This window comes from Schistocerca gregaria, chromosome 2, assembly GCF_023897955.1.
Source record: "Schistocerca gregaria isolate iqSchGreg1 chromosome 2, iqSchGreg1.2, whole genome shotgun sequence".
Classification (NCBI taxonomy): Eukaryota; Metazoa; Arthropoda; class Insecta; order Orthoptera; family Acrididae; genus Schistocerca; species Schistocerca gregaria.
The window spans coordinates 99,422,849-99,711,206 of NC_064921.1; the positions used below are offsets into that span (position 1 = coordinate 99,422,849).

General features: G+C 42.3%; 1 protein-coding gene and 1 pseudogene across 1 annotated transcript; both read left to right on the forward strand.

Moving 5' to 3' along the window:
• The first annotated feature begins 7,377 nt into the window (after positions 1-7,377).
• On the forward strand, positions 7,378-178,885 carry LOC126335652 (Down syndrome cell adhesion molecule-like protein 1). Its single transcript, XM_049999108.1, has 15 exons — positions 7,378-7,624; positions 7,737-7,975; positions 17,611-17,848; positions 36,234-36,377; positions 53,781-53,945; positions 66,284-66,423; positions 91,359-91,627; positions 113,936-114,090; positions 114,235-114,252; positions 120,547-120,645; positions 132,664-132,849; positions 157,472-157,777; positions 166,920-167,096; positions 172,185-172,498; positions 178,258-178,885. The coding sequence occupies exons 1-15, from the start codon at positions 7,378-7,380 to the stop codon at positions 178,366-178,368; spliced, it is 2,808 nt and encodes a 935-aa protein (XP_049855065.1). The 3' UTR covers positions 178,369-178,885.
• A 75,452-nt stretch (positions 178,886-254,337) lies between these two features.
• Positions 254,338-254,455, forward strand: LOC126337102 (5S ribosomal RNA; annotated as a pseudogene).
• Positions 254,456-288,358: the final 33,903 nt, after the last annotated feature.

Consider the following 288,358-nt stretch of genomic DNA (forward strand, 5'->3'; position numbering starts at 1 on the left):
CCGTCAGCAACCTACAAACGCCGTGAGACATTGCTTTTCTACTCAGAGAATATCTCTTTGGTGAAGACTTTAACTGTGTGTTCCACCCCAAAGACCACGTCCAACATTTCTCGAACTGTGAAGTTCACATATTGGTGCAAGACCTGTTTCTCATCGATACTTGGAGAAAGTGCAAGGTCACCACACAGCACACAATCTTACCAATCACTCGGCCAGTCGTCTTAATCAGATCTATATCTCACACGATCTTGCGCCGGAATGGTTGGCGACTGAAGATGGCCGCTTGCCTTCTCACACCATAACGCCTTCATATGCATGGTCACCTTACAGCAACAACGCGTGTGGCGCAAATGTGGGATTTGGTAGGTAAATGCTGTGCATCTCCTGCACATCCGAATGCTGTCAGATTATCGCTACCGCGTGGGCAGACTACGAACGACGTCTTCCACGATACCTTTCGACGCTGGCATAGCGGATAGGATATGCAGAACAAGCGGTTTGGTAGGTGTTAATGGAATACAGATGGGACGTCTGCATGATACCATCATACTTGGGCCTTTTTTACATGATGCTTTGCGAAACCGCATCCCAATCGCCATCACGAGATCAACAACTGGCAAGCCGCCCAATTGAAGTCAAAGTATTGCCTCTTACGCCTTACGCGGGGAAAATTGGAAAGGGTTGTAGTGCGGTCGCGGCGTCTAGACCGAGTGAACGATGAAATCCCATCTAAGTGCCACATCGTTCAAATGGTTCAAATGCCTCTGAGCACTATGGGACTTAACATCTGACGTCATCAGTCCCCGAGAACTTAGAACTACTTAAACCTTACTAACCTGAGGACATCACACACATCCCTGCCCAAGGCAGGATTCGAAACATAGCGGTCGCGCGATTCGAGACTGAAGCGCCTAGAACCGCGCGGTCACACCGGCCGGCGCGCCACGTTGTGCTCGATAGCCGTCGATGCCGACGAAGGCTAATCACTAACCTCACTTTGCAGGATGGTCGATCCTTAACGATCCCGGTGGCCATCGTACAAGCCTTTGCTGACCATTATCGACGATTTCACCAGAAGGAGAAAACAGAGGAAGGGTACTATAACGACGTTCTACAGCATCGTGCTTTTAATGGAGATTGCGCAGGACAATGTTGAGGACGCGGTAGACAAGGATGCGCTAAACAAGCCGCCTCACTGAGAAGGACTGCCGCTCAAATTCTATTGGACGTTTCGCTCCCTGATGATTCAATATTGGATAACTTTGTACCAAGAGCTGACGTCCCCAGTTTTTGTGTGCAACCTGCCTTCGTCGATGAACCACTTATCTTCATACAAGCCTTCAACAAGTCAGCCCATCAAGGACCACCACCTGATTGCAACGTTAATTTCAGGCTATAAGGTATTCACCTTGCTTCTGGCAGCACACATAAAGAAGGTCCTGCCACGAATCCCTTCAATGGAGCAATCGACACAGGGAGGAGAGGCCAAAATGCAAACGGCCATCAGCGATTGTATGAATTTCATAGCTCTCGCCATAACCTGTCACCTCGAACTTCTGTGATACCAATTGATTTCGACCAGGCTTTCGACAGAATACACTACAAATTTCTAACATCAGTTCTAGGCGGTATGGATTTCCCACCTCACTTCCTCGACGTAGATTTGCGCCTCTTATGCCGTGCATCATCCCTTGCACTGGTAAATGGATGTGAGGCGGATCCCTTGCCAGTCCAACATTCGGTTCGACAAGGATACTCAGTCTCCAAAATTTTTCACGCAATCACACTGGAACTACATATAGGAGCGCTGAAACTCACACTCTTGGGGGTTACATTGAGGGGCCACACCTCCCTCAGCAAAGTGTATGCTGATGACCTACCGTTGGCCTGATCGGGCGATGAAGTGTGCTCTGTGCTTGAATGGATCAAAGGATATGAAGTGGCAGCTAGAAGCCACATGAATGCAGCAAATTTCTATTACAATTGTATACCAAACTGAGCTGAAGGGAAAAAAAATTCGCAGTGACGGTTCAGTGACGGGGAAAGTTGAGGCATCGTTGCCCGGCCTCGGGTTTTGATCCATGCGAGCCCTGTCTACACCAGCGTGAAGCTCACTGATCTTCTTCCTTAAAGCAATAGTAAGAAAAAGTTATTAAGGCGACGGCTCGCGATAAGTGGGAAATTCTGGTTCGAGTCCTAGCTGGACACTAATTTTCATGTGTCGCGAATAAATAGTAAAGCTGACGTCACACTGATTTCGCTATTTGTGATATGGTTTCCCAATCCACAGTGAAATCCCCGCCCTGCAGTAACGTAGCATGTTGCAACAGCAGATAAAACAAAATAGTGCTGACAATGTGCACTTTATCAGTGTTTACGAGGACTGCTGACATGCACCAGCAGAAAAAAATTTAATTACGTGTCTGTATTTTTTCGAATTGATTATTAAAATTTTGTGAATGTCCTCTGCACAGTAACCAATTTTCTCTTTTGGTTCAAATGGCTCTGAGCACTATGCGACTTAACGTCTGTGGTCATTAGTCACCTAGAACTTAGAACTAATTAAACCTAACTAACCTAAGGACATCACACACATCCATGCCCGAAGCAGGATTCGAACCTGCGACCGTAGCAGCCACGCGGTTCCGGACTGAGTGCCTAGAACCGCGAGACCACCGCGGCCGGCTTTCTCTTTTGTTACAAGGATTCAGTGTGTTATTTTCGTGATGAGTTTCAATTTCATGCGGCTTGCTTCATTTAAAAATATAGCTTAAAGTCTATAAATGATGTTAGTACCCAACAGACACATCAAATAATACCTACCGTTGATCTAAGCTAGCTTGTCTTCCTCACTTCAGCGTGATTCAAAAAAGGAAGAACAGATTTCAATTCTTATTTCATACAAGCAACAAAAGATAGAAACACTCTGCTCAAGTAACTGTACAGAGGAAGTTTTGACAAAGCTGCGCTGTTGTCTGTTTGTAGCAAAGATGTCGACTACACCACAAGAGAAATCATTATATGTGTTGGAATTTGGGCGAAGTTCAAGTGGAACGTGGGTTCCATGATCAATCAGTTTAGCAAGAAACCGCCTCTGCGCAACTAGATTTATGACTGGTACAACAAAATCTTGGAAGCTGGTTGCATATCCAAAGGGGAAGGGCACTGGTCGGACACGACATCCTCGGAAGTCCACAAGACGGGCAGACCAGAAACTTCAACTTCCTCAAACAACAGTGTGGCGTGTCCTGAAACGATGTCTGCAGGTGAAGCCATACAAGTTGTAGTTACTGCAGAAACTGCGTCCCGGCGATCACAATAGAAGGTTCACGTGTAGCATTTCAGTTTTCCAGGATATGGCAGAGGACACTTTATTCCAACGCCTCATCTTTTCAGGCGTATCGGCGTTTGATCTATCTGGAAAAGTGAATCCCACAATGCAATAATAAGGAAAATATCCTGGCATTCTCGTCAAAAATGAAAGAGACTCACCGAAACTCATCGTGTTTTGTGTAATTTTTATGCTCACAAAGTTTATGGACTTTTTTGCGGAGGAAACTGTAACAGGAATGTCATACCTGGATATGCTGCAAAACTAGTGGTTTCTTGAACTTCACAAAGATTCCAATGATTCAATTTTTATGCATGATGGCGCCCCGCATCACTTTCACCTTGAGGTACGCCGTTATAGGAACAACACCTTCCCATAAAATTGAATTCGAAGAGGTAGGCAACAAGATGCTTTAGGCCTCCCATGTCACCAGACATCACACTTTACTTTTTTCTCTGTGGTGGTACATAAAAGAGAGAGTATTTGTCCCAACTCTGGCAGCTACTCTTCAAGACCCGAGAAATCGTATTGTTGAAGCTGTCGGTTAAATAAATAGGGACCCGTTGATTCATGTAAGGAATGAAATGGACTAACTTTCCGATGCTTCTCGACCAACACATTGTGCTTATGAACTTTCAGCATGCTGGAGTAACTTGGATCAGCAACTTCTGTTAATCAATTGAACGAAAAACCAGTCAAGTTGCAAATATTTTATTTTTCATACGATGACTAGTTTCGGGCCGAGACCCATTTTCAAATCAACACACAGGCCTGAAAACCAAATGTATACTCATGCACAATACAATTATCTCCAAATTCTTAAGAATGTGTCAAAGATATGGCACATATCTTTTTAAACATATATAAAGTCGAAACTGGCATTTCTGAAGATGTCAATAAAACGTGTAATATACATTCACAGAGCATACAGATAACTTGCAGTTGATTCCTTCCACTGTCGTAAGGAAACCTCCGGAAGGGGGCGCCCAGCAGGATATAGGAAAACTTTTTTTTATTTATTAAAATGTTTTCCAACCATAAAGAGTATAACAGTGCGTACAGTAACCATAAAAGTCCACAATAAAAGTAATACTCATCGAAAATCTTTACCACAAGGAGCCATACACTCAAAATCACTAACCAGTGATGCACAGGAGCGCTGTGTATTACTGGCTACTGATTTTAAGTATTTGACTCTTTTTGGTATAGATTTATAAAGTTCTGTTCTTTTTTAATACTGTTGTTGGTGTACACATTTAATTATTTTTATGAGCCTACGTGGCATGCAACTTTGTAATATGCGCCGTATGTGGTGCTGTTTTACTATGCATTATTTTTAAGTAGTTTTTTGTTAGAGGATTTAAAAAGGTCGTAATTTTATTGAATACTTGCCCACTTTTACATTTAATAACTTTTACGTGCCAATATGGCATACAGTTTTGGAATATGCACCCTATGTGACGCCGCTGTGTACTACCGGTCAGTGATTTTAAGTATTTGAAGCTTTTTGCTAAAGATTTTAAAATAGTATTACTTTTATTGTGGAATTCTGTGGTTATTGTATGAACTAGTGTATTCCTGATGGCTGAAGAACATTTTAATAAATAAATACATGTATCCTATATCCTGATAGGGAGACCCCTTCCCGACGTGTTCTTACGACAGAGGGAGCAATAAACTGCCAGTTATGTGTATCCATTGTTACTGTACATTACACGTTTTGTTGACATCTTCGGATATGGCAGTTCCGATTTTATGTTATTTTAAAACGACGTGTTCGATATGTTTGATATATGCTTAAGAATTTGGTAATAAATGTATTATGCATGAGTGTAAATTTGGTTTTCTGCCCTGTAGTTTGATGGGAAAATGGGTCTCAGCCCGAAATTAGTCATCGAAAGAAAAATGAAATCTTTTCAACTTGGACTGATTTTTCGTTCTACTGACGTCGTACTTATGTTGACTGTATGGTATCCGACTGTGCGAACATAAAGCTTTGATCCTTTCTTTTCAAGTGAGATGTTCAATGTATTTCTGTCTTTCACAGTTTATCTGTAATAAGCAATTTCAATATGTTATTTCTTTTTGGGTCACCCTATATACACTCCTGGAAATTGAAATAAGAACACCGTCAATTCATTGTCCCAGGAAGGGGAAACTTTATTCACACATTCCTGGGGTCAGATACATCACATGATCACACTGACAGAACCACAGGCACATAGACACAGGCAACAGAGCATGCACAATGTCGACACTAGTACAGTGTATATCCACCTTTCGCAGCAATGCAGGCTGCTATTCTCCCATGGAGACGATCGTAGAGATGCTGGATGTAGTCCTGTGGAACGGCTTGCCATGCCATTTCCACCTGGCGCCTCACTTGGACCAGCGTTCGTGCTGGACGTGCAGACCGCGTGAGACGACGCTTCATCCAGTCCCAAACATGCTCAATGGGGGACAGATCCGGAGATCTTGCTGGCCAGGGTAGTTGACTTACACCTTCTCGAGCACGTTGGGTGGCACGGGATACATGCGGACGTGCATTGTCCTGTTGGAACAGCAAGTTCCCTTGCCGGTCTAGGAATGGTAGAACAATGGGTTCAATGACGGTTTGGATGTACCGTGCACTATTCAGTGTCCCCTCGACGATCACCAGAGGTGTACGGCCAGTGTAGGAGATCGCTCCCCACACCATGATGCCGGGTGTTGGCCCTGTGTGCCTCGGTCGTATGCAGTCCTGATTGTGGCGCTCACCTGCACGGCGCCAAAGACGCTTACGACCATCATTGGCACCAAGGCAGAAGCGACTCTCATCGCTGAAGACGACACGTCTCCATTCGTCCCTCCATTCACGCCTGTCGCGACACCACTGGAGGCGGGCTGCACGATGTTGGGGCGTGAGCGGAAGACGGCCTAACGGTGTGCGGGACCGTAGCCCAGCTTCATGGAGACGGTTGCGAATGGTCCTCGCCGATACCCCAGGAGCAACAGTGTCCCTAATTTGCTGGGAAGTGGCGGTGCGGTCCCCTACGGCACTGCGTAGGATCCTACGGTCTTGGCGTGCATCCGTGCGTCGCTGCGGTCCGGTCCCAGGTCGACGGGCACGTGCACCTTCCGCCGACCACTGGCGACAACATCGATGTACTGTGGAGACCTCACGCCCCACGTGTTGAGAAATTCGGCGGTACGTCCACCCGGCCTCCCGCATGCCCACTATACGCCGTCGCTCAAAGTCCGTCAACTGGACATACGGTTCACGTCCACGCTGTCGCGGCATGCTACCAGTGTTAAAGACTGCGATGGAGCTCCGTATGCCACGGCAAACTGTTTGACACTGACGGCGGCGGTGCACAAATACTGCGCAGCTAGCGCCATTCGACGGCCAACACCGCGGTTCCTGGTGTGTCCGCTGTGCCGTGCGTGTGATCATTGCTTGTACAGGCCTCTCGCAGTGTCCGGAGCAAGTATGGTGGGTCTGACACACCGGTGTCAATGTGTTCTTTTTTCCATTTCCAGGAGTGTATAAATGCTTCACTGCAGCACGTGTTACATTATTCTTATCAAGTAACCTTAAAACTGGATAGCAGATTACATGTCTTTAGAAACATTTCATGTACTCTAAAAACTATGAAGTTTTATATTTCCGTGTGTGTATAAGTGTGTGTTCTTCAATGTCTAAACGAGCCATATTTCATACGTGCTATGATTAACATACAATACATTATTTCCTTTCTGGCAACTACCATATTACATGCATTAGTTGCTGCAACAGATACATTCAAATATATACTCTAGCATTTACGTTCATTTCGTAATGGTCTAAATACATTACAGTAACTAGTTATTTTACTTTATTTCCAGTGCCGGCACGATTTCATAGACCGTTTCAAAATATTACAGCGGTCAAAGGAAGTTCAGCAACGCTTGACTGTACCGCCGATGGGGACAAACCTATCACCATAAACTGGTTTCAGAATGGCCACCCTTTTGATGCTACTCGTCACGAAAGAGTTACTGCAGAAGAGATAGCAACACGTAATGGAATGACATCGAAACTGGAATTCAAACTCGTGGAGCGGACGGATACGACACATTTTGTTTGCGTCGCGTCGAACAAGTACGGGACAGACAGATCAGAAATCCTGCTGGTAGTTCAAGAACCGCCAGACACTCCTCTGAACTTCCACGTTTCCAACTACAGCAGCCGCAGTGTGAGTCTGAGCTGGGAACAGCCGTATGATGGGAACAGCCGCATAACGCACTACGTGGTCCAGTACAAGAACGCTTCAGGTATGTGGTCGCCGAACTATTAGCGTGCTCTAGCGTTTGAAGATTTTTTGCGGAATCTCATCGTGACTGACATTGTTGTGTAATTTCTTCCAGTTTGTGTGTCTGTTGGCAGTTACATGGCATTGGAATGTTGCCCAGGTGCTGGTGCAAGGAGGCCAGCAAAACGTGTCCGTGGCAGGCCTTCTGCCCGCCAGAGTTTACCAGTTCAGGGCCCTCGCTAGCAACTCCGTGGGAACGTCCAATGCGACCAGAGCGCTCTCGGTCACCACAATGGAGGAGCCCCCTGAATCCTCACCCAGGGATGTGAAAGCTAGGACGAAAAGTTCAGAGAGTCTTTTTGTTACGTGGAAGGTACGTTCCAACCTTAAAACGCTTTGGAAGCAATGTACTGAAAACAAAAAAGATACAATGAATAGCATTAATATTTGCACACTATGAGATTTTTGCTTTGCAGCATCACAACTTTATTCTTAATAAGATAAAAATATTAGAGGTATATGTCCAGTAAATAATAGTATTAAATAAATAACAGCATTTTTTACACAACACGTAACATTTGTTGAATAATACGCTTTAAATGAAACGTTCTCGGTTTTCATGCCGCGTCGATTCGAATAAAATCCTCGAGCTTTCGACGACCATCTCTGCCATCGTCGTCAGGAGTTCACTGACTGCCGGGGCTGCACTGCACTTAACTGCAAATCTCTGGTGACATCAACCAGGAGTGAAACAGGCTAAGCAGCGAATCTGCTGTTCCTGTGTGGACCTCAATAACGATTTTTGGCCTCACACGTAGGATTGGCCTATGTGAGCGGCCGCGAGGGACCGGACGCTTCGTCATCGTCATCGGGGCTGCGGAAGAAACTACTCCCGCCACAGATCAGGCCAGCGCGTGGTTGACCTGCGGTGGACTTGATGTCCCAGTCCACGAATAAGACGACTGCAAGAGTGTCCGGCAGAGGCATAGAACACCCTGGCGGACTGCCTGAAGCGATCCCTCAGCAGCGGGACGCCCGCTTCCTCGTGAAGGAGCCTCGTCGCGTAACGAGGCGGCTTGTGAAGAGCTAGTCGGAGCGCCCCATTCTGGAAGCGCTGGAGCATCGCGACGTGCGACGGGGCTGCATTCCCCCACACTATGGCGGCGTACTCGAGCACTGGCCGGACAAGGGCCAAGTATACAGTCGGGCCTGCCGAGGGGGGAGGGTGGGTTCGGGGTTCAGCTGCGGGTAGAGCGCCCGGAGACGCCCAATAGCTCGCCCCCTTGTGCCTCGGATGTGCGGCAGCCAGGTGAGATTCCTGTCCAGCGTCACACGAGGTATTTGCCGGACGGTGACCACGGGATGGGGCCTCCCGAGATCGTGACTGGCGGCAGGTCAGGAGGCAGCCGTCTCCGAGTGAAGACGACCGCCTGGCTCTTGGCGGCGTTAAACTTGAGTCTCCACTTGGTGGACCACGCCCCCAGGACGTCGCACGCTAGTTGGAGTCGGCGGCACATCGCGACCACGTTCATGTTGCGGGTGAACAGCGCAGTGTCGTCGGGATAAAGAGCCAACTCCACGCGCGCCACCAGCGGTGCTTCGGCGGTGTACAAGGAGTACAACAGGGGGCCGAGAACGGACCCCTGCGGTACCCGCGCACAAATCGGCCGGTCGGTGGAGATGCCGCCGGCAGCCCGGACGTGGAAGGTGGGGCCCGCGAGGTAGGAGCGCAGCAGAATGCCGTGTGACGTTGGTATCTCGTGTACAAGGAGCTTGTACACGAGGCCCTCGTGCCACACGCAGTCGAACTCCTTGGAGATGTCGATGAGCACCGTGCTGCAGGGGCTGCTACGGTTTCTCGCTTATATAGGCATGATGACATCAGCAGCAGCGAATGTGATAGACCCACTGTGGCGCGCGCGTAGGTGGACCCGGGCAGCTAGCTGAGCTATTGCCCGTGGATCACCGACGACGTCAGGTGGCGCCAGGGTCAGGCGCCACGTTTGAAGCTGCCGCACCCGCTTCGCGCATCTGTCTTTGCTTTCTTTCGATGTCCAACGCCCGCCCCCATGCCCTGCTGAGTGTATACCCCTGGTCTCTGAGGAAATTGTTGTTTAAACGAATCTCGACCGCTTCCTTTACAATGGAGTCCCAATATGCAGAAGCATGAGCCATCTGTCGTCACCGGTGCTGCCACGGGCTATAGCTCTGCTAACTGCCCGGGTCGGCTAAAGAGCGCGGGTTTATCTTATTGGCTGCTGATGATGTCATCATGCCTATATAAGCGAGAAACCGTAGCAGCCCCGGCAGTTTGTAAACTCCTGATGACGATGGCGGAGATGGTCGTCGAAAGCTCGAGGATTTTATTCGAATTGACGTGGCTTGAAAACCGAGAACGTTTTCTTCATGTATGCCGTTGCGAAAGACTCTGAGGACACAATACGCTTTAAATTAAACACCATTCTGTTTTCAAGTTACTATAATACTCGGACAGCTGGAAGTGTAGTACCTGGTTTGTTCGTACACGCCAAATTATATACTCTAAGTTAGACAGTAGTATTCGCCTACAGCGCGCTTGACTTTCCAGACGGTACACTGTCTCGCAAAACTAATACCACTTTTGATATACGACAACTAGTAATTCTTCGTAACGCCTGAGGTAAATCATATAGCCAAACTTCTGCCACCCTCAACAAGAGCAGGACTACCATAAGGTTCAAAAACGAGGACTGTATAGACTCTAAGCATCAAAAGGACAACCAATCAAGTTGAATGCACGTGACAAGATTAATCTACCAGAGTTGCCCAGAAAGTAATGCACCTCATTTTTTTCTCAACCAAAAACAATGCTACTAATGCCAAACGTTACGCATAAATTATTTTAAGTCTCCTAGGTGAGCACGCCTAGTTTCCGTCACTTCAGACAGATAGCGTAGCTGCAGCATCATTCAATTTCTCTCCGCACAGAACGAATCTGTGGGGAATGTTTACAAATACTTGTGCAAAGTCTATGGAGCGTCTGCTGTTGACAGAAGTACAGTTAGTCGATGGCACGTAGGATGAGGTCATCACAAGGCGGTTCGGCGGAGCTGCACGATTTGCAGCGGTCGAGGAGACCATCCGCGGCTGTCACACTTGACATGTTGCGGCGAGTTGATGTCGTTCGCGAGAACAGACGCATTACGACTCGGCAGTTGGCGCTGCATCTGTCAATCAGCAAAGGAAGTGTGGATTCAATTACGCCACCCGGACAAGGATTGGTACCCACAGGGCATATACGCCCTTGTTTCGAGCTGGAGGAATACCATAAAACGGGATGGAGATTACGTGGAAACATAAGATTTTTAGATAAAACACCGTTCTTTCGTGTGTGTGATTCTTATGTGCAATAAAGAATTGTTGAAGGGAAAAAGTGGGGTGCTTTACTTTCTGGGAAACGCTCGTAATACGAAAAATAAAGAAACCTGCACTCAATGCGCTCAAACTAGCAAGTGAGATTCTAAACGAGACTGGAAAGAAGGTACTGTGTACATCCTCAAACGATTCGCAGAGCATTGAAGGGAGTGGCTATAACGCAAGAGTGGGCAGGAAGAAACCGTATGTGAATTAACAAAATCGATGGAAGAGATTGGACGCCACTAAAGAGCTTATTACGAAGGAAGAAACATGGTGGAGAAATGTCATTTTCACCGACAATTTTTGGGTCAGATGGACTAAGGGTGGTGTGGCGGAAGAAGAATGAAGTATTTAAAGTTAACTCTACCTTGGAGGTGGCAGTGTTCTTCTCTGGGGCAATATATCCATATTATGATCAGTTGAACTAGTGTTCATCGTCACTGTTACGGAAAGAGATATATGAACACATTAAACTTCATTTTAGGCAAAGATGCTGAAAAATGTTAATATCAAATATGTTCAAATTTTACTGGGAAAATGACCCGAAACCTATGGCTCGAATTGTGCGGAGATATTTGTTGTACAATTGCCCGCAAGTCTTACAGCCACTACCTCAATTACCTGACCTCAACGTATTAAGAATGTGGGGGAAGGACTAGAATAACGTATTATAAACATACCAGTACCTTTCAAAGAAACCGTGAAGCGTCGATTAAAAGAAGAATGGAACGGTCTGTGTACCTGACTATTTAAAAAAACATCATTAGAAGTACACCGCAGCGTTTTAAAGAAATGATGTAAAAGAATGGACAACCGACAACGTATTGAAACACATATCTTTCACAAAAATATGTCGAAATAATTAGTTCTGTCAGAATATCAAAGTAACGTGGAAATAAGTCCAAATTTTATTTAAATCGGATTATTAAAGAACTTTCGTAAGTTAAACTGATAAAATTTATGCTGTTGTTTACAAGATATATAACTTAATATCATACTTGGCTATGGTTTTTTGTATGTTTTGTTCAGAGGGAATTTATGACGCTACAAAGTAAAAATCTTATGGCGCCCAAATATTAACATTATGTATTCATTGATACAAGGTAATGAATGATTCTCTTCATTAAGAAATGGATAGTTTTGTGTACCAAACCTGCAGGAGTGATGGAATTAGCTTAATGATTAAAGTAATTTCGTATTTACATTCTTGGACACAGAAACACTTACAAGGGACCGTGTCTACTCGTCATCACCGATTTCCTCGAAATTTATGATATGTGCAGAACTTGGCCAGAAATGAAAGTGATAGAAGTGGGAGATCCTGATGGCCAAGTGTTTAGAAAAATGAATAGTCGTTTTGGCGCTGGTCGGGGGAGCCACGAGCCATTTATGTTAACCTAGTATTCAGGCACGGATCGGCGCTGCGGAAATCTGAGGCTCGTGTCTTCAAGCCACTATGCTCAAACTTCCATTTATTTTCAATTTTTACGATACTTACAGTGCCAATAGTCGGAAATAATGCTCAATATATTGCATTTAATGCTTTCATAAAAGGCAAGAAAAGGAAAGGCAGAGGAGAGTTGAGATTGCAAATGGATTTCCAAGAGAGGATTGTACCTACAGCGTGCACGAGGAATCTGGACTCGTGGACTCTGCAAGTAACATTCCAGGAAGGAATGTCAATAAAAGCGTACAGCGTAAGGTAGTCCGTTAGATTTTACTTTCGTCTTCGAGAAGCCCTCGGCATCTAATGCATATCTGCGGTACGTATTTCTTTCGTCAGGTAAAGAATTTGTGAAAAAAGCTGCTCTTACTTCATCGAGAAATAAACAGAATCACACACCGAGAAGATTGTAAAAATATATTTCATTGTACGTCACTAGCTGTCATCGCCAGTATTTGGCGAAATAACGCATTACGCATGATTTTCTGCCAAACTATGCGATGAGTGAGAACCTTTTATGAATGGAAACCACCTTTATTTAGTTTTAGACCGACCACGTAGCTGCAAAGCGTCAGAGTTTAAAACCTGTGCAAAACGCCGTAAAAATTATTGCTTCCCTTGTTTTTCCGATGAGTATTACCTCAGCACTCGTAAATCATCAGCTGTAAAATAATAAAATTATGTAATTTTACATACGAAGTTCTTGTATATCCCTGACGAAATTTATTTGCAATCCCAAATTTTCCTTTGCCTTTTTTATGTCTTCTATGAAAATGTTAATAGCTACGATATATTGAGCATTATTTAGATTTGATATGTAGGTGACGTAAAAAATTAAGTTAAAAGTAAATTTCAGCAAGGAGCTACAACCACGACCCTCAGATTATCGTTCTGCTTCACCCACTAGCTGGTAACTACGAAAATACAAATGGCTCATACATCACCCGACCTGCGCCAAAAATGCTATTTCTTTCTAAACACTTTGTCCTCTGGAGCTTCGACTTCTGTCGTCTTCATTTCTGGTCAAGCCATGCATATTACCATACATCTCGATAAAATCGGTGATGACAAGGAGGGTGGTCCCCTTGTTAAACGCACTCGAGTTACTCAGAGTAACCATTATTCTACGGTGGCTTATAGTTTGCCTAGTTCGAGCTAAATTCTCAGAAAATTGGCATCTGTACAGTATGAAAAACTATGACATTAATCAGGATGTATCACTTCGTCTGAGTGACAGGCGATCGTACGAATTCCAAAGATAAATAAAAAAGCCACTGTCAGTCTGTTTCCAGATGGAAATGTTTTCAATTTCTATGGTGAATTAATTGTAAGGTAAAGCTGCAAATTATAGAAGACTGATTCTTCCTTCGCCGAACATTGCTTAAACCAAAACCATAAATAAATAAGAGATGCAAAAGTTATACATACGGAGGGAAACGGTACAAAGCTCAGTCAATCAGGAATACTAGAAAAAAAAAGATTTGTATCCCCATCTTCACTATTGAATGAGGAAACTCTGTTCTGTTATTCACCTCTTTTAGACACCTAACGACTTCTATATAGAAGAACAACCTTGGTGCTTTCATCCATCATTAGATTATAACGCAAATTCTCATTCTTGTGCACGTAGCACCAAGGCAGTATATATTTGTTCATAGTTACTGTAAATAATGTCGCAATGCGGGTAAGCTACTACAAACAGCATAGTGAACGCATTATTGTGGCCAAGATAGATACGAAGCCCACACCTACTACAGTAGTACAAGTTTATATGCCAACTAGCTCTGCAGATGACGAAGAAATTGAAGAAATGTACGATGAAATAAAAGAAATTATTCAGATAGTGAAGGGAGACGAAAATTTAATAGTAATGGGTGACTGGAATTCGAGTGTAGGAAAAGGGAGAGAAGGAAACATAATAGGTGAATATGGATTGGGGCTAAGAAATGAAAGAGGAAGCCGCCTAATAGAATTTTGCACAGAGCACAACTTAATCATAGCTAACACTTGGTTTAAGAATCATGAAAGAAGGTTGTATACGTGGAAGAACCCTGGAGATACTAAAAGGTATCAGATAGATTATATAATGGTAAGACAGAGATTTAGGAACCAGGTTTTAAGTTGTAAGACATTTCCAGGGGCAGATGTGGACTCTGACCACAATCTATTGGTTATGACCTGTAGATTAAAACTGAAGAAACTGCAAAAAGGTGGGAAATTAAGGAGATGGGACCTGGATAAACTGAAAGAACCAGAGGTTGTACAGAGTTTCAGAGAGAGCATAAGGGAACAATTGACAGGAATAGGGGAAAGAAATACAGTAGAAGAAGAATGGGTAGCTCTGAGGGATGTAGTAGTGAAGGCAGCAGAGGATAAAGTAGGTACAAAGACGAGGGCTGCTAGAAATCCTTGGGTAACAGAAGAAATATTGAATTTAATTGATGAAAGGAGAAAATATAAAAATGCAGTAAATGAAGCAGGCAAAAAGGAATACAAACGTCTCAAAAATGAGATCGACAGGAAGTGCAAAATGGCTAAACAGGGATGGCTAGAGGACAAATGTAAGGATGTAGAAGCTTATCTCACTAGGGGTAAGATAGATACTGCCTACAGGAAAATTAAAGAGACCTTTGGAGAGAAGAGAACCAAGTGTATGAATATCAAGAGCTCAGATGGCAGCCCAGTTCTAAGCAAAGAAGGGAAGGCAGAAAGGTGGAAGGAGTATATAGAAGGTTTATACAAGGGCGATGTACTTGAGGACAATATTATGGAAATGGAAGAGGATGTAGATGAAGACGAAATGGGAGATACGATACTGCGTGAAGAGTTTGACAGAGCACTGAAAGACCTTAGTCGAAACAAGGCCCCCGGAGTAGACAACATTCCATTAGAACTACTGACGGCCTTGGGAGAGCCAGTCATGACAAAACTCTACCAGCTGGTGAGCAAGATGTATGAGACAGGCGAAATACCCTCAGACTTCAAGAAGAATATAATAATTCCAATCCCAAAGAAAGCAGGTGTTGACAGATGTGAAAATTACCGAACTATCAGTTTAATAAGCCACGGCTGCAAAATACTAACGCGAATTCTTTACAGACGAATGGAAAAACTGGTAGATGCAGACCTCGGGGAGGATCAGTTTGGATTCCGTCGAAATGTTGGAACACGTGACGCAATACTGACCTTACGACTTATCTTAGAAGAAAGATTAAGAAAAGGCAAACCTACGTTTCTAGCATTTGTAGACTTAGAGAAAGCTTTTGACAATGTTGACTGGAATACTCTTTTTCAAATTCTAAAGGTGGCAGGGGTAAAATACAGGGAGCGAAAGGCTATTTATAATTTGTACAGAAACCAGATGGCAGTAATAAGAGTCGAGGGGCATGAAAGGGAAGCAGTGGTTGGGAAAGGTGTGAGACAGGGTTGTAGCCTCTCCCCGATGTTATTCAATCTGTATATTGAGCAAGCAGTAAAGGAAACAAAAGAAAAATTTGGAGTAGGTATTAAAATTCATGGAGACGAAGTAAAAACTTTGAGGTTCGCCGATGACATTGTAATTCTGTCAGAGACGGCAAAGGACTTGGAAGAGCAGTTGAACGGAATGGACAGTGTCTTGAAAGGAGGATATAAGATGAACATTAACAAAAGCAAAACGAGGATAATGGAAGGTAGTCAAATTAAATCGGGTGATGCTGAGGGAATTAGATTAGGAAATGAGACACTTAAAGTAGTAAAGGAGTTTTGCTATTTAGGAAGTAAAATAACTGATGATGGTCGAAGTAGAGAGGATATAAAATGTAGACTGGCAATGGCAAGGAAAGCGTTTTTGAAGAAGAGAAATTTGTTAACATCGAATATAGATTTATGTATCAGGAAGTCGTTTCTGAAAGTATTTGTTTGGAGTGTAGCCATGTATGGAAGTGAAACATGGACGATAACTAGTTTGGACAAGAAGAGAATACAAGCTTTCGAAATGTGGTGCTACAGAAGAATACTGAAGATAAGGTGGATAGATCACGTAACTAATGAGGAGGTATTGAATAGGATTGGGGAGAAGAGAAGTTTGTGGCACAACTTGACTAGAAGAAGGGATCGGTTGGTAGGACATGTTTTGAGGCATCAAGGGATCACAAATTTAGCATTGGAGGGCAGCGTGGAGGGTAAAAATCGTAGAGGGAGACCGAGAGATGAGTACACTAAGCAGATTCAGAAGGATGTAGGTTGCAGTAGGTACTGGGAGATGAAGCAGCTTGCACAGGATAGAGTAGCATGGAGAGCTGCATCAAACCAGTCTCAGGACTGAAGACAACAACAACAACAACATGAAACCTGTAGACTGTAAATGTATGTGTGTTAAATTTGGCAACAGAGACAACTTTTTATGGTTTATCATGAATCTATAGTTTAAGCATTAGGCGTGTTTATTTTTGCTTGTTTTCCATTTTTTCGGTCAGTTGTGTACTAGACAATGGTCTTATAATCCGAAACCTAGGTCATACAATAATAATAAAGTTCGTGAAACAAAGCAAAAACGATTTTCGTTTAATCAACATGATACACAGTGTTTCACCAGGAATGCTTCACCAGGCATCAATTAAAACGATGACCGTATCCGATTTCGCAAAAGTCTTCGAATGCGTAGGTATACTGGGTTAAAAACATTTCTGGCACTACTGCTGTCGATTGGAATTTCAGTTCCCAACACATCCGATGTTCCTTATACAATATGTACAGCATAATTTAAATTGTTATTTTATTCCTACCAGAGTGGTAAAGCAACTTTCTTTGTTCACCGTGTGATCTAGCGTGATAGCATGGTAGGTACCCTTTCAAGAAAGAGAAAAAATTGCGGCGTACCATTTCTTAGCGTTTCCACGGTCCCACCGGTACTTTTCAGACCGTAGCGGAGCTTGCCTGGCACATTGATTAATGTTAACTTTGCAGTTCTTAGGTAACTATTTCTACCTACTTTTATAAAAATACACTAGCGTTAAATTTAGTGCAATAACCTATTTGCATTACGTTTCCTCTAGCTCACCTGCTTTCACTTTTCAACATAAGTGCCTTTAACAATTGTATAAATAGTAAGTTTCCGAATGTGGCATACACTGATTACAGAAGCTTACTCATCAATGATATAATTAGATTTTTTTTTAACTTTACAGCCACCAGAAGAGAAATTTCAAAATGGAGAAATTCTGGGATACTACATTGGCTACAGAAAGACTAACTCTTCTGATGCATTCCATTACAAGACGTTCGAAGTAATTCCAGGAATGCCACTACAAGGCCTGCTCACAAACCTGCAGAAGTTCACGGAGTACACGGTTCTGATACAGGCGTACAATAAGGCTGGAGCAGGTCCCAAGAGCCCAGAAGTTACCGCCATGACGGATGAAGACGGTGAGTCTGCTCTGGTGAGCTCTGAGGGAAGTACAGTGTGGTGTTACTTTGCATTTCTCCTATGTCATTGTTGTTGATAACAATGACATAGGAGAAATGCAAAGTAACACCACACTGTACTTCCCTCAGAGCTCACCAACAACTTTATATTTTACGTTAGTGATTCGTCTGAAATGCTTTCTAATGTTCAAAATATTAAAATTGTTTGCGAAAAAAAATTGTTTAGTAGCTAAAGGCCATAGATAAAACATTTAGGGCTGATGTCACCATTTCTATTCTCCTTCACCTGCAATAAGAAAATGAAATACTTGAATAGTACCTACAGCCATAAATACAAGCCTTTCTCAGTTTCGGTCATGTTTACTTTCCAATATTAGTTTATCCGGCGCGCTTTGACAGCATGATACAATCATCAGGTAGCTAACTGTTCCTGTTACAACATTTTTTAGTGTTCCGTACCTTATTCGGTAACAATGGCACTCTTATACACTGAATAGCCAAAGAAACTGGTACACCTGCCTAATATCGTACAGAGTCCCCGCAGAAGTGCCGCAACACGACATGGCATGGACCCTACTAATGTCCAAGGTAGTGCTGGAGGAAACTGACTCCGAGAATACTGCAGGGCTGTCCACAAATCCGTAAGACTACGAGGGGGTGGAGGTCTCTTCTGAACAGCACGCTGCAACGCAGCCGAGATATGCTCAATAATGTTCATGTCTGGGGAGTTCAGTAGCCATCGGAAATGTTTAAACTCAGAAGAGTATTACCGGAGCCACGCTGTAGCAATTCTGGACGTGTAGAGTGTCGCATTGTCCTGTTGGAATTGCCCAAGTCAGTCGCGATGCACAATGGACATGAATTGATGCAGGTGATCAGACAGGATGTTTACGTACGAGTCACCTGTCGGAGTCGTATCTAGACGTAACAGGGCTCCCATATCACTCCAGCTGCACACGTCCCACACCATTATAGAGCCTTACCAGCTTGAACAGTCCCCTGCTGATATTCAGAGGCCACGGATTCATAAGGATGTTGCATATCCGTATACGTCCATCCGCTTGGTACAATTTGAAACAAGACTAGTCCGACCAGGCAGCATGTTTTCAGTCATCAACAGTTCAATGTACCTAGGCGAGGCGTAAAGCATTGTGTCGTGCAGTCATCAAGGGTACACGAGTGGGCCTTCGGCTCCGAAAGTCCATATCGATTGTGTTTCGTTGAATGGTTCGCACACTGACTCTTGCTGATGGTCCAGCATTCAAATCTATAGTAATTTGCGGAAGGGTTGCACTTCTGCCACACTGAAGAATTCTCTTCGGTAGTCGTTGGTCCCGTTGTTGCAGGATCTTTTTCCTGCCACAGCGATGTCTGAGATTTGATGTTTTACCGGATTCCTGGTATGCACGGTACACTCGGGAAAATCCCCACTTCATCGGTACCTCAGAGATGCTGCGTCCCATCGCACTTGCGTCGACTATAACACCACGTTCAGACTCACTTAAATCTAGATAACCGCCATTGTAGCAGCAGTAACCGATCTAACAACTGCGCCAGACAGTTGTTGTCTTATATAGGCGTTGCCGACCGAAGCGCCGTATTCCGCCTGTTTACATATCTCTGTATTTGAATACGCATGCCTGTACCAGTTTCTTTGGCGCTTCGGTGTAAAATCTGTTCTGTGTCCGTCAGTGTATCTGTCTGCCTGTCTGTCTGTCTGACTATAAATACTCCCTCTTCTCAGGAGTAAACGTATCAAGATGAAATTTATGCCAAATACTAATATCTACGGTCCCTTGGCGGTGTAAATAATTTAAGGTTCTACGTCAATCCTGTCAAATGTTACGGCCATGTATGTGACATATTTTGTGTACTCGCAAACTCATTGATCAAAACCTATAGTTCAATTATTTATATACATTTTGGGGCTGGCGGTCCATCGGTAAATCGCGTCCCTGAAAACCAAGACGTCGCGGGATCGAACTTCGAGCTGATTATGTTTTCCTACCGTCCTAGCTTTCACCTTCAACGAAGTGAGAAATCCACTTTCAATTGTAGATCCCCGTTCTCGGTTGGATTGCTGTTGAGGTTACAAACACAAAAGTCGCCGAAGTGGCGTCCAATAGAAGTACTTGCACCAGGCCATTGAACGATTACTATTCTTATCAAAATACATTATTAACTACATACATTATTAAGTCCGTACGGAACGCACAGAGCGCGAGTCGTAACCGCACCATTTTTTAAAATAAAAAAAGGAAAGAAAAGAGAGCCTTGTGGAGTGCAAAGACAATTTTCTGCTTGTGCCGTTGAGGCTTAGTTCCGAAATATTGTGTGTTGTCCAGAAAGATCAGTTTACATCAGCGAGGAGCACCATGTGCGTTGTGAACGTAAATAGTCAGTATGCTATTTTGCCATGCGTGTTGTGGACGTTTATCCTTATCTAACAGACTGAGTACAAGGAAGACCACAGCACATAGATTATTACACGACATAATATGGTTGTTACGTAAAATATGAGAAACAGCCACATGTCGTTTTAATTCAGAATTGTCTGGACAATCGACCCACCTAATAAGTGCTACTCCCGTCGAAATAGCCAGAGTGGTCGGCCATTTGTAGTCACAAATTGTCTGATAAAGTGAAATAGTGAAGTGAGAATGCCTGCAAATGTTGTTGGCATGATTTTATAATTACTACGGTTCCTGAAGTGTTCGTATAGGTAAGTAACACAATACCACAAATCAGCTAGGAAGAAGAAGCTTTTATTTTATTTTCGCTTACGAACGGGTAAGACACAATTCGTGCGACATATAATAAAGCAGACTAAGGCAGTAATAGAAAACTTGAGGCGAAGGAACAAGAAAAATAACTAAAGCCACAAACCATTGCAGAAAGTAAGTGGAACCAATGAGTCTTGCATTGTGATTTGTTGTTTAAACCACGTTGACAGTTCTTGAGATACAATTAGACTGCGTCGTAGCTCCTGCTATCTTGGTAACTGGAGCGCCAGGAAGTCTTAAGAACGTGTAGAGGCTGTTCGTGATATGTGAGAAAATCCCAGTCAACTACTGACAACTAACAACAAAAATCAGGAGATTTTATCTCGAATGCAACTAAAGAATGAGAAGAATTTCAGGTACCCCCACAGCAACCACTACAAGGTCTCTGTCTGTTTGGATCCAATCCCAAGGGCCTGTGAAGAATATCTGCAGGTATACACTGGGAAAAAAAATTGAGGATGCATTGGGTGAGGATAATTTAGCTTTAGGAAAGGTGAAGGCACCAGGGAGGCAATTCTGACGCTGCAGTTGATAATGGATGCAAGACTAAAAAAAAAAAAAAAAAAAAAAAAAAAAAAGACACGTTCACAGGATTTGTCGACTTCCAAGAAGCGTTCGACAATTTAAAATGGTAAGACGTCAGAAATTCTGAGAAAAATTGGCATAAGCCATAGGGGTAGACGGGTATACAAGACAAGACGAGGTGTTGAATCATAAGCTGATTTACCAAAATCTCTAGTACCAATTTCAAACATGTGATAAGTGCGATAGGCAATTACAACTCTATCATTAAAACTTTCAAGACCAGTTACACTAGGTCCATCGACGAGGGCGTGGGCTGCAACACTCTTCACTGGAATGCGATTTTTCTTGCCTCCCGATGTTGTTGTAAGTTCAATGTTATCTATGGTTTTATAGACTGTTGTGCGGGTACGACGATACCTCCTGTACGGCATGTTGGCGGCGTTCAATGCAGTTGCCTGTGTATTTCTTGGATGTTCTCTTAATTTTAGCTTGGATATAAACGAGACTTTTTCACATGGTAATCGCTACGTACAAGAGCCAAGAAGTAAAATAAGAGTGTACGACCAAGAAGAAGTGCTCGGATTAAAAAGGTGTAAGACAGGGATGTCGTATTTCGCGTCTACTGTTCAATCTGCACATCGAAGAAGCAATCATGGAAATAAAATAAAGGTTCAGGAGTGAAATTTAAATTCAAGGTGAAAGGATATCAATGATAAGATTCGCTGATGAAATTGCTATCCTGAGTGAAAGTGGAGAAGAATTACTTGATCTGCTGAATGGAATGAAAAGCGTAAAGTACATAATATGGACTGAGCGTAAATCGAAGAAAGACGAAAGTAATGAGAAGTAGCAGGAATGAGAACAGTTAGAAACTTAACATCAGGATTGATGGTCACGAAGTAGAGGAAGTTAAGGAATTCTACTACCTAGGCAGTAAAGTAACCGATGACGGACGAAGCAAGTAGGACATCACAAGCAGACTAGCACTGGCGAAATGGGCATTCGTGGCCAAGGGAAGCCTACTAGTATCGAACATAGGCCTTAATTTGAGGAAGAAATTTCTGAGAACGTACGTTTGGAGCACATTATATGGTAGTGTAACATAGACTGTAGGGAAACCGGAACAGAGGAAAATCAAAGCATTTGAGATATTGTGCTACAGACGAGAATTGAAAGTTAGGTGGGCTGATAAGGTAAGGAATGAGGACGTTCTGCACATAATCGGAGAGGAAAGAAATATGTGGAAAATACTGACAAGAAGGGAGAGGATGATAGGTCATCTGTTGTGACTGAGGGGATGATTTCCATGGTACTAGAGCGAGCTGTAGAGGGCAAAAACTGTAGAGGGAGACAGAGATAGCAATAGATCCAGCAAATAATTAAAACGTGGGTTATAAGTAGTACTCTGAGATGAATAGGTTGGCACAGGAGAGGAATTAGTGACGATCCGCATCAAACCAGTCAGAAGACTGATGGCTCAAATAAGAAAAAAAATCATCACATTGACATCCACTGCTCAATATGTCCCCCTAAACGATACCGATCGTAAGTTTTCGCCGCTCTCTCGAGTATCAGCGACGCCGAAGGTTCTGTCATGACGTGAGTTGTCGCCTGCGGAATACATGTGAGCGACATATTCTCGTAGTCGTAACACAAAGTCTCACTTATCTAGTAACGTAGCTGTGCTCATCCATAAAACAAGAAAGCTCCTTCTCCGCTGCTGCTGTTCGCGTCTGGATCAAGCTGCCTTGCAACTAGAGCATAAATTAATATCTTATTACATTTAAGAAAAATCTGAAACACTCCTGTTGGTCGACCTCACAACTTTTCCCTCGCAAACTGACATGTATGGCTATTTCTTTCTTTAATGTAGTGAAGCAATACTGACGTCTTCCAGTTACTCTTGTTTTCATCTCGTTCCTCGGTCAGTCAGGACATATTTTCCCTAAGAACATGTTTTCCACCTAACTACTCTTTGCTCTGTTACCCACCACTTCTGTCATCACCATAGCTGCCACGGCCCTCAGTCTGAATCTACCTGTCTGTAGTTTATATTATTCTACTTTTCACAAAACATACAAACTGTGTTTTCTGCTGTAAGTGTTTCTGTTCTCCTTCTTGATATAACTATTTCTGCATCTACAAATACATACATACTCCGCAAACGACTGTACGGTGCATGGCGGAGGGTATCTTGTACCAGTACTAGTCATTTGTCTACAAGCCTCTTTGCGAGCCCTAATCTTTCGCTTTTTATCCTCATGCTTCTTATTCGTAATATACGTTGGTAGCAGTAGAATCGTTCTACAAATGCCGGTTCTCTAAACTTCTGCAATAGTGCGTTGTCGTCTTCCGTCCACGGATTCCCATTTGAGTCACGAAGCACTTCCGTAATACTTGCGTGCCGATCGAACCTACCGGTGACAAATATAGCAGCACGCCTCTGAACTGCTTCGATGTTCCTGTAATCGACCTGGTGTGGATCACAAACACCCGAATAGTACTGGAATTGGAGAATTCGGCTTCCCTGCTGCCAACGTGACGTGCTCATTCCATTGCATATCACTTTGTAAGGTTACTCTTTGATATTTAACCGATGTGAGTGTCAAGCTCCGCCCTACTAAAGCTGTATTCGAACGTCACAGAAGTGTTTTTCCTACTCATCCGCCTTCATTACATGTTCCATATTTATAGCAAGCTGCCATTCAACAAACAAACTAGAAATTTTGTCTAACTCATCTCGCATACTCCTACAGTCGCTCAATGATGACACCACAGAGTCAACAGCAAACAGCCATAAACTGCTGCTCACCTGTCCGTCGGGTCATTTATGTATACGAGGTATGGCAATAAAGAAACAGAACTCATGGTCTAATTCTTAATTGAAAAACCTCACATAGTTGAAATGTTGTCCCCTTCAGTGTAGTTCCCTCCTCGATCTATGCCTCCCCGATCCATGCACCGCTCCATGCTATTTTTCCACTGTTGGAAACAGTGCTGTAAGTCTTTTTCTGTTATGCTGTTGAGGAAACTCGTTGCTTTATCCTTCACTGCATTCACGAACCTGGTTTTTTTGAGCCCAGACTTTAGATTTGGAAAGAGAAAGAAGTCGAATGGTGCTATGTCAGGAGAATGCGGAGGCTGTTCCATCAATTGATTGTTTTGCGCCAAAAATCTCTTCAGAGACATCGCGCAATGAGCGATTCTTCCACAGTTCTGGTTTCCGTCGCACACGTTTACGGGGACTTCATAACGGTTTCATATTAAGTTTTATCCCCTCCTCCCCCCCCCCCCCCCTGAAACCAAGAACCTTGCCGTTGGTGGGGAGGCTTGCGTGCCTCAGCGATACAGATGGCCGTACTTACGTGCAGTCAGAACGGAAGGGTACCTGTTGAGAGGCCAGGCAAACGTGTGGTTCCTGAAAAGGAGCAGCACCCTTTTCAGTAGTTGTAGTGGCAACAGTCTGGATGATTGACTGATCTGGCCCTATAACACTAACCAAAACGGCCTTGCTGTGCTGGTGCCGCGAACGGCTGAAATCAAGGGGAAACTACAGCCGTAATTTTTCTCGAGGGCTTGCAGCTTTACTGTATGGTTAAATGATGATGGCGTCCTCTTGGGTAAAATATTCCGGAGGTAAAATAGTCCCCCATTCGGATCTCCTGGAGGGGACTTCTCAGGAGAAAGAAAACTGGCGCTCTGCGGGTTGGAAGGTGGAATGTCAGACACCTTAATTGGGCATATAGGCTAGAAAATTTAAAAAGGGAAATGGATAGGTTAAAGTTAGATATAGTGAAAATTAGTGAAGTTTAGTGGCAAGAGGAACAATACTTTTCGTTAGGTGAATACAGTGTTATAAATGCAAAGTCAAATAGGGGTAATGCAGGAGTAGGTTTAATAATGGATAAAAAATAAGAACGCGGGTAAGCTACTACAAACAGCATAGTGAAAGCATTATTCTGGCCAAGATAGATACCAATCCCACGCCTACCACAGCAGTAAACTTTGCATGCCAACTAGCTAAGCAGATGACGAAAAGATGAATGAAATGAATGATGAGATAAAAGAAATTATTCACCAGTGAAGGAAGACGAAAATTTAATAGTCATGGATGACTGGAGTTCGGTAGTAGGAAAAGAAAGAGAAACGTAGTAGCTGAATATGGAATGCTGGTAAGAAATGAAAGCAGAGAGATTATGTAATGGTAAGACAGAGATTTAGGAAACAGGTTTTAAATTGTAAGGCATTTACAGGGGCAGATGTGGACTCTGACCACAATCTATTGGTTATGAACTGTAGATTAAAGTTGAAAAAACTGCAAAAAGGTGGGAATTTAAGGAGATAGGACCTGGATAAACTGACAGAACCAAGGATTGTAGAGAGTTTTAGGAATAGCATTAGGGAACGATTGACAAGACTGGGGGAAAGAAATACGCTAGAAGAAGAATGGGTATCTTTGAGAGATTAAATAGTGAAGGCAACAGAGGATCAAGTAGGTAAAAAGACGAGGGCTAATAGAAATCCTTGGTTAACATCTACCATCTGGTGAACAAGATGTATGAGACAGGAAAAACACCCTCAGACTTCAAGAAGTGAAAAGTACCGAACTTGCAGTTTAATAAGCCATGGCTGCAAAATACTACGGCGAAAAACTGGCAGAAGCCGACTTCGAGGAAGATTCCGTAGAAATGTTGGAACATGTGAGGCAATACTGACCCTACGACTTATCTTAGAAAATAGATTAAGGAAAGGCAAACCTACTTTTCTAGCATTTTTAGACTTAGAGAAAGCTTTGTACAATGTTGACTGGAATACTCTCTACCAAATTCTGAAGATAGCAGGGATAAAATACAGGGAGCAAAAGGCTACTTACAATTTGTACAGAAACCAGATGGCAGATATAAGAGTCGAGGACCATGAAAGGGAAGCAATGGTTGGGAAGGGAGTGAGACAGGGTTGTAGCCTATTCCCGATGTTATTCAATCTGTATATTGAGCAACCAGTAAAGGAAACAAAAGAAAAATTTGGAGTAGGAATTCAAATCCATGGAGAAGAAATAAAAACTTCGAGGTTCGCCGATGACATTGTAATTCTGTCCGAGACAGTATAGGACCTGTACGAGCAGCTGAACGGAATGGACAGTGTCTTGAAAGAAGGATACAAGATGAACATCAACAAAAGCAAAACGAGGATAATGTAATGTAGCCGAATTAAATCGGGTGATGCTGAGGGAATTAGATTAGGAAATGATACACTTGAATTCGTAAAGGAGTTTTGCTATTTGGGGAGCAAAATAGGTGATAATGGTCGAAGTAGAGAGGATAGGGTATACTGCCAATGGCAAGGAAAGTGTTTCTCAAAAAGAGAAATTTGTTTACATCGAGTATAGATTTAAGTGTCAGGAAGTCGTTTCTGTAAGTATTTGTATGCAGTGTAGCCATGTATGGAAGTGCAACGTGGACGATAAATGATTTAGACATGAAGAGAATAGAAGCTTTCGAAATGTGGTGCTATAGAAGAAAGCTGAAGATTATATGGGTAGATCACAAAACTAATGAGGAGGTATTGAACAGAATTGGGGAGAAGAGAAATTTGTGACACGACTAGAAGAAGGGATCGGTTGGTAGGACATGTTCTGAGGCATCAAGGGATCACCGATTTAGTACTGGAGGTCAGCGTTTAGGGTAAAAATCGTAGAGGGAGACCAAGAGAAGAATACACTAAACAGATTCAGAAGGATGCAGGTTGCAGTAGGTAGTGGGAGATGAAGAAGCTTGCACAGGATAGAGTGGCATGGAAAGCTGCATCAAACTAGTCTCTGGACTGAAGACCACAACAACAACAACAGTATGTTTTATTGCCATTCTTACTTTCAGGCACCCAATCAATGTAGATAACCCTTGGGTTATCGAAGAAAACATCATTGCTTCGTGTTTTGATTTGCTCAAACGCGCTTTCTCCCTCCTAGGGGGTTGGGGGTTCTTCCAATGCATGGATTGTCCCCTAGTCTCTGGACCGTATTGGAATATTCGTGTTTCAATACACGTTATTACTTCGCTGAAGTAATCAGGGTCATTTTCAATGTTTTCAAACAAATCATCATAGCATTTCACTCGATGTTGCTTTTGCTCGTTTGTGATGTTTCTTGACAGTACTTCAGCACAGATCTTTTTCATGCCCAGGTCATCGGGCAAAATCTGCCTAACGGTTTCCTTATTGATGCAACAAGTTCTGAAATTACTCAAATGCTTGGGCGGCGGTCCTCTCGAATGATTCTGCTGACATTTTCCACATTCTCTTCAGTTTTTGGAGTGGAAGGACACCCTAACTTCGGATCATCTTCAACGTCTTCCCTACCGTCCTTGGATGTCTTAACCATCTAGAAATCTTTCACTGATCACTATAAACTTGTTTCATCAAATCGTAAATTTCTGTTGTGGATTTTCCATGTTTTGTGAGGAATATGACGTCAACACGTTGTTCCATAATTGCAAAGAGATCAGACACACGACCCGTTCCTAAGAAGGCTCACAGACAGACTAACCACTGCGGCGTAAAATTTTGTACTCGCGTCAGGGAGAGCCCCAAGTTTATTCCCCCACTCTTCTACCTGTGACCGACGAAGCCGGAAATTCCCACAACAACCAGTCCGGTTTCTTTATTGCCACACCTCGTACAGAGAACAAAAGGGGTCATATCACTGTTCCCTGCGGCACTCCTGACGATACCCTTGCCTCTGATGAACGGTCGCCATCTTGTATAATGTACCGGTATCTATTATTTAAAAGGTGTTCGAGCTATTCACATATTTGGGAACATATTTCGTACCCTCGGACCTCCATCAAGAGTCTTCAGTGAGGCATCATGTCAGAGACTTACCGGAAATCTGGGAACATGGAATCTTCCTGTTGCTCTTCACCCATGGTTCGTAGGGTATCATGTGAGAAGAGCAGAAACTGAATTTCTTATGAAAGTTGCTTTGTAAATCTGATTTGATTTGTGGACAGAAGGAAATGTATCGCATCTGAACTCAGATTTCTGCAGCAGACCGATGTTAGGGATATTGGTCTTTAATTATGCGGGTCAGTTCTTTTACCATTCTTATACACAGGAGCCACCTGCGCTTTCTCCAGTCGCCTGGGACTTTTTGCTGGTCGAAAGGTTCGCGATAAATGCAGTAAGTAAGGGGCCAATGGCGCAGAATACTCTTCATAAAACCGAAATGAGGTTCCATCTGGACCTGGCGACTTACTTGTTTTCAACTCTTTTCGTTGCTTCTCTACTCCACGGACGACAATTTCTACGTGCTCCATGCGCGAGTCTGTACAACAGTCAGACGACAGCATGTTTGTACGATTCTCCTGCGTGAATGATTTCTTAAACGTGAAATTTAAGACTTCAGCTTTTCTTTTGTTGTCTACTACTGCCATATCCAGACCGGTCGACGAGTGACTGAATAGAAGCCCTCAAACCACTTAGTTATTTTACGTGTGACCATAATTTTCTTGGGTTCTCGGCACAACCTTTCGCTAAGGTATGACGGTGGATGTTGTTATATGCTTCGCGCATTGATCTCCTTCGAACGTACGAATTTCTACTAACTTTTGCTTCTTTTTGTAACCGAGAGTACAACAATGTTTCCCCATCATTTTCCGAATTTGATTATTGAACCACAAAAGCTCGATCGATTTGTTAGTACACTTACCTGGCACCTTAATCTCCAGAGCGTGATTAAATAGCAGTTTAAACTCCCTTGGTCTTCTTGACGGGTTTATTAACTAATCCCTGTCTATATACAGACACTGTGGATATGATTCGGTCTATAGCTATAAGGTTTATAATATTTTCATTGCGTGTGGATTGTCTAGCTAGTTGTTCAAGGCAGTTCTCGGAAATCCTGGTCAGAAGTATTTCACAAGACTGTCTGTCCCTACGACCTGCAGTGAAGCCAAAAATGTCCCAGTCTTGGTACCTTAAAGTCGCCTCCGAGTAACATTGCTTGATCTGCATATTTGCGCGCTACTGATGCTAGATTTGCCTTGAATGACTCTAAAACTATCACAGCGGAATCGGGTGGCCAATAAAAACATTCAATAACTAACATTATTTTGCCTAGACTTGTTATAAGTGTCCAGACGACACTGTAACACGCAAATTCGACCTAAGTAGAGACAAATTTCGGAGAATTGCAATCTGTATTGTAAAAACGAACGTATGTGTGTCATAATGCATGTGACGCAGAGGACATTCGAAAGATAGAGGAATCATGTTAGAAAAATGCAGTTTTAAAAAGTTGTAGAAAGCTGCCTCCATTATTCGATTCATGTAATTGAAAATTAATTGTGCAGCAACGCTTCATTAATTCTTTTTTCGTGCAGTTCGGGAATAGTGTCCAGGGAAAATATGTAAGCAGCGTCCTTAAGCTACACCCACAAGAAAATATCAAGTAGGGATGATTCAGGAGACGAAAGGAGGAACAACACATTTGAAATCACTTGTCCATGAAAACAATATCCCAAAAAACCCATGGCGGTCTTGGCTGTATGACACATAGCAATGTCATGCTCAAACCTACATACTGTAGCTGTTCTTCAGGTACAGTGTTTACAAACTGCGATGAAAATGTGCGACTTTAGTAACCATCGTCGTTATGTTTACAATGATATATAATCTCTGTCCCTATACTGACACCGTCGATAAGATTCGATCTCTTTGTAACTATAAGGTTTCAAATATTTCCACTGCGGTTTTGCTCGGTACTTCTCATAAGTAGAGACATTCAACATTGCGGCGAGGCATTTTTCGGTCGTTGTGACTTTCTTCTGTTCGTCAGGAGGGTAGTGTTATCGAGGTTGACCCTTCTTAGCTATCCCCTTTTTTGAGTGGATTTCCTGAAGCCCAATTGCGTCAATTCTATGCGCTCGTACATTCATGAGAGCATAAACACTACGACCAGTCAGACCGAAACCAACCATCAAGTGCCCCACCTCTTCTGGTAACTACTCAAGCTAACTCGACTTCTCCTCACATGCATCATTAAAAACAAGTGCATTGCTGTACAGGAGGGTCTGCCAAGGCGTGCGAGACCACACGATGTGTGAACCACGTGCGAGCTGAGGATCAATCTGTCTCGGCTTTGATAGGTAATTCTCTCGGAAGTACTCGGTACAGCACGACGTTACATTTAGCATTGCGGTCGGCACGACTTCTTTCAGTTCGTCAGAAGCGTAGTGTCACGGCGGTTTACCCTTCGGTATGTGTTAGTCCCCCCACCTGTCACATATCTGGTTTTGGTGTGTGTTCACCCCATTCAATTGACTAACAGATCAACAGAGAGTGCAAAATTGCCGCAATGTCGGATAGCGCAAATAAAGTAGAAAGGCCCTGTGACTCCTGATTGAACTGTGGTGGCAGTATTGACATTAATTGGTTCAGAATAGATCCCTTTTAGTTAAAAACGGGTGCACATTGATGTTATATTCAGCTATCGAACACCAGATGCAGATGTTGAACATAAAATTAATTAAGAGAGTGAATTGGGATTTCAACTACTTGAGAAAACAGATGCAGTCGATTAACACAGATTTATTTTAATTCACAACCTTCAATCATCACGTTACATGACTCTCCTAACAAGCAATGGTAATAAATTGCATTTGCGTGAAGTAAGGCGAGATAAATCAAAAGTAATTCTTATTGACTGACCCAGGTGTAATGCGAAGTGCGAGAAGAATTCTACAATACATGGCCCATGAATCCCTCTTGGAAACATTGCCGACGTGATCCAACAAATTAATCAGTGGCCGGAGCGGGAGCAATATCACCGAATTCAGCGTGGTGGAGCGGTGTCGTTGTGCGGACGTCGGCCAACCTCGGGGTGCTGCAAGGCTGCTCTCGTCTGTTCACTCCTAGCTATCTTGCTCAGTACATAGCTGAACCCGAAACTTCCTATCTCCAAGCTCAATCGTTCCATTTACTAAGTCCTAAACTGCAGTGATGCTCTCTCTTTCTCAGGCAAGCTGAGTTAAGAACGCCACGTCTGCACTCTAGGCAAGCAAGGAACAGGAGACCACTACGGAGACTTCCCACAGTCTGCTCTTCACCTCGGTTTCCCCTCCAGCAAAATCACTTACGCCAATTGCAGCGCAGGTCGCATTTATTATATGTCGCTTCCCAGCACCGACCAACATCTGCTCTGGGAAGTGCACAAATTCCCACAAAATTTCCCTTCCTCTCAACTTCTGCTATTTAGCTCCTCCCAGGCCACCCATCAAGGTTAGAGTCTGCACAAACACTAATTTTTCCAGAATTCTGACTCCCAGGAGAGTACTTCAAATTCCTTGGTCCTATGTTCTCATTGGAGGCTGGCGTATTTCATTCTGTCGCTCTTCACCTGATTTACTTCAGGCTCTGCAGGCCGTGAATTCAGTGTGAAGTTGTTCTAGTCATGAACACGCGTATTTTGGCCCTAAGTTACCTACTGTCGCTTCCCTTCACTGTTCCCCCGCCGGCCGGCCATGGTCACTCTGTATACTTTGTAAGGTGTCAGGCAAATCCAACACCTTACATGAAAACCTTGACATGATAAGCAAATCCAGTATTATGTCACATAGCTCCAAATAAATCGTGACTTTAAATTAACCAAAGTAATACGAGTAATGTGTGAGCAAATGGAATACCACAGACTAACACAAGAATGCCTAAATGCATGTCATACCTTCCCACCATGAGACAAACGCAGTTCCGAGGGGAGAAACGAGAAGCCGAGAGCAGAACCGTGTTAAGCTAGAAGGCCCTACGATAAGGGACAGACACCCACGTCGCCAGCTAACCGCTAGGACCACCCCCCAGCCTATGTTAAAAGCTAGAGCCCTCCATAAGAACAGTATAGATCTTACGATAACACTGAAAGGGCGACACCAGCCGCTGGTTTTAGCGTGAGCCTTTTTCGCGTCTCTGTTATGTTGCAAACGTTAAAAACATTGCCCCACCACGAAAAGTAACCGCCAGGACCACCCCCAGCCCATGTTAAAAGATAGAGCCCTCCAGAAGAACAGTATAGATCTTATGATAACACTAAAAGGGCCACACCAGCTGCAAGTTTTAGCGTGAGACTTTTTCGTGTCTCTGTTACATTGCAAACATTAAAAACATTGCCCCACCACGAAAAGTATAACGTTTCTCATTGGATAGACAGAATATTTGTTGGCGGAGCTTAAGGTTAACATTGAGACCCAGACTGGTCACATAAAAAGACAGCCAGATAGTTTTTTTTTAAACCAACTTAGGTAAATTGCAGTAAGGAGAAGTTAGGAAATAGTTGCTTAGTAGTCCTCGAGGTGCGTGGAGCTGTGCCGACCGACGCTCCCTGACACTGCCTAACCAACGACAAGGTAATGAATGCACGCGATGCCGCATAACAGCACATAAAGCTTCACTCAGAACTGCAGAAGTCTGATCTGTTACACCCCCCGTTTTGCTTAATACTAGTGTCGATCGTCAATTAAAGCTCGTGGTATTCACATTTGCTACGTAAGTTAAAACTGAAACGCGATTATTTTTCTGTTATATAATTATTGAGACGCCACATCAGCCACTGTAATTTACGACAAGTTAGATAAGTAATTAAAGATAATTGAGGGTCACTGTAGACCATTTTGATAGTTTTCTCTTTTGTGAAACTTAATTTAAACCTAGATTATAGATGTGATATGGCCTTCGATCCATTGTAGAACTTGGAAACCCATTCAGGGTATATTCGTTCACATTTTTGTTGAACGCAGTTGGTTTTTATCATCCTGTATTAAAACATTTCCTTTTATCAATAGTGCAATTTATACACAATGTTTTGAGAGTAGAATAAAATTTCCAGTGGTAAACTTAACTGCTTTTTCGACGTTATTTTACCAGATAACTAAAAATAGCAAAACCTTGAACCCCTTCCACTAAATTTAGTTAGTATTAAGATTCTTTTACAGGGAGTGCAGTGGAGCTGACGCTGAAATCATTAAGTATTTGGTTATATCATCGCTAGTCTCACTGAACTCTTCTGAATTCTACATGTCACGTGTGGTCTGGCGTCTCCATACCAGCAACAGGTCCCAGGTTCAAACTAGTCAATTCCCTAAAAAACACGCTCAGAGCGTCGTTGCGCGAAAGTGGTAGGGACACGACATAGTACAACAGACACCACGCAGAATGTTAGAGCTTCCCTGAGATAAACTAGCCTCCAGTAAATCGACGCGTTTCCACAAAGTTTTTCATGTCGTGTGAATTACTTTAAAACCATCAACCAACATTAATTATTCCAATACGTCCCTCTACAAGATGCATTGTGCCTTGTCAGTCATTTTTGTTCGGCCCTACTGTTCACTCAACGTGAGTTAGGTGATCTTTAATGACTTCATGTAAGGGGCATAGTTCCTGCCATCTTACAGTATGAAGGACGTTTATAGGTCTACTGTGTGTCTCCATACACCACCCATTGTAGGGGTTCAAAAATGGTTCAAATGGCTCTAAGCACTATGGGACTTAACATCTGAGGTCATCAGTCCCCTATAAGTTGGAACTTCTTAAACCTAACTAACCTAAGGACATCACACACATCCATGCCCGGGGCAGGACTCGAACAACAGTAGCAGCAGCGCGGTTCCGGACTGAAGCGTCTAGAACCTCTCGACCAGAACGGCCGGCCATTGCAGTGGTAAACCGTCACCAAAATGAATGCGAATGCAAGAGGAAAAGTATAAGAATTCATAATTTCTGTTCCGAGTTACACCAGTCCCATAATCGACAAATACCGCAAGTGTGCTATGGAACGACGCTGCAAAGAAATAATTTAAAGATTCAATCGAGCAGAAAGAGCAAAATATATAATGATCGACGGATGGGACTCACCGTTTTGTACATCAAGAAGCACTTAGTGCTCAAATTTGCATGCATATAGCACGCCATGAAACTGATGATATAGGTTATAAAATTTCTGAAGTCGCATGCATTAATGCACGGTTTGTTGCATCATTTTTCGATGGAACTGAATAAACAGTACGAAGACTTTACGTATTATGAAATGCACGTTGGTCAAGAGGGCACGGCTGGAACTATTTTTCAATTTAAAATCTGCTAATCTTCAACGTATGAAGGGAAAAGGCGAGCAGGAACGGAAGTTAGAACATCCGGAACGGACTGAAGTCTTCGCATTTTAAGTGGAGCTAACAGCACAATGCCCACAGTAAGACACTGCAAGAAACAACTTATTCCCGATTTAATACGGATGGATTTAAAAGGAAAATCGTGTTGTGGAAGGGACAAAGTCTGATAAAAAAGCAGACCATTTCCCTAAGATCACTGACGTTATGGAAAAAACATATTTGAATAATTCACTGTGGCCTTGAAAGAATACAAGGACAGTTTTCTGAAGTTCTGAGGTCACTGCCAATCTTACATCTGTTTTCGAGATGTTTTTGTTTCAGTTTAAAGTGCCACTCTGCATATACAGATGGAACTGAGTGATCTGCAGTGCGTTTTCCGTTTAAAAGACAAATCTCTTGAGTTAAAACTGTGTAGGACGTATACATTGCTTCCGTTGGGAAGAGTTCCCACGTCTCCATAAAGAGGTAGCAAACATGATAAAACCTTTCGATCAACGTATGCTTGCGAAATGCTTTTTCCCATTTTGAAACTAAATAAGTCACTATTACGTGACAACCTGAGTGTGAAACATCTGTGATATTGTCTGCATCTATCAGTATGCTAACAGTTTGTATCAGATAAAAATTACGTCCACAGTGCATCAAAAATAATTAAATAATACTGAAAATTTGTTTTGTTTGTGGTCTACGTTGTTGAGAAATATGAAATCAAGTCATAAGCAATGCAACTGCACTGCCATTTGAATGATGCGTTTTTCCAGTTTCCATTGCTTCGCCCCTCTTACACTCAGACACAGTGCAACGTAGGTGGGAGAAGTATGCAGCCAGCTGAGGGAGGTATGGCATACTAGCAGGAGCACTTCTCATGTCCTGAATTCTTGACCGTTCCTGCTGTAAGGGTACTACGAACAGGGAGGCCAAACTGGCTAAATAGATGTCATGCAGATTCATCGATAGTCTACAGAATATTTCAGAAATATTTGCATTGTGTCCACAGACATTAAGTGGTTGATTGTTTTTTTTTTATTTCTGCTTAATATTTTCAAGGCACAATCACATGAGCACCTCAAAATGCTTTAACTATTTTCTATCAGCCAGCAGTCGTTGAAAACTACAAATAGGTTGTGAAATGTTCATATGATAGTGATATGAAAATATTAAGGAAACTGACAGAACAAGCATCTTGTAGGAATCTGGAATTAACGGTTTCCGTCGATCACATTTGGCTGCGTCTTCTATAGTTCCCATCTTCTGGAACTTGACCTACAGGAATTTGCTGGTGTACTTATTTGGTGCACAGGTACAACAATTCTGTGTGGATATATTCTGAGTCTTGTCATAATTAGAACATCTGACATACTGGATAACGGTATGTACTCTCTGTTTCATAAATTAAACGAGTAGCATAACTACGTCAAACAAAAGTTTAAAAATGTTCTGTCGTAAGGTTGCGCCTCATCTTACGAGAACATGGCTACTGACTTGTTAGACGCAAGAGAGGGTCTGATTTCCCTATCCTGGCCAGGATGTATAAATAAATTAATAAAAACGCTGGTCTCTTTCAAGCTACATCAGGCTCACCTAACACTATTTTGCAGATTCTGGCTACATGCTCGAGAATATGTAGCTATTAACAATTCTACAAAATTGTACAAATAACTGTTGCAGAACAAAGATAAACTCATTTACAAAAAAAGCTTTTGTCTCAAGCCAGCCATATCGCTGCTTAGAAACGACGCAGCGGAGAGCATTCTGTGTTTTCTCTTGTTTACATTTCACTTTTAATCTAAAGTCTAACGAAAAACAACGTTTATGTGCAGTTCAAACGTTAATAATCCCTCGCTAAAAAGGACAGTGGTTTTTCGCGTCTCATTTAACGCTAAAAGTGATTTTTTATTGCTCTTTCTTTTTGTCTGTTTGTTTCAGTTCCTGGAGCGCCTCCAGAAGACGTTAAGTGTAAGCCTTTGTCTTCTCGCGCGCTGTTTGTTCAGTGGTCCTCTCCCACTGCTCAGATCAATGGAGTGCTGCAGGGTTACAGGGTCTTGTACCGAGCTCTGTCCGACTGGGAAGGTAAAATTCTCCTTTTACATGCTGTAGGTAGCTTACGTAGCTACGCAAAAATCTACTTCTCTGCCAAATTTCTCAACCATTAATGTATAATCGTCACTAACATGAATGCATATGCAACTTCATCAATAAGACTTCGTGTCTAAAAGGTAAAACACAGCATTTTGTATAACGTTCTAATCTCTAACAATAAAAATAAAGTAGAACACGTTAGTATTAAACTACAGTCCTCTTATTCTTCCCAATCATCCATGATTCAAAATGTTCCTTGCTGCAATTTTACATTTTTGCCATTTCTTTCGGGTAAATTACATTTGTGTTTTGCACCTTCCAGCACCGGTACCGCAAGGTGACACTGATGCTGCTGGTAGTCTTTCAAATAGTTTTACTACCGAAACTGGTTCATATCAGCATTTCTCGTTAATTACAAAATGTTCTCTTGCTTACTAGAACCGTCGATTATTCATTCGTTATAGTAAGACACAGCTTATATCTTACACACATCCTTACGATAAATGTTCATAACTACAACCCTTATGGATTATCTTCAATGATATCGTGGACAAGAGAAAGCTATGAGGGTCAGTACATTCCTATTTTTTATAAAAAAGAAGGGTACGCAACATACTGTACAATAGAAAGTTCATTTATTTCTAGGATGAGTGATGCAAAGAGCCTATGAGGTGACATGCTGGAGGTTCAGTTCCACCTCAGTGAATGACGTTAGCTAGGACACAATAGTTTTACCTAAAACGAACAATTAAATTTTGAAATTTAACATATCATCAGGCATTGCCGAGTGTAAAACGAGGCGATCAGAAAATTAGTATTAAATTTATGGTCATAGTTATACTATATCTTACATTTAGAGTGATTACATTCTTACGAAATGCCTTTTTTCGTAACATACTGCAACAAAGACAACGTTGTGTTCGACAGAAAAGGAAAATGTATCCCTGTATGCCGGTAAAAAACGCACTGGTAGACTGCATTGATAACACAGGTGACAAAAACGGACAGGGGGAAATCTAAGACGGTGGAAACAATTATGTTCAAAAGGCCAATTCGACCTTACCCAAATTAAGAAATATGCGTCAGTAGCACGAAATGGATACACAGCTTACGGATATATGATTCTCATGCTGCATGGCACAACGAAGTACCAGGAGGTGTATTTACGATAATTATATGAAGTAGTGTAGCTGCTTGACTTACAACCTGAACTAGGGCCAATGGTGCCAGCACCTAAATGGTTTGTAGCAAATATTGCCCACATTTTTGTCTCATTTATTAATTCCTATTAATGGTCCATGGCCCTGGTAACTAAATAGAACGGTATTTTTTTTACTTTAATCAAGTTGTGTGAAAAATATGTAATTTTTCTGTTTTTTTTCTTAAATCACTTTTATTATTATTACTTTACTTTTCACTCTTAGTCACGTTTAGATCCGAGTGGCGACTGGCTTTGAAATTATTAGATAATTGTCAAAAAATTACCTACGTTCAAAGTACAAAAGTACCAAAAATTTAACATACAAAATTATGCAGGGTGTTAGTGATATAAGAGCAGATGTTTCTATTGATGTACGAAGACACCTTGCTAAACAACATTACATCGTTATTTACTTGATTTGCTGCCTAATAACTATTGCTATGATGAGTAGTATGTCTATAAGTTGATTAATACCTCCAAGTGTGGTGACACAAACAAGCAACTAATGTCTATTTTCTACTGGATGGCAGGCCAGTGGATGCAACACAGATAGTCTATATTGACAGGTGTCTTCCACTTTGTAGAGCAACTACGAGCACTCAGAAAATATGAAGTAGTAAATTATGTGATGTGTTTCGAGGAAGACAGATGCAGAGAAAAACAATTGACACACTGAAGTGTACATATTGAGATAGTAAGTATCAGAATTTCTGTGTCCATACCCCACCAGCCTGTATAAACAGTTTTTAGCATTCTATAAGCACAAATCACAGAAGTTCCTTTTATTGGTTGTGTTAAATCAGTTATTCTCTTGTTATTAATTGAATAAGTCGTATTACATGCTAGGACGTATTGGAAGATGGTTTTCGATCGGTGAGTAATGGAGCAAAGAGACAATTGACCACTTTTAACATCAAATTTGCATACTAATTAATTAAATTATGACAGCTGATTGCTTTATGACTTTAACCTACACTCCTGGAAATTGAAATAAGAACACCGTGAATTCATTGTCCCAGGAAGGGGAAACTTTATTCACACATTCCTGGGGTCAGATACATCACATGATCACACTGACAGAACCACAGGCACATATACACAGGCAACACAGCATGCACAATGTCGGCACTAGTACAGTGTATATCCACCTTTCGCAGCAATGCAGGCTGCTATTCTCCCATGGAGACGATCGTAGAGATGCTGGATGTAGTCCTGTGGAACGGCTTGCCATGCCATTTCCACCTGGCGCCTCAGTTGGACCGGCGTTCGTGCTGGACGTGCAGACCGCGTGAGACGACGCTTCATCCAGTCCCAAACATGCTCAATGGGGGACAGATCCGGAGATCTTGCTGGCCAGGGTAGTTGACTTACACCTTCTAGAGCACGTTGGATGGCACGGGATACATGCGGACGTGCATTGTCCTGTTGGAACAGCAAGTTCCCTTGCCGGTCTAGGAATGGTAGAACGATGGGTTCGATGACGGTTTGGATGTACCGTGCACTATTCAGTGTCCCCTCGGCGATCACCAGAGGTGTACGGCCAGTGTAGGAGATCGCTCCCCACACCTTGATGCCGGGTGTTGGCCCTGTGTGCCTCGGTCGTATGCAGTCCTGATTGTGGCGCTCACCTGCACGGCGCCAAACACGCATACGACCATCATTGGCACCAAATCAGAAGCGACTCTCATCGCTGAAGACGACACGTCTCCATTCGTCCCTCCATTCACGCCTGTCGCGACACCCCTGGAGGCGGGCTGCACGATGTTGGGGCGTGAGCGGAAGACGGCCTAACGGTGTGCGGGACCGTAGTCCAGCTTCATGGAGACGGTTGCGAATGGTCCTCGCCGATACCCCAGGAGCAACAGTGTCCCTAATTGTTGGGAAGTGGTGGTGCGGTTCCCTACGGCACTGCGTAGGATCCTACGGTCTTGGCGTGCATCCGTGCTTCGCTGCGGTCCGGTCCCAGGTCGACGGGCACGTGCACCTTCCGCCGACCACTGGCGACAACATCGATGTACTGTGGAGACCTCACGCCCCACGTGTTGAGCAATTCGGCGGTACGTCCACCTGGCCTCCCGCATGCCCACTATACGCCCTCGCTCAAAGTCCGTCTGCTGCACATACGGTTCACGTCCACGCTGTCGCGGCATGCTACCAGTGTTAAAGACTGCGATGGAGCTCCGTATGCCACGGCAAACTGGCTGACACTGACGGCGGCGGTGCACAAATGCTGCGCAGCTAGCGCCATTCGACGGCCAACACCGCGGTTCCTGGTGTGTCCGCTGTGCCGTGCGTGTGATCATTGCTTGTACAGCCCTCTCGCAGTCTCCGGAGCAAATATGGTGGGTCTGACACACCGGTGTCAATGTGTTCTTTTTTCCATTTCCAGGAGTGTATTCTTAAGCTAATTTATTAATGGGATGTGTTGATATATGACCTGCTTGGGATAATCCCACCTTCTAAGAAACTCACCACCTCTCCTCTTCCCTCTCCTCCTCCCCCTCCCCCCTCCTCCTCCTCTGCAATGCTCTGGAGAGAGGGACAGTTTTCTTTGTCACCCCTCCCCAGTTCAGTTCTGACCTACCTTTCCCCCTTCTATCTAATCCCCCAGTCCTCCCCTCCCCTCCACCACTTCCCCCTCTCATCCTGCACTGCCCCTCTCCATTCCCCATCTGGAAACTGGTGGGAAAAGAGTCAATCTGTGCCAAGCTGCTGACTGGGTGGATTTAATGGCACAAAACACAGAAAATTAGAGCAGTTTATGGTTTGTTTATTTAAACATTATTATATTAATTATTTGATTGGTGTGAAACGCTGGGTGGTCATTCTCTTCAAATGAGTGGGTAAAAATAGTCCACTCTTATGATGTCCCAACTGCAATATCAGAAAAGGCTCAAAACAGACCATTTGCACTGAATTGCTTAACAATTTACAGGAGTCAAATAGATCACTTATAACACTCACCCCACCTTATGATGATTCCTCTTCGTAATCAAACATATTTTTAATGTTTGAGGATCACACAAAACATTTTCCAATGCAAGTAATTAAAATTGCAACACAAATGTATAATAACATTAAATACACTAATGAGCCAGAATATGAAAACAACCTGCCTAACAGCAGACTTGTCCACCTTTGGCAACGATAACAGCAGCGAACCAATGAGGCCTTGGAAGGAACTGGAGGGAGCTGTCACCACATCTGCACTTACGAGTCACCTAATTTCCGTAAATTCCAGAGAGAGAGGGGGGAGGGATGATAAGCTCTGACACCACGTTCAATCGCACCACAGATGTGTTCAATCGAGTTCATATCTGGCGAACTGGCAATCCCAGTAATAAGAATTGATCACTGTTTTTCTCGAACCATCGCAGTCTTGGTCTTGTGACATGGCGCGTTATCTTGTTGAAAAATGCTACTGCCATAGGGAAACATGATCATCATGAAGGGGTGAATGTGGTATGCAACCACTGTATGATACTCCTTGGCCGTCATATTGCCTTGCACAAGCTCCAATGGAGCCAGGGAGGCCTATGTGAATGTTCTGGAGAGCCACCACCAGAGTGTCTCTTTCCCATAGTATAGGTGTCAATGACCTGGAAGCTGACAGCTTCCACCCTCCCACATGCATGAAGAAGAAAGTACATCAAACCATGCAACGGCCTGCCACTGTGCCAACTTCCAGTGCCAATGGCCATGTGCACATTTCACTCATAATTGCTGGGGCTTTCACGGCTCATCGGCTGTGGAGGCGCATCACTAGAGGTGCTTTGTGCATTGAGAGTTCAGGCACACTTGCACTCTCTCCAGCATTAAAGACTGATGTTAGTTAAACCACAGTTCGCTGTCTGTCCTGTTTTACCAGTCTGCCCAGCCTACATGTCCGACATCTGTAATGAGGGGTGGCTACACAATCCCTATCGTCTGGGAGAGGCTTCCTTTGGTTTTTCCAGGTGTTGAAGATGCTCACCACAACACTTCTTGTAAAACCTGACAAGTAGTGCAGTTTCCAAAATGCACATTCCAAGCCTCAGGGACATTACAGTCTGCCCTCAATCAAAGTCAGATATATCGTGCACCTCCCCCACTCTGCTCATGGAAAGAATGCTCACAGATACTACATACACTCTGTATGTGTCTGACCGCCAGTCATCCCTCAACAGATGACGCTCCCATCACCTGCACAGATTTATATCGATAGTAGGTGGGTGGTCGTAATGTTCGGGCACATGAGCGTATATTTGAGGTCTAGCATGCTCCGACATTTGAGGACACACAAACACTACCTGCACCAAACATATATGGCGAAAAAAATCTTCGAGTCACACACACTCACCATCGTGAACCTTGAGCCATCCACCAGCTCCTGGAGTGCCCAGCTACGCCTACTGGCAGAGGACTAGAGACCCACATCCGCTCTGGCCATACCAGTAGTTACGCGCACACCTCTAGCCTACCACACGATCAGAGGCAAGAGAGACTGCCAGTGTGGCAGCCAAGCAGTCAACCGATCGACATACATGGAGGAGGTAATCGTCCAGAGCAGAGGGTGGCCACATTAAGTCTTCTCACGCAACATGCACATCAGCTTCTGTCACCACTCAACCAGCATACTGATTACTTTGCTATTCCGGCGCCACCACCAGAACTTGTTCCCACACCTCCGGGCAAGATTCGGCATGTCAGAGCATTCACTGCACCCACCAGTTACGTGAGGCGAAGCAGCGGCTTCCGGTGAGCCGTTTTCCGTGGTCACTGGAAGACAAACAGGTGCAGCTTGGACGTATAGTTCTAATTGCAATTCCAGGCCTGATGTAGGCATCCCAGTTTAAAAAATCCACTTTACCCAGTCAGAAATGCGAATGAGGCTGTCCACACACATCGAATTTCTCACATAACCGAGCGAAGTGGCGTAGTGGTTAGCACACTGGACTCGCATTGGGGAGGATGACGGTTCAATTCCGGGTCCGACTAACCTGATTTAGGTTTTCTGTGATTTCCCTAAATCACTTCAGGAAAATGTCAGGATGGTTCCTTCGAAAGGGCACGGCCGACTTCCTTCCCCATCCTTCCCTAATCTGATGAGACCGATGACCTCGCAGTTTGGTCTCTTCCCCCAAATCAACCCAACCTTCTCACATGAAATGTAGATTCCTTCCTTTTATGTGAGCCATTTTTGAAGAAAGAAGAAACTGGGGCCCCCACATGTTTTCACATTGCTAAAGTATCGTTACTTGTTTGCGAAAATCCTGTACAAAAGTGTAGTATAGACTATATTTCCTCTAAATATTCTCTCAACAGGTACAATAAAAACCTGTTCTTTTAAGTCTATTATGCCTTACGTCCTGCATCACAGGGCAGGAACATTTGTCTCATTTTTGCCTCATGAACTGATCATGCTCTATGTATGTCTCACTTTCGAACCCTCTTAAAGCAGCCAGATGCCTCGTCAACCTACCAAGTCTCTTTTGCCAACAGCACAGAGGAGTTGTAAATTTCAGTTTTATACCAGATATCACTTTATAAACTAGTTTTATTACAATGATCATCAAGCTGTGTGTATTGGGAGATTTAAATTTTGTGAAAAAAACCTCGCCGCAACGAAAAAACACCTGGTTATCGCTCCAACTCGCGAATCATATCCGTTGTAGTTTCGACCTCGCCTCCACACCTGCCAGGCGGCATGCCTTTGTTATCAAACTGATCGTGAGAGTCCGTCTGCATGATGAGTAATTTTTCCCGTAGTCGGATTATACCCATCAGGTAGCTCTAACACGAATCCCTGGAGGAAAGATGATGTTCTTTTCAAAGAAAAGTGTTGAGAAAATTTAGGGAACCGACATTTGAAGCTGATAGTAAAAGGTTTCTGCTGCCGTGGTAAACTATTAATGATACGGGACACACACTCCGCCACACACAATACGATGCTTGCAAAGTAAGCATATAGAAGTAAATATAAATTTAGTCTACTATTAAGATGTAACTCCACCCATTTGTAGGCACGAGAAACTCGCGGAAAAATGTTTCTTTCATTTATCGAGAAAACAAAAGATGCAACTTCTGCTGCTGACCGTCTCTCGGTGAAAATATTCGTATGAGCCGCTAATTATCTCAGTCTGCGTAAAGTGCTGTCGTTCTTGGCAGCTCAACTGCTGTAATGTCAGCGCATTTATTTTAAAGAAGTGCATGAATAAACACGAACGCTCATTTGCTGCATGAAGTGTTACCATCATGTATTTTCCTGGTGTGATTAGTATGCTTCTATTGTAACGACAGACTTCTCCTCATATCGTGTAAAAGGGCGCAGTCTTACACTTTTGAAACGAATACTGTGACACTGCAAATAGTGTGATTCTTGTGCTTGCTACAACGAAATATCGTACCGACGGACCTCACCTCACATCGTGTAAAGAGTGTGGTCATGCGCTTTTAAAATGAATACTACGACAGTGCAAATAGCGGATATAGTACTAAAATTATTTAAAGCTACAGCTAAGTGAGTGTAATTTGACTATCGTGGTATGGACTTATGCTTTCTACAATGATTATTGAACCGAGAACATTGAATCTTGCCTTGAATACGATACACAATAAGCACTTAACAGTATCTAACAGTCCTTAAATATACACTGGGCTAGCGAGTTGCACACACTATGTTGAGTAGAAGACTTGACCAATAACGTAATGCTGGTAGAACTAAACAACAACACGATAAAAAATTTTGAGCAAATATTCCGCTTTGGAGAGGCTGTTTTCCTTGCGTGTGGTACCATAGCGTCTTAGGAGAAGAAAGACAAAATCCTCAAATAAGCAAGCAACTTTAAAAAAATCACAATAGCAACAAGTATGTTACCACATGAATGCAGTTCAAAATCGGTCTTACCTCCCCTCCTACCTCCGCTCTTCCCTCCTCCTCCACCTGTAGGTAAGGATACTGGTTCTCCAGGCCTGTTCTATATTGTCACTGAGGTACACAAAAAACCTCCATCCGCTGCAAGTGCTCTGTTTTTGGCTGTGTTGGGCTGAAAATGATATACCGTTTTAGGTCTGCAGAAGTCAGCAGTATTTCTAGAAAATACTGACCACTGGAACAATAGCGAAATGCTTGACTATTCGTCACGGAATGTTCAACACCATGCTGTCGCCCTACGCTACACCTCACACTGGGAAAAAGCAACTGCCGCCGGAGGAGTGGGCGATGTGACGAGGTGGTCTCTATTCAATACGTTGGGCCACCGACTATCCCTCTGCTTCAAGCACTGGCCTTCCATAGCCCGAGCATCCAAAATTAGCGTCTGTGGAAGTCATGCAAATAAACTGTAATGTGTATGGGTATTAGGTACGTTTCAGGTGCATAAATATCAACAGCGGGTTTCACGTTATCTATTCACATGTGGTGAAAAAAAAATAACATTTCTTTACCACCGACAGCAAACTACAATTCACATCTATCCCTCTATGTTCTTTCGCAACATCCAACTGAGGAAAACTATGAACTCGTCTACGATACTGTTATCGATAACGGATGAGCAAAATGTCGAGGTCGGAGCTCTATGGCCGGCCGATGTGACCGAGCGGTTCTAGGCGCTTCAGTCCAGAACCGCGCAGCTGCTATGATTGCAGGTTCGAATCGTGCCTCGGCTATGGATTTGTGTGGTGTCCTTAGGTTAGTTAGGTTTAAGTAGTTCTAAGTCTAGGGGACTGATGACCTCAGATGTTAAGTCCCGTAGTGCTTAGAGCCATTTGAAACATTTTGAGCTCTATAAAATCATTTTTATCGTTTTTGTCGTATTTTTCCTCAATTTTACGTATTTTCCATAAATTTCACAATTTTAACAGATTTTTCTAGAATTTCAACGCATTTCCCACAACTGCTTGAGTTCAAAACCACTGCTCTCGACGACTTCTCATGTCAACAAAACGTGGACAGTCAGCAGCAAAAGTTTCATCTTTTGTTTTCTCGATGAACGCTGCGTGCAGCGGAGGTTATCCTGTACCATGGCAAGTCATTTACTTTTCTACTCCACTCGCAAATAGAACGACGGAATAAGACTGTCTGAGCGGTAATTTCTCGAATCTTATTTTCCTGGTCCTTAATCAAAATGTGTGTACGCGCAGTATAAACCTTCTACAATTAGGTTAAAATGTTGGTTCTCCAAATTTTCCCGTTGGCCTTCCTCGAAAAGAGCATCGCCGTCCTTACACATATTCCTGTTTGAAGACCACCTGGCGAGTGTAATCCGGCTGGAGGAAAGAAATTACTCATCACGCAATGGAACTCTTCATATGAAATCAACGGGAAGTCGCCGGGCAGGTGGATGCGAAAGCCAGAGTACGACGGATATGATACGCGAGTTGTACTGGTAATCGGGCGTTTTTTTCGTTGCGGCGAAATCTTTTCACGAAATTTAAATCTCCCACATACACACAGTGAGATGTTCATCGTATTAAAACGAGCTATATTACCGAATTTATAAAGTGATACATAGTATAAAACTGACGTTTAAATCTCCTCTGTGCTGCTACCTTAAGAAAAGCCGTAGTTGACAAGGCATCTGGCTACTTTGAGAGGGTTCGAAAGTGAGAAGGCATCCTGTGACATACGTGGAGCATGCTCGGATCATGAGGCAAAAATGAATATACTCGTCCTGTGATGCAGGACATAAGACATAATAAGCTGATAAGAACAGGTGTTTTTCTTTGTCTGATGAGAGAACACTTAATGGAAATATATCCTAAACCACACTGTTGTACAGGTTGTTCGCAACAAGTAACGATACTTTAGCGATTGAAAACCTGTGTGTACCCCAATTTATTCTTTCTTAAAAAATATATATACAGCTTTACTTACATAAGGGGCAACTACAGACTTAGTCAAATACACACACAGATATATATATATATATATGTGTGTGTGTGTGTGTGTGTGTGTATTTGACTAGTGAGATGTTCATCGTAATAAAACGAGGTATATTACCGAATTTATAAAGTGATACATAGTATAAAACTGACGTTTAAATCTCCTCCGTGATATATATATATATATATATATATATATATATATATATATATATATGTGTGTGTGTGTGTGTGTGTGTGTGTGTGTGTGTGTACAGTTTACAGTTTTGGTCAGGTTGCTCAGTTGTGTTATGGTGCCTCATATACAGAACCTCACTCTCGAATATCTGTCTCTCTGGTGTGTTCATGCGCGAAGGGCTGTTTTGACCTGACACAGAGAACTCCGTTGCTGCAAAATACGTCTCGATGGAAAAAACTGTCAGTTTCTGAATCAGTTGCAATTAAGGCCAGCCAAAGCACCTCTATATTTAATATCATTGTTAGCTTCAAAGACCTTTTAAACGCTAATTAGGATGTGGCGATAATTGTATGCGACCCGTGCAGAGTGTTATATCGCAACTCGCTAGTCCTTAAGCTGGCTAAGTAGGCTCCGTCGACAATTCATTTAGGATTACGGAAAGCGCCTGACCCATTATCTTCAAGCTGGAAGAAGCCACCCTCCTGCTTCTCCTCTCCGGTAGACACAGTAAACTGGTACTGGCGTCCACAACAGCCGAGGAGAGCTTAGCGAAATTTAGTTGTGATCAGGGGATTCCTTCTCCTTTAACCACGTCGTAAAATTGCGCCATTGTTCTTTAGTGATCAGTTTTCTGATTAGTTTGATGTGGTGCACCACGAATTCCTCTCCTGTGCCAAATTTTTCATCTCATATTACGAAATGTGAAACCTACATCCTCAATTATTTGCTGGATGTATCCAGGTCTCTGTCTTCATCTACAGTTTTTACACTCTGTAGCTTCCTCTGTTTCCATGAAAGTTATTCCGTGATGTCTTAAAAGGTACACTATTTGTTTTCCACAAATTCCTTTCCTCACCGGTTCTGCGGAGAATCCCCTCAATCCTTACCTTATCGTTCCACCTAAGTTTGAACATTCTTCTGTACCACCACATCTCAATCTGTTTCATTTGCTCCAGTTTTCCCACAGGACATGTCTCATTGCCGTACAATACAGTGCTATAAACGTACATTTCTCAAATTAAGACTTATGTTTGATACTAGTACAATTCTCTTGTGCAAGGATGCCCTTTTTGCCAATGACAGTCTGTTTTTAATGTCCTCCTTGCTCCAGCCATCATAGTTAGCAGAGGAACTTTATCTACTTTTTGGTCACCAGTTCTGATGTTAAGGTTCTCTCCGTTCTCTTTTCTGCTGCTTCTCGTTACTTTCGTCCTTCTTCGATTTACTCTCAATCGATTCTCTTTACTCATTAGAAAATACAATCCATTCAACAGGTCCGGTAATTGGTCTTCATTTTCACTGTGTACACAATTTCATCAGTGAATCTTAACACTGACATTCTTTCACCTTGAATTTTAATCCCACTCGTGAACCTTTCTTTTATTTTCGTCATTGCTTTTTCGACGTAGAGATTCAACAGTAGGGGCGAGAAACTGCTCCTCTATCGTACACCCTTTTTCACACCAGCACTTCGTTTTTGGTCTACCACACTTATTGTTCCCTCTTGGTTTTTGTAGGTACTGTATACTGATCAGCCAGAACATTGTGACGACCTACCGAATACGTAGCCGGTACATCCAACTTTGGAATGGACGCAATGAGTCCTTGGAAGGTCGCTGTAGGGAATTAGCACGGCATCTGCAAACACACACAGGTCACCTTACTCCCACGCGTAAATTCCGGGTAGGTGGAGGGGGCGATGAGCTCTGACGCCACGTTTAGTTACATCCCAGATGTGTTACATCGGTTTCAGATCTGGGCAGTCGGGGGGCCAGCACATCAACTGGAACTCACCACTTTGTTTTTCGAACCACTCCACTACAATCCCGCCTTGTGACACGGCACATTACCTTGTTGAAAAGTGCTACTGCTGCCGGGAAACATGATCGCCAAGAAGAGGGTGTAGGTGATCTGAAAGAAGGCTTGGGCACTTCTTGGCCATCATGGTGCACGAGCTCCATTGGATTCGTGGATGCCCACGTGAATGTCTCCAAGAGCATAATGGAGCCACCATCGGCTTGTCTCTGTCCTGCTGTACAGATATCAGGGAGCTATTCCGCTGGAGGGAGATATATTCGCATCCTCCCATGTGCACGATGAGGAAGGTGCTGGAATTCGTCAGACCATACAAAGCTCACTGAGCCAACGTCCAGTGCCGATGGTCACGTGCCCATTTCAGTCGTAGTTGCCGATGTCGCGATGTTAACATTGGCACATGCATGGGTCATCATCTGAGGAGGCCTATCGTTACGAGTGGTCCGTACACTGTCCAGCATTAAAGTGCAATGTTAGTTCCGCCACACACTGCCGCCTGTTCTGTTTTAGCAGTCTGCCCAGCCTACGACGTACGAAAGCTGTAATGAGGGGAGGTCGCCCAACCCCTCGAGCACTGGACGTGATTTCACATTCGTTTCGGCGCAGCATTCCTTGATCACTCAACAAGTCGTGCAGTTTGCGAAATGGTAGTGCCGAGCTTCTGGGCCATCACAATCCGTCCTCGATCAACGAACAATACGCTTACAGATGTTGCATGGACCTGTCATACCTCGCAAGGTGAAGCTGCTATCGCCTGGACGGATTCATATCGTTAGTAGGTCAGTGGCCTTAAGGCTCTGGCTGTTCAGCACTTATCACCAGTCACTTGTTACAGCTAACCCCGATTTTCCTCAGGATTTCGAACATCTTGCACAATTTTACGATGTCGAACGCTATTTCCATGTCGACAAATGCTTTGACCGTGTCTTCATTTTCTTCAGTCTTCCTTCCATTATCAACCGCAACGTCAGAATTGCCTCTCTCATGCCTCTACCTTTCCTAAAGCCATACTGATCGTCATCTAACAGATCCTCAATTTTCTTTTCCATTCTTCTGTACATTATTCTAGTCAATAACTTAGATGTATGATCTGTTAAGTTGATTGTGCGATAATGCTCCCACTTCCCGGCTCTTGCAATCTTCGTAATTGCGTGGATGATGCTTTTCCGAAAGATTGATAATATGTCGCCGGCCTCATACCTTGTACAAACCAACGTGAATGGTCGTATTGCTGCCACCTCACCTTATGTGATTTTAAGTCATTCAAAGATGATTCTAATTCTAATACTGGATCCCCCGTCTCCTCCCTATGGACTCCTGTTTATTCTTCTGTCACGTCAACAGGTAAGTCCTCCGCTCATAGAGACGTACAATGTACTCTTTCCACGTATCCGCTCTCTCCTCTACATTTAACAATGGAATCCCCATTGTTGCCATTCGTGTTTTAATGTCAGCTTAAGTTTGCTTTGATTTTTCCGTCTTCTGACAATAACTTCTTTTTCGGTTTCTTCGCATTTTTACATAGCCATATCGCCTTAGCTTACCTCTCATTTCCCTTTATTACGTTCCTAAGTGACCTGAATTTTTGTATTTCTGAATTACCCTCAACGTTTTTGTAGTTCCTTCTTTCGTCGATCAGCTGAAGTATTTTTTGTTACCCATCGTTTCTTCGCAGTTACCCTCCTTGTACCTACGGTTTCTTTCCCAACTTCTCTGATCACCGTTTTTAGAGATGTTCATTTCTCTTCAGCTGACCTGCCTACTGAGGTATTCATTACTGCAGTATCTACAGCCCGATTTCCGTATCCCACATCATTGTGCACTGATCCTTCCCAACTAGTCTCTATAAAATTCAGCCTATTCTTCATCATTGGTAAATTGTGATCTGAGTCCTTATCTGCACCTGGTGCCCCTTACAATCCAGTATCTGATTTCGGAATATCTGCCTGATCATAATGTAGTCTACGTGAACTCTTCTCGTATCTCCCAGCCCATAGGCTAGAGAAGTTGGCTGCAAAGACAGGGTTTCAGTTTCCTCTAGATAAGTGTGGGTGTTCATTTTAATCGTCCACGTCGTTTTTTTAATTGACTTGCATATGAGGGACACCGTATTACATCTTAGAGACTCAGAGAGTTGACTCCAAGTTGTGATTGAAACACCTGAGAGATATGAGAGCTAGGGTTCTTTGGGAGCGGACAGGGCTCGTCTGCTCCAGTTTTATCAAACTTTCTTGCGTTCGCGGCTGAACTACGGGAGCATGGCATATGGATTGGCGAGGCCTTCCTTTTTGATGATCATTGACGTTGTCCAACATGAGATAATTTTTCTGGCCATTGGTGCTTATAGAACCAGTTCCAAACCCAGTCTCTGAGCAGAGGCCAAGAAAGAACCATTCACCATCCGGCAGCAGCTCCTCATGGTGCAGCAGGCACGTAAGTTCCTCATAGCTCCAACTTCACCCGTATGTCTTACAGTTGCTCTTCCTCCGCTGGAACGCCTTTTATCCAACTGTCCACTAGCGATAATACCATCTGGGATTCACTTGCACTGTGTGCTGGAGTCACTTGGTGTGGAGCCAGCACAACCCCAAATCCAGGATTATAACCGTCTGCTGTCCTGGTAACTGCCAACGCTCAGCGTCATTTTAGATTTAGTACATTACAAGAGAGATTGCACTCCTGCTTCTGTCTTCAGTTCGATATTTTCTGACATTTTATATGAGCGCCACAACTATGTCACCATCTTTACGGATGGGTCCAAGCATGGGGACTCTGTTGGTTGCTCTGTCGTTCTCCCAGAACGTGTCCTCAAGACCAAACTGCCTCAAGAATTTATTTTCTTCGACGCAGAATTTTATGTGATCTTGCGGGCACTGGGGCAGATGAGACGTTCTTCCAGTGCTAAACTTCTTGTCTGTTCCGATTTGCTGAGTGCCCTTCACTCTCTGAAACGTTTGTACCTATCGGATAAAGCAGTCCGTAATATCCATGATGCCCTCCTCAGATTACAACGACTGGAGAAGGAGGTGTCTTTCTGTTGGGTACCGGGGCACATGGTACTGGGGGAGAGGAGTGGGTGGGTCTAGTAGCCAAGGAGGCATGATGTGATCTTCAGTTGCTTCAGTGTGACATCCCCCTGCATGCTACCACTTCGCTGTTAAGATACAAAGCCATGTGCTAAAAGGAAGACGAGTGATTAGAAGAGATAGACAATAAGCTCCTTGCAGTAAATCAACAATTCGGCTGTTGCGCACCTCCTTCCAGCCATGTCGACGGGACGAGAGGTCCTTCTTACCCGTCTTCGCATAGGCCACCGCCCTATGACACATGGCTTCTTACTCTGTCTAGAGGGTCATCCAATGTGTGGTGCCTGTATCGTGCAGATCACTGTGCACCACATTTTATTGGACTGTGTTTTATTTTCCGACCAGCGGGCCACGGCGAATTTGCCGACAGATCTGCCCCTTGTTTTAAGTAATTTTTGTGAAATATCCAACATTCCTCCAAATATTTTAAGGAGATGGTTGTAATAAGTAAACAGCGTGACTGGCTGACTAAAGTTTTTTTTTTTTTTTTTAAGTGGTCAGCCAGTCACATTTCCCTGTGCTTTTCTTTTATCTCTCCTGTGTTGTGTTTTCTCCGTGTTTTAATTTCATTTGTAGCTACTTCCCCTTTTTCTAAGTTGTTTTATGCTCTGTGAGATAGAGTGTGTGGTCATTTCGAGTGCATGAGTAGGCAACAATTTTAGAGTTTATCTCCACGTTAGTTTGTTTTAATGAATGTAAGGACGCTGATGACCTCGCCGTTGGGCGCCTATAAGATCCACACACACACACACGCACCCACACACACACATATATATATACACACAGAGAGACATACATACATACACTGCGAGCAGGTGAATACCAAAAACAGCTTCATTCAGTTTGTGCTAAGCGCTGCAATAAAAGGCCACATAGAGGCATACGACACTTTGACAGACGAGGATAGTGATTTTGCTTTGAGCAGGTCACACACAGCAAGACGTTGACTATTGGTTACATGTCACTCAAAGCGGTATGTCTACGATGTGGAGAAAGTACAGAGAGATGGGAAATGTGAACGATAGACGTCGCTGTGGTCGTCTTCGTATGACAACACCAATCAAGAATCCTTCCCATCAACTGTCGGCTCGCAGGCGTCCAACATCAGCTGCCACAAATACTGGAAACGACTTCTCCTGGGAAAAAGGGATTTGTTTCTCAGACCAAAAAGTGCATAGAAGATTGCATCAGTGTGGTCTTCATTCCAGAAGATCAATGAGAAGTTTTGAACTGAACCAAAGGAACCGATGCAATCGAAGGACCTGGGCTCGCACACATCGACATTGGACCGTTGCAGTATGGAGTAACGTCATGTTTTCTGATGAAACCAGGGGTGGTTGGCGACCGCTCACTAGACGAGCTGGGATTTGGAGAAAAGCTAGACGACACCAGGAACGTCGATACTTCCAGGAAGTCCATCCATTTGCAGGTGGAAGTGTTATTTTCTGAGCGGCAATAATGATAGGACGTCGGACCCCTCTAATTCCCATCTACAGCAATGTGAATGGTCCCCGTATTTCCAAGAGGTCCTAGAAAGGATTTCATGCCCCTAGAGACGTGAAGTCGATGAGAAATTCATCCTAGTCGATGACAATGCAAGACCGCACCGTTCTCCAGCAGTGTCACCGTCCCCATAAATGCAACATGAACTGAACGCATTGGCCAGCACAGTCCCCAGACATGAATGCAATTGAGCAAGCATGGAACCCGTTAAATATGGCCCTTGTACAGCGTCCTAATCCACCTGACAATCTTCAGGAAGCTGCCATTGAAGAGTGGGACATCATACCCCAAGATAAACTTGTTCATCTCATCCACAGCATGTCTTGCAGCGCGGAAAAACTCATGCGAGTGCAGGGAGGACGTAGTCACTACTAAAGACATAATTATCATCGTGAGACAGAGATTTTCACTGTTTTAGTTTTCAATATGTACACTTAGAAGAGAGCCTCCTTTGTTTTGTAGTGATTTTTTGTAACCAACCAAAATTGTTCTTGTTCTCAGATGGTATTATGATTATTTTGTTAATAAAGTAATGTAAAAACTTCATTGGGTGTACCGTAAGAATTCATTGTATTAAATTCTGTGATATTCCAAACGTTTGTTGAGGTGTGTATATTACACGTCTTCTGCTGCGCCTTACACCAATTGTTGGACGCTTTTGCTGAGTTACCTCTCTGGTGCCTTTTCGGTGTTTGTATGTGGAGGATGTCAGCGCCCTCACACTTGATGTAACTGGTGGACGGTGGCAGTCATTCCAGAGCCTTCGGCCCCCGCAGAGCGCGTGACGCAAGAGGAGCGGCTGGAGCTGCGCGACCTGCAGAGCTTCCGCAACTACAGCCTGGAGGTGCGGGCCTTCACCAGGAAGGGCGACGGCGTCCCCAGCCAGCCCGTCTTCTGCACCACTCTGGAGGACGGTAGGCGTCTCTAGCCTTACATTCCGCAGATGCAATCGTGGTGTTCCCCGCAATAACCCAATAAAATAAGTCTTCCTTACAATAAAGCAGAGCCTCCGCTTTCTCTGTGGATCAGACTGCTTAGTACCTTCATTATCATTACCTTTATTACCAATTCTATGTCATTCACCAGCCACAGCTGGACAGGTAGCGTCAAGATACAACATGATCAAAATACCGGGTGATCAAAAAGTGAGTATAAATTTGAAAACTGAATAAATCACGGAATAATGTAGATAGAGAGGTACAAATTGACACACATGCTTGAAATGACATAGGGTTTTATTAGATGCAAAAAAAAAAAAATACAAAAGTTAAAAAAATGTCCGACAGATGGCGCTTCATCTGATCAGAATAGCGATACTTAGCATAACAAAGTAAGACAAAGCAAAGATGATGCTCTTTGCAGGAAATGCTCAATATGTCCACCATCATTCCTCAACAATAGCTGTAGTCGAGGAATTATGTTGTGAACAGCACTGTAAAGCATGTCCGGAGTTATGGTGAGGCACTGTAGTCGGATGTTGCCTTTCAGCATCCCTAGAAATGTCGGTCGATCACAATACACTTGCGGCTTCAGGTAACCCCAAAGCCAATAACCGCACGAACTGAGGTCTGGGGACCTGGGAGGCCAAGCATGACGAAAGTGGTGGCTGAGCACACGATCATCACCTAACGACGCGCGCAAGATATCTTTCACGCGTCTAGCAATATGGGGTGGAGCGCCATCCTGCATAAACATCGTACGTTCCAGCAGGTGTTTATCAGACAGGCTGGGGATGATGCGATTCTGTAATATATCGGCGTACCTCTCACCCGTCACAGTAGCAGTTACAAAACCAGAATCGCGAATTTCCTCGAAGAAAAAAGGCCCGATAACGGTAGATGTGGTAAATCCAACCTATACTGTGACTTTCTCGTCGTGCAATGGAGTTTCCACGACAGTTCTAGGATTTTTGGTAGCCCAAATCCTGCATTTGTGGGCGTTGACAGACCCTCGGAGCGTGAGATGAGCTTCGACGGTCCACAACACGTTACTCAACCAATCGTCATCTTCCGCCATCTTTTGAAACGCCCACACCGCAAATGCTCTCCGCTTCACTAAATCGACAGGTAACAGTTCATGATACCGATGGATTTTGTAAGTATAGCATCGGAGGGTACGCCTCAGTGCCAACCAAAGAGTAGTGTATGGAATGCCGGTGCGACGTGCGACTGCACGAGCGCTGACTTCCCCCTGCATAGACGAACCCGCTACAGTCTCCATTTCTTCCTGAACTGTCTCAGCACCATTACGCCTTGTGCTCGGTCGGCCGCTACGGGGTCTATCGTCTAAACAACCCGTGACTTCGCACTTCGAAATCATTCTCACCACAGCTGCATTTGTCAACGGACCTTTACCAGTTCGAATCCCCTTCCTATGTTGATAGGATGGTAACGCTGAACTAGCACATTCCCCATTCTTATAATACAGCTTCACTAAAAGCGTCTTTTCTGGTAACGTCAAGATGCTGCGACTGCTGGCGCATCTGATTCTCTCTCTCATTACAGCTCCTTTTATACACGATTGTCATGCGCAGTCACTGACGTTTCTCTGTCCAGCGCCATCTGTCTGACATTTTGTGAAGTTTGTTTTTTTGTTTTCGTTCTAATAAAACCCCATGTCATTCCAAGCATGTGTGTCGATTTTTACCTCCCTATCTACATTATTCCGTGATTTATTCAGTTTTTCAGTTTTCAAATTTTACTGACTTTTTGATCGCCCGGTACATGAATACAACTCTACTATGATAGTAATTTAATACCGCAACACATGTTTAAGATATAAATTAGATTACAATAATATCACAACAATAAAATAGATACAAGTATATAATGAAATTAAATATAACGGTTGCTGTTGTAGTCATGGAACTGAGCTGCAGCTCAAGTAAACACTATGCTATTACTAGAGACGAATTCTCTTATAGCTTACACAAAATAGTAGTTTTAAACTGCTGCCATGGTAAAGTCTGAATGTCATCAGGTAGAGCATTGAACAATAATAGGGCCACCATTGGGAAGCGGCTTTGTGTCCTTGCCTATCGACACCTTGACATGTCAATACTGTCTTTGTTGCAAGTGCTGTATTTGTGAACTTCATTTCTCTTCCTGTAGACATCATGGTTTCTCTTCATGTGGAAGAGGCAGTTCGATATATACTGGCTGTAAACAGTCAGAACTCCTAAGCTGGTGAAAATTGGTTTACAGTGGTCTGCCTTTTTGCCTGAAGTAATGACCCTCATTGCTTTCTTTTGCAGTAAAAGCACATACTTGCAGCCTGTAGAATGGCCCCAAAACAACAGCCCATAACTGATGTGGCTGTGGAACATTGAAAAGTACACAGTTAGCAGGTACTGTTCTAGTACTATACTTTTCAATTTCCTCAAGAGGTATAGGACCTGCGAAAGTCTGGAACATACATGTTCGGTGTGCTGTTGCCAGGTTAATTTGGAATCAACGAGGAAGCCCAGGAAAGTCTGGAACATACATGTTTGGTGTGCTTTTGCCAGGTTAATTTGGTATCAATGAGGAAGCCCAGAAGTTTAACATCTGCTGCGTTACCCAGTGCTCCAGGCTGAGTATCATTCTCTGAGTTTTCTCTTCATTAATTTTCATTTTGTTCATGATAATCCAGGCCTTAGCTTCACTGAACAAGACTTCTGCTTGTTGGATTGCCTGTACAACATTCTCTCCTTTTGAGGACAAGGTTGTATCATCCGCAAACTGCAAGGTGTGCCCATCGGAACCTATGTCGTTTACGAAGATAAGGAAAAGCAAGGGCCCTATTACCGATCCCTGTCGCACACCATGCTGTAGCGTCTTCTCACCTGAATCAGCTCCTTGCACGGAGACAATGTGTCGTCTGTTTCTCAGGTAGGATTCAAGAGTTTCTAGCTTTCTGAGCAGGACCTTTTGTGAGATGCAGTCAAATGCCTTACTAAGGTCACAGACTAGTGCTATAGACTTTTTGTCTTTTAAACCCTGGCTTATGTTCGTAACTAAGTCAAGTACAGCTGTTGTTGTTGACCTGCCCTTCCGAAAGCCATGTGACGCATCATAAAAGAAACTATTTCCTTCAAAGTAACTTAACAGTTTTTCTTTCATTATCGATTCCATCGCCTTCGCTAGTACTAGTATTATAGAAATGGGCCTGTAGCTTGGCACTTCATGTGGACTGCCTTTTCTGTAAGCGGGCACTGTGCGTTCTACTTTCAGGAAGTCTGGAAATTCCCCTGCACGGAGGCTTTTATTTATTACTACTGTTAATGGCTGTGCAATTTCACTGATTATAGTTTTTTAACATAGTACAGGACATGCCATAAATATCAGGGCTCCCTGAAGATTTGTAGCTTTTTACAATTTTTATTGTTTCTTTTTGATACACTCTCTTTCAGATTACCATGCTGCATTTATTCTCAAATTTCACAGCAGCTGCAGGATCTACTCCAAAGTTAGGAATTTCATCTACTGTGCTTTCCACTATTTTATAAAATAATCACGGAACTCATCTGGACTGGAAGAATAAGAGCAAGAGCTGGGCTATTCCTGTGCTTTACACGCCGTTAAAAATGAACAACGGTTAACTAACTGGAAAAAACTGGTAACTAATACTTTTAACAGCTGTTGTAATTACGCAATAATAACAATCTTTCGGTGGCAGTGCTAGCACAGTCTACATGTGCAGTAATGACACTCGTTGCTGTGAAAGTTGTCATCGTCTTGAAATCTGTAGCGACACTAGCGCTCCCAACGTCGAGAAAGCCATTCGTCTTCTATGTGCCATAAGATTACTGTTTTTCAAAATTTCTTTTCTACTTAATTTACGAAATAATTATTCTGTTTTTGAATCGTAAGCGTTAGTTAAAATCCAGAGATCTGAATAATCGTAAAAATAAATGTAAACAGACCCAAAACTTCTGAACGAAATGACGTAAGCTAAAATGTCTTCATGAAGAAATACTCTCGAAATTGCAAATAATTGCAAAATATCACACTAAACCAATCCCTACGACTTTCACCTTACCGTTTTCTATCGTCCTATCCAGTTAACCAACACATTAAAATACCTCTAATACTTGATCGCCGACTAACATGGAAGCCACATCTACTAACCATGGGACAGAAAACTCACAATAGACTAGTTATTGAAACTACTAACCGACCGAACATGGGAAATGCACTGTTCTGCAAATGTTGCTTGGACTTCCTCTCTTCCCTCCCTTTATCTCGCCCTACAGATCCTCAAACACCACGCACTCCACCTAGCTTTTCGAATCCTCTTACCGTCCCCCACCCGCATCTTCCAACAATTTATAAAATTCGCCCCCACCCCCTTTACTCTTCTATCCTAAACACCTCCAACTATCCTACGTTACCTGTAAACTCGACTCTACCCACCCCCTAGTTTTCTCGCTGCTCACTGCTCCTGTTAACCTGCCTCGCCTCTACCACCACGTTCCTCTAACACAACACCTCCACACTCTCCACATCCTCCTCCAACGAAACTTTACTCGGTTTCCCTTACTCGACCATGAAATCCGCCCTGATGTATACCAGACCTAAAGGAATCCTCCCCACCTCCCCTCAATCTGGGCTCCCTTCCTCTTCACTCCTCTACACCCACATCCTAAGGACTGGTCCGGAACAGCAGCTCTTTCCCTCTCCCGAATTCCTCCTCCCAACATCCGGCCACACAAACTGCCCTTTACGCACTACTCCAACTGTTATGTTCCTGAACACTCCCTCTTCTTGCAGTCCAGGCCCACCTCTCACTTCATTCATCTATGTCTCTATCTAAATCGGTCATCACACTTGCGTTTTACTTTTTTAACTTTTCCAACTGTCCTTCTGTCTTTTAACTTTTGTGAGACATTCACTTACCATTCCATCTGTGTCACTCGTTTAATTAATCAACTAAACGACCTTCTAGAATTTAAATTATTCTACTGAATAAATATCTTTTTCTAATGTAAACATTCATTTTATTAACCGCCGTGTCCAATTTTTTAATATGTTTTAAAATTTTTACTCTTATATGGCTGTCAATCCCCCCCCCCCCCCCCCCCTACGCCTGTTTGTCATCTAGCCGAATAGTCAAATCTACCAGAAATGCCTTCCTGTTGGTATCGTCAACTTGTAGCACAGATTTTGCTTTTGATATCATGAACGATTTGATTGCATTAATTACGCTATAAAATCTGTTTAATGTCTGGCCTCTACTGTACGATGCCACCATACACAATATTCAAACTCCTTCTGAATTCCTGGAATCGGCGATGATTCAGTCCCCTGGTTCCTACAAAATCCACAGTCTTCACAACGACTTCCATAACGTTATTCATTTTAATACTCTTCCCCACTAAATTCTTAGTGTATTATGCAATGGTGTTGCATCAAATGAGAGTTTCCGACTCCTATTATTCCTATAATCCCTTCTGTTACAGATATAAGAGCCGGGGCATAGCTTAATCTCTAACTTCTACCGATTTGCAGTGATCAGAACTACATATGAACATAAATGACACGAAATTCCCTTGTATTACTAAAAACGAATTTCATTATACTTCTCTGTCCCTAGTTTGCCAGTTGCAGCTGAAGCAGTCGCGAGATAACAAACCACCGCATCTGACGGATTGGCCTATTATAAGAACGAGACCGCGGTAGTTCAACCATAGCACGGGCAGCAATGTTACAAACGGATGGACCAGTGAGAGAATAGCATCGTGTGGTGCGAGTTTCAAACTGAAATTGTTCAACATTAGGAATTTTATGTAAATTTATTATTATTTTATTATTGTTTTTCTTTTTCAACGATCGTGTGACACATGTCACTTCTCGCGCCACTTTTATTCTTGCTTTGAACTGCATGGGGCCCGCTTGCCGCGGGATGGACACCCCTGCTATGAAGGAAACAGAGAGCAGAACGTAATTTTATATGCACGCCGAAGCTCTTTTGTATATCCGAGTATCGTTCCAATTTTGAAACTAACAGTTCAATGGACGAAATTAACGCTCTGTTGAAAACGAACGAGGTGGCGCAGCGGATTTCTTACTCGGGATGTCGTAGGTCCAATCCCCATTTGACCAGCCAGATTTACGTTTATCGTGGCGTGCCTGAATCTCTTAAAGCTAATGAACGGCTGCTTCCTTCGAGAGGCCATTGCGATCTTTCTTCCGCATCCTTCGACAACCTGAGCTAATGCTCTGTCTCTAATGACCTCATCGTCGACGTGAAGTTAAATAATCTTCCTTCCTTTCTCTCACCAAAACTGTAACCAGGATGTAAAAGAAATAAATTGACTATAAGGAGAGTAAATTAATGACCGATTGATAGTGTAACTTCTTACCTTTTATTGTCATGCAGATCGACCTTCATTATTTAAGGCCATTTCAGGACCCATGTCAGTAAATATTCTATGTAATTCACTGGTCATATTTTGAAACTGGTCACTGCAAACTGTATATCAAAGTTAAACATCATATGCTCCATTCACGACATTATATTAGGTTGGTGCATAAGTTCGTGGCGTTTTTGTTTAGCATGACCCGTTGCTACGGGTTTATTTATCGATTGTAATTTTTTATTTGTAGTTCACTGTTGCTGTTTGGGTTAAATGTTGTCATGCTGCCATTTGGTGATAGTGAATGGAGCTCTACACTCTAGAAAATGGAATCCCAAGTGGAGAAGTCTGAACATTTCCGATATATTCTTGTGTTTGAGTTCAACAGAGGGATGACAGCAGCGCAGGCAGCCAGGGACATGTGCGCCGTTTATGGGGATATTGTCATTGGATAGAGCACGGCAAGAAAATGATTTGCTCCTTTTAAGGGGGATCATTCTGGCATTAGGGACCCTTCTTGTTCGTGAAGACCTTCAAGGTTTGATGAAGATCGTTCAAACGGATTAGTCCACAATTATCCACGTCGATGTTCTCGAGAACTGGTAAATGAGATGAACTGTGGTCATTACATCATCGTGCGACATTCGCATGCAGTGGCAAAGGTTCAAAAATCGGGTGTATGGGTACAGAATACGTCAGGGCAAAATGACAGAAATCAGTTCATCTCTGCTTGCTCCATTATCAGTTGGCTCCTGAACAGCACCGACCATTTCTATCCTGTATCGTTACTAGTGATGATAAATAATGTGTTTATGCTAACACAAGGAAAAGGAAAAGGAAGGAATCTTCGAATCCAAACTGCTAGACTGACAGAAAAGCACTATCTGGATTGGGAAATTATGCACCCACCTCATCCACCTGATCTTGCGCTCTCAGATTTTCCCCTGTTCCTCTGTAGGTCAAACAATCTTTAAGAACTTCCTTTCCGGCTGAAGATCGACTCCGAATATGGCTCGACGAGTTCTTCGCCTCAAAACCACGTGATTTCTGCAGGTGCGGAATCGAAGAGTTACTCCAGCGTTCGAAGACTACTAAATAGTGTAGGAAAATATATTACTGATTATTAAAGTCTCTGTTACGTGTATCTGTTGTGTTATTTATCTTCTGGAAAGACGCTACAAACTTATGCACCTAACTAATACACTACTGCCCATTAAAATTGCTACACCAATAAGAAATGCAAATGATAAACGGCTATTCATTGTACAAATATATTGTACTAGAACTGACATGCGATTACATTTTCAAGCAATTTGGGTGCATAGATCCTGAGAAATCAGTACGCAGAACAACCACCTCTGGCCGTGATAACGGCCTTGATACGCCTGCGCATTGAGTCAAACACAGCTTAGATGGCCTGTACAGGTACAGCTGCCCATGCAGCTTCAACACGATACCACAGTTCATCAAAAGTAGTGACTGGCGTATTGTGACGAACCAGTTGCTCGGCACCATTGACCAGACGTTTTCAATTGGTGAGAGATCTGGAGAATGTGCTGACCAGGGCAGCAGTCGAACATTTTTTTGTATCCAGAAAGGCCCCTACAGAACTTGAAACATGCGACCGTGCATTATCCTGCTGAAATGTAGGGTTTCGCAGGGATAGAATGAAGGGTAGAGCCACGTGTCGTAACACATCTGAAATGTAACGACCACTGTTCAAAGTGCCGTCAATGCGACCAAGAGGTGACCGAGACGTGTAACCAGTGCCACCCCATACCATCACGCCGGGTGATACGCCAGTATAGCGATAACGAATACACGCTTCCAATGTGCGTTCACCGCCATGTCGCCAAACACGGATGCGACCTTAATGATGCTGTAAACAGAATCTGGGTTCATCCGAAAAAATGACATTTTGCCATTCGTGCACCCAGATTCGTCATTGAGTACACAATCGCACCCGCCCCTGTCTGTGATGCAGCGTCAAGGGTAACCACAGCCATGGTCGCCGAGCTGATAGTCCATGCTGCTGCAAACGTCGTCGAACTGTTCTTGCAGATGGTTGTTGTCTTGCAAACGTCCCCATCTGTTGACTCAGGGATCGAGACGTGGCTGCACATCCGTTACAGCCATGCGGATAAGATGCTGTCATCTCGACTGCTAGTGACACGAGGCCGTTGGGATCCAGCACGGCGATCCGTGTTACCCTCCTGAACCCACCTATTCCACAGTCTGCTAACAGTCATTGGAGCTCGACCAACGCGAGCAGCTATGTCGCGATACGAAAAACCGCAATCGCAATAGGCTACAATCCGACCTTTATCAAAGTCGGAAACGTGATGGTAAGCATTTCTCCTCCTTACACGAGACATCACAACGACATTTCACCAGGAAACGCCGGTCAACTGCTGTTTGTGTATGAGAAATCGGTTGCAAACCTTCCTCATGTCAGCACGTTGTAGGTGTGCCAGCGGCGCCAACCTTGTGTGAATGCTCTGAAAAGCTAATAATTTGCATATCACAGCATCTTCTTCCTGTCGGCTAAATTTCACGTCAGTAGCACGTTATCTTCGTGGTGTAGCAATTTTAATGGCCAGTAGTGTATATGCTTCCCATGAGCTCTCACGTGCAACTCCTTCGCGCCATAGGCTCTCAGGCAATACTGTTCCATAAAGCATGTCTGTCTAATTTGTCAAGACGATAAAGATAATAAATACAAATGAATATTTAAGAGCAAAACTGGTCTACAAAGTACATTGATTGAGTTATTAAAGTAATTTTCAATATTTACTGCTTCCCTCTAAAAGGGATGTTTGTAGTTTTTCTGTCTGAAGAAAAATAAGCACCCAGAATGGCAGGAAGAAACAAAAGGGCACTTTAGGGATTGAGAAGCTACTTGATCTTATTTTAGTTATTATAAAATCGAGTTAAATTTACAAAGCACTTGGCTGTATGAGTAAACTTAGTATGTTGCACCACCTGCGACCTGGTAGCAAGCTCTGATTCAGTCGGGAAGGATGTCAAAAAGCTGTTGTATCTTCTCCTGAGGCAAGTTGACCCCAGTCCTTGGCCCTTGATACCCTTCATATTGGCACAGTGTGGAGCTGACGTCCTATCAGATCCCACGAATGTTCTGTCTGGAACAGATTTCGTGATTTCACTGGTCACTGGAGTACGTCAGCATCATGCACACAGTTCATAGCGAGACGCATCATCTGTGGACAAGCATTGTCCTGTTGAAAAATGTCACCACGATACTTTCGATTCAGACTTAACATGTAAGGACGCAGGGCGTCGGTGACGTATCGCTGAGTCGTCAGAGTTCCCTCAATAATTACCAACCATTACCTGAGGGCATACCCGATGGTTTCCTCACCATAACGTAAGGAGTAAACCCCCAAGTTGTTTTTGCGCCCTAAAACAAAACAGGAGTAAAGCCGCGGTGCCTCTCCAAAACAGAAATAGAGGGACTTCTCCTCACGTCATCCAGCCATCCAGTGTAGTGCAGAACCGCGATGAACCGCTGAACACAATGCGACGCCATCAATCAATAGTCCATGCTTTCCGATCACGGCACCACTCAATACGAAGCCACTTGTGTTGTGGTGTTCACAGCAGTCTATTCATGGGATGGTAACTGAATAGTCGGGTTGCTGTTAGTCACCCATCTATGGTGAGGGATGACACAATTTTGCAGGGCCTCTATTATTTGTTCTCTGATGGCAGACAGGGATATCAAGCTATTATAGTGTGCTTGGGACAGAATATGGCGATCCTCCGTTGTGGCGGTCAGCCGTGGTCAACCGGAATCTTATGTCTACCCTCAATATCCCATGCAGTCCAACACCAGAACACTGCCACAGCTGAATGTCCCACAAATCTGGATGTTGCAAGGTTCAGCCTTCCAGCGAAATGGGGACACACAAAGAGGTCCCATGCAAATTCTGTCTGTTGCTGATAACGCTTTCTCATACTAGTATACGGCACCTCTCTAACCTTCACAGTAATCACTCAACAGCTCATGGAGTTCATGCCCCTTACGTACCCTACCAGGACTATATATGAACGACGCTAATGCACTCTGGCATCCGCTCTATCTCTCGTAGAGAATTACTAACTCTAATCACTTACATAACCGCCGATGGTGTGCACGTCTACAGAGTCACATTGGCATACAACCGATTCCTATGGGCGCTTCACTTTTTGGTCAGATACCCCATTTTGAAAATTTGGAAAGTAATTCCAAATGTTCAGATTAAGTACGTAAGGTTTCAAAACAATGTAGTTCATTTAGTTAACGACTTTTTGAATAGAAATATGGAAAAGTAACCCTTGGTTTTTTATCGAAAAATTGATTTGAATTGATAGAGCGACACACATATGTGAAATCTCCTAAACGCAGCCTAACAATTATTGATTGGTTATAAATAAAATGCAACTACTCACGGAGATCCAATGTGGGCTATAATTATTGTATGACAGCGAAACTTGGTAGATAAGCTAATTTCTTAATGCAGAACCGATTTACGCTGGAAAAAGTTACTTCCAGTTTTTGCCACGAGGCGCAATTCTGGTTCAAAAATGGTTCAAATGGCTCTGAGCACAATGGGACTCAACATCTGAGGTCATCAGTCCCCTAGAACGTAGCGGTCGCGCGGTTCCAGACTCAAGGGCTTAGACCCGCTCGGTCACTCCGGCCGGACGATAATGATGAAATGATGAGAGCAACATACTACCCAGTTCCCTAGCCAAGAAACTCTCCGACCCAGCTGGAATCGAACCCTGGCCTGCTGCATGGCAATCAGAGGTGTTGACCCTCAACTAAGGAGGCGGACTGCTACTCCGTTTCTGGCAAGACTCGAAGTTTGATGACATGTGGCCAGGCTATATTCTACGGAGTGACGAGGCACATTTCACACTACAGGGTGCAGTGAACACACAGAACTGGGAAATATGGTGTACTGTTAAACCGCCTGTTGTGCACGAAGAGCTGTTTTACTCGCAGTATGTGGTATGAATTCATCAGAACTTTCTTTGAAGAGAATACATACAGAGGGCCTGTCACGTGTACCGTGGCGTCTGTACATAACCCAGACTTCCTTGTACAGCATGTGGCTCCTACTTTGGAAGAGTGCAATGTGTGAAAACCACTGTTTGCATGCAAGATGGGGTTTGTCGCTCAGTGAAACATCTGCTTATTGTCATGTTCCACGGACGTGTTACCTGCAGACGTAGTGTAGGTACATATTCTACATGATCTCCTGATCTGAAACCTTATGAATTTGGCTCTGAGGATATCTAACTGAACGTGTTCACCACGGAAGCGTTCAGTTCCCACCTAATCTGAAGAGCAATATATTGGAATACGTTGCTGCGATTCCATCGCATTTGCTGCAAGAATCTGTTGAGTTTGTCGTTTTACAGATGCAGCACCTCGTCGACGTCTCCGGTGAACATTATGCCTTTCTCACGTGTTTGATCTTTTCCGCCCACGTTCCGTTCCTTACCCATTACATACGGAAACGTCTCTATACATCTTTAATAAAGTCACAGTGCCAGTCCGACATCTGATGTTCAAAATTGGAACCTTTTTCCCCAGCGTGAATCGCTTCCACATTAACGCCTTAGCATGTCTAACAATTTTCGCTGACATATTATAATTAAAGCCCACACTGGACCCCTCTCAGCAGCTACATTTTAATTATAGCCACCTGGCATATTGCACTGAGAGATATTCCTGATAGCATTGCATTCGTTACGAATGTTTATTTTTCACACTTCGAAATAACGTAAATTGAAAAATTTGTAATACTTTTTTCACTTATTTTGTATACCAAGCTACACATAAATTTTTGTCTTGTCTTCACGTTCAGCTTCATGATGAAACCTGACTCAAAATCCTTTTTTTTGCAGTTCCAGCAGAACCAGCTGACATCAAAGCACTTGTTATGGATTCACAAACGATCCTGATTTCATGGAGGCCACCAAAATATCCCAATGGAAGACTGACAAAGTACAAAGTCTACATTAGATCGCTCGATGGATTTGGTTTGGTATGTGATGTTTAAAATATTTGTTATTGGATATAGTAATTAAAAAAATAACAGTAATTTCGTGAACGCACTCTCTCTCTCTCTCTCTCTCTCTCTCTCTGTCTCTCTCTCTCTCTCTCTCTCTCTGTCTCTCTCTGTCTCTCTCTCTCTCTCTCTCTCTCTCTCTCTCTCTCTCTCTCTCTCTCTCTCTCTCACACACACACACACACACACACACACACACACACACACACACACACGCACACGCACAGAGACAGAGAGAGAGAGAGAGAGAGGTTGGAAGGAAGCGCGGTGGCTACAGTGTGGCCATGAAACAAATTTGAACCACACCGTTTTTCTTTTCTGTTAATGGTGCACACAATCTTCGGACTTCTTTATTTACAGGAATCGGAAATGTATTATACGACGGTCCTATACTTTCGCAACTCATCGGTGGGTCTAGCCTCTCTAAGAAAATTGATTTAACTTGGGAAATTAGCACATTAAGTTTTTCAACTCACTTAATATGCACGTAGTCAACTTATGATTGTAGTCATTGGACTCGTAATTTCCCCTTCTACCTGAATATGTGACTGAATTCTAATTATATTAAATTTAGCCTCAGACTTTGTATGGGCTGGACGTAGCAGCTGCTAGTACCTCCCCAGCTGTGTGGAAAGCGCCCTGGAGAAATCCGTGGTTTCCAGTTGTTTTCGGACAGTTCCAGTCCGCAGCAAATGTAGAGTCGATTCCTTCGAAAGGGCGCGGCAGATTTTCGTCCTCATCCTTTACAGATCCGAGCTTGTGCTCCAGCTATAAGATCTTGTCGACATCAGCGGGACATTTTTATGTCAACATCTATATCTATACTCCACGGCGAAGGATACTTAGTGTGTTACTGTTACTTCTACTCTGTCCTGTTCCAGTCGCGTATCGGGCGCGAGAAGAACGGCTGTTGGTAAAACTACTTGCGAGCTCAAATCTTCTAATTTAATTGGACTTCTTGAGAGATACACACAGAAGGAACCCGTTATATCGGCTCTCCCTTCTACATACAGTAACAAAAGTTTCGCATCACCCCTTTCTTTCGAAATCCATGGCACAGGAACAATAACTGGCTCTGATGCCTGCGTATATAGGGTGACAATTATTGACTCAGACGGAAAAAAGTTAAATTAGCTAACAACTACAGAACGCACAAAATTTATTCAACATGTAAACATCACTACAGATATTAGGATTCAGATTATGAGTTCGATATGCCCTGCAATCATTGGCGATGATGTGGTGCAGACAAATAGCAACATTCTGCATGACCTGCTGAAGTGTGGGAACATCGACGTTGTCCATGGCCCCCTGAATGGCTGTGTTCAGCTCAGCAATGGTTTTGGGGTTATTTCTGAACCCCTTGTCTTTAATATAACCCCACAAAAAGGAGTCGCATGTGTTCAGAACTGGAGACTATGGCGGCCAATCGAGGACCATGCCAGTGACCTCTGGGTACCCCGGAGCCAGAAAATGATCCCCACAGTGTTCCCATCCAGGACATCAAACACTCTCCTGCTTCGATGGGGTCGAGCTCCGTCTTACATGAACCACGTATTGTCCAAATCAGGGTCTCTTTGGATAAACAGGATGAAATTATCTTCCAAAACATTCATGTATCTTTCGGTAGTCACTGTGCCATCAAGAAAAATCGCACCGATTATTCCGTCCTGGACACTGCACACCACAATGTCACCCTTTGAGGGTAAAGAGACTTCGAGATCGCGATTCTCAGTTTCCCAAATGAGCCAATTTTGCTTATTGTCGAAACCATCCAAACCAAAGTGGGATTCGTCGCTAAACCAAACGACAACGCAGCAACGTGCTTATTAATTCCCGTCATGCCCCGCGGCCAAACATGCAGTTTGAACGTCCTAACGCAAACCGTTCAGATGTTGTGACCATTTTATTTCTTATACTTAATGATGAAATGATGAGAGCAACACAATACCCAGTTCCCTAGTCAAGAAACTCTCCGACCCAGCTGGAATCGAACCCGGGCCTGCTGCATGGCAGTCAGAGGCGTTGACCCTCAACTAAGGAGGCGGACTGCTACTCCGTTTCTGGCAAGACTCGAAGTTTGATGACATGTGATCAGGCTATATTCTACGGAGTGACGAGGCACATTTCACACTACAGGTTGCAGTGAACACACAGAACTGGCAAATATGGTGTACTGTTAAACCGCCTGTTCTGCACGAAGAGCTGTTTTACTCGCAGTATGTGGTATGAATTCATCAGCACTTTTTCTCTAGATCAGTCTTTCTTTGAAGAGAATACATACAGAGGGCCTGTCACGTGTACCGTGGCGTCTGTACATTATCCAGACTTCCTTGTACAGCATGTGGCTCCTACTTTGGAACGTCCTAACGCAAACCGTTCAGATGTTGTGACCATTTTATTTCTTATACTTTAATAACTGTCACCCTGTATATTCATCTGCAATATGTCCAGATCCCGGATTTAAAAAAAAGTTAAAAAATGTAACGATAAACCGTCTGTTTGGCATGAAGGGCTTTTTGCAGCACTCCTTAGTAAGATCAATGCGTGCTCGAAAATCCATGCGCTTGGATGTAGACTGGAATCTGTCGTGGCATACGAGATCATTAAGCCAGCCCAGGTCTAAATTGTCCCACTCTTCAATGGCGGTTCTGCTTCGGTCAGTCACGCAGAATACATGGCCGTAGCCATCGTCCAAAAAACCTCGTTTCAATCGAGCCCACACATGTTGATGAGGTGCATGTCCGAGGAAGAGGCAGGCTACTCCATTCTGATGATCCTAGCTTGGTGGAGGAACGTATTCGCGAGAGCAGCACGATGAACAAGTTGGTTATCATCCATCAGGATGAAACTATCCCGACAATGTTGCCGATACGGTCCCACTATTGGATGCAGAATTTCGCCCCTGCACCATGGAGAAAATGTACGAGATCCAGCACTAGAATCAGAATTTCAGAGAGCTTTCGAGGACTTAATATCAGATAAGGCAGAAAGGATAAATAACATTCCATCAGAGTTTCTAAAATCGTTGGGGAAGTGGCAACAAAACGACTATTCGCTTGGTCTGTAAAATGTGTGAGACTGGCGAAATATCTGACTATCGAAAAGGTATCATCCACACAATTCCGAAGAATGCAAGAGCTAACAAGTGCGAGAATTGTCGCAGAATCAGCTTAACAGCTCGTGCATCCAAGTTTCTTTCAAGTATAGTACACAGAAGAATGGAAACGAAAATTGAGGATGTGTTAGATGACGATCAGTTTGGCTTTAAGGAAGGTAAAAGCACCAGAGGAGCAGTTCTGACGTTTTAGTTGATAATTGAAACAAGACTAAAGAAAATCAAGATACATTCATAGGATTTGTCGACGTGAAAATAGTGGTTGATGGTGTAAAATAGTGCATGATGTTCGAAGTACTGAGAAAAATACCGGTAAGCTGTAGGGAGAGTTGGATAATATACAATAGGTACACGAGCCAAGAGGGAATAATAAGAGTGGATGACCAAGAACGAAGTGCTCACATTAAAAAGAATGTAAGACGTGGATGTACCATTTCAACCCTACCGTTCACTCTATACATCGAAGAGGCAATGGTGGAAATAAAAGAAAGGTTGCGAAGTGGAATTACAATTCAAGGTGAAAGGATGTCAATGATACGATTCGCTGATGATTTTGCTATCCCCAGTGTAAGTGAAGAAGAATTACATTATGTGATGAATGTAATGAAGTCTAATTAGTACAGAATATGGATTGAGAGTAAATCGAAGGAAGACGAAAATAATGACACGTAGCTGAAATGAGAACGGAGAGAAGCTTAACATCAGGACTATAGGACATGAAGGAGATGAAATTACGGAATTCTATTAGCTAGGCTGCAAAACAACCAATGACGGGTGGTGCAAAGAGGATATCAAAAGCAGACTACCATTGCAAAAGGACATTCTTGGCCAAGGCAAGTCTACTAGTACCGAACATAGGCTTTAATTTGAGGAATAAATTTCTGACAATGTACGTTTTGAGCACAGCATTATATGGTAGTGAAACATGGACTGTGGGAAAACCGGAAGAGAAAAGAGTCGTAGCATTTGAGATGTGGTGCTGCAGACGAATGTTGAAAATTAGGTGGACTGGTAAGGTGGGGAATTTGGGGGTTCTGCGAAGAATCGGAGAGGAAGGTAATATGTAGAAAACACTGGCAAGGAGAAGGTACAGGATTATAGGACATCTGTTAAGACATCAGGGAATGACTTCCATGGAACTAGAGGGAGCTGCAGAGGGCAAAAACGGTAGAGGAAGACAGAGATTGGAGTACATCCAGCAAATAATTGAGGAGGTAGGTTGCAAGAGCTACTCTGAGATGTAGAGGTTGGCACAGGAGAGGAATTCTTGGCGGGCCGCATCAAACCAGTCATAAGACTGATGACTCAAGAAAATAAATAAATAAAAAAAACATAGAGCATGTATTGACATCATAGAACATCACTTCACCATCATCCTGCTGCATATGCGGGACACAGAGTTGGCGAGACGCCTGATATTAACGGGTTGTCGCCAGACAGGTTGTCAGTGATTATCAGGATACAAAAAGACACTAGTTTCGTACGTAAACAACATGCGACGTCAGTCCTGCTGTTTCCATTCAGCGTGATTTATTGTCCCTCTGTATTTGTAACAGAGTCCCTGGAGTTTTGGCGTACTACGTGCTGCTCGACATGTTCGCCGTGGATGGAGATTCGTATCTAACAGTTTGGGTCGACCGATACATGACGTTCTGTAGCCCTCTTCGAATGACAAATTCAGTTCTGGAACACTCATTCCACGATTCCTTCTACTCAAAGTCTTAGATATCGATTATGCTGGGCATCTGTCGCAAGTTCACGGTCTGTGAGGTTTAAGTCCTCAACACTGTCTGTCTACTGGAAAAGGTTCCATGTCCTCACCACATCAGTTTGCCTCCACTGGACATGTCGAGGAAATTCCCTAGCTGGCCGGGGTGGCCGAGCGGTTCAAGGCGCTACAATCTGGAACCGCGCGACCGCTACAGTCGCAGGTTCGAATCCTGCCTCGGGTACGGATGTGTGTGATGTCCTTAGGTTAGTGAGGTTTAAGTAGTTCTAAGTTCTAGGGGACTGATGATCTCAGAAGTTAAGTCCCATAGTGCTCAGAGCCATTGAATGTGCTGCAAGTGACGTGACGATACTCACTTGATCTTTGGTTGCAATTTCCCTTCGTGGGATGATCCTGGTTCACTCTGCTTCCACAGACGCCGCTAATGCGTCCCTACTGGCTCATTACTCCAGAGCGACACGCTGCAATCTATTCGAGTGCAGCTTACCATCAGTAGGTAGCGCTCATGGAAAGTGTACGTTTGAAAACGTCAGTAGTGACGTTCTCTGTGGTGTAGGGACAGTCACAACAGCATCACACCTGTAGGTGATGCAATACATTTATTGAGCTATGTATAAATGTAAACTCTACGAATTTTAGCAGTAAACGACACCATGATGCACAACGTTTCTCTCGCAGTGCCTGCCACTGGAGATGGACCAACAACTATGTTACATATTCACTTTTAGTAAACGAATCTGTGACGAAACGCGCTGATCTTCCTTACTTGAAAAAATGGTTCAAATAGCTCTGAGCACTATGGGACTTAAATGCTGAGGTCATCAGTCCCCTGGTACTTAGAACTAGTTAAACCTAACTAACCTAAGGACATCACACACATCCATGCCCGAGGCAGGATTCGAACCTGTGACCGTAGCGGTAGCGCGGTTCCGGACTGAAGCGCCTAGAACCGCTCGGCCACCGCGGCCGGCTTCTTTACTTCAACTATCATTTTTATATGGTAATGGTGCCAGACAAATGACCAATACTTAGGCAAAGGGAGAGGTTCTCGTGAGATACCATCTTTGAGAGCACTAAATTTCCTGATGATGATTCCATCGAATTTCAGCCTGTCGTGTGCCTATCCTATGATTAACTGTATGTGATCGTTGCGTACTCCGAAATAGTTAATAGTTGCTGAAATGTGGGACTTAGGGAATGCAGGTAAATGTGTGGCGGGGCCTTACTCAGTTACCGTCGGTTGCTCAGTGAACACATACTCTTCATTTAAGGAAATATTTTCTAAGACAATCGTTTTTTAAAAAAAACTGACTCTAGCACAAACTACACTGACGGCTGAAGGCCTTATTAAGAAAGAATGCAAATTATTTGTTAGCTGAAAGCTACAACAATGGGAATAATATAAACAAAATATTATTTTTTAAGCAATTGACACAATCAGACCAAATAAAGAAGGGAGTGATCAACAGACAGTGGTCCAAGGATCGACCTGGGAAAGTCCCTCAAACGAAAGCAAGGTGAGACAGGCAGCTCAGTGTTACACTCACTTAACAGGATGGCAACTCAAACAAGTCACAGTTGAAACGCAAGACCAACACTCTCGCAAAATCTACCTAACGCCCGATGCCCAATACAACGATGGAGTAACCCATGCCAAGCAGACAGGCAGATTACACTCTTGACATCGTGAAACGACAAACATTATTCAAGAGAGAATGTTCAAACGCAAGAGTGATCCGAGGTAATCACAAGAAGTTGCCTCCACGAATCCAGTAGGCAGACAGCGTTAAAATGACTGCTCATCCATAACCACACTGGATACACACGGATCCGCGAAAAAAATACCACAAACAACGCAAACAATACTAAAACCAGTCACTGTGGAGCAACAAGGACGCATTACAAGCTGGCATAAACACAGAGAATCCAGGAGCGGTCGGAAGACCTAATACACGTCGTCCGTTGAGACGACCGACCGAACGACCAACCAATGGTCGTTCCCGCTCAAGTCGGGCACGGAAAGGTCCCAGTATGAATCGTCGACTGCCAACTTATTGCCATGAGGTCACTTCGACGGACGGAGACACACACACAAGTGAAGGTTGCACTACTGGAATATAACGATCCATTCAACTTACTCGCTGGATTCGGTTCTTGGCGTGGTCGTGCACTCTCACGACCACATGCTTCCGTCGGGCAGTGCATGTGTCTCGCCAGCGGTCAGGCGAGTACTCGCTGTGCGGACCTCACCGCTGCTCCGCCCCCCCCCCCCCCCCCCTGAACTCCGATACACGAAGACCCGGAAATACTAGATGTCGCTCCAGAGATAGTAGCACAGTACTCGCTATTGATAAACGCCGCTTCTGCCACTCACGGACAGACAAAGCGAGCAAACGTAGTGACGCCAGTGAACGCACTAACAAAACGATAGGTCACAATCCGAATACACGACGCCAACCCGTCAACGGCACAAATGCGAGCCGGAGCACGGCTCAGTTGCTTTCACTGACTATTCTCCAATCATATATTATGTTAAACTCTAATCCTCTTTCCGTTGTTTTCTACCTTCTCAATGTAGACCATCCTGCTGCTGTCACCATTCATGTATACCTCTTGTGTCCACAGTTAAAGTTGTCAGTGTATTCCGCACATTGCTATACAATCCAAATGCCTTACGGAAGCAATGCTGTCTCGAGCTATGTTGTTAGCAGGCAACGCTCGTAGTAAAATCTCTGAGGCGAAGAGGCTCCAAATTGCATATTTAAATGTAATTTTCAATATTATAACCTAGAATTTAAATTATTAGGGCGGTTTTCAAACATTTTCGACGAGGATTTAAATGTTAAGTCAACGTTTCCCGAAATGTTGTAGCGAGAGATGTTGTCAGAACAGACAATAGTAAGTCTTAAGGCTACGCAGGTTAGCACCATGTAGTAGCGGTTTGGAGCTACGGTTTCAACGAGTTACAACTCTGATGTGTTACAGAAAGTTCAGCTTGCTTAGCCTAAGTGTGTCCTCCCACTCTCCATATGGTTTCCATTTTCTGCTGCTTACAGCAGATGGGAATCAACAGTGTGGCTGAACTTTCACTCTTGAATCCCTGTCTCTATATAGCTTGCGAGCACCATTAATCGACATTTAATATACTTTGGTAGCGCTAAAGATGCTTTTTTCTCCTGGCACTGCTAATTCTATAATTACACTGTAGGGAACGAATGTGAGGTTTGTAAACATCTCGCTAGAATGCACTAGATTACGGTAATGTAAGTGCCCGCACAGAGCAAGATTTTCACTAATGCTTATACGAAAATGACGGTACAGAACATGGGCCGCGACCTTCCGTTGCTAAGAACATTCCTGCTAACTGATGAGGTTTGCAAAATAAAGTGCATTATTAACAGGTACTCTTGTATGAGAGTGTTGAGTTTGTGTTATTTTTGCAACAGCACAATATGAACTGGTAACATGTCTACCCATGTCAATTCCTGACACTTCAGCGCAACAAAGCCTATTAAAAATGCGCGTTTTGGAGGCACTTATCATGTGGTGCATCATTCAGACAGTATCTTTTCGTAACACGCAAATATAAATACAAAAACCACCAAATACGGCATCTTAGCTTCTAAACACTTAAACCAACATGGCAGCAGCTCGGTTTGCTTCTATCAGCCAGTCGCAGCATAGGACCTGTGAGGTCATGAGAGCATCACTGTTTCTTCAGCGCGATCTCATTAACGCCACAGACTGGACACAAACGAAAAAGTTAAACGTGTCAAGTTCAGAGTTGAAAACACAAGAAACATTAAGCATGCAACGAAGCTGATATGCCGTATTTTATTGTTCTCGTAATTACATGGGGTGTTTAGTAAATAAGAACCAAAAGATTTTTTTTTCTTTTATTGATTATTATTATTATTTCTTTCTTATCTCAGACGTTATGTCTGGTCAGAAGTAGAAAGTGAGACAGACCTTGATCAAGCGTGACTTCCTTTTAACTGTACGGTATATTTTATATTGCATTTAGCAACTTTTGGGTAATTGAACATGTATCAAAAATTACGTATTTCTGTAGTTCTATATATAAGTTTGGATGTAGCTGTATTGGATTGATGTACTGGTGGATATTGTGTGGTATGACTCCTGTACTTGATAGTGTAATTGGCATAATGTCAACGTTATCCTCATGCCACATATCCTTGACTTCCTCAGCCAGTTGGATGTATTTTTCAATTTTTTCTCCTGTTTTCTTTTGTATAATTGTTGTATTGGGTATGGATATTTCGATTAATTGTGTTAATTTCTTCTTTTTATTGGTGAGTATGATGTCAGGTTTGTTATGTGGTGTTGTTTTACCTGTTGTAATGGTTCTGTTACAGTATAATTTGTATTCATCATTCTCCAGTACATTTTGTGGTGCATACTTGTATATGGGAACGTGTTGTTTTATAAGTTTATGTCGTAAGGCAAGCTGTTGATGTATTATGTTTGCTACATTGTCATGTCCTCTGGGGTATTCTGTATTTGCTAGTATTGTACATCCGCTTGTGATGTGATCTACTGTTTCTATTTGTTGTTTGCAAAGTCTGCATTTATCTGTTGAGGTATTGGGAACTTTAATAATATGATTGCTGTAATATCTGGTGTTTATTGTTTGATCCTGTATTGCAATCATGAATCCTTCCGTCTCACTGTATATATTGCCTATTCTTATCCATGTGTTGGATGCGTCTTGATCGATGTGTGGCTGTGTTAGATGATATGGGTGGTTGCCATGTAGTGTTTTCTTTTTTCAATTTACTTTCTTCGTATCTGTTGATGTTATGTGATCTAAAGGATTGTAGAAGTGGTTATGAAATTGCAGTGGTGTAGCCGATGTATTTATATGAGTGATTGCTTTGTGTATTTAGCTAATTTCTGCTCGTTCTAGAAAGAATCTTCTTACATTGTCTACCTGTCCATAATGTAGGCTTTTTATGTCGATAAATCCCCTTCCTCCTTCCTTTCTGCTTAATGTGAATCTTTCTGTTGCTGAATGTATGTGATGTATTCTATATATGTGGCATTGTGATCGTGTAAGTGTATTGAGTGCTTCTAGGTCTGTGTTACTCCATTTCACTACTCCAAATGAATAGGTCAATATTGGTATAGCATAAGTATTTATAGCTTTTGTTTTGTTTCTTGCTGTCAATTCTGTTTTCAGTATTTTTGTTTAGTCTTTGTCTATATTTTTCTTTTAGTTCTTCTTTAATATTTGTATTATCTATTCCTATTTTTTGTCTGTATCCTAGATATTTATAGGCATCTGTTTTTTCCATCGCTCCTATGCAGTCGTTGTGGTTATCCAATATGTAATCTTCTTGTTTAGTGTGTTTTCCCTTGACTATGCTATTTTTCTTACATTTGTCTGTTCCAAAAGCCATATTTATATCATTGCTGAATACTTCTGTAATCTTTAGTAATTGGTTGAGTTGTTGATTTGTTGCTGCCAGTAGTTTTAGATCATCCATGTATAGCAAATGTGTGATTTTGTATGGGTATGTTCCAGTAATATTGTATCCATAATTTGTACTATTTAGCATGTTGGATAGTGGGTTCAGAGCAAGGCAGAACCAGAAAGGACTTAATGAGTCTCCTTGGTATATTCCACGCTTAATCTGTATTGGCTGTGATGTGATATTATTTGAATTTGTTTTGATATTAAGTGTGGTTTTCCAATTTTTCATTACTATGTTTAGGAACTGTATCAATTTAGGATCTACTTTGTATATTTCCAATATTTGTAGTAACCATGAGTGGGGTACACTATCAAATGCTTTTCGGTAATCAATGTATGCATAGTGTAGCGACCTTTGTTTGGTTTTAGCTTGATATGTCACCTCTGCATCTATTACCAGTTGCTCTTTACATCCTCGTGCTCCTTTGCAACAGCCTTTTTGTTCTTCATTTATAATTTTGTTCTGTGCTGTATGTGTCATTAATTTCTGTGTAATGACTGAAGTTAATATTTTGTATATTGTTGGTAGGCATATTATGGGGCGGTATTTAGCTGGGTTTGCTGTGTTTTCTTGATCTTTAGGTTTCATATGAGTTATTCCATGCGTAAGTGTATCAGGGAATGTGTATGGGTCTGCAACGTAACTGTTAAATAATTTCGTTAGATGTGAATGTGTTGAGGTGAACTTCTTTAGCCAGAAATTTGCTATTTTATCTTTTCTAGTGGATTCCCAATTGTGAGTAGAATTAATTGCTTTGGTGACTTCATGTTGCAAAATTATCACTTCAGGCATCTGTGGTATCATCTTGTATGTGTCTGTTTCTGCTTCTATCCATCGTGCATGCCTGTTATGTTGTACCGGGTTTGACCATATGTTGCTCCAGAAGTGTTCAATGTCTGATATGTTTGGTGGATTGTCTATTTTAATGTGTGTTTTATCTATTGTCTGGTAAAATTTCTTTTGGTTTGTGTTGAATGTTTGGTTTTGTTTCCATCTATTTTCACTTTTTTTGTATCTTCTAAGTCGTTTGGCCAATGCTTGTAATTTCTGCTTCTTTTCATCTAATTGCTCTATCGCTTCTTCTTGTGAGATTTTACCTAACCTTTTTCGTTTTTTTCTGACATTTGATGTCTTATAAATTGTGTTAGCTGTCCAATGTCTTTTCTCAGTTTTTCTACTCTGATCTGTAGCCTGTGTTGCCATGCTGGTTTTGTGGGTTTCTTCTGTGTGTTGGTTGGTTCTGATCTCTGCCTAGTGTGTATATTTAGTGTAGTGAGTGCTCCTATATAAAGCAGTAGTTGTAACTCTTCCATAGTTGTGTTTTCATTTATTTTGTTGTGTATGATTGTGTTGATAGTTTTTATTGTTGTTTCGACTTGTAGGTTATTTGGCGGTCTATGCAAGAATGGTCTAATGTCTGTATTTGTGTCTTTGTATTCTATATATGTCAGCTGAAATTTTTCTTCTATATCTAACATATCTGTGACTTCGTGTTCTGTTTGTACTTGTTCTGGTGGCAGTCTTAAGATTTCGGTTTCCTCTGATTGTTTAATTGATGTGTGTTGTTCTTTGTTTGTTTGCTCTGGGATGTTTGAGTCAATTACTGTATTTTCTTCTTCTTCTGATTGCACATTATTTTGTTCCAGTACTTGTTGTACTTTTTATTTGATGTTTTCTAATTCTGACTGGGGTATCCTGTTATTTTTGATTATTACACAGATCTGATCAGCTAGTCGTTGTTCTGTTAAAAATTTTAATTCTGGGTATCTGGTAATAAATGTTGTGTATACTTGTGATCTGTATCCATTTGTGTTGGTTCCTAGGTTTGTTGCTTGGTAATAACAGAACATGAGGTATCGATTAACTTCATCTGACCATCTCATCCTCTGTCTTTGTTTTCCTTCTAGGGTGGTTGCAGGGAGCATATCCTGCAAAACACCTCAATTTGTATTTAAATCATTTTCCAGTTGGCTAGCAATGTCGTTACTATTGTGGGCGGGCATAGGGTTCAAGCGTCGTCCCCGATCATGACGGCGCTTGTCCAAGGCTTCTTTATTATTATTATTATTATTATTATTATTATTATTTCTTTCCTTTCTCAGACGTTATGTCTGGTTAAAAATGGAAAGTGACGCGGACCTTGATCAAGCGTAACTTCCTTTTAACTGTACAGTATATGTTACATTGCATTTAGGAACTTCCAGGTAATTGAACATGTATCGATAATTACAGATTTCTGTAGTTCTATATATATGTTTGGATGTAGCTGTATTGCGTTGATGTACTGGTGGATATTGTGTGGTGTGACTCCTGTAGTTAATAGTAGAATTAGTACAATGTCAACCTTTTCCTGATGCCACATGTCCATGACTTCTTCAGCCAGTTGGATGTATTTTTCAATTTTTTCTCCTGTTTCCTTCTGTATATTTGTTGTATTTGGTAGGGATATTTCGATTAATTGTGTTAATTTCTTCTTTTTATTGGTGAGTATGATGTCAGGTTTGTTATGTGGTGTTGTTTTGTCTGTTATAATGGTTCTGTTCCAGTATAATTTGTATTCATCATTCTCCAGTACATTTTGTGGTGCATACTTGTATGTGGGAACGTGTTGTTTTATTAGTTTATGTTGTATGGCAAGTTGTTGATGTATTATTTTTGCTACATTGTCGTGTCTTCTGGGGTATTCTGTATTTGCTAGTATTGTACATCCGCTTGTGATGTGATCTACTGTTTCTATTTGTTGTTTGCAAAACTGCATTTTATTATTATTATTATTATTATTATTATTGATACAGTATGTTATTCTTATTTTATGTTCCTCCTGCACTTGTACGATGTTTCCAACAGTTTCATCAGATGGCAGAGCCATTGTGAACCATCAAATTAGGGAGTACACAAGACAGTCGTTAAAACCAGTGCGCTGTAATTGAAGTCACTGCTGCGGAAAAAGAAGCCCTGTTAATATTCATAAACGCTTGCGTGGAGTGTATGGTAATAATTCAGTTGATAGAACTACTGTTTAGCGATGAGCAAAGAGAATTAAAGGTTCAGGAAGTGCAGAAACTAAGCTCCATAATCGGTCACATCCAGAATGTCCCGTCAAAGTCACAGCTACAGACATTGTGAACCGCGCGAACGCCGACATTCGTGCAAACCGGCGCATCACAACTCGCTGACTACTGCTATTGGTGAGCGTCGGAACTATGTGTGCTATGACAGACTCTTGCAAATTCAAAGGTGTGATCCACATGAGTTCCACGGTTGCTCACAATACGCCACAAGATTCAAAGAAAAGCCATTCGGTCTGAACTGTTGGGGCTGTTTGAGGCCAGTGGAGAAGATTTTCTGTCACGTAGAGCTACCCATCACAATTGGGTGCTTCACTTTGAGCCAGTAACAAAAAGGCAGTCACTTGGGTGGCACCATCTGTAACCACGAAAAATATAAATGCAAGAAACTGAAGGCAGCTTCCGCTGCTGACAGTCATGTTTAGAGTCATTTGGGGTAATGATGGTGTCATTCTCACGCATGTGTTGGTGTTAATTAAGAGGCGCACTCGGACGTGAAGACTCTGAGGAAACGCAGGAACGATTTCCGACTTCTTCGGTCAGACAAGAATTCAAAATAAATCTTCCTCCAACATGACAATGCACGCCGAGACATGTCCACCTATAAACGCTTCTCCAAACAGGATTGGACATAGTTGCCTCATCCACCCTATAGCACAGATGTGACACCGTTGGGCTTTCGTCTATACAGGACACTTTGATATGAAACCGTCATTCGTATAGTGAAGATCTGGCTAAGAGTATAGGACAACAGATTTTACCAACGGGGAAGACACACTCATACACACCTCTGGCGTAAGGCGATAGAATTTGATGGTGACTATGTAGAAATATACAGGGTGGAGCAACGAAACGCATGTTTTGAACCGCTAGAACGTGGGGACGAAAGGGGTATTGACCTTGAATGAATGTTGGCAGACTGCCCATACAATGCAGTTTCAGTCACTATGGATCGTTGGAGCGGAGGGTATGGTGTGTTCGTTGTCGGGCAGTCCTCTAGAAACAATGATTCCGTAGTCGCAGTGCAACGTCTTTTCCGTCAGAATTTTAGAGTTGGACGTCGAGGTGTAGTGCCTGATCGAAATACTGACTCCAATGGTTTGCAGCGTTTAGAAGTACTGGATCTGTGATGAAAAAGAAACCATCTCGTCATCCCCGTTCAGTTCGTACTCCAGAAAACGTAGACCGAGTGAGAACGGCAGATCTTGCTGGTCCGAAACGATCGGTTAGACGACAGGCTGTAGCGTCGGATATGTCAAGTCGTTCGCTTCACCGCTTCTTACATGATGATCTTAAGTTTCACCCGAACAAGATAATGATCGTCCAGGAGCTCAGTGAAGGGAATTTTGTGCAGCGCAGAGAGTTTCGTCGCGTAATGGACGAAATTTTTAAGGAAGATGCAAATGCTACAGTCTTCATGAGTGATGAAGCACATTTTCATGTAGACGGTTACGTCAATGTTCCAAATTGTCGGTATTGGGCGCCGGAGAACCCACATGAATTACACCAAAGACCTCTCCACAATTTAAAAGTAACAGTGTGATGCTGCATTTCAAATATGGGGATTGTTGGACCCTATTTTTTTTGAAGAGGAAGGAACTGCAGTTACTGTGACATCAGCGTGCTACGTTAAAAGTGTTAAACAACTTTCTTCGACCAGAATTTAAAAGGCGTCAAGTGAAATATGGTTTCAGCAGGACGGTGCTACAGCTCACACAGCGAGAGTATCCATGGAAGTGGTTCGACAAATGTTCCCAGGACATGTTATTTCGAGATATGGTGATGTTTACTGGCCCCCTCACTCACCCGATTTGTCGATATGGGATTTCGTTTTGTGGGGATATTTAAAATCAGAAGTCTGCAAGATCCAAAGAAGAGCGGCGCGTTTCGTCGTAGGGTTATTTGGTTAGCGTGATAGCGTTACGGAGATGTTTAGCAAACTGAAGTGGCAGACTCTGCTAGAGGGGCGCTCTGCATCGCGGTGTAGGTTGCTGTCCAGGTTTCGAGAGGGTGCGTTTCTGGATGAGGTATCGAATATATTGCTTCCCCCTACTTATACCTGTCGCGGAGATCACGAATGTAAAATTAGAGAGATTCTAGCGCGCACGGAGGCTTTCCGGCAGTCGTTCTTCCCGCGAACCATACGCGACTGGAACACGAAAGGGAGGTAATGCACTGGCACGTAAAGTGTCCTCCGCCAAACACCGTTTGGTGGCTTGCGGAGTATAAATGTAGATGTAGATGTAGATGAACAAGCCTCGCACAATCGATGACCCGAAGAATTCCGTTCGTCTGAAAATTGAAGCCGTGCCGAATGAAATGTTGGAGAAAGCCATGCATAAGTTTCGCAAGAGGATCCAAACTTGTATCCAGCAAGAAGGACGTCATCTCCAAGGCAATATTTTTGGAACCTAATTAAAGTATGTGTATTTATTTATTTATTTATTTATGCATTTATTTTACCTGGCAAGATTAGGGCCTTCAGGCCCTCTCTTACACCTAACCAGGCATACTCAGATTGAAAGAGTTACAGTTTCTACATAACATTAAGGACATATAGCGTATTATGCAGTATTGATGTTAAAGAAAAAAATAGATATTATAACAGTAGTACAATGATAATTATAACAACAGAAAATAATTATAACAATCAAGAATAATAATGATAATAATAATAATAATAATAATAATGACTATGTATATGAAAGTACACATACTTTTCTTTTGTGAATGTCAGTCCCATTTGTAAAATGTAAACTTTCACGGCCGGAACTGTCATGATTAATAAAATTCTTTTCCGGGCTATTATGCCGTGGTCTGATGGATTTCGCATTGTAACCCAACGTTTCGTCCCCATATGCGGAGGACATCTTCAAGGGGGTTCGTGGCTTCTGTTAACTTCCGAAACACACACTGTCTCACTACTGACTGCAGCAAATTTTTGTTTTCGCGTGCTCCCGCGCATAGGCGTGACGTCACATGTTTTGAATACGCGAGCGCAATTGGCCGTTGTCGGTTGCCGCCGTCCGCTGTTGCTATCATCCCATGGCGGAAGACTGGTACACATCTTCTTCAGCACCGGCATCCAGATGTCATTCAATTTTACGCCCTCCTCCTTCCTATTAAAATTCCTGGGGTGTTTCATAATCTCTATAGCCTCTCTGTAAAGCCTTTCGTGATATCCGCTTGTGGCTGCCAGTACTTGAGTTCTATCAAAATAAATGTGGTGGTCTCCTGACTGCAAAGCGTGTTCCACAACATCTGATCTATCAATCTCTCCCCTTCTACAATTGCCCTTGTGCTCTTCTAGTCGTTTTTTGACCGTTCTTTTTGTGGTACCCACATATACCTCCCCACAACTACACGGGATCCTGTAAATTCCTGCTTTTTCCAGCGGTTTACGAGCATCCTTAGCCAATCTCAGGTGTTCTTGTATCTTCCGGGTAGGTTTGTAAATCACCGCGATATTCCGGTTTTTCAATATTTTCCCTATGCGGTCAGTGACGTCCTTAATAAAAGGCAGGAAAACTTTCGATTTTGCAAGCGCTTGTGCATTGCTATGATTTTCACGCGGCGGTCTTAACGCTCTTTTTATTAATCATGTCAGTCCCATTGTTAGTTGGGAATTTTCTCGTTATGTTCTTGCAGCTTGTGAGTTATTCTCATCGAGCAGAGACATAAGACGATAGAATGGGGTGAAAGAGATATATAAGAGGTAGATAGGTTTGAGGAAGAGAAATAGAATGGTAAAATTCGAAGCTGTGATGGAGAGGAGAAAGAAGGAGATGAGAGGGGCACAACAATGATGGCTATACCGTCCCTAATATGTGAGTTTTGAGTTCCCTCTTGAATGTTGAGTAGTTCTGGATAAGACGCAGATCACAGGGGAGCGCGTTCCATAGTCGTATGGCTGAGATGGAGAATGACACGGAGAAAGATTTTGTGTTATGTGAAGGTACAGCCAAGATGATAGACGTATCCGATCTGGTGTTGCGATTGTGGAATGATGATAGGTGTTTAATGTGAGAAGATAAGTATTGGATGCACCAGTGGCTAAGAAATCGATGAAGTAAGCTCATCGTGTGGAGATCGCGTGCCTTATGTGGGCGTATCCAACATAGCTGGGAGTATGAAGGACTGATATGATCATACAACCGAATATTGCACACGTATCTAACGCAAGCATTCATCACTAGCTCGAGGCATCTAGAATTTTCACTATTTGTGCCGTGTTGAACTACATCGCAGTAGTAAAGATTAGGCAAGACTAGTGTTTGGACTAATTTTTGTTTAACATGGGTTGGAAATATTTTTCTAAATTTTTGAATTGCATATAGGGAGGAGAGCGATTTCCGGCAAGCTGTGACTGTTTGTTCCTCCCAGTTTAGGTGTTCATCCAAGATTATTCCAAGGTCTTTTACTGTTTTTTGGTATGGTAGTTGGGTACCATTGAGGAGTATTTGAGGGACTGTTTCGCGAAAGTACCGGCTGATTAACTTTGGATGAGATATAAGTATGACCTGGGATTTCTTGGGGTTTAGTTTCAGACCTAGGTTCTGTGCCCATCGAAAAACAGAGCAAAGATCTGCGTTCATACTCGCTACTGCGCCAGCAATGTTTTTGAGTCTTGCACTTATGTACAGTTCGATGTCGTTGGCATAAAGATGGTAGTTGCAGGAGTGAATCATTGAAGAAATATCATTAATGTACAGTGAGAAGAGTAGTGGACCAAGGACGGAGCCTTGGGGAACTCCAGAGCGCACACTTTTCCATAATGACTTTTCCGACCTACAAATGGCTTGACTTCTGTTTTTGAGGTAGCTGTCGAACCAGGGTATTGCGCTGTTTGAGAAATTCAGCTGTTTCATTTTAATTAGTAATATATCGAAGTCAACTGTGTCAAAAGCCTTGCTAAAGTCAAGCAGTGTTAGGATAGTAGCTTCACGTCTGTCCATAGCATGTTTAATGTCATCAGTTACTTCAAAACTGCATTAAAAAATCTATCACTTAAAGCTTGTTTTTATTATTTTTATCAAACCGTGTCCCAGTCATTAAATAGTGAAAAATATGAGTTTCCTCTGCTCCATCCTTTTTTTGTAACTTCACTTGTAAGGAAAAATTTTTGGTATGTTCCTATGGGACCAAATTGCTGAAATAATCGGTCCCTAGGCTTACACACTACTTAATCTAACTTAAACTAACTTACACTAAGGACAAAACACACACACACACACACACACACACACACACACACGCCCGAGGGAGAGCTCGAACCTCCAACAGGGGCAGCCGCATGAACCGTGGCAAGGCGCCACAGACCTCACGGCTACCCGACGCTGCTCACTTGTAAGTTGCGACATACTAGGAGGTGCCGTTGATACGTCATTGCGAACAGTGGCGCTACTCCCAACCAACAATATCAGACACACATGCATACAAATCGCACTACTGAAATAACTACAAATATCATTCAAAAAACATTTGTTCAGCAATACATCAGCTTCAGGTAATAGCTCTACAATAGCCTGTAGCAGTGCTTCTCTGAGGCTAAATCCAACCAGTAAAGACAGTACTGTCTTCTTACCGCCGTGGATGCTGCCATGGGCGTGTCGTGCGTTGTCGAAGAGCGACAGATCCTTCTTCGGGCAGGCGAACTGACAATCGGTCGCACCTATTCGTCATCGACGATTTCGTCCAAATTTATGGTATACGCACGGCTTGGCCAGAAATGAAAGTGACAGAAGTCGAAGCTCCAGGTGACCAATCGTTTAGAAAAGTAGCCTCTTTGGCGCTGGTAGGGCAAAGCATGTGCCATTTATGTGCTTATGTAGACTTTGTCGCCGTAATGACTGATGATAGTCTTCTCGGGTATAGAACATGGGCCGCGACCTTCCGTTGCTAAGAACGTTCTTGCTAACTGCATTAAAGTGCATTATTAACAGATTCCCTTGTGCAGCCTACTTACACTATAGTCAAGATGACTACATTACCCAGCTGCATACCCGATCAAATGGCTCTGAGCACTACGGGACTCAACTTCTGTGGTCATCAGTCCCCTAGAACTTAGAACTACTTAAACCTAACTAACCTAAAGACATCACACACATCCATGCCCAAGGCAGGATTCGAACCTGCGACCGTAGCGGTTGCGCGGTTCCAGACTGAAGCGCCTACAACCGCTCGGCCACAATGGCCGGCTGCATACCCGAGAAGAGTACCTTGAGCCATTTATGGTAGCGTAGGCTTTAGTAAGCAGTTGGCACAGCGGAACCTGCGCGTGTAAGAAGTGTAAGGAAAACCCAACGAAATGTCGCACAACAAATAAATTTTCAAGAAATGGTTGTACTTACAGAATCCACGAGTACGCAGTAAAAAAATTCCCAGAAACGTATTGTGAGGCATACACGAAAATTCGGTTGCAAAATTAAATCGTTTTATTATATTTGATGATTTACACTTCCTGGGGTTACACTCATCTTAAAAGTAGGGGAAGCAGTAATTCTCTCAGCATCTTGCATACGTTTTAGTTTTTCACTTTTTTCCGTCCAAACAGGAGTTCAAGGCCCAGCACTACCTACTGACCGCCATATCATCCTCGGCCCAAAAGAGTCACTCCATGCGCATATGGAAGCGCATGCGGTCAGCACACCGCTCTCGCGGCCGTTGTCAGTTTTCTTGACCGGAGCATCTACTTCCCCATCAAGTAGCTCCTCAATTAGCCTCACACGGACTGAGTGCACCCCGCTTGCCAACAGCGCTCGGCAGACCGAACGGTCACCCATCCAAGTCTAGGAGCCGGCCGCGGTGGTCTCGCTGTTCTAGGCGCGCAGTCCGGAACCGTGTGGCTGCTACGGTCGCAGGTTCGAATCCTGCCTCGGGGATGGATGTGTGTGATGTCCTTTGGTTAGTTAGGTTTAAGTAGTTCCAAGTTCTAGAGGACTGATGACCACAACAGTTGAGTCCCATAGTGCTCAGAGCCATCCAAGTCTAGCAAGCCCGACAGCGCGTAATTTTGGTCATCTGATTGTAACCGCAGTTACCACTATGGCAAGCCCGTTGGCGAATTTTTAAACTTACGTTCTTGTTTTAACGTTTGTGTAGAGGCACAAACTTTGATTACATTCATAAAAGATTCTCGCCACACAGTCCGGCAACCGACCGCACCTAACGGTGATCGAACGTGAAAATGAAACTAACGAATTCCCGTATGTTTCAAAAACGATCCCATCTTGGACAATTACTTGCGTAGTCCTCATGGTCGCTCCTTTTGCGAAAATATTCATAAATACAGTGAGTATTAGTTCGGTTAATTTGCTGTATAAATACAGTAAAAATTGAAAATGAGAGAAATGTTACCGCTAAGGGACTCGACCTCATGACCTTCTGATTACAGTTTTCTGCTCGTTTCACTGCACCAATCGCTGCCTGGAAACTAAGCTAATATACATAGCTCATGGCTCACCGACCCACGCCAAAGATGCATTTTTTCCCCTCTAAACGCCAGGCCTTATAGAGTTCCCACTTCTGACAAGGGGGCCCTCCATACTGTACATCACGGATTTTAATGCGCTTGAAATACACTCCTGGAAATTGAAATAAGAACACCGTGAATTCATTGTCACAGGAAGGGGAAACTTTATTGACACATTCCTGGGGTCAGATACATCACATGATCACACTGACAGAACCACAGGCACATAGACACAGGCAACACAGCATGCACAATGTCGGCACTAGTACAGTGTATATCCACCTTTCGCAGCAATGCAGGCTGCTATTCTCCCATGGAGACGATCGTAGAGATGCTGGATGTAGTCCTGTGGAACGGCTTGCCATGCCATTTCCACCTGGCACCTCAGTTGGACCAGCGTTCGTGCTGGACGTGCAGACCGCGTGAGACGACGCTTTATCCAGTCCCAAACATGCTCAATGGGGGACAGATCCGGAGATCTTCCTGGCCAGGGTAGTTGACTTACACCTTCTGGAGCACGTTGGGTGGCACGGGATACATGCAGACGTGCATTGTTCTGTTGGAACAGCAAGTTCCCTTGCCGGTCTAGGAATGGTAGAACGATGGGTTCGATGACGGTTTGGATGTACCGTGCACTATTCAGTGTCCCCTCGACGATCACCAGAGGTGTACGGCCAGTGTAGGAGATCGCTCCCCACACCATGATGCCGGGTGTTGGCCCTGTGTGCCTCGGTCGTATGCAGTCCTGATTGTGGCGCTCACCTGCACGGCGCTAAACACGCATACGACCATCATTGGCACCAAGGCAGAAGCGACTCTCATCGCTGAAGACGACACGTCTCCATTCGTCCCTCCATTCACGCCTGTCGCGACACCACTGGAGGCGGGCTGCACGATGTTGGGGCGTGAGCGGAAGACGGCCTAACGGTGTGCGGGACCGTAGTCCAGCTTCATGGAGACGGTTGCGAATGGTCCTCGCCGATACCCCAGGAGCAACAGTGTCCCTAATTTGCTGGGAAGTGGCGGTGCGGTCCCCTACGGCACTGCGTAGGATCCTACGGTCTTGGCGTGCATCCGTGCGTCGCTGCGGTCCGGTCCCAGGTCGACGGGCACGTGCACCTTCCGCCGACCACTGGCGACAACATCGATGTACTGTGGAGACCTCACGCCCCACGTGTTGAGCTATTCGGCGGTACGTCCACCCGGCCTCCCGCATGCCCACTATACGCCCTCGCTCAAAGTCCGTCAACTGCACATACGGTTCACGTCCACGCTGTCGCGGCATGCTACCAGTGTTAAAGACTGCGATGGAGCTCCGTATGCCACGGCAAACTGGCTGACACTGACGGCGGCGGTGCACAAATGCTGCGCAGCTAGCGCCATTCGACGGCCAACACCGCGGTTCCTGGTGTGTTCGCTGTGCCGTGCGTGTGATCATTGCTTGTACAGCCCTCTCGCAGTGTCCGGAGCAAGTATGGTGGGTCTGACACACCGGTGTCAATGTGTTCTTTTTTCCTTTTCCAGGAGTGTATGTTGTAGAGGCACTCACCCTGAGTACCGGGATATCCGTTTTTTAGCGACGGGCCTTGGTTTTTGAGAAAATCTATTTTGAAGTTCATTGCTTTCTTTGTACACCTGTAACATTACGTGTATTCCGAATAAGTCACCGTAGCGCAGCGATATATGTTCACGGCTACCGCATTGGAGGTACAATGTTCGAATCCTGCTCGTGTATGTCTTTTTTTTTTCATTCCGTTTGTTGCTCGCAATTGGAGTTCCAAATGTTCGTACAACAGCCGCTTCTTGTGTTACCAGAAAACGATCTCCACCCATTATCGCCCCCTCTCCCGTGAATAGCGTTACCCGTAACGGGGACCCCAGCTCCTAGTTGTGGCTAATGAGGATGCCAGTTGCATTCCTTTACGTTCGCATCTAACTACAGTGTTAGTTGCTCACAAAGCGACTCTAGTGCCGTGTATTAGAAAAATTCTGTGAAATGGAAGAACCAAGTGTTTCTGCAGTAGTGCAGCCAGAAGAAGATCCACAAGTAGAGAAGTAAAATTCCATTAAATACGCCGAAAATCTACTCCGCAAGCTGGATTCGAGCACAGTACCTCCAGCACTGTAGCCGTGAACCTTTAACGCTGCGCTACGCTGACGTGCTCGGAATATATGTAATGTTACGGATATACAAAGTGCATAGTGAACTTCAAAATCGATATTCTCAAAAACCAAGGCCCATCGCTAAAAAAAAAAAAAAAATGGATAGCCAGATACTCAGGGCAAGTGCCTCTACAACATATTTGAAGCACATCGAAATCCATCATTTACATTATGCAGGGTCCCCTTGTGAGACGAATTCCTGCATATACCATCAATGTGGATCGAATCTGTGATGAAAAGTAGGCGCAGTCCCATTGTGAGGTGAAATGAAGCTCTAACGTCTGTAATAGGGCACTATAGTTCAATTCTTCTATCTTGGCGGTTCGCGCATGCCCGCCCAGCCTTGGAGAATGCTGCGTTGCCAGTTGCACGCGCCAAGCAAACTTACGTATAGGGGGGAGCGCGCAGTTTATGAAGTAAAGCCACCACGGCCGCATTAACCCTTTCGCTGCTACAGAGACGTGCTCCCCGCATTGTCATCACTGCATGGCTCGTCTGTGCAAACACGTGGTGTTCCAACTGCTTTGACACACTTATCATTCGATTTCACAAAAACTATTTGGTCGAAAAATTTGATTTTTACACATCTTATTAACTGATGCCTTCCCCCAATAAATGACTTAATTTTGTTTCGATGTTCAATGCAGGTATTGTGGAGCATTAAATGTAGTAAACCATTGCACGAAATTTTGAAGAAATTCCATAGCATATACTTTCCGTATGATCGATTTTAGTTGCCACTAGGTATTTCAAAAAATTACATTCAAACGAATAAAATTCATTAAGTAAGAAAAAATGGCTCTGAGCACTATGGGACTTAACATCTATGGTCATCAGTCCCCTAGAACTTAGAACTAATTAAACCTAACTAACCTAAGGACAAAACACAACACCCAGCCATCACGAGGCAGAGAAAATCCCTGACCCCGCCAGGAACCGAACCCACGTACCTGGACATGGGAAGCGAGAACGCTACCGCACGACCACGAGCTGCGGACATTTAGCAAACAAACACCATCACCATTACACTTACGCAGCTCGTCAGCCAACAGACTTCCTGGAGGATAGTATGACGGAAAATACCGACAGACACTGTTGGTATGATTATGAATTACTCATGTTTCGTCAAAGTACAATAGGAAATAAACAATTACCGCTGGTCTTTGATGCGAAAAAGTGGTTAGAGAGAATGATACAAACGCCTTTCCCTGCTATCGGCTGAATTAGAAGGCTTCTTGCAAGTTTGGTTTAATTAATTAATAGAATCTGAAGCAATTGCTGTAATGAATGCTTTTTCCAAACTTCTATAAAAGAAATTGTGCTATCAAGACATTGCTTTTGTTCAATTACTTTATTTATGAGTGAACGTTTCTAAAACTGAAGATACTCGTCCGTGCTCTATACTGCAGTCGAGCTCTGGCAACGTCGTTCTCTGTTCATTGACTGTGTTTTGTGACGTCAGATGCGCCGAACGAACCTAAACTCGGCCTCCGTCGTAAATGACGCGCACTTTAAAATATTCAGGTATCGCTCCGCCTGGGGATTAGGCTGTCCTGTGCAGGCTCTAATGCTCGAGGGAAGTCTACATTGCAGGAGTTGCGACTCTCGCTCATAAGCCTTATAACTGCGTATTACGGAAGAATCCAAAGAGTCGGGAGGTCAGAGGTCGGTGGTTCAACAAGCTACCCACAGATCACATCTTTGATTCAGCTTTAGTATCTGCCTGTGAGCTGAAAGGAGGTACAGTTTTTAAACGCTTTTAGGAACTCTGGTACGATATTACCGATCGGTAAATGTCGCCGCCTTCCCCAGTACGGAAACCAGTGCTCGCTCCCGCACGAGAGTGAGGGAGGGGTGCGTGTTGCAGACGCGGGACCGGTTCGACATCCCGGCGGGCCAGACGTGGTACCGCGTGTCGCACCTGGCGGAGCAGCGCCGCTACGAGCTGTGGGTGTCGGCGGCCACGGCGGCCGGCGAGGGCGCCCCCTCACGCCGCGTGCAGCAGGCGCCGTCCGGCCGCGCGCCCGCCAGGATCGCCTCCTTCAGCCGACAGATGGCAGCACCGCCGCGCGGCCAGCTCTCGCTGCCCTGCCTCGCCGTGGGGCAGCCGCCGCCCGTGCGGCGCTGGACCAAGGAGTACGTCTCGCGTAACCACACTCTCTCAACTCTCTATGTTCTTCTGGGTGCCCAGGAGCAAAATTTAAATAAAAATTTTTAACAAACATACAGTCAAGGTCGAAAATGATGTCCTTCGATAAGCATTAAATTTCTGAAGTGAATGTTGTTTAGCTACCAGGGGAACATTAACAAACTCGATAGATTTTCTTGTAACTTTGCTCATTACGAACATACGAACAGCAGAACGTCTCTCTCAAATAGTACTTTACCTTGTTTATTCGGTAATCCACTTCCTGCCCTCAAGAGTTGTTCGAAAACGTAAATGATACACTGTCACAAGTTTTCGAACAGCTCTTGACAGGAAATAAAGATAGGGTACTATTTAAAAAAGAAATACTGCTCTTCACATAGAGGGAGTTACAAACAGATACGGTCAAACTTTCAGGAAACATTCCTCACACACAAAAAAAGAAAATATGTTATGTGGACATGTGTCCGGAAATGCTTTCTTTCCACGTTAGAGCTCATTCTATTACTTCTCTTCAAATCACATTAATCATGGAATGGAAATACACAGAAACTGAACTTACCAGCGTGACGTCAAACACTTTGTTACAGGAAGTGTTCAAAATATCCTCCGTTAGCGAGGATACATGCATCCACCCTCCGTCGCATGCAATCCCTGATGCTCTGCTGCAGCCCTGGAGAATGGCGTATTGTATCACAGCCACCCACAATACGAGCACAAAGAGTCTATACATTTGGTACCGGGGTTGCGTAGACAAGAGCTTTCAAATGCCCCCATAAATGAAAGCGAAGAGGATTGACGTTAGGAGAGCGTGGAGGCCATCGGTCACCGAATCTGTTGTTGAGAAGCGTACGAACACTTTGACTGAAATGTGCAGGAGCTCCATCGTGCATGAACCACATGTTGTGTCGTACTTGTAAAGGCACATGTTCTAGCAGCACAGGTAGAGTATCCCGTATGAAATCATGGCGGTGAATCGATGAAGTACAGTACATACTGACGAAACTAAAATGAGCTCCAACATGGAAATTAAGCGTTCCCGGACACATGTCCACATAACATCTTTTCTTTATTTGTGTGTGAGGAGTGTTTACTGAAAGTTAGGCCGTACCTTTTTGTAACACCTTGTATACGTAACGAATCAAGCTACAGTGAAAGCTGTCATGATGGTTAATGTTCCCCTGGGTAGCTGAACGACTTTTACTTCGTACATTTTGTATTTTGCTTTTGGACAAAAAGCTATTGGGATGGTCAAGATAAATAGACCAGCCTGAACATATCATTCCAAGTGTTTATCCCGCCATACGATTTGTCGACATTCGACAGGGTAAGATGCTGCAAGATGTTGAAAACTTTTGGGGCGTTAGGTGTAAGCTATGGGTAGCAATAAGACAAATTGTTTCTTATTTTTTGGCGAATTTCGCAGTTTTTTTCTCATTTCGATGTTATTTTCTTCTGACGGCTATTTCTCAAGTCTGTTCACCATTTTTGTCGTATTTCATTGTTTTACAGTGTTATGTTGAAAAAAATCAAATGATATTGAAACCTTGTCAAAAGAAAATATTCTCACAGCTCAAGTTTTCCGAGACGTCATTCCACCGAACAGTCAGCTATTCATTTTAATGTAAAAAGTGCCACTTGGTGTCTGTATTTGGACATAGAAGCCACACAGCCTTCATCACAATTCCCCTACATACAAGAATGTATTTTCTGGAAGAACCCTGATCTATAAAAAAAATTTCGACGATATAAGATACAGTGATATGCTCACAGTTGTCAGGAAAATAGGTCCAAGTTCTAGGAAAAGAGGGGCAATATGCAGTATGTACAAGAACCAAGGGCGGAAACTAAGAATCGAAGACCCCGGACGAAGTGCTCAGGATCATTTAGTAATCGCGAAAGCATTACGGAGATGACAGATGAACTGCAGTGGACGACTCTGCAAGAGAGACGCTCAGTAGCTCGGTACGGGCTTTTGTTGAAGTTTCGAGAACATACCTTCACCGAGGAGTCAAGCAGTACACTGATCTCTGCTATGTATATCTCGCGAAGAGACCATGAGGATAAAATCAGAGAGATTAGAGCCCACACGGAGGCATACCGACAATCTTTGTTTCCACGAACAATACGAGACTAGAATAGAAGGGAGAACTGATAAGGTACTCAAAGTACCCGCCGGTTGCGGAGTATGGATGTAGATGTAGATAAAATGGATGTAAGCATAGCCGTAAGCAGAAAGTTTTCGAGCAAGGGGCAGCGCACTAAAGTTGCCATTTTCACGGTTCCGTGCCTTACAGCATCACTTTGTTATCCCTCTGTCTGCCATCTCTTATGACCTCAGGATCGGATAGAGGTATCAGTTTTAAATTTGCGTGACATACTAAGATCTAAGGCCCCTTTACAACTTAAAAAATTTAAGTTTCTAAGTTAATGTAATCAAAACATACGCCCATTTATGTCATATATTTTGATACTCGCAAACTCTTTCATCAAAACCTACAGATAGGCTACCTATACACATAATAAAGTTCGTATGGAACCCTCAGTGTGCGGTGCCCACTCGCACTCGTCCGGTTTTTTATATAAATGCGTTTACTTCTTTCGACACGTCGGATGTTACAAGAACTAAGGCTTTCTGTAAATGATTCTGTCTGAGGGATGATTCGTATGGTAAAATTGCTCCTAGACAGACAGCCATGCAAAACGTCAAATGTTATACAGTAACACGAAACATCAGTAATACAAAACAAAAACAATAAAAGACATTTATTTGTATAATTCTACACTCCTGGAAATTGAAATAAGAACACCGTGAATTCATTGTCCCAGGAAGGGGAAACTTTATTGACACATTCCTGGTGTCAGATACATCACATGATCATACTGACAGAACCACAGGCACATAAACACAGGCAACAGAGCATGCACAATGTCGGCAGTAGTACAGTGTATATCCACCTTTCGCAGCAATGCAGCCTGCTATTCTCCCATGGAGACGATCGTAGAGATGCTGGATGTAGTCCTGTGGAACGGCTTGCCATGCCATTTCCACCTGGCGCCTCAGTTGAACCAGCGTTCGTGCTGGACGTGCAGACCGCGTGAGACGACGCTTCATCCAGTCCCAAACATGCTCAATGGGGGACAGATCCGGAGATCTTGCTGGCCAGGGTAGTTGACTTACACCTTCTAGAGCACGTTGGGTGGCACGGGATACATGCGGACGTGCATTGTCCTGTTGGAACAGCAAGTTCCCTTGCCGGTCTAGGAATGGTAGAACGATGGGTTCGATGACGGTTTGGATGTACCGTGCACTATTCAGTGTCCCCTCGACGATCACCAGAGGTGTACGGCCAGTGTAGGAGATCGCTCCCCACATCATGATGCCGGGTGTCGGCCCTGTGTGCCTCGGTCGTATGCAGTCCTGATTGTGGCGCTCACCTGCACGGCGCCAAACACGCTTATGACCATCATTGGCACCAAGGCAGAAGCGACTCTCATCGCTGAAGACGACACGTCTCCATTCGTCCCTCCATTCACGCCTGTCGCGACACCACTGGAGGCGGGCTGCACGATGTTGGGGCGTGAGCGGAAGACGGCCTAACGGTGTGCGGGACCGTAGTCCAGCTTCAGGGAGACGGTTGCGAATGGTCCTCGCCGATACCCCAGGAGCAACAGTGTCCCTAATTTGCTGGGAAGTGGCGGTGCGGTCCCCTACGGCACTGCGTAGGATCCTACGGTCTTGGCGTGCATCCGTGCGTCGCTGCGGTCCGGTCCCAGGTCGACGGGCACGTGCACCTTCCGCCGACCACTGGCGACAACATCGATGTACTGTGGAGACCTCACGCCCCACGTGTTGAGCAATTCGGCGGTACGTCCACCCGGCCTCCCGCATGCCCACTATACGCCCTCGCTCAAAGTCCGTCAACTGCGCATACGGTTCACGTCCACGCTGTCGCGGCATGCTACCAGTGTTAAAGACTGCGATGGAGCTCCGTATGCCACGGCAAACTGGCTGACACTGACGGCGGCGGTGCACAAATGCTGCGCAGCTAGCGCCATTCGACGGCCAACACCGCGGTTCCTGGTGTGTCCGCTGTGCCGTGCGTCAAGTATGGTGGGTCTGACACACCGGTGTCAATGTGTTCTTTTTTCCATTTCCAGGAGTATATATATATATATACCTACATCAAGCACTCAGAAATAGTAGTTATCAGATAAATTGCATTAAACGGGTTTTATTCAGTTTTTGTGTCTACTGTGTAGACACATTGCCTTCCTGCAGTAAGTAATTATATCTCCTACCATTGAAGTGTATGGCAATCCTGTAATTACAGGGGCGGGGGGGGGGGGGTCAGGAGTGATTCCTTGCCTCCCCCCACCATAACCACCACCACCACTGCCACCTCCACCACCACTACCATCACAACAACCAGTAGTCCCTACCCCCTCTCCCCTCTTTGCGAAAACTTGTCTGTATCATTACAGCTACGTAGTTCTCGCCCCTGCTGTACAATCTGGACAATGAAGATGCTATGACAGAAATAAGAGACAGCTTCAGCACTTTGCAGTTTCATGGAGTGAGGGGGTGAAAGGATGTGCAAGTACCGGCATCATTTTCATTGAAGTTGATATTTTTGGCTGCAACAGTAGCAAACATGATGATTACATTTCAGTCATGGCCCAATCTCAACTACGCGATAAGGCGATATTGTCGAGTTGTAAGGACCCAAGAGATGTAAGCATTCTATGACCGCAGAGTAGAGACTCCCTACAGTTTACATTCGCTAGTGAAAATGAATCTCTCTACGTCAAATTGTTCTCTCAACAACTCGCGCTATTTTACCTGCTGATGTTGAACAGAATATGAGCAAATTACATTCTGCACAAAAGTGTCGCAGACGAAAGATTTGCTGGTATGGTCTCCAGTTCACCAGGTCATGCACGTTTCTTCCCGTAGAATCTCTCCTTGAACATCAGACGCCTTCCCTGGTGCTTTTGTTGTCTTTCACGTTACGAAGTTTCTGTGTAAGATGGTTAGCGTAGCGGGGCCAAAGGTGTGCATCGGGCAAAGATCCTAACATAGTGTTTTTTCTACTTGTGAGTGTAGTGTGGCAGCCCTGTATCTTCAGTTGGGATCTTTTAAGGTGGAAGAGTCAGGTGTGTTGTGGTAATCGTTTGCACTATGAAGTTTTGAGATAAGAGGTGAGTTACTTTTTAGAACTTTCGATCTAAGTATTTACAGTTTCAGTGACGGCTATCTGCTTGCCATAACAAAAACCAAAAGAATTAACAATACCTCATATGTAAGTATATATCTAACAAGTTGCCGTATACTGCAGCTGAAACCGGAAGTTCAGAAATCAGCGCCATGAACCTACGAACTTGCTGGGGCAAACGTCCGTGTGCTTACCTTTGACCCAAAACGTTTGTCTTTTCTTTCTTCGGTTTTTCATTGAATGCGAGGTCTATTTAACATATTTAATGAACCTCAGTTTATAGTTCACTATTTTGCTCAGACTGATTCAGTATTAATAAGACTAGTTCGACTAGATATTACAGAAACAACGAGAGAATAGCATCCTCCACGCGGTTGTCTTCTAAAACATTATAGATGGCTAAAAGCTAATAGAAAATTGATCTTACACTATAAATGCAGCTAAAACGCTTGGATGTAATGAATCCAAATTGCGTAAAAGACTTAAAGGGGTAACATCACTGAGGTGTTGTGGGGCGGTGGGTGGAATAATTGTTAATGTTCCTTTCTATTTATTTTATGCTGTTGTTGGCCGTTCTCAACACTGGCTCTCTAACTACAATATTGGCAACCAGAAAGTGATTAGCAAAACGTGAAGCCTGTAATTAGAATTCCTAGTGCCCACTTCATCTGAGAAATACATTTATAGATACAGCTTATAGCTCTGAGGAATTAGGAGATTGTCTGGGATTCATAATCAAAAACCATTCTCTCTAAAATGTTCAGTATATTCCGAAAGTCACAGACCAAAAAGAATCAACACAATCCAACTACCATAGCAGTTCAGAGTCTAATGCGCTTATGCAACTATAACTGTTCAAATTAAATGTTTGAGTGAATGCTCGCCATAATGTTCATCAAACACCACGCTAAATAATGGTAGAACGTCTGTCCTGCGGCGGCTCGTGAAAATACACTCCTGGAAATTGAAATAAGAACACCGTGAATTCATTGTCCCAGGAAGGGGAAACTTTATTGACACATTCCTGGGGTCAGATACATCACATGATCACACTGACAGAACCACAGGAACATAGACACAGGCAACAGAGCATGCACAATGTCGGCACTAGTACAGTGTATATCCACCTTCCGCAGCAATGCAGGCTGCTATTCTCCCATGGAGACGATCGTAGAGATGCTGGATGTAGTCCTGTGGAACGGCTTGCCATGCCATTTCCACCTGGCGCCTCAGTTGGACCAGCGTTCGTGCTGGACATGCAGACCGCGCGTGAGACGACGCTTCATTCAGTCCCAAACATGCTCAATGGGGGACAGATACGGAGGTCTTGCTGGCCAGGGTAGTTGACTTACACCTTCTAGAGCACGTTGGGTGGCACGGGATACATGCGGACGTGCATTGCCCTGTTGGAACAGCAAGTTCCCTTACCGGTCTAGGAATGGTAGAACGATGGGTTCGATGACGGATTGGATGTACCGTGCACTATTCAGTGTCCCCTCGACGATCACCAGAGGTGTACGGCCAGTGTAGGAGATCGCTCCCCACATCATGATGCCGGGTGTTGGCCCTGTGTGCCTCGGTCGTATGCAGTCCTGATTGTGGCGCCAAACACGCATACGACCCCAAGTGGTAGGGGAAGACTGGGTTCACTTAGTCATGGCTCGCCATAATTTAAGTTTGAAGCAACTGGAGAAAATCGTTATCGGGAGAATAATTGGGTTCAATAAAACACAAATGGATTGTTTTCCAGCAACATGGATACACTGTAGTCTAAACATAATTTTCCCGCCATAGAGTCTATAACGAAGATAATGCATGACTACAGACTTTCCCAGAAAAGTGCAGAAACCAGTTATGTTGATCACGGATGCAGTTTGTATATGGATCATGATAACCCCTTCAGTATCGACTACTACCTGTAGATGCCACATTGAAGCGCCGAAACTGGTAGTTAGACAATAAATAAGATCATAAGGACGGCTGTAGCGTTTCACTTTCTTACAATAGTGAACGGCCTTGGTCCTTAAAACCTCCAGTCAAAAAGATGGACATACAAAACTGCAGAAAAGTCTACGTAGAAAAGGTCAAATAATATAAATATATTGTATTTCCTTGTGTAAAAATGTTTTGTATTTAAATTAGTGATATGTTAATGTCATATTTAGATGTTTAACCCATTAACTGCCACGATCCTGATTTGTATTTCTAATTATGTTGGCAGCAGTTATTACTATTTTGTACTGTTGTTTAGACCTCTTCAAGTTTAGACCTCTTGATTGTTTGTTAGAGGTTGTTAAATGAGTGAATTGTAGAGGATTATTTGCGTGAAGAAGTAAAGTTTTTCAGCGTTTCCAGTGTTGAAAATATTCGAAACAGTGTAAGTTACGTTATTGCCTAAATAACTGTCAGCGCCTGTGTAATGGCATGTTCTGTAGCGGTTTTAGGTGATGTCCATAGATTATTTCCCGTTTGGGCTCTCTGAACGTCGATCCCCATCTGGGGCTCATTCCGTTTTTCTTTAATCCCCAGGCACAACGACTCAGTATAAAGTAATTTCTATAAGGGAAAGTGAATATATTGTAAATAATCGCAATTTTATTTCTTCTTCTGATCCTGAATGTGAAGTGACCACTGACGTTATCGAGCTCCCTCTAGATCGTGTAGATGTGAGGTCTGACTAATTAAAATATATTGGAAGATACTCTCCCAGCTAATGTACCAGGTGTTGTGACTCACGATTCGCGATTTTTCACAAACACAACTTTTATTCATGTAAGTTCACAACGTTGATGACTGAACAACAAACGAAAAGTAACAACAACGATGCCAGTAAAAGTCTCCTAATTTAGAAAAACAAAAGTTCACTTCTAATTTTCCACAAAAGTTTGTGGTAAAACACACACACACTAGTAACAGTCCAATTCAGAGTCCAAGACGTAATGTTCACGGTCGCAGTACACGAGGTCCGCACCTGGCGTGAACTGAATTTCGGAGCTGGTTTACCATGGTGCTTTTGTACGCCTTGGGCACAGACTTGTCCTCTGTAGTGTAATTTGTGAGCTGCCGACCCTCATGGGCTTCCTTGGCTCCAGTGTAACACCAGGTACATTGGAAGTTCATACGGGGGGAGGGTACAAAGAAAAGTGGTCCAGAACTGAGTTCCAGGGTATAAAGAAACACAGCATAGAGAAGGGAATACAGTACTAACCTAACTATAGCAGATGTTGATGCTTAAGGTGGATCTAAGGTGGACTGCTAGAACTGCTGCAGTCTCATCCGAAATTTTCTGCTGCAGTTCTTGAAGACTATGAGTGTTGTTGCGATACACCTTAGACTTGAGGGTTCCCCACACAGAGTAATGGCACACTGACAGATCAGCTAACATGGGTAGCCAGCTAGTGCCGCTACCAGACTGACCTCTGCTAACAATTCTGTCAGGCGTGAAGATCGTATAAATGTGCTCCAAGGTTCGGTCGGCTGTATGGGGAGTTGCTCCATCTTATGGGAAGTATCTGTAGTTCTTTCCCTCCTCTGTTAATAACGCGGCAAGAGATTTCCATTCGGGGCCACTTTCATTTGCCTCACTTGTACTACGGAAGAAAGGGAGGATGAGGAAAATGCAGGCCATCGCAAGAAGAAAGTGAAAGCTAATATCGCTTCTAACTGAGCAACAGAACACGCTACCTACAGTAAAACCTACCGCAGTATATCAGAAATTGGAGAACGCTAATGCCATTTAGTAGGGGTACTAAAAGGAAAGTCCGTAGTCGATTGCACTGAAGAATCTTTTGACGAACAAGTATTGAACTTGACTGCCAGTGAAAGTGCCCAATATGCTAAGCAGAACAATAATCATAGCTTTGATCCATCGAAAGCGTAAACTTCGATATACTCGTAAGGTGTGTGTGACAGTGTAACGGCCGCAACAGATACCTGCAAATTAAATGTCACCTTCACTTCAATGATGAATTACATCCGAACAGAATCCAAGCTGACGAAAGGTATGACCTGTTCAAGAATCGTCGCATGATGGATTTGCTGAATAATTATTTCATGAAATTTCAAGTTTTTTCTGATAGCCTGAGTAATGATGAGCTGATGATTCGATATTACGGGCATCATTACCTAAAACAAGATACTCGCAGGAAGCTAGTGTGATTCGCTTTCAAATAGAGGCCATGTACTGTTCCTGTCGTCTGCTTCCTCACAGATGAAAACATTGCACTTCTCCAGTTTAGTAGGCTGGTGGCAGCCACATATCGTGCTCAATCAACTGCTGCTTCTGATCCAGAAAGGGTAGGACGTCTATCATGCCCGAAGGCATCCACTTCAAGTGTTCCAGTTGTGATCAGGATTTCTGAAAGAGGGCATGTAACCCAAAGCGCGACATTGGAAAACAAAGATAATGCCATATTTGCAAGAGAAATTCAAAGAAGCAGTGCGATGTGTGCAGTGTGCGACTCTAAATCGAATGCTACGTTATCTGACACAAAAAGTAAATGGAAAACGAGTGGCATGTGCTGCGATCGCCATTTGGGGTTTGACTAAAATACAGCGTTTATTTCAAGGTTATTTCTTTTTTTATTTTACAGTTCTTTTCCCAGGCTACCTATAAATAAACGTAGGTCGAAGTAAAAACATTTGGCAGTTATGGGTTAATACGATCACGATGACAGAAACAATGATGATGATGTTTGTGATGATGGTGATGATTTTGATATAATAAACATTAAACAAGTTAATAATTGCAGTAGCTGACAAATACTGTAGTTCTCCTTTAGTTTGTTACAATTATAATAATTTCTTTTGTGTGGAATTTTGCCCCATAACGGTAGGAAGTTTACCCCAGGCCAGGGCCGAAGATCCATTTTCTTCATTTTTAACATTTCGTTAATTATAATTTCAACACATCATACAGGCAATCTTGAACTCATGATACAGTGTAAAGTATGCTCCTAGGTGTATTGTGTACAATTTTCATTGTCATGTAACCAGAAAACCAGAAGGGAGAAACAGAAAAGTGTTAAGTGCGCACTTTTGTCCCCATGTATCCTATATTAGTGATGATGCGTCATCGCTTCTAATTTACATGGCTTCACATGAAAGTAGGGAAAATAAGAAAACCTAAAATTTGTACATCGTATGTAGATTTTTTTTAAATTAAAGTGAAAGGACTTCTGTATGTCTAAGCATAATGTTTCATCCATACACTAAGCACTCCGTCTTCAGGCCACTTATCGGTCGAGTAGCTTCTCAATTGGTATCACGAGGCTGAGTGCACCCCGAAAAATGGCAACAGCGAATGGCGGCCTGGATGGTCACTCATCCAAGTGCCGGCCAAGCCCGACAGCGCTTAACTTCGGTGATCTAACGGGAACCGGTGTATTTGCTGCGGTTAGGCCGTTGCCTTTCATCCGTACAGCTGACTGTATTCATACTCTTCTAATTTATTAAATTTTATGGTGCTAATCTTGGCATAACACATTCAAATCACCATGTTAAACGTTTCAAGGATCGTGAGAAATTTGAATATCGCCTTGTGAATATCAAATGCCACGTAAAAGCGTAAAACAGATGACGAATGACGTAACATAAAAAGCGGGCTAGCACACGCAAAGAAGGAATTTCTTACCAGAAGAAGTCTACTATATTAAACATCAACATTTTTCATTGATAAAGAAATTTCTGAGAATGTGTATGTGGAGCGGAGCGTTGCATGGAAATAAATCATGGACTATGGAAATACCGGAACAGAGGAGAATCGAAGCGTTTGGCATGTAGTACTATAGAAATATATTGAACATTAGGTGGACCGATTCCTAATATAACCCTTGAGACATCAAGGGATAACTTCCATGGTACTAGAAGAAATTGTAGAGGATAGAAACTGTAGGGGAAGACAGAGACTATAATACATCCGACAAATGGGATAGGGTGGTGGATGTGCTTACTCTGAGATGTAGAGGTTTGCACAAAACAGAAATCCTTGGCGCGCTACATGGAAATGGAAATGCCGTGTGGCTAGGGCCCCTAGTCGGCTAAACCGTTCGTCTTGTGCAAGTCTTTCGATGTCACTGCCGCGCCTTGCGTGTCGATGGGGACGATACGATAAGAACAACACAACATCCAGTCCATGAGTGGCGAAAATCTCCAACCCAGCCGAGAATCGAACCTGGGCCGTTAGGCATGACATTCCGTCTCGCTGACCACTCAGCTACCAGGGGCCGACGGCGCGCTACATGAAACCAGCAGAAGACAGGTGATTTAAAAGGGCGACCTTCTGGCCTCCGAGCCGTCATACTCACATGGCCCACGCGTCTCTAGTGTAGTCCGATGACGTCAGTTGCCACCGCTAGACTCCGAGGCAGGACGTTCCAGACTGTCGCAAGTAACAGAATGTTATACGAAATGTAGCACAGTGTCTTCCTACACTTTGTTTAAAAGCTTAAACTCGGTAGCTCGGTGCTTCTAATTTCCAGAGAGTCGAACTGGCGTTCTTCTTCCGACTGGACGGGAATGTTAGGTTTCTCCGCCAGCCTTTCATGTCGTACTGAAATATTTACTAGTTTTCCTTCCTCTCTATTCTGTTTCGCGAATCCTATTTGTTATACCGGAGCCAAGGCAGCCCCTGAGGGCCGGCAACCTATATTACACTACAGAGGACGAGGTTGTCTATGCCCAAGGCGTACCAAAAGCACCAGGGTAAACACTGACTATTTACATACAAGATAATGGAAACAGACATTCCGAGGACTACTTCCTGCAGGGGGAGCTCGAGCCACGTCCTGCAGGAAGTATCACCACGCCAAAACCTGACTGTCTGCAGACAGCTATTTAGGGGCTAGAACCAGTCCCGAATTTCAATTCGGATGCCGACCTCGTGTACTGCGTCCGCTGAAGATTACGTCTTCGTCTCTAAATTGGACTGTTACCAGTGTGTTTTACTGTGTTAACACGAACCTTTGTGGAAAATTAGAAGTGAACTTTGGTTTGTCACAATTAGAAGTTACCTTTCGTTTGTTGTTCATCAACCTTGTGAACTTACTTCAATAAAAGTTGTGTTCGTGAAAAATTGCGAATTGTCAGTCACAACACATTCAGGGAGTTTCCGCGGCGTCTCTGAAACGTTCTGTTTCGTACAAGCATCCACAGTGTCGTATCTGAGACTACTGCTTGGTAGTCAGCCATTGTGGTAGTGTGTTGGTTCTGATTGGGGTACACACAAACACACACACACACACACACACACACACACAAACACACACACACACACACACACACACACACACACACACAGGCTTCCTCTGGCAGTGGTCATTTGCTCGGAGCTGGCGGTTCGTCCCTTTCAAGTTGCTAATGCTGTTGTCCAGCACGATGCCAATTTCTGCGGTCTCTGGGTCACCTTGGGAGCTGTTTATCAATTAAGATACATTTCCCAAGGCGCGACCCTTGGCCACGTATGCGCAACTTGTTTGCGATACGAGGCACTGCTGGGTCGGCTCCTGGTGCAGTGTCTCTTTACGGCAGACGCTATCGTGTGGCCTCAGTCCCCGAACTATGAAGAAGACACCTGAAGACTTACGAGTTCCCTAGAGCCAGTGAGATGAGCATAGCATAGCAAATTCAGATGGAAATACGTTTTCATGAATTTTCACACTATATTCAAACAAAGTAGTAAAACATTTGATTACGAGTTTGGTAATAATGTTACCAGCACTCTTGTGTTCGGCTGGTTTCTCATATAATTGCTTTGCTAATTATAACGTTATTTTCATATATCGTCTGGATACGACTGCAATTGTGAGAAGATGTGGCGTAGGAAACGGTGGGGGTGAAACGTGGTTGGGGACTGTCTGGGCGTTAACCCTTAACCAAACATAATCGAATTTTGATAAGTATGAACAATCAAGAGCATATACAGATGAAGAAACAACCAAAGAAAGCGCTTCGATTAACAAAATATCACTTAAGATCTAACACAAGATAATACGCACTGAAATCAGCTGACTGCAAATAAGGGACCCCAGAATAACACACCAAAATTACAACACAATGATTCCTAATACGATCGAAGAGAGTATCAATGAGTCAATCCCTGTTAATTCATTCAACCTTTTAAAAACAGAGGCGTCTGTTAATGTACAAAACTAACAACGCACAGCAAAAGGAATATAAGAGAATATCCAATAAAATATCTTACATCAGAAAAAAATCCTAAAATGTACCCAACCTATACCAAAACCTTACTTAATACTCGACAGGCAGTACTAGAGATTTAAAATTGCCATTTGCTAACATAGGATATTCATAAGTAAGCGCAGACTACGGTAGTTTTCCTAATATGTTTTGTCAGTAAGTGTTACTTGAAGTTTGGGCGGTACCTCATAAAGATTGTTGTCCTTACTTATGCAATCAATGCCTTACAAGATTTTCCCAAAACCGGAAGCAGCGAATCGTCCAGACGCTGAGAGAGGATATATAAAGGTCCAGCAACCTATGGAACATTTTTGTTCTACATAATTATCCTCTTTAAAATATTATTTATAGCAAACTTGAAATTTTCAATATATAATTCAGGTTTTATTCGAAAACTGTTGATTCGTAAAGCGAAGCAGGCGGGTGTTGTAGTAAAAATAAAGAAGGCAATACAGATCTATCATATAGCACTAGAAAAAGCAAATTACTCAAATAATATCAATAACAACAGGACACTCTTCCCATACATCATGACGAAAAAAGTTCTATTGCATACAAAATAAGAACAATAACTATAAATATGTATTTTATGTTTGTGCATGTAGACTGTACTTGCATCGAAAGTAATTGCTTTGCTTACATAGACTCGCAGATGTTACGCGACTAATTAATTTTTATTACTTCTAAAATGCAATTTAGATCCTGTAAGGATATAAAGTAGACAATGGACTAACACTCAGCCATGTGCAGTTCTAATTATGTGCGCAACAAACAACAAGAAAAAAAAACAAAGAAAACTCGTGGGCTCGCAGTTCCTCTCTCAAACATTCATTTATGTTTCTTTCCTTACCAACGGTAAACCTCATGTTCTACGTCACTTATGTAATGCACCAAAATTACCGAGTCGTAGTTTTCGCAGAGCACAACTCAAGGCAACACAGAGAGACAAAATTCACAATAAAGACAAGTTTATGTACAATCTGCTGCACCCAGAAGATAAGAACAGAAAAAGAATGAAATCCAACAGCAATGGCAAATACACTCCTGGAAATTGAAATAAGAACACCGTGAATTCATTGTCCCAGGAAGGGGAAACTTTATTGACACATTCCTGGGGTCAGATACATTACATGATCATACTGACAGAACCACAGGCACATAGACACAGGCAACAGAGCATGCACAATGTCGGCACTAGTACAGTGTATATCCACCTTTCGCAGCAATGCAGCCTGCTATTCTCCCATGGAGACGATCGTAGAGATGCTGGATGTAGTCCTGTGGAACGGCTTGCCATGCCATTTCCACCTGGCGCCTCAGTTGGACCAGCGTTCGTGCTGGACGTGCAGACCGCGTGAGACGACGCTTCATCCAGTCCCAAACATGCTCAATGGGGGACAGATCCGGAAATCTTGCTGGCCAGGGTAGTTGACTTACACCTTCTAGAGCTCGTTGGGTGGCACGGGCTACATGCGGACGTGCATTGTCCTGTTGGAACAGCAAGTTCCCTTGCCGGTCTAGGAATGGTAGAACGATGGGTTCGATGACGGTTTGGATGTACCGTGCACTATTCAATGTCCCCTCGACGATCACCAGAGGTGTACGGCCAGTGTAGGAGATCGCTCCCCACACCATGATGCCGGGTGTTGGCCCTGTGTGCCTCGGTCGTATGCAGTCCTGATTGTGGCGCTCACCTGCACGGCGCCAAACACGCATACGACCATCATTGGCACCAAGGCAGAAGCGACTCTCATCGCTGAAGACGACACGTCTCCATTCGTCCCTCCATTCACGTCTGTCGCGACACCACTGGAGGCGGGCTGCACGATGTTGGGGCGTGAGCGGAAGACGGCCTAACGGTGTGCGGGACCGTAGCCCAGCTTCATGGAGACGGTTGCGAATGGTCCTCGCCGATACCCAAGGAGCAACAGTGTCCCTAATTTGCTGGGAAGAGGCGGTGCGGTCCCCTACGGCACTGCGTAGGATCCTACGGTCTTGGCGTGCATCCGTGCGTCGCTGCGGTCCGGTCCCAGGTCGACGGGCACGTGCACCTTCCGCCGACCACTGGCGACAACATCGATGTACTGTGGAGACCTCACGCCCCACGTGTTGAGCAATTCGGCGGTACGTCCACCCGGCCTCCCTCATGCCCACTATACGCCCTCGCTCAAAGTCCGTCAACTGCACATACGGTTCACGTCCACGCCGTCGCGGCATGCTACCAGTGTTAAAGACTGCGATGGAGCTCCGTATGCCACGGCAAACTGGCTGACACTGACGGCGGCGGTGCACAAATGCTGCGCAGCTAGCGCCATTCGACGGCCGACACCGCGGTTCCTGGTGTGTCCGGTGTGCCGTGCGTGTGATCATTGCTTGTACAGCCCTCTCGCAGTGTCCGGAGCAAGTATGGTGGGTCTTACACACCGGTGTCAATGTGTTCTTTTTTCCATTTCCAGGAGTGTATAATATCACTAGGCACGCTCCGAACAAATAGAACTTCTCCAACTGAATACAGTAGGCCCAAAAGCAGCTAAGTGTTTCACAACCGAAATTATTAGGAAACATAATTAGGAGAGCCCAGATTCAGACGTATGCAGTACAGGTTAGCACTGGTCTTACCAAACACTCACTCCAGCTGTTATATCCCAAAACTGACAGCAGCAACTAACTCTTCACTCCTGGCTGCACTGTATTCCCCGCGAGGTCATGCAGCATGCGCTGCTCTAGCCAAAATGATGCCCCGTGTTGACACCTTCTCATCTGCAGCCTCGGTCTTCCATCCACCTGCCAGCCTCACGGCTCTGCCACGCGTTTCCCATTTCGTCTGTCCGTTCCGTACTCCAAGTTGCTGGTGGTGTCCTCCTTCAGTGGCCGTCCGAACTCTGTTCGCCCCACCGAGGCTGCTGTCTATCCAATGGCGACAGTGGCTGTCCCATCCCTCGTCACGTCCAGAGTAGTGCTGACATCGGCTACTACCTTGGCCAGGCACGCTGTCACATACAAGACGGGCACGCTTGACATTCATGGCCCGCCGCTGCACTGATGGCTTGTCTGTCAATGTCCATGGTTGCCAGCTGCTCCCATCAATAAATTGATGCCGCTACAGTCCGCCCGCACCTCACCTAGCTGTGGCGTTGCGTCCGCAAAACTGACCAATATCTTAGCCCCCAGCGGCGGCGCGTACACGAAGAGCCGTGTTTATGTCGCCTGCTAGGAGGGAGGAGACACAGAAGTCAACTGTGCCGTGTATTGCTAATTGATGGCACCAATATATATATATATATATATATATATATATATATATATATATATATATATATATATATATATACCTTTTCAGAGCACCGCTTTCTATCGTGTTAACTGAAGTCTCTGCGGTGCTCTGAAAAGGTAATTGTGAATGTGGCAGAAAACAGAAAACATTCTAACATTATTTTGTTCAATGCCCATTTTCTCGGAAACTTAAGTCTGATTTTTGATGTTGTGATCTGACGTAATTTCAATTCCTTTATCTCAGTCTTGCAACAATACCGCTACCACATTTTGGCCCTTTGTTGGTAATTCTTGTTGGCGGAACGGACTGAGTGGTTCTCTCTTCGTTGACAACAGTTTCCTTAGTTTTCTAATCCGTAGGTGTTCTGCTTGAGTGACTTCACTTTAAACCTGTAGCTTTCATCTCTATTATGCACTGCTCGAGAACTTCTGCTTCCTTACCTGTATAGATATCTCAACAAAGTTCAACACTTCAGAAGCGATTCAGCCTCTTCGTTCTGTCAAGACCACTTGGTGTAAATTTGATATGTAGGCTATTAATTTCTGCCAGTTTTCCAGTATTTCCGTTCTTTCTTTCAGAGTCGAAAAATCCAAACTGGCCTCCATCAGCGTAACGTCATTCTCCGCTTTTACTGGAGACTGAGAACGACTAGTGTTGTTTTACCATACATTTGCAGGTGTATTAATTTAATTTATTTTTATTTCTATATCGGGCTCTGTGGGACCACGCGAGCCAGAGACAAATGGTCATGGAACGAATTAGTACATCATATTCGGAACCGTGACCCGTGTGCAGGACGGCGGCTGCATTGTGGGAGGAATGGAAGATGTGGTTGCTAGCGGCGATTTAAACTAATAAGTTCAACGAAAAGAAAATGTTCGCGCTTCTGTACTCAATAGTTTACATTGCAAGCCTCCAGGATGGATGTACCCATTACATATCCCAGTCCCAAGTTTGAGTGATGGTAGCCCAAATGATGGAGATTGGGGCAGAGCCATGTTACAAGCGAGCAGTAGAAGATGGTTTGAGCCACCTGTCATGGAAGAGCTGCCAATTACTAGAAGAGAGCAGGATTCACAAGTTTCTCTATGTAGACAGACGTGGAGGGGGGCGGGGGTGTGGAGGGGTGAGGGGTGCCAGCCACACGGCCTCTCTCCCACATCTCCTGATTGATTATTCGGAGAATACTAAGCAAGGGTGCATGCTAGAATGGGTTCTGTAATGCCCTTGGACTTTTGTCCATAAATTCAGCGCTCATGTAGCGGTATGTGTAGCTGGCTAGAACAACTTGGTACTGAAGGTAAGATCGTAAGTTGAAACAAAAAGATAACAAAATGTATTAATTTGTAATGGTGCATGTTGCGACTGACAGCTGGGATTGTGCAATCCTACCCCCCCCCCCCCCCCCCTCCAGCCCTTCCGCAAAGGTCTGTGGGGTGCGTACAAGAGGCTATACTATTAAGATCTTATAGTCTGAGGGGTAACAAAGTCTGATTAGCAATACAGTTTCTTTTACAGTAAACAGAGATTAAAAAAAGTGTATACATAAAATATTTTTCGGGTCTTTACAACAGTTGGGTTCGTCGATATGGGGTCTGCGAGCTGGTTGTTGGTGATATGACATGTATGTTGAAGTGAACTGCTTAGGATAGACAATATCTGAATCATTCGTACGACTAACATTCGAGGAACCCTTGGGAAGAGTAATACAAACAAATGTGATATTTGGATTCTGAAGGATAACTGTTAAAGACAATGCTTTATTTTAATTTCGTCAATTAAAGTTCATCAAAATTCTAAGGGCCACAAAAACAGAATCAAAATGACTGTCCGTGTATTCAACTTGAACAGATCCAAAAATTATAACGTTCTTAGATTAGGGGGTGCAATTTAAATATTTATTTGTCAGTGCTCACTCCCTTATATTGTTGCATACGAATAAAAATTTTTGGTAGAAATAACACTAACGTTGTAAATCAGTTGTCTACATCATAAGATCCTTGATCATTACAACTCCCCTTATTCAAACTCCATAAAAAATAAATTAATAAACTAAGAATTAATCTATTTTCTCATAGCACTAACAGAAGATGCAGTGTGACCCACGGGAATCCGGTCCTGAGTCAGAATGCTCGCCAATTACGCACGAATTCCTGCCCGCCACAGCAGATACAACAACAGATAAATAGATGTGTGATAATTAGATAATAAAGAAATAACAAACAAAGTAATGCAGAAATGTGTATTTACTGTCTAGATCTTGTCTTCTACGTTACATTACATTAGGTGCTGAAAATGACCTCCTTGTGCTTCAATGCACTTTTGCTCGCTCTCTAACATGTTAACATGCACTTGTGCAACTCTACCGCATCACTTCGCAATATTTCGTTATGAATATTGTCCATCGAAGTTCTAACGTTACTGGCTTATTTATGTACACTTTTCCCTTTACATTGCTACAGGTAAAATTCACAAGTAGTTGGGTCCTGCGAATGCGGCGACCACAGCCCTTTGCTGACAGTACTTTCTTTTGTGAATATTTCATTAATTCATGATACTGACACATGTGAAGTTTGACAGGTCGCCCCACACTGTTGAAAGACAACATACGTACGTACGAGGGGAAGGGAGGGGCAGTTGTGCGTGAAATTCCTTAAAGATATATACGCACTAGTGTTTACTGTTGTTTCAAAACCTATGGACCCACACTCCGACTTCACACGGCTCATTACACTCCAATTTTTTTCACCGCGAAGAGTTTCTTAGTTATCATATAGGGATTGTTGATCAGTATCTAGTGTTCTGGGAGTTTACATGTTCTGCAAGATGGAACCAAGCCTCATCACTCATGAAATACAGCAGCGGATCCAACACTGAGATAGCTACATACAGTAATACACACGCAGTGCCTTGTTCCTCCTTCAGTTCTTGGACACACATCATTCTATAGGGCTTCTTTCCTCTATGGTGTAAAATACGTTGACAAGACCTACGCAGAACGTTCCCTTGTGGCGGCGAGGTACGTGCGGACTTCTTTGGACTCTGGATCATTCGTTTTCGAATACCTGCGATCACAGTAGATGTACGAACGGATGCAGCTTTTCTTTCACACCTCTTTATACCAAGTCCTGTGTACTGCTCTTTGCTGATATGGAAACGCCAGGAAACGTCTATGTAAAAATGTCCCACGTTTCCTTAAATGAACCAGTATACATGTAAGCCTCCATTGCTGCGGTTCTTTCTTGAAGAGGATGCATCTCGCTGCGATATTTACTTCACACGTCTTAACCAAGTCGCAAAGGCTTTCGTACTGACATACCAAACGCAGTCGTACTAGCTCCGAAACAATAGATGACTACTGGCAAGCGACAATGAGCAGTGTAGTACTCAAGGCCAATTTTTCGTGTGCAACTTGTGAAAGAGAAAAAGCCATTGTGGTCATTCTTTAAAATCCGATTCAATAAAACGTAGTATTCAAAATGAGATTAGTATGACTGCTACGTAAAAAGATATCACTGTAAGCTCTACGTCTGAGAGCAGCACTTGCACAGTACGTAATAATTATTTGCCGGATGCATTCTAATCTCTTGTCCTCTCCTACAATCTTTACCGTCTATGGCTACCCCTAGTACTATGGAAGCTATCCTTGATTTCGAAACACAAGTCTTATTATCTTTTTCTTTTCTGTGGTTTCCATAGCTCCGTTTCTTTCCGGTTCTGCGGAGAACCTCCTCATCTCTAATCAGTCTACCCAATTTTCGACATCTTTCTCCAGCACCGCATGGAACTTCCATGCTTTACCAGGGATTATGTCTAATGTCTGTGACTGAAGAACATTGTTAGCAATACTCATTTTGTTAGATTTCTGTGTTGCCTTTCAGCATCAAGTGCCGTATTCCATGTACCTCTAAAGCAGCATCAGCAGTCACTGCCTCGGTTAAAGTTGTTCTGGTACCGAGCGATGCAGGTTTCGAATTCGCACCAGACGGCATGAACCTTGATGACCACTAGAAGTCGTTGCAGCAGTCGCGCCATAAGCTGTGGGTGCACGCGCTTCTGGCATCGAGTCTAACATGAGGGCGCCGCTGTGGAGCACGTGGTCCCAGCGGCCAATAGCGACACACCCTGTCGTGTATTTAGGCGGCTGCATCTCACTCACTGTGACCCCCACGCAGATCCTCTATGATCTCATCCCTTTCCCCCATCTGCTCCTATTCCTCGAACATATCCGCATCCTCTACACCTCCCGCCGCCTTGAACCCCCTCACCCCCTGGTTGCTCCTCTCCTCTCCCATTCCAGCCCCCTACCACGTCTTCACTGTTGTATCCCCCCTACCCTCCATCTCTACACCCTACATCTCCTTTCCCAAGGTGGCTTTCATCAACTTCCCCTCCCGGATGGTGCCTTCTCTTCCTCCATTTATCCCTCCTATCAACTCTGATTCTCACTCCCCCTCCTTTCCTCTGTCCTTTTCCAGGGCTCCCTCTCCCCCCTTCCTTCCTCTTTTTCCCCCACCTCCCCTCTCGCTGCCCCCTTCTCTCCCCCGAGTCCTTTTGCATTTCCCTCCTCTGCCTCTTCTTGTTCCCTCTCGCGTCTGCCCTGCCCCTCTCCCCCCTTATGAGGCCTCTTCCTCCTTGGTTCCTCCCCTTTCGTTTTCTCCTCTCCTCTCCTCCCTCCTTGTTTTTCTTTTTTTCCCTCTCCTCCAGGTCCTGCTCCCCATCTGCCTTTGGCTCCGGAGTGTCATATTTGTGCCACCGTTTTCGTGCAGTGTTTTACAGTGTGTTTTCCAGTGAGTGTTCTGTGGTGTGTCTTTAGGGACGTGTAGCGAACAGCCATCATACTGTCGCTGGGTTTTTATCTCTTGCGAACAGAAACCAGACTGTCGCCATGTTTTTTAATTGTGTGTCTTCTATGTTACTTGTCCGATTCCAGTGTATTTTATCGACATTGCCAACCCCTTTTGCTTTCTGTTTTAATTTTCCGCATTTTTCGCCGTTTTACACTTTAAGTCATCATTTTATCGCCTGTTTTTCCTTGTTTCTTTCTTCTTCCTTTTCTTACCAAAAAGTCTGTAGACTGTAGAGCAGCATACTAAGCTGTTGCCAGCCCCCCCCCCCCCCCCCGTTCGGGAGGAATTGAAAATCAATAAAGAAAAAAAAGAAAAAAACTCACTGTGAGGTCTGGTATTCGCATTGATTCAGTTGGCATCTCGCTTACAGAAATCGTGTTTACGTTGTGTGTGCTTGCTTCCCGTTACGAGTGGCCGTTGTTTGGATTTCGTGAGGTTGCCCCCTGTGTCCCCGTAGGTTAGTACTTTGTTGTTGATCTAGGTGTCTTCTTCGGTTGTCTGTCGTCGTGCTTTTCCTTTTTATTCCCGTTTGTCAATCTTGTTTATTCACGGGCCGCTCCCGTCAGCCCCGTCGCGTTTTCGTTAGCGGCAACCCCGCGACAGTGCCTGTCGCGGTTACAACAGTTGTTACATTAATTTCAACGGCTTCTTTGATGACAGGATCCCTGTAAGTAAATGCACGGGATAATATTTCCTTTTTGTCAAACATAACTGTATGCTTGTTAATGTACCAGATGTCTTAGTCTACAAACTGCCCTGTAGCGGAAGTGCTGTGGAGACCAGCAGCCGGGTGCGGATCAACGAGGAGTGGCAGCTGAGCATCAGCCCCACACGAAGCTCCGACAGCGGCGAGTACTCGTGTGAGGCCGAGAACGTCTTTGGGAGCGACCGCGTCGTGTACTCGGTAACCGTACGAGGTGAGCTCCTAGGGCAGATACGACGCTTCGTAAATATCTCTAGGCTAATTGCACAACTAAAATAAAATTTCCTACTTCTCTGTCTCTATTTCTGTCCCACGATTACTAATGTCTGTCTCTACCTACATTTTCATGCTGTCACAGAAGCGTGGAACAGTGGAGGTAAGTATCGGTACTTCTGTAATTGTGGTAATTGTCCTAGTTCCGGCTACATTTATAAGGTGGTGTTTAAAATTTCTCGAAACACACTGATTAAAATTGTTACGCTCCACCTAACTCTAAGCAGGCCCACTGAGGAGTACCACAAGGGTCAGTCATGGGGCCATTACCGCTTTCCTTATTTGTCAGTGATATCTCGTCTGCTCTGTTCTCCTATAAATATCATTTCTAAGCTGATGACTTTCAGCTTTACCTGAGCACGATACCTGAACATTTTCAGTTGTGCGATCATCCAGATGAATAATGATGTATTCCGTAGTGAGACGAGCACAAAACCTGGGAATTAAAATAAGTGCAAGAAAGCCCGATGTAATCTTAGTATGTGATCACAGATTAATAATTTCAGAATTCCATTAAAAATTGCGTCCTTTTGTTCTCGGCGGTACTCCAATATCACAAAACCATGGGCTACTTCGCTGGACGGGTATCACTGAGCAGAAAATACTGTCGCCGAATGCAGGGGGACCCTTGATTGCTTCTATGCCCTCAAAAAGCTTCAGAAATTGTTCCCACATAGTGTGAAACGTGAACTTGTGCAATAACTCGTCCAACCGATTCTCCACTATTGCGATGTAATGCAGCTTGGCGCAAGAAATGGAAACACTAGTCGATCAGAACGAAGCAAGAATGCTCATATGCGTTACATCTGCAACATCTATCAACGGTTCATAATACCAGTTAGGTAGCGGCCAGACAATATGGAGTACCATACACCTGCGCCCACTTATCAGCTCTCCAGTGCGCATTATTTTAGAACAACTATCTTCACACGGTAATCGCCACAAAAATCATAATAATACAATTTACAATATCTAATGCTACACTAAATCTACATAAAGTATAAATTTCCTTGCCTATTGTAATCACTGTTTGCCAAACACTACCACTCGTTACGAAACATGAATACTGGCACACAACACGACACACCAAAGCAAGAGATATTTTCAGAAGCACTTACCTTCGTTCTTATTGTCGGCTTTAATTCTTTTTTATTCGTGTGGTGGGTTCCAGGTCTTCATTTTCTCTTTACCTGGAAATTAATAATCCTCGTAAACACGAAACAGGTAACATACACAAGCATTAATTTTATTATCTGGAAAATACACAATGAATTCACGGTGTTCTTATTTCAATTTCCACGAGTGTAGTTGGCTTACAAAAGCAGAATATTGGTGAAAAGTTTAATTTAAAACTGATATTTGTTTCTACCAGTCTTGAAGGAAAGTTGAACTTCAAAAAGTAAATGAATTTGTAAAACGGCGAATTAATGTTAAAGGACTTTTAAAGAATATGTTCGTGTCATAAGTTTAATTTCAAGACACATGCTTGGATTGCAAAATTGCGTCAGCAGCAGGACGAAAAATGAAATCACAAAAAAAGTTGGATACAAAAACTTTCTTAAAATTATATTTATGTCATCAAGTCTTCGAAATGTCCACCGTCTACTGAAGGAAACGTTTGCAGTCGCTGCTAGAAGGAGTTCTGGACAACGTAAGGTTACTTCCGTCCTAGGCTGTTGATTTTGTGATTGTAGATTTAAGTAAGAAGGTGAAATGTTGGCGAAGAAAGCCAACATTAAATTGTCAACAAGAACAGAATACTTACGGTCGTGAAATTTAGAGGAAGGCATTGAACCTTACACTTTTCTTGCGCCATAAAATAATTTTGCAACAGAATGTTTCTTTAATCACGTAAGTTTTGCAACAGGCTCAGAAAATGTCGTTAGCGACAGAAAACCGTGCTTTCGTCAGATTCAATCGCAAAGAAGTTGTCTGCATAACAGTAATAATTGCAATCGGACGTCGTTGAAACGTAGACTGCAAGATCGATTTCAGAGTGTTGAAATGTGAATATGATAGCGCCCTTATGCCGCGCAATCGTTGTCACCATCTTTAGTGCTTTCCATATGCGACTTCTGGACCTATGAGTCGTATGAGTAAATACTCTCTTGCAGAATAGTGTGAGACACGGAAAGAGGTGCAATGACGCTCATGTTCAAAGAAAACAGAACACCTTGAACGACTAAAGATAGGCCGTTCATGTTCACAGTACATGTACATTAATATGTTCTGCAGAAATGATTAGCGTTTCAGTCACCTCGGTTCAGCATGTGTGCTGTTATCTGGTAGGAGCACGGTCCGTCATGGGTCCTAATAACTTCCGCACGTGTTGGCATCGACGCATAAGGGGCGGAATGACGTCCTGCGGTATAGGCATCCATTCTGCATTCCTCTAATTTCAAACTTCATTTGCGGTGGTTGGAATTGGGTCACAACCTTGCATCCATCGTTTCACCATATCCCACAAATTTTCGATTGGTGACATGTCGTTGATGCTGCAGGCCAGGGCAAGCGACTGACATCCTGTGACACCAAGAAGGCACGTGTTCGTGCGGCAACACGTGGTCGCGCATTGTCTTGCTGAAAAATGGCATCTTGGGTGTTGTGAGGAAAGGGTATGGCTACAGGTGGAAGGATATCATTCACGTAGGTCACACTGGTTACAGTGCGCTGGACACGCACCAGCTATGATTTGTTCTTGTACCCACACCAAAAGGGCTCTAGTTGGTGCTGTATGTCTTGCTCGAATCCAGTCACTGTTATGCTGCTCCCCCTGTCTGCGTCGTACCAAAGTACGGCCATCATTTTCAAACAAAGAGAATCTGGATTAGTCCGGAAACACTATCTGGTGCCATTCCTGTCACCAGGGCGTCGTTCCATACACCATTCCCGTCTAATATGCTTATGCACGTTCGTCAAAGGCAGACGGAGAAGTGGATGTAGCCCATGCCGTAATAATCGGCGACAGACTGTCATCCCTGATAGTGTACGACGTGTTACATTATTCAACTGTTGCGCCAGAGCCGAGGAGGGCGCACGAATGTCCTGCAATGCGATTCGGATGAGGTGTCGATCTGCTCAGGAGGTGGTCCGGGAGGTGCGACCTGACCCATCTCGTTGCGTCCTAGAGGTTTCCGTAAACCATTCTGCACACACTCGTTGCATTGCAGAAACACTTAGTCCCACACGAGCAGCAGTTTCCCGGATGGATCCATAACCTCTCATGCCAATAATACGCCCTCTTTCAAACTCTTTGATTTGACGTTAGTGTTCACGCATACGTCTGCGAGGCATCCTGCACGTCTGCTCAAGTCTCGCTGACCCATTGTCTTCGTTCGACAGTATCAACGAGAGCTGCAGGCACATTATACCGGTAGGTAGTGTTACGCAGTGACATCGATGTTGACCTCGGACCTGCTGTTCGACATGCTTCAAACGCTAATTATTTCTTCAGAATGTGGTAATTATATCACACTTTTTACAACTGGTGCTTAACATTGTAAGTACTAATTCAGGAGACAGTTGTACTATGGTGTAACAAGAGATAATGCGTATCATATATTATACAATAAGGTAAAGCTGTAGGCGAACTGTAGGTTTGGATGGAGAGCAAGGATGGCAGGTCAGTAGCGTTCTGTAGTAGATTTATTGACGCTAGTGGCTGGAACGTATTAGCAGTGTGGAGGATATGGAACATAGGGAAATGGAATGATAATATACGTGATCCGTGAATATGAACGCCCTATCTCTAATCGTTAAAAGTGTTCTGTTTGTTCTTAACAGGAGTGTACAACAAACTGAAGATATTCCTTCGGTGTTATTGCACATGCTGCAAAAAATGGAATGTTTTGAACCATCTGGGGTTGTTATAACTTCGCGTTTCACCCAGAAAAAAAGTGCAGCCCCGTCAAACTGCGCGAACGTGCAGGTCAACTAATGACGTCTTGACTTCCTACCAAGCGAACAGGAGAGAAGCGTATGAGTGCCTTCCTTGCCACAAGCGAGTACTGAGCTGGGCACCCTTCGTGCTGGTACCGCAGACTCGTACATCCACGTATTTGAAGTGCTGCTTCCTCCAGAAGAGTCGGTAGCGCAACATTAATAATTTGGGTGTGTCTTTCTGCTGGCAAAGTTTCCTCAAAGAACTAAGAACCAATCACGCACCAGATGCCATCGTTCAACTGCCTCATGAAGAAGTACTGGGAATCTCATGCATCAGCTTCCAAACGTTTGATATATTTGCCAAAATATATTTGGGGATAGCGCTGTCCCATTATTAACTGCTTAAAGCTTTTATTTCTAGTGGCACAGAATCTTTAAGCAGTTGCTAATGGGATCGCAGTCCCGAAACCTGTTGTGGTAATTATCACACGTTAGACAAGTGGTGCTTAACATTCTAAGTACTAAGAACAGATACCATCAGTGACCGTGCAGCTCTCTAGAATGAAATGATGATTAAAGAAAGACCCTAAGCTGCCGACAGGCGTTGATATACATCAACGGGGACAGTTGAAAATGTGTGCCCCGACCGGGACTCAAACCCAGGATCTCCTGCTTACATGACAGACGCTCTATCCATCTGAGCCACCGAGGACACAGATGAATAATGCGACTGCAGGGATTTATAGCTTGCACGCTCTCCGTGAGACCCACATTCCCAACGTAATGTCCACACACTTCATTCGTAGTGCCCCTGCCCATTACACCCTTTACTTGCGGCAGACAATCTTACCGAGTCGCGTCAGAGTTCGGGCAACGCATGTGCATCCGCACAGAAGAAGGTCAATGGCCAGTTAGCCTTAACTATATGTCAGAAAGAACAGTTACCATCGGTGATCGTGCAGATCTCTAGAATGAAATGATAATTAAATCAAGACCCTCAGACTCTCAGCTGCCGACAGGCGTTGATATACATCAGCGCATACAGTTGAAAATGTGTGCGTCGACCGGAACTCGAACCCGCGATCTCCTGCTTACATGGCACATTTAACTATCGTTTCATTCTAGAGAGCTCCACGGTCACCGATGGTATCTGTTCTTTCCGACATGTACGAAAGAACAGATACCACCTTCATATAGTTACGGCTAAACGTCCATTGACCTTCTCCTGTGCGGATGCACACACATTGACCAAACTCTTACGGGACTCGGTAAGATTGTCTGCCGTGAGTAACGAGTGTAATGGGCAGTGGCACTTCGGATGTAGAGTGCGGACATTAAGTTGGGAATGTTTGTCTCACTGGGAGCGTGGAAGTGATAAATCCCTATAGTCGCACTGTCCTCTGTGCCTTTGGTGGCTCAGATGGATAGAGTGCCTGCCATGTAAGCAGGAGATCCAGGGTTCGAGTCCCGGTCGGGACACACATTTTCAACTGTCCCCGTTCATGTATATCACCGCCTGTCGGCAGCTTATGGTCTTGATTTAACTATCATTTCATTCGTTACGCCAGAAGGTGAAAGTACAGTGGATCTGTTGGGTTGGACGGAGGGCAAGGATGGCAACGTGAGTAGCATTCTGTAGTAGATGGGTGGAACGTATCGGCTTTGTAGAGGAGATGGAGGAGATGAAATTGGTCTGACAAATGGGGTACGGGAAATACAGGTTTGGGTAGGGCTGAAATTGTCAAAAGAAAGGCGGTGTGACAGCAAAAAAAGAAACTAAAGACGTCCGTATGTTTGTAGTTTGAAACTGATAATTGATCGAGGGCTTTTTCGACTTCAACGCATACAAAGATGGCGAACAGCGTTGGATGAGTTGCAGGGAAAGGATGATAAGGTGTTGATCTTGTGTTACGAAAAAATTTGAAATTTTTGGTAAAGACTTACGGGACCAAATTTTTGAGGTCATCTGTCCCTAAGCTTACACACTACTTAATCTAACTTAAAATAACTTACTCTGAGGACAACACACACACCCATGCCCGAGGGAGGACTCGAACCTCTGACGGGGGAAGCCGCAAGGGCCGTGACAAGGCACCTAAGATCGCCCGGTTACCCCGCGCGGCCTCTTGGGTTACGCGATTTCACAGAAGTCACGTCGGGATAGGTGCATTTCTGAGTGTTTGTGGATGCAATAGGTCACAATGGACTGAAGGATCTTGCTGCAGAGGGAAGTAAGTCTAATTGATCGACAGGATGAAGTATTGCTGGGACCTTTGTTCGAGTAAAGGAGCAGCAATACCTTGGATACTTTCCATAGCTTTGGATAGAAAGGCAGACTAATAGGATGGCACTACACAGTGTAGTTAGGATTTGTAGCTGGCCACATGAGTGATGGTGATAACGGACTGAATTTACCGAAGATTTGAGACCTTTTAATTGTAACCTAAGCCTTATTTTATGACAGTGTGACGCGAAGGTTCTAGACGTGCGCTCAGATGGTGTTTGCGTGTTTCAGTGCCGGCGGCTCCACTGGACCTGCGTGCCACCCCGGCCGGCTACGACAGCATTCTGCTGCAGTGGCGACTCCCTGAGGAGGCCCGCCGTACTGTCCAAGGTAAGGACTTCGTCAGAGCAACGAGTCAACCAGGGGCCAATTTGCTTTCCATGCCACGATGAAAACGAGAGAGTTAGAGCCACACCTCTTACTGACGGTGATATACACCAGTTCCGAATTGACTGAAGTTCAGTCACTTTATACCCACTTCTGATGCGCAGCTCCACAATGTTTGACAGGTTTTCATGCCGTAACATATTCCACTTCAATTACTGTAGTTACTATTAAGTTAAAAACTGGACAGAGTGCAGTCTAGTGTTAAAATTGCTGTCACTTTGGAACACATCCAGAATCTAGTATTAGTCAGGGTTTGATGTGGCTTTGGATGACTTGAGAAGTAACAACATTGAAGAGAGAACATTCGCTCAAAATTTATGAAGTCACTGGAGGGAAGTGATACGCAAGATTATTCAGATTAGTATGTAAGAATCTATGAGACTACAGACATATCGTTTGAGTTCCGGAACAATATCACTCACACAAGCTCGAAGACATTAAGGGAGGCAACTTTGGGACAGTGAGCATAAATGCTATGCAAGCACGTTTGCTGACAACAATAGTACAACAAACGAACGGCAAAGAAAATTGGGGTTCTGTTAGATGGCTTTGTTTGGCTTTAGGAGAGCTGAAGCCACAAGAGGGGCCGTTCTTAGCATGTGCTTGATATGGACTAAGACTTACTGCAAGTCGTAGAATTTAACGACCCAAAAAAACCGTTCGGTAGCGTAAAACAGTGCAAGATATTTGCAACCCTAGGAAAAATAGGTGTAAACTTTAGGGCAAGTTGAGTAATATATCTTATGTACTAGAGTAAAACAGTGCGAGATGTTTGCAACATGAAGGAAAGTATGTGTAAGATTTTGGGAAAGATGAGTAACATACCGAATGTAGGAACGAAGAGGTGTCTATAAGAATGGTACGCCCAGATAGATTAAAATCTTAGGCAAGGATGCGCAGCCTTTCTTCACTACTGTTCACAGGGTCAGCAGTAGTGAACAAGCAGGGGCGGAAATAAATACATGTTCTTGAATGGGGTGAAAATTCAGGGTGAAACGAAGTGGCGGAAATAAATACATGTTCTGGACTGGGGTGAAAATTCAGGGTAAAACGAAGTCATACACAGACTACACAAACAGTAAAATTGTATGAAGGTCATAATGTTTCATTTTCTAATCATCACAGTAAAGTCAGATTGGAGCAACTTTCTGTCGAACTTCTACTGCGTAAGAATCATATCATTGCTCTTCTCACGGGTTCAGTTAACGCAATTATATTTTCGTTCACCCTTTCAATTAAACTTCACAAAACTATGATCGATGTACTGCAGCAGTGTTTTGCTTTTTCTCTTCCAAACAGAGCAACAGGTTACTCCAAAGTCGTAACACAAGACACACATGCCACATTAATGCACATAAACCCACCTGATGATGGAAATGCGATGTGTATTGTGGAAATAAATAAACAGTGACACGTTACAGTTAACTTATTGTTTCACTGCTGTTTTCATCTTATTATTTTTCTGTCATTTCCATTCCCCATACTGGAAAGGGAGGGAGGGAGGGAGGCGAGTGACAGCGGTAAACTTTCGCTCTTCAGTCATTACAATATAAACTTACTTTGTATTTCAATTTTAAATTAAAATATCCAGATGATAAAATAGATTATGTTATTTGCAGGAAGATATTGATTTTAAGCACATTCTCTTTATTATGAACATGATATTTTTTTTATACAAGCTCATGGTAACTTTGCTTTGCGTAGGGACTGGGATGCGGAAATTAATGGAGCGGATATTATTTGGGAAAGGATATAGGACGTTTAATTGAGAAGGAACTAAAAGGTGGGATGTAGGTATTACAAGATGTGTGAGATGCCTGCTGGCAAAGTAAAATATCTGGATCTTTCATTACGAATATGGTGGAATCAGTAAGTTAGGTTTTGCTCGGAAGGAAAGGAAGATATCGGTGATGATATCATGGTCTGATAGGGGGAGGCGATTGAAACTATTTTCGGGAAGGACTCGGTGAGTTTGGAGATGAAGGGAAAACGGAACGTGTTCATAGAGACGCGGGAGCAGATCCACGGCTCTCAACGAAGGAGGAGACTATAGGGTGGCGCATTTCCTGTTAGATTCTGTCCCAGGATCTTCACCGATTTTCCTGAAGAGTCATCATCACGAATGGCTGGCATTGTCAAAGGTTCATGCTCCACTGCTATACCACTGGTGGCGATACACAATGGAGGATGAACCTTTGATAACGCCGTCAACCATATTGCCAAAATGTCAGGAAAACCGCCAAACAAACGTCAACCGATGTTCCCGAGACGGAAGCAAAGAGCAACACGTCAAAAAGTGACCACAAAAGCCTCAACAATTTTTAAACTATAGAAGGTTGGGATTCAAGTTTTCGTGTGATATAGTAGAAACTAAGGTGCTTTTTCTGTTATAGGAAGTGTGTGAATTTCATGAGCTGCTAGAGTAAAGAGTAGAAGAAGGTAATCAGATATGGAGAGTGAGGTAGAGTTCGTGTCGTGCCAGGATTTCAAAGGAACAACACAGTACACGCATAAGTACTTGGTCCAAAAAAACAGAATATACATAGAGATGCTCTGGCACCTTAGTTAGCGTTCCTTACAATGCTAGGCTGTACTGTAAACAATCATGTCTAGTGCAGGCATTTTGTAGTAAAAAACTGATGTGTACGAAGAGTAAAATCGGTTCTAGATGTAACTGCTGAATGCGAATAGATGAAAGTTATCTCGTAATTTCCTAACACACTATCATTTACCACGCTCCTTTCTATGGCACGAATGACAAAAAATCAGAAGTTTGTCTGACATTCGGCATTGACCGTTTTTCCCGAATATGTCGCGATTTCCGAGGATGAGGCTAAGTACAAACCTAAGAGCACAGCTTAAATTGCTGCCAGTGAAACGAGCTGCTATCATATTAATAGTTTTGCTTGCCAAAAAGATTTAGCTGTAATCGAATTCCTAATAGGGCTTTCGTAAATTTGTCGGTCAAGACAGAGACCGCACAAGCGAGGGGCGTCACGTGACCGCTTTCCAATTTCAGCCGAGTGCCAGACTCACTTCCGATTTGTAGTCACCCGCCTGTGGCCTCTGCAAAATATGGTGTGGGAGGTTGTTCGGTTTCCTTCACTTTGGTCGCGGTGTTGCCTCTCTGTGGTCTTCTACCTCCTTAATTTGGCCCGCACTTGTGCAAACGGCGCGTTAGGGGAGTGGACAACTGCAGTGATGGGGGCTCGGTTGTGAACGACCACCGTAAGGTACGAGAGGTACAATTCGACAGGTAAGGCCTATACACAAATACAGGGTTGTCCATTGATCGTGACCGGGCCAAATATCTCATGAAATAAGCATCAAACGAAAAAACTGCAAAGAGCGAAACTTGTCTAGCTTAAAGGGGTAAAGGGGGAAACCAGATAGCGCTATGGTTGGCCCGCTAGATGGCGCTGCCATAGTTCAAACGGATATCAACTGCGTTTTTTAAATTACATATTCGTGTAGTACGCAAATAAATATGAATGTTTTAGTTGGACCACTTTTTTCGCTTTGTGATAGATGGCGCTGTAATAGTCACAAACGCATGCCTCACAATTTTACACGAAGACCTACTGGCGCGGGTGTATGCCGCGTTCTATGCCGCAGTGGTCTCGTACATCTAGGATTTCACGTGATCCCACAGGTAGGAGTCTGGCGGGCTGAAGTCGGGAATATGTGCAGGCAAACAATCGGGCCCCCCTCGACCTAACCACTCCTGCCAAATCGTTGGTCCAGATGATATCGGACCGCGCGTGAAACCACATGTTTTGATGAATATATCTTTCAGGAGCCGTTAAAACACCCCGTCAAGGAATCGCAAGTATGCGGCACCACTGAAGCATGGTGGAAGGAGTTATGGTTCAGTCACATGTCTGTCTAGGAACCCTGCCCAAACGTTCAGACGGTATCGTTCCTGAAACGAAAAGAGACACATAGCATGCATGTTTTCATCAGACCACACTTGCCTGTTGTCGGAACTAAGAACAACTTACCTGATGAACATTGCTTCCTCCACGAAAGGCATCCGACGTGGGAAATGGGGCTCGTCCACATAACGGTGCAAGAACCACCTGCAGAAGTGTGCAAAAACTTGTGGCTGCATTGCCTGTAACTTCTGACACAAGTGTAGCTGCTTCTCATGCAGTCTGGTGATCTGCATTAGTCTATTTGCTATGTTTCTGGTAATCGTTGTCCCGTCCTGTTCCACTGAAAATTCGAGTGTGCGGCGACATTGTGAAGCACCAATACTCGGTCCAGCTGGTGGTGAATATACCCATCTCTGAGGCTCGCTAGTAACGAATGAGTGCGAAGGTGTCTGGAGGAGTGAAATCGTTCCGCTTACAACTGACAAGCGCCCTCCCACACTTCAGTGAGCTTCGTCTACAATAACATGATGTCGGCGTATTCAAATGGTTCGAATGGCTCTGAGCAATATGGGACTTAACATCTATGGTCATCAGTCCCCTAGAACTTAGAACTACTTAAACCTAACTAACCTAAGGACATCACACAACACCCAGCCATCACGAGGCAGAGAAAATCCCTGACCCCGCCGGGAATCGAACCCGGGAACCCGGGCGTGTGTCGGCGTATTCCGCACACGTGTAGTTCAGCGTGGTAGGCAGCAATACACTAAACTGAGAAGTGCATACAGCTTGCATTCTGTATTATAGTTCAAAAATGGCTCTGAGCACTATGGGACTTAACATCTGCGGTCATCAGTCCCCTACAACTTAGAACTACTTATACCTAACTAACCTAAAGACATCACTCACATCCATGCTCAAGGCAGGATTCAAGCCTGCTACCGAAGCGGTCGCGCGGTTCCAAACTGAAGAGCCTAGAACCACCCAGCCACATCGACCGGCTACAGTAGTACAGTATGAAAAAAGATCACATGCACAAAAGCAGGTATAAGACGTTCTGGGTAGATCACAAAAACTGAATGGCATGTAGACAAACCTGTAATGGGCATGGAACATCAGGTGAGCGCTGACTGACGTACGTAATACTCTAGTCATTGACGCCAAAAATGTGTGTTGTGGTATTAAGCGGGCAGCGGGATAACGGTAAGTGTCCGAGCGCAAGATCCTATGCTAAACCTAGCCGTCTTGGTTCCCGCCACAAGTCGTCAACGTTTGTTAAGGGAATTTAGTTACGCCCCGAATATCGCGCATGATTTGTAAACTGCATCTAGCCAGTCCGAAAACGATAGTATTAACAGGCTATGTTACTACGACCACGACAAATATAAACAATCAATGTCAATAGTTTCTCACAAGGACACAAAAAAAGATATCGCGTAATCAAAAATTCACTAATGCAAGACAAGCTTGACCGTGCACTGCCAGAAGGAAACCTCATAAAACAAAAAATCGGGCACGTGCTCGTAGAACTCTCTCTCTCTCTCTGCGAGTTACGTAAAACACAATAATTTCGTGTGACTCACTGACGTGGTGTAAGTTTTTCTATTGGACGTCACTTCGGCGACTTCCGTTGCCCTAGCCTTCCATAGTTTCCCAACCGGGGAAGGAAATCTCCATTGTAATGGGGAATCCGAACCAAGTGTTGTTTCTGGCCGCTCCTCACTTCGCTGAGAGGTGAAAGCTAGGTTGCAATGAAGACTGAAAAATCCGTCGTCCGACTGAGATTCTATCCCGGGACCCGTCGATTTCCAGGCACGACCTATACCGACAGGCCGTCGGGTCTCATATGCGTATAGGTAGCTCATCTATAGGTTTCAATGGTTTTCAGAAGTAACGTATGTCAAACTATGTACGACATGTGTTAAATCTACGATAAGTTTTCTGTTATTCAAGATGGTTTAAGACCGAAACCGGCAGTAGAATAAATATCACTATGACACACAGCACATTGTAATGCATTTTGTGTAATTACTAGATGCTGTTGACCAGCCCTAAACAAAATGTTCGATGAGTGAATTTTTGAATATAGAAAATTGCGACATAAACGGCCGTAACTTAAGATTGCATTTACTTAGAAGCTTAAATTTTTCATACCGCCAAGGAACAGTAGCTCTTAGCATGCGACGCAAATTTCAACTTGATATCGCTCCTGGGAAAAAAGGACAGACAGGTAAACAGAAGGATAACAAAATGATCCCATAGGGATTTCGTTTTTATCGACTGAGATACGGAACCCCAAAAAGGGGTAAAAGTGCAGTGTAGCGGACAACATTATTTGCTACGACATCGACATCTAAAAAAAGAATAGTGTCAGTCCACCAATAACTTGACCGGTAATACTAACAAAAATAAAATTTTCTCCTCCCGTCTTTCTGTAAGCCTTATGAAGGACTTTAGTGCCTTGTGAAGCACTTTTAGCTATGTTTTCGACTTCATTCCTTATTCTCTTTGTTACAAGACTGGAACAGGTGGCAGTTTCTGCAACCCTCTTAAGTATAGTTTCAACGAGATTTCCGCATGCTCATTTGCCTCTTTCAGCAGAAATGCTACAGCCTTGCGTATAATCACATGTTCCTGAAAATGAAGAACTCTCTCTGCGTCTATGGTTCGCAAGGCTGTGGTGATGTGTATTATAGTAACTCTCTAAGCGTGCATGACAGCACCTGACGGTCAACTCAAAACAGTCGCTATTCCAGAGTAACAGGATGGACTTGCCCAGGGCTCAACAGTAGAATGCGCCTCTGCGCCTGGACCATGTTATTTTGAGCAAGTCTACAGCTTTGGAGAAAATTTTAATCGATATATCCTACTGCGATGTAAGACTGCAATATAAGTATCGTGCATTCATGGCATTCACGATGTAACACTTTTAATTTCCATCTGCGCAGTTTTAAACTTACTAAGCTAAAGACGAAGAAATGAAAACAGTGTACTATATTAGAGAACTGGAGCTACTTCGGATAAAAGTAGGCATTAACGGCCCGCGCACGACAGTACCGGTACCAATATGTTCCAAGAAGCCGCGCACAAAAACGCCATTTCTCAGGGGATCATATCTCGGGTCCTAATTATCACAGAGGTACGGTGTCAAGTGTTTCGGATAACCCTTTGGCCTATTGATCATTTGTGTACCTATCACAAGAACACGTCACTGTAACTGTCCTACACTATACGATTAAAATTTAAACATTACACACTTCCCCCGACAGAGGCAAATTGAGCAAATTGGCTGATTCTTTTGCATTAAGCATGGTTTAGGATGGGCTTGAAGTGACTTGTAAAAGCTAAATTTCTTGATAGGTGGTTCCTGAGAAAACCCCAAAAAACCATGATTCTTGGGTACCAAAAGCACCATTGTGGGGATGGCCACATCTGTAATGTCCATTCATGGAAAATCGTCAAATATATTGCCTCATGTTCTTACTGTCATGATCTCGGGGAACCCTGAAACATTTTTAAATATTATTATCAGGTACTCAGATTGAAAAGGTGAAATTAACCATACGTATACACATTAAATATGCACGTAATATCCGTTCAAGGGGTGAATGTAGTTAGGACTGTCTTAATAAACAAAGAGCAAGGGTTCTAAGGTAACCAAACTATGTTTTTAATCCCCTATTTTTCACCAATAAAGCTTTATATACGCCGTTTCTGTATAATGGGTACTTCACACCTATACAGGCTGTCTTGACCCGGAAATTATTCGCTGTTGTCACCTGGTGGCGTAAACTCCTTGCAAACCAAGCACCGCATTTTTTGATATACTTAGATGTAGCCTAAAAAGGTTCTGAATTTTTATCTAAAGTAGTGGAAAATGTACTTGTGTTGGATGGGAGGCGATTTTGTGTTAACCTTCTTATCTTATGTGTACTTATTTTTTGTTTACATGTGCCGAAGTATATAAAGAAACTGTCAAAAGTTTACTGACCTACAAAATTCATTGCATGTAAGTAGACACCCTGAAGGGAACCAGTGGAGCACAAAGAAGGCGAAAATGCTCCTCTTTAAATGACTATTAACGGAAAATAGGGGAGCCAGCTGCCTCAGTTCTCATTCCGGCCTCCTCACCAAAAATTTTGGCATGCAAACGTATTGTGGTGGAAGAGTAAAACAGAGAGAGAGAGAGAGAGAGAGGGAGAGAGAGATGTATGGAGATGGTAGCAATGGGATCAAAAGAGATAGGAGACACTGGGTGTGAAAAATGAGAAATGAATGGGGACCATAGATTGGCTTGGGGGATCTGGAACCCTCCCCCTCCTCCCCAGATGGGGAAACTTTAACACGAAGAAATTTTCCAATTTCTCCCATTCCCTGTACCCACGTGTCAAAGTTTCCCGGTATAGGGGCAAAACCCGAGCAAACCATATCCAACGACATGTGAGGAGAGGAGAGAATGGTAACTGTAGAGAAGACAGACTACAAGCGAGAAAGAAAGAGTAGCGATGAGAGAAAAAAAGAACTGGACAAAGATAATGGCAGTGGGAGAGAGAGGTAGTGAAAATGATAGAGGAGGAGACAGTGGTAAGAAAGAGCGGGAGAAAAGGATGAAGGCACTGACAGTGGGAGAGACAGACAGGGAAAGTGCCATTGGCAGAAAAAGGAAAGAGAGAGGGAGATGCTGAGTGTGAAGGCCTCACTACAAAGAGAGACTGGGTAAAAGGATTTAGAACGTTCTGTGTTAAAACAGAGAGAATATTTCGGATGCCAAAACCTTTGGTAAGAAAGGCAGAATTAGGACTGAGCCAGCTTGTCCCCCACTTTTCTGTGAAGAACCATTTAAAGAGAAGAGTATTTGCCTTTTTGTGCCACAACAGGAGCATTTTTTTGGCTGGTAAGAAACGTTAAGTGAAAACAAGAATAAATAAACCAGCTTGGTGGACATGACCGTCCTATGATGCCCTAATTTTTTTACGCGAACACTGAATAATTAAAAATTCTAGAAATAATGGCAACCAATTACCAAAATACTTTACACCAAGTATTAAATGACTCCATCTACAGGGGGTCCCTCCTAAGACTCGTCAGGCGAATTTCCTCTGGTCTTTCAGCATATACTTACGATTTCGTTTCCGCAGTGTATAGATGAAGTAGACAGAAGCAAGTACTCCCGATCAGATGTTTCATGTGATTGCCGCTGTCAACAGAAAGCGACGGTCTGTTTCCCCTTACAAAGAATATGATTTTTGGCAGGAAATTTACGTACCTATTAGATAGAGGGATCTCAGGTCAGTCTAGGGCGGCATTCGTTTTATCGACATGTAAGTATAAACAGGAACAGTAAAACACGAAGAATAGCCAGTACTCGAGCAGTAGAGGGAAATATTACTTTATGACCTGCCTTGTATATTTTTAAGCCATACGTTAAACTGTTTCTAGTATCAGAATTTTACATTTTATTGTTATTATATACTATTTTTGTGAAATGGCAATATCCTTGGTTTGCTGCCGACGATTTGAATGTTAACGTGACCTACCGGCCTCAAATTGCTACTTAATGTACAATGCATCACTAAACAGCACTAAACTGCATACCTGAACAGATTGAGGTTCTAAAGGTGGTTCATTTTCGTTTTATTATATAAATGTAGTACTGTAATGCTTGTAGAAATATAATTTTTACATTTTTTCTAATATCTGATGACAGTGGAGACAGAAACGCGTAAAGGTGTATAATTTTTTTCTTAAATAAAAAAATTCATAGCAATAAAGACAGACAATTATATAGAAAAAGTACCACCACAAATGTATCTTGAGAACGTCTTCATTTTATCATACGACTAGTTTCGCTAGCACATTACTACCATCCTCAGACCTCACCGTGCCAAAAGAGTATTGGTTTTCCATGGCGCATTTACTGTGTGATCGTTGTTACTAGCACACGGAGGTAGCTTTCATCACGAGCCTATACACGAAATCGTATTGTCTCCAATGACGGAGGATGGCGGTACTGTGCCACTAATAAAATAAAGACGTTCTCAAGTTACAGCTACGGTGGTCATTTTCTTATATACACTGTGGTCCATTGAACCGTGACCGGGCCAAATATCTCATGAAATAAGGGTCAAACGAAAAAACTACAAACAACGAAACTTGTCTAGCTTGAAGGGGGAAACCAGATGGCACTATGGTTGGCCCACCTAATGGTGCTGCCATAGGTCAAACGGATATCAACTGCGTTTTTTTAAATAGGAACCCCTATTTTTATTACACATTCGTGTAGTACGTAAAGAAATATGAATGTGTTAGTTGGAGCACTTTTTCGCTTTGTGATAGATGGCGCTGTAATAGTCACAAACGTATAAGTACGTGGTATCACGTAACATTCAGCCAGTGCGGACGGTATTTGCTTCGTGACACATTACCCGTGTTAAAATGGACCGTTTACCAATTGCGGAAAAGGTCGATATCGTGTTGATGTGTGGCTATTGTGATCAAAATGCCCAACGGGCGTGTGCTATGTATGTTGCTCGGTATCCTGGATGACATCATCCAAGTGACCGGAGCGTTCGTCGGATAGTTACGTTATTTAAGGAAACAGGAAGTGTTCAGCCACATGTGAAACGTCAACCACGACCTGCAACAAATGATGATGCCCAAGAAGGTGTTTCAGCTGCTGTCGCGGCTAATCCGCACATCAGTAGCAGACAAATTGCGCGAGAATCGGGAATCTCTAAAACGTTGGTGTTGAGAATGCTACATCAACATCGATTGTACCCGTACCATAGTTCCATGCACCAGGAATTGCATGGCGACGACTCTGAACGTCGTGTACAGTTCTGCCACTGGACACAAGAGAAATTACGGGACATATTTTTATGTAAGCGTTATACTGAGCGACGAAGCTTCATTCACCGACAGCGGTAACGTGAACCGGCATAATATGGGCTATTGGGCAACGGAAAATGCACGATGGCTGCGACAAGTGGAACATCAGCGACCTTGGCTGGTTAATGTATGTTTCGGCATTATGGGAGGAAGAATAATTGGCCCTCCTTTTATCGATGGCAATCTGATGGAATGTATGCTGATTTCCTACGTAATGTTCTACCGATGTTACTACAAGATGTTTCGATGCATGACAGAATGGCGATGTACTTCCAACATGATGGATGTCCGGCACGTAGTTCGCGTGCGGTTGAAGCGGTATTGAATAGTATACTTCATGACAGGTGGATTGGTCGTCGAAACACCATACCATGGCCCGCACGTTCACCGGATCTGACGTCCCCAGATTTCTTTCTGTGGGGAAAGTTGAAGGATATTTGCTATCGTGATCCACCGACAACGCCTGACAACATGCGTCAGCAAATTGTCAGTGCATGTGCGAACATTACGGAAGGCGAACTACTCGCTGTTGAATGTCGTTACACGTATTGCCAAATGCATTGAGGTTGACTGACATCATTTTGAGCATTTATTGCATAAATGTGGTATTTACAGGTAATCACGCTGTAACAGCATGCATTCTCATAAATGATAAGTTCACAAAGGTACATGTATCACATTGGAACAACCGAAATAAAATGTTCAAACGTACCTATGCTCTGTATTTTAATTTAAAAAAACCTTCCTGTTACCAACTGCTCCTCTAAAATTGTGAGCCATATGTTTGAGCCTATTACAGCGCCATCTATCACAAAGCGAAAAAAGTAATATGTAATAAAAAATAGGGGTTCCTATTTTAAAAAACGCAGTTGATATCAGTTTGACCTATGGCAACGCCATTTAGTGGGCCAACCATAGCGCCATCTGGTTTCCCCGTTCAAGCTAGACAATGTTTCGTTATTGGTAGTTTTTTCGTTTGACGCTTATTTCGTGAGATATTTGGCCCGGGCACGATCAGTGGACCAGCCTGTATGTCATCAGCTGAAGTCCCTCGTCCATCCAATAAGGTGGACATCCATAAATTGAACAAACAATTATGTTGTCACAGGGGTCTGTCACTGACAATAAAACAACTTTGTCGACTGATCTGCGGAGGGCAGTAATTTTAAACACTGTTATGTCTTCATTCTGCACACAGGACATTACCTGTTCTACAAGAAGGAGTTTGGAGAGTGGGAGCAGGTGAGACTGGCGGCAGAGGACAGGAACTGGACGCTGGGCGAGCTGCAGTGTGGCACCAGGTACCAGCTGTACCTGCAGGCGTTCAACCAGGAGGGTCGCGGGGCTGCCACCCCGACCGCTACCGTGCGGACTCTGGGAACAGGTGAGCGTCTCCTCTCCTATCTTGAGTCCCGCATCGACACAGGGTCCGCTAGTTGTGTCGCTTGCCTCCGCAACCCCGTTTTAAGCCATCCAAGTTTAATTCTCGTAGTAGTTCCAAAGATGAGTGATAGAGTCAGTGCACTGGCGTTCGCAAGGAGACTGCGATAGAGTAGAGCAGGCAAGTGAGGTACTTGCCCCCTCCTAAAATGTGGAGGTAGAGACTTTTTGTTGCCAATACATTTCTCATCAACTGGTAGCAATGATTGTTTACGAATGTAGTAAACTGCAGGTTAAATAATGCTGCACGTGTAGGTAAATATTGTTACTTTAGCACTCACTATACAGGGTGTTTCCGTGTCATCTTACAAATTTTCAGGTATGACGGACAAGAATAAATGTATCAATTTGAGGTAATAGACCCCAGAACGGAAACGACTAAGTTGAAAGTTATATGTGAAAATCGTACTGATACCCCCTGACAGTGGAATACATGTACCGGAACTGTTGTTACTAACTTGGAAGACTCTAGGGTAGGCAACTTTCAGATGTGGCAGTATGGACCAGAACAAGGAAAAAATGTCAGATAAGCACGAGCTCTAAAATGCATGCCTTAAGAGCTATAGGCACTTCTTCATCGCCGGCCGGAGTGGCCGAGCGGTTCTAGGCGCTACAGTCTGGAACCGCGCGGCAGCTAAGGTCGAAAGTTCGAATCCTGCCTCGGGCATGGATGTGTGTGATGCCCTTAGGTTTAAGTAGTTCTAAGTTCTAGGGGACTGATGGCCTCAGAAGTTAAGTCCCATAGTGCTCAGAGCCATTTTGAACCACTTGTTCATCTGCGATACTATGAAACACACATCTTCTGCTGAACAAGTTTCCAAACCTCTTAAGGTATGCATTTTAGAGCTCTGGCTTACCAGACATTTTATCTCGTTTTGGTCCATACTGCCATGTCTGAAAATTGGCTATGCTACAGTCTTACAAGTTAGCAACAATAGTACCGATATATTTATTCCACTCTCAGAGGCATCAGTACGATTTTCTCTTATAACTTTCGACTCGGTCGTTTCTAGACCAAGGTTCCCTTCTCCATGATCCCCGACAGGTTGTAACACCACCACGGAATCTCCCTATATACACTCCTGGAAATGGAAAAAAGAACACATTGACACCGGTGTGTCAGACCCAGCATACTTGCTCCGGACACTGCGAGAGGGCTGTACAAGCAATGATCACACGCACGGCACAGCGGACACACCAGGAACCGCGGTGTTGGCCGTCGAATGGCGCTAGCTGCGCAGCATTTGTGCACCGCCGCCGTCAGTGTCAGCCAGTTTGCCGTGGCATACGGAGCTCCATCGCAGTCTTTAACACTGGTAGCATGCCGCGACAGCGTGGACGTGAACCGTATGTGCAGTTGACGGACTTTGAGCGAGGGCGTATAGTGGGCATGCGGGAGGCCGGGTGGACGTACTGCCGAATTGCTCAACACGTGGGGCGTGAGGTCTCCACAGTACATCGATGTTGTCGCCAGTGGTCGGCGGAAGGTGCACGTGCCCGTCGACCTGGGACCGGACCGCAGCGACGCACGGATACACGACAAGGCGGTAGGATCCTACGCAGTGCCGTAGGGGACCGCACCGCCACTTCCCAGCAAATTAGGGACACTGTTGCTCCTGAGATATCGGCGAGGACCATTCGCAACCGTCTCCATGAAGCTGGGCTACGGTCCCGCACACCGTTAGGCCGTCTTCCGCTCACGCCCCAACATCGTGCAGCCCGCCTCCAGTGGTGTCGCGACAGGCGTGAATGGAGGGACGAATGGAGACGTGTCGTCTTCTGCCTTGGTGCCAATGATGGTCGTATGCGTGTTTGGCGCCGTGCAGGTGAGCGCCACAATCAGGACTGCATACGACCGAGGCACACAGGGCCAACACCCGGCATCATGGTGTGGGGAGCGATCTCCTACACTGGCCGTACACCTCTGGTGATCGTCGAGGGGACACTGAATAGTGCACGGTACATCAAAACCGTCATCGAACCCATCGTTCTACCATTCCTAGACCGGCAAGGGAACTTGCTGTTCCAATAGGACAATGCACGTCCGCATGTATCCCGTGCCATCCAACGTGCTCTAGAAGGTGTAAGTCAACTACCCTGGCCAGCAAGATCTCCGGATCTGTCCCCCATTGAGCATGTTTGGGACTGGATGAAGCGTCGTCTCACGCGGTCTGCACGTCCAGCACGAACGCAGGTCCAACTGAGGCGCCAGGTGGAAATGGCATGGCAAGCCGTTCCACAGGACTACATCCAGCATCTCTACGATCGTCTCCATGGGAGAATAGCAGCCTGCATTGCTGCGAAAGGTGGATATACACTGTACTAGTGCCGACATTGTGCATGCTCTGTTGCCTGTGTCTATGTGCCTGTGGTTTTGTCAGTGTGATCATGTGATGTATCTGACCCCAGAAATGTGTCAATAAAGTTTCCCCTTCCTGGGACAATGAATTCACGGTGTTCTTATTTCAATTTCCAGGAGTGTATCTTTGATAGTCTGCCGATTCGTTGGTGCGGCAGCTGTTTCGATACTGTTCTGCAGCCAAGATGGGTGAGAATCTTGACAGAACCGTGCTGTTATCGTGTCCTCAGTCTTTTTCTGTCACTTTTTCGCTCAGATCTTATCAGAGTGCAGAAACAGACCGTACTAATATAAGAGCGCGCGGATACCTGCAGTATATCGGTCCGTCACCCCTACACAGTTCCCCCCGACGACACCCCTTCCCCCTCCCTTTGCTGCACAGCAGTCATAATAGTGATTCACCGTTCTGTCTTACTACACTGAAGATCGTATTTGCTTGGTGATGCTAATTTTGTCTTTACAGGACAGAGCTGTTGTAGTGGATTCCCCAGAACATTTCCACGCTGCACTATAAGTGTGTACATCTGTACCTAATGCATGTAGTCAGATATGGTAGTCGAAATCAGAAAATACCAACTTACATGCTAGTGTGAGATTGTGGGTGCTAGTCTGTTATTCTGCGTAACGGATTTATCTGAGGTGTACCCTTTACCGTGTGGCTCCTGCAAGATGCAATTTCCACCCCCACACAACTACAGAAGTCAGACAGACGCTCCTAAAGTTCTAAACAGAAATGCCTGAAAAACTTTCAGCAATAAATATCTTCTGGAGTCGTCCGCTGCAAGGAAATGACACAAAAATTCACAAAATTTCTTACGTAACTAGTCGCACACTTGGGTACTGTAGTAGTGATAGTTCGTGTAAGAAAAACATGAAACTAACGAAAATTATTATTTATTTTGCAAAAATTCTGAGAAATCACAATGGCACTTTTAGTTATGAACTGAACCAGTTATTTTCGGGTTCTTTTCGGAATGTCAAGTTACCTCTTAAGGATAGGATTCGCTAATGAAACGTCTTTACAAAGTTTAAGATTGTTATTGACTTGGTAGAATGGCTGAGAGCCGCGCCTACTCAACTTGCATAATTATCCGTTAGAATGTTGCTAGGTATGGTCGAGGCTGTTGCGTGTGAAATTCAGTGAAGTGTACTGTTGTGGAGGAAATATGGGGCTCGCAAGAGCTGTAGCGCATAATACCATAAGCTGCGATGACTGCTGTCTGTGCTGCTCGCTGCTGATAAATAAGATAACTCTCGTTCTATCTGGATTGACCTTGGTCAATCAAACTCTCCCTACGCCTTGATGAAGTCAAGGACTCCTATTCGCCCCTGGTCTAACTATTGGCGTGGTACACCGGTCAGATAACCAGTCCACCGTGATGCCACTCAAAAATTCGCTCGCAGAGTTTAACTATAACTCTGTTCGTTCACACCACACAATAAGTGTGGTGGCCAAGACAGTGAACAAGGCTTAATCGCAAGGAATCAATATAGAGTCGCACTCCGATTCGCTCTCGACAGAAGTGCTCTCCCAGTGAAGTACTGCAGAGAGACATTTTCCTTGCTCTTTGAGTACAGGTACAAGCGCACACGCTCTCGTTACGTGTTCTCGCTCCATGAGCGACAACGGAACGGCCCCTCTTCACGCAAGACGTGAAGGGGTACATCTTTCGGTCTCTTCCATTACTCCTTCACCTCAAGGCGTCAGGAGTATCGTCTGTCAATCAGCATTTCTCTTCGAAAACGGGAGAATGACGTTTCATTTAAGGTGACCAATCCGGAAATCTGTAGCATCTGCGTTTGGCGTTTGCTGTCTCCCTGTGAAAACCTCTGAAACTGCATGCAATGTTTCTCCCACACAATGTAGAGGAATTTGCTTTTAAGCCGAACACGGGCTCGTTCTTCCTTTCACTCGGGCAAACGCTGTCTTCTCTATGGGCGGTCGCTGGCCATCGTAGATAGGTTGACTCATCCTCTGAAGGGTCCGGCCCCCTGGCGTGCGGTTTGCCTCTCCCAACTAAAAGCCTCTGTGACCGTCATGTCTTGAATGTGTGCGTGTATATCAGCCTCTAGTATTTCAATCTCGGTGCGCACTTGCGATTTACTAGTTATTTGCATATCGTTTACACGAGTTCATAAAACATTTACTTTATCTTATCGAGTTTTGGTGCGAATGAAGCATCTTGATGTGTGGAATATGATTGTGAAGGCGGAATATGTAAGCAATGAAGGTCAGGCGACCACGACGTCTTACACTAGTAGAAAAGAAAAATAGTTCGACATTTCAAAATCGAGAAGATGTCCTCACACTAATTGGGATCTTCTCTGCTCTGTGGTGTGGAACAAAGGGTCACATGCAGTCACTGAGCTATGAAATCTGCATATCACATAGCATGCCTGCTCAATACTGTGGTGAACCTGATAGACGGGGACGGGCCAATTTGAGGATGGTTTCGAGCGATTTCCCAAATGCAACCAGTCGTATACTGTTCCTGTCTCACACCTAACCTCATCAATCCATAAAACAAGGCTTACACAAGACATTATGTTCAATTTTATTTATGGTATGCCAGTCTACGTTAGAAAATACAAACCATGAAAGTAAACCGTTAAACCCATTAACAACATCAGCTTTAAAGTTCTGTAAGTGGAATAAAGCGTCATCAGTGTTGAATAAGAGTTTTTAAAGTTTATTCCCTACTCCGTTCATCCACTTCAACACACGTCAATATAGAATTTATTCTTGATTCTTTTTATTGATATTCAACATGATTTTCGCAATCGTTCTGAGTTTTTTAAAGTTCACTTATTTAGTTTTCAGTATGAACCTAAGATTATTCGAATATGAACAAATTTCTTGTGAACATTATCTAGTTATAATTTAAATCTTGTTAGATACCCCAGATTTAATCACTTTATATAATTTTAAGATCTCTGACTAAAAATGTGGCATTCATATTTATGCTGTAACTCATGAAGACTATTTACAACATATCCGTCGGGAAACCGTGAAGAGCCAATATTCATGCTGATAATATCCCCAGGCAGGGACTACTCAAGAGGACGTAGTTACCAGGAGAAAGAAAACTGGCGTTCTACGGATCGGAGCGTGGAATGTCAGATCCCTTAATCAGGCCGATAGATTAGAAAATTTGAAAAGGGAAATGGATATGTTAAAGTTAGATATAGTGGGAATTAGTGAAGTTCGGTGGCAGGAGGAACAAAACTTTTGGTCAGGCGAATACAGGATCATATATACAAAATCAGATAGGGGTAATGCAGGAGTAGCTTTAATAATGAATAGGAAAATAGGAGTGCCGGTAAGCTACTACAAACAGCACAGTTAACGCATTATTGTGGCCAAGATAGACACGAAGCCCACACCTACTACAGTAGTACAAGTTTATATGCCAACTCTCTCTGCAGATGACGACGAAATTGAAGAAATGTATGATGAAATCAAAGAAATTATTCAGATAGTGAAGGGAGACGAAAATTTAATAGTGATGGGTGACTGCAATTCGGTAGTAGGAAAAGGGAGAGAAGGAAACGTAGTAGGTGGATATGGATTGGGGCTAAGAAATGAAAGAGAAAGCCGGTTGGTAGAATTTTGCACAGAACACAACATAATCATAGGTAACACTTGGTTCAAGAATAATGAAAGAAGGTTGTATACATGGAAGAACCCTGGAGATACTGGCAGGTTTCATATACATTATATAATGGTAAGACAGAGATTTAGGAACCAGGTTTTAAATTGTAAGACATTTCCAGAGGCAGATGTGGACTCTGACCACAATCTACTGGTTATGAACTGTAGATTAAAACTGAAGAAACAGCAAAAACGTGGGAATTTAAGGAGATGGGACCTGGATAAACTGACTAAACCAGAGGTTGTACAGTGTTTCAGGGAGAGCATAACGGAACAATTGACAGGAATGGGGGAAAGAAATACAGTAGAAAAAGAATGGGTAGCTTTGAGGGATGAAGTAGAGAAGGCAGCAGACGATCAAGTAGGTAAAAAGACAAGGGCTAGTAAACCCCTTAGGTAGCAGAAGAAATACTGAATTTAAATGATGAAAGGAGAAAATATAAAAATGCAGTAAATGAAGCAGGCGAAAAGGAATACAAACACCTCAAAAATGAGATTGACAGGAAGTGCAAAATGGCTAAGCAGGGATGGCTAGAGGACAAATGTAAGGTTGTAGAGGCTTATCTCACTAGGGGTAAGATAGATACTGCCTACAGGAAAATTAAAGAGACCTTTGGAGAAAAGAGAACCACTTCTATGAACATCAAGAGCTCAGATGGAAACCCAGTTCTAAGCAAAGAAGGGAAGGCAGAAAGGTGAAAGGAGTATACAGAGGGTCTATACAAGGGCGATGTACTTGAGGACAATATTATGGAAATGGAAGAGGAAGTTGATGAAGATGAAATGGGAGATATGATACTGCGTGAAGAGTTTGACAGAGCACTGAAAGATCTGAGTCGAAACAAGGCCCCAGGAGTAGACAACATTCCATTAGAACTACTGACGGCCTTAGGAAAGACAGTCCTGACGAATCTCTACCATCTGGTGAGCAAGATGTACGAGACAGGCGAAATACCCTCAGACTTCAAGAGGAACATAATAATTCCAAGGTGTTGATAGACGTGAAAATTACCGAACAATCAGATTAATAAGCCACAGCTGCAAAATACTAACGCGTATTCTTGACAGACGAATGGAAAAACTGGTAGAAGCCGACCTCGGGGAAGATCAGTTTGGATTCAGTAGAAATTTTGGAACACGTGAGGCAATACTGACCATACGACTTATCTTAGAAGCTAGATTAAGGAAAGGCAAACTTACGTTTCTAGCATTTGTAGACTTAGAGAAAGCATTTGACAATGTTGACTGGAAACTCTCTTTCAAATTCAGAAGGTGGCAGGGGTAGAATACAGGGGCGAAAGGCTATTTACAGTTTGCATAGAAACCAAATGGCAGTTATAAGAATCGAGGTACATTTTAGTGAAGCAGTGGCTGGGAAGGGAATGAGACAGGGTTGTAGCCTCTCCCCGATGTTATTCAATCTTTATATTGTGCAAGCAGTGAAGGAAACAAAAGAAAAATTCGGAGTAGGTATTAAAATCCATGGAGAACTAATAAAAATTTTGAGGTTCGTCGATGACATTGTAATTCTGTCAGAGACAGCAAAGGACTTGGAAGAGCAGTTGAACGGAATGGATAGTGTTTTGAAAGGAGGATATAAGATAAATATCAACAGAAGCAAAACGAGGATAATGGAATGTAGTCGAATTAAGTCCCGTGATGCTGAGGGAATTAGATTAGGAAATGAGACACTTAAAGTAGTAAAGGAGTTTTGCTATTTGGGAAGCAAAATAACATGATGGTCGAAGTAGGCAGGATATAAAATGCAGAGTGGCAATGGCAAGGAAAGCGTTTCTGAAGAAGAGAAGTTTGTTAACATCGGATATAGATTTAAGTGTCAGAGAGTCATTTCTGAAAGTATTTGTATGGAGTGTAGCCATGTATGGAAGTGAAACATGGACGATAAATAGTTTGGACAAGAAGATTCAAAATTCAAATGGCTCTAGGCACTATGGGACTCAACTGCTGTGGTCATCAGTCCCCTAGAACTTAGAACTACTTAAACCTAACTAACCTAAGGACATCACACACATCCATGCCCGAGGCAGGATTCGAACCTGCGACCGTAGCAGTCCCACGGTTCCGGACTGCGCGCCTAGAACCGCGAGACCACCGTGGCCGGCTTGGACAAGAAGAGAATAGAAGCTTTCGAAATGTGGTGTTACAGAAGAATGCTGAAGATTAGATGGGTAGATCATATAACTAATGAGGAGGTATTGAATTGGATTGGAGAGAAGAGAAGTTTGTGGCACAACTTGACTAGAAGGAGGGATCGGTTGATAGGACATGTTCTGAGGCATCAAGGGATCACCAATTTAGTATTTGAGGGCAGCGTGGAAGGTAAAAATCGTAGAGGGAGACCAAGAGATGAATACACTAAGCAGATTCAAAAGGATGTAGGTTGCAGTAGGTACTGGGAGATGAAGAAGCTTGCTCAGGGTAGAGTAGCATGGAGAGCTGCATCAAACCAGTCTCAGGACTGTAGACCACAACAACAACATAATATAAAGAAATGGAATTTTCTTATGTTACTGAAATATTTTCACCGTTTAGGAGCAAGACAGTTTACCTTAATTGTAAGTGGGTAACTGTCAGTCGTTAGAGACGTAAAAAGTCTTGTATACATTCTATTAATATTAGTTTTCAAACACGCAATGCCGCTGATACAGAGAAGTGGCAATTCAGAACCTTGCCCTCTGTTCGATAAACTTATTTAGGTGCCCAAGAGTCAGTGACGGTGGAAATAATTAAATTACTATAATTAAGCAGGGCTTCAGACGCGGTGAGCTCCCATCAGATTCTATACAGACTTCCTTCCTTTTATTTTAGCGATCCGTCTTGTGACTGGTTTGATGCGGCCCGCCACGAATTTCTCTCATGCGCCAAACCTTTTCATCTCAGAGTAGCACTGTCAAACCAGTTCTCAGTTATTTGCTGGATGTGTCCCAATCTCTGCCTTCCTCTACAGTTGTTACCCTCTCTAGTTTCCTGTTGTACCATGGAAGTTATTCCCCGCTGTCTTAAAGATGCCCCACCATCCACTTTCTTCTTCTTGTCAGTGTTTTCCATGTATTGCTTTCTTCGCCGATTGTGCGGAGAACCTACTCATTCCTTACTTTATCAGCCCACCTAATTTTCAGCATTCTTCTGTAGCATCTCATCTCCAGTGCTTCGATTCTCTTCTATTCCGGTTTTCCCATATCCCATGCCTCACTACCATATTGTGCTCCAAACGTATATTTTGTATCCCACCTGGAAGTTGGCGCGTGGGTCTGCTCCTGAAAACTGAAAGGTTCGCCGAATGACGAAAGCGAACAGGAGCAGGAAAAGGTGAAAATCTCTCGGTACTGCAGTGTGAATTATAGATGTTTACTATAGGCAAAAACAAGGTAATAAATGGTTACATTACTTTGCAGTGATGAGCAAGGCCGTCTGCTCTTGATCAAATGGGCTGAATCGGGAGCGACGCTCGTCGAACTCCACAGCGATGGCTAGAGGGCGCTGTTGTCGGTGTTTGTCGTAGTGCCAGGTTATGAACTTGCACCTACGCCGTGTCATCGTTGCTATCGATACCACAGTATATTCTTAAGAGTGACTTCCTCAAATTGAGACCTATGTTTGATATTAGTAGGCTCCTCTTGGCCAGGAATATCCTTTTTGCCAGCGGTATTCTTGTTTCTTATGTCCTCCTTGGTCCTTCTATCATGTGTTATTTTTCTCCCTACGTGGCAGAATTCCTTAACTTAGTCTATTTCGTGATCGCCTATCCTGATCTTAATTTTCTCGCTGTTCTCATTTCTGCTACTTCTCATTACTTTCGTCTTTCTTCAGTTTACTCTGAATAGAATGTACAGTCTAACGTGTACAGACTGTGGATATATTATGTACAAATTAGACTGGTCATTCTATTCAGCAGATCATGTAATTCTTCTTCACTTTCACTGAGGATAGCAATATTATCTCATTGACATCCTTTCACCTTGAATTTTAGTCTCACTTCTGAATCTTTATTTTCTTTCCGCCATTGGGTCTTCGATCTATAGACCGAACAGTAGGGTTGGAAGACAACATCCCTGCCTTACATGTTTGTCAATCCGAGAACTTCGTCCTTGGTCTTCCAGTCTTGTAGTTTCCTCTTGGTTTTTATACATATTGTATATTCCCAGTCTTTCTCTATATTTTATCGATATTTTTCCCAGAATCTTCCACTCTTTTACATTATTGACTGTCGAACGTTTTTTTCCTGGTCGAGAAATCCTGTGAATGCGTCTTGGTTTTTGTTCAGTCTTGTTTCCGTTATCAACTGCAAGGTCAGAACAACCTCTCTGGTGCCTTAACCTTCCCTGAAGCCAAACTTCATCTAATAGATCCTCAGTAAATGAAAAGCACTAGTTTTCTTTTGTTCTACAGTATTACTTGTATTGTGTTAACCAGTTTATGGCTTACAAGACCATTTTCAGACATTTACTGAGTATTGTCACCAAAGAAGTTACAATGTTTGTAAACAACGTTGGAAGAGAGGTTATACATCTAGATTGAAGCAGAAACATACAGTAAGTAACATCTTTGACAATTTGGTGGTAATGCAATGAAAATGTAAAAAGTTGAACAGTAAATAAATAAAAATATTTGCTAACAACTAGGCTAGCTGAACATGAACGTAGCTGGAGGTTGCAGAAATCTGACTCTGCATTTGCTAAATATGTACTGAGTGAGGGTCACAACTACCAACCAGTGTCCCATAATCTTCACTTGCCAAACAAAGGCCGTGAACGCAATCTGCTGGAAGCCCTGGAAATTACCAACATCTAGCGCACAGTCCAGATCTAATCCTAAATGACCCGACACAGCTCAACACTTCTCCCTTTCTTAAACTTCATATAATCATCTCTGTTTTTCATTACTTCCCACACTCTCTGTTCCTACACATTCCCATTTTCCGGTATTCATTAAGTTCTTTTATTTTATTTAAGTTGTCTATGTATTCCATATAGACTGTAGTTTCAATTGTGAAGGCCTTCCTTTAACCGGCACTTATATTATTTTCTATGTTTAATACCTCTTGTAGTAGTCTCAACAAATAGTGTTTTTATTTTACTTCGTTCGTTTATTTAATGCAAACTGTTACACAGTCACACTTCTGAGTATAATGTTAATGTTTTTCCTGTTTGCTCCTTTTGTATTTGTGTATTGTTCAGTCTTTTTATCTTTGAAAATGTAGTTCCATCACACTGTCAAATATTGCATTAACTGATTTACTATATTTTCCCTCACATTCCTCCATTTTCCTGCATTTATTCGTTTCTGTTTATCTTATTAAGTTCGTTGTATATTCTGTAGTTACATTGATCATTGTTTCTTCTTTTAATTGGTTTGTGTGTCATTCTCCATGTTTTAAACTTTGTCAAGTATTATTTTTAGTTTATTTTATTAGTTTTGTTTATTAATATAAACTATTATGTAAGCATGCTGTTCCTATTTTGTGTTAATGTTTTTCCTGTCTATTCTGGTTTTATTTATTTTCTGTTCAATTTTTTTACTTTTTCATTGCAATTGCACCACACTGTCAAAGATGTTACTTATGACCTGTTCCTGCTTCAACCTAGTCGTGTAACTTCTCCTCCAATGTTGTTTGCAAACATTGTAACTTCTTTGATGACAATACTCAGTAAATGTCTGAAGATGGCCTTGTAAGCTGTAAACCGCTTAACACAATAACAGTAATACTGTAGAACAAAAGCAAACTAGTGCTTTTCATTTATTATAATGTCATTCTACCAAGAACCGACGGAAAATTCAGTTAACATAATAGATCCTCCGTTTTCTCCGTTCTTCTGTATATTATTCTTGTAAGCAACGTGCAAGCACGAGCAGTTAAGATGATTGTACAATAAGTTTCGCACCTGTCGGCTCATGGTATCTTCGGAATTATATAGAGGATGTTTTTCCGAAATTCTGACGATATAATGTCAGTCTCCTAGATTCTAGACACTTGAATAGTTGTTGTGTCGCCAGTTTCGCCAACGAGTTTGGAGATTCTGATGGGATGTTTTATATTTTATCTGCCTGTTCGTAAGTCTCCCAAAGCTTTTTTAAATTGTGATTCTAATACTGAATCTCCTATCTCTTCCTATCGACTCCCTGTTCGTCTTTCATCACGTCATCAGACATGTCCTCCCCCTCATAGACGCCTTTAATGTACTCTTTCCATCCCCATCTGCTCTCTGCTCTGCACGTAACACCGGAATTTCCATTGCGCTCTTAATTTTACCGCTCTTGCTTTTAATTTCACCGAAGATTGTTTTGTCTTTTCTATATTGTGAGTCAGTCCTTCCGACAATTATTTCCTTTTAGATTTATTCGCATTTTTCACGCAGCCACTTCGCCTTAGTTTCCGTGCACTTTCTATTTATTTCATTCCTAAGTGACTTGCATTTTTGTATACCTGAATTTCTCCGATAATTTTCGTACTTCCTTCTTTCGTCGATCAACTGAAGTCTTTCTTCTTTGCAAATTACCTTCCTTGTACCTATGTTTTTGTTTCCAACGTTTGTGACTTCCTTTTTTAGGGATGTCAATTCTTCTTCAGCTGAACCACAGCTGCATTAGCTCCCATTTTAATTATAACACGTGGTACAACCCTTCAACAAGAAACTGTGTTCACTGATTCCAAAAAAATCGCTGGTCGTATATGTGTACAAGAAAGCGAACAGAAGTGATCCAAAAAAGATCAGCCTGTTATCCTGTCATCCGTCTTTTGTAAAACGTTAGAACGTAATGAGGTATCTCGAACAGAATGACACCTTCATATCAGCCATCGTGGAATCTGAAGACATGTACCATGTGAAACCCAACTTGCGCTTCTTTCGCTCGACAACCTGAACGCCATGGATCAAGACAATTAGGTGGACACAGTATTTCTTGATTTCTGAAAAGCATTTGACTTCGTACACACTAACATTTGCTAACAAAAATACGATTACAGAATTTGTGACTGGACTGAAGGTTCTTTTTGTAAGGAGGAAGCAACGAGCTACTTTGGCTGAAGATTCATGGACAGAATTAGACGTACGCACAGGCGTGCTCCAGGTCAGAGTGTTGCTGCCGTTGCTGTTCCTGTTGTTTGCTAATGCCCTGCCAGACAGTATTCAAAATAACCTCTGGTTTTTCGAAGATTACACAGTTATGTATAATGAAGTACTACCGGAAGAAAGCAGCAGAAAAATTCGATCAGATCTTGATAAAATTTCAAAGTCGTGCAGAGGTAGAAAATTGCTTTAAATTTTCAGAAATGTAAAATTATGCACTTCAGAAATGGAAAAAAACGTAGTATCCCATGACTGAAATATTAATTGTTGACAATTAGAATCAGTCAACTTAAAAATTACATGAGTATGACAACTGAAAGGATATGAAATACGATGATCAAATTGGCTCAGTAGAAGGGAAGGCAGGAAACTGAGAAAATACAGGCAGTCTACAAAGCAGACTGCATACTAATCACTTGAGGTCCCCATCTCAGAATATCGGTCAAGCGTTTGCTTGACAAACTTTTCAAGAACTATCCGTACCCTACAAATATGTATTTGCCGACCTCTGAGCTACATTATCACTATCATTGACACAAAGGAATGCTTTTCAGTCTATGGGAGTGTTTTGGTTGTTCAACTGCTACGCTCAGCGGGTGCAGAAATTGAAACATCGATTTTTAGACGAGTTTAGTGTCTAATGTACGGCAGATAACATCTATTTATAATATTGTAGCGCAAATTTCTAGCAAAGCACAGCAGATGGCAATAGACCTGTGCATATAAACAAAACTCTAGTGCTAATTCGTAATACGTAACGCGTGGTCTAATGAAATATAATTACGTCTGTTGTATTCCTCTAACGTTCGAAAACACACGGAATTATACGTCACTGGCCGGTTATTTCCAGTGTTTTAAAAGTGCTGAGCAATCATGCGCACGTAATTCTGAACAGTATTATTATGTTCAGTTGAACCTGCTACGTTTAATTTCCTCGGAAAGGTGGGAAATGTGGCTGCAGCTGGGTGCCGCTGACAGTGCGATGACCGTAAGCATGTGGTGGTACATTGATAAACCGCCTCTGGTCCTCGGCAAAATGGCGGCCGGTTGTTGTTTTCGTGAATTTATCGCCGCTCATGGTGGCGTGACCATGCCACCTAAAGCATGTTTCTCTTAATTTGTTGGTTACTGCTGTCGCCCTCTTACATGCTCGTTTTTCTTATGGCCCAGCCTCGCGAAATTAGACATTTCTAATTTTAATCCACGCCGCGTTTGTTCATGTTTTGTTCTTGCTGGGCAACATTTTGGGCAGCAAAATGAAGTGGGGCACCACTGCGCGCTTATTGTTTGATTAGCGACGTACTGAAAGAAGCCTAACGAATTCAAGTGACACATTAACTGTCGTTTTGCCTGACTTCTCACTATTCTGGAAAGAGAGAACGAAAGGAACATCTAAAATTGAAACTGTAAGGCGGAGTTGACAAAAACAGTAAAGCTAATGGGCAGTCTTACGCAACTGTGACGAAATAATGCGTTTCTAGTGGAGTAAATTTGTGCATTATTAAAAAATTGAGAAAAAACATTTATGCCGTTAATTTCTTCTTCATTATTTACTTTTGAGTATACATCTGTATAATGTACCTTCTTCCTCAGCATGTAATAGCTATTCTTAACAAAGGATTTGAATTAATGAACAATTCCGCGCCTTTTGAGCAAAACAGTGCATAAAAATACAAAACCCCATGAAACTATTCCTATTTGATTAATGAAAAATTCCGCGGCATTTGAACAAAACAGCGTAAAAAAATTTTAAATCTCGTGAAAGTATTTCTATTAGAGGAAAGTCTATTAAACAGAAATCACGAATGAAGGGTCTAGAACCTAAATAACGAAGAAAGGATTCGTAACACAACTCCTCGCATCTTACACATTTAATGCAGTTTTTGTTTGGACTATTAGTGTGCTTTTTCGATACAGTTGCAAGTGAAACATTTGTAGATTTTCTGTCTTTTTGTTTCTTTGATCAAAATAAAACAACCTGTTAGGTTTCTTTCTTTCTTCAAAGTTCAAAACCATGGTACAATATGCGTTAGATGAGTATGTGCCAAGCAAGATCGTAAGAGATGGAAAAGAGCCACCGTGGTACAACAACCGAGTTAGAAAACTGCTGCGGAAGCAAAGGGAACTTCACAGCAAACATAAACATAGCCAAAGCCTTGCAGACAAACAAAAATTACGCGAAGCGAAATGTAGTGTCAGGAGGGCTATGCGAGAGGCTTTCAATGAATTCGAAAGTAACGTTCTATGTACTGACTTGGCAGAAAATCCTAAGAAATTTTGGTCCTATGTCAAAGTGGTAGGTGGATCAAAACAAAATGTCCAGACACTCTGTGACCAAAATGGTACTGAAACAGAGGATGACAGACTAAAGGCCGAATTACTAAATGTCTTCTTCCAAAGCTGTTTCACAGAGGAAGACTGCACTGTGCTTCCTTCTCTAGATTGTCGCACAGTTGACAAAATGGTAGATATCGAAGTAGACGACAGAGGGATAGAGAAACAATTAAAATCGCTCAAAAGAGGAAAGGCCGCTGGTCCTGATGGGATACCAGTTCGATTTTACACAGAGTACGCGAAGGAACTTGCCCCCCTTCTTGCAGCGGTGTACCGTAGGTCTCTAGAAGAGCGAAGCGTTCCAAAGGATTGGAAAAGGGCACAGGTCATCCCCGTTCTCAAGAAGGGACGTCGAACAGATGTGCAGAACTATAGACCTATATCTCTAACGTCGATCAGTTGTAGAATTTTGGAACACGTATTATGTTCGAGTATAATGTCTTTTCTGGAGACTAGAAATCTACTCTGTAGGAATCAGCATGGGTTTCGAAAAAGACGATCGTGTGAAACCCAGCTCGCGCTATTCGTCCACGAGACTCAGAGGGCCTTAGACACGGGTTCACAGGTAGATGCCGTGTTTCTTGACTTCCGCAAGGCGTTTGACACAGTTCCCCATAGTCGTTTAATGAACAAAGTAAGAGCATACGGACTATCAGATCAATTGTGTGATTGGATTGAGGAGTTCCTAGATAACAGAACGCAGCACGTCATTCTCAATGGAGAGAAGTCTTCCGAAGTAAGAGTGATTTCAGGTGTGCCGCAGGGGAGTGTCATAGGACCGTTGCTATTCACAATATACATAAATGACCTGGTGGATGACATCGGAAGTTCACTGAGGCTTTTTGCAGATGATGCTGTGGTGTATCGAGAGGTTGCAACAATGGAAAATTGTACTGAAATGCAGGAGGATCTGCAGCGAATTGACGCATGGTGCACGGAATGGCAATTGAATCTCAATGTAGCGAAGTGTAATGTGATGCGAATACATAGAAAGATAGGTCCCTTATCATTTAGCTACAAAATAGCAGGTCAGCAACTGGAAGCAGTTAATTCCATAAATTATCTGGGAGTACGCATTAGGAGTGATTTAAAATGGAATGATCATATAAAGTTGATCGTCGGTAAAGCAGATGCCAGACTGAGATTCATTGGAAGAATCCTAAGGAAATGCAATCCGACAACAAAGGAAGTAGGTTACAGTACGCTTGTTCGCCCAATGCTTGAATACTGCTCAGCAGTGTGGGATCCGCACCAAGTGGGGTTGATAGAGGAGATAGAGAAGATCCAACGGAGAGCAGCGCGCTTCGTTACAGGATCATTTAGTAATTGCGAAAGCGTTACGGAGATGATAGATAAACTCCAGTGGAAGACTCTGCAGGAGAGACGCTCAGTAGCTCGGTACGGGCTTTTGTTGAAGTTTCGAGAACATACCTTCACCGAAGAGTCAAGCAGTATATTGCTCCCTCCTACGTATATCTCGCGAAGAGACCATGAGGATAAAATCAGAGAGATTAGAGCCCACACAGAAGCATACCGACAGTCCTTCTTTCCACGTACAATACGAGACTGGAATAGAAGGGAGAACCGATAGAGGTACTCAGGGTACCCTCCGCCACACACCGTCAGGTGGCTTGCGGAGTACGGATGTAGATGTAGATGTAGATTAAAAGAAGGGATCGCTTTATCGGGCACATTCTGAGGAATCGTCAGTTTGCCAATGGAAGAAAGAGTGGGATGTAAGACTTGCAGAAGGAGTCCAAGGCTCGAAGACAAAACAAAAGTTCAAATGGATGTACCCTGTAGGTTGCCGTAGTTACGCAAAAATGGAGAGGCTTGGGCAAAACAGACTGGCGTGGGGCGTTGCATAAGGTCAGTCCACGAACTGAAGACCCCTACAACAACAGTAATTCCATTACTGGTTTCGTTATTTACAGTACGTAATCTTAATCTTGTATGGGTAGCAGGGAAGGACTATCAGTTTCGCGTCGCGCCCAGCAGCTACTGGGATATTCCATTTCACTCCGGACAGCAGGAAATCTTACGTTTTTTGTGGGGGCTCAATTTTCTATCATCTTATTTAGACGTTAAGTTAACATATTTTTGCAAGTGCTTCGAGCTTTTTTTTTAACGGTCGAAGTTATCGTAATTTAATAAAACCACAACGTTCAGAGACTCGTTGCTCAGAAACTATTCACAGTAAAATTCTAAAACAAAATTCAAAATGAACGTGGTATTGTATTGTTCGAGGTAATATGCATGCAGTATTTTTAGAACTTAAGTATAATGTAATTTTCATCACGTTCCATATTTTTTCTAACAAGATTAGTAAACCTTTTTATGGTGTCTTCAGTGGGGAGCTTTGTAAAAAATAAACAATAAATAGACACAGCGGCAAAACCCGCTGGCTGTGCTACGCCATATTACGCAGCACATGTTGCGAGGTCTCTTTCTATGTTGAGTGGCACACGGCAGCTAATCGCAACTTAAGTAAAGCGCTAGCGTTAAATATTTATTGCCGAATTTCATTATTTTTTCCACACTTCAGAGAAGCTGCTCGGTTAAACTTGAAACAGAAATCAATGTGTAATCTAAGGAGGTTGAAGCCTATATAAATTTAATCTTCAGGAAAATTGTGTTTATGCTTAATTCATGAAATAAAGTTTTTTAAAAATGTTTTAATTATTGTTGTGTTAATGGTATATACCTCCATCAACAACAGACATTCAGCTTCAAAATGAATCGTTGTTCCCTAAAATCCGATATCAGGTTCTTGAGTTAAACGTCAGACAAATTCTCTAGTTCGGAAAATAACGCAAACCTTACCAAATTTTAACTCGAAAAGTAATAAACATTTAAACTTTAAGAAAGTTGTTTCCTTGTACAGTAATCGACAAATGTAGAAACTTTTACTGATACTTAAAAACAAATGAGATCTATTTTCTTATTTTTGGCCCGAAATGAAACAGCTCTATTGTGAACGCCAGCGTCAGTTTTCCAGTTTCCAGCGGACGGGAACTGTTATCCAGCCTGGAGATACTGGCCCGCTCTTCCCTTAATCCGGCCAAAACCGACCGTTCTGTTTTCAAAGGTGAGTGATTTCCATAAGATGGCCGCTGCTTTCTAGTACTCTTAACCAAAAACTTCTGGAAGTGTTCGCAGGAAGCGGCATATTACAGCAAACAACATGAGTGTTGTCGGGTGATGGTCAATTAAAGTACCTAATTCTGCTCCTCTGGAAACTGATCGACCGCAAAGATTGTAGGTTAAAACAATCTCGAGGAGCAGTTGTGGAGCTTGCGAAATCCACGATTATAGCCTTGCAAGGTTACGGGAGGGGAGAATCATGTGCCCTGTGGTTCTAAAGGTATTACATAGTCGAGAGTGAATTATCCTACGTGATAAATATAATTCTTCACGGGTTATTCTGTGAAAGGGAGGGAGTTAATGAGCGTGCACTTGAAAGGTGCACAGTCTCAGAACATGGAGACACTAGCTAGCTGGAAGTAGTGTTTGCTAACAAAGACGTGGGCTTGGGGAATCCTTACAGAAAACAATAAACTCCATTTGTTCCAGTGAAAACTCGAGGTGTTTTTGTGTGTTCCGGCTCGCGCTTAAGATTATTATCCAGTTTTGCTTATCGAAGAGATAAAGGATGTGGGAAAATAGCCTCCCTAATGTAAAGTTGAAATAAAAAGCAGATCGATCAAAATAAAGGAACTGTATTAACGTGAATGTCATCTACGGAGTGGGCAGTTCTGTTCACAGCTGGTGACTGGCAAAAAAAAAAAAAAAAAAAAAAAAAAAAAAAAAAAAAAAAAAAAAAATGCAGTAAGGCGATAATTCAGCAGTGTCCAAAGAGACGTGACCTAAAACTGGCTACAGCTCTTTTGTTACCTGATCGGCGTGTGCATCGAATTTTTGAATCAGGACTTACCATTGCATCCGAATAAGATTGATATTTTCATCAATTGTCTGAGCGTGATGACAATCGTGAGACTTTATATGAAAATATTCTTGTAAATGTTCCTTGAGATGCTGTGGTCCTCCGCAGTGACGAAGCACATTTTCATTTTCAATATACGTTAATCGTCAAAATTGTCGATATTTGTGTGGACAAAACACTAGTGAACTTCATGAAAACTCACTACGTGATGACTATGTATTTGTATAGTGATAGGTTGCAGGAGACGTGATAATCGATCCTTACCTTGTTGAAGAGAATGGTGCCACTGTGACAGTAAACTCTCAACAATATACTCATATGATAGCACTTTTCTTACACCAAAGTTCACTATCTACAGACTGACAAGGTATGATTTTAGCAGGACGGAGCCGCTGCTCACACGGCTCAGATTCCTTTCCTAGTGCTGAAAAAGATATTTCCAGGACGTTCATTTTCTTCACGTGGCGATGTCTCCTGGCCAGAACGATCACTGGATCATACAGTTCGCGACATTTTCCGTGGGAGCATCGTAAGTCTGAAGTGTACAAACATCCGCCGAGTACTCTGCCTGCCATAATAAATGCAATATTCAAAGAATTTGGTCTCATTTCTAAAGAAGTGTTTGTTAGGGTGATGCAGAATTTCGGAAGTAGCTTACAACTATGCCAAGTTATTCAAAAAGAAAGGACAGATAACAGTTGTCTAGTACGGACAAACTATAAAAAAGAGAAACACAACGCGCATGTCACTAGGTAGAGTAAGGTGTTTCTATCCTTCATAGTTTGTCTGTAATAAATAACTGAAATCTATTTTTTATTTCTGAATCACTCTGTACATTTTAGAGGACGACACCACTTGAATGACATATTGTTTAAAAAATGAAAAATTTATATAGTTTTGTTTTTACTTGAACTTTAACTTAGGAGGCAATTTTGCCGACCCTGTACTGTTAACCGATTCTTACACGACATTGATTAGTGGTGTAGAAGAAGTGACTACTTCAATCTCATCTCTTAATTAGTATGATGTGTAGAAGTGTACAGAAATTTTGCGGAACCGTCGAAAAATGTATTCGAGGGATTCTATGGAGTTCTAAGTCACATGATTTTTCTAGCGCTCCGCATGAAAGCCTGCTTTCAGGTCAAAATCGACTACATGTTGTGCGTGCGCGCCATCTACTTAAGTGTAAATCAATAGGCTACCACATCAATCAGCTGATTGTGCCGTGTGTAGAGTTCTATAATTTTTGGGTATGTTGCAGAGTGAGCACGCGCAAGTACAGGAGACTGTGGCTTCGAAGGCAAGCATCGGAAGTTAACCTATATCCGCGAGATCTCTCCAATTACAGTAACTGGTCTGGTGTCTTCTATTTTTTTTTTTTTTTTGTTTCCTTTGTATTCGTGACTCACTGCAAAGATTCAGGAGCGTCCCGTATTCTTTCTAGAATGTTCTCCCACAATAGAGACAAAATACTTGAAAGCAAAAATGCATCGATATTTATGTATTACAATACCGGTACCTGGACGAAGAAAGAGATTGTATTAGGCATAGAGAACGGCGGAAATAGATTGACTTTTTTTACTAAAACAGTTACAATAGTGAAAGATCAGAATCATTTAATATGGAAAACAATTTTCTATGTTATTTGACACTTAGAAATAAAACAAGATACAAGGTGACTGAAAAATTCAGTGAATGGTCTCAGAAAATAAAGAAAGCAAGCGGTACAAACAATTTACCTCCACTGGCCTGCAAATAAATTCCATGTTTATGACCAACTGACAGTGCACAAGATAGTATTTAAACTGCCGGAATCAATTGTCTACACATGTGTTTATTGCGCTGGATTTACATTCGCAAGCCACCTAACGGTGTGTAGTGGTTGATACTTTCGTTACCACTAACTGATTCCCCCTTCCCTGTTCCATTCGCGAATGGCACGTTGCAAGAATGATTGTCGGTAAGCCTGTGTATTAGCTGTAATTTCGTGAATTTTCTCGTCATGGTCATTTCACGAGTTCCATGTGGGAGGAAGTGATATGCTGTCCGACTCTTCCCGGAAAGTACTCTCTCGGAATTTTAATAGTACACTAAAGCTTTACGCGATGCACAACACCTCCTTTGTAAAGTCCTACGCTTGAGATTGCTGATCATCTCTGTATCGAAAAGGTTTTCAGAAATTACTGCAACCAGTCGCCTTTTATGTAGATGTATTTTATTTAACCATGACCGGTTTCGAGCTGCCTAGCAACTCATCATCAGATGGTATATACATTTAGTGCTTTTTTGTACCCATTGTGTGGGTGGTTGAGTATCTGTGGAGATAAATCTTTCTGCAGGTATATATATCTCTTTTAGGACGTATTTTTGAAACCATTGTTGTTCTTGTTTTTCACAATTTCACAAGTTAAAACTTTCTCTAGATGTATATTACATGAATATATAAAGGAGACAGACATTGTCACGTATGCCTTGTACATAATAGGTGATACTTATTGCATGAAAGGTGATGGAGTGTCTTTATTATCGTACTAGTAGAATATGGGATCGACAGTGGAAATGAAACGACAGGCGGAACTCAACCCTGGGTGGAAGACCCACACAGGTGTGTTGGCCCTGCTTAAACACAGGAAGTAGCAAGACGGACGTCGTGGCACCTGAGCTCTGGAGCACAATACGGTGACGGCTGCCCACTATTGTAGTAGGGCCAGAAGGGTAACCGGATAATACTTCCGAACTCTGCAAACTTGAACTTTGTGAGAAGAACGATGAAGCGGCACCTTGAAAACCACGCAGGCCCGGTTATTTCTAACAATTTTTACTCAGAAGTGTACCACTGTACGAGTATAGGTTTTTCCTCGCTAACTTTCCGCGCTGGACGACAAAAGACTAAAATATGGTTGGTTGGCGTTCGGAAGAATCTTTAGAGATGGAGAATATTCCATGGTTTCGGGAATATTATTCGTTTTCGGAATTATGATGGTGGGGAGCTGAGCATTGATGGGAGGCCAGCGGTGGAGAGACAAGGTCTTCTGTTGTGAGCGCCTTGTGTGAAGGTCGATCGATATCAGCTTTGTTGGTACAGACGGAATTGCTGTCTTTGCTCTCAGGCGAGTTTATTGTTAGAACAGTTAGGCACTGTACTGTGGCGAACCTATACGATTCTGGACTTCACCTCCGGATTGGAAGCTGCTGCGGAGTATGCAGCGTTAAGTGAGAGCACTTCCTCTGTCTATACTTGTGTTGAGACGTTATCTGAACTCCGTCCTTGGCTGTGAGTTCGCGTTTCTCGTCTGTAGAACACAGAGAGGAAAAGACAGTAATAGTGTATATTAGTGAGACACCCGCCAGGGTAGCCGAGAGCGCTAATGCGCACTTCCTGGACTCGGGTAGGCGCGCCGGCCCCGGATCGAATCCGTCCAGCGGATTAACGATGAGGACCGGTGTGACGGCCAGCCTGGATGTGGTTTTTAGGCGGTTTTCCACATCCCGCTAGGTGAATACCGGGCTGGTCCCCACGTTCCGCCTCAGTTACACGCATCGCAGACATTTGAAACACGTCCGCACTATTTCACGACTTACACTAGATGCAGACAGTTGGGATACACTGATTCCGCCCTGGGAGGTACGGGGCGGCGGCAGGAAGGGCATCCGGCCATCCATATCGAATATATTGCTTCCCCCTACTTATACCTCCTGAGGAGATCACGAATGTAAAATTAGAGGGATTCGTGCGCGCACAGAGGCTTTCCGGCAGTCGTTCTTCCCGCGAACCATATGCGACTGGAATGGAAAAGAGAGGTAATGACAGTGGGGTGTAAAGTGCCCTCTGCCACACACCGGTGGGTGGCTGGCGGAGTAAAATGTAGATGTAGATGTAGAACATTGCCAAATCCGTTGTAACAGCGCCGACCCTGCGATCGCTGCGGCAATATGGCGTAAGCGAAAGAAAGTGTATATTAGTCAGAGGACCGCCTTCTGCCATCCTAGTGTTTGAAAGAGTTTATTTGTGGCTGGGGTTCCTCCATTGTGTCAGACGAGTACAAGAACCATCACTTCGACAACTGCACGCGGTACATACGGTGATATCGCAAATTGCTTCGACTTATTAGGGCTACAAAAGCTAAACAGCTGTGATTACGTTATTTTATTTCCACTGAGGATCCACACCACCGTAGATCATCTTTGAAAGTAATGTCTTCTAGTGTTTGGTATATAGATGATGTCAGTCATTTCGCGCTATTGAAATTAAATCAAATTCTCAGCGAGTGGCTTAACCTGGATGAGATGTACTTGCGCATCCCCAAATGGGGATGCGTACTGTAAGATCTTCCATACACACATCAGACTATTTGACTTGTCGCTCTAACGAAGTAGGCAAGTGGCAGCTATATGTCTCGTGATCTTATCGTGGCGTGTTTATCTTCTGCCGTTAGGTCAGACGATAGAAATGCCACTTGGACGCTTAGAGTGGTAGATTGATGGTGACCAACTTTAAACAGAACTTGATTAATAGTCAAACACATTTATTAAAATAATAAAAAGCATAGACGTTACATAACTTGATTCTGGATGCTATTTACAATTGACAATCTGAAGTTCCTTTGGTCTTGGTACGTTAATCTTATTCTCACATATTTCTGGTACTTGACAAAGTGTCTATACATTTCTCTTCATGGCTATGTACAGGAATATGATAATCATATTAGGCTCAGACTGAAACTTGAGTGTAGACTGTTACAGACTAATGTACACTGGTGCAGACTAATGCAGACAAATGCAGACCGACTAATCGGAGGTCTGTAGACTCGTTATAATACCTCGCACATTCAGGTATCACTGCGCGAGGGTGATCTGTGAGGAGAAAAGGTGCTACGTTAGAAGCAATCTCACTGGCTGCGTTACCTATTAATATGTGGATCGTCGGAAGCAGAATTTGGTCCATCTCTAAGGCAGCGCCATCTCGTAGTGCAGAGACGGACGAGCGCTGCGCCTCCATTGATGTGCTTAGCGGGGCGCGCTGTAGTGGGAAAGTTGTGTACGCGCTGACTACGCGGAACTATGTACACAACAGTCCACTTCCTGACTAAATTTAGGCATTAATGATTACTCTAGGGGTGACCAGATTTTGTCGTCGCTTATCTTAATTAACGATTGTGAATCTCGGACTTGGTGACTTTCACTTTTCAGCTCCTGTCGCCCCCACGGATTCGAAACTGATACGTATCAACTCGACGTCGATATCGCTGAATCTGCGGTCGTGGGAGGACGGCGGGTGCCCCATCACGTCCGTGGTGGTGGAGTACAAGGCGCGACGCGAGCCGGCGTGGACGCTGGTGTCGAACAACGCGCAGGTGGCGCCCAGTGGCGGGGGCGGAGACCTGCCCGTGCTGGACCTGACCGCCGGCACCGCCTACCTGCTGCGCGTCACGGCGCACAACAGCGCCGGCTCCACCGTCGCCACCTACGCGTTCGCCACGCTCACTCACGCCGGCGGTAAGCCATCTCACGGCTCACTCGTGACAAGTAGCTTTGCTGCCCTCGCGATTACATGGAGGTGGGGGGGGGGGGGGGTACACTTCTGTATATACAGACACGGGTTCCCAGGCAGATGCCGTGTTTATTGACTTCCGCAAGGTGTTCGATACAGTTCCCCACAGTCGTTTAATGAAAACAGTAAGAGGCTATGGACTATCAGACCAATTGTGTGATTGGATTGAAGAGTTCCTAGATAAAAGAACGCAGCATGTCATTCTCAGTGGAGAGAAGTCTTCCGAAGTAAGAGTGATTTCAGGTGTGCCGCAGGAGAGTGTCATAGGACCGTTGCTAATCACAATATACATAAATGACCTTGTGGATGACATCGGGAGTTCGCTGAGGTTTTTTGCGGATGATGCTGTGGTATATCGGGAGGTTGTAACAATGGAAAATTGTACTGAAATGCAGGAGGATCTGCAGCGGATTGACGCATGGTGCAGGGAATGGCAATTGAATCTCAATGTAGACAAGTATAATGTGCTGCGAATACATAGAAAGATAGATCCCTTATCATTTAGCTACAAAATAGCAGGTCAGCAATTGAAAGCAGTTAATTCCATAAATTATATGGGAGTACTGATTAGGAGTGATTTAAAATGGAATGATCATAGCCGGCCGGGGTGGCCGAGCGGTTCTAGGCGCTTCACTCTGGAACCGCACGATCGCTACGGTCGCAGGTTCGAATCCTGCCTCGGGCATGGATTTATGTGATGTCCTTAGGTTAGTTAGGTTTAAGTAGTTCTAAGTTCTAGGGGACTGATGACCATAGATGTAAAGTCCCATAGTGCTCAGAGCCATTTGAACCATTTGGAATGATCATATAAAGTTGATCGTAAGTAAAGCAGATGCCAGACTGAGATTCATTGGAAGAAACCTAAGGAAATGCAATCCGAAAACAAAGGAAGTAGGTTACAGTACGCTTGTTCGCCCAATACTGCTCACCAGTGTGGGATTTGTACCAGATAGGGCTGATAGAAGAGATAGAGAAGATCCAACGGAGAGCAGCGCGCTTCGTTACAGGGTTTAGTAATCGCGAAAGCGTTACGAAGATGATAGATAAACTCCAGTGGAAGACTCTGCAGGAGATACGCTCAGTAGCTCGGTACGGGCTTTTGTTAAAGTTTCGAGAACATACTTTCACCGAAGAGTCAAGCAGTATATTGCTCCCTCCTTCGTATATCTCGCGAAGAGACCATGAGGATAAAATCAGAGAGATTAGAGCCCACACAGAGGCATACCGACAATCCATCTTTCCCGAACAATACGAGACTGGAATAGAAGGGAGAACCGATACAGGTACTCAAGGTAACCTCCGCCACACACCGTCAGGTGGCTTGCGGAGTATGAATGTAGATGTAGATATACCCATAATGACAGCAGTTTTTCAACGTTGCATCTCTCTAACCAGGGAGAGCGGTGTGCTGACCCCACGCCCATCCTATCCGCATCCTCCACTGAGGATGACACGGCAGTCGCATGGTCCCGGAAGGCCACTCGTGGCCTGAAGACGGAGTGCATCTCTCTAACAGGAAACAAAGAGTGTCAGTGGGAAATAGCCCTGAATTAAGCTATCATGTATCATTCAATTGGGCTCTGTCACATTTTAAATATACCCATAAATAGACGATTTATCAGGTAGAACCAGCTGTACTGTATCACTGAACGCTATTGTGTAGAGCAGGGCTTCCCAACCTGTGGTCGCGGACCCCTTAGGGGTCCGCCGGCTCTTTCTAGGGGGCCCGCGGCCACCCATCACCAAATCGTGTAAAATAATGAGTAAAATTATTGAATAAAATTGTGGAATTCAAATTATCACTATTTTGTCGTGTGAAAAACATGTGTACCTTTACTTCAGGTCGTATTCCCAAACAGCCTTTGCGGTTCCTAAGTGAGAACGCAAACACAGTTTAGTGCCAGAGAACGCGGCTTCTCTGATCGACTGTTTCGCAACAGTACGGGTGTCGTTTGTGCGCCAGCTCACGGCGGTAGATGCGCTGAAACCTTTTACTCATGCGCGGAGCGAGCTTTGTCGATCAACCACAGCGCTCGCTGGCACATAAGCGGCCACAGGCATCATTAAATGTTAAACTTGCTTATCAGTGCACTACCTATTTCATAAGTCGATTTTTGACCTTCAAGTTGTTTTCATTCATCTCTGAACCAAAGACTATTGATACTTCGGGGGGGGGGGGGGGGGGGAGGGGGTCATTGGGAACATAAAACTTGCATTAAGAAGCTATCAGTTCCCTAGGGTTTCGCTCTGAAATGTAAAGTTACTGTGCTCTTGACTGACTAGGTGTCCGCCATGGATTTTCGACTGAAGAAGGGACCCACCAGCTGAAAAGGTTGAGAAGCCCTGGTGTACAGTACGCCCAGGATATGGTGGCCGTTGTGCACGGACCAGTTCTCGTGGAAAGCGCTGGGCGAGTTCATTCGGTTGTTCGGCATGGGAGGCAGACATTGTTTGCACTGTGATTCTTCAGTTTCTTCCAGCTTATTTCTTGCTCGAACAGTCCACATGTGTACTGCCGGTCCATAGAGTCCAACGGGCACAATATTTCGGCTCCTGAGGGTGGGCGGTCGCCTTAAATCCCCTCCCATCGCGAGGCGTTCTCTCCGTGGTCAGTATCCGCGAATCAGCGGTCAGTGAGACGCTTACGTCGGCGTCTGTGGTGGCGTCGGTGTAACTGCCTCTTGCACCCCAGTCGCCCGTTCGTTTCCTTTGCTGAGGGTCTTTTTAATTAGACTCAGTGCTGGTTCCCATGCCCTGCTGCGGTTGTAGCCGCAATTTCGGTTGATGAGTCCGTCCCTGGTTCTGCCTGTCCGTCCCTGGGACAGGCTAATCAACCGAGACTGCGGCTACAACCTCAGCAAGGCATAGGAACCAGTATTGAGTCTAATTAAAAAGACGCTCAGCAAAGGAAACGAACGGGCGACTAGGGCGAACGAGGCAATTACACCGACGCCACCACAGACGCCGACGCCAGCGTCTCGCCGACCACTGACGTACGGGCGCGGACCGCGGAGAGAACGCCCCGCGAGCGGAGGGGATTTAAGACGACCGCCCGCCCTCAGGAGCTCAATTCGTCAGCGCACCTGACGATGGCGACATGTCTGATCGCCGAAATATTGTGCCCGTTGGACACTATAAACCGGCATCACACCCGTGGACCGTTCGAGCATTGTTTGCATTGTTTGCACGTCGTCTACGCGCTGCAATGACAGAATCGAGGTGCACGCCCTGCAATCTTTCTCAAGCTATTTTAGAAAAACTATCTGGTAAAAAGGTTCGTTTTTACCTTACTTACAACTTTGCGTGTCAGCTCCATGATGATGTGCCCAGCATTTCGTTAATGGTCATAGTTAAGTCTGGTATTTGCATTTGCAAAATTAGAAAAAGTTTGCATTGAAAAATAGGAGCCGATGTGATTTTGCGTTTCGAGTATATTACACAATGTGTTGCCGTATATGACATGTACCTAACATATTGAATTTTTCTTTAGGCTAGGGTCGAGGTCTCTAGCCATCACCAATTTCCCGAAAACTGAGTTGAAGTAGCACACTGGATTTTTAATTTTATTGGCGGATCTAGATTTCAGCTAGAAACTAGCCATTCCCAATGCTAAGAATACAAGAGGTACACCTGTATACACCTGTGTAGGTGTATACAGGACGTGTCTTCTAGTGTTTTATAAATTTAAAAAAAATTAAATATTTTTGTTTTACGTTTTAGCCATCTGACGTAATTTAAATGTTTTAATAATAATAATGGACTCACAAGGAGTGAACATGGAAATTTTATTACTTGAAGATAAATATGAACTACGTCGGACGACAATGTAAGAAATTTACTAATGTTTCATGTTATGTAATTAAATTTGAAGTGGTTTATTTTCCTTGGGGTTTATACGTAGTTCACATAGGTGGCGCCATGCAACCAACTGATGTGTTCTCCATACAGCCCGCCTTCCGCAAACAGTAGTATTCAGTGAACTGTGGATGAAGCCCGACCAACAGGCATTACATGCATTGATCAAAAATGATAGTGGTATGTAATACACAAACCATATGAGTTAAGCCATTAATTGCAACTTTTTATGACATCATCTAACTATGTAGCTCTTTTATTCTTAGCACTGAGAATGGCTAGTTTCTAGCTGAAATCTAAATCTACCAATAAAAAAAGGACGACTGATAGCTGAAATCTATTATTTACAAGTCAATATAACAGTCGCTGCGTGCAACAGCCTTCTGAATGGAAGGTAACCTGATAAAGAGGACAGTATTTTGCATTAGGTTATTACACAAACCTTCATTATCTATCCTGTTATACCGCCAACTACAGACTTCTTGAGTGAAAGAACATAATTTTTAGGGGTTATCGATAGCTGATTAAACGAGAAATGCTGTTGGTTTTAGAACAGCGTAAACGAACGCATTTCGAGGATGTGCTTTTTCGTAACCTATTGACCTTACCTTCCCTCGTTCCTCACTTAATAAGCCACAGTTTCAGAACTCTCTCGCAACTGCGTTTGCTCAACATGTTTGTGAGATGGGACTGTGTAAACTCAGCTGTTTTTTTGGCACAAGTGGCAAATTTTAACACGGCAACAAGAGAAATATAGGTTTCGGACAAAATTCGCCGCTCATGTTGCTTCTTCTGAAAGCTACAGACGGCTAACAAGCCAGGTGAAAATAAATTTCTGTTTTTGTTGTATCTTCGGTGGAATTCATTTTAGATACTAAGCAAAACAGACTTAATACTGTGTGAGTGTGAAGGGCCTCCGCTTGACATTTACAAAAAGTGTGAGTCTAGGCTTCAGTTCAGAACGGAATTTGCCTTCCAACATTGTATTTTCCCTATAACCTCTGCCTACAACCCCACCAATACCGCTCTCCCCAAGCGTACTCTGCCGATTGAGCATCGACTGGTCACGTTGTTCTGCGTACACTCTACTTGGAAGGACTGGGATTGAACGATATTTACGAATTGCAGAAAGACTTGGACAAAACTTCTACTTCATGTCATTAATGGCAGTTGTCCTTAAATATGGATAACTGTAAAATAATTCTTATAACAAAGAGAAACAACGAGATAATATCACATTACAAGATTACTGATATCCAACTTCAGCAGAATTTAGGAGTAATACTGAAGAATAGCGCAGGATGGAACGGACATAGGAAACCAGTGTTAGGGAAGGCCAAGTGTAGACTCAAATTTGTTGGGATGGTTCTGGATATATTCAATGTGTGTGTGTAAAGGGAACACTAACGTGACCAGTTCTAAACCATTGTTCCACGTTTCCTAATTAAGTAAACCCGACGACAAACATCGAACTAATTCAGAGAAACATTGCTAAGATCGTAACAGATCGGTATAACCCATAGGAAAGTGCAACGGAAATGCTAATGAACTTAAATAGTAATACCTGTAAGAAAGACGACTAATCTCTTGTGAAAACATGTTGCCAATGTTGTTTCGACAACGCTGCAGAAGTTCCGCTCGGAAGCCCTTACACGTCCTCCATACTCTGTCGATCTCTCCTCATGCAATTTCTACATTTTTGGATCCATAGGGAAAGACATTGGTACCCATTGATTCGCTTTGGGCGAAGAGGTTGAAACTTCCCCTTTGTATCAAAAGAATATTGTGCTGTTAAACTTCTGCGTTATTTCTTGCTGAAACAGCTGAGTAAAACTGAACGTACTCAGACAGTTTTCTCTTTACTTATTCTGATCATCACTAAACTGACGCAAATATTTTCAGCGCAACGCAATCTGACTTTCAATAATCCCTACAAATCCCCCTAACAATAACCTATACCTTTCATGAATCACTTAGCTGACAAGAATCTTCGTTACTCGAACTACTGCAATACAGCGAGCGCAATACTGCCAGCTAAATAAAAGTTTCTAACTACTGAAGGCACTAACTAGTGATAGGCTTAGTTAGCAAATGAAAGATTTTGATACAGAACAGACAATATATTTACCTTAATAGTGTTCAAATATCAGTCTTACAAATTACAAATATCCTTTTTCTGACGGACACATGTCCACATCGTCCGCTCATAGTAACCTCTCAAAACTTTGGCATCTCTCTCCCCACATCCACGAGTGCTGGCGGCTCACCTCCAACTGCCCAACGCTACGCTCTGTTCACATCCCACTGCCCAACACTACACTAGCGAATATTCCAACAATGAGTCCAACCAGCCACAGACTGCACACGTCGCAGTCAGCGATTTTCATACAGAGCACTACGTGGCATACCAACATAAAAACCTAAACAGCCTACTTACAAGGTACACGCCTGGGTACAGTCATTGGTGCCATAGACAACTGCAAACATTTTTCCATGAAGACATTGGCCGTCTTTTCTCACAGTACGATGAATGTATTAACGTTTCTGGCGATTACTTTTGAAACAAAAAGAGTTTACTTATATTTCTCGCCTGTCTCGTCTTCGTTTGTCTGCCCCTTTCATATCCAGTACTATTCCAGTCCGTTCCCCAACATTCTGGATGTTTTCACTCGACTCAAACGACACAATGACTACCTGAAAATGCCTGCGCGTTCTAATAAAAGAAATTTACTTAGTCGAACTAAAATGCCAAATGACTTTCTTACAGGTTACCAAAGAACCTTGCATCGGCATATATGGTACGTTACTTTCTCTGCTACTCCAGCTGGCCTGTTGTCTCTCAGATAAATCACAGGGCATTAACTGTAAGTTGGCCAATTGCCAGATGGGGTTGCGGACTGCAGCGGATGTGAGCCCGGCCACCACATTGACCGCCACGGGGGCGAGGGGCCGTTCAGAGGGGGGAGGAACAAACAGCGCCCGCATCCCGCAGTGCAGGCATCTTAACACTCAGACCAGTGAAGTACAAAACAGTGACACATCAGACAACAATGGCTGCCTCACACATTGCCCTCAGTTAGCAAATGTTGGCTGCAGCCAGAAACAAATTACAGCCGCCGAAACGTTCCAAATTTACCGATTGAGGTGTAGGCAGCCAATTGACCAACTTAACAGTTAACACACTGTACAAACGTAAATATTATGGTTCATTCGGAAAGAGCAGAGAAATTCATTTGGAAGTCTGTTGAATGACTGAGGCAGCTTCGCCATTCAGTAAGTAGAGTAAACAGAATTATGTGACTCAACCTCGTCTCTTCTCTGGCAGGGGTTTCTAATGGCCCTGTTTTCGCCCTCCTCAGTTATTTCTGAAGCCATAATTATTTATATTCCTTTACATTTTTAAATATCTTCAACTGTTTATCCTGGTGGAGTGATAGGGCTTCCTCAAGGACAATTAGATACCAGTGTGCCTAACCTTTCCCAATTCCTTCCATCTCACCATAGGCAAATCAGCACCTGTCTACACTGCGATCTTCAGTTACATTTGTTTATATAACTAGTTACTTATTGTGACTGACTGAGGTAGACTCCATACTCCAAATTCATTATATAAAAACAAACATTCAAATTATTAAATGAAACGCCCACTCCTACATTGCCTGAGGGTATGACAGGTTTTCACCATTTTATTTTATTTTACTTTAGTTTTTGGCAATTCTAGTCTTCTTTTCATAGAAAACTGGCATGAAGCTCAAAAACTTACACGTCAAACAGTTTTACAAATAAGGACCGATATTTACGCCCCATTTACCTTTGCTTTATTAGCTCATTTTTCTTGTTGACCTTACACATCGATATACTTGAAATCATAGTGAACTTCCATTTTATTTCCCACTTTTATCAGCTATATTGTGTCTTGGTGTTAAATTAATAAAGAACAGCTCTGCAATGTCTGAAGCAACCTCTCAAATAGTTTCAACAAGGAAACTAGTCATTTGTCGTTACAGATCCGATGGTCGGGTGTGTTCGCAGTTTGTTGTAGTGTTTCCGAACGTATTGATGGATTTGTGACGTGCTCAGTAGCCAGAGAGCATATTTTCGGATGTGTTACACATCATTTCGCGCTAGTGGTGTTTTTTTTTTTCTGGAGACGAAGTCTTGTAATTTCGAAGTCGATTGCAGTTCCTTTGGAAAGCAATGACGACAGCAGTTTGAATATAAAATAAAAAAGGAGTACAGGGTATTTATTTTCGTCGTGAAAATGTTAGAAGATGAATCTAACCACTTCTCCATACATGAGAACGGAAAACACTCAGAGGTCGATCCATGCTTCCATTATCATCCATTTCGTTTTCATGCCAGCTCTCTTCTTCGCCTCTCCCTTTTTCTTGCTTTTCCAACAGCTTGGTTTGGAATGATCAGTTATTTCCGTATCATTTTCTTCCCCAGGCTTCATTTTGCATAAAGTCCACATTACCATTTGTCTTTCTCCACTCTCACCGCTAACTTCATCCTTCAAATCAACAAATATCACTTCTCATCCATCCATATTCCGTGACATTTACAAAACCATGTATCAACAAAATTACCAACTACCTTACTAATTAACAAGAAAATCAATATTTTATCATTTACGAAGCTCACATAAAGTAGGTATTTTAATTTATATAGTTCATGCAGTTTAGCCACGAGTCCATTAGATTCGAAATTTATGTACCAGAGAGTAGTATTGCAGATGCGCTGATCTACGTGTTAGAAACACATCAAAAACTAACAGTCAGCTAATTTATAGCCCTCATCATAAATTCGCGACAGTTAGCTTCATAAATAATTCGAAAAAAAAGGCAGAAAGAAACCCGGCACTGTTCATAGTAGTAGCTAATAACAACTAATTTGTAGAATCTATGACATGTGTTTTTTAGTTGTATATGCCAATGAATCACGGTAGTTTATAGTAGTTTCGAGATGGAAGTTGGGAAACAGTGCTTCATACACATTTCTCTGATAGTGACTTAGTTTCATAACAAATGCTATCTTCTAGAGACAGGTAGTCAACACTTGTCCAGAAACAGAGTGGAGAAGGAAGAACTTCCAAAACCGAATATACGAACAAACAGAATAATCATCTTGATACCAAAGAAAACGGGACTAGAATTAAAGAAATTTTGATTATTGTTCTGCCTAACTGATAGAAATTAAGATTGATTGACTCTGCTTTGGAACTGTCTGCAGCTACTGTGTCACCAGAGCTGATGGTGCATTCAGAGTACAGCAACCGGGACCTGTACACAGGGATCAACGTCATTGTACCTATCGTCACCGGAGTCTCATTCCTAGTCATCCTGGCAGCGGGCCTCTTGCTCTACCTGCGAAGAATCTCAGGAAGGCTTTCACAGGATAAGTACGAAGGTAATTTCCATAGATTTTTGATAATTACGTTTCATTAAATTTTTCTCAAAGACATAAACTTTACTTGTCAACTCATTAGTATGCACATCACAGTAAAAAAAATTTAACTCGGTAAAGTTTCCTTTTAATTTCACTAAATTGTGTTTGCTCTTTTGAAGACTTAATACCGAAAACATTGACATAGCACTTCTCCACATACACATACATACATACATACATACATACATACATTAATCCTTGCTCCAAAGATCATGAATACGACATTTCGTGTCACTTTAACATAAGTTTTCTTTGCACAAAATAATTATTTAATTAATTTTTTTAAGAGATACTACTTTATATCTAAGAAATCATCTGCCAAACTGAGATTTGATCCAGAATAGTGAATATCATCCTTTCTTCTAGTGTTGTAGCTATGCACTTCGCTCTAATTTTTGGATTGGGATGGGTTATTACTGACAAATTTCATAAATGAATATATGTATTGCGAAGGTACTGTGAATATCCCGAGTTCCTTAAATAAATGTCTACAAGGTGATCATTCTGATTACACGCTTTTGTACAATGAATACTTTCTCTCTTAATGACGAACTACCCCCAAATATGATGCCATATGAAAGCAGTGAATGAAAATAGGCATAGTAGGCTAATTTATTGACATAATTATCACCAAAATTTGCAATAACCCTAATAGCATAAGTAGCTGAACCTAATTGTTTCAGCAGATCACTGATGTGTTTGTTCGAATTCAATTTCTCATCAATGCACACACCTAGAAAGTTTGAGTATTCTATCTTAGCCACAAACTTCCGTTCATAGTCTATATTTATCCATGGTGTTATGCCATTTACTGTGCAGAATTGTATAAACTGTGTTTTCTCAACATTTGTGAGAGTCCATTTGCAGAGAACCACTTAATAATTTTCTGAAACACATTATTTGCAATTTCCTCAGCTGATTCTTGCTTCTTGGGTGTGATTACTATACTTGTATCATTACCAAAATGAACTAACTCTGCATCTTCATGAATATACAGTGGTCAGTCGTTAATATATATATATATATATATATATATATATATATATATATATATATATATATATATATATATATATATATAAAGAACAATGAGGAACCCAAGACTGAACCTTGTGCGACACCATTCTTGTTACCTCCCCAGTTAGAGGACTCTGTACTGTTAACTTCAACCTTCTGCACTGTCCCATTCATACCACAACACTTAAGCTTATCTAGAATAATTCCATGATTCACACAATCAAAAGTCTTAGAGAGATCACAAAATATCCCAATGGGTGATGTTTGGTTATTCATTGCATTTAATATTCAGTGAAAGCGTTTATAGCATTTTCTGTTGAAAAGCCTTTCTGAAAACCAAACTGACATTTTGTTGGTACTTGATTTTTACAAATATGTGATGCTACTCTTGAATACATTACTTTTTCAAGAATTTTGGATAAAGCTGTCAGAAGTGAGATTGGATGGTAGTTGTTAGTATCAGATCTATCCCCTTTTTATGCAATGGTTTAACAATAGCACATTTTAGTCTATCTGCAAAATTCCCTGTTTCAGTGAGCTACTACATATGTGCCTGAGAATCCTGGTTATTTATTGGGAACAAGCTTTTAGTTCTCTGTTAGAAATGCCATCCATTCCATGTGAGATTTTACTTTCAGATATCAGGCGTACTTCCATTGGTTAAGTTACACCCGACCATATTTAATGAGCGCAGTAGCGCTCTACAAAAACCACAGTTCGGTAGTTTTGATAAATTCATAAGTGAAGCCGTCATTGGTAGCATTGGCAGGAAGAGAAACAAAAATGAATGTGTAAGACAGGAACTGCAAGCCAAAGACTTCTCTTTGCTTCTTTTTATTTTTCATAAAGGAAAGTTGCCACTCACTATTTAGCGTGGATTCTGAGTATTTTTATTTTCTTTTTTTTTTAGATAGTTAGAACTGCCTATCGCTCAGTATTAGTTCATTGTGTATTTTTTGTCCTTACATAATATAAATTGCACTTTATAAGTAATAATAAATTGATCATATAACTTCTGCGTTTTTTATGTAGCCAAAACAATTACTTCTGATGCAAGTAAATGCATAAACATAAAATTCTGGGTTTAACACTGTTATTTTGCAGTCAACAGACGGTTCTTCAGCATGATGAAAGCCAACGAGTTTCCTACTATTATTGACAAAAGGCGAAAGTTGTTGATGAATAACAGAAAAATGTTTTCTATAAGTTCGACGAAATATTGGAGCAACGTTTAATTTAATTTTGTTTTGGGTTTTTTAACTTTTTTTATTTTTACTACGCTATCCCTCTGTTTCACTTTACAGATAACAACATCCTAGTAAAACCAGAATTAAACAATCACAGCGCCAATTTTGGTATAAATACTGTTTATTTTTAAGTAAGGGACAGGAGAATTACTGTGTAGAACAAAAGTTTTTCCTAGGTTACGCGGCCCTTCAAATATTCTCACTGACTTTCTACGCGGTTCACTGCTGCCGGTATCTAGAGGACACTGATCGCATATGTAAACAAAGCTATAGATATGAGATAAGCCCGAAACGTATGCAACACACCTAATGTACAGGTAATGCGTGTACGATTTTAACTGACCAAGGCTGCTAGGAAAACTACTGAAGCTACTCTTGATAATCTACGGTAGCCTGTGGTAGTTTTAGAAATGTATAAGTGAGCAACGAGCGACAGAAAATTGAGAAACCCTTACCATTTCAATTCTTTGCTAACATATTTGCAAACCGAATGTTGTAAATAGTACATTACGCACTTTATTGAGAAATTTATAGTGAAATATCTGGAGGGAGCAAATAGTTGACTTACAGTTGTGACAGCCCATTCCAAGTATAGCATTTGCTGATAGCGACGTTTTGTGAAAATAAATGCCCGTGAGTCCAAGTGCCTATATTCATAACGCTTGGGCCGGTATTACACTATCACATTTCTTGTCAAAGTTGATAAGACGAATATTTATGTCAAAGAAATTTGATGGTGCAATAGGGAACTTTGGCAAATCTCCCCTGTCGTCAAATGCATATGATCAAATCTAGGACATCACCGTAGTTTTGATCATGAAAGTCGTGCGTCTTCTGTACACTGCAATGTGAAATGTAACCTCTTGGAGCGCTGGCTCACTACAGCTATTTGACGTCTTTGTAGTGTGTTTGTAAACATGACATGACTTCAATGTTAGTGTGTTCCTTCGGCTCCTTTTTCTGTCTTTTTTTTTAATAAGTTGGCTTTGACTAGGGTGGGAGGTGGGCGATGGGCTCACGGCAACACTCGCACATTGATTTCTTGAATAAAAAGAAGTTTAATGTAAAAGCTTCTACTGCCTAGAGAGCAATATTCATCATACAGTTAAAGCACAATGAGTAGTTTCGTTTGCGTTCTACAACCACTTTCAGGACGTTCGGATCGTAAAAACGAGTTGAATATGCACTGAAAAACATCACCATTAGCAACAGCAATGCAATGACATGCATTCATATTATAGCCGATCAAGTCTACGACAGTATCTAGTTAAAAGATATAGGTAATAACGAAGGAATTCTTGCTTATGCAAACTGGCGATCTCCCTTCTTTATTACCTGTATCATGCGAGATTATGGTTTACAATCTGTTTCGCTCTCGATGAAGTTTTTAACTACATACTACCATAGTCTTATTGGCCCATAATACGAATGCATGTCACTGCATGATTCTTGCTAATGATCATGTATCCCAATGCACATTCAACTTGTTTTTACGATTTGAACGATCTGAATATAGTTGTAGGAGACAATCGAAACTAGTGATCATACTTTAATTGTACAATGAATATTATAGTCCAGGCAGTAACACTTTCCTTACATTAAAAAAAAGTGTTGTGTCAATACATATGTTAAGATCGCTGTCTTCTTCCTGACAGTGTTAGGCTTCACTAACGGTGATTTCTTTGTGATCTATGAATACACGTCATTGTGGTTAGAAACTTCATCGAGATCGAGCCAGGTTGTAAACCATAATGTCGCATGATACAGGTAATAAAGAAGAGAGGTCGCCAGTTTGCACAAGCAAGAATTCCTTTCTTATTACCTACATCTTGCGATATTATGGTCTACAACTTGGCTCGCTCTCGACGAATCTTTTAACTAGATACTGTCGTAGACTTGCTCGGCTATAATGTGAAGGCATGTCATTGCCACGCATGATCGCTGACACTTCTGTTACTCAACCTACAAGCACACAAACAAGGCGTTCTCGCTTCCCACGCCCGGGTTCACGGGTTCGATTCCCGGCGGGGCCAGAGATTTTCTCTGCCTCGTGATGACTGAGCGTTGTGTGATGTCCTTAGGTTACTTGGGATTAAGTAGTTCTAAGTTCTAGGGGACTGATGACCATAGATGTTAAGTCCCGTAGTGCTCGGAGCCATTTGAACCATTTGAACAAACAAGGCGCGTGGACTGAATACTATGACTGTCACAGTCGTACTAAGGGTGGTGTTCAAGTAATCTTCCACTGGGGTGATCAAAGACTTTCGGAGTGCAGGTAGACCGCGAATCATACGAAGCATTTACAGTGGACGAGGACTCTCAACGTGCAGATAGGTCGTGACCTAGCGAGCAGGTAGTTTCTGGGAATAATGGGCGCAAATTTTACAGATTTTTATATTGGTGTAAACTTCACTGGTCGCAGTTTTCGTATGCCTGGTTCTGCCTGTGGACATAAGAATGCCCAGCCTGGAAATACGTGCCTTTATTTGGTTAGAACGTTACCGCTCAGGTTTTTACCCCATCTGTGTGGGCAATTCGCCTTCAAGCAGACAACTGAAAATTATCCTAAGTTACGTAGCTTGTCAACTTCTAGAATTTATTGCAATTTTTTAGACTTAGTTTTCATGCTACTTTCTTCTCCGAAAGTTAACTGTGAAATTTTGAAATTCATGTATGTAAAAAATTAGTTCTTCTACTGCAATGCTCTTCTGAGATGTGGAAGGGGGATTGCTTCCCTCTTACCCCTTGGGATCAGTACCTACATGTGTTTGCTGCATGTTCGCAGAGAAGCCAGTAGACTCCTGTGCTCCGGCAGACCTCGAGGGGAAGGGAGCGCAGCAGGCGCACCTCATTGTAGAGGAGGGGGCAGCCTCAGCCTCAACCGCAGCCCCGACGGCAGCCTCGGCCGCTGCCTCAACGTCAGCGTCCGCCAGCGGGCAGCCACTGTACATGCCCGCCATCTCCCTGCGTGACGTCAGCCCCTATGCCACCTTCCGCGTGCCACTCGCCACTGCACAGGGCTGTCCAGATGTCGTGCAGGAGTCCGTGTACCACTCTGAGTATGGTGGCGGAACACCCAGTCCCAGAACTGTGAGCAGTGTACGTGCACTACGTCAGCAAAAGTACAGCATGTTTATACATCTATATAGGGTGATTCACGAAGATATGCAAATATTATAATATTTTAGTCTACAGTCAAACCTAAAGAAAGAAGTTCAGATAAATATAGGTCCGCGAATGTTAGTTACTGCTAATAAGAGATTATGCCTGAAATTCAGCAACTTCGCTAATATGAAGCCATCACAAAACTGTACGTGGTTAAAGTAAAGCACAGTTTCCATTTATTTTGTTGTTATTCGTCTGGTGAATCTAATAAAACATGTCCCAGACGGGTATTTGCAGTAGTTTTTCAGAACTTCCAGAGAAGCAAATACTGTTATACAAGTAAGTTTGTTTACTTTCCATTAACAATGTAGAAACGTTTATGTCATTGTTGGCAACTATTAGTGAGTTGTTTCAGTCGTTTCCCAACTTTGAGACGAGTTAGTTTTCTGTATTGTTCAGTAAAAGAACATAACAACAACGGTGTATTTAAGTGAAAACACACAGTAACTGTTGTAGTTTGTAGATGAGTTATGAAAAAGGAATTCCTTTCAAATTTACGATAGAAGAATACGCCGATTTGGTGTTTATTTATGGTAAAGCTGATGGTAATGCTACGGGTGCAGTTAACGAATATCGCGTACGTGAAACTGATACGAGCAACAAAATCTGTTCATACACGTACAGTCAAATGATTGAACTCAGTGGAGACATTTTTGAACATTTATTGTGAATTTAATGTGAAACTGTATGTACACTGTGCAGCTTCCTTAATAATGAGCTATGTTGTTTTCCAGTTTAACATGAATTCACGTGTGCTATGGTATTAATAAAAGTAGATTATCTGACACATTCATACAGTTACAGTTAACGTTATTACCATCATTTTTCTCAAATTAAGTTCTCTACAACTTAAAAAACAAATTGGGCCAAGTAGTCAGTAAATCAAAAATTTTACTAAATTACTTCCTTGCGTCTCTGGATGTTTTGGAAAACTACTGCAGGTACACGCCTGGGGCATGTTTTATTACATTCACCTGATCAATAACAACAAAATAAATGGAAATCGTCCTTTTCTTTAACCTCGTACTGGTTTGCAATTGCTTCATATTAGCGAAGTTGCTAAATTTCAGGCAAAATCTTTTATGAGCCGTAACTCCGTAAGTAAACATCTCCAGACCTATGTTTATATGAACTATTTTTCTTTAGTTTTACTTGTGCAATAACATATTAAAGTATTTACATAGCTTCGTGGATCACCCTGTATAAAGTGTTACACTATTATAGGTACAAAACAAGGGGCGAGAAGATTAAAATGAAACAAGTAAATAATCCAAATAATCTTAGGTAGAGAAACCAATATACATATGGCGTTTCAAAAACACTTTTACAGATTTTCTTACAGGTTCCATGCCAAAAAATAAGGAAAAAAGTATAAACAGGAGGATTTTCTCCATTGTGTACAAACTCTAGGGATTGATGGGTGAGAGGATCCTTAACAAAAAAGGTCTAATGAACTTATGTCCGATAATGCACTGTTTCCATCCAAGAGACCATTTATTAAGTCATACTTTGTTACAGAGACTGCAGTCTAATACGCACTGTACCATGCAGCTACAGTTACAGCTTGCATGGTATTTATAGTATGCATGGTTTCGCCCTAGAAGGTGGTACTGTTTCTCATACGTCATATCCTGGTGCACTCGCCTGCCATAGGAATTGGCAATGTTTTATCCTATTCACTTCTCCTGCCTTCTAGTGGATGTGGTACAGTGTTGTACAAAAACGTTCCGTGTTCGAATCGAGAGCTTGCCGAAATGGTGTTTACTTATAGAAAGGCAAATGACAATAGGCAACAGGTACCAAGGTTGTCTCAGGAGACATATCCCCACCGACAGCGACTACAGCATTCAACGTTTGTAACAGTGTTTCGCCATTTGTCTGAGACAGGATCGGTTCAGGAAGCAGGAACTCATGAAGAACGTACCCGAAACTTGGAGGAAAATGTGATTAACACTGTGGAAGGCGACCGCCATGCCATTACCAGGCAGCTGGCTCGCCTGTACAAGGTAAACCAAACGACCGTATGGAACATTCTCCATGACAGTTGCTACTACTCTTATCACGTACAGGGTGTGCACGGCTCATTAACGAAAAACTTCCCACATCGGAAACAGTTGTTTTACTAGGTTCTGCACCAGGCAACAACGATTCCGTGATCTGTGTCATCCATGTTATTCACAAAGAGGCCACTTTTACGCAGAGTGGTATCTTCGACTTTCAAAACAGTCATATGTGGGATAGTATACAGAACCCTCATGTGATAGTGACAGTGAATAATCAGCATTGGTGCAGCGGTAATGCGTGGACCGGGATAATAAGCGACCGTCGCCTAACAGGGCGGAACTATAGGCGTTTGTTGACTTTGCCTCCTCTGCTAGAAGAAGAGCCATTGATGATACGAAGGGTTATGTGGCTGCTACATGATGGTGCTACAGTTCATTTCACCGTTAACATCCGCCCGCATCTCAATTGTGTCTTCCCTAGTCGATGGATCGGACGATAGGGTCCAGTTGCATGGTCTGTTCAATCACCAGATCTCATCCTATGCGATTTCTGGTTATGGAGCAATCTGAAAAGTATCGTGTATGCAGAGACCATTGAAGATATCAAGACACCAGAGAAGCGTGTTCATGCTGCCTTTTGACATTGTTCGGTTGCAGCCTGGCCGATTTGAACGCGTGAGACCCCTCTGATCGATCAATCCCTAGAGCTTGTACACGGTGGAAAAAAATCACCCGGTATAAACACCGCTCCTAAAGTCCTTCTTTTTCGAGTAATTAATGTAAGTCTACAGTTCAGATGATTGGACCTCAACAACACGTATACTGAGATGCCAAAAGTCATGGAACAGTGATATGCACATATACAGATGGCGTTAGTATCACACACACACAAGGTATAAAAGGGCAGTGCATTGATGGATCAGTCATTTGTACTCCAGTGATTCGTGTGGAGTGGTTCCCGTTATGATCATGACCTCATGATGGCTATTAACAGACTTTGAAAGCAGAATGGTAGTTATAACTGGACACATGACACATTCCATTTCTTGAATCGTTAGAGAATTCAATATCCCGCGATCCACAATGTCAAGAGTGTACCGAGGATACCAAATTTCAGACATTACCTTTCACCGCGGACAATGCAGTGGGCGACGGTCTTCACTTAACGACCGAAAGGAGGGGCTTTTGCGTAGAGTTGTCAGTACCAAAAGTCAAATGTAACTGTGTGATATAACCACAGATATCAATGTGGGACCTATCCGTTAGGACAGTGTGGAGGAATATGGCGTTAATGGGCTATGGCAGCAGACGACCAAAGCGAAAGCTTTTGTTAATAGCATGACATCGACTGCAACATCTCTGCTGGGCGCGTGACCATATCATTTGGTCCCTAGACGCCTGTAAAGCAGTGGCCTCGTCAGATGAGTCTCGATTTCAATTGGTAAGAGCTGACTGTAGGGTTCGTGTGTGACCTAGACTCCACGAAGCCATGGATTCAAGCTGTCAACAAGATACTCAAGGTACTGTGCACGCTGGTGGTGTGGGCTGTGTTTACATGGAATGGACTCGATCCTTTGGCTGTTCAGCTATTTGGAGATCACATGCAACGATTCAGGGAAATCATGTTCCCAAATTTTTGTGAACGACAATGCGCCATGTCATTGGGCCACAGTTGTTCTACGTTTGTTTGAAGAACATTCTGGACAATTCGAGCGTATTGTTTGGCCGCACATAGCGTATTGTTTGGCCGCACATGATTCCAATCGAACATTTATGGGACATAATGGAGAGGTCAGTTCGTGTACAAAATCTTGCATCGGCAACAATCTCGCGATGGTGGGCGGCCATAGAGGGAGCATGGCTCAGCGTTTCTGCACGGGATTTCCAGTGCATTGGTGGATCCGTGTCACCTCGAGTTCCTGCACTATCTCAGGCAGAAGTTGTCACCTCACGATAAACTCATAATACATGCTCGAAATGTGCTTCCCTTGTTTCTAAACATGGTATGCTCTCGTCGAATCATGTACTGCCGCTTCCATTCAAATACTCCCTGATGCTTTCTAATAGTCTTTCATGCACCCATGAGACATCGATGATTTTCTGCATCATGATGGTCCGCTGCATACTCAAATTGTTTCAGGGGCCCCACAGGTAACAATCCTAAGGACTGAGGTCGGAAGAACGTGTAGGACATGGAACTGGTTCTCCTCCACATACCAATTCTTCATGGTAGATACACAAACGTGCTGAAGCTCCATCATGCATAAATCACATGTTTCTTCTTATTTGCAGCGGCACATCTTCTGGTAGGTCTTGAAGGGTGTTCTGAATAAAGTGCCTGTAGACAGCAACTGTGAGACGTGCTGCGAGAAGGTATGCCGTAACCAGGCAGTCACCTACAATTCCAGGCCACTAGATTCATACTGATGTCTAACCTGTAGTGTTGCATTGTTGCCTGTGGAAATTTGTCGTTCCATCTCTCCCAAACGTTGTCTCGTCTGTAAACCAAACTGAAGAGAAAAACAATGGATTGGCAGTTTGTGCAACAAACCATTGGCAAAAGTATTCCCGTGGTGGGTGATCGGCGGGTAACGCCCTGTAGACGTTGAAGATGATACTGGTACATGAGTCGCTCGTGAGGTGTCCTTCATGCTGTACTCGGAGATGTAATACATCCCATCGCCATATCTCTTGCGCTGCTACCTGGCTCCTCTTTGACGGCCCGTAAACGTGATTTTCCTAGTCAGGCGTACGAGCAACGCATAAACTCCCTCGGTCAACAGTCAGTTTTGTTACGGATCGTGTCTTGTCAACGCGACGATACACAGCTTCAAAGGTTGGATGTCTCAGCTGTCTTCGGCTTGGAAACGCTGTCTGATACAGCTGTGTGCAACCTCGGGCTCATTACCATTCGCGCGGCCGTACATAAAAATTATGCCTACCTGTTCACGAATATCCTGCCATATCTGAACGGAGCACTTTCAGTTAACTCACATCTACAGTAAATGTACGCAACGTACACACTGACTACCGGCGAATGATAAATGTAGACAGGTCTCTCTGGCAACACACAGTCATCTAGAATACATTGACTCACACGGGTGCAAAGATAATCAAGTTTTTGGGTTGTATCTGGAAAGCTGTCAAATGTCAGAAAACGAAGGACTTTCGGACATACATTCATTTGCACTTTTTTTCTTGTTTTGTTGTAAGGAACCTGTCCCCAAAGTTCGTACTCTACGAAGCTTTTGAAACACCCTGTGTATTTATACACTCCGCAAGCACCAGTATAGTGCATGGTGCACAGTACATTGTACCATTATTGTCGATTTAAACGATGGCATCACGAAAGCAACAAAAGTTGCTGTAATGTGCATTTGTTTATCGATAAACTGATCCTGACAACCGACCGTCTTCTAGTCACGAATACCACGAATGCAACGAGAACTAACACGAGTAAACGAACAACACTAACACTACTCTCTCCCATGTATTTTTTTTAATAACTCACACAAGTTATGGGCCTACAAGCATGACTTTTCTCAACTGCTATGAGACTAAACCGTTACGATTTTTGCACAATCGTAATTTGTGCACACGCAAATATTCACACTTATCTCAAATCCTCTCGTGTATTCGTCAATGGTTGACCACTAATGACTGACACAGTTTTTCTTTCTTTTTTTTCAGCAAGGAGGTGCGATGGAAGTCACGTGCCGAAATATACAAGAAACACGGAGATACGGCGATAAGTCGGAGTGGATTCCGCTGAGGAACCTGTACCTCACCCACAGGTACTGACTGTAAGAGTGTGCACACGTCGACGTCCCACCAGCAGTCGTCAAATGCAATTTACTGTCTTACCGAAGGCAGTGCTAATAATCCAAGTGCCTTGTGAACTTAATCTCATGTAGAATGATATCGTAAAAAGCGATTCTCTTACGTATATAGGCTACACGTCTTAGTGAAGCACGATACCCTTTTAAACTATGCAGTTAAGTGTTGCAAGTTCGAAATAAGTATTAACTGACCCGCAAAAGGAGTGACTGTTTTCTCAAATAATTTAGGGAATAAAGTCTTTTACTGAAAGTGGAAAATTTTATGCCGCTGTTCTTTGTTGTACTTAAATATAAATTTTATTGTTTTTGATTCTCACAATGATCTACATATACATAATGTTTATATTATACTGTTCTTACATACTAAGTGTACCCTAAACATTCTAAACTTGTTCGAATATTATGTACAGAAACTTTTAAATGTGTTGTAACTCTTATGTAATATGATGACTGTAACTAACTATATAAAACTTCAAAAACAATTTTTGTTTTTGTTTAATTAAGACTGGAACACTGATGTATAAGGAACTTTCTTTACTTTGCATTAAGCTTCGTTTCTTTTATCGTTACAGTTAGATTAGATTTACTTTCATTCCAATTGATCCGTAGTGAGGAGGTCCTCCAGGATGTAGAACATGTCAGAAAAACAATAATACATGACAAATATTCACAACTGAAACAAATTAGCTAATGTCCCAAACTTGGCTTGATGAATTACCCCAAAAAATAAACCCATATGACATTATGGAATGAAAGTAAGCATAGAATGCCAGCTTTTTCACTTTTATATCCCCTATGTCTGACACAGCATTGCAAATAGAGATTTGTTAAGATGCTTCAGCAGTTCTGTGGTATGCTCCTCCCAGTTGAATTTATTATCAAGCTGTAATCCCAAGAATTTAACACTGTTCACTTCTTCTACCTGCTTGTCATCGTATGTTAGGCTTATACTCGTGGGACGCGACATACCAAGTTCTGAACTGCATGTAGTGTGTTTTTTTTTCAACGTTTAGTGACAATGAATTGCCTAGGTACCAGTGATTAATGTCCACAAATATTTTATTAGCAGATCTTTCTACGAATACACTTTATTTGCTATTTATTGCAATGTTTGCATCATCGGCAAGCAAAACGAAGTTGGCATCTGGTAATGTTACTGATGAAAGGTCATTTATGTACACTAGAAAAAGTAAATGCCCTAAAATGGAACCTTGTGGGACCCCACATGTAATTAGTTCCCAATTGGATGATGCCTGATAGCTTAATACGTGTCTTTTTACTAATAACACCCTTTGTTTCCTGCCAGAGATACAAGATTTGAACCATTTTGCAGCATTTCCTGTTACACCATAATATTGTAATTTACTTGAAAGGATATTGTGATTTACACAGTCTAATTCCTTTGACAGAAAAAATATACCAGTCGCCTGCAGTTTTTGTCTAATGAATTAAGCACATTTTCACTGTAAGAGCCTTCTCAATATCAGAACCCTTTAGAAATTCGAACTGCGAATTAGACAAAATGTGATTTGAGATAAGATTGTTATAAAGCCGATTGTACATTACTTTTTCTAAAAATTTTGAGAATGCTGGTAAAAGTTAAATTGAAGGGAAATTTGATGCTATTTCCTTAGCTCCCTTCTTAAGCAGTGGTTTAACTTCAGCATATTTCAACCACTCAGGAAATATTTCACTGATAATAGACTGGTTACACAAATAGCTTAATATGTTACTTAACTCAGAATCACATTCTTTAATTAAGTTCGTTGATATTTCATCATGCCCACTAGATGTTTTTGATTTTAAAGATTTTATGATGGAAATTATTTCCGCTGGGGTAGTGAGGGTCAAATTCATATTATGGAAGTTACTTGAAATGTCTGGTCTGAAGTATTCCATAGTAGCATCTACAGAACCTGACAACCCCATCTTTTCAGTAACGGTTATAAAATGTTTGTTAAAAATCTCTGAACGGTTCATCAGGATGTTTATTCTGAATGTGAAATCATATTTTCTTGATGTAAATCTCGGTTATTGTTGGGAATGCAGGAGGACGGCGTGTCTTACGTTCACTCAGAAACATTCCCAACAGCTAGTAATAAAATGATATTTAGTAAATATGAAGAAATACTCTAATGCTGCTTCTTTTTGTGAAATGTCCAGGACAATTAGATCTTGGAAATTGTTACAAATCCTTTAAAATCTCAAAGTCATGTCACTGCATCTGAGCGATGCCAACGTAGAGACCAGAGCTGGCCTACGATGCCTCCGTAGCCTAAGTCACAGAGACTATGGACCAACACAGTAGCTTTTAGACCCGGCGGTAACTGGAGACTGACTGTACACGACGGAGCCCACTGAAGAGAATTGTTCGCCGCAGCCCAGTGCTCCGGTATTGAATGAGGCATTGACTAATTGCTATCCACACACGTGATGCCCACAAGTTGGCAGCTTTGGCTCTGGAAAACCTCGGTTTAGTTCGTAATGCCAAACCACAAAGCCGCTGCGCTACAAGTGTTTCGAGCGCGGTTTATTGATTGTGGTGCGGTACTCTCTGGAGTCGTGAGTGCCGTCACCACAGTTATAATTAAACTTTCTCTTTACAGGGGCCCCATGAAAAACTAGTGATCCTAGGAAACGAAACTTAATGGAAACATTTGTGAGGTCATATGGAAGAGAACGAATAAACCACTGAAAGTACCACATTTTAATTTCCAAATGAGAGAGGTAACATTTCGCACTCCGGCAAGGACAGCGACAAAACTCAAACTCTAGTACTTGAAACAAATCGATTTGAAGAATTCTATAAAACGTACACTGAAATAGTATAAGCGTTCTATTTCAAGTAGGTGATTTTGGCAGTAAAGTCCATTATCGTCTATAATTATCATAATATGGACATGTAGTTCACCTCCACAAATGAGAGGTGTTTTCAGGTAATTATTCATTAATTCTTTAAGTTGCGTCATTTTCCTTGATTTTCTAAAAACTTTTTTTGTTTCTGTTGTGAGCTCTTATTTAATACTTTTGCCACTTTTCTGCTCACTGTATATAAGCTCTACATTCTATCCTCCACCAAGCAAAATTAGTTCTTAATTAAAAATTAAAAATAAAAAACCCGTTCAAATTGCTATAATAGAAAAATACAAAATTGTAGTTTATAACAAATAATACAGTTTAACAAGGGTCTTCAATTAGGTACAATTTTAGGAAGACAACAAATGAACTTATGTAATGAGAAATACGATTCAGTATAAACTTTCCTCCTAGCAGAAATTGTCGTTTTTCCATGTACGCTGCAACGCACGACATTCGGTAATATTTACAACACCTGTAATCGTCAAAGCAGTGTTTCTTCGTACATGAACGCATATCTGAAGCATATTGTAATGTAAGATACAGATATTGTATAAACACAGCTAAAGTGGTAAGCAATGATATTAAAAATTACATTCAACTTACCTTTTACATGAAAACACTCAGAAACACAATTCAGAATGTGCCGCTCCTCTTGAATGACCCATGCAAACTTGCCAGTAGGAACGCTGAAGTGACACTGTTCTTGCTTTGACGAATCATGAAGTAGCATACAACAAAACTAATACAAATGCCCTGAAATGGACAAATTGCGAGAAAGAGATGTTACGTCATTCGTGCACGTTGGGACACTTCACGTGTATCCTTCAGTGACAAAAACTTGACATTTCAGTGACAAAAGCTTGTGACACTTTTCTAGCCGGATTGAGATTTGTTAATGGCGTACCATGTCTACTTTCCATGCTACAAACGTTGCTCACTGTGGCAACCATATGCTTCTACGACAGTCTGGAACCTCACGAGACATTGCTGTACCACTGCCCGAAACATCTCAGATGTGATGTTGGCTACCTCGCTCCCTCTGCTCATCTTCAACCTCCAACATGTGTTAGTGTCCCATTAATAAATCCTGTCCTGCAGGTAACCCCACAGCCAGAAACACACGGATTCAAATCTGGTGATTTTGGTGGCCATGCACTAGGGAAGGAATAGCCAATGATTCTGCATTCTCCAGATGTGTTACAGACTAATCGAGTCACCTCACGACAAGTGCGCCACACCGAGTAATACGGAGGGAATGTGGTGGGCCTGCAATACAAAACAATACGTGAGGAAAATTCGGTGTTTCGTTTTAACTGTGTCATTCGTTAGATGTGATTAGCAAAGACCTGTACTGATCTCTGTGCCTCTAATGCACGTTGGCGCCAGCGAAATGGAAATCGTAGGCGTGGGAAAATCTCAGTGACGTCCTAGAAAATGTAGTACAACATCTTAATTTTTCCCCTTGCGTTTGTTTCGACAGCAGAAACACAACGAGGATGTTTTGCCTGTCGAAGGGACAATAATTCAAGGCAGTCAAGAATCAGCTAGTGGCTCCTCTACGTTTCAGGTTACTACTAATGCTAAAGCTAAAACTCTGTTTCAGTAATTAATTTCTGTGAATAAAAGATAATTTTATATGTACGTTTGGGATAAAACATTTTGACTGTTTTGCCATCAATATTACAATATGTTTCAGATCTTTTTTCTTTGTAATACCCTTATATTATTACTTTCTTACGTACCCAGCACTGTTCTGCTTCTACATATGCTGAGTGTAAAATATTTACGGACATGTAGGTATTTCGACCAGGGAGTTTGTTTTGGAGACGGATCTACCATGCGAACAAAAATATGCACCTCAGCTTGTAGAAGATGTACGTAGTCACTATTTTACAAGTGAGGTACGCAGAATAATTATAATGATACATTGCGTTAAATAAAATATAACTTTAAGCACTAGACCATTTTGACGCTCAACATATTTTCGGACGTCTTTTTTAATAGCTCCTATGGCCAAATCCTCGTGCTAACGCAGACTAAATGTATCCAGATGCTTTAAGTATTCAGGCATAAAGACAATTTGACGTGGGTTATGTGGGGATGTATTACTGCGACAGTACCAAAATACGGAAGTGGGTAAATATTAGAGGCAGTGACTTTTATTGGAGAATATAGACACAGGAAGGTAAAAGAACAAACGACGCAACGTGTCAGACTAAAAGCCATCGTTCCATTACTTCTGCATAAGTACTCTTAGGAAGAATTTATTAATTCAGCGCCATCTACAAGTTTCGATGTCTCCACTGACGATGCTTTACCGAAGGCTTCTGGAAATGGCTTCATCACATCGCTCCTATATGCAATGTAAGTGCAAGATGGTAAAGTATGCCGCCAGGTTCCCACAGATTTGATTCAGGAGACATTAGAGTGACTTCAGATGATTCTCCGAGTTAAATACTTTGAAACAGCGAATGTAATTTATACTTCACTCTCACGCTTAATCAAACAACTGAAAGTAATGTCATCGGCGTGGGTCAACGACCTTTGGTAATCTTCAGATGACGTCACTTATCTACAACAAACAGTTCGGCTTTTTCAGGTAGCTGTGCGAGTAAAGCGTGAATTACAACTTTTTTTTGTTGAAGCATTTAGCATCAGAAAATGGATCTGCTATCTCACTGGTCCCTGTTGATATCTCCAGGAGGAGGAGACGAGAGGTCTGGCAGAAACATGCACCTTTTTCACAGTTAGAGCCCCAAAAAAGCTGTTATTAAAACTGTAAACATCTGCAATGGTATAATCCTCATTTTCTAAGTAGTTAACCATTATAGTAACCGATGGTCTATGTCGAGGAGACACGGCTGATACCCCTAGGCTTGCTTTTTACGTATATATACGACAGATATTTCAGACATTTTAGTGGTGCCAGTTGAGTCTATCAGTTGATCGGGTTTTATTAGGCATGGCCTGCACCTCAGTGCGTATGGGAAGAGGAGGCTGACAAAGCTTATAGGTGACAGTGTAGTGGGTGGTGGTGGGATCACTTATGGAAAAATTCCTGTAGCAGTTGGTGTTAGAGCTGCACCTTTTTTTAGATTGACGTCAGCTGATAGGTATACCATCTTTAAAGGAAGTCCCTCGAACTAAGGGATCACCTTCAGAGGACGTCATGTTTCTAATCAGAGAAGGAATTGGCATATTTCATCAAAATATAAGAGGTATTAGAGATAAAGTTAGTGAACTGCTTGGAGAAGTTGACTCTGAAATTATTGGTACATCAGAGCACCACTTAAATAATTTGACAATTCAGACGCTTCCTTTACCACGATACAAATTAGGTGGCTGTTTTCCAAGAAGTTCCTTACAGAGTGGGGGAGTGGCCATGTACGTAGAAGACAGTATTCCATTTGAGTTTATAGACGTATCACGGCACTGCACTGAACAGATATCTGAATGTTGTGGCGGGGCAGCTGAATTTAGTGAAATTAAACGTCAAATTTTTGTTGTTTATAGGTCCCCTAACTCTGACTTCAGAGCATTTCTGCTCAAGCTAGAGAGGGTTCTTGGTTCACTTTATAGGAAGTACCAGAAACTAGTTACATGTGGCGACTTCAATATTAATTTTGTATATAATGGTGCAAGGAAAAGAATGTTGGTAGATCTCCTAAATTCATATGATCTGATGCAGACTGCGTTTCTTCCAAATAGGGTGTAGGGGAACAGTAGCATAGCCATAGACAATATTTTTTTTTCATTCTTCATTACTAGATGGACAATCTGTTGGTAAAAGAGTGAATGGCCTTTCAGACCATGATGCACAAATTTTAACACTAAAAGGCTTTTGTACTGAAACAAATGTCACATATCATTACAAAGTATGTAGGAAAGTTAATCCAACAGCAATAGAGAGTTTTTTAAACTTCGTCAAGGAACAAGAGTGGTAGGATGTTTATAGTGCTGATGACAAATCCATTAGAACGTTCTAAATGGGGCACTAGCAGTAAAAGGCAGCCTGGATGGATGACTACTGGGATGAGGATATCATGTAAAATAAAGCAGGAACTATATCAAATTTAAGAGGTAGTCACAATCAAGATACAGTAGCCCAGTACAAACAGTACTGTAAGGTGCTTAAATATGTTATTAGGAAGTCAAAGAGTATGTGGTACATACATAGAATAGCTAATTCACAGGATGAAATTAAAACCATGTTGTCAGTTACGAAGGAAGTGTCTGGTCATCAGCACAAGGTTGACGATATAAAGTGAGTTCGTTGTAGAAATATTTTTGTAACTGATAAATCAGAAATATGTACACTATTTAACAATATTTTTTTCTAAGCTCTGCTGGTGAATTGAATAAAAATTTAGTCTCTGCAGGAAGTCATATAAGTCTCTAGGCAAATGCGTTTCCGAGACTGACGTCTGAAATACTCCTCTGTGATACAGACAAGGGGATCACTGAGTTAATTAATAAAATACTAAAGACTCCGATGGATATGATGTAGTGCCTACCAGAATATTAAAGTACTGTGGTGCACATGTTAGCCCTGTATTTAACCATATATGTAATTTTTCCTGTAGGAATGGTCAGTTTCCTGATCGATTAGAGTACTCAGTAGGAAGGGAGAAATGGATAATGTAGAAAATACTAGACCTATTTCTATGTCATCACTGTTTGCTTAAGTTATTGAAAAGGCTATGTATATAAGGATAATTGATCATTTTATATCACACAATTTGCTATCAAATGTACAGTTCGGCTTTAGAAGTAGCTTAACAACTGAAAATGCTATATTCTCTTTTCTCTGTGAGATAGTGGATGGGTTAAACAAAAGGTTTCGAACGGTAGGCTTATTTTTGTATTTAACTAAGGCGTTTGATTGTGTTGACCACAAAATATTGCTCCAGAATATGGAAGATTACGGAATACAGGGAGTAGCTGACAACTAGTTCACCTCTTACTTTAGCAACAGACAGCAAAAGATCACTATTCACAGTATTGAGAACGGCTGTGATGTGAGATCTGAGTGGAGTACAGTCAAATGGGGGGAGGGGGGGAGGGGTGGGAGTGCCACTCATGTACCTTATTTATACAAATGATATTCCCTCTAGTATTATGGATAATTCTAAGATATTTCTATTTGCTGATGACACTAGTTTGGTAGTAAAGAATGTTTTGTGCAACAATTGGGTCGGTTTCAAATATTGCACTTCATTACCTAAGTTTATGGCTTGTAGAAAAATACTAACGCTAAATCACAGTAAGACTCAGTTTTTACAGCTTCTAATACACAATTCAACAACACTCACTGTTTTAATTCAACAGAATGGGCACATGATTAGTGAAACTGAATAGTTCGAATTTCTAGGTGTTCAGACAGATACTTAACAGTCGTGGAAAACTACTGTTTACTACTCGAACGGTATCTGAAGTAAGTGATCGTTCGACATGAAAATTAGTCTACGTTGCTTATTTTCATTCGCTTATGTCGTTTGGTATTATATTTTGAAGTAACTTTTCCCATTCTAAAAGGATATTTTTGGCTCGGGAACGGGTTGTTCGGGCAATAAGTGGCGTAAGTTCACCAAACTCTTGACGACCTCTGTTCACTAGTCTGGTTATTTTGACATTGGTCCCTCAATGTATGTATTCGTTATTGTCATTTCTTGTTAAAATATCAGCTTATTCCCAAGAATAAGCAGCTTTCACTCCGTTAATACTCGGCAGAAATAAAACTTGCATTTGAATCAGACTTCCTTAACTCTTTTACAGAAAGGTGTGCAGTACACGGCTGCATCCACTTTCCATAAGATACCACAAGAATTCAAAATTCTTAGCAGTAATCCATGCGCTTTCAAATCGAAACTGAAGAGTTTCCTCATGGGTCACTCCTATTCTGTAGAGGACTTCCTTGAAAAATTAAGCTCATTCTTGTTGTATTGTTCACTGCGTTTACTTAAACTTATAGCTTGACTTTTTTTGGTTCATAAACATTTTATTTTTATCTGTTATTACTTTTAAGTTGTAATTTCGTGTACTGACTCGTTCCATGACCTTGGAGATTTGCTCCTCAATTTGGTCCTACAGAGTCTGACGTGTAAATAAATAAATAAATAAAATATTCCATTGGATAGAAGCGCAGCAGGGTGAAATTTTCCGACAGTTTGCTATATTTTTCTAACATATCAGGATTCATTGTGAAGGTCAATAATAAATTCTTAACTCGTTTTGCAACACACACTATGGGTGGTTGACTGGTCTGATCTTACCGTATCAGTCGACACTGCCTTGCTGTGCTCATACTGTGAACGGCTGAAGTCAGTGGGAATCTACAGGCTTTGATTTCCGCCGAGGACCTGTAACTCTACTGCACGGTTAAATGATGTGACTGCGTCCTCTTAGGTAAAATATTTCGGAAGTAAAAACAGTCCCCCATTCGGATCTCCGTGTGGGGACTTCTAAAGAGGATGTTGTCATCAGGTAAAAAAATACAAGCATTCTACATGTTGGGGCAAGGAATGTTAGAGGCTTTAATCGGGTAGATAGGTTAAAAAATTTAAATAGGGAAAAGAACAGGGTGCAGTTAAATACAGTGGGAATTAGTAAAGTTTGATGCAAGGATAAATAGGATTTCTGGTCATCGTTATCAATACGAAATGCAGGAATAAGTCTAATAATGGATAATAAAATAGGAATGCAGGTAAACTACCATGAACAGCATAGTGAACACATTATCGTAGCAAAGATAGACACGAAGCCAACACTCACCATAGCAGAACAAGTTTATATGCAACCTAGCTCCACAGATAATGAGAATATTGAAAGGATGTATCATGAGACAAAAGAAATTATTAAGATAGTTAATGGGATAGTTCACCAGGGAAGACGAGTGGAATATTCCAGAATTTGAAACACGAACAGCTGCTAGCATGAGTTTCTTAGAAGTAGATATCTTAGGGGTTGCGAAGCAACTCAAATCGCTTGATACGGGCAAGTCTTCAGGTCCAGATTGTATACCGATTAGGTTCCTTTCAGATTACGCTGATGCAATAGGTCCCTACTTAGCAATCGTATACAACCGCTCGCTCACCGATAGATCTGTACCTACAGATTGGAAAATTGCGCAGGTCGCACCAGTGTTTAAGAACGGTAGTAGAAATAATCCATCGAATTACAGACCTATATCATTAACGTCGGTTTGCAGTAGAGTTTTATGAATTACCTATAAGGGAACGATCTATTGATACGTAATCACCATGGCTTCAGAAAATATCGTTCTTGTGCAACGCAGCTAGCTCCATTTCGCACGAAGTAGTGGCAGCTATCGACAGGGGATCTCAAGTTGATTCCGTATTTCTGGATTTCCGGAAAGCTTTTGACACCGTTCCTCACAAACGACTTCTAATCAAGCTGCGGGCCTATGGGGTATCGTCTCAGTTGAGCGACTGGATTCGTGATTTCCTGTCAGGAAGGTCGCAGATCGTAGTAATAGACTAAAACTGAAGTGATATCAGGTGTTCCCTAGGGAAACGTCCTGGGACCTCTGCTGTTCCTGATCTATATAAATGACCTGGGTGACAATCTGAGCAGTTCTCTTAGACTGTTCGCAGATTATGCTGCAATTTACCGTCTAGTAAGGTCATCCGAAGACCAGTATCAGTTGCAAAGCGATTTAGAAAAGATTGGTATATGGTGTGGCAGGTGGCGAAAAGTGTGAGGTGATCCACATGAGTTCCAAAAGAAATCCGTTGGAATTAATTCGATTACTCGATAAATAGTACAATTCTCAATGCTGTCAATTCAACTAAGTACCTGGGTGTTAAAATCACGAACAACTTCAGTTGGAAAGACCACATTGATAATATTGTGGGGAAGGCGAGCCAAAGGTTGCGTTTCATTGCCAGGACACTTAGAATATGCAACAAGTCCACTAAAGAGACAGCTTACACTACACTCGTTCGTCCTCTGTTAGAATATTGCTGCGCGGTGTGGGATCCTTACCAGGTGGGATTGACGGAGGACATCGAAAGGTTCAAAAAAGGGCATCTCTTTTTGTATTATCAGGTAATAGGGGAGAGAGTGTGGCAGATATGATACGCGAGTTGGGATGGAAGACATTAAAGCAAAGACGTTTTTCGTCGCGGCGAGGTCTATTTACGAAATTTCAGTCACCATCTTTCTCTTCCGAATGCGAAAATATTTTGTTGAGCCCAACCTACATAGGTAGGAATGATCATCAAAATAAAATAAGAGAAATCAGAGCTCGAACAGAAAGGTTTAGGTGTTTGGGCGTGGAATGGTAGAGAGATAGTACGATTGTGGTTCGATGAACCCTCTGCCAAGCACTTAAATGTGAATTGCAGAGTAGTCATGTAGATGTAGAAGTAGAAAATATAATTGTTATGTTTGACTGAACTGTCTACTACGAAAAGGTAGAGAAGAAAGAGTTACAGGAGGAAACAGTCAGGGGAAGAATGAATGAAACAGAAATGAAAACTGCTTGGTAGAATTTAGCATAGAGCATAATTTAATCATAGCTAAAACACAGTTTAAAAAGCATGAAAGAAGTTTAAATATGTGGAAGAGACCTAGAAATTGGGTGGTTTCAGGTTGATTATACGGGGTGGTCAGGAACAGTCAGTAAAATTTGTAAGGGTGTTGCATAATAGCCCGTGCTGAGAAACAATTAATTAGAAAAAGTTCGACACGCTGCCACCTTTCTGAGTTAATGAGTATTGAAGTTCGCCTATCAGGCCGTTGCACGCGCAGATTCTAATGGCCCCTCAGAGACAGTGTCGCCAAACGCGTACTTTGTTTCGTCTCCTAAAAAAGAAAGCGATAGAAAAATTGGACATGTGACGGTAGTAAGGATCGAACGCGAGCCAAAAGCTGAGCAGCCTCGTGCGCTGTCATCTACGCTATGAGAACAACTGACCATTGATAATTTTATCTGGCGGGCAGCTTGAATTTGCGAGTGCAATGACTTCAATGCAACACCGCAACGTACCGAATTTTTTTCGTAAAAATTTCTCAACGCAACCTACCCTACAGGGCCCTTACAAGATTTTCAGACTGTTTCTGACCACCGTGTATAACTGTAAGACAGGTTTCGGAAAAATATTTTGAACTGTAATATATTTCGAAGGGCGTACGTGATCACTGACCATACTTTATTGGCTATAAACTGTAGATTAAAACTGAAAAAAATTGCAAATAGATAGAAAATTAAGGATATGGGACATGGGTAAGCTGCATGAAGTAGAGGTTATTGCGAGTTTCAAAGGGGACATTAATCAAGATTAACTGAAACAGTGGAAATGAATATAGTAGAATACAGGCGGTTATCAGATGAAACAATCAAAACAGCAGAGACAGGGCCTAGTGGAAATCCTCAGATACAAAAGGAGGCATTAAATTTAATTGATGAAAGAAGAAACGATGGTTGATTCAGCTATTCCTGCAGTTAATATTTCTGCGAAATAATGTTTTATAACAATTAAATCAGGGCTTATACCAAATAAACAACGACGTAGACTGCAGTGCAAATGAGCAAACTCTTTAATATTATTCCTTAACAAAAATCTACAGCAGTACGATTAAAGCTAGTCGCAACTGTTGTACTGTTACTCTGTTGCTGCTAAAGAGTAACTTATTTAATTTTTTGTGAATGCTCGATTTGTATCCACAAGTGTGATGGTGTACTTTTAATTTTTATTCAGTACGCAATTATGTACTAGATGTGAGTTAAAAATAACTAAATAAACTAAATAATATCTTTGATAAAAAAATATTTTAACAACGTTACAAAAATAAATTAATAACTGAATGAATTGTTCTATTTTATCTGGCCTTGCTGACCATATAAAGAAAAACTTTTGTTCACTTTTTTTAAATGTTTACGATTTAGAATACAAAACATGTAACATGTTAAAACAATAGTTTATAAATAACGCCTTATTAAATGGACGACAAAATGAAATTGTTTCAGAAGGCCATCCAAACTGAGTTATGTTTTGCCATTTCCTTACGTCAATAATATTTTGTGTCAAGATTAATTTGAACATATGTTACGGCAGATCAACAGAAAATGCGATCATTTTGAGCCACTTATCGACCGTGAAAAACTGCAAACTGAAATATTAGTTTTGCAATACTCGCAGCAAAAGCATTTCAAAGCAACAGCCACGCCTAAGAGCCGGTTTCTACTTGTAACAAAACTGGCGCCACAGCAAGGGGCATCACGGCTAACACAGCAGTGGTGCAGTGTGCTGTCGTTTCACACTCTCTTGCCGAAATTCTGGGGCATTGTTTTCAGTATGGCGTCAGTTGATACTATTCATACAGACATATGTGTTGTCATTAAGGTTATGGCATTGGAACTGAGACAAGAATCCAGGAAGAAGTAGGAGAAACATAAATGTTGACTTTGGAAGTGGATTTCTCGCAGTAATAACACAGTGCCATCAAACAAACTTATAATCGAAATAGTATTCGTAACCGAAGATCCATTCCTGAATTAAAGACAGTTCTGTGTATTTGTAGAGCTACGACTCTATCCTTGTTAGAAAAATCCGATAGCATCGCTAGCATATTAGATATGGAGTCCTGGCTCCAGTGAAACTAGAACTTACCCTTCCATATTTGACGTCTGCCAATTAACTTTCATATTTCCCTTATTCATACTACACTCTCAAAGGCACAATTCAGATTTGCTGTACTATTACTATTTACGATGCCCTAAAGCCTTGTTTACAACGTGATGTTTTCAGTCTTGGATAACATCAGAACAACAAGAAATATTAAAGTTTTTCTCTACCGAGTTTGGACTTACGGCTCGCGACAGTGCACTTACGGTCACTGTAATAAACTTGGTGACTTCCTTTATTAAAAGCTATTGTCAAGCTGAAATTACACTTTCACCAGACAACTTGTTCACTGGGCATGTGTGTTTAATAGCACTGAAGTTGGCAATACTAGAATCTGAATACACTGCAGTATTGCATCAAATTTCGCCATTAGTAGACTGAAGTGAGCTGCTGTGAATCTTCAAATGCTCTTTCACTAATTACTGAATAATACTTGCTCCCTCGCACACAAACCTTATCCTGCATTATATAACAGAAATATCACATTCTTTCACCACATAAATTAACCATTACATTTCCATTATTGCAGTGGAAATGTATATTCAACAAACTTCTGTATGACATGATCTAAAGGATAGAATCTAAAGGATAGAATCTAAAGAGGTGAGAATGTTGCTGTATGCTGATGTTACGACCCTACAATCAGAAAGAAGAGAGCCCTTGCAAGAAACCGTTGACAGAATGGAAGGACGGTCGCACGAAAACTATCTTACCATAAGCAGGGTTAAGACAAAGAATGACATTCCAAAAAGGAGGAACCCATGCAGACAATGAATTCATCTACAGAAAAAAACTGGAAATATTAAAGGCCACAAATACGTAGGAATTACATTGCAGGTGACAGGCCATACCTTTTCGAAGCACACTGAAGGCAGAGCAGTAAGACCAATGAAGGCAACATTTGAAACAAAGAAGCAGAGTCTATTATTGATAAGAACAGCCTGAGACTACTCAACATAAAAGCTTCACCCACTGCATCATATAGCATCCTAAAGCGTCAGACAAATAACACACCTTTCATTGAATTCCTGAAATAATTCCCGTTAAATCGATATGTCACACGACATTGTTACATAAAAATGTACGAATTTTAGTGATATGCAAATCCAATAAACATGCCTATCTCTCATGAATATAAACCACTAACACTCACACCAGTAATTGCACGCAAGTAATTTCCCAGACCCAAGCTACGAGAAGCAGTTCAGAGGAAAGGAGAATTTTATGACAGCAACACCCATCCCATGTTCGGCTAAAACCTTCACAGCGGGACATCCAGTGGACACACTGTGACGCGTCAGCCACTGCGGAGGCCGCAAAGGCAGCCCTTGTCCCTACTTCTAACAATGACTCTTCGGAAAGCTTTTCTGCAGGAACGCAACTGGAGATGGCAGATAAACGTCTGGAGGAATTCAACTCAAAACATTGGTGACTCGCCGTGGCCACCTGCTTGGAAAAAAGCTTTTTGTCTCAGTATTACATAGCACAAGTTAAACTATGTCCTACAATGCTTTTGATAGGTTACAGAAACTCTAGATGGTGGAGTTATAACAAGTCAAACGCTCTTATTGTCCAGAAAGAAAAATCGTGGCCACAAGCTTCGATAGAGGCAAAATGGGGTCAGAAAAATTCGCTCTTCTCTTGCAGGAAATCGTCGAATGTTTGAGCAAGATGACTCCCGCAGCCCTGAGACGATTGCGAGAGTAATTATGTGAACACTTGTTCACAGATTTGTCTTAACTATTAAGGAGTTAAACTGCGGCCTCCTAGTGCGGAGAACTGCATCGAGCACTGACAGTTTACGCTTGCGAGCGATTTGAGGGCAATGATGTACGCCATATTTCAGCAAAATAGCGTATACAATGCCCATTAGATAGGGAACAACTAGGAGCCTCGACCTCACCAAAGATGTAGGAACAGTACCAGACTGATATTTAACAGTCGAGAAAATTTCAGAACAGATTCTCAGATCCACAGCACGCCGATGGCAGCTACTGCAGCCGACTATCAAAGGTAAATATGAGTGTCATGCCAGAAAAAGATATTCAATTTCCACTCAGAACTGTAGTCGTCTCGTCTCTCCTATTGTTCCCGTACATTCAATCATGCCTGGTAGTTAAACATATGATAACGATTTGTGGGAGATATCTGATTTAACGCAAAGAATTTATCTGCCAATGTAGAGTGCTTTATACTCTGAAGTTATTAAATTGTTTTAATTCTGCACTTGATTGCTCTTTACTGACCCTCATCTATTATTTGGTTGTTTTAATTGTGCATTTATTTCAACTGTATTTAATTTTTTTGTAATCTACCGACCCCCAGATATGGTTAACGACCACCTCACTATTAAATAATTCTGCAATTAGGAATTGATATTAACTGTTTGAGAATATCCAGCTTATAAACCTTTTAGCATGCTGTATGTATTATAATTATGATTGTTATGTCATGAAGTCATACTGAGAGTAAAAATAAACCATAATAACGAAAAAAATCTTTTAAATTACTCTTGGCTAACAAGTAGTGACGCCTTGAACCCATAGACTAAGTTCTGTTAGCATTAACGTTTCTTTTACAGGAACTGTAGTGCAACCGACATTGAAAAAAAAATGTGTGTGTGAAATCTTATAGGACTTAACTGCTAAGGACAGCAGTCCCTAACCTTACACACTACTTAACCTAAATTATCCCAAGGACAAACCCAAACACGAGAGAGGACTCGAACCTCCGCCGGGACCAGCCGCACAGTCCATGACTGCAATGCCTTCGACCGCTCGGCTAATCCCGCGTGGCAACCAACATTGAGATCTAGGTCTAATTACATGACTGCCCATACTGCTGCACTCTTCTGAACGCTGCATGCGTGATGTAGTATCTTCCACCCTCGCAGGCCATAGGTCAACACTAATACCCCAAAATACTCATAGAGTGTCCTTGCACAACTTAGGTAGGAAGGTAGGGCAGAACCAGTCACACAAATGTTAGAGCATAGCACTTGGAATATAAGACAAAAAAAAGACACACCACAAAGGAATTAACCGAGTGGGGAGGAAATCAGTAGGTGTGTTGTACATGTACAATGAGACAAATGATTACAATTATAGAGGAACTGGATGATTTGTTCAAAAGGAAGAGCTTCACATGTTGAGTAAATCAGTAACGAGTTGGTTCACGTCTGGTCCAATGCAAGCAAATATTCTTTTTGACATTGATTGACAGAGTTGTTGGATGTCCTTCTGAGGGATATCGTGCCTAATTCCAACTGGCGATTTAGATTGTCAAAATCCTGAGAGGGGTTGAGAGTCCTGCCTATAATGTTCCAACCGTTTTCAATTGGGGGAGATCCGGCGATCTTACCGGCTAAGGTAGAATTTAGCACGCACGAAGACAATCAGTAGAAACTCTCGACGTTTGTGGGCGGATATTATCTTGCTGAAACATAAATGACGTTTACCATGAAGGATAACAAAATGGGGTGCAGAATGTCGCTGTGTTGTAAGGGTGCCACGGACGACAGCAAAAGTGTTCCTCCTATGAAATGAAATGGCTTTTCCGGCCATCTCTTCTGGTTGTCAGACCATATGGCGGGCGACCATTTGGTTGGTATCCCACCGCTGTCCTGGCTGTCCTGGGCGTCTCCAGACATATCTTCGACCTGAAATCTCACAGACATGAGTATAACTGTCATCAGTGATGATTCCCGGCTCTAACAGCCGAAGTGACCAGTGAAGCCCCCTCTGGAGACACACCAGACAGAGGTGGGTAGCAACCTGACTCGCCTGTCATATGGACCAGCAGCCAGGAGTGATGGTCTGCATTGCCATTTCATTTCACAGGAGGATCCCTCAGTTGGCATATGCAGCATCCATATAGCACAGCATACGTTGACAATATTCTAGGCCCCTTTTTGTTACCATCCATAGAAAGCAATTCTTATATTCCAGCACACGATGAGAGTCGTCTTCATGCTTAGTAAACCGTACTTTGGGCAGCAACGTCGCCAGATCTCGCCCCAATTGAGAATATTCAGAGGACTATGGGCAGGGCCCTCCAACTGGCTCGGGATTTTGACAATCTAACGCGCCAACTAGGTATAATTTGGCAAGATATTTTTCAGGAGGATTTCCAACAACTCTATCAACCATTACCAAGCCAAATAACTGCTTACATAAGGGCAGGAGAAGGACAAACACGTTACTGAATTGCTCATTTTTTTCAGATCTCTCTCTTGAATAAGTCATCTAATTTTTCTGAAAGTATATTTATTTGCTTTGATACGTACATCGCCTCTACCATTTTCTGTCCCATTCGGATAATTCTTTCATGATTCGTCGATTTTTTGTTAGAGTAGGTATGTATACACACACCTCAGGCACTCAAATCTCAAAGGACTAGAGGAAGTCAAGTCAGTCTACCTAAAAAGAATGCTCTGTGTATCAAAATACACGTGTAACAGAATCTTACATCTGCCAGAAACTACATTTCTCATTAAAGGCCTGATGGCAACTCATAATATTAACCCCACTAAACACCAGACTACTGGAACTCTGCTGGGAAAAAGCGTGACACATGTACATAATGGACTCCTCGACATGCCAGCAATGACGAACATTGAATGGAAGGTAGCCACCTTCCATTTATACCACCAGTAATTGAGGGTGCTCATACAAGGGGTATCACAACCCCACAGTTTTGTGGAGGACCTGGTCATACATACCATGTTATAGCATGTAAGGAAAGAACACTGCCACTATCTCACTATGCAGATGATGATAACTGTAGTTAACTTAAAACCTTGTACTCATTGTGTTTAATAAAATGTTAACAGTAATAAATCAATGGCAAAACGATTAAGCAGTAGCAACTTTGAATGTAGAAAGTTAATATTATGTTCCTGTTAAAACACACCATGTTCTCATGGTGCAGGGCATATCCTGTTTTGAATAAAGACACATATAACATGTTGTCAGAGTTTCTCACCATACATCATGAAATCACGTTCCCCATCATTTCTCATGATTACTGTGCACTTACAATACGATACAAAATGATCAATATTTTCTGTTGGCCTAGGTACAGTAATAACATTTTTTACCCAACATATACAACTAGGTCACTTTTATTTTAAAGAAAATTCAGGATTTTTTTTTAAATACTCATAAATGGAAGTAACAAGTTTTTTATATAAGCTACAATTTATTTTATTTAGAGCTATATAGTTGCTGCACAATTTTTAGAAATAAACCTTTTGGGTGGTAGATGGACCTGCAGATGCAGTACTCTTATAATATTTTAACACTTTGTTGTAGTTATTGCGTTAGTCATTCCAAATGTTTCTTGTCTTTTACTTTTTCAATAGGTAAACCACAAATGGGGTGTTTTCACGGGTACCATCCACGATTTCAAGTAATGCTTGATATCTTACACTCCTATCTTGGTAGCGCTCAGTTTTGTGTTTCTATAGACAATGTTGCTTCCTGCAGAGTTCAACAAACTGTACAGTTGTTGCTAAAGACCACTTTTCAGACTTTTTTTGTAGTGCAAAACACACACAGTAAACTTAGTAACCCGAAAACGAAAATGCTTCCAAATTCAGCGACAAGGTGACAGGCGAATGATGCTAATCGGCAATGGTGAAAGGGAAGTGGCGTCATAAAGTTCGTGATTTTCATTTTTGTGACATGGATGCAAGTAGCGACACGAAAATGGAGCCACAGGAATTTGGTTGTTTCCACACACGTATTTACTAATGCCACTCGAGTGGCGGCTCAGTGGAGTCACTTTTGTTGCATGTGGAAACCTGGCATGAGTCTCACTACTTAAACAAATAGACACGTTCCTAGGGAGTAGTTCTTACACAAACAGTACGTTGATTTGCATACTTCAGAAGAGAGGGCAACAAAAAAAAAACTTCTTGTGATTCTCTACGAGACTGGCGAGAATTTGGCAATTTTTCCCGAAACTCGGGACTACTGTGGAACTGATGTTTATAAGTGAACCTAGGGTATTACGAATTATGACGCAGGTAACAGTACATTGTGGCGATCTGATAATCGGTTGAATGTTAAAATACTCTTAGATCAACAACTCAACTTAACATCTTCCTGATTCTGGATGCGCAAGAACTATGAAGCTCGATCTCGGTGTGATCGTCAGCAAAAGGAGCCAAAAATATACTCCACTAAAACCACCATGTTCAGAAACGGTGTCGAGAAGATAGGCGTTGAAACTGGTTGCCATTATCGTCTAGCTAAGTAACGCCCATCTAAGTAACAAAAAAAATGGAGTTTTCATTAGTCACAAACTTAAAGCCGACGTTCGCCATTTTCCATAGCCCAAAACGTTAGTTTCATCGCATTTATACCCCGATGATTCATCGTGTTTGTGCTTCCCCGTGACGTCACTCGTGCCCGTGCCAAGTTTCGATCTTTGGGGATATCTTTCGACGCTTATGGTCGTATCTCAAATAGCATCTGGCGCTTTGATTGCGTGGAGTCGTAGTAGTTACATCAAGAATGCCAGCTTATGTCGTCTGCGGGCGTGCTAATCGATCCGTCCGTAATCTAAAATTTAAAGGAATCACTTTTAACTCGTAAGTCGAACTGTTCAAGCAATATTTTCGTTTGTATACGTGAGTTGTGGATGCGCTGTTTATTTTAATTTTTTCTTTGTTTTTCACTGACTTCCAAACCGCAAATGCTCCGACATCCAAGCCACGCCATAGCGACGGTCTCGTCCCCGGATAACATACAGCTACGTGACCGCACTAGTTATTGGTGCAGCATTTCATGCCCTATATTCCGATAATTACACATTGTTCGCATTTTCTCACTCTTTAAAAAAGTTTCTGGCTAGAACAGCCGGAGACAGCGGTCGTGTGTATGAGTGTGTACTTGATTACAATACCTGAAGACAAATTGATATTCTTTGCACCACATTAAAGTTGTCTATAGAATAAACATGGTTTCACAATGCTGAAACCAAAGTTTTGATTATTAATCGAGTGATACAAAATGCCTGACATAAAAAGTAAACTTTGAAACTAAACGAGTAACGTTCTTCTCTGACAACTTGTCCTATCCCGCAGAAGATTATCTATTATTGTAATGTGTAAATGGTGATGAGTAGTAAAACTAACTAATAAATGATCATGATGGAGGCACATTTCCATAAAAAAAGAAGTTAATATAAAATGACTCGTTCCACATTATTACGATTTATCGTGCAAATGATGCGTGGAACATGCAACTAACTAATAATGTCTCAGAAAGTATGGCGCAGATCTACATGCTTTGAATACCTCAAGATAAAATTCAAAAGTAAAATGTAGTAGATGACCAAAGTAGACGTATATTCCAGTTATGGTATGTTTGGTCTTTCCTGAAAAATAGACAGTGTTAAAGACGATAAATACTCCGCCAAAAGGAGTAAATAGGCTAATGTTGGGAAGTTAGACCTATATGTCAAAGAGGTTAGTCTATCATTAGTAAAGAAAAGAGTTCCGTACATGTTAGAGCAAAATATCCGTTTTATGGGGTCTTCAGTTGGTTAACATCATCACCAAGTAACTGCCATATCAGCTCTACGAGTGTGTCTGCAATATACAATTTAAGCGTGATCACCTATTGACTGTGGCACTTGATTGACAGATCCGTTACACGACTGTGATGAGCTTTATATAAGTAGGAGTTCTTGCCCAAACCCACAAAACATACACGTCATTCATTCAAATACGTAAATATAGTAATATCCTTCCTTCAACATGTTGTTGTTGTTGTTGTGATCGTTCTTGAGACTGGTTTGATGCAGCTCTCCATGCTACTCTATCCTGCCCTTCAACATAATCCACATAAATACCTTCACTGTGTAATTCTAGTACCACTAGTGTTACCATTCTACTCTATAGTTAAATAAATCCCCATACAGGACACAATTACGTTCACGTAAATAAATTCCACGTCTTATGCTAAAAACATCAACTCATTTATTTCTTCCCACACATTGTCCATGCTGACTTACTAGTCTAAATCATAATGCTACAATTCAGGCAGGAGAAAAATCTTCCGTTCCCATGGTGATTTTGCTACATCGATTACATTCCATAATATCTATTATTTATAGATTCATAATTCATCTCATAAACTCCATTTCGTGGCACATTATTTACTTCGTACACGAAAATTACAGTACATGAAGTTACATTCAGTTACACAGCCGGCTGAATTGAGTCCCGGGCATATTATACAGCTAGGCTTTAAAAGGTAGTGCGAGAATAGTGTACCATTTGCGCTTAAGCGCGTTTGCACGAGACCAGCGATTATTTCATTTCATTAAATTCCAGGAGCAGCTGACAAAACAGCTGAACATCCATGACATCTCTTACAGTAAATAAGTACTTAAACCTTTGTAACTGCATTCTTTTCGTTTAACAATAAATAAATTTGTAAATACAGCAGACAACAGGCTACTACACCAACTGTCCAATTAAATGCAACTTGGTTAACAGCTTCTCTCGAAGTAAAATATCTTGCGATGCATTCTAGTAGCAATATTGTAAATCCAGGTAGCTAATAGTGCCTTACATATTCCTAAAACACCTTCTCAACATTTTCATATTTATTTAATACTGAAATTCAGTAAAGCCAATAATACAAAACTTAGCATGTAGCAACGTCATAACGCCTGTGAGGAAATAGTTGAATACTAAACTTATTCTATCTTTCTGAACCATCGATTATAATTAACACTCAACTCCCTGCTGCAGCAGACTATATAATTTAATTCTTAACAATATCATGTAAATAACGTAAAGAAAATCTTCCTTATCGACTCCGACTTTTTCAACAATAAACAAATAAATGAGTAGTAAGTCTGTCTTGCCTCAGGTGGCTAATTAAAATACTTAAAATCGTAAAAGTCTTGGAATGCCGTCAACATGAAATGACGTAACCATCACTGGGAGTTGGAGAGTAAAATCTTTTCTTTACCTTCTACATTATCTGCAACATTCCGTTAAACAATACACTTCTTATTAGGAAACACATATCATCTTCGTGACGTAGCATATGTGACCAATACTTAAAAACGTTCCTTTCACAGACAGTAATTCACATAATACACTGAAGAGCCACAGAAACTGGTACACTTGCCCACTTGCCTAATCTGTAGGTCCCCGGCGCGGCGAGCAGGCAGAAGTGCCGCAGCACGACGTGGCATGGACTCGACTAATGTCTGAAGCAGTGCTGGAGGGAACACTGTGAACCCTACAGGGCTGTCCATAAATCCGTAAGAGTACGAGGGGTGGAAATCTCTTCTCAACAGCATATTTCCAACGCGTCCCAAATATGCTCAATAATGTTCATTTCTGGGGAGTTTGGGGGCCAGCGGAAGTGTTTAACTCAGAAGAGTGTTCCTGGAGCCATTATGTAGCAATTCTGTAGCTGTAGAGTGTCGCATTGTCCTGCTGGCATTTCCCAAGTCCGAGCGAATGCGTAATGCACATGAATGGATACAAGTGATCACACAGGATGCTTACGTACGTGTCACCTGTCAGAGTCGCATCTAGAGGTATCAGGGGTCCCATATCACTCTAACTGCACGCGCCTCACATCATTATAGAGCCTCCCCCGCTGACATGCACGGTCCGTGGATTTATGAGGTTGTCTCCTTACCTGTACACGTCCATCCGCTCGACATAATTTGAAACGAGACTCGTCCGACCAAGCAAACATGTTTCTAGTCATCAGCAGTCTAATATCGGTGTTGACGATCCTAGGTGGGGCGTAAAGCTATGTGTCGTGCAGTCATCAAGGGTACATGAGTGGGCCTTCGGTTCCGAAAACCTATATCGATGATTTTTCGTTGAATGGTTCGCAAGCTGACACTTGTTGACGGTCCAGCATTGAAATTTGCAGCAATTTGAGGAAGGGTTGCACTTCAGTCGCGTTGACCGATTGTCTTCAGTCGTCGTTTGTCTCGTTCTTGCAGGAGCTTTTTCCAGCCGCAGCGATGTCGGAGATTTAATGTTTAACCTGATATTCACGGTACACTCGTGAAATAGTCGTACGGGAAAATCCCCACTTGATAGCTACCTCGAAGATGCTGTGTCCCATCGCTCGTGTCCCGACTATAACACCACGTTGAACCTCACTTAAATCTTGATAACCTACCATTGTAGCAGCGGTAAACGATCTAACAACTGCGCCAGACACTTGTTGTCTTACAGAGGCGTTGCCGACTGCAGCGCCGTATTCTGCCTGTTTATATATCTCTGTGTTTGAATATGCGTGCTTATACCACTTTCTTTGGCGCTTCACTGTATATTACGTAGTATATGTCCTCGACTTAATGCTCCTTCCAAATATTCCTTTACATTCCTGCTCTCATTACCACAAAACTTAAAACAAGAACATCATTAATGACAGTCTCCTCGGGTTTGTTGCTGTACTCTAAAATCAACACGATCCACTATTTCGGCCATCCATCTATCCGTCATCTTCAGAGGGCGCTACTGCTGCTGCTGAGTACCGCTGAAAACTGATCCCAAGGCGGCAAATCATCGTCCTATCCAGGCCTCCGTATCGTACCACCCGTCACAGTTGCTTCCCACCAAGCCTAGGTCTGTGGCGCCGCCTATAGTAAACGTCGTCGGCAACGATACATTGCACTCGAAGACTATTTTCAAACACTATCTTCGCTGGCCACGAAACTCCTCAGAAATGACTATCAAGGGTTACTACGCCCATTAAGCCTACAAAGTCACAAAAAGAATCTAAACATTCATGGTGGTGTCTGATTGTACTATATCGTGTCTCCCAACCACTTTCGCGCAACGACGCTCTGAGCGTGTTTTTAGGGAACTAGTTTGAACCTGGGACCTGTTGCTGGTAAGGAGACGCCAGACCACACATGACATGTAGAATTCAGAAGAGTTCAGTGAGACTAGCGATGATATAACCAAATACTAAATGATCTCAGCGTCAGCTCCACTGCACTCCCTGTAAAAGAATCTTAATTCTAACTAAATATAGTGGAAAGGGTTCAAGGCTTTCCTATTTTTAGTTAGCTGGTAAAATAACGTCGAAAAAGCAGTTAAGTTTACCATTGGAAATTTATTCTAATCACAAAACATCGTTTATAAATTGCACTATTGATAAAAGGGAATGTTTTAATACAGGATGGTAAAAACCAACAGCGTTCAACAAAAATGTGAACGAATATTCCCTAAATGGGTTTCCAAGTTCTACAATCGATCGAAGGATGACCTATGCCATATCACATCTATAATCTAGGTTTAATTTAAGTTTCACAAAAGAGAAAACTATCAAAATGGTCTAAAGTGACCCACAATTATCTTTAATAACTTATCTAACTTGTCGTAAATTACAGTGGCTTCTCAATAACTATATAAAAGAAAAACCATCGCGTTTCAGATCTGTTCTTCAAGTGGCAAATGTGAACACCATGAGTTTTAATTAACGATCACCATTAGTTTTACGGAAAAAGGGGTGTAACAGATGAGACTTCTGCAGTTCTGAGTGAAGCCTTATGCGCTCAAAAATGCGGCATCGCGTGCGTTCATTACCTTGTCGGTGTCTAAGCAGCGTCAGGGCGGCAGCGGCCGGCGCAGCAGCCATCCAGCCCGCCGTCTCGGAACTAACTCTCTCCTAACTTCTCCTTACTACAATTTACCGAAGTTAGTTTTAAAAAAAACTATCTAGCTATGTTTTCATCTGACCAATCAGGGTCTCAATGTTAACCTTAAGCTCCGCCTACAAAAATTCTGTCTATCCAATGATAAACGTTATATTTTTCATGGTGGGGCAATGTTTTTAAAGTTTGCAACGTAACAGAGACGCTAAAAAGTCTCACGCTAAAACCTACAGCTGGTGTGGTCCTTTTAGCGTTATCGTGAGATCTATACTGTTCTTCTGGAGCGCTCTATCTTTTAACATGGGCTGGAGGATTGTCCTAATGTAACAGACACGCGAAAAAGTCTCACGCTAAAACATGCGGGTGGTAGTGGCCCTTTTTGTGTTATCGTAAGATCTATACTGCTTTTCTGGAGGGCTCTAGCTTTTAACATGGGCTGGGGGTTGTCCTTGACATACCTGAGACGCGAAAAAGCCTCACGCTAAAACGTGCGGGTGGTGAGGTCGTACAGGTAGGCTCGAGGCGTGGGTGCCCAGCCCCTCCCTTATCTAGCTTAACACGGTTCTGCTCTCGGCTTCTGTCCTCGTTTCTCCCCTCGGAACTGCGTCTGCCTCACGGTGGGAAGGTACGACATGCATTTAGGCATTCTTGTGTTAGTCTGTGGTATTCCATTTGCTCACTCGTTACTCGTATTACTTTGGTTAATTTAATGTCACGATTTATTCCGAGCTATGTGACATACTACTGGATTTGCTTATCATGTGAGGGTTTTCATGTAAGGTGTTGGATTTGCCTGACACCTTACAAGAACATCATTAATTTCTCCATTAGTAATTATTCCTCCTTCACATACACTGCCTTCAGACCTTAATCCTACTCATTACGGGTTAAATGCATTTCAAAATCTGTTTTACAAACATCGTACACCGAAGTATATTCCTAAGATCTGTAAACGCTTTTGTAAGGATTGCTTGGAACTTATCCACTGTTCCAAAGTTACTTTGGTATTTATTACCCCAAATAGCATCTTCTCCTCTTAATTGACCAACAACAGTTCTAGACATTTTAATCTGAAACCAATCATTGGGAAACACTAACTCGAAAGGCTTTAAAAATATAGTCGGATACAAGTCCCAGGCCGCGCTGGACGGAGCAAAGTTATGTAATTCCATCTTCCCCAACGTGGAGGCACCACTTGGCTATCACAATGTCATGCATTCCTTAAACCTCAACTTTTCTATCTGTTGGGTTAGCCATTGTTTTGTTTGGCCCATTGATTTCTCTAACAAAGATACATCGGTTTCTACTTCTCTTACCTTTTTGTTAAGTTCACATTGAACTTGCTGGGTTCTATTAAAATAGATTTCTACATTAGATCATTGCTCATTAGTTTGTTTTATACATTTGCTATCCATTGCCTCTACTTGATCAGTTAGGTCAGATTTCAGTTGGGTTAGATTATTATGTAACATATTAGTTTCTTCGTACCAGTTCTTACATGCTGTTTCATAAAAATTCTTTAATTCAGAAACTTCATTTTAATGGAACGAGTAGCTTCCTTTTGGCCCTTTCTCAATTTATCTATGTGTCGAATAGTATTAGCACTTATACTATGCATGTGTCCCGAAATCCCTTCCCTGTCTAGTCATTTCAGCAACACACTGAACTGAACTAAAATCAACATTAAATTCTGTTCTTAATTTCTCAGTTTGGGTTTGTAAATTCGATTTGTATGTTATGTAAGTAACTTTCAACTTATTCAGTTTAGCAGAATGAGTGCCTAACTTAGATTCTATCATAGTCTGGCTAGCTCCATTTCTCTATGTATGTTTTGTATAATACTACATACACTAGGTTCCTCCTCACCCTAAAGTCACTTCCCTTTTGACTAATCACCTACTCCTGGGAAGCTACATTTACCTTACACTTATGCTTTTATCTCTGTCACTCCCAACAGTTCGCGATCTTGTGATAAAACTGACCTCTTCTCTGTAATTCACATTCAGCTCATTCTTATTATTTCTTCTTCTTCCACGTTTATTTTAGTTAATTATTAAAGTAATGTCTTTAAGACTTAACTTAAATACAGGGTCTGGCAAAAAGACTTCCCATTTCAAACGATAGTTACAAACAAATAAAGAAAGAACGGAAAAATACTTTTATTTGTGAACAACAATTAACATGCCATTTTACACCAGTTGGTCTTCAAGATTATTTCCGGTAAATGGCGTCTTCCATTGTCGATACATTGATGAAGTCTTTGCAGTACGTTGTCCACATTTTTTGTGTCATTTCCGATGGAATAGCACTCACTTCCTTCATGCTTGCCTTCTTAGGTGCTTGCAGGGTTGTGGGGTGGTATTTGCACACTTGAGCCATTGAGTGTCTCGAAAGAAAATAATCACAAGGTGATAAATTGGGTGACTTCGGTGGCTACGCAGTATCTCGTTTTGAGGAGAGAAGACGTACAGGAAACAACTCTCCCAGAATTTCTATTGAACGACGAGAAATGTGAGCTGTGGCCTCTTCTCGTTGGAACCAGACTTCTCCCTCTTCGTGGTCTCTAACAACTTAGGTCGGAGGAAGGTCTCTACCATGTGACAGTAGCGATGACCACCTAGTTCCATACAAAATTCTAGCTAGAATCAGTTAACTGCCAAACTAAACTGGCAAAAAGGCTGCCATTGAGACGAGCTGCCTGTCGGTAGATGAATATTCAAATACTCTTCGAAAAAATACGAACACCATACACCAGATTTTAGCCACGATGCACCAAATTGTCACACAATGGCTGTGAAATTGTCGTTACTGAAGTGCCTGAGGGTTTTCTGATACCCAGTACATCAGAAGTGGAAATGGGCTTAATCCGACGAAATTAAAATATCACGAAGGGGCATTTTCTGAAGAGTGTTCTCACACACAGCTCTATGAGTTTCAAAATCTCTCTCACTTAATTTTTGGGTAGCCATACCTTTGTATCGGTGCATGTGAAGATATGTGTACAAGATTCTTCTTACACTCCTATCAGACAATCCCAGGCATGTTTCAGTGCCGAAATCTGTTGGATGGATGTTCCCACAAGCGCCACATTTTCTAGCGTTACTACAGGTCGGAGCACAGATTTTCTTTTCAGCGCAGAAATTGATACTGTAAAGTTTGATACCCACACTCGAATAGTTTTTCTACCAGGTACAGAATTATGTCGGCCCAGTTCGATCAGAATGCGAAATGATCGCTGAGTAGTAATCACAGAAAAACCATAACGAATATGCTCGTCCACAACAAAAGGACGGTGCTCACTTAGCGAAGCTGTTGCCCCTACTGAAAATGGCACGTACACCGCTCTATTGATCGGTACATCTTCTATGTCAGTATCCTCACCACAACTCACAAAGGGGCCACTCCAAATATGGGAGGCCTTTTTTCCAGACACTCTATAAACGATAAGACACACAGTGCAGCTGGAGGGTTGATCAGCTGCTGACGGGTTGTGAGAGCAGTCCAAGGCCCCGCGATGTGTCTACTGCATTCACAGCGCCTCGGCAGAACAGCAACCAGCGATCCTTCAGTTGTTGAGCCAGTAGAGACATTGACTGGTGCTAAGCCCCCAGCTAGCCTCCATTGACAGCTTTGCGCGCCAGCAACGCATACGCTTTTGACAGCTGCTATCATGCCCGCTACTCGCCCGTTCGCTACAGCCGACAGCTACGCAATCCAGCGACTCGGCCTTTTAGGTCGATAGGCAGCACCGCGCTCCCAGCTGCTAGGTTCATGACGCACCAGATACATCACTAGCTCCGGCGGCATGCCATAAACAAGCGAGCAAGCAGAAGTGTTCTAGTCCGCTCAGCTGACTCAACAGGAGCGCCGCTCGCATCGCAGAGAAGACAGTGCCAACATATCTCCGACCTCTGCTTAGACAGCCACATGTCGTCTGCCCCAGTCGTACCACACACTGCCGCAGATGTCGTGAGGGGTGTGTTAAACTGCACTTCCCGCCGAGATGGCCAGAACAGCTCCCTCAGTGCCGCACGTATTTCACGAGTCGCCTCTGACCACCTACTTCCACACAAAATTCTAACTACACTACTGGCCATTAAATTTGCTACACCAAGAAGAAATGCAGATGATAAACGGGTATTCATTGGACAAATATATTATACTAGAACTGACATGTGCTTACATTTTCACGCAATTTGGGTGCATAGATCCTGAGAAATCAGTACCCAGAAAGACCACCTCTCGCCTTAATAATGGGCATTGATTCAAACAGAGCTTGGATGGCGTGTACAGGTACAGTTGCCCATGCAGCTTCAACACGATAACACTGTTCATCAAGAGTAGTGACTGGCGTATTGTGAGGAGCCAGTTGCTCGAAAAAATGGCTCTGAGCACTATGGGACTTAACATCTATGGTCATCAGTCCCCTAGAACTTAGAACTACTTAAACCTACCTAACCTAAGGACATTACACAACACCCAGTCACCACGAGGCAGAAAAAATCCCTGACCCCGCCGGGAATCAAAACCGGGAACCCGGGCGTGGGAAGCGAGAACCCTATCGCACGACCACGAGCTGCGGACGCCAGTTGCTCGGCCACCATTGACAAGACGGTTTCAATTGGTGAGATGTCTGGAGAATGTGCTGGCCAGGGTAGCAGTCGAACGTTTTCTGTATCCAGAAAGGCCCGTACAGGACGTGCAACATGCGGTCGTGCATTATCCTGTTGAAATGTAGGGTTTCGCAGGGATCGAATGAAGGATAGAGCCACTGGTCGTAACACATCTGAAATGTAACGTCCACTGTCCAAAGTGCCGTCAGTGCGAACAAGAGGTGACCGAGACACGTAACCAATGGCACCCCATACCATCACGCTGGGTGATACGACACTATGGCGATGACGAATACACGCTTCCAATTTGCGTTCACCGCGATGTCGTAGAACACAGATGCTACCATCATGATGCTGTAAACAGAACCTGGATTCATCTGAAAAAATTACGTTTTGCATTCGTGCACACAGGTTCGTCGTTGAGCACTCCATCTCAGGCGCTCCTGCCTGTGATGCAGCGTTAAGGGTGACCGCAGCCATGGTCTTCGAGCTGATAGTCCATGCTGCTGCAAACGTAGTCGAACTGTTCTTGCAGATGGTTGTTATCTTGAAAACGTCCCCATCTGTTGACTCAGGGATCGAGACGTGGATGCACGAACCGTTACAGCCATGAGGATAAGATGCCTTTCATGTCGACTGCTAGTGATACGAGGCCGTTGGAATAGAGCACGGCGTTCCGTATTACCCTCCTGAACCCACCGATTCTATATTCTGCTAACAGTCATTGGATCTCAACCAACGCGAGCAGAAATGTCGCGATACGATAAACCTCAATCGCGATAGGCTACAATCCGACCTTTATCAAAGTCGGAAGCGTGATGATACGCGTTTCTCCTCCTTACACGAGGCATCACAACAACGTTTCACCAGGCAACGCCTGTCAACTGCTGTTTGTGTATGAGAAATCGGTTGGAAACTTTCCTCATGTCAGTACGTTGTAGCTGTCGCCACCGGCGCCAACCTTGTATGAATGCTCTGAAAAGCTTACCATTTGCATACCACAGCATCTTCTTCCTGTCGGTTAAATTTCGCTTCTGTAGCACGTCATCTCCGTGGTGTAGCAATTTTAATGGCCAGTAGTGTAGAATCAGTGAATTACCGGACCTATGCTGACCAAAAGTGGCAGCGTGCCAGTCGGTAGGTGATAATTGGAATACTCTTATATTCGCGCCGAACTTAATACATTCCCGAGCCTGGACTCACAAGAACTATTAAGTTTGATCCAGTCCGATAACCACCAAAAGGCGTCAAAAATACATCCACAAGCAAAGCGCAGTGTTCAGTTTATTGTTCAAATTCATTAAAACTACTATCTGAGAGCGTAATATTGATTAACAGTCATCACTGAGTGGGAACTAAAGGACCCCCACACACGAGTGACAGATCGCAGCTATCTTTCGCGTAGTGACCGCTTCGTAGAACACATGAGTGTGGGTAAATCACAGCGATCGGTCGTTGATCGCTGGTCACATGGATATCTCAAGCAATCTCACAGATCGTATGCAATTCATGCACGCAGTATGGCTGCCTGATTGGTTAGCAGCGGTGTGAGGCAGTATGACTGCGACTCATTTCTCTGTCTATTAAGAGTGCTCGTGCAGCTTTCTTTCGTTTTGCTTTGCCCACGAGTAAGAAATATACGTTAGAATTCAGAGCTATCCACGGACCACGAACTGTTCTGAGAAGTGAAGTGGAAGCCGGAGTTGCCATCCACATTAACAAGTAATACGAAGCACACCCTCCGATTTTGCGATGATTTAGCATTTTGAAGCTTGTACTATGTAAGTAGAATTGATGGGAACTTCATAGTGATTCCCTCTTTTGAGTTTCATTTTTTCAATGACATAGCTACTCGTATTATTAAAGCTTTAACTTCTAAACATAATGATGTAATACCCACTGAATGTTAAGAGAACATTTTAATTTAACTGTTCAGGGTAAATATCGTGTACAGTTATACTCAAGTCCCTTGTCATTTGATATAATCTAACTCTTCTTCATATAGCTTATGACAAGAGTTACGGTAATCAGTAGTGCTGCCATTTGCAACATCTCTAGAGACACATGGTGTAAATTGTGTAAATCCTTGCAGTTAAATTATATGAGTAATCAATAAAAAGGAAGTGAAGATTAACAAACGTAAGACGAAGATGTGCACAACCCTGCCATCAGTGAAAAATGTAATGCATTCGTAAAAATAATCTACAGTTCCCAAGAAAATCATTTTAAAACTAGTTTATTTAATTGTAATTCTTGTTTGTTTGAAATTTATGTGTTTCAAGAATTCGCAGTGATACGAAAATCAGCCACAGCTGATGGCGGAGACAGCAGCTCATTTTCCATAGCAGAAGTTTTCGACACAGTGACGTTCATAATGTTGTTGTTGTTGTTGTGGTCTTCAGTCCTGAGACTGGTTTGATGCAGCTCTCCATGCTACTCTATCCTGTGCCAGCTTCTTCATCACCCAGAACCCACTGCAACCCACATCCTTCTGAATCTGCTTAGTGTAGTCATCTCTTGGTCCCCCTCTACGATTTTTACCCTCTACGCTACCCTCCTCCAATACTAAATTGGTGATTCCTTGATGCCTCAGAACATGTCCTACCAACCGATCCCTTCTTCTGGTCAAGTTGTGCCACAAACTTCTCTTCTTCCCAATCCTATTCACTACTTCCTCATTAGTTATGTGATCTACCCATCTAATCTTCAGCATTCTTCTGTAGTACCACATTTCGAAAGCTTCTATTCTCTTCTTGTCTAAACTATTTATCGTCCATGTTTCACTTCCATACATGGCTACACTCCATACAAATACTTTCAGAAATGACTTCCTGACACTTAAATCTATACTCGACGTTAACAAATTTCTCTTCTTCAGAAACGCTTTCCTTGCCATTGCCAGTCTACATTTGACATCCTCTCTACTTCGACCATCATCTGTTATTTTGCTCCCCAAATAGCAAAACTCCTTTACTACTTTAAGTGTCTAATTTCCTAATCTAATTCCCTCAGCATCACCTGACATAATTCGACTACATTCCATTATCCCCGTTTTGCTTTTGTTGATGTTCATCTTATATCCTCCTTTCAAGACACTATCCATTGCATTCAACTGCTCTTCCAAGTCCTTTGCTGTCTCTGACAGAATTACGATGTCATCGGCGAACCTCAAAGTTTTTATTTCTTCTCCATGGATTTTAATACCTACTCCAAATTTTTCTTTTGTTTCATTTACTGCTTGCTCAATATACAGATTGAATAACATCGGGGAGAGACTACAACCCTGTCTCACTCCCTTCCCAACCACTGCTTCCCTTTCATGTCCCTCGACTCTTATAACTGCCATCTGGTTTCTGTACAAATTGTAAATAGCCTTTCGCTCCCTATATAGGAGGAGGAGGAACGTTCAGTGGCGTTGCGTGAGAGAGTGGTATTGCTCCATTCACAAGGGAGAAGCTATCGACAAATCGGAGCAGAGGTGTCTGTTAGCTACACCACGGTACGAGCCATCATTCATAATACTGATTGAAATTTCTTGGCAAATACAAACGCACCAAAAACTATTGTCACACGTGCGTATTCATCGCTGCTGGTTACAAACGCCTCACCGTCCGGTACACAGCACATGTACGTGCTACTTCATATACCAGACATAACAATTCTGCCCACAGTGTCTACAGTTAACAAAGAAATGCAGTGTTACGGACAAACATGAATCCCCTCTGTACACAAATAGTACTGGCACAGAGCGTGGCTTCTCAGTGTATTGCTAGATTTTCAGGTATCGGAACGCTGTCTGCTGGCGCAATAGACACTGCGTGTTCTTAACTTGTTGACGGCCCAGTCTCTAGTATGTTGCGGTGTTGCGCGACAGTGGTCAGCATGTGGCCGAAGGAGGAGGAACGTTCAGTGGCGTTGCGTGAGAGAGTGGTATTGCTCCATTCACAAGGGAGAAGCTATCGACAAATCGGAGCAGAGATGTCTGTTAGCTACACCACGGTACGAGCCATCATTTATAAATATAAAGAGACTGGAACAACAGTGAAGAAGTGTCGTTCTGGACGTCCAAAAGTGTTTACAACCCGAGAGCGTCGCCGTATCATCGCACTTGCTCGGAAGGAACCTGCTACAAGTGCAGCAACTATTGCTGAAGTTGTTCAGACAACGTCTGACAAGACGGTTAGCGTGCAAACTATACGAAATGTGTTGAATGAGGCTGACACGCATGGACGTTCTCCCAGGAAAAACTAACCGGCAGAAACGCCTGCAGTTTGCCAAGGACTACATCAGCAAGCTAATCGAAGTTCAGTGTGTTCTGATTTGATGCAAGAAAGAGAGTTTTGCGCAAGCCGAATACGCTCCTCGACATCAAACACATGCATCCCACAGTCAAACACGGTGGGGGCGGTATCATCGTCTGGGGCTGTATGGCGGCGTCCGGCGTTGTAAATCTAGCTGTAATCAACGGTAGAATGAATCATATGAGATACATCGACATGTTGCGAGGTAATTTTTACGCTAGTGCACAGACATTGAGCCTTACTGGGGTGTTTAATTTCCAGCAAGACAACGACCCAAAACATACCGCCATGAAAAACCGGGAGTGGTTACTGTACAATGCCCCCAGAAGGGTTCTAACACCACCTCAGAGCCCTGATTTGAACCCCATTGAGAACCTGTGGGCTCATCTTGACACACGTCAGAAAAAGGCGTCCGTCCGGTAAAAACGAATTGGAGAAAGCGCTCCTGGAGATCGAAAATTCCCCCTGATATCACCCGGAATTTAATACAAAGCATTCCTAGGCGTTTACATGCTGTTATAGATGCTACAGAGATGCACACTAGCTATTAGAAGATGAACATCGACGAAGAAAACGAACGCACTGTCCGATTCATACGCGTGTGCTAATACTTTTTTTTGGATGCAGAAGAGCAATGTTTATTTTCATAACACTGTATGTTACTTTACGGACAGGAGATTTGGACATATTTGTAACCTATGTAATGTAAGGTGCCACGTGTCTGGATTCTGTTCTGAAATACATGTTTCGTTTAACCTACAACGACTAAAATGTAACTGTGCCAATACTTTTTGGTGCGGTTGTATTTCGTGTGTGTGATGTTGAGGCGATCGATCGACTGCAAGCGATATCACACACGAGAGATCGCTGCGCTCCGTCGCTCGTGTGGGGCCGTTGAAAGGTTTCGGTTCCCTCGGAGATTGTATAAAATACAACTGGAACAACAGTGAATAAGTGTCGTCCTGGACGTCCAAAAGTGCTTAAAACTCGAGAGCGTCGCCCTATCATCGCACTTGCTCGGAAGGAACCTGCTACAAGTGCAGCAACTATTGCTGAAGTTGTTCAGGTAACGTCCGACAAGACGGTTAGTGTGAGCTATCACTTCTTCTAGTAATAATTTTCATTTGAAATGAAACTGGGCATTGTCTTAAAACCTTAAAGTAATATTCACACCATAATTCTTTCACCTTACAAACATCGAACTACAAATGAAAATGTGGTTGATTGTTGTAAGGTAAGTTCAGTTATGCTCTCCCATAATCACATTATAAATAATTCGCCATGATAATTTCTAATTTCACTTAATAAGTATCTTCAGTTTATAGAAAGAGCCTTGCTCAGGCGCATAGTAAACAGTCAAACACAAATACAATCACAAAACTGATTACGTATTATTTTAAGTTGTATTTCATATGCAATAGCGATTGCACTCCGATGTTCTTTGGCTGACGGTAGTTTGTCTCCCTATTGTCAGTGCTCCCACAACTGAGTGCCTTTCACCTCTGGATCTGCGTGACTCGTTACAAATAAATTTACAATAAATTCCGGAATACTCGTAATTACGCACCAATGGTGTGTTGGAGCGAAATACGGTTGGCATCCCTGCACACGCCTATGTTTAATGTGTAACTGCCCGAAGTTTCATTGTTATGTGTCTCTTAATTATTGTTCGGTGCTGTATTGAGTTCATCGTTGCGTCGCACAGTCTGCGAATTTCGAGATGGCAGAGTTAGAGGAGCAATGCGCCTGGATTAAATTTTGCTTGAAACTCAAGAAAACCTTCACAGAGTCGTGCCAAATGATGCAGGAAGCCTATGGCGATGAATGCTTAAAGATGTACTCGGTGTTACAAATGGCCCATGCGGTTTAAAAATGGCCGGACAGAAATTAAATGCGACTCTCTTTCAGGACGCCCTTCGACGTGTACCAACGACGCTCATGTCAGGTACCTCAACGAAACTGTGTGTGCCAATCGAAGACTGAGTGCCCGAGACACTACAGAAGAAAGTAACGTTTCAGTTGGATCATGTCATGAAATCCTGACACAGTTGCTTGTAATACATCGTGTTGCCGCCAGAATCGTCTCACGTCTCATGAGTCAAGACCAGAAAGACCTTCGCCTCGCAATCTGTGAAGAGCTTTTGAATCTCGCAAATGAGAACGAGATTTCCCTTAAGAGAATCGTAGCTGGTGATGAGACGTGGGCCTACGGTTGTGGTTCCATCTTCACAATGTGTCGAGAAAGGCTCTCCAAGACAAAAAAAAAGCTCGGCAGGTCAGATCAAATGTCGAAGCCATGCTTATAGCTTTCCTTCACTTTGAAGGATTAGTTTATTATGAATTCGTGCCACAGAGAGAAACTGTTAATCGATGGTATTACCGAAACGTGTTGCGAGGCCTGCGAGGAACGGAAAGGGCCTGAAATGTGGCGAGACAATTCATGGCTCTTGTATCACGATAACGCACCATCACATTCATCCCTGCTGGTGCGGGAATATTGCACAAAAATCTAAATCACTGAGCTGCCTCATTCTCCGTACGGTCCAGACCTCACCTCTGTCGACTTTTTTTATTTCCGTAGTTGGAAAAACCCGCTAAAAGAACGAAGATTTGCAACGACAGACGAAATTTAAGAGAACACACAGATGGCGCTTCGCGCGATCTAGCAAGAAGCTTACCAAGACAGCTTCTGGAAGTGGAAACGGCGTTGGGGGCGGGGTATCAATTGTGTAGGAGAGTATTTCGGAGAGAAACCATGCACAATAAGTAAAATGTAAGCGTAGAAAAATTTTGTGGACAACGTTCCGGAATTTTTTGAACAGACCTCGTATATAACATCTGCGCCATTAGCACGAGTATATATCCCCCCCCCCCCCCCCCACTATATAATTCGCCTGCATGCTCAGTAGTTTTATATGAACAATATGTTATCTTTAGACTGCACACGAGGATAAAAAACTTCATCTGGCAGTCGTCGCTGTCAAACATATACAACATAGTCCTCTTCGACATTTTCTGGCATTTAAAAGCAATAGCGAGGTATTTTCAGATTAAGCTGTTTAGAGACAGACATCAAAGCCTTTCAACCTGCAGAGTCACAACCACAACTGCAAGACGTCACTTCTCGTTCCACGCTACGGTGTCACAACAGCTGCATGTGTGATCATCCATTTTCCGGTGGCGTCACTGCAGTGCTGTCACCTTCTGCCACGCCACTAAATGTTAAAGTTGATTGTACTTCGTTATGCCACTAGTCTACTACAACCACTAAATGGCAGCATTCAAGTGCTCTGTGGTGGTTGCGTTTCGGACAGGCAGTCTGCCCCAGATTTCGCGGAATAATTGCTGCTGTGCACAAAATTACAATGAAGTCCGTTCGCTTACAGTGTGTCTTCATTTACTTGCTGAAAAAACGTCAAACAAGAGCTCATTAGATAGAGTTTTGCAGTTTCTTGAACTACACCTGACAATGTTGTTGAAATTTTTATCCGAGAAAGTTAAATGTGTGAGTGTTTGTGTCTGTATGGATGCGTGAAAACACGTAATTCATATAAAACAGTGACGTATCCTCATTCCGGAAGTGGTTTTTGGATGACTAAACAAATACGTAACGAATTTAGAGAGGCTGAAAATGATCCCGGATTGAAAGAGCAAGCATTGCAGAAATTGTGGTTTGGATGCGAGAAATAGCCTCTAGTCTGATGTGATAGTTCTGAAAGTAGAAAGTAGAAATATTCAAAACGCAAATGTTAACAAATGGAATAAACTTCTACAATCTCAGAAAAGAGGTGTTTCTGCAGATGGTATTTACAAGCCAAGTGTTTTATGCAACTGCTGGTTGGTTTGCCATAGCAGATAGCACTTTCGTGTTCTGAGTGTAATACCTTTAACAAGTGTTTTGGCTGCCTCCTTTTTATTCCCGCTTAGAATTTATTTTGGGATCGAAAATTTGGGCTCTGTTTCCTTGGTTTTAACTGTCTCCTCAGCTCTAATGCCACAAACTGCACTATAACGTTTTTATCCACCCTGCATCATTTCAGGTGATGCCATACTGAAAACTGTAAATTTTTGGTGTAAATGGTAGCTCATAGTGCCACAGCAATTTCCCCAGAGCTATGGAGTCAGTACGTGTGTGAACGTGGCTTTAAGGATGGTTGTATTTAGTGACACCAATAGCCTTCTTCCTCCACTAGAAAGCACCATTCGGTTGCTCCCTGTTGTCTGTATTTCAAAACTTCAACATTCTGCCCCAGTTTTCTTTGAATTTTTGCTGCTACAGACGGTTTGATTTCAGTGTTTTTCCATTTTGTTACTGAAAAAGTCCAAAAATGGCTGGCAAGTGCAATTTCGCAGATTCTCGAACCACGTGAAGAGTAACCTGACATCACTGATTATTTGTCATAGAGAGAGAGAGACAGTCAGACAGACACACAGACAGAGTACACCATTCTGTGTCTTTTGCGGCACTATTTCAAATTGTTTGGTAACCTGTCTTGTGGTACTCCCCCAGTATGGTTCCATACCATGTAAAAATGAACTGTATGCAATTTTATATTAGTAGGATAAGGGGGAGGGGTGCCCCTGGGAATTCTCAATAAAAATATCCAGAGAAAAAAGGATCATCAGCTACGCAAAATATTCCATTTGCATAAAAAATGTATTCATTACGAAATATGAGTTGTTTGTTTATTTATTTCGGCCTCCTTAGCTTGAGCGTTCTCATTTGACAGATCGCATTGGTTGAGTCACGCGACGGGTCTGTGACTCCAGGCCTGGGCCAGCTACAGAGCCTTTATACAATCTAAAACGAAGAAAAAGTTGTACGTCGAAAAAATTATACAAATAGGATTGAAATGGATAGACGTGATGTACACGTATAGACAAAAAAGTCTGTAAGTTCAAAAAAGTACATGATCTATTCAAGAGACACAGCTTTACAAGTTCGACAAATCAATAACGCGTTAGTCGACCTCTGACCGTTATGCAAGCGGTTATTCGGCTTGGCAATGACTGTTCAATATTTTCCTGAGGGATATCGTGTCAAATTCTGTCCAACTGGCGCCAGATGTGGACCAACGCCAGATGTGGACCAACGCGACTTGTTGAATTTGTGAAGCTCTTTCTCTTTTGTCTTGCAGTGTAACACAGAGGTTCTCTAGGCTAAGCAGATCTTTCTGGGACCCAATGTGGTCGATTCCAGTCGTCTTTCACTTTCGAGAGAAGGTAGCAGTCGTAGCAAGTACAATGTTTTCGTCGTATTTCGTTTATGGAAGATAATTTATTTTCTCGGGTACTACTCGCATGAAATAACTGTAAGTAAAATTTCCTTCTGTTACATAAATGTTACTGTTTGTATTTTACTATTGTTGAGAGCGTAAATTATCTTGGCATCCAAGCGCCATCCTAACTGTGCGAGAAATGACAATTCATTGGCAAAGCACTAATTTCCACAAAGGCTTGAGTAGCTCGATATACACCGATGGAAACATATCACAACACCAAAAAATAATGTAGTGTCGTGAAATTTCGGAAATATATTTGTCCACGTAACATAGTTAAGTGATTAATATTACGAGATTACGGATTAATGTAAGCGTGAGGTAAGTCATCACAAATGTAAATTGCTGGTACATTAATAACTGCTGTAACCGCCAGAATGTTGAATGCGTGCACGTATTGTGATGTACAGGTTCCAAATGTCAGTTTGTGGGATGGAGTTCCAAGCCTCTTGCATTTCGTGAGTCAATACGTAGGCGGTTAATGCTGATAGCGGATGACACTGGAGTTCCATGAAATCCCATATGTGCTCGATTGGAGACAGATCTGGTGATGGAGCAGGGCGGTGCAACATGTCGACACTGTATGCACCATGTTGACTTACAACAGCGGTATGTGAGAGAGCGTTATGCTGTTGGAAAACACCCTTTGGAATTTTGTTCATGAATGCAGCATAACATGTCGAATCACCAACCGGGCGAGGTGGCGCAGTGGCTAACACACTGGACTCGATTTCGAGAGGACGACGATTCAAACCGCGTCCGGCCATCCCCATTTAGGTTTTCAGCGGTTCCCCTAAATCGCTCCAGGAAAATGCCGGTGTACTTCCTTTCAAAGGACAGGGCCAATTTGCTCCCCCATTGTAACGTCCACGAAATAAATTTTAGCTACAGTGCGACGAGAGGAAATTATGCCTCTAACATTATCTATTCGACATATGAAAGAACAGTGAAAACGATGATAAATATTAATTATTTATATAATATTTTATGATGTAATTGGACATATGATGAAATTGGACATATCGATGTGTATCATACAAAGACAATGATAATTGTAAATTCTTTTTATGATCTGCGTTTGTCATCTTTTTTTTACCTTTTGTTGGTTGGCTTTTCTGGGTTCAGGACGCAAGGCGCATATCAAACAGAGGTCTGTTAAGAAATTGTAATTATTGGTTAATTATTACTTGAGAGTAAAGTTCATTATTATTATAAATATGAGTGAATAATTATTTGTAACTTTAATTCCTCTCTCAGTAAGCATTATCTGTTTTAATTATTTCTTTCCGCTGCAAGGAGCGCAGCCATTGATTTTTTGTCCGTGTTTTCCTTAGAAAAAAATCAGATGTTTGCTTGATGAAGTCTAAATAGTGCACAATACGAAAGTGAAGTTTAATAAGCATTTCAAATACTTATCCTATTTGCTCTAACAATAGAAAGTCTCTGTCAATTGTCTCCCGCCACCTTCACAATTATCGCAGCGGCAAATTCAAATTACGCAACTCTGCAGACATAAATGCAGAAGGTAATAAAAACGTGTAAAAATAAATGTGCAGTGGTGGTCCCGAACTCATTTTAATTAAAATAATTCGAATCAGGTGGGTTCTTTAAAAACAGTGCTCATAGCACGATCGTTACAACAAACTTTTCTAGCTGATGTATGGAGCCGAAATTAATTAAGCACGAGTTGCGAAGAATATTGATTCAGGTAACATACGTCAGTGTTGTGCGCGGCTGATATTCGGTGGTTTTAATGATCATTTTGCTGAAGATAACTGCTTCCATCTTAATCAATAGTTGTAAGGAATCTACATCTACATATACATGACTACTCTGGAATTCACATTTAAGTGCTTGGCAGCGGGTTCATCGAACCACAATCATACTATCTCTCTACTATTCCACTCCCTAATAGCGCGGGGGAAAAACGAACACCTAAACCTTTCTGTTCGAGCTCTGATTTCTCTTATTTTATTTTGATGATCATTCCTATCTATGTAGGTTGGGCTCAACAAAATATTTTCGCATTCGGAAGAGAAAGTTGGTGACTGAAATTTCGTAAAAAGATCTCGCCGCGACGAAAAACGTCTTTGCTTTAATGACTTCCATCCCAATTCGCGTATCATATCTGCCACACTCTCTCCCCTATTACGTGATAATACAAAACGAGCTGCCCTTTTTTGCATCCTTTCGATGTCCTCCGTCAATCCCACCTGGTAAGGATCCCACACCGCGCAGCAATATTCTAACAGAGGACGAACGAGTGTAGTGTAAGCTGTCTCTTTAGTGGACTTCTTGCATCTTCTAAGTGTCCTGCCAATGAAACGCAACCTTTGGCTCGCCTTCCCCACAATATTATCTATGTGGTCTTTCCAACTGAAGTTGTTCGTAATTTTAACACCCAGGTACAGCCTTGACAATTGTACTATTTATCGAGTAATCGAATTCCAAGGGATTTCTTTTGGAACTCATGTGGATCACCTCACACTTTTCGTTATTTAGCGTCAACTGCCACATGCCACACCATACAGCAATCTTTCCTAAATCGCTTTGCAACTGATACTTGTCTTCGGATGACCTTACTACACGGTAAATTACAGCATCATCTGCGAACAACCTAAGAGAACTCCTCAGATTGTCACCCAGGTCATTTATATAGATCAGGAACAGCAGTTGTTGTAGTAACTGTGATTTAGTGACACTTACACAACTTACAGACAACACTTTAACACGACGTTAACTTTGAGTTCTTTAGCAACTTGAGCAAATCTTTAGCCGGGAGAAATATTATTCAGTAATTACTCAATGTAATAAAATAAGATTATCATTTTCATTTACAAATTAATAAAGTACCAAACCACTGAATAACACAGCGAACGCCACACCATCCTTGACACAACCCGAGCTTGTGTTCCGTCTCTAACGACCCCAATGTCGGTAGGACGTTAAATCCAGTCTTCCTTCCTTCGAATCACCAGACTGACGTATAAATTTGCAGGAAAGCTGGGTGATATAACCACCAGAGTGCTCCTGCTGCCATACAAAATAGCACCCTAGACCATAACTCCAGGTGTAGCTCCAGTGTGTCTAGCATGCAGACAGATTGGTTGGAGGCCCTGAGCTGCTCTCCTTCAAACGAACACACCGCCATCACTGGTACCGAGATAAAACCAGCTTTCATCACAGAACACAACAGATATCCACCCTGCTCCCCAATGATCTCTCGCTTGACACCACTGAAGTCTCAAACGGCGGTTGTTTGGAATCATTGAACGCTACAGGGCAACTAGCGCGGAGCTGTCCTTGAAGTAACCGGTCTCTAACAGTTTTTTGTGTCACTGTGATGCCAATTACTGATCAGATCGTTGCACTTGCAGTACGTTGTGCCAGAGCCATACGCCGAACACGGTCGAGTTCCCTCTCGATAGTGCCAAGTGACCATCCGGAGGCAGGTCTTCTTCCAACCACACATTCTCGTGTCCACCACTGCCATCAATCACGTACAATGGCTTTATTCCTGCCAAGTCTTTCTGCAATATAGCAGAAGGAACATCCAGCTTCGCGTAGCAGCATTACACGACCTCGTTCTGACTCAGTGAGGTGTTGATTATGGTCTTTGTCGCTTTAAAGGAATTCTAGACGAACATCAACTCACCAAGTCCATTCTCGAAAGGTAACTAACGCTCACGACCGTTACAGGGATCTGATTTGCATTCTCATAGTGTAGCTAATGGCGCCAATCTTAAGCGACTGGTGCGAAGTTTGGATGGACGTTATCCTCCAGGTGTAGAAACATGCCTACCAATTTTCGTTTATGATGCACAACTTATTCTTGATGATGCGGCTTTTTTCCGTCAGTGAGAAATTAAAAGCAAAAGAGGCAACTACAAAGACATGCTGGGTGATCGTCGAAGGTTCGTAAGCGGAAGGTTCATAAGCGGAAATTTGAGGACGTAGTACAGGCTAATTCTTTAAAAATCGTTACTGTTGTAGAAAGCCCGCCTCCGTTGCTTAGTGGTGCCGGCACCAGGGTGAAGGACGGAAGGCCGGCTGCCTTCTCTAATTAAAAAAAATTCTGTGATAGGGGCAACGATGAACTCGAGCGGGCGTCACGTGACGTCCGTCTCGATCAAACGCAACGAACAATGACGACAAAAAAAGATACGTGTCTGCGTTCGATTCCCATCTATATCAAAGATGATTTCCTTGGTCCGAGGACTGGACAGAGGTGCGCTCAGCCTCGTGGTGCCTACTGACGAGCGACATGATTGAGACGTAGCGGCTACAGCTCACAAAAACTGACAAATGCTGGGAGAGCGGTGTGTTGAAACCACGTCTCTCCATACAGCATCCAATTATGCCATTGGTAGAGGATGACACGGTGGTCGTTCGGCAGTAACTAGTAACAGCTTATACCAAAACTTAACAATACAAGAAAATTATCACATTAAAAAATCAAAAGCCCAAGGAAAGAAGGTACTAAACGGATACACACCACTGTGAAATATAACGCTGTTTGCCGCAATAGAAGAATTATATAAATAATCCCTACCCCAAAATTGCATAAGCTCATCCTCTAAATTAAATTCGCCTTCTCATACTCCACACCATTCACTCTACCTGCTATTCATAACACATATTCTCTCTCTTTCTCTCTCTCACTCTTCGTCTCCGGACACACAAAAAAACACACACAGATGAGCTAAACACCACAAACGTCAACAACTCTTCAAATCCGCGGGCCACGTCTCAAACAAACCCGTTGGAAACAAACAAAAATTACACAACCATATCAACACGTAATGGCAGCAGAAATTCTGTGCTTGCCAAGCAAATCTTACAAAGTGCCTCCACACAGATAAGGGAAAAAAAACACAACGTCAAAAACTGTAAATAACACTCTAAGCCGGCCAGAGTGGCCGAGCGGTTCTAGGCGCTACAGTCTGGAACCGCGCGACAGCTACGGTCGCAGGTTCGAATCCTGCCTCGGGCATTGATGTATGTGATGTCCTTAGGTTAGTTAGGTTTAAGTAGTTCTAAGTTCTAGGGGACTGATGACCTCTGAAGTTAAGTCCCATAGTGCGCTGAGCCATTTTTTAATAATAAATAACCCGATTGATAGCGATTGTCAGTCGGAAATGAACAATAAACAGAAAAAATTTTGTTGTAGTTTACAAGTTGTAGATTGTATAGTGGATTTAAGCTAGCAGCATAAACAAATAATAGCTTCATGTGACGTATGTAAACGAATATACAGATCCACTTTATTTTCAAATTTACTATAAAACTAAAGCCTTTAGACGTATCGTAAATGAACAACATAGATTGCCTTAACTCAGTGTCACAACTCTGTACTGCATACAAACTAACGTAAAATGTTTCACAATTATCGCTCCTTTTACAGATGTAAAAGTTCGTACAACCCACACAAGAGGTTAACATGTAACAACAATATTTGCTAATCCCACAAGAACAATAGAGAAACATCTAGGGCAGTCAAGGACTTGCAGGAATCCATTGAAGTTAGACTAGATTCTTTTGCTATTGTAGATCTGTATACCAACATCCCAATAAAGCCAACATTTAGACATCATTAACAAAAATTTAAATAATAGTGAGACAATTGCAGCAACAACAATTAAAGAACTTATGGACCCCCTTGAACTTATGTTGGAACCTAAACAACAATTTTTATGAACAGCCAGATAGGTTAGTCATGGGATAAAGTCTGTCTGACTTGTTAGCTGACATTTATATCGGTCATTTAGAGAACCCAGATCTTTGTTCTAATCGTGCATTAGCTACTAAAATAATTTACTATTATAGATAAATTGATGAAATAATCATGTTTTCCAGGGAAACCAAACTGAAGTAGAACTTTATGTAACCGATTAGCCAGTCCCAACCCAACATCAAATAATAGGTAGACAAAATATTAAATTTCTTAGACCCAACTGTTTGTATAAAAAACAACAAACTCATCTTCACGGAATACAGAAATACAACAGCTGCAGACAGTATTATTCACACAAGCTCTTTCCATCCAACCACTCACAAACTAGCAGCAATCAGGATTATGATTAATAGGCAATGAATACCCTAAAGATAAGAGCGTCTGTGAGGTTTGGAAGGGGGGAGACGAGGTACTGGCAGAAGTAAAGCTGTGATGAAGCGGCGTGAGTCGTGGTTGGGTAGCTCAGACAGTAGAGCACTTGCCTGCGAAAGGCAAAGGTCCCGAGTTCGAGTCGCGGTACGGCACACAGTCTTAATGTGCCAGGACGTTTCGTATCAGCACACACTCCACTGCAGAGTAAAAATCTCATTCTGGATCCCAAAGAAGCATCATTATCTTGTTGATGAAACTACAATAATCAAACAAATAGCGACTAATAATAGATATTCAGCATCCACAATTGATTACCTCTTTAATCGCATGAAAAATAAAGAAAATAAAAATAAAACAACACATTTGTTAGCAACACATACAAAAATCATAAAATATTTCAGTAATCGACTCACGGGAGGAGCTTCTTGTGAAACTGCCTATCAGTTGAAAAGGAACAGCATCAACATCTGCATCTACATCTACATCCATGCTCCGCAAGCCACCTGACGGTGTGTGGCGGAGGGTACTTTGAGTACCTCTAGCGGTCCTCCCTTCTATTCCAGTCTCGTATTGTTCTTGGAAAGAAAGATTGTCGGTATGCCTCTGTGTGGACTCTAATCTCTCTGATTTTATCCTCATGGTCTCTTCGCGAGATATACGTAGGAGGGAGTAATATACTGCTTGACTCCTCGGTGAAGGTATGTTCTCGAAACTTCAACAAAAGCCCGTAGTGAGCTATTACACGTCTAGTAAAATGTAGCATGCTCTACCTCATAGTTGCAACAAACATGATGACCATAAACAACCAGGCATTTACAAAATGACTTGCACAGACCGTCCCTGTTTTTACGTAGGTATGACAGACAGATATTTGCCGCAGCTCTTCCGTTAAATGTACATAATAAATCAGCAATGGCAACTCACCTTTCTGGCAGCAAACACAAAATTCCAAACATCAACGAAGATCTCACAATTTGTAATAGACAATCTTCAGACGCAAAGCTCGTTGTGTTAGGGGCACTTGAAACACACAGACACCAGATTTTGCAACCCAAATGCATGTTCAATGAACAGACAGACAACGAAAATGTGAGGCGACGACCTGGTTCAGACCTTTCTCCTCAGATTTTATCCTATTTGCATACGAGGCTCTTGCTTCATTTATTTTCCAATTCAGTTTTATTTGTCGACTTTCCACCTGTACTGCTCGTTGTTTACATGTGTGGCTAGGGCAGCGTCTAGCAATGTAGGTAACACAACCCTCTAACATTTCATTCTTGTTGTAGTTTTGTCCATTAAACGCATCTCGTCTATACTAGGGGAACCCCTTTTCTCTGGGGCGTAAACGCGAGGAGCTTTCGCATGTCCTGGAGATACTGTCGGGGGATCAGAGTGCGGGGTCTGATCCCAGTGGGCCACATGGACGGTCAGACGAATCTTTGTAGAGATTATCTTCCTGCCTAAGACTCCGCAAACAATTAGTGGCAGAATGGAAACCTGGCGTACTCTATAGTAGAACGGGAAACCACTCGGGTGCATTCCTCAGCTGTCCACTTGCCATTATGCTTCTGTGAAAGATCTCCAGATATCCTTCCACAAGCAAAATACGTAACCACTCGTGCGTTTGCAAATTTCCAAACTTAATCCTTCCCATACGAACAGTGTGCGAAGCCCAACAAAATTTCCGGAATTTACGAAAAACAAGTCTGGATATGGAAACGGAGCTATACTCATTTCCCGTTTCATATACACGTATCTCATCTGCGGATACATTTTAACTTTATGGTTGGAGCTAGGAATTCGTCTACCAGATCCATGATTGGAAGAGCCCTTAGGCTCTTTCTGGGAATGGCTGGAAAAGATTGTACGGGGGACCCTTCCGAGATGGGAAGGAAGGCTACCGAAAACTGAGAGAGGTCGTGTGGCCATAATCACGCCGGAAAGGTTTTCACATGGATCACATGAGTACAGATCAAAACTCCGCCAATGCCTTGTGTATACTACCGCCATCTGTATTCGTGTATATCGTTATCCCACGACTTTTGTCACCTTAGGGTAGGCAATGTCCTGTAAATAAAATACTTGCGCCATTAGAAAAATTATTTCTGCAACAAAAAAACATGCTGTAGCAGTAAATGCCAAATACACTGTTTGTGGGTCACCAACGTGTAAATAACGGTAGCGGAGATTTATAGCCAAGTATAGTGTATATTATACTGTCAACATATTGGCTTTTACAGTACCAACGTATTTTTCATAATGTGCAGTATTTAGGGCGGGAAGGAGAGGCGGGTAGTTTGTGCCCACCATAAGAAATTAATAATTGAAATTTCTTTAATTTTTATTGATCTCTATTAACAAAATATTGTGTAAAGAGATACTGATGTGTAATAAAGGTCCAGAAACTAAATTTCTTTCAGCACTCTCTATAAAACGCATTTAGTATTTTTCACTTTTTTCGTCATTTAAGTTTATTTAGTATTATTTTCTTGAGCAGTATTTCTTTGATTGGCAGTAAAAGTCATTACAGAGTTATTATAGAACAGTTCATTCTAATTCAAAAATATTACATATATTTTAGGTTAAATACAACAGTTTACATTACATCTTTTCTGGGATCACTTATTCATCAGTTTCTTCGGAAGCGTCTTCACACTTGAAATATATAACAGTTTCCTTGCTGTGTTTACTGCATGCGTACCTCTTACAACTGTTACAGTTAATTATTGTTTTGTTCACTTTATTGCACTTCACTGTTTTTGACTGGCTTTCAGAGTCTGTGAGCATTCGTGTAAGCATACCATACTATCAAGGCTTTTTCCTTCATGAGGACCTGGAAGGGACACGTGCCACGGAACAATGGACAACGTTTCATCAGTAACAGTGTGCATCCTTACAGAATAATATGTTGGCAGTAATTCGTTCCTTTTATGAAATGCTTCTCGTATTGCAACGAACTTGTCATGTTTCCTGAGCTCATTTAGCGTCTCTCTGTCATCAAACCCTACTTATTTTGGTAAGGTGACGGAATCTAATTCTACTCATAGTAGCGGTGTAAACAAACCTTCCTGAAGTGTTGGACCATAAATCGAGAATAGGTGACGTAACTATCGCCCTCCTTCCACATAATAGTTAGTAACCCTATATGTGGCGAAAATTTAAGTCTGCCTGTTTTGGGTAAATTCTGTCTCAATGCTTCTTCATTGGTATGATTGTGATGTTAACAATATCTGTAGAATTTTTTTTTTAATTATGCTCTTATTGTTCCCACTTTACCTTCATTTCTTGTGCCTTCTCACTCTTCCGCTATGTTTTGTGCTATTCGTCTCAGTAGGTTTGGACTAAAAACTTTTCCAGTGGTTATAAAATACTTCTCACTGAGTTCACCAGCTGCGTCATCATCCACTGCAGGTGCCCAGAGTTCGTCTTCAGAGTCTGTACACCATCACTGTCTACATCCTCGCGCATAAGATATTGCTCTTCAGTTTGACTCATCACTTAATCACTATCACCAAATTCAGTTCCAGACTCTGTAGATTCTTCTAAAATGTCTAATATTTTTCTCTCGGTAGGAGAGTGATGTACATTTTCAGTCACAGTTGTCTCTAACACTGGACACAACGACACTGAGTAAGAATAAACTGGAAAAAATCAGAAACCAGAGACAAATCAATCATTGTTGAGATCATTCTTGCTACCCTCAAAGAGAAATTCAGTGACCAGAGGATCTATATTGCCTAAATGTTATAATTTATGGAATAAGACATTCGGTGTCAAATCTCATCTGCTACTAAGAGGGTAGTCATTGTGACGATCGCCATTAGGCTTAAATTAACAGATTAAGTTTAGCTGAAAAAAATTATATATTTATAGACTATGGTGGAGGAAATCACAAAATCAATAATCATTTTATCAGAATTTTAAAATATGAAATACCAGCCAAAATTATAATATTTATAAAAGGTGAGCGCAAAGTACTCCCTTCTCCTCTTGGTACTGTAAGGGTTAATATGCGCCATCTAGTATTCTAATAAACATGTTAAATAGTTCGAAAACCTAAGCGCGAAAGTGGAGGCTTTTCTATAAATACAGAAGGTTTAAATCTCGTTGAATCTGACTACTGTGTCGTTTTGTCACTGTTGGGTGAGAAACTAAAAAATAATAATAATACAACCATTAGGTCTTCAAAATGGATCTGTAGCTCCGAAATGCTTAGGACAGCAATTAGAAAATGAAAGTTGTGACTGACGACGGAATGTTACTAATTACGTAATAATCCCTAAGCTGCTAGTCGGTGTTCGATTCCCGACGGGATCAGGGATTTTCTCTGCCTCGAAATGACTGGGTATTGCGTGTCCTTCATCATCATTTCATCATCATTGACTGGCAAATCGCCGAAGTGGCGTCAACTAAAAAGGACTTAACAATACGGCGGCCGAACTGGCCCGCATGGGACCTCCCGGCCAACAATGCCATACGATCTTTTCATTTCATCTATAGAACACTTTTAAGCCGTCCATTGTCAGTGATATATTGTTCTTAGATGAGTATACCTACGGTAGCAATGAATCAGTACATCACGTACAAAACTCTGTGGTCCGTTGTTGCTAACTAAGCCGCCACGTAGGTTGGCAGTGTATACCAAGCTGTAGAAGTTCTTGTAAAAGGAGTGTAGTACTTCCGTGTAGTCTTAGGAACCCTAAGAAAGGGTAAACTGTGTTCTCTTCTTCTACACAAGAGTAAAAAGGTTTATCTACGATGTGTAGCCTGCGAAAATGTTTGCAGAAAGATCCGTGGATAAATTTGAGTCTGGCTATTAGAAAGGCGATTTGCCCAGGCACTGAATTTGTATGTGATTTTGTGGAACGCGGGACTCATGCTTATCTGTAGGATATACGTATATCGCTAACCCGTACTAGAACTTGCAGTCCAGCAGTTTCTTTGGCTCAGCAATCGACAGCTACGTTGCCTGTGGTCCCATAGCCTGATTTCTCCCAAGAAAAATTAACTGAAGGTCTTCTTCGCGCGTCGATTCGAGCACTTCGATAATCCTGTATAGAATGGAGCTCTCAGTCAAACAGGCACAAAAGTTTGTAACTACTGTTACAGCATATAATTATAAAAAGTTACTGAGTATGAAATGTAGAGATTTTGCTCCCAGCGAGAAGAAACGAAGTATTCCTACGAGGGACTCACAATACGTAACGCAATACTTTTTTTTCTGAAAGGAGATTGGTTGTATTCAGGATCCCAATACATCGTATTGTTCTCCACTTTTTTAGGTGCAAACCCTGTTTTTCAACACAATGTCCGTTCAATGCGACGGCCTTACGACAGCTTACTGGCAGTGCCCGTATGCCCGCATGCTGCCCCACTACTGGTCAAAGTCGGAGCCAGCATCTGGCCGCATCGATAAACTCCCTATCATACACGTACTGCTTCCCGCTGGCCGCATCCTTCATAGGGTCAAATAGATAAAAGTCGGAAAATGTGAGATCCTGGCAGTAGGTTGGGTGAGGAATAACAGTCCAATGATGTTCCGTGAACTCCTCTCGGGTGCACACACCTGTGTGAGCTGTTGCGTTGTTATTGAGAAGGAGAAGTTCGTAAGCATTCTTATGGCTACGAACACGTTGAAGTTGTTTCTTCGGTTTCCTGAGGGTAGTACAGTACACTTCAGAGTTGATCGTTGCTCCATGAGGGAGGATATCAAAGAAAACATTCCTTCCAAAGTCCCATAACACAGTCACCAGTTTACCGGCTGAAGGTACAAGTTTGAACATTTTCTTCAGAGGAGAGGTGGTCTGGCGCCACTCCATGGATTGAAGTTTTGTTTCCGGTTCGAAGTGATGAACCCTTGTTTTTCGCCAGTGATGGTATTTGACACAAAATTGTCACGATCAGCCTCTTGATACACGTGTATGAGAGGCGTTTGACAAGCACGTGCGAAGACCGAGAGGTGGCACCACGGGCGCGTAACGAGGTCATGTTTAGTTAGTAAGAACGCGCACCAAGTTTCAGTCGCATTGGTCTATTTCTTTGTGTTTAGACTTCGTGTGAATCAAGGAAGTCTAGTGATTGTCAAAAAATGGACGAAAAAGAATTTCGTGTGGTGATTAAACATTACTTTACAAAAGGCAAAACGCCTCATGGGACTGAAGTGAAAAAAAATGGCTCTGAGCACTATGGGACTTAACATCTATGGTCATCAGTCCCCTAGAACTTAGAACTACCTAAACCTAACTAACCTAAGGACATGACACAACACCCAGTCATCACGAGGCAGAGAAAATCCCTGACCCCGCCGGGAATCAAACCCAGGAACCCGGGCGTGGGAAGCGAGAACGCTACCGCACGACGGACTTAAGAGAAGCTTGATAAACATTACGGTGACTCTGCACCTTCGATTAGAACAGTTTATAAGTGGTTTCAAAATTTTTGGAGTGGCCATATGGGCACAAGTGATGCTCAACGTTCTGGATGCCCTGTGGAAGTTACGACTCCCGAAATCATTGATAAAATTTATGATATTGTGATGTATGGCAGAAGGGGTAAGATGCGTGAGATTGCTAGTGCCGTGGGCATCTCGAATGAACGGGTACATGATATTTTGCATAAACATTTGGACATGAGAAAGCTATCCGCAAGATTGGTTCCGCGATTGCTCGCGCTTAACCAAAAACGGAATCGCGTGAAGTGTTGTTGCAAGAATGGTTTGCAGCTGTTCAGGAAGAATCCGCAGAACTTTAAGCGTCGTTTCGTCACTATGGATGAAACATGGATACATTACTATACTCCTGAGACCAAACAACAATCTAAACAATCGGTTACCAAGGGAGACTCTGCACCAAAAAAGGCGAAAACCTTTCCTTCGGCTGGAAAGGTTATGGCCACTGTCTTTTGGGATTCGCAAGGGATAATCCTCATCGACTATCTGGAAAAGAGTAAAACTGTTACAGGTGCATATAATTCATCGTTATTGGACAGTTTGAAAACCGAGCTACAAGAAAAACACCGGCAATTGGACCACAAAAAAGTCCTTTTCCATCAAGACTAAGCACCAGCACAAACCTCAGCAGTTATGGTCGCAAAATTAATGGAAATAGGATTCCAACTCGTTTCGCACCCCCCCTCCAGACTGGGTTCACTCGGACTACAGAAATGGGTGGTATGACAAAGATTTTATTCAAACAAGGAGGTGATTGCAGCAACTAATAACTATTTTGCAGACTTCGACAATCCCTATTATTCGGAAGGGATCAACAAATTAGAACAGCGTTGGACGTAGTGTATAAGTCTGAAAGGAGACTATGTCGAAAAATAAAAAAGGTTTACCCCAAACACGTAAGTAGTTTTTATTTTTGCACGGACTTTTCAAACGCCCATCGTAATTCCGCACATACTGTCCTTTGTTACTCTTTATGGTCGTTTGTTAGGCGGCGATGAACCCAGCGGGCACACACCGTTGAGTGCCCCAACTACAAGATGGGTCTGTCAGCATTATCAACAGAGACGTCTAGTTGAGTTGTGTAGCGAGATGTTTGATTGTGATCCATCAATCACGTCGTATGAGAGTGTCTGCACGCTCCAACATTGCAAGAGTCTCAACTGTGTGCGTCAAGCCGCACGCGGGAAATCGGACAAGTTTGCAGACCTTGCGATGAAGACTGACGCCTCGCCCACCGATTCACCGCGCTTTTGTTCACTATAAGACAAGCGCCTACGAATATTTACGATGCTCTAATTTTCTGCCAAAAGGAATAGTGACAGCTCTCTGTAACGCACCTCGCTTAAAGACGGCTTGTTGAAGGCTGTATATAGCGCCGTCTCCTATCGGAACTTATGGAACTAAAGAGGCTGAAGCGGGAATGTTCCACGATGTCCTACAACAAATTCGGCGTTTTTTCAACTAAAATTGGAGGAGAAGAAATAAGTGTTGCATTACCTATTGAAGACTTCTCTTGGTATCGCAACAAGTTCCGCGCTCATGATACTTTTGTTGGTAACTTAATAGCCCAAACTTCTGCAAACTTGATGTATAGTATACGCTTCTGACAGGGTCACTGGTTTTGATCATCAGTATAGAAATATTTAGCCTCCGGGTACTGCCTTAAAAATTGCGTGACAGTGTGAGCCTCGTGGTCAAAGGCAACGCCAGCTATTACGTATACTTTCGACAGTTTCAGTGGGAATGAGACGCTAAAACTATTTTTCTAGGTGTTCTAATGATCTTCCTTGAAATGTTTTGAGTATCTAAATATTCTTGAACTAGGAGTGAAACAGTACTAGCGACTGAATTAAATGATGTTCGAGTCCCTCTATCAAACGATCTTTGAACTGGATGGAGGAGGTAAGTGGTTCACTTATCTTTACCTCTGAATCTGTAGAACGATCTTTTATTACTTGAACGCAACGAAAGAGTTCACTTTACTGATTGATTTCACCGATTTTCCACGTTCCCATTCCATTTTCCCATGGCTTTGTACTAGGTGCCCCAGCCTTGTTACGCCCTGCTATATCATTGGATAATTACCTTAATAAGCTGTGGTAATTTTTCGCACTTCCTCTAACGGTGAGTAGCGAATTGCGAAGTGCCGCATTTTGTAACAATAGAGGAGTCCCAGAAGAGGGCCAAAGTGTTGCATAGCAAAAGTTCGAGACGAGACGATCGGCGAGCAACATGAATGTATCGGAACTCAGTCATCAAAATCATAAAAAAAAAGTTTAGTGAAGTAAGAGTACGGAGCAGAGACAGCAGGCAGAAGGTAAGACATCAACATAAATTCTTAGAAACAAGTACGTGCAAAGAATACGGTGCTCGTCGACGCGGCAGTTATATTCAGAGAAATATGATTTTCCAAACCACTTATTCCAACTGTGTATGACTGCTTGTCTGAAGTAGTTTGTGTTGGAGAAGCCTGAATATTTATAAATCTAGTAATCACAGGAAATCTGAATTTCATCAATTATACACTCCCCTACGTATATTCCGTGGCAAGGGCAATTCTGCATTCGAATGTATTAGACATGTACAGTATGTCTACTGTATCAGCATGGTGTTATGAAACTACGTTTTCCTTTAAGGATACCATAGAAAAACATGGGTCAAGGAACGGCCCGTCTGCTTTAACCCATGTCATCCTATGTGACGACATGAGTTTTCGATGCGAAGAATACAAGCGGTCTGTTATTAAATGTTATCTGCGGTTGCCTCAGCAACACCGTAAATATTTTTCTGCTTCTTTCCGTATTTGGCATGATTTGCGAGGGTAAGGTTGAGCTAGAACCGAAGACCACAACTTAAATTTCTGCGAGTGATACAATTAGTGATTGAAATTACAATGTTTTTTTTCTTATTATTTGGCTGTTTCCGTAATGTGGCACGTTTATTGAGGGTGAGATTGGGCAGAAAAAAAGGGCATAGCTCAGATAGCTACGAGTTAAACAGATAGTGATCTTTTTCACAACCTCGGTGCTTACAAATGTGACACTCTTTTTTTCCGAATGTGTCGCCCTGTAGGTGCGGTGTATTTGAAACGGATTTTTTAAAATATGGGTCGTGTTGTTAGTGGTGACTCACTCACTATGGTGGATGTTTGTTTTTTGATAGTTTTTGGTAACGGTTCATTTGCATGGGAGCGAGTCTTTGATAATTGTTGGTCGTTTATTTGATTTTGGTTTTTGAAATGTTAGTTTGCGCTGCAATTTGTTAGTTTCTTAGACTGAATGTTTGTGTTTGTCATTTGCTTTGGAATTGTGTTTGAATATTTTGTTGTTTGCAGTTCGGATTGTTTGCTTCTTGTGTGTGTGTGTGTGTGTGTGTGTGTGTGTGTGTGTGTGTGTGTGTGTGTGTGTGTGACCACCCCTGATTAATTTGGAGTTGCCTACGGTTCGTAAATTTGTTTTTATGTGCTTTTTCACTTATTGCCAGACTGTAGTTTGTTTTTGAAAACGAAATCGCTTTGAAATTACGTTTTTCAAATGTGTGTTAGCTGAAGCGAAATATTCCATTCCAGGTTTCGTTTTTTTTTCCTTCCGTTTAACCTGGAGAAAGATGTGTGTGGTATTTTTCGATTATGTGGTTCTTTTCATGTGTAGGGGGTTGGGGGAGGAGAGAGGGGGGTGCATTGGGGTGTCGCTGTCTTCGACTGAGCTACTGTATATAGGTCAAGTGAAATATTTGATTCCACTTTTGCGTTTTTGTGTTTCTTCGTTCATTTTATTCTGGAGGAATAGATCTCGAAGATTTTTCAGATTTTTGGTTGCTTTGAAATAATCTAAGATTTATTGCTGATTCTTTGTTTTCTTCTCCGCCCAAAACCCCATAATTACCGCAGTTGTCCTGTTACTTTCATTTCATTAACGGCTGGAAATATTTCGCTTGTTTTTTACGTTTGTTTTTGACCATAGTGGTCTGTCTTATGCTCGCGATCTTGAAGGATCTAGTCTGACTCTGGTTATCTTAGTAGAAAAGATCAAACGCGGATTTTTACGTTATCGGAGATGCGCATGCGCACTAAAGCCCGTTTTTAACGCTTTAAAGCAGCATCTGGCAGCTGCTTAAAAAACCTAACATAACAACTGCATGATTGCCTATCAACTTTCGTCAGCATTCGATATGTGCCTCTCACCAGATTTGATGATTTATGGTCGGTTAATGTCTGTGATCTTTAGGAGCGAGTTATTAACGTCAATCATTTACAAATGAAAAATAAAACACGCATGTTTTATAATTTGCCGTATGCCGCTTCACTGTAACGGAGCACTGAAAATGTATCACCAACACATCACCATTATTATTAATTGCCAGTTAATAACGCATCAATGATACAAGACTTCAAGACAGAACATGATAATCAAGACTGGAGATGAAGGTCGTATGGTTAACTGCTAGCTTAATGAATAACATCGTAGTTTTTGGAGTCGAAAGTAGTTGATTCGCATCATGGTAGCATTATTGACACGTTCTGTTACGTCCTTGCGAATGTGATACAAGTATGTTCTACAATACTGGATGTTATTTACATTCATTCTGATCTGAGAACGAACGACAAAAAAAAAAAATGTTGAGATTTCCGAGTATGTGGTTAGCAAGAACGTAGGAGCAGTTTTAAATGCTGCTACTAAAACAAGCTGCAGTCAAATTTCTGTCATTTCTTCTCACAAATATTTGTCTCTTTCTTCTCGAATATTTAACGACTCCCGAGTGTATGGTTAGACTGGAACCTAAGAGAACAGCTTAAATTACTGAGAGTGAATCGAGGAACAACAATATTCATATTCATTCTTCACACAAGGTCGATAGTCAACCATGCGGTTGTCGATATTGTGCGTGACGTCAAAATGACATCACATTTGCGGAAATTGTTGTGAAAAGAGCATTACCCTTAGTATCTCGAGTAAAACGCAGGCAGTATAAACATCTCTGGAGAGAGCATTCTTATTCGTACTTTTGAACATAGGTAGCTACAAAATGGACAGGAAATGGTTTACAAAAAAGGACATTTCTGCTGCCCTTTTGATTAAAATGGGATTTAAATCATTCAAAACACTACCCACCACATTCTGAGGCCACTTAAAGTGTGAAAAAGAATTGGACTCCACGGTAAATCCAGTTTTGTCAAAAATAGGTGTGAAACAGAAACACGTGTTTGTACATATCCTGGAACATCTAATGTTATCGATTCATATGTTTCAGATTAGTACAAAACGCACTGCCAAGGATGTGAAAAAGACAAAAGAAACACCTTCTTCACGATTTGTAATTACAAAGGCAGCTACAATTTTAAAACAGCCCAACCACGCTGCGTGATCGATTCCGGCGTGAAAATAAATCGGACTATGAAAAAATAGGAGCTTAGCCCTACTTAGTATAACATAGCTGTCAAACAAAAGCACATGATATTGCTCATGCACTAGGTACTAAATTATATATTTCTTATGTTTCACGTGAATAACAAATGACTATAGAATATTTCCTTGTGGCGAAACACCTTGGCCTTCATTTGCTTCCTAAGAACACTAGTCCAGCCTCACTCTACCTGCCCTAAAACAAAAACTTAAAAAAGACAGCTACTACATTTTCCGTACTCCATGGCACAATGCCAGACCAATAAAAGAGAAAAGATGAGTTACTCTTGAAGCGAGTCCCGCTTTCTATGCTACAGTTGCCACATATAACCACCTGTTGTTTCTTATCTTGTAGATAATTTTTCGACGTATTATTTTTCAGACTGGTAAAAAATGGACAGAGGAAACTTTGTGCAATGTATAAGCAGCTATTTCTGTTCACTGACCATTTTAAAAGACAGCTTAAACGTTTAACCTAGTTTTAGCATACTGCAAGAAAATTGGAAACCGGAAACTTATCGCACTCAAAGGTAGTTCCTACATTGTTTCAAACATTCGAAGGGTAAAACTATATACTTTATATCGCTTACACTCCAAAAACTAATCTTTCTCGTTTTCATATTTTAGACGGTAACAAAAATCACTGGAGATTGGTTTCAGAGCACAAAACAACACTTATCTGCTGTCTTTTTGATTAAAAAGTTATTCCAAATGTTTCAAATACAAGTCAGCGGAATCTGATGCCGCTTATCGTCAAAATGGTTTGAGCTCGCAAGTAAGTCCTCTAAAGTGAAAAATAGTTAAATAAACTATATGATCGTACTCTTGTAGTAAAAACTAATATTTTCCATTCTGATGCCCCAGATGGATTCAAAATGGAGTGTGAAAGCCCAAAGAAACATTTCTGCAGAATTTTTCATTAAACGAACAGCTACAACTTTTATAGTATCTCCTACCACACTGCATGCTCTATTAATGTGAGACAACAAACTGGACTATAAGGTGAGTCCTGCTTTGTATCAGATGGAGGCTACATAAAAGCCCGTGATATGGCATTTGCAATAGATATTAATTTATCGCTTTCTTCTGCTTCAGATGACTAAAAACTTTCTGCAGAATATTTTCAAGTGGTCGAAACAAGCAATTTCTTACAATTCTGCTGCAGACAACAACTACTACATTTTACAAATTCCATCATCAAAAACAATGAGTTATTCTACAAGGGAGGTCCGTTTTCTGTCATATACTTGTCATATAAAAATCACTAGTTTTTGCCTGTCCTGTGTATGCTAATTTATTCACGTTTTATTTACAGACTGGTAAAATACAGACGTCGCTTATTTGTGCAAAGCCGAAAAAAGCATTTAACCTCATTGACTGGTTTAAAACGCAGCTTCATATTTCAAGCTATTCCTAGCACTCTGCAAGACGAATTTAAATCTTTAAACTGATTGCACACAATGGTAGGTACTACAATGTCTTAAACAGCGGAGGGGTAAAACCAATTTATATCTCTCATGCTACAAAAACTGATTTTTCTCATTTTATATTTCAGATTCTTAAATATTAACTGGGGATGGTTTTCGGAAATCGAAAGCACACATATTTCTAATTTTTATATTTCAAATTATTAAAATAATGCTCTTAAGTGAAGTATAGTCCTGAAACAGAACAATACTATTCTACTCTTGTTGAAAAAATTATAGTTATTCATTTTTGTGTTCCAGATGAGTCCACTACTTCCGACAATCTTATTAAACGAACAGCTATAACTTTTAAAGTTACCCCACTATAAGATCGAGTAAAGTGTGACAACAAACTGGACTAGAAGGTGAGTCCTACTTTGTATTAGATAATTGTCACATAAAATGACATGATATTGTATTTGCACTAGATATTAATATATCGATTTTTTATATTTCAGATGACTTAGAACTGACTGCAATATACACTCCTGGAAATTGAAATAAGAACACCGTGAATTCATTGTCCTAGGAAGGGGAAACTTTATTGACACATTCCTGGGGTCAGATACATCACATGATCACACTGACAGAACCACAGGCACATAGACACAGGCAACAGAGCATGCACATTGTCGGCACTAGTACAGTGTATATCCACCTGTCGCAGCAATGCAGGCTGCTATTCTCCCATGCAGACGATCGTAGAGATGCTGGATGTAGTCCTGTAGAACGGCTTGCCATGCCATTTCCACCTGGCGCCTCAGTTGGACCAGCGTTCGTGCTGGACGTGCAGACCGCGTGAGACGACGCTTCATCCAGTCCCAAACATGCTGAATGGGGGACATATCCGGAGATCTTGCTGGCCAGGGTAGTTGACTTACACCTTCTAGAGCACGTTGGGTGGCACGGGATACATTCGGACGTGCATTGTCCTGTTGGAACAGCAAGTTCCCTTGCCGGACTAGGAATGGTAGAACGATGGGTTCGATGACGGTTTGGATGTACCGTGCACTATTCAGTGTCCCCTCGACGATCACCAGAGGTGTACGGCCAGTGTAGGAGATCGCTCCCCACACCATGATGCCGGGTGTTGGCCCTGTGTGCCTCGGTCGTATGCAGTCCTGATTGTGGCGCTCACCTGCACGGCGCCAAACACGCATACGACCATCATTGGCACCAAGGCAGAAGCGACTATCATCGCTGAAGACGACACGTCTCCATTCGTCCCTCCATTCACGCCTGTCGCGACACCACTGGAGGCGGGCTGCACGATGTTGGGGCGTGAGCGGAAGACGGCCTAACGGTGTGCGGGACCGTAGCCTAGTTTCATGGAGACGGTTGCGAATGGTTCTCGCCGATACCCCAGGAGCAACAGTGTCCCTAATTTGCTGGGAAGTGGCGGTGCGGTACCCTACGGCACTGCGTAGGATCCTACGGTCTTGGCGTGCATCCGTGCGTCGCTGCGGTCCGGTCCCAGGTCGACGGCCACGTGCACCTTCCGCCGACCACTGGCGACAACATCGATGTACTGTGGAGACCTCAGGCCCCACGTGTTGAGCAATTCGGCGGTACGTCCACCCGGCCTCCCGCATGCCCACTATACGCCCTCGCTCAAAGTCCGTCAACTGCACATACGGTTCACGTCCACGCTGTCGCAGCATGCTACTAGTGTTAAAGACTGCGATGGAGCTCCGTATGCCACTGCAAACTGGCTGACACTGACGGCGGCGGTGCACAAATGCTGCGCAGTTAGCGCCATTCGACGGCCAACACCGCGGTTCCTGGTGTGTCCGTTGTGCCGTGCGTGTGATCATTGCTTGTACAGCCCTCTCGCAGTGTCCGGAGCAAGTATGGTGGGTCTGACACACCGGTGTCAATGTGTTCTTTTTTCCATTTCCAGGAGTGTATTTCCATGTGGCGAAAAAAAATATTTTTCAGAATTCTGGCGCTAAGGAGAACTAGTACCGTTCACATACTCCATAGCCCAAGTTGAATACCAAACAAGAGGAAAGATGACTCATTCTTCAAGGGAGTCCCTCTTTCTATCATATACTATCAAATAAAATCACTTGTCACTTATCCTGTGTATGTTAATTTATTCTCGTTTCATTTTTCAGATTGGTAAAACACGGACGATGGATATTTGTGGGATGCCACAGAACTTAGTTAACCTCCTTGACTGATTTGAAAGACAGTTTAAAATCTGAAATATTTCAAGCTCTCTGCATAACGAACTCAAACGTTATAATTAATCGCATTTAGTGGTAGGTACTACTATGTCTCATACAGCTGAGAAATAAAAACAGTTTATATCACCCATTCTCCACAAACTGATCTTTCTCATTTTTAAATTTCAGATCGTTAAAATATTCACTGCAGATTTCGGAATACAAAAGAAGACATGACTACTATCTTTTTGATTAAAAAGTTATTTCAAACTTTTAAGCTACTGCTCACCACATTGTGAGGCTCCTTACAATGTGAAAATTATTTGAACTCGAAAATAAGCCCTCTTAAGTGGAGAATAAATAGGAAATAGAGGAAGACGTTTGTGCTGTTGTTGCAAAAATTAAAGTTATGCATTCATCTTTTCTGGAAGGGCTACAAATGGACTGCCAAACTATCTGCAAAAGCCCAAAGAAGACATTTCTTCACAATGCTTGATTAAAGAAACAGCTACAACTTTTAAAGTTGCTCCTACCACACTTCATGATCGAGTAATGTGTGACAACAAATTCGACCCGGAGAGGTGAATCCCACTTTCTAACAGGTAGTGGTCACATAATATCACACGATATTCCATTTGAAGTAAATATTAATTTCTTATCTTTCAGAACAGTAAGAATTGTCTGCAGAATATTTCCAAGTCATGAAACCAGCTATTTTTCAGCGTTTGGTGCTAATGACAACAACTATATTTATATAGTCCACTGCCCAAGGCGAGGACGTACAAGATGACAGATGAGTCATTCTTCAACGGAATCCCACTTTCTGACATGTACCAAATAAATTCACTTGTTGTTTCCTCTCCTGTCTATGCTAATTTATTCTCGATACAATTTTTCAGATTGGTAAAACACAGACACCGGTAATTTTTGTGTTGCCAAAGAGCTATTTTCACCTCGTTAACTGGTTTGAAACACAGCTTCAATTTTTAAGCTATTTCTAGCACTCTAGCAGACGTACTTCAAAGTTTAGACTAATCGCGCACAATGGTAGGTCCTACTATGTTTCAAACAGCTAAGGTGTAAAGTCAGTTTATATCACTGATGCAGCAAATACTGAACTTTCACGTTGTTATATTTCAGATTGTTAAAGTAGTCACTGGAGATAGTTTTCGGAATACAAAAGTACACATGCCTGCCGTCTCTTTTGTTAAAAAGTTATCTCAAACTCTTAATGATTACTCATCACATTGTGAGGCCACTTACAGAGAGAAAATAATTTGGGCTCAAAGGTAAGTACAGATGTGAAATAGACGAAGACGTTTCTACTGTTCATGGAAAAACTGAAGTTATCCATTCTGATGTTCCAGATGATTTCAAAATGGACTGCCAAATTATCTGTAAAAGCCCAGAGAAGCAACTTCTTCAGAATGTTTGATTAAAGAAACAGGTACAACTTTTAAAGGAGCTCCTACCATACTACATGGTTGAGTAAAGTATGAGAACAAATAGGACTAGGAGGTGAGTCCTACTTTGTATCAGATAGTGGTCATAAAAATCATATGATAGTTCATTGGCACTAGGTATTAATATATCGATTTTTTTATGTTTCAGATGCGTTAGAAGTGTCTGCAGAATATTTTCAAGTGGCGAAAAAAATTATTTCTCATAATTCTCGTGCTGATGATAACTAGTACTTTTACATATTCCGTAGCCCAATGCGAGGACCATACATGAGGAGGGATGAGTCATTCTTCAAGGGAGTCCCGGTTTCTATTATATACTTGTCAAATAAAATCACTTGTTGCCACTTATCCTGCATATGCTAATTTATTCTAGTTTCACTTTCCAGACTGGTAAAACACGGATGTTGGATACTTGTGGGATGATGAAGAACTTATTTAACCTCAATGAAGGCAGCATAAAATCTGAAGTATTTTAAGCCCTCTGCAGGACAAACCTAAACGTCTTAACCAATCACATTTAATGGTAGTTACTAGTATGTCTCATAGAGCTGAGGAATAAAACCAATTTATATCACTCATTCTCCACAAACTGATATTTCTCATTTTTATGTTTCATATTGTTAAAACATTCACTGTAGATGTTTTTCAAAATTCAAAAGAATACATGGCTGCTGTCTGTTTGATTAAAAAGCTATTTCAAACTCAACTGCTACTCACCACATTGTGGTGGACTTAACAAAATGAAAATTAGCTGAATTTGTCAGTAAGTCCTCTTAAGTGAATAACAGTTGTGAACTAGAGGCACACATCTGCAATCCTGTTGCAAAAATTAGAGTTATCCACTGTTATGTCCTAGATGCTTTCAGAATGGACTGCTAAATTATCTGCAAAAGCCTGAAGAAGCAATTTCATCAGAATTTTTTGTTAAAAGAAGAGCTGCAACTTTTAAAGTAACTTCTACCACACTAGACGTATGATTAAATTGTGAAACAAAATGGACTAGAACGTGAAACCTACTTTGTATCAGATAGTGGCCGCATAAAAGCGTTTGATATTGCTTTTTCAGTAATTTATCGATTTTTTTATATTTTAGATGGGCAAGAACTCACTGCAGAATTGCAACAAGCTATTTTTCAGAATTATGGTGCCATAGACAACTAATACATTCATATATTCAATAGCCAAAGACGAGGACGTTATAACTAGAAAGATGAGTCATTTTTCAACGGAGTCCCACTTTCTATCATGCACTTGTTAAATGAAATCACATGTTGTTGCATTTCCTGTATGTGCTTATTTATTCTCGTTTAATTTTTCAGATTCGTAGGATATTTTTGGGATGCCTAAAAATTTATTTAACCAACTGGATTGATTTGAAAGGCAGCTTAAAATCTGAACGATTTCAACCATTCTGCAAGACTGACTCAAACGTTGTAGCTAATCACATTCAATTTTAGGTAGTGTGTCATACATCTTAGGAATAAAAATACTTTCAATCCTTCATCCTCCCAAAACCGATATTTCTCATTTTTATGATTCAGATTGTATTTTTTTCACTCAGGACAGTTTTCGGAATACAAAAGTACGCAGTAGTACTGTTTGTTTGGTTAATAATTTATTTCAGACTCTATACTCCTAGTCAGCACATATGGAGGCACCTTACAAACTGAAAAGTACTTGAACTCTATAGTAAGTCCTCTTAAGTGAATAATAGTTGTGATCTAGAGGCATACATATGTATTCGTCTTGTGAAAAGTAGATTTATCCATTCATATGTTCCAGATAGTTTCAAAATGGACTGCCAAATTTTCTGCAATAGCCCAAAGAAGCACTTTCACCAGATTTTTTATTAAACGAACAGCGGCAACTTCTAAAGTAGCTCCTACCACACTGCATGATCGAATAAAGTGTAACAACAAACTGGACTAGGAGGCCAGTCCTACTTCGTATCAGATATTGGTCACCTAAAAGGTGATATGCATTTGCAATACATATTAATATCTCGGTTTTGTATGCTCCAGGTTGAGTAACAATTGACTGCAGGGTACTACCAATTGGCGTAACAAGCTATTTTTCAGACTTATGAAGTTTCTACCATGTCACGCTTTGCATCATATACTTTTCAAATGAAATAAGCTCTAGTTTCCTGTGCAGTATATGCTAATTTATTCTCATTACATTTTTCAGATTGGTAAAATACGGACACTGGAAATTTTTATGTTGCCAAAGAGTTATTATCACCTCACTAACCGGTTTCAAACACAGATACAAATTTTAAGCTATTTATAGCACTCTACCAGACGCCCTTCAAAATTTAAACTAATGGCATACAATAGCAGGTTCTAATACGTCTCAAACAGCTGAGGTGTAAAACAAGTTTATATCACTGGTGCTTCATAAGCTGATCTTATTTTTATGTTTCAGATTGTTAAACTATTGACGAGAGATGGTTGCAGAAATACAAAACTACACATGGATGCCGTCTCTTTAGTTAAAAGTTATTTGAAACACTTGAAGTGCAGCAAAGCACACTCTGAGACCCCTTACAAAGAGAAAATTATCCATTCTGATGTTTCAGATGGGCTAAAAATGGATTGACAAATCATCTGCAAAAGCCCAAAGAAGCAACTTCTTCGGAATGCTTGATCAAACACACAGCTGCAACTTTTAAACCGACTCCTAACACACAGTGTGGTCGAATAAAGTGTAACAACAAATCCGACCAGAATGTGAGTTCCACATTGTATCAGATTGTGGTCACATAAAAGCATGTAATATTCCATTTGAAGTAAATATTAGTTTATTGATTTTTTATGTTTCAGAAGAGTAAAAATTGTCTCTAGAATATTTGCAAGTGGCAGAACCAGCTGTTTTCAGCATTTGGTGCTAATGACAACTACCACATTCATATACTCCAAAGCAAGGCGAGGACGTTAAAAGAGGAAAGATGAATCACTCTTCAAGGGAGTCCCGCTTTCAGTCAAATACATGTTAAATAATAATACGGGTTGTTGCATAACCGTTACATGCTAGTTTCTCTAGTTACATTTTTCAGATTGGCGAAACACGGACGGTGGAGATTGGTAGGATGGAGAATAGCTATTTTTACCTTGTTGACTGGTTTAAAGCCCAGCTTCATTTTAAAGCAATATCCAGCACTCTCCAACACGAACTAAAAATTTTAAATTAATCGCACACAATGGTAGGTTCTACTATGTCTCAAACAACAGAGGTATAAAACCGATCGCTGATACTCCATATAATGATCTTTCTCATTTTTTATATTTCAGATTGTTGAAGTATTCACTGGAGCTGTTTTTCGGAATACAAAAGTAAACATGGCTGCAATCTCATTGGTTAAAAATGTATTTCAACCACTTAACGTGCTACTCACCATAATTAGAGGCCCCTTACAAAGAGAAAATTATTTGGGCACAAAGGTACGTCCTCTTAAGTGAAGTACAGATGTGAAATAGAGGAAGACATTTGTACTGTTATGGCAAAAACTAAAGATATCCATTATTACATATCAGAAGGGTTGAAATGGACTGCGTAATTATCTGCAAAAGCCCAAAGATGCCACTTCTTCAGGATATTTGATTAAACGAACAGCTACAACTTTTAAACAAGCTCTTTAGACACTTCATGTTCGATTAAAGCGAGAGAACAAATACGACCAGAAAATGAGTCCCACTTTGTATCAGATATTGGTCATGTAAAAGAACGTGATATTCCATTTGTAGTAAATGTTTATTTATCGATCTTTTATGTTTCAGATGAATAAGAATTGTCTGCAGAATATTTCCAAGTGGCGAATCCAATTTTTTTTTTTTTTTTTTTTTTTTTTTTTTTTTTTTTTTTTTTTTTTTTTTTTTAGCATTTGGTGATAGCGACAACTACTACATTTATATACTCCGTAGCTCAAGGCCAGGACGTTACAAGAGGAAAGATTAGTCTTTCTTCAAGGCAGTCCCGCTTTCTATCATACACTTGTCAAATAAAATCACTTGTTGTTTCATGTCTTGTATATGTTAATTTATTCTCGTTACATTTTTCAGACTCGTAAAACACCTAGCTATTTTCACCTCGTTAACTGGTTGAAATCAGCTTCAAATATTTAAGCTATTTCTAGAACTCTACCAGATGTACTCGCATACAATGGTAGGTCCTACTATGTCGAAAACAGCTGAGGTGTAAAACAGGTTTATATACCTGATTCTCATTTTTGTATTTCAGATTATTAAAGTATTCATCTTCCCCGCATGAACCGTGGACCTTGCCGTTGGTGGAGAGGCTTGCGTGCCTCAGCGATACAGATGGCCGTACCGTAGGTGCAACCACAACGGATGGGTATCTGTTGAGAGGCCAGACAAACGTGTGGTTCCTAAAGAGGGGCAGCAGCCTTTTCAGTAGTTGCAGGGGCAACAGTCTGGATGATTAACTGATGTGGCCTTGTAACACTAACCAAAACGGCCTTGCCGTGCTGGTACTGCGAATGGCTGAAAGCAAAGGGAAACTACAGCTGTAACTTTTCCCGAGGGCATGCAGCTTTACTGTATGATTACATGATGATGGCGTCCTCTTGGGTGAAATATTCCGGACATAAAATAGTCCCCCTTTCGGATCTCGGGGCGGGAACTACTTAAGAGGACGTCGTTACCAAGAGAAAGAAAACTGGTGTTCTTCGGATCGGAGAGTGGAATTTCAGATCCCTTGATCGGACAGGAAGGTTAGAAAATTTGAAAAGGGAAATGGATAGGTTAAAGTTAGATATAGTGGGAATTAGTGAAGTTCGGTGGCAGGAGGAACAAGACTTCTGGTCAGGTGACTACAGGGTTATCAACACAAAATCAAATAGGGGTAATGCAGGAGTAGGTTTAATAATGAATAGGAAAATAGGAATGCGGGTAAGCTACTACAAACAGCATAGTGAACGCATTATTGTGGCCAAGATAAACACGAAGCCCATGCCTACTACAGTAGTACAAGTTTATATGCCAACTAGCTCTGCAGATGACGAAGAAATTGATGAAATGTATGATGAGATAAAAGAAATTATTCAGATAGTGAAGGGAAACGAAAATTTAATAGTCATGGGTGACTGGAATTCGGTAGTAGGAAAAGGAAGAGAAGGCAACATGGTAGGCCAACATGGAATGGCGGTAAGGAATGTAAGAGGAAGCCGTCTGGTAGAATTTCGTAAAGAACATAAGTTAATCATAGCTAACACTTGGTTCAAGACTTGTGAAAGAAAGTTGTGTACATGGAAGAAGCCTGGAGATACTAGAACGTGTCAGATAGATTATATGATGGTAAGACAGAGATTTAGGAACCAGGTTTTAAATTGTAAGACATTTCCAAGAGCAGATGTGGACTCTGACCACAATCTATTGGTTATGAACTATAGTTTAAAACTGAAGAAACTGCAAAAAGGTGGGAATTTAAGGAGATGGGACCTGGATAAACTGACTAAACCAGAGGTTGTACAGGGTTTCAGAGAGAGCATGAGGGAACAATTGACAGGAATGAGGGAAAGAAATACAGTAGTAGTAGAATGGGTAGCTTTGAGGGATGAAGTAGTGAAGGCAGCAGAGGATGAAGTAGGTACAAAGAGGAGGGCTAGTAGAAATCCTTGGGTAACAGAAGAAATATTAAATTTAAATGATGAAAGGAGAAAATATAAAAATGCAGTAAGTGAAGCAGGCAAAAAGGAATACAAACGTATCAAAAATGAGATCGACAGGAAGTGCAAAATGGCTAAGCAGGGATGGCTAGAGGACAAATGTAAGAATGTAACGGCTTATCTCACTAGCGGTAAGATAGATAGTGCCTACAGGAGAATTAAAGAGACCTTTGGAGAAGAGAGAACCACTTGTATGAATATCAAGAGCTCAGATGGAAACCCAGTTCTAAGCAAAGAAGGGAAAGCAGAAAGGTGAAAGGCGTATATAGAGGGTGTATACAAGAGCGATGTTCTTGAGAACAATAGTATAGAAATGAAATAGATTGTAGATGAAGATGAAATAGGAGATATGATACTGTGTGAAGAGTTTGGCAGAGCACTGAAAGACCTAAGTCTAAACAAGGCCCCGGGAGAAGACAATATTCCATTAGAACTACTGACAGCCATGGGAGAGACAGTACTGACAAAACCCTACCATGTGGTGAGCAAGATGTATGAGACAGGCTAAATACTCTCAGACTTCCAGAAGAATATAATAATTCCAGTCCCAAAGAAAGCAGGTGTTGACAGATGTGAAAATTACCGAACTATCAGTTTAATAAGTCACAGCTGCAAAATACTAACACGAATTCTGTACAGACGAATGGAAAAACTGGTAGAAGCTGACCTCGGGGAAGATCAGGTCGGATTCCGTAGAAATGTTGGAACACGTGAGGCAATACTCACCCTATGACTTATCTTAGAAGATAAACTTAGGAAAGGCAAACCTTCGTTTCTAGCATTTGTAGACTTAGAGAAAGCTTTTGACAATGTTGACTGGAATACTCTCTTCCAAATTCTGAAGGTGGCAGGGGTAAAATACAGTGAGCGAAAGGTTATTTACAAATTGTGCACAAAGCATATGGCAGTTGTGAGAGTCAAGGGACCTGAAAGGGAAGCAGTGGTTGGGAAGGAAGTGAGACAGGGTTGTAGCCTCTGCCCGATGTTATTCAATCTGTATATTGAGCAAGCAGTAAAGGAAACTAAAGAAAAATTCGGAGTAGGTATTAAAATCCATGGAGAAGAAATAAAAACTTTGAGGTTCGCCGATGACATTGTAATTCTGCCAGAGACAGCAAAGGACTTGGAAGAGCAGTTGAACGGAATGGACAGTGTCTTGAAAGGAGGATGTAAGATGAACATCAACAAAAGAAAAACGAGGATGATGGAATGCAGTCAAATTAAGTCGGGTGGTGCTGAAGGAATTAGATTAGGAAATGAGACACTTACAGTAGTAAAGGAGTTTTGCTATTTGGGGAGCAAAATAACTGATGCTGGGTGAAGTAGAGAGGATATAAAATGTAAACTGGCAATGGGAAGGAAATCGTTTTTGAAGAATGGAAATTTGTTAACATCGAGTATAGATTAAAGTGTCAGGAAGTCGTTTCTGAAAGTATTTGTATGGAGTGTACCCATGTTTGGAAGTGAAACATGGACGATAAATAGTTCGGACAAGAAGAGAATAGAAGCTTTCGAAATGTGATGCTACAGAAGAATGCTGAAGATTAGATGGGTAGATCACATAACTAATGAAGAGATACTGAATAGAATTGGGGAGAATAGTAGTTTGTGGCACAAGTTGACTAGAAGAAGGAATTTGTTGGCAAGACATGTTCTGAGGCATCAAGAATCACCAATTTAGTATTGGAGGGCAGCGTGGAGGGTAAAAATCATAGAGGGACACCAAGAGATGAATACAATGAGCAGTTTCAGAAGGATGTAGGTTGCAGTAGGTACTGGGAGATGAAGAAGATGGCACAGTATAGAGTAGCATGGAGAGCTGCATCAAACCAGTCTCAGGAATGAAGACCACAACAACAAAGTATTCATTGGAGATGGTTTTCGGAATACTAAAGAACACGTGGCTGCCGTCTCTGTGGCTGAAAAGTTATTTAAAATATTTGAAGTGCTACTTGCTTCATTGTGAGGCCTGTACATCTACATCTAGTTCTACATGACTACTCTGCAATTCACATTTAAGTGCTTGGCAGAGGGTTCATCGAACCACAATCATACTATCTTTCTACCATTCCACTCCCGAACAGCGCGCGGGAAAAACGAACACTTAAACATTTCTGTTCGAGCTCTGATTTCTCTTATTTTATTTTGATGAATATTCCTACCTATGTAGGTTGGGCATTCGGAAGAGAAAGCTGGTGACTTAAATTTCGTAAATAGATCTCGCCGCGACGAAAAACGTCTTTGCTTTAATGACTTCCACCCCAATTCGCGTATCATATCTGCCACACTCTCTCCCCTAATATGTGATAATACAAAACGAGCTGCCCTTTTTTGCACCCTTTCGATGTCCTCCGTCAATCCCACCTGGTAAGGATCCCACACCGCGCAGCAATATTCTAACAGAGGACGAACGAGTGTAGTGTAAGCTGTCTCTTTAGTAGACTTGTTGCATCTTCTAAGTGTCCTGCCAATGAAACGCAACCTTTGGCTCGCCTTCCCCACAATGTTATCTATGTGGTCTTTCCAATTGAAGTAGTTCGTATTTTTAACACCCAACTACTTAGCTGAATTGACAGACTTGAGAATTGTACTATTTATCGAGTAATCGAAATCCAACGATTTCTTTTGGAACTCATGTGGATCATCTCACACTTATCGATATTTAGCGTCAACTGTCACCTGCCACACCATACTGCAATCTTTTCTAAATCGCTTTGCAACTGATATTGGTCTTCGGATGACCTCAGTAGACGGTAAATTGCAGGATCATCTGCGAACAACCTAAGAGAACTGCTCACATTGTCACCCAGATCATTTATACAGATCAGGAACAGGAGAGTTCCCAGGACGCTTCCCTGGGGAACACCTGATATCACTTCAGTTTTACTCGATGATTTGCCGTCTATTACTAAGAACTGCGACCTTCCTGACAGGAAAGCACGAATCCAGTCGCACAACTGAGACGATACCCCAAAGGCCCGCAGCTTGATTAGAAGTCGCTTGTGAGGAACGGTGTCAAAAGTTTTCCGGAAATCTAGAAATACCGAATCAACCTGAGATCCCCTCTACATAGCGGCCATTACTTCGTGCGAATAAAGAGGTAGCTGCGTTACACAAGAACGATGTTTTCTGATATCATGCTGATTACGTATCAATAGATCGTTCCCTTCGAGATGATTCATAATACTTGAATACAGCATATGCTCCAAAACCCTACTGCAAACCGACGTCAATGATGTAGGTCTGTAGTTCAATGGATTACTCCTACTACCCTTCTTAAACACTGGTGCAACCTGCGCAATTTTCCAGTCTGTAGGTACAGATTTATCGGTGAGCGAGCGCTTGTATATGATTGCTAAGTAGGGAGCTATTGTATCAGCGTAATCTGAAAGGAACCTAATTGGTATACAATCTAGACCTGAAGACTTGCCCGTATCAAGCGATTTGAATTGCCTTCGCAACCCCTAAGGTATCTACTTCTAAGAAACTCATGCTAGCAGCTGTTCGTGTTTCAAATTCTGAAATATTCCATTCGTCTTCCCTGGTGAAGGAATTTCGGAAAACTGCGTTCAATAACTCCGCTTTAGCGGCACAGTCGTTGGTAACAGTACCATCGGCACTGCGAAGCGATCGTATTGACTGCGTCTTGCCGCTTGTGTACTTTACATACGACCAGAATTTCTTCGCATTTTCTACCAAATCTCGAGACAATGTTTCGTTGTGGAACCTATTAAAGGCATCTCGCATTGAAGTCCGTGCCAAATTCGCGTGTATATAAATTTTAGCCAATCTTCGGCATTTCGCGTTCTTCTGAACTTCGCATGCTTTTTCCGTTGCCTCTGCAACACCGTTCGGACCTGTTTTGTGTACCATGGGCGATCAGTTCCATATCTTTCCAATTTATGAGGTATGAGTCTTTCAGTTGCTGTTGCTACTATATCTTTGAATATGAGCCACATCTCGTCTACATTCGCATAGTCAGTTCGGAAGGAATGGAGATTGTCTCTTACGAAGGCTTCTAGTGACACTTTATCCGCTTTTTTAAATAAAATTTTTTTGCTTTTGTTTCTGGTGGATTTGGAAGAAATGGTATTGATCCTAGCTACTACGACCTTGTGATCCCTAATCCCTGTATCAGTCATTATGCTCTCTATTAACTCTGGATTGTTTGTGGCTAAGAGGTCAAGTGTGTTTTCGCAAGCATTTACAATTCGCGTGGGTTCGTGGACTAACTGCTCGAAATAATTTTCGGAGAAAGCGTTTAGGACAATCTCGGAAGATGTTTTCTGCCTACCACCGGTTTTGAACAAGTATTTTTCCCAACATATCGAGGGAAGGTTGAAGTCCCCACCAACTATAACAGTATGAGTGGGGTATTTATTTGTTACGAGACTCAAATTTTCTCTGAACTGTTCAGCAACTATATCATCGGAGTCTGGGGGTCGGTAGAAGGAGCCAATTATTAACTTACTTCGGCTGTTAAGTATAACCTCCACCCATACCAATTCGCACGGAGTATCTACTTCGACTTCACTACAAGATAAACCACTACTGACAGACACAAACTCTCCACCACCAATTCTGTCTAATCTATCTTTCCTTAACACCGTCTCAGACTTCGTAAAAATTTCTGCAGAACTTATTTCAGGCTTTAGCCAGCTTTCTGTACCTATAACGATTTCAGTTTCTGTGTTTTCTAGTAGCGCTTGAAGCTCAGGGACTTTCCCAGCACAACTACAACAATTTACAACTACAATTCCGACTGTTCCTTGAGCCAAGCACGTCCTGTATTTGCCATGCACCCTTCGAGATTGCAGCCTACCCCGTTCTTTCCCGAGCATTCTAACCTAAAAAAAAAAACGCCCAGTCCACGCCACACAGCCTCCGCTACCCGAGTAGCCGCCAGCTGAGTGTAGTGAACTCTGTAAAGGAACTGTAAATATTGTGATTTAATCGCAGAGGTGCTGAAAAATTGTTCCAGTGACACACCAGAGAAATATCTGGTAAACTTTTTATCTTTGAGAGACATACGAACAATTTCGCCCTTCGTTTTTTATTTCTTGTATGAATAACTACTTTTTGTTCTGATGGGCTGGTGGGATGTCGTACTGTCTAATTACTAGTGTGTGTGTGTGTGGTAAATGAATGAGTTAAAGGACGCAAGATGTGTTTTATATTATTTTCATCGCACAACAAGCCTTATTCCCATGCCTATGGAGTATTTATGTTAAGCAGAGAAGGCGAGTTTTAGATGGAACCGAAGATCTTCAAAACGGCGCTGCTCAACAATAGAGGTACGTGATTGTGCTCTCTACTTTCCTTTCGTGGCCGCTAAAATTACTTCCGATTCGTTTTGCCGAGACATTCAGAACCTGCAATCTTCTTTTTCTTATAAAAATACTAGTCCGATGCAAAAGAAATACTCTTAGATTTAAATAATTGCCATTCTTTTACCCAGGCCACGGGGAATGATAGAACGTACGTGCCTCTACTCTGAATGTACGTTCGCAATCTCCGAGTGTGTTACGACGAAATTATTTCACAATGAAAATTTCTCATCAGACCGCAACCACTCGCACGCGAATGTACGTACCCTCTGAATGTATCTAGTCAGTCACGCGCGTTGTTCAAAAGCTTTACTTTTAATATTCAGTGGATTACATTTCCGAAATTAATTTTTGTTTATGCTGCAAATCGTACTTCACGCGAAGTATTTATTACGTAAGTTTCAGGCTCAATTTAATAAAAAAAAAAAAAAAGATTCCGAATAATAGAAATAAAGAATAACAATCAAACAAATCAAACCTAAATAAACAGAAAGAGGGAACGTTACAACTCCTGACCTATTCAGCGGAACCCGAAACCCCACCACCCTATGGCGCAAGTCAAGGAATCTGCAGCCAACACAGCCGCATAACCGTCTGAGCCTCGGATTCAGACCCTCCACCCGGCTCTGCACCAAAGGTCCGCAGTCGGTTCTGTCAACGATGCTGCAGATGGTGAGCTCTGCCTTTTATCTCGTAAGCAAGACCGGCAGCCTTCACTAAATCAGATAGCCGCTGGAATCCAGAGAGAATTTCCTCAGGTGCAAAGCGACACACGTCATTAGCGCCGACATGTGCCACCACCTGCAGCTGGCTGCACCCTGTGCTCTTAATGGCATCCGGAAGGACCCTTTCCACATCAGAAATGACTCCTCCCGGAATGCACACGGAGTGCACACTGGATTTCTTCCCCTCCTTAGCCGCCGTATCCCTAAGGGGCCCCATTACGCGCCTAACATTGGAGCTCCCAACTACCAGTAAACCCACCCTCTGCGATTGCCCGGACCTTGAAGGCTGAGAATGATCCTCTGAAACAGGGCAGGCAGCTGCATCTGGCTCAGCCAGAGACAGTGCCTGAAACCGGTTTGTCAGACGCACCGGGGAGGCCTTCTGATCAGCCTCCGGGGACGCCTTTCGCTGCCTTCCACGCCTTGGAACGACCTCCCAATCAACCACAGGCGAGGGCTCAGCCCCACTGCGGGCAGCAATCGGGGTAACCACAGCGACAGACCGATCTGGGGACAGACGGGACGAGGTTGACATCCCCGTGATACCCCAATCCGGCTCCCTACAGTGGTGCCCATTGGCAACAGCCTCAAGCTGCGCGACTGAAGTCAGCGCCGCTTGCAGCTGTGAGCGAAGAGATGCCAACTCAGCCCTCATCCGAACACAGCAATCACAGTCCCTGTGCATTCTAATCGATATTGAACAACAGTTACTGAAACACGAGTCCGTGCCTAGATAACGCAAGGGAAACACGCAAAGAATGTATGAACTAACCTGTACAAATGCCTAACGACTGCGCTACAATCTGCCTGAATTTACGATTACAGTAACTAAAACTCGAAATTACACCTCCTATACGAAAGTCACACGCAATTTAAGTAAGAATCTACGAAGTAAACACTAAAGCCCGATGCTACAACTCTCAAATACTATAATACGCCCGAAGTTTATGAATTAAACAATACAAGTACCCAAAAACTCGCAAAGAAATTAAGAATTAAATTATGTAACAAATAAGTAAGCTAGGGGTATACGACTTGCTGCTGGCAGCTGCTTATCCAACGACGGCAGGGAGTACAAGGAGAGAATTATTTGGGCTTGAAGGTAATTCCTATTAAGTGAAGTACAGATATGAAATAAAGGATGACATTTGTATTGTTTTTGCAAAAATTTAAATTATTCATTCTTATGTCTCAGCAAGGCTCGAAATTATTTTCCCAGGCCATTATTTTCAAAAGCCCGAAGAAGACACTTACTCGGAATGTTTGACGAAATGGACAGCTCCTATTAAGTGAAGTACAGATATGAAATAAAGGATGACATTTGTATTGTTTTTGCAAAAATTTAAATTATTCATTCTTATGTCTCAGCAAGGCTCGAAATTATTTTCCCAGACCATTATTTTCAAAAGCCCGAAGAAGACACTTACTCGGAATGTTTGACGAAATGGACAGCTACTACTTTTAAACTAGGTCCTACCACATTGCATGATCGAGTAAAAGAGTCCCACTATGTATCAGATAGTGCTCACGTAAAACCACGTGAAATTCCATTTGTAGGAGATATTAATTTATCGATTTTTTTATGTTTCAGATGAGTAAGAATTGTCAGTAGAATATTTTAAGTGGCAACTCCAGCTTCTTCTCAGCATTCGGTGTTAACGGACGTCGGGCGCGCGCTCTGCTGTAGCGGAAGCAAGTGCTTTGCGTCAAATGCGGCCGATTTCGAGCGAAAACTATGATTTTGTGTGTTGGGAGAAGAGCCGAATGAGAGCCTACAGTATATGAACGCCAACGGCCATACCATGTTGAATACACCGGTTCTCGTCCGATCACCGAAGTTAAGCAACATCGGGCCCGGTTAGTACTTGGATGGGTGACCGTCTGGGAACACCTCAGTGCCTAGCGTGCCGTGTTTCCTCGTGCGACTTGGTCGGCGGCGCTTCGGCTGCTTCCTCTGCCTCGTGGCTTATATTTCTACCTGACTGTAAGTAATGGAAATGCTTTACGATGATAGTGAGGAAAGACAGTACAAAGCACAAAGTGAATTTGATTGTTCGGTTGACAAACCTTCGGACTTTGAAATTCATCGTTGGATACTTGAGGACTTGGTGTTAACGTCCGATGACGTTCTCGGCATACAATTTCCTTGTTCTTAAAATTGAAATCTCTGATATGTGTGATGCTGTTGTGTCTGTGAATGATGGTGCTCGTAAATTTCGGCATCTTGACGGTAAAATTAGTAATGTGACTGTGTCGCACGCCGACTTTGGCGTTAGGCAAATTCGAATAGTTAATCTGCCGTTTGAAATTAGGAATGACACTATTTCTCGTCATTTGCGGCCGTACGGCACCGTGTTGTCTGAGGTTAAGGAAAAGTGGTCCTCCGCGTACCCCTTTCAAGTCGAAAACGGTGTGCGGTGTTTGAAAATTGTTGTCAGACAACATATTCCGTCCTTTATTTTGGCCAACCGCGTCCTTTATTTTGGCCAACCGACACCGCGTGCTTGTGACACACAGTGGACATCCACAGGCTTGTTCTTTTTGCAGTGGCGTTGGCCATTACCGCCAAGACTATCCGAAACGTAAACAACGGCCTGCTCAGTTTTTTCGCGGGGCCAGCTTTGATTCTGTCAGTGCTACAGTATTGGGTTCAATTCCCCCCCCCCTTCCCCCCCCCCCCCTTCCGTGCCCGCGTGGCCGATGCTAACCTTCTTGCCACCGCGGTAGCCATGGATGTGTCCACACCCGATAGTGACTTTACTTCTGTGTCGGCCGTCTCCGAACAGATTACGGCTAGTGTACCGGCTGTCGAAAATTTGCTTTTAATAAATGTTTCACCTGAGACTGTGTACGAACCCGCGCAAAAGTCGGCGAATGATTTTGTATCGGAACCTGTTTCGCGGTCTGTGTCGGTACCAAAGCCCTCTAGTACGTTGACTGAACCCGTTACCGTGGCTGCCAGTGCTCCTATTCCCACTGCTGCCGTGGAATCGCAGGACTTTTTTGCGGCTCCGAGACCGTGACGGGATGAACATCGGTGTCGGAGTTCTAGTAGGCAACGTGCGCGCAGTGTGGGTAGGTCCCCTTCTTCTGACAGGGGTTTTTCGCGAACGGATCGCAGTCCGTCTCCGGTTGAGCGTTCCCACGTCGCTTCTCGGCAGCCGCGGGCCGGGCGGCAAGATGCACAACACCGCGCCGCCCGTCGTGACCTACAACCCGAGCGGCGGCCGTCTCAGGCTTCCGGCTCCGGGTGTCAGCAAACGCACCACCAACAACAACAACGGCGCGCCTCTTGTCGCCATCAACTGCCTGACGATCTTAACGTTGCAGGTCAGTAGCGTGATGTCGCTGTTCGACATTTAACAACTGTGTTTAAGCCAACAGACCACTGGTGGCGATCCCGGTATGACTATGGACACGGTTTTGGGTGTGGCGACACCACAATTCCGGACAAAACGAAAAGCTCAAGATACACACCAGCGTCGTGTTTGTCCTTGTGCCCCCAAGAGTGTGCCGGTTTCTTCTTCGGACGTGGAGATGCTTGTCGTTCATCCTTTGTCGATAGATTCTGGTGCAACAGATTCTGGGACCGCGCCAACCCTCCTCCCGTCCCCCACTGAGTGGGCGGCGGATGTGGAAGGCGGTGAAGAGACTTAGTGTGCGCTTCTGTTACCCCCTAATCCGGATGACGGGAAATAAACCCGTCTTTGTAGTGTACTTCCATCTTTTCTTTGGCGGCTGCATTCCGTCCATATCTGCTGTCTTTTTTTCAGATAGGGACTTTCTGTTATTGTGTGTTTTAATTGTGTATGGAACATTTTAACTGTCAACGTTAACAAACTGAGTAACCAGCGCAAGTTGTCGGCTCTGCACACCTTTTTATGTGATTCCCAGTGTCATGTACCATTTTTACAGGAAGTTACTCGTACGGCTCTGTTGTTTTTTATTGACTCTACTGATTTTACCGTCATTGATAATATAATGTCAGGCGAACAGACTGGTACTGCTATTTTTAATCCGCCCGGATTTTGATGTTAGCAACACTTAAATACTGCCAAATGGCCGCGCCATTGCCTGTACCATAAATGGTGTTGTCTTTGTAAATGTGTACGCCGATGCCGGTGACAAACCAGCGAGGAATCGGTTTTATGGTGAGGATATCTATCACCTTCTGCATCGTAGTAACACTTAATTAGTGCTTGGCGGTGATTTTAAAGCAGTAATTGATGCTAGAGAACAGGAGCCATTTCCTAACTGGTGCCAGGAATTGCGTACATTGGTTGACAGCTTTCGCCTCCGGGATACGTGGAGTGTGCTCAATCCGGACAAGACACAGTTCACCTACTTTTACGCCACCGGCCACAGTAGACTAGACAGGATTTATGTGTCATCGCCGCTCGCCGCACAAATCCGGAAGGCGGAAGTGTTGCCAGTTATTTTTTCCGACCACTGCGATTACATGTGTCAACTCCTCCTACCACGTGCGCGCCCTACTCGGCGCAAAAACATTTGGAAGCTTAACTGAAGTCTTTTGGATGATGCCAGTCTTACGTCTCAGTTTACTGACTTATGGCGAAAGCACTTGCGTGACAAAAGCGATGACGACAGTACCATCGGGTGGTGGGTGGAGGTAGCAAGGCCGGCTATTAGGCGTTTTTAATCGATTTCATTCGAGATGCGGCGCATTGGCTTCGGACGACGGCACGTTCTACCAGAACTGTTTGAAGGATCTCGCTCAGCGGGTCACAACATATCCTAATCTGCTTCCTGTTTTTAATCAATTTAAAGCTAAGCTCCTCGATGGTCTTCGACGGACGGGTGTTGGGACAATCACGCGGAGCCAGTCAGTAGGTGACGTAGAAGGGAAACCGCTCTCTCTTTACCACCTGAACCGGGAGCGACAACGGCGCGAGAGGTAGGCCACACGCAATTGGATCAAACAGGATGGCACGTCAACTTCCGATAGGGCGGACATTGAGCGGGAAGTGCATGCGCATTTTGCAACGCTCTTTCAACAAGTGGACGTAGACGCCGAAGCGCTGCGCGATTTTTTACAGAGGATACCACATGTCTCAACACGACAGGACAGAGCCCATCTAAATGAACCTTTTACTTCTGACTATTTAGATGCAGCTGTGAAACGGAGTCCAAGGGCAGGTCCCCTGGACTTGACGGGATTCCAGCAGAATTTTATTTCAATTTTTTCCATCTTTTAAGTGACATTTTAATTGCAATCATGAATGAAATCCAAAACGGCGCTGGTCCAAGCACGGGGCTAAAAACCCGGACCACACGCCACTGTTAAGCACTAATGAAGGACTGGGTCCCTTACTTCGATTGCATATAGTTTATTAAGGTCAATCCAACACATTTGAACTACCGTATCCCAAAGAAACAGGTGCTTATTCTGAAAGATCAATTTTTTTATATGTTTAAATTACAGCATTAAGGAATTCCAAAAGATGTACTATCGAAACCCCCCCCCCCCCTCTTTCAGTAGAGGCACAAATATTTCCCCTTTCAAGGTGGAGGCTGAGCCAGAAACACAGAATGCCACAAAAACACAGTTTTACTGTGAAATCTTACAGGACACCCGGAAGCAGTAACAGACAAGGGGTCGGCACCCACAAATAACACAGGCTAAGAGTCAGGCTGGGAGCACATCCTACGGGAACTTGTTCACACTATGCTCACCACAAACTGTAGACATTCCGGCGGAACATCCGCTTGCGGTGGCTGCCACAAGGATGAAACAACCAACAGGCCCAGGCCGTGCTTCTCACACAGGCACCTCAATTTGTACAAACATCTAGGCCAACACCAACTCCGGAGTCCCCTCTCACTGCGAGGCTTGGCACATATGAAATGCCTTCCAGGCAACCAGTAACCGCCGCAGGAGTTTGATGATTAGCAAACATCCCCAGCGTAACAGACACCACACACTTGCTTACGCCCGAGCCACAACTCCGCCAGCCTCACCGGCCGCTCCAAACCGACTGCCTGTCGCCGTCCTGCCCGCCCCAGCCGAAAACGCAAACATGCACGTGCCCGGGGACGCGCCAAAGATAACCAGCCGATCGCTGATGATCGACCAGCGACCTGGCTCAGGCGCATTGCGCTACTCCCTAAATCGAACGCAACGCCACATATCGACAATGTTCGTCCCATAACATTACTGAACACCGACTATAAGATCATGGCGCAGTGCGTCACGCACAGAATGAAGGGCGTTATGCCGAAGGTCGTATGTGAACATCAGACTTGTGCTGTGAAAGACCGGAACATTTTCGATGCCGTTCTGGCGTATTGCTGATCGATTTTAAAAATGCCTTTGACCGGATCAGTCACTCTTATCTGCAGCAAGTGATGGTCGGGTTGGGATTTGGCACTAAAATAACAAAGATGGTGCATAATATTTTGCGGAATGCCATGTCACGAGTAGTCATCAACGGTCTTCCCAGTCGCGTGATACCCATTTAGCCGTTCTGTCCGTCAGGGCTGCCCTTTGTCCATGTCTCTCCACGCCTTGGCGTTGGATCCGCTCCTCCGCTGTATCGCCCGGGAATGCCGGGGAATTCGCATTGGTGACGATCAGCTGATCTGCAGAGCATATGCTGACGACCTAGGAGCGTTCCTTGATCAGCCAGAGGACGTTGACAGGCTGCATGGTGTTTTGCAACGATTTGAGAGGGCAACGGGGGTTATAGTTAATACTCGGAAAATTGTTTTCCGCCGTCTTACACCTCGACTGCACAATGTTCCCGGCGATTGGTTCTATGTTACTCAACGGCAAACAGTACTTGCTGTCATTCTGGATGACAAGCCGCAGCGCATGGAAGCTCTTAACTGGCGGTCCATGCTGTATAAGATTTGGGCTGTTGCAAAACTGTATACAACCAGGACTTTGGCGCTCCGTCAAAAGGTGGCTCATATCAACAAGTAGATTTTGGCCAAAGCGTGGTATCTGGCACAAGTCCTACCGGTGCCCAAAGAATTGAAATGGGCCATTCAACAGGCGGTCTATTGGTTGCTGTGGAAGGGTGACATTTTTAAGGCTTCCCTGACAACCTTTACCTTGAGCCTAACGGAGGGGGGGGGGGGGGGGGAGGGGGCTGGGTTTAGTTGATTTTCGCACCAAGTGCGCGGCGCTCTTCGTGAAGCGGACTGCCGTGGTGATTGACAAGGGGCCGTGCAGTCCAACGGCTGCCTTTTTCCACACATATCGCCCACCATCAGTGATTGCTCCAGTCTCGGTCGGTCACATTCCGTACACGTTGAACTTCGTGCGCCGTTTTTATATTTACAACAGTTATCTTGTGCTTGGTGACGTCTGTGCGTGCAGTGTCAGCGATATTACTCGCGCTCTTCGAGGATCGCCAGCCAGGAATAAAAGGGAGTATCGGCTGCCTCAGCATGACTGGCAGATAGTGTGGAGGAACCTCGCCACCGCCGCTATTCCGGCCAATGTTCACACTACGTGGTATAAAGTGGTGAACCGCACATTTCCGACCAATGCTAAACATCACTCTATCGACTTGATTTCTTCGGGAGTATTTGTTTCGTATCCTGAGGAGGATACCATAGAACGTCGATTCGTGAGTGGAAAATTCCGTGTTGTTTGGGATTTTGCTTGTGACATGGTTCGTTTAATCAACAGGGTGGACAGGCAACATGTGACAGCCTTGGACGCCATCGTGCCTCAGTGCGCGGCTTATCTGGCCACCAAACAAAATGCCACACTTTGGATTCTGGGACACACGATTTTTTTGTATTTTTTTCCCTAAAATTGACTGATACTGTGGATTTTTTTATCTTACCTGTGGGCAGAACATCGTCAGGCCCTAGTTCGAGCGGCTTATCACATGACTTTCGCCAACTTTTTGTTTGTTGCCTTGGACCATGCATTTACCAAATTGTCACTTACTTCATAGGACTGCCAACCCAATTTTGGCATTTACCATATTCTCATCTGGCAGTGATGCTAATGTTACTGATTCAGGTGATTTGACGGAACTTTGATTACCAACGAACTTACTTTCTTCGAATGATAGTTTGGTGAAGCTGTGTTTATATGGAAAGACCATTAACGACAACGTATAATGTTCTGCAGTTATGTGAATAGTGTTTTGTCAGTCAGAGTTAATTTATCCTTTCTTTTCTATGATTTTTTCATATGGTTAATTGTTTGTTATTTTTATACGACGACGACTGCTGGGACACTGTCGAGGAGATGATTTTATTTCATTTGGTATGTGCATCCAAGTTGGATTCCTTACTATTACTGTGTGTCGACATTTTGTTTTCTTTTCAACGTAACATCCGTCGACCATTGATGGCAACATTTCCGAATGGGACTTAATTTTATTTCCGGTGGATCCACTTTTTCGGCGGATGCCAAGTCCCTGTTGCTTTGGCAGGTTGTCGTCACTATGGATAACTGTTACGGCAAGATGATACGGCGTCCAGAAGCCTATTTTGTTTCTCTTATTTGGAACACCATCTGGAAGGAGGACTCATTTCAGTTCATTCTCAACGTTTGGAGGATACATTTCCTTTCTCGTTCCCGTACAGAAAGCCAACCGCACATGTTCCCGCCAGAGTAGCTCGCCGATGGAAGCAATACTCGGAAAGCGTCAACCAGTTCAACATAAAGAAGCCAACAGCACCTTTATAGCACGAGAAACTCGCCAATAGAAGGCATTTTGTGGGGAGCGTAAAGGCCGGGCTATAAGGGGAGTTGGGAGGCCCCTAATTAGAAAAGAAAAATAAGAGTGCTGTTGGTTCCCCTTCATTTTTTTCCTTTTTATGTCGCTACCCTTCCAGCAGTCGTTTCTTACTACCTTTCTGTTGTGACAAAGACACTTCCTTAATCATTTTAAACTACTGTAATGGTACGAAAATGTAGTAATTAACTCAGTTTGAGGGAGAATGTGTTAACGAAGTTTGCCAGGAAGTCTTTGAAAACGACAAAACAGTACGAATCGGCAGGTGAGCTCTGAAATACGTCAGAGCCTATTGTTGTGTAGCAGTGTACAGTTCCAAATTTGATTTGTAATCATAAATTTATTCTTTAGTCGTCTCGTCCCACAGACGTTTCTCGTGCTTGCGCTGTCATATGGACCACGACCCGAGTGGCAGCGAGCGTCAGTCGAGCAAAGTCGGGACGGGGATATGAATGGTACCAATGTACTGCAAATTACACAAACATCTCGCGTGAGGCGAGAAGAGGCGAGGCGAGGCAAGGAAGCTCGCATCGCTAGCAGTGGCGCCCTCCAGCACGACACTGCCACACCCCGCACAGGCCATACGCCGGTCGGCCGCGCGCCAGCCCTCCGCTGGACACCGGGGACAAGATGCGTCTTCCGCGAGTGTCGAAGGTTGCACGCGCCAAGCGAATGACAGGAGGTATGACGAACATCTGTGCGTCTCACACACTCGGCGGCGCGCCCGCTAATTCGGCAGTCGCTCTCATTTTTTCATACTCCATAGCCCAAGACGAGGACGTTACAAGAGGAAAGATGAGTCATTATTTTTAAAGGGATTCCCGCTTTCTGTCATATACTTGTCAAATAAAATCACTTGTTTCCTATCCTGGATATTCTAATTTATTCTCGTTACATTTTTCAGATTGGTAAAACACGGACGCCAGAAATATGTGTAATGTCGAAGAGCTATTTTCACCTCGGTAACTGGTTTGAAACACAGCTTCAAATTTTAAGCTATTTCTAGTACTCTATCAGACAAACTTCAAAGTTTAATCTAACCGCACACAATGGTAGGTCCTACTATGTCTCAAATATCTGGGTGTAAAACCAATTTATATCGCTGATGCTCCAAAAACTTATCTTTCTCATTTTTTAGTTTCAGATTGTTAAAGTATTCACTAATGGTGGATTTCGGAATACAAAATTACACTTGTCCGTCGTCTCTTTGGTTATAAAGTTATTTCAAACACTTAAAGCGCTGTTCACCACATTGTGAGTCCTCTTACAAACAGAAAATTATTTGGCAGTAATGGGTCTTTATTTACGTGATCATTACGGCACTCCAACCCCAGTTCTCGATACCAGTAATATCGTACTACTTTTCTGCGAAGTAACAGACATATTTTTGTGACAATATTCACATTTGGTTTTATTAATGTATAGGTACTCCGATGTATCGATATATTACAGTGATATGGTTCTTGTGTGTATTCATTTCTGTGATACTGTTATAATCTTTGACTTACTTGCAACCGTTTTGGAGTGAATGCGCGCAGAGCAGTCTTTGTTTCACTTTGCAGAAGTTAAGTTGTTATTTCGCTTTGTAAAGGAACAGTCAAGTCTTGTGTTTGGTTAAAGTGGAAATTAAATATATGAAGATTGATACAAAACTGTTTTCTTGATGATGTGACTATTAAGAAGAAGTATATTTGAATTTACAAAAACTTTAATAAAAATGTGGATCGTGAACACCAAGTCAAAAATTATTTCTACCATACCATTGTTCTGATCTGGGATTGTTTGATCATTAAGAATTCCCTGAAAAACGCATTTGTTGGGTCTTCAAATATTGCTAAAATACAGATCTGAACCTTCTAGCAGTCAAAGTGGAATCACCCTAGAATCAACAAGATGAGCCATAACAACTTCGACGAAATCTACGTGGGAATCCATTCAAGATAAGTGCCAAAATTAATGACTTTTTTACAGTGACTTCATTATTTCTATTCTGACGATACCATCCACAGTCAATAACTTTGTTGTTGCCCGATAAAGCGAACATATGATTTCTAACCTGCTATGCAAGTGGTGGTATTGTTAGATACTTGTATTGCAAAAACAAAGTTATCCGTTCTTATGTTCCAGAAGGGCTAAAAATCGACTGCCTGATTATCTCCAAAAGCCCAAATAAGCAATTTCTTCAGAGTTTTTGATTAAACGAACAGCTAGAACTTTTAAGCCTCAAACCTACACATCAGTCTGAGAGACCATCAGTGTTTTTTAAATGTGTACTGTGGCAATACTGGTCTGTTCTCCAGTTTCCCCATCACCGTACCTTCACATTGTTAAATCAATCACGTAGCAAAGGCACTGTAGTTCAGCTTACGGCTTCTGACTGCCAGCTACGCTGTAATTTCGTAAGATCTACAGGTCTGTCAGACCGGGTGTGTCGAATTAGGTATGAAATCTATCGGTCTGTTAGACCAGGTGTTTCGTATTATGTGTGATTTATTTTTTCGACTTCTTCTTACTTTTGTGATTTGTCATCTTTCGTGTGTTTTAGAAGACTCCATGATGGCTAGTACTTCGGCATGTGTTCGTTAATCAATTAGAGGCCCATGAAATGAGAGAACACGCTGCAGTGATGCCAGTTTTGGGGAAAGGTTACCGAGTGGCTGCAGGAAAGCACTGATGAATATCGGGTGGAAATTGAATATTCAGGTTCTCAAAATGATTTTACAATTACCGACGAGAGAGATGATTATCAGAGAAGAAAAAATAATGGCAATAGGCTGATATTATGTGAGAGTAGCGATGATGGTGATGATGATGACGATGACAATGACGATTGTGGCAATGTACTTGAAGATACGCAAGATATTTTTACGGACAATATACATAGAGAACAAAGCAAAATGCCGCATATTTTTCCTGGAAAACTGAACAAAAAAGATTTTGTATGGAATAGACTGGAACAAACAAGAGCAGTCAGAACACCAAGTCATAACATTCTGAGACAATTACCTGGACTGACTACCACAGCTACTAGGTAATCCTGACATTCATACAATTTGGGAGTGTTTGTTTGACCAAGCTACGATTGACAGTGTCGTTTTTCACACAAATATGAAAATTTTGTCAGTGAGGAACAACTTGAAAGACACAACAAATCAATCTAACTAGTGCAAAAATGATTCGGTAGAAATTCACGCCTTGATTGGTTTGCCAATTCGCATCCATTTTCAGATCTGCCCATGAAATTGTCATCTCTCTCTTCGTCAAAGAATCTGACTGGAAGACCAATACTTAGAATAGCAGTGTTTGTGAAACGGTTTGAAATACTGATCAACTGCCTACAGTTTGATGATTGTATAACACATGAGGTGAGGAAAAATTGTGACCGTGCTCCTGCCATCTCTGAAATATTCAAGAAGTTCATAATTCTCAACAGACTTATTGCATAAGTGAGAATATGACAGTTGACGAAATGCTTGTTCCTTTCAGAGGGAGGTGTGGATTTCCCCTTTGTATGCCAAACAAACCCGCCACGTATGGCATCAAGATACTTTGTGTGGTTGACTCATTTACTTCATATCTTTTCAATGCTTACATTTATACTGTAAAGGACAGTGATGTCACTGGACTAAGTGAAAAAGAAAAGAAACTTTCTAAACCTATGCAGTCAACAGAGCATCTACGCAAACCAATTGAAGGTTCAAACAGAAATGTCACTGCAGATAATTGGTTTTCATCCATGGAACTGGTGGAAGAACAGAGAAAAAAGTGTCTAACATTTGTTGGAACCATGACAAAAAAATAACTGTTATTCCACCAGAATTGAAGTTTGATAAATCTAGACCAGTTACATCAGTTCTATATGGTTTTGGAAATGATTTACCTGTTCATTCGTTGTCTTTGTTCCCAAGAAGAAACAAAGCATTTGTTCTCATATGTTCAATGCACCACAGCATCAAAGCGGACCCTGTCAAGAAAAAGTCAGAAAATATATGCTATTATAACAAGACAAAAGGTGGAGTAGACCTTCTGTATCTAATATGTGCCCTATATTCCTCCAATAGGGGATATATAAGATGGCCATTAGCTATTTTTTACACACTCTTGTGCTATCGTCTAAAACCCTGTTATCAAAAGGGTGAGATTTATCAAAACACTGGATCACTCTCTGATAGAACCGCAGATCAGACAAATCTGCCTCGTGATATCAAGGTCCTCATAGGGCAAGAGCTGCTTGAAGAGGAATCTGTTGCAGGTGGAGATGATCAAGTTCCAAGCGATAAATTTGAAGAGGAAAACCTGCTTTAAATGTCCATTTTCTAAAGATCGAAAGACTTCCGACGTGTGTCTTCAGTGTAACAAGCCAATATGTCTGGAGTGTAGCAGGAAAGTGTGCACTAAATGTGTAATCAAAAATGAATAAAAGTTGGCTTTCAAAAACAATTACAATATTATTTCCTCACTAACAATTTATGTAGTAACTTTCCTAATTTTGAATAAATAAAGCTAAAAAAATACTCAGTTTAATGTTTCATATAAAAATATTGTGTTAACCCATGAATAAAATATTAAAAATGTTAAAACTATGAAAAAATGTGGAAGAGGAAAAATCAGGTCTCTCTGACTGGATAGGTCTAATTATGTACTATTATCCTGTTGTTTCTGCTTAAGGGTTAAACTAGCTCCTACCACACTGCATCATCGAGTAAAGTGTGACAACAAATTCGAACTGGAGGTGAGTCCCCCTTTATATCAGATAGTAGTCACATAAAAGTACAGTATATGATGTTCCATTTGAAGTAAATATTAATTTAACGATTTTTTATGTCTCAGATGAGTAAGAATTGTCTGCAGAATATTTCCAAGTGGCGAAACCATCTATTTTTCAGTATTTTGTGCTAACGATAACTACTACGTTTACGTACTCCATAGCCCAAGGCGAGGACTTTACAAGAGGAAAGATGGGTCACTCTTTAAAGGAGTCCCACTTCCTTGTCAAATAAAATCACTTGCTGTTGGCTATCCTGTATATGTGACGTTTCATTTTTCAGATTGGTAAAACATGGACGTTGGAGATTTGTTGGATGCTGAACTGGTTTAAAGGGCAGCTTAAATTTTAAGCTATTTGTAGCACTCTCCAAGACGTATAGAAACGTTTAAACTAATCATACTCAATGGTAGGTTCTATTATGTTTCAAACACCTGATGGGTTAATATAATTTACATCGCTCGTCACCCCAAACCTGGTTATTGTCATTTTTAGAAATCAGATTGTTAAAATACTCACTGGAGACGGTTTTTGGAATGCAAAAGAACACATGGCTGATGTCTTTTTGACTGAATAATAATAATAATAATAATAATAATAATATAATAATAATAATAATAATAATAATAATAATAATTTTATTGTCATTCAGCTGGTTACAGCAATAGACAAAGTCAAGAGCTTATATTTCTACATAAACTACTATATCGATGTAAATTGGTTTAAACATAAAATAGGTACACATTAGAATACGGTATTTTTATCTTTAAAAAATTCGTCAATGGTGTAAAACGGATTGTTCACTAGTAGCTTGTATAATTTAGCTTCAAAAATATTTACAGGCAGTTCTTTAAAGTCAGCACTTAGTCTATTAAACATCCTTAGTCCGATAACTAGGTAGGAGTTCTGCGATTTTGATAATCTACGATATGGTACGTCTACAGATGTTCTTTTTCTAGTATTATGGCTATGAATATCATTTCTCAACACAAAATTAGAGACATTGTTTCTAATGTACAATAAAACATTGTAGATGAATAAGTTTATTACTGTAAGACACTGCAATTTAATAAACAGAGGTTTACAATGTTCTGTTTTATCAGAATCCGTTATTATTCTGATCACTTTCTTCTGTAAAAGTAAAATGTCATTTACATGACAGCTACTACCCCACAGTAAGATTCCATAAGAGATGATGCTTTGGAAGAAGGCAAAATATGCTGATCTCACATAGTCATTGGGGACATGTCTTTTTAAATTTCTAATTAGATAAATGACTCTTGAAAGCTTAGCCAATATATTTTTAATGTGTGGTTCCCATGTTAATTTATTGTCAATAGTAACACCTAAAAATTTAACAGTTTCTAATTCTTGGTAATTGGGAATCTCTTTGAGGATAAAGTAAAGTGTCTGGGTTTTGTTTTCATTTAGTAGGAAGCCGTTAGCTTTGAACCATAATGAGGACTGAGCAAGGGTATTTTCAGTCAGTGTTTCTAGTGTACCTAGATCAGAGCTTTTATGTAGAAAAGTTGTGTCATCAGCATACAATATTGTGTGAGAATTTATGAATAAGGGCAGGTCATTAATCATTAGTATAAACACTAAAGGTCCAAGCACCGACCCTTGAGGCACTCCGTACCTGACATTAACCAAATTTGATTTCTCCCTACCAATGCACACAACTTGTTTCCGGTTCTCTAGAAAAGACCTGAACATATTTATACTGTTGTCATCAAAACCATAGTAAACTAGCTTTTTCAGCACAGTGTCATGGTCTACACAGTCAAAGGCTCTGCTCAGGTCACAAAATGTAGCCTGGGCATAGTCCCTAGCCTCGAACACATCTAGGACTAATTTTACGAGGGAGTCCATTGCATCCGTTGTGGATTTACCTTTTCTAAATCCAAACTGTTTATAACTAATTATATTTAGTTTACCCAAGTAGACACTAACTTGCTCATACATAACTGTTTCTAAAATTTTTGAAAAAACTGGGGTTATGGATATAGGTCTGTAACTAGCGGGACAGTTCTTTTCCCCTTTTTTATATATGGGCACAACTCTAGAAATTTTTAGTATGTCAGGGAACTTACTTTCAACTAGGCATTTGTTAACACAAAAGGTTAAAGGATAAATCACACAATCAATAACATCTTTCAACAAATTAACTGACATATCATAGTAATCAACACTAACTGAAGGTTTGAAATTTTTTACAATTTTTAGGATATTATTTGGGCTCACTTCCGTGAAAGTGAAGGTGCTCGGGGGAAGCTTTCCAAAACAGCTGTCCATAATGCTAAGTGCATTTTCAGGGGGTTTGTTTATTGAACTACTAATTTCTTCAATGGACTGGATGCAATATTTATTAAATTCTTCTGGGGTAATGGCGATTTCCTCTTTGTATTTAGTGTGTGCAATGGAGTTTATTACACTCCAGGCCTTATTGCATTTATTGTTAGATTTTTCAATGTTTACTATGTTATGCAGTTTCTTTGCTTCATTTATTGCCTTCCTATACTTGTATTTAGCTTTAGCATAGAGTTCTTTATGCAGTTCTGATTTACTGGATTTGTACAGACTAGAATACAGCATGACAGTATTTTTCAGTTGCCCTAACTGTGGAGTATACCATTCCTTCGTTTTCCTTTTCTTGTAATTACTACTAATATTCACTGTACATTTTTTCAGAGGGATGTTATTTTCAAATATATTTAAGAATATGGAGAAAAACTTGGTGAAAACAATATCACCTGAACAGTGTTGAAACATATTAAAACGTATGTCCCAACTGAAATAAGTGAGGGCATGTCTAAACCTATCCACCCTCTCTTTGCTCACTGGTCTAGTAATCACAATTTTAGATTCTCGTTTAGTGCAATCTGAAGTTACATTATTAAGACTAAGATATACTGCATCATAGTCTGAGAAAGGGAAACAATTACATCAGTGGACATACAAGTTCTCTTAATATTTGTAAATATATTGTCTAGACAGGATGAGCCTCTGGTGGGTTTGCAGTTAACATAGTACAGGTTAAATTGTCGAAGCACATTTTGGAGCTCTGTCACAGTTTTTCTGTCCCGCAGGACATCAAAACTTGAGTTGATATCCCCTCCAATGACAATATTGTATTTTTTTCCATTTTGGTATACATATGTACATTAAGAGGTCCTCAAGTTTCTCCAGAAAGATATGTGGGTCACCACTAGGTGGCCTGTACACTACTACTACCATTAGCTTAAGGCTCTCAATTACTAGACCTGATATTTCAAAATGCATTTCATCACAAAGGGTATTGAGATCCATCCTGCCACAGTTTGGTGCAAGAGGTGTTTTTGTATATATTGCTACCCCACCACGTAAGTGCTGCTTTCTACAATAGTAACTTAGTAGTGTGTAATCCTCCAATACTGTGTACCCAAGCTCATCCTCTTTGCACCAATGTTCACTTAAACAGAGAACATCTACCACGTTTTCATTTGAAAATTCGTTGACTATTACGTTTTTATCTGTCATACCCTGAATATTGAGGTAGCATATTTTGAACGCTACTTTAGGCATTTCTTCTTTTGTATATTCTCTTAGTTGACATGACCTAGTGTTACCGCATGAAAGTTGACCAGGTTGTGTCCTTCCATTACTAGAACACCCAGCCTGGTCTATGCATACAAGTTTTTTGTCATCTCAGTTGAAACATAATCCAAACACATTACTGGTCTTTTTTCCTTCTCTAGCTTATCCAATACTATTCCGAGAATTGTATCACTTAAAACACATTTACCTAGCTTATTGAAATGTTGCCCATGCTTGATATGCCATTCTCTGCTACAACTAATGGTGTTAATTAAGGAAACATTCTTAAAGTGCTTACAGATAGCTTTGTACTCCTTGTTGGTCTGCTCCACTTCCTTATTCACGCACGACCACTGGGGCAAATCGTGTCGATGAGGAACATTAACAACAATCACGTTGGTGTGGGTTAACACTTCGAGAGTCTTCTTCAGTGTCGAAGTAGCTATCTTCCTTTCATTTCTGCTGACGTCGTTTGCTCCGGCCATTACCACTACAAAGTCTCTGTCCGCGAGGGCTGTGCTTTCTTTCTTGATTGATGTTGCAACGTCTCGTAGACTAGCTCCTGACTTAACAGTACCTTGTATTTCAAACTCGTTAATCACACGAGGTCCGCGTTCCGTTAACATAGCTGCTAATCCTCTGGCGTAACTGTCTGAATAAATCTTAATTTTACGTTTTTTCTTGTACCTTACTTCGCTGTTCGCTAAGTTTTGAGTGTCCTGCACCACATTATCAGATGAGTATGCTGATACAGTTTCTATGTCATCTGTGTTTTGAAGCGAATTATATTTGTTATTTAATGGTAACAGAATGTCCTGCCTATGTTTATTGTTAATATGTTTGTAAGAGCTCCTCTTCGATTTTACAGTAACCCATTTACTGCTAGGCCTGTTGAGAGCCGTTTTAGTCGTAGCTTCACTTTCTGGCGATCCTTCCATGGGTTTGGAGATATTAAGACATAGCCGATGATCACTCTCTTCCAATTTAAGCTTGAGTCTTCTGTTTTCATCACTCAGAATTTTTGTTTCCTCTCGTAGCTCAGCAATAATTAACAACAGATCATTTTCGGAAGATGAAGCACCGATTTTCAAATCTTTGGTGGTTGTTTTACCACGCCATTGCTCTGACTTGTGTGGATTTACTTCATATTTCTCGTACAGTTTTTTTAAATTCATCCTGCAAGAGTCCAATGATTTTAAGATATGATAGGTTTTCCTTTTTTATACTGTCGGTCTTCCTTGCTACATCACAAGTACACGTTTCTTGATCATTAAGAGATGCAGCCTTTTGTTTACAATCCGCACAGTTCCACATAGTCGCACAGTTATCGTCGCTTCTCAGGGAAGGATCAACCTTTCCGCAACGAAAATGAAATTTATAGTTACACTGGACACACACGAAGCCACTTTTAACAGGTTTCACGCACTTTTTGCAAGATTGAATAGCTATTTAAGACTTTTAACGTCCTACTCAGCACATTTTGAGGTCCCTTACAAGGTGAAAACTATGTGGTCTCGAAGGTAAGTCCTGTTCAGTGAAGAATAGTTGTGAAATACAATATGATTGTACTCTTGTTGTAAAAATTAAAGTTATCCATTGTCATGTTCCATATGGGTTCAAAATGGAGTTGTTGTAAAAATTAAAGTTATCCATTGTCATGTTCCATATGGGTTCAAAATGGAGTGCCAAATAATCTGCAAATGTCCAAAGAAACTTCTTCAAAATTTTTGATTAAACAGAGAGCTACAATTTTTAAGAGAACTCCTGCCACGCTTTATGATCGTGTAAAGTGTGACAACGAACCAGATTTGAAGGTGAATCCTACTTTGTTCCACATAGTGTACACATAAACGCAAGTGATATTACATTTGCACTGGATATTAATCGATGTTTCATGTTCCAGATGAGAAACAATTGACTGCAGAATATATCAAAGTGGCGAATTCTGTTGCAAACTACAACTACTACCTTTCACATACTCAATAGCTCATGGTGAAGACTTTATAAGAGGAAGGCATGAGTTATTCTTGATGGAGTCCTGCTTTCTGTCATATAGTTGTCAAGTGAAAACACTTATTGTTCCTATACTGTACATGCTAATTAATCCTTGTTTTATTTCGGATAGGTAAGGAACGAAGGTCGGAAGCTTTGTTCGATGTGAAAGAAGCTATTTCTGCTCATTAACTGATTTAGAAGGCAAGTAGAACATCTAAGCTATTTCTAACACACTGCAAGAAAAATTAAAAAGTAGACACTACTCGAAATCAAAACTACGTCTTACTACGTCTCAGGCAGCTCTGGGTAAAACCACTCTAAGTCGTTCATCCTCCAAAAACTATTTGTCATTTTAGGTGGTTACAGAATTGGAGATGGTTTTCGGAATACAAAAGAACTGATGTTTGCTGCCTTTTTGATTAAACAGTTATTGAAACCACTTAAAATATTACCCAGGACATTGTGAGGCCACTTGTAAAGTAATAATCGTTCGCACTCTAAGATAAGACCTTTTCTGTAAAGAATTATTGTGATATGGGACCTTACATTTGTACCCATAACGTAAAAATTGTTTACCATTCTTATGTTCCAGATGGGTATAAAATGAGGTGTAAATGGCGAATGAAATACCTTCTTCAGTATTTTCGAATAAACAATATATATATATATATATATATATATATATATATATATATATATATATATATATATATATATATATTTAGAGTCATCTGTCTTCTGACTGGTTTGATGCAGCCCGCCGCGAATTCCTCCCCTGTCCCAACCCCGTCATCTCAGAGTAGCACTTACAACCTAAGTCCTCAGCTATTTGCTGGATATATTCCAATCTCTGTCGTACTGTATAGCCTCTGCAGCCTCCCTCCAGTACCATGAAAGTCATTCCATGATATCATAACAGATGTTCTATCATCCTGCCCCTTCTTCTTGTCAGTGTTTTCCACATATTTCTTTCCTCTCGGATTCTGCGAAGAACTTCCCCATTCCTTACCTTTCCTGTCCACCTAATTTTCAACATTCGTCCGTAGCACCACATCTCAAATGCTTCGATTGTCTTCTGTTCCGGTTTTCCCACAGTCCATGTTCCACTACCATACAACGCTGTGCTCCAAACCTACATTTTCAGAAATTTCTGCCTCAAATTAAGGCATATGTTCGATATTAGTAGACTTCTCTTGGCCAGGACTGCCCTTTCTGCCAGCCAGTGCTAGTCTGCTTTTGATATCTTCCTTGCTCTGTCTGTCATTGACTATTTTGCTCCTAGGTAGCAGAATTCCTTAACTTCATCTATTTCGTGACCATCAACCCTGATGTTAAGTTTCTCGCTGTTCTCATTTCTGCTCATTTCGATTTACACTCAGTCCATATTCTGTACTCATTAGACTGTTCATTCAAACAACAGATCCTGTAATTCTTCTTCACTTTCACTCAGGATAGCAATGTCATCAGCGAATCGTGTCACTGATATCCTTTCACCTTGAATTTTAATTCCACTCCTGAACCTTTCTTTTATTTCTATCACTGTTTCTTCGATACACAGATTGAACAGTAGGAATGGAAGCCTACATCATTGTCTTACGCCCTTATAATCCGAGCACTTCGTTCTTGGTCATCCACTTTTATTATTCCCTCTTGGCTCTTGTACATATAGTATATTATCCGTCTCTCCCTATAGCCTACCCCTACTTTTCTCAAAATTCCGAATATCTTGCACCATTTTACAGTGTCGACACTTTTTCCAGAGCGACAAATCTGATGAAAGTGTCTTGATTTTTCGTTAGTCTTGCTTCCATTATCAACCGCAACGTCAGACCTGTCTAAGGTGCCTTTATCTTCCCTAACGGCGAATTGACAGTCATCTAACACGCCCTCAATTTTCTTTTCCATTCTTCTGTATATTATTCTTGTCAGCAACATGGATCATGAGCTGTCAAGCTGATTGTGCAACAATTCTCGTATCGTCAACTCTTACAGTCTTTGGAATTGTGTGGATGACATTTTTCAGAAAGTCAAATGGTATGTCGTCAGGCTCAAACATCGTACACACCAACATAAATAGTCGTTCTGTTGTCACTTCTCCCAATAATTTTAGAAATTCTGATGGAATGTTAGCTATGTCTTCTGCCGTATTTGATCTTAAGTCCTCCAAAGCTCTCTTATATTCTGATTCTAATACTGGATCCCCTATCTCTTCTAAATCGACTCCTGTTTTTTCTTCTCTCACATCAAACAAATCTTCGTCCTCATAGAGGCCTTCAATGCACTCCACCCACCTATCCGCTCTCTCCTCTGCATTTGGCAGTGGAATTTCCGTTGCACTCTTAACTTTACCAACCTTGGTTTTAATTCCACCGAAGGTTGTTTTGACTTTCCTATATACTGAATCAGTCCTTCTGGCAATCATTTCTTTTTCGATTTCTTCACATTTTTCATGCAGCCATTTCTCTTAGCTTCCCTGCACTTCACATTTAATTCATTCGTCAGTGACTTGAATTTCTGTATACCTGAATTTCCCTGAACTTTTTTTTATTTCCTTCTTTTGTCAATCAACTGAAGTATTTCTTCTGTTATCCCTGATTTCTTTGCAGTTACCTTCTTTGTTCCTATGTTTTTCTTTCCAACCACTGGGATTGCCCTTTTCAGAGATGTCCATTCCTCTTCAACGTAATGCCTATTGAACTATTCCTTAATGCTGTATCTATAGCTTTAGAGAACTTCAAGCTTATCTCGTCATTCCTTAGTATTGCTGTATCTCACTTCGTTGAGTATTGATTCTTCATGACTAATCTCTTAAACTTCAGCCTTCTCTTGATCACTACTAACTTGTAATTTGAGTCTATAGCTGCTCCTGGCTACGTCTTAGAATCCAATATCTGATTTTGGAATCTCTGTCTGACCACGACGTAATCTAACTGAAGTCGTTCCATATTACCTAGCCTTTTTCAAGTATACCTCCGTCTCTTGTGATGCTTGAACATAGTATTCGCTGTTACTAGCTGAAATTCACTGCAGAACTCAATTAGCCTTTCTCCTCCCTCATTCCTTATCCCAAACCCATATTCTCCAGTAACCTTTTCTTGCACTGCTTCCCCTACAACTGCATTCCAGCCCCCTGTAGTTATGGCTTCTGCCACCAAATGTATCAGGATGACCAAATGTAGCAGGAAGAGGTAGAAGGCACCATATTTAGACTCGTCTGAACCTTCCAAATGATTTGTTTCCACTACAGTGCCCCATTCACCTCGGTCTCCATCACAGGGTCCCGCAATGCTGAGGCCACCACCCCAGCGACCCAGTGCAATGCGCTGCTGTGTCAGCCTTGTAGGGACGCATCTTCAGGGCTGCGCCGGCGGCCGACTCAGAGATCTTCTTCCCCAATGACTGAGCACTGCACTGCTGGGAGCTGTCAAGTGGCCAGTTGCGTACTTTCTTGCTGGAGTAACTGAGATAAAGGCGACCACAAGCGCCCATGATCTGGCGTCCAAATCTGTGGCCCTGGCCTCAGGATGCCTCCGGTTTGCATTGGAAGCCAAGACGACTGCCCACGATAGCAAGCCGAAGAGTGGCCTGCGCTGGCTGGCTGGCTGCAGACCCCACGATGACCTCAAAGGGTCAAACCAGTGAACAGCCATGGAATGTAATGCTGCCGCCCTATTTGCTGCTGCATGTATCTGGTGGTGTGACATGCCCCGCCATCCTGGAGAGCTGCCACACTTGAATGACTCTCGTTAGAAAGCCACACCTATTTTATACGTGGCTGTGTGCCTCTGTTTTGCTAACGCACTGCTCCGAGTCACGTACTCACCACACCTAGGTTGCACCAGTGGGCCCCATCTGCCTGTAACTTGAGCCATGCATACTGCTGTGGTTACTCTTTTCAACAGTTCAATGGCCCTGTGGCCTCTATTCTACATCGCCATCGCTGGTCAGCGTAACTACCTGTCAACTGGCCCACACCTGGCTGTAACTCGTGCTCCGAATATCATACAAAACTAACTTTCCCTATACTAAGCGGTGGTGCCGCTACATTATTGCCCTCTTCAGAATGACCCGGTACCCGAGTCAACCTTTAGCTGGCTCTTAACTTATTTGGGTTGGCACCTATGTCATATTTCCTTACTACTAGAAAACTTAAATGTGTTTTTGTGCCCTCTTAAAACCATGACATGAAACAAAGGTAAAAATTCCTTACTGGACGACCACTGTTCGATCAACGCCTTACCTACTCGTCTCACGCCCTCAGTATCCAATCCACTGGAACTTGGACTACCCCTGGTTCCCTCTTGGAGTTAGCTCTCTGCCTGATCAGAAAGAAAACAACACATAACAAAGTTAAGGCTGTGGTGACACTTGGCACAGAGGTGCTCAAACTGATCGTTATTTTGCCTTTCCCTATACTGAGAGACATGTTGATCAAGCTGTTCGACTGATATGCACCCCTCCTGCTCTAAAATGAACTGGTTTATGGATATCAACAGATCTGGCTCCAGTGTTTGATTTAATAATGTCAGATTCTGCCTTGGCAAAAACTCTAAAGTGGCTTCTGGCCAGTACGGCTGCAGCTACATAACATTCAGTTGCGTGACTCCTGAAATTGACGCTGGCAGGTGGAAGGTTGGTCCTACTATGTTACACTTAGTTCCATTGATTAAAATTCCTCTTCTCTTGAGCTCTAAACGTTTTGCTTCTGCAAATCCTCCCCGCTCAAAACAACTTGTTACTACTTCCAAATTCTCGTAGGTGCAGTTGATCCAATGCATCCTGACGTGTTGGAAGCTCAATTTTGGTTCCACGATGTTCCTTGGACAGTCTATTCCTTTCCCCCTGGCTAAAAATAACTACACCGTGCACGTGTCCCATATTTGTAGCTTCACAGATTTTCCTCTAACATTTACTATTTTCGATCCCAACCCAACACCGATTGTGTGACTACTTTCATCCTTAAATTTACATTATATGAACTGATGCAATAAACACGACTTTCTTGACCCAGCACTGTCGATAACAAAAAATTTAAACAGGAAATCGTACGATTCTGACAACGTTCAACACAAATTTATTACGGCTTTGCCGCAAAACTTACTCCGACGCATTTATTTCTCCAGAACTGCGTTCGATTTCTCCTCCAACAACACTCCACATACATCAGACGCTACACTTGCCTTTTCAGTGACCTGGGGACAGGGGTCATCATCACTCTTCCTCCCTCTTCAAAAGGACTGCTGCCCGCAGTAGGCTATATTCGAAAATACATACAACATATGGAAATACAATGTCTAATTATTCTACATAAATCCAATGGTACATAACGTGAAAAACCAACAAAAAAACTACAAATACTCTACTACTTTATGGATGACAAAGCATACAGTACTTCATGCTGTACTCTATCTTCCTGGTTTTCTCTATGCTTAGCACCTCTCTTCACTCTCTTTCTTCCTCTTTCCTTCCTGTGACACGCCTGGAATCACATTTGGGCAACCATTAAATGGCCGGAACCCTCCCAATGCGTACTATCGTTGTTCCAGTTGGCAGCTGACGCTTAACATTAACGGGAGATGTGGTTTCAACAACTTTGTATGGCCCTGGATACCTCGCGAAGAACTTCTTCGTTTTCTCTTTTTGCGTATAGGAGCTGGACAGCATTACCCATGCCACATTCTATAGTGCGGTAAACTTCCTTTCCGCTTTACTGCATCTTCTTGCCTTTCCAAAGCCTTTGTACTCGCCTTTTGTACCCGTTTCCAAACAGCCCCAATTTTCCTTGCAAATTGACGTACAGATTCACCTGTCCTTCCTTTCTGTAGCTTCACTAAATGAAACGTTGACGGCATTTTCCGCCCGTACACTACCTCGTATGGAGAGAAACCGGTATTTGTATGGACTTTTGCATTGTATGCGCATACAATATGCTTCAAATACTCGTCTCACTGTTGGTGACGAGAATCCACATAAAAATTCAGCATCTTCCCGTTTGCTCTGTGCACCCGCTCTGTCCTTCGGTTGGCCTGTGGATGCAACGTGCTGGTCCTCAACTTCTTTACCTTCAACAGTTTACACAGTTCCTTCATTAAATCCGACATGAGGTTGATCCCTTGGTCAGTAATTATTGTCACCGATACACCAAACTTCAAAATCCAGTTTTTTACTAACGCTTGCGCAACCATTGGTGCCTGTTGTTTGGCATAGCCACCATCTCCACATACCTCGAAAACTGTGAGAACGGACCTGATACCCAATGGTGTACGCCTAAAAGATGCTAAGGCATCGATCCCCAGCAAAGAAAACAGAAGTGTCGCATCCTTGTAGCTGTATCTGTTTCGTACTCTTGCTCTCTGCGCACATGGTATACAATTCTTGACACATTTATCCACATCCACTTTCCTACATCTCCACCAAATACCTCTCCACCACTCTCCTATTCGTCGCTCTACACCCTCCGTGACCAGATAATACGTGATCATGTTCTTCCTTTAAAACCTCATCCCTCAACTTCAGTGGCACTACTACCCTTGGCCCTAACTTCGTTTCCCTGCACAGAAGACCGTCGTACATATTAAATTGTGGCTGTGTGCGATACAATTTACGATCGTTGTCAGTGGCCTGTAATTCTTGCCATACTGCTACGTCATAACCTATGATTTCTACTTTTGCCACCTTCCTACTTAGTGCATCCGCATTACCGTGCTTCTTCCCAGGCTTGTGCACCACCTCGTAGTCGAATTCACTAAGCCTCACAGCCCATCGAGCGAGTCTAGTGCTCGGATCCTTCAACCCCAACAACCACTTCAATGCAGCATGATCTGTCATTGCCCGAAATCTTTTCCCATATAAATAACATTTAAAATATGTGATTCCATATATTACGCTAAGCATCTCACTCTCAATTGTTGAGTAATTCCTCTCTGCTGCACTCAGCTGCCTAGACGCGTAGGATGTTCTTTCCCATCAATCTCCTGACTAAGAACGCACCCTAATGCTTGATTCGGTGCATTGCATGCTTGTATAAACTCCTTTTCAAACTCTGGAAACACAGGAACCGGACTTGATATTAACACTTCTTTCAGTCTGTCAAAGGCTTTCTGACACTCCACTCAAATTTCACATCCTTCCATAACAATCGCGTCAACAGCTGTGCTAAATCTGCAAAACCCTTCACGAACTTTCGATAGAAATTGCAAATTGCAATGAATGACTGCACTTTCTTAACTATTTTCGGTTCCCGAAAATCCCTTACAGCCTGTACCAACCTCGGATCTGTTCGCACTCCGTCCTTACTGATAAAATGTCCCAAATATTTTACTTCTTCTAATGCAAAATGACACTTCTCCAGGCTCAACTTCAAACAAGCTGCTCTTAACGTCATAAAAACTTCCCTTAACCGCTGTCTATGTTGCTCCATACTATTTGAAAAGACTATAATGTCATCCAAATAGACCAGACACTGCCATTGTTTCAAACGCCTCAAGACACTGTCTGGCAACCTCTGAAACGTTACTGGAGCGTTTTTCAAACCGAATGGCATTCTAATGTACTAGTAATGGCCTCCAGGTATAGAGAAAGTAGTTTTTGGACGATCCTCTGGAGCCACCTCTAACTGATGATAACCGCTTGTCAAATCCTTAATAGAAAAGTAATGGCACTGTCCTAAGTGATCCCAAGGCTCCGATATGTTTGGAATGGGGTATGCGTCCGTTACTGTCTTATTATTGAGGTATCGTTAGTCACAACAGAACCTATATTTCTTAGTTCCATCCACAGATTTTTTAGGCACAACGATAATGCCCGCTCCCCAGAAACTATTACTATGCTCTATAATACCGTCCGCAAGCTGCTCATCAATGAAATCCTACACAATCGGCTGCAAATACCTCAGTATTCTGTATGGTTTACAGAAAACAGGTGCTTCATTCACTGTTGGTATCTTATGTCGAACTAATGGAGTTGCTGGTAACAGCCCTTGTGGGAAAAAAAACAAATCTTTAAATTCCAACAATAACTCTTCCTTATGCTCTCATTCTCCTCCTTTCAAATGCTTAATTTTGTTACGCAATGCAGTTCTATCGGCAGTTGGCGGTTGATCGCTTCGCTTACCTCTTGAACACCAGTCTTTGTCATCTGGCACATCCAAATTTGCTACTAAAACTCCTTTCCTCATAAGTCGAGTCTACAGCGCTAAAATTATCCACGTTCGTGGGAACTACTCGCCCGTCGTTCCCCTCCTGTATACGTACAACACTACGTTTCACAAAACAACTCAGTGAACCCAAAACTTCGTTATCTTCCAATGGTTCAATAACACATACCATACCCACAGGTAGATTTGACTCCACACTTACCCAAAGCGACTTCCCGGTGCCACTAGACACACGCTCATGTGAATTAAGCCTTAATGCTAATGTATGTGGTTCAATTGGTTTGTTCATTACGTTGAACGCCCCTCGTGACAGCTCTGCATTGATACGTTTCCCCTAGCTGAAATAACATTCCACCAAGTTCCACAATTCGTTGTCCTACGTCAATTTTGGCATGATGTTGATGCAAGAAATCTACTCGTAGGATCATGTCGCATGAAAGATCAAAGGAACATCTTCTTCAGCAGTTTTATTAAAAAGACAGCTACAACTTTGAAAATAGTTCCTACAGCACTGTGTGGCCAATTAGTGTGAAAAAAATGAGATTAGAATGTTAGTCGTATTTCGTATCACTTAATTGTCAAGCAAATGCACGTGATATTGTTCATGCAGTAGATACTGATTTATCTTTTTATGTTTCAAGTGAGTAATAAGTGCCTGCACATTATTTACAAGTAGTGAAACAAACCTTTTTAGAATTTTGGTTCAAATAACAATTACTAGTTTTTACATACTCCATAGCACAATGCAAGATTGATAAAAGAGGGGAGATGAATTTTTCTCAAAGAGAGTCCCACATTGTATCATAGAGTTGTCACGTAAAAATACCTACCCTTGCTTATCCTGTACATACTAATTTATGCATTCTTTATTTTTCAGGTTGGTACAAATTGAATAGCAGAAGCTTATGTGAAATTCGAAAGAAGCTATTTGTCCTGTTGGGTTGCTTTAAAACAGAACTTAAAGTTTCAAAGTATTTCTGGCAAACTCCAAGAAAAATTAAAAAGTGGAAGCCAATAGCACTTGATGGTGGATCCTTCTATATTTCAGACAGCAGAGGAGTAAATCCACGTCATATCACTCATACTCAAAACATTGATCTCAAAGAATTGACTGGTGATGGTTTGCACAAGGCAAAAATCATATTTCTCCTGTCCTTTTCAGTAAAAGGGATTTAGATCATTTAAAATACTACTCAGGACATTATGAGGCCATTTAAACAGTGAAAATGAATTGAGCTCGAAGGTAAGGGCCACAGGTTTATACTCATGCTGAAAAAACCAATGTTATCCCTTCTTAAGTTTAAGATGGTTACAAAATGGACTTCCAAAGATGTCCAAAAGGACAAAGAAATATTTTCTTTAAGATATTACATTAAAAATGCGACTAAAACTTTTAAAATAGCCCCTAGCACACTGTGTGGTCGACTATTGTGGGGCGCTCAACTATGCAGTCATCAGCGCCCATACAAAGTACCAATTTTTACTCAGTCCAATTTGTTACACAGTCCAATGATGATGATGATGATAATGATGAAGAAGAAGAAGAAGAAATGATGACAACACAAACACCCAGTCCCCGGGCAGAGAAAACCCTAAGCTGGCCGGGAATCAAACCCGGGACCCCATGATCAAGAGGCAGCAACTCTAGCCACTAGACCATGAGCTGCAGACATCAACTAATGTTCGAAAATAAATTGGACTGGACAGTTAGCCTTACTGTGTATCACACAGTTGTAGACATAAAAGCACCTGATATTGCTCATGCACTAGATACTAATTGATCTGTTATTTATGTTTCAATTTAGTAACAACTGATTGCAGAATATTTGCAAGTGGCAAAATATACCATTTTTCAGTATTATTGATTCAAATGACAGCTACAACCTTTTACGTACCCCACTGAACAACGTGGGACCGATAGAGGAGTAGAGATGAGTTATCCTTGAATGGTGACACTTTGTATCATACAGACGTCATGTAAAATCACCTATTGTTCTTATCCTGTAGGTACTACTATATCCTACGTTTTATTTTTCTTACTGATATAACATGGAATCCAGAAGTTTCTGTGAAATACAGATGAAGCTATTTTCACTGCTTAAGTGGTTCAGATGCCTCATTAATATTTTAAAGTGTTTCTAGCACACTGCAAGACAAATTGAAAAGTGGAAACTAACTGCACTCAAAGGTAGGTCCTACTATGTCTCAAAAAATGAGGATGGAAACCACTTTATAATTCTCATCTTCCAAAATCTGATCTTATTAATTCCTTATACACTCCTGTAAATTGAAATAAGAACACCGTGAATTCATTGTCCCAGGAAGGGGAAACTTTATTGACACATTCCTGGGGTCAGATACATCACATGATCACACTGACAGAACCACAGGCACATAGACACACGCAACAGAGCATGCACAATGTCGGCACTAGTACAGTGTATATCCACCTATCGCAGCAATGCAGGCTGCTATTCTCCCATGGAGATGATCATAGAGATGCTGGATGTAGTCCTGTGGAACGGCTTGCCATGCCATTTCCACCTGGCGCCTCAGTTGGACCAGCGTTCGTGCTGGACGTGCAGACCGTGTGAGACGACGCTTCATCCAGTCCCAAACATGCTCAATGGGGGACAGATCAGGAGATCTTGCTGGCCAGGGTAGTTGCCTTACACCTTCTAGAGCACGTTGGGTGGCACGGGATACATGCGGACATGTATTGTCCTGTAGGAACAGCAATTTCCCATGCCGGTCTAGGAATGGTAGAACGATGGGTTCGATGACGGTTTGGATGTACCGTGCACTATTCAGTGTCCCCTCGACGATCACCAGAGGTGTACGGCCAGTGTAGGAGATCGCTCCCCACACCATGATGCCGGGTGTTGGCCCTGTGTGCCTCGGTCATATGCAGTCCTGATTGTGGCGCTCACCTGCTCGGCGCCAAACACGCAAACGACCATCATTGGCACCAAGGCAGAAGCGACTCTCATCACTGAAGACGACACGTCTCCATTCGTCCCTCCATTCACGCCTGTTGCGACACCACTGGAAGCGGGCTGCACAATGTTGGGGCGTGAGCGGAAGACGGCCTAACGGTGTGTGGGACCGTAGCCCAGCTTCATGGAGATGGTTGCGAATGGTCCTCGCCGATACCCCAGGAGCAACAGTGTCCCTAATTTGCTGGGAAGTGGCGGTGCGGTCCCCTACGGCACTGCGTAGAATGCTACGGTCTTGGCGTGCATCCGTGCGTCGCTGCGGTCCGGTCCCAGGTCGACGGGCACGTGCACCTTCCGCCGACCACTGGCAACAACATCGATGTACTGTGGAGACCTCACGCCCCACGTGTTGAGCAATTCGGCGGTACGTCCACCCGGCCTCCCGCATGCCCACTATATGCCCTCGCTCAGAGTCCGTCAACTGCACATACGGTTCATGTCCACGCTGTCGCGGCATGCTACCAGTGTTAAAGACTGCGATGGAGCTCCGTATGCCACGGCAAACTGGCTGACACTGACGGCGGCAGTGCACAAATGCTGCCCAGCTTGCGCCATTCGACGGCCAACACCGCGGTTCCTGGTGTGTCCGCTGTGCCGTGCATGTGATCATTGCTTGTACAGTGTCCGGAGCAAGTATGGTGGGTCTGACACACCGGCGTCAATGTGTTCTTTTTTCCATTTCCAGGAGTGTACATTAAATTTCCTTTAAAAGGTCATATTCATTTTTTCTCCAGGACTTACAGGTTGCAAGAAGTGAGTGAGGGATATGGAAAATCTTGCACGACATGCCCACCTTAAGATGTAGGTAAGCCAGTTTTCAGTGGTTTAATTGACTGATTTATTGATCCATCTTTAAGCATTTTTCATGCAATTGATGTCATTTTACATACATTACATAATTACAAAATAAGTCATACATTTTTGACATTCTGATTTCTGAATGAGTAAATATGTTTTATAGTTCACATGTTTAGTAGTCATTGAACATAAATGTGTTGTGCAGAATGACAAAAGGATATTGTATGTGTAACACAATACTCATGCCAAGAAAAACATTTTAACAAATATAAATGAGACAGGCTTAATACATGTTAACCATTGGGGACAATGCATTATGTAAATAAAGCACAACAATAACATTTTCAGAAGAACTTATGTAATAGTGTGGTCATGTCATACAGCAGTTAATTATTGAGTAAAAATACATTATGTAAATATAGCACAACCGCATGATACAATAACATTTTCAGAAGTGCTCCTGACTTGATAGAGCATGTGTCCTATATCAAATTATTCATCTCGACCTCGTCTACACTATTATGGTACGTTGTAAACTATGACAATGAAATGAACAATAAAGAAAATAAATGTACATTAAACATGTTCTATGTTGGAAACCATTCAGAGTAGTGCCCATGTCCACATGAAGTTTTTTTTGAAACAAATGATCATTCCTGTCATATCCCTACATATTGCCCATTCATTCTGGAACAACCATTACATTACGTTTAATTTTTTTCATTTAACCTGAACAGATTAATGCCTTTAGAAGCCCTCTTACATCATACCAGAATTTTATATGTAATTACAAAACTTATTAAAATCACAGGTACTTAAAAATTCATTATATTTTTAATATGATGTCTCTTCTTCTTCTCTCTGCTTGTATTAGGCATTTACCTGTTACACCGTCTTGGTTGAAATTGTTGATTTTCCTCGGTCTTCGTAAATACCTTCTGCACACTGCATAATAATTATCACCAGTTTTGGTAATATGTTGTTGTCCATTCTTGTGACATAATCTTTCTATTTGTTTCTGTATTTTTCAATATGCTCATCTAAGGTTTTCACTCTGAGATTATTAAATGGAAACTAAGGTCTTTTAAAGACCAAAATAAAGAATATCTTCGAGATATTGGTTGATAACTTTCTTAAAGGTTATCAGAGAGCAGAGCGGTTTGGGGTTATCTCCAGTAACAAATTGATTAGTAAGGCAACATTAATGGACCCCCCACCCCCAACTCCCTGCCCAATTCAAAGGCAAGGATTTTCAGATTACAAACCATTTCAGGGGTGCTACATGAAGGCTATTGCAGAAATAAAAGCATTGGTTGTTCAAAAAGAAAAAAACAGAGCTCATTTCTCAACCAGTTACCACCATGACACATCAGACTTCTTAAATCTGGGAGGAGTTCAATGAAATGATTAGACAGCTTCAAGCAAGTCACAACCCAGAAAGTGTGGCAATTGCCGAACTGGACAAATATTTAGTGTAGGGATATTTGCCTAGGAACAGAAATCCTTTAAACTGGTAGGAAACAAGAAAATTGCTGTGGCCAGCATTATATCAAATAGTTCTAAAAGTATTATGTATTATAGCAACATCAGTGGCCTGCCTGTGGACAGATACTTTCAAAACCAGGACAGATGTGCCCTAAAAAGAGAGACAGACTCACATCCCTTAAAATGGATCAAATTTTATTCACAAATGGCAATATTGATATATTTTTTCCTTTATGGGAACAAACAGTGAAGAGAGAAGAAACTGGATGTTGTTGTTGTTGTTGTTGTTGTTGTTGTTGTTGTTGTGGTCTTCAGTCCAGAGAATGGTTTGATGTAGCTCTCCATGCTACTCTATCCTTCTTCATCTCCAAGTACCTACTGCAACCTACATCCTTCTGAATCTGCTTAATGTATTTATCTCTAGGTCTCCCTCTACAATTTTTACCCTCCACGTTTCTCTCCAGTACTAAATTGATGATCCCTTGATGCCTCAGAACACGTCCTACCAACCGATCCCTTCTTCTAGTCAAGTTGCGCCACAAATTCCTCTTCTTCCAAACTCTATTCAGTACCTCCTCATCAGTTATGTGATCTACCCATCTGATCTTCAGCATTCTTCTGTAGCATCACATTTTGAAAGCTTCTATTCCCTTCTTGTCCTAACTATTCATCGTCCATGTTTCACGTCCATAGATGGGTACACTCCAAAATTCAGAAAAGACTTCCTGATGCTTAAATCTGTACTCAATGTTAACAAATTTCTCTTCTTTGGAAACACTTTCCTTGCCATTGCCAGCCTATATTTTACATCCTCTCTACCTTGACCATCAGCAGTTATTTTGCTCCCCAAATAGCAAAACTCATTTACTACTTTAAGTGTCTCATTTCCTAATCTAATTCTCTCAGCATCACCTGATTTAATTAGACTACATTTCATTATCCTCATTTTGTTTTTGTTGATATTCATCTTATATCCTCCTTTCAAGTTACTGTCCATTCTGTTCAACTACTTTTCCAGGTCCTATGCTGCCTCTGACAGAATTACAATGTCATTGGCAAACCTCATAGTTTTTATTTTTTCACTATGGATTTTAATTCCTTCTCTAAATTTTTCTTATGTTTCCTTTACTGCTTACTCAATATTCAGATTGAATAACATTGGGGATAAGCTACAACCCTGCCTCATTCCCTTCCCAACCACTGCTTCCCTTTCATGCACCTCTACTCTTATAACTGGCATCTGGTTTCTGTATAAATTGTAAATTACCTTTTGCTCCCTGTGTTTGACTCCTGCCATCTTCATAATTTGTAAGAGAGTATTCCAGTCAACATTGTCAAAAGCTTTCTCTAAGTCTACAAATGCTAGAAACACAGGTTTACCTTTCCTTAATATATCCTCTAAGATAAGCCATAGGTTCAGTACTGCCTCACGTGTTCCAACATTTCTACGGAATCCAAACTGCTCTTCCCTGAGGTCAGCTTCTACCAGTTTTTCCATACATATTTAAATAATTCATGTTAGTATTTTGCAGGTGTGACTTATTAAGTTGATAGTTTGGTAATCTTCACACCTGTCAACATCTGCTTCCTTTGGGACTGGAATTATTACATTCTTCTTGAAGTCTGAGGGTGTTTCACATGTCTCATACATCTTGTTCAGCAGACAGCAGAATTTTGTCATGGCTGGCTCTCCCAAGGCTACCAGTAGTTCTAATGGAATGTTGTCTACTCTCAGGCCTTGCTTCAACTTAGATCTTTCAGAGCTCTGGTACAGCTGCCTAATATTGTGCAGGACTCCCACAAGCATGCTGAAGTGCCACAACCTGATGTGGCATGGACTTGACTAATGTCTGAAGTAGTACTGGAGGGAACTGAACCATGAATCCTGCAGGGCTGCCTATAAATCCATTAGGATAGGAGGGGTGGATCTGTTGTGAACAGCACGTTGCAAGGCATGCCAGATATGCTCAATAATGTTCATGTCTGTGAAGTTTGGTGGCCAGCAGAAGTGTTTAAACTCAGAAGAGTGTTCCAGGAGCCACTCTGTAGCAATTCTGGATGTGTGAGGTGTTGCATTGTCCTGCTGGAATTGCCCAAGTCTGTCAGAATGCACAATGGACATGAATGGCTTCAGGTGATCAGACAGGATGCTTACATAAGTCTCACCTGTCTGAGTCATACCTGTCTGGTAGCCATGGGAGAGCCAGCCATGACAAAATTCTACTGTCTGCTGAACAAGATGTATGAGGGGTCCCATATCACTCCAGCTGCATGTGCCACAGACCATTGCAGAACCCCCACCAGCTTGAACAGTCCCTTGCTGATCTGATGGGTTTATAGATTCATGAGGTTGGCTCCATATCCGCACACATCCATCCACTCAATACAACTTGAAATGAGACTCGTCCGACCAGGCAACTTGTTTCTAGTTATAAAAAGTCCAATGTTAGTGTTGATGGGCCCAGGCAAGGCGTAAAGCTTTGTGTCATAAAGTTATCAAGGGTACATGAATGGTTCTTTGGCTCTGAAAGCTCATATCGATGATGTTTCATTGAATGATTCACATGCTGACACCTGTTGAGGCCAAGTATTGAAATCTGCAGCAATTTGCAGAAGGGTTACACTTCTGTCACACTGAATGATTCTCTTCAGTCATAGACAGTCCCATTCTTGCAGGATATTTTTCCAGCTGTAGTAATGCTTCACTGGATTCATGATATTCCCAGTACACTTGTGAAATGGTCATATGGGAAAATCCCCACCTCATCACTACCTTGGAGATGCTGTGTCCCATTGCTAATGCGCCAACTATAAAACCACGATAAAACTCAGTTAAATCTTGACGATATGCCATTGTAGCAGCAGTAACTGACCTAACAACTGCACCAGATGCTTGTTGTCTTATATAGACTTTGCTGACCACAACACCGTATTCTGCCTGTCTACTTATCTCTGTATTTGAATACACATGCCTATACCAGATTCTTTGGTACTTTAGTGTGTATGGTAATACTGATTATAAGTGATGACTGCAGATACACTTCAGTTACAGTTGTTATAAATTTTTATATATTTTTTCCAGTAAAAGTAACAAAGTGTAACAAGAATCTGTCTTCGTTCTTAAAATTTTGCTACTTGATAAAACATGTTTAGGATTTTGTTGTAATATCTATAATTTTTAGAGCAGATGAAATTTTAAAGTTTTTGTATCTGAAAATTACTAGAGACATAACACAAAATTATTACTCCTCTTTACATGTTCTTTCAAAACAGGGCCAAATCAGATAAAAATACAGGTTTAGTGACCTCAATTAA

What these genes read in the sequence shown, in the direction of transcription:
- LOC126335652 (XM_049999108.1), top strand. Translation starts at nt 7,378, where the DNA reads ATGACATCGAAACTGGAATTCAAACTCGTGGAGCGGACGGATACGACA. An exon ending in GTCTTTTTGTTACGTGGAAG is followed by an intron (nt 7,976 to 17,610) that starts GTACGTTCCAAC and finishes TTAACTTTACAG; the next exon opens with CCACCAGAAGAGAAATTTCA. An exon ending in CGCTCGATGGATTTGGTTTG is followed by an intron (nt 66,424 to 91,358) that starts GTATGTGATGTT and finishes TGCGTGTTGCAG; the next exon opens with ACGCGGGACCGGTTCGACAT.